General features: G+C 36.6%; 13 protein-coding genes, 1 long non-coding RNA gene and 1 pseudogene across 33 annotated transcripts in view; 9 read left to right on the top strand and 6 right to left on the bottom strand.

Moving 5' to 3' along the window:
- LOC127809767 (dynamin-2A-like) overlaps positions 1–13,995 on the top strand; it is a 15,671-nt gene extending 1,676 nt beyond the window's left edge. Inside the window, exons 2-22 of the mRNA XM_052348825.1 lie at positions 694–744; positions 909–1,029; positions 1,211–1,300; positions 1,878–1,939; positions 2,089–2,203; positions 2,359–2,701; positions 4,278–4,425; positions 5,110–5,211; positions 5,318–5,437; positions 7,169–7,252; positions 7,347–7,474; positions 8,021–8,114; positions 8,299–8,422; positions 9,591–9,667; positions 10,055–10,111; positions 11,183–11,327; positions 11,421–11,563; positions 11,813–11,926; positions 12,009–12,076; positions 12,468–12,643; positions 13,445–13,995. Of these exons, the coding sequence (XP_052204785.1) occupies positions 694–744; positions 909–1,029; positions 1,211–1,300; positions 1,878–1,939; positions 2,089–2,203; positions 2,359–2,701; positions 4,278–4,425; positions 5,110–5,211; positions 5,318–5,437; positions 7,169–7,252; positions 7,347–7,474; positions 8,021–8,114; positions 8,299–8,422; positions 9,591–9,667; positions 10,055–10,111; positions 11,183–11,327; positions 11,421–11,563; positions 11,813–11,926; positions 12,009–12,076; positions 12,468–12,643; positions 13,445–13,677 (2,595 nt within the window). The 3' untranslated portion in view covers positions 13,678–13,995. The remainder of the gene's footprint in view (positions 1–693; positions 745–908; positions 1,030–1,210; positions 1,301–1,877; positions 1,940–2,088; positions 2,204–2,358; positions 2,702–4,277; positions 4,426–5,109; positions 5,212–5,317; positions 5,438–7,168; positions 7,253–7,346; positions 7,475–8,020; positions 8,115–8,298; positions 8,423–9,590; positions 9,668–10,054; positions 10,112–11,182; positions 11,328–11,420; positions 11,564–11,812; positions 11,927–12,008; positions 12,077–12,467; positions 12,644–13,444) is intronic.
- Positions 13,996–16,440: 2,445 nt separating this feature from the next.
- LOC127809725 (cullin-associated NEDD8-dissociated protein 1) lies at positions 16,441–39,228 on the top strand. Its single transcript, XM_052348750.1, has 29 exons — positions 16,441–16,553; positions 18,523–18,620; positions 18,777–18,946; positions 20,227–20,437; positions 21,342–21,507; positions 21,665–21,794; positions 22,745–22,859; positions 22,948–23,105; positions 23,232–23,355; positions 23,648–23,698; positions 23,872–23,954; positions 25,082–25,166; positions 25,242–25,343; positions 25,486–25,584; positions 27,500–27,610; positions 27,688–27,771; positions 27,841–27,981; positions 30,523–30,615; positions 30,716–30,837; positions 31,000–31,162; positions 31,243–31,482; positions 32,438–32,686; positions 32,791–32,967; positions 33,065–33,211; positions 33,406–33,522; positions 34,954–35,122; positions 35,544–35,621; positions 35,696–35,834; positions 38,663–39,228. The coding sequence occupies exons 2-29, from the start codon at positions 18,585–18,587 to the stop codon at positions 38,757–38,759; spliced, it is 3,657 nt and encodes a 1,218-aa protein (XP_052204710.1). The 5' UTR covers positions 16,441–16,553; positions 18,523–18,584; the 3' UTR covers positions 38,760–39,228.
- Positions 39,229–42,040: 2,812 nt separating this feature from the next.
- On the top strand, positions 42,041–90,574 carry LOC127809803 (uncharacterized). 3 transcript variants are annotated; one of them, XM_052348906.1, is made up of 8 exons: positions 42,041–42,246; positions 66,124–66,192; positions 66,850–66,984; positions 67,907–67,989; positions 68,134–68,209; positions 88,960–89,145; positions 89,729–89,857; positions 90,233–90,574. In XM_052348906.1, the coding sequence occupies exons 1-8, from the start codon at positions 42,157–42,159 to the stop codon at positions 90,395–90,397; spliced, it is 933 nt and encodes a 310-aa protein (XP_052204866.1). In that variant the 5' UTR covers positions 42,041–42,156; the 3' UTR covers positions 90,398–90,574. The 3 variants fall into 3 exon arrangements, with proteins under 3 accessions (XP_052204866.1, XP_052204867.1, XP_052204868.1); XM_052348907.1 differs by having other exon boundaries at positions 42,042–42,246; positions 66,850–66,960; XM_052348908.1 differs by lacking the exons at positions 42,041–42,246; positions 66,124–66,192 and having other exon boundaries at positions 66,771–66,960.
- Positions 90,575–92,516: 1,942 nt separating this feature from the next.
- LOC127809492 (protein NRT1/ PTR FAMILY 4.3-like) lies at positions 92,517–96,182 on the bottom strand. The gene is made up of 5 exons (XM_052348325.1): positions 95,808–96,182; positions 95,216–95,433; positions 94,627–95,067; positions 94,096–94,238; positions 92,517–93,941 (listed from the first exon to the last, which is right to left on the bottom strand). The coding sequence occupies exons 1-5, from the start codon at positions 95,905–95,907 to the stop codon at positions 93,050–93,052; spliced, it is 1,794 nt and encodes a 597-aa protein (XP_052204285.1). The 5' UTR covers positions 95,908–96,182; the 3' UTR covers positions 92,517–93,049.
- A 12,112-nt stretch (positions 96,183–108,294) lies between these two features.
- Positions 108,295–127,111, top strand: LOC127810598 (auxin response factor 1-like). 3 transcript variants are annotated; one of them, XM_052350149.1, is made up of 16 exons: positions 108,295–108,602; positions 109,127–109,195; positions 109,425–109,582; positions 110,313–110,428; positions 110,961–111,056; positions 111,141–111,197; positions 111,446–111,598; positions 111,718–111,802; positions 120,941–121,031; positions 121,121–121,285; positions 122,284–122,403; positions 122,485–122,563; positions 124,394–124,556; positions 124,643–125,151; positions 125,288–125,478; positions 126,484–127,111. In XM_052350149.1, the coding sequence occupies exons 3-16, from the start codon at positions 109,540–109,542 to the stop codon at positions 126,650–126,652; spliced, it is 2,037 nt and encodes a 678-aa protein (XP_052206109.1). In that variant the 5' UTR covers positions 108,295–108,602; positions 109,127–109,195; positions 109,425–109,539; the 3' UTR covers positions 126,653–127,111. The 3 variants fall into 3 exon arrangements, with proteins under 3 accessions (XP_052206109.1, XP_052206108.1, XP_052206110.1); XM_052350148.1 differs by having other exon boundaries at positions 109,127–109,309; XM_052350150.1 differs by having other exon boundaries at positions 108,299–108,602; positions 109,127–109,309; positions 122,488–122,563.
- A 1,233-nt stretch (positions 127,112–128,344) lies between these two features.
- LOC127810597 (zinc finger CCCH domain-containing protein 5) lies at positions 128,345–135,490 on the top strand. 2 transcript variants are annotated; one of them, XM_052350147.1, is made up of 10 exons: positions 128,353–128,429; positions 128,499–128,866; positions 129,212–129,361; positions 129,470–129,607; positions 129,756–129,914; positions 131,706–131,798; positions 132,029–132,145; positions 132,880–132,954; positions 133,147–133,355; positions 134,219–135,490. In XM_052350147.1, exons 2-10 carry the CDS (start codon positions 128,519–128,521, stop codon positions 135,123–135,125), a joined length of 2,196 nt encoding a protein of 731 aa, XP_052206107.1. In that variant the 5' UTR covers positions 128,353–128,429; positions 128,499–128,518; the 3' UTR covers positions 135,126–135,490. The 2 variants fall into 2 exon arrangements, with proteins under 2 accessions (XP_052206105.1, XP_052206107.1); XM_052350145.1 differs by having other exon boundaries at positions 128,345–128,866.
- A 2,232-nt stretch (positions 135,491–137,722) lies between these two features.
- Positions 137,723–191,888, top strand: LOC127809869 (uncharacterized). 2 transcript variants are annotated; one of them, XM_052349020.1, is made up of 12 exons: positions 137,723–137,980; positions 139,406–139,561; positions 139,650–139,832; positions 186,165–186,268; positions 186,393–186,591; positions 186,692–186,813; positions 188,005–188,071; positions 189,025–189,075; positions 190,030–190,082; positions 190,255–190,465; positions 190,833–191,003; positions 191,496–191,888. In XM_052349020.1, the coding sequence occupies exons 1-12, from the start codon at positions 137,903–137,905 to the stop codon at positions 191,553–191,555; spliced, it is 1,455 nt and encodes a 484-aa protein (XP_052204980.1). In that variant the 5' UTR covers positions 137,723–137,902; the 3' UTR covers positions 191,556–191,888. The 2 variants fall into 2 exon arrangements, with proteins under 2 accessions (XP_052204980.1, XP_052204981.1); XM_052349021.1 differs by having other exon boundaries at positions 137,724–137,980; positions 186,186–186,268.
- LOC127809870 (uncharacterized) lies at positions 154,941–165,579 on the top strand. The gene is made up of 2 exons (XR_008025295.1): positions 154,941–164,898; positions 165,279–165,579. It is a non-coding gene; the product is annotated as an uncharacterized LOC127809870 (long non-coding RNA).
- A 1,196-nt stretch (positions 191,889–193,084) lies between the features above and the next one.
- Positions 193,085–210,926, bottom strand: LOC127809868 (CLP protease regulatory subunit CLPX2, mitochondrial). Of its 2 annotated transcripts, XM_052349019.1 has the most exons (15): positions 210,194–210,925; positions 208,717–208,778; positions 206,983–207,080; positions 206,220–206,303; positions 200,625–200,671; positions 198,779–198,853; positions 198,608–198,685; positions 198,393–198,449; positions 195,421–195,491; positions 195,241–195,340; positions 195,012–195,116; positions 194,724–194,786; positions 194,432–194,554; positions 193,574–193,728; positions 193,085–193,411 (listed from the first exon to the last, which is right to left on the bottom strand). In XM_052349019.1, coding segments are annotated over exons 1-15 (1,764 nt in total). In that variant the 5' UTR covers positions 210,839–210,925; the 3' UTR covers positions 193,085–193,410. The 2 variants fall into 2 exon arrangements, 1 of the variants encoding a protein (XP_052204979.1); XR_008025294.1 differs by lacking the exon at positions 193,085–193,411 and having other exon boundaries at positions 193,588–193,728; positions 194,432–194,535; positions 210,194–210,926.
- Positions 210,927–218,819: 7,893 nt separating this feature from the next.
- LOC127810310 (60S ribosomal protein L6, mitochondrial-like) lies at positions 218,820–226,227 on the top strand. Of its 12 annotated transcripts, none has more exons than XM_052349703.1 (4): positions 218,820–219,014; positions 219,551–219,590; positions 225,088–225,118; positions 225,619–226,227. In XM_052349703.1, the coding sequence occupies exons 2-4, from the start codon at positions 219,558–219,560 to the stop codon at positions 225,933–225,935; spliced, it is 381 nt and encodes a 126-aa protein (XP_052205663.1). In that variant the 5' UTR covers positions 218,820–219,014; positions 219,551–219,557; the 3' UTR covers positions 225,936–226,227. The 12 variants fall into 12 exon arrangements, with proteins under 12 accessions (XP_052205663.1, XP_052205667.1, XP_052205672.1 ...); XM_052349707.1 differs by having other exon boundaries at positions 225,079–225,201; XM_052349712.1 differs by having other exon boundaries at positions 220,188–225,118.
- Positions 226,228–226,499: 272 nt separating this feature from the next.
- Positions 226,500–230,967, bottom strand: LOC127809461 (ADP-ribosylation factor-like protein 2; annotated as a pseudogene).
- A 14,898-nt stretch (positions 230,968–245,865) lies between these two features.
- LOC127810624 (protein root UVB sensitive 6) lies at positions 245,866–252,701 on the top strand. The gene is made up of 13 exons (XM_052350193.1): positions 245,866–246,478; positions 246,986–247,084; positions 247,250–247,363; positions 247,511–247,582; positions 247,683–247,793; positions 247,924–248,043; positions 250,106–250,207; positions 250,307–250,379; positions 250,510–250,593; positions 250,672–250,736; positions 250,898–250,999; positions 251,077–251,259; positions 252,152–252,701. The coding sequence occupies exons 1-13, from the start codon at positions 246,128–246,130 to the stop codon at positions 252,215–252,217; spliced, it is 1,542 nt and encodes a 513-aa protein (XP_052206153.1). The 5' UTR covers positions 245,866–246,127; the 3' UTR covers positions 252,218–252,701.
- A 4,934-nt stretch (positions 252,702–257,635) lies between these two features.
- Positions 257,636–259,910, bottom strand: LOC127809130 (zinc-finger homeodomain protein 4-like). Of its 2 annotated transcripts, XM_052347832.1 has the most exons (2): positions 258,461–259,910; positions 257,636–258,259 (listed from the first exon to the last, which is right to left on the bottom strand). In XM_052347832.1, exons 1-2 carry the CDS (start codon positions 258,789–258,791, stop codon positions 257,958–257,960), a joined length of 633 nt encoding a protein of 210 aa, XP_052203792.1. In that variant the 5' UTR covers positions 258,792–259,910; the 3' UTR covers positions 257,636–257,957. The 2 variants fall into 2 exon arrangements, with proteins under 2 accessions (XP_052203792.1, XP_052203791.1); XM_052347831.1 differs by having other exon boundaries at positions 257,636–259,907.
- A 9,745-nt stretch (positions 259,911–269,655) lies between these two features.
- Positions 269,656–270,758, bottom strand: LOC127810549 (22.0 kDa class IV heat shock protein-like). Its single transcript, XM_052350087.1, has 2 exons — positions 270,259–270,758; positions 269,656–270,168 (listed from the first exon to the last, which is right to left on the bottom strand). The coding sequence occupies exons 1-2, from the start codon at positions 270,547–270,549 to the stop codon at positions 269,881–269,883; spliced, it is 579 nt and encodes a 192-aa protein (XP_052206047.1). The 5' UTR covers positions 270,550–270,758; the 3' UTR covers positions 269,656–269,880.
- An 804-nt stretch (positions 270,759–271,562) lies between these two features.
- Positions 271,563–287,165, bottom strand: LOC127810548 (methionine S-methyltransferase). Its single transcript, XM_052350086.1, is given in 13 exon segments — positions 271,563–272,144; positions 273,599–274,567; positions 276,079–276,258; positions 276,389–276,709; positions 277,150–277,284; positions 281,071–281,307; positions 281,403–281,591; positions 281,662–281,850; positions 282,767–282,862; positions 282,967–283,173; positions 283,303–283,365; positions 283,367–283,497; positions 286,787–287,165. Coding segments are annotated over 13 exon segments (3,255 nt in total). The 5' UTR covers positions 287,025–287,165; the 3' UTR covers positions 271,563–271,844.
- Positions 287,166–288,358: the final 1,193 nt, after the last annotated feature.

Genomic DNA, 288,358 nt, shown 5'->3' with positions numbered 1-288,358 from the left:
AACAACATTTGCTATTCAATATGTTATTTGATCCTGATAGTCATTCAAATTGCCTACTACCTTCCTTCTTTGACCTTCAAGAGCCACCTCCTGTGCGTTGTGCTGTAGTTGCTTCCAGGCTAGTTGTCAACTCTTATTTTCTCCCTTCATTGATCTAGTGGTCCGTCATTTCTTCTGGATATCAATTTCAATCATTTCACCATCTTGGACTGCCTGAGAAGATGGGCTTCTCATATAACTGAGACTTGAAAGTCCCAGGTCTTTATATTCATTGAAGAGAGACCTTGGCCATGAGGACATTTGCACCTGTTGCTCGTATTTCAAAGCAACAATTTTGTTTGGCTAGTGATCTGATATTAAAGTTTTAGATTGAAATTCATCCAAAATGTCACATTTCTTGCATTGGCTGATGACTTGCTGAATCATGTTCCAGTTTCTTGAAAAAATGATGATGCTTGTTTCACATATTTGTTTCATTTTCTGCAATTTTAACTATATGAGGAAGGGAAAATGGTTCTGTAAAATGTTGTGGTGCATAGACATTGGTTGCTACATGATTGGCAGTTCATAATTTCAGCAAACTTGAATAATCGCTTGGCATATTTATTCAGTTTCTTTCTTTTCTTTGAGCATAACTATGATGATTATAGTACTGCTGATGTTAAGTAGTAATTAACTAGACAAATTGGACAGGGGGCGGGTAAATCAGCTGTATTGAACAGTCTAATTGGACATCCTGCTCTGGTGAGTATTTTTCCCTTTTGGTATTTGTTCCCCTGGTGAGGTCTTATTATTTCTCTTTCGTATTTGTGGTTATTATCTTTTTGGGTAAATTGAACAAATCTTTCATTTAAGTTCTAAATAATTGTGTATGGTATTTCGTTTCGTGTTTTTCTGTGATTTGGCAGCCAACGGGTGAAGGTGGCGCTACTCGTGCTCCCATTTGCATTGATTTATCCAGGGATAGTTCTTTAAGCAGCAAATCACTTATTTTGAACATTGACAGTAAGAATCAACAGGTTTCTGCAAGTGAGGCCTCTTGCTAAACTGTTTTCACTCATTTCAATTCGATATGTAGTCAGATTGGAATATGCTTTTGTTGTGTATATGTGCATGCATGTACATATATGTCTTAATTATTGTGGCAAGTCTTTTGAGGTGGCCTTTTTTTTACTCTTCTTTTCCATATGTTCTTTCTGTCCAAACATAGGTGCTCTTCGGCATTCTTTACAAGATAGACTAAGCAAAAGTTCAGGCAAGAGTCGTGATGAAATTTATTTGAAACTCCGTACAAGTTCAGGTTAGTCTTTGTTCTCTGTGTTCTATTTCTTTTCCAAGGAGGATTTTTTTGTAAAGCATTTGTGGACTTCTGTCTATGCTGTCCTCTACCTGTTCTTGCTAGGAATCTGAAATGAGCAAATATCAATTTAGTATTCTTATTCCAGTGCTAGAGAAATGCCATTCATATTAGAGTATGAGTTAGGTTTTTCATCCGGATGTTAGAATCTTGTGCTCTTTTTTGGTCAAAATTGGCAGTACATCAGGGAATCAATTTGACATATAGTTGCAGGTGGGAAATCCTTGTTGTGTGTCAACAACGACAACAACAACAACATATCCAGCCTTTATCCCACTATGTGGGGTCGGCTACATGAATTCTAGACTTCCAAATCCTTGTTGTGTCAAGGAAAAATATTGCAACTGAGATGATTTTAAGAGCAATGATTTGCTACCAAGAAATTGTGCATCAATGACAGGGTACAGAGCCTGAGGTCACTGATGACATGCTTGAAAAATATAATTTGCTAATTTGTTTTGCCATATAGACTTTTCCCAGTTAACTCCTTTGTTTATATATCTATTGTTTTCCCGTGCAGCTCCATCACTGAAATTGATTGATTTGCCTGGAGTGGATAAAGGAGGTTTTGATGACTCATTGGTGAGTGGTGGCTTATTGTCTTGTCTTGAGTTGTCATTGGTTATTTTATGAAAGAGTTATATGCTATTTTTTATTGTCAGATAATTCTTGCAATTGAGTTTCTGATATCTTGCCCTGATGGTGGTTTAATCTCCTTTACTTTCACACAGAGCGTGTATGTAGAGCACAATGATGCAATATTGCTGGTTATAATTCCCGCGTCACTGGTGCCCGAAATTTCCTCATATAAAGCTCTCAGAATTGCAAAGGAATATGATGGAGAAAGTGGGTATTATTGACCTTGCATTTTGTCTTGCGCTTGTAAAAAGAAGTTTAAAGTACTTTTGACCTTTCCTTAAGTTTTATTTTTGGCTTACTTGCTAAGTCTTCTCTATTCACAATTTGTCTTGAGTAAGAAGAATTAAATTACACTGTTGCAGGTACCAGAACTGTTGGCATTATTAGTAAAATAGATCAAGCTGCTACAGAGCCAAAAACCCTTGCTGCTGTACAGGCTGTTCTTCTGGGTCAGGGACCACGAAGTACATCTGATATCCCTTGGGTTGCACTGATTGGTCAGACTGTCTCCATAGCTTCAGCACAGCCTGGAAATGTTGGGCCTGATAGCTCTTTAGAAACAGCTTGGCGAGCTGAGAGTGAAAGCCTGAAATCTATATTAACTGGAGCTCCTCAAACAAAGCTTGGGCGATTAGCTTTGGTGGAGACCCTTGCTCACCAGATTCGTAGTCGCATGAAAATCAGGGTTCCAAATCTACTGTCAGGGTACGTACTCGTTATGGTTTCTGCTTGACCTTAGTTTGAATTCACTACTTCTTAACTTGTATATTTTTCCTGGCCAGTAAATTGGTTTTGCATATTAATTTTGATGACTGCTTCCTTGCCTCCTTCATAATCCGTGTACTTTGTAAAGGAAACCCTAGGGCACAAAGAAATGACAGAAACAAGAACCGGAGAGAAGAAATAATGAGAGAAGTCGTGAATCGAATTGCAGAGAGAAAAATGAATTGTATTGAGAAAGAATATAAGAGCTGCTTAAATAAGCAGCTCATTTACACTTGAATGAGGCACCGCCTCATCACATCAATAACTAATATAACAAACAGCAAATAACAGCAGGAAACATAAGAAATAAAAACAGCAACAGCAAACAATACTATAACAAAACTTTAGATGCTTCCACATACTTGTGCGTTAATACTTTCTTTCATTCTTTCTTCAATGCAAAATTGAGTATGTGAGGAACAGGGAAAGTCCTAATCTCCAACACCCCCCCCCCCCCCCAAAAAAAAAAAAAAAAAAAAAAAAAACACCACACAAAAAAAAAAAGTGTTTCCTTTTTTGTTCTAGGGAGAGAAACCCTTAATCAGAGAACTGCGCCCAAACTAGTTACATAAAATTTGTTGTGTTGCTGCAGGCATGCTCATCATGCATTGTTTGCTAGGTCTATGAACAATGCAATGGTTTCATGCAGAATGTTGTTCATCAATTTCGGCTGTAGAATGCTTCATAAATCTTGCCCACCTCCCCGTTCAACTCCAAAAAGAAGAAAAAACTCAGGATAATTAGTAGAACAAAAACATGAGGGTACATGGATTTTCTTCAAAAGAAAAGAAGTAAAATGCCATCTCGGAAGTTCTGAAATAAGGCTAAACTGAAGTGATCTATTGGCACAGAAAACTAGTCCCTTGAAGTGCTAGATCTTGAAAGAAAGTAGATTTTGGCATTTCTTTTATGAGTAGTTCTCTTTCAGATCTTATTTTCATAACTGAATAATACTCATCTGAAATGGGTCAAAGCTTGGGGATCACCCTGACAGAGCAGTTAGTTGTCTGCCTCATAAAAAGAACTCCTTCTAAGAACAAGGTCCAGTTGCAGGCATAAGTTAGCAGTGATTGGATTTTATGATCTGAATCAAAGCCATATTTCCTTATAGACTATAGGGCTAGGTTTACCTGTGCCCTTCTCATCTATGTCATGGTTCAGTGTTGATTGGGGGAGGGGGGATTGGCTTGTATTAGGCTCTAAAAGAGTTTTCTTCTTATGAGCAATCTAATGCCTGCGTGAAAAAACTTCTATAGAATATTGTGATTAAGAGAAAAATTGATCATAAAGAACTTAAAAAAGTGTTCCATGCCTTTATGGTCTGCTCTCTCTCTCTCTCTCTCTCTCTCTCCATTGCTGTGAAGCATGAAGAGTCTCATTTCCTTATTTTCTTTCACATTATGACTCCAGTTTCTTCAAGAGCTCTGTGCACAAGTGCATGAGGCTGGAAATTATAGTTTATTGTAAATACCTTTTTTAAGCTCCTAATCCCTTTGGATTCTTTTTGCAATTGCAGGCTTCAGGGGAAATCTCAAGTAGTGCAAGATGAGTTAGTAAGGCTTGGTGAACAAATGGTTAACAGCGCTGAAGGTACAAGAGCTTTGGCATTGGAGCTTTGTCGTGAATTCGAGGACAAATTTCTACAACATATTACTACTGGTGAGGTGAGAATTTAGCAAATTTGCTTTAGTGAATAAAAATTCATGCGGCAGAGTCAAAAAATAGACAAATGGAAGAATGAATTTCATCATTATCTTGTGGCGGTGTTTAGGTTTTTGCCACTTATGGGCGAGCACATCTTCTATTCTGATGTTCAAAAACACTGACATTGAAATCCTTTGAACTCTTCTGTTTCTCTGCCTTTTGACTACTATTTCAATGGTAGATGAATTTTTCCGGGGAGTTTGTATCTTTTGGGAACTGGTTTATTTAGCTTGTTCTGATTCTATGTTTCTATGCCAGTTCTTGCATGGCACCATTTTTGATCTGAATCTGTTAACCTGATTTTTACTGTGTTTTGACTGTGTATTCTTGAAAGGTTTCTGTTTGATCTTTGATATAACTTTCTTCTTAGACATATACTATATAATCATGGTATTGTTAGTCAGAGTATGTTATGTGCCAAATTAGACTTCATTCATCTTGGAAGTTTATATTTTGCATAGCCTCAATCATTTGATGAGGTATCTGTTGTGTGTAATTCTGAAGCAAAGAGCAACCTGAAATGTTATAGATTATGGTATCATGTTATGAGGTCTTTGAGTAATATCTACTATTATCTTTATGCAAGATGTAATTTTATTCTCTCTTTTGAGTGTTCTTAGCTGCTGTGACAAATACGATTGCAGGGTAGTGGCTGGAAAGTTGTTGCAAGTTTTGAGGGTAACTTTCCCAACAGGATTAAACAACTCCCCTTAGACAGACATTTTGATCTAAACAATGTCAAGAGGGTGTGTATTCCTGTTTATTTTAACTTGATATCTCACACTTTCTCTTATGATATGTTGTTTTGGTTGTTATCACTTATATGATCACTTTTTACGTTGGTTGTTCCAGATCGTGCTCGAAGCAGATGGCTACCAACCTTATCTTATATCCCCAGAGAAAGGATTGAGGTCTTTAATAAAAGGTGTTTTAGAGCTGGCAAAAGAACCTGCACGTTTATGCGTTGATGAGGTAAGCCTTCCACCAAGCTTATGGTTTCTTCATAGGTTTGTGTGATATTAAGATGCCTTTAAATCTGAGTTAATTCTCCACCCTCCTTAAATCTGCATTTTTCAATTTGTTTCGACTAACACTTGCCTTTTCTCTTGAATTTTGAATTCCCCTTACCTCCTTTCCCATTTGAGAGTGATGATATGCTGGAGAAGTAGTAATTGTGTGGAAGGTTCGGAAAAACTAAGAAGCAGTTGCATCATGAAGAACATACAATTTTACTGCAAGTCTGCCGCCATGTCACTCAGTTTAGAACCCAAGAGAGGAGATGCTGGGATCCCAGAATCCATCGAGGAGGGGAGAGAGCAGGAGAGAAAGAGAGTGGTGGGGGGGGGGGGAGAAGGAGAGAGATAGTAGGAAGATGAGCATATTTTAGTAATTTAAAAAAAAAATAATTGGGTAAGTAATGGCAAGGGGCTTAGTTCAACAAAGTTTGTAAGATTAAGTGAAGTTCTTGCATTTAGGCTAGACCGCAATGCTGCCGAGCATATTTTTCCCAAAAATATATTTGGCCGAAAATAAAATATATATTTGGTGACTTGACATATGTTTAACCACCATAAAAAATAGATTTTTCAATATAAGATATTAACAAACGTATAAAATAATAATTTGTTTTCATTAATTTTTTAACCTCATAAAATAGAAAATCTTTTCAATACAGACAGTCACAAAATGACAATTTCTGGGGTTTCAGAGTGTTTAAATGACAGGTTTAGTTTTCATTTTTCCAATGAATGCAAAAACTAAATACAAAATCTGAAGATGAAAATTGAAATTGAACATATGAAGTCCAATTAGGAAATCAAATGTGTTCTTAATTTTAATCTATGATGAAGAATACGCTAATGTTTGATTTCAAAAAATAAAAAAGGGGAAATTTCTGCCTATTACACGGATAGAAATAGAATTCTTCTTTTCCACTCGCTTTGATTTTATTTCAAGTTCATCTCCTAGATGATAGTGTTTTTTTTTTTTTTTTTGGTCAGGATTTCCAATATCTTATATTGGTAAATGTTTGGGATGTGTCCACATTCCCATACCAATCTTTTGAATATATATTGGGTGAAGGTTGGTACGTGGACACATACCCACACTGAACTAAGTTTTCCACAAATCGCTAAGGGTTTTTGGTATGGACCACCCTTACCATTCAATCAATATATGGAACTTTGTAGGGGATGACTTAGTAAAATGGGTCTTAAGAAATTATAGAGGCACAAACATTATTTTGCCAATCAGGCAGACCTAATGAGCTGTGGAAGATCTGCCTCACTAAGTAGAACCATTTTTTAATTCACTCTGGCAATTTCTCGAGTCATTTTCTACACAAAATTTTTACATTTCCTATACTCATGCAACTTTTTGAACCCACTGAAGAAGCTGCAAGATCTGATAAATGAGCCTCCAGGTATTGAAGACTAATAATATAGATTATTAGCAAATGTAGTTGCAGCACATAGCATTATATTTTTAACTAATATGTTATTGTTCAAGCTTTTATTTCTTAGACATCTGGTGTAGTTGCAGAAAGCTATTTGACCCACTGAGTCTATAGAGACACTGATTGATTCAGGAAACTAGGCCATCAATTTTCCTAAACATTATGCGTATTTTCTTTCAATGGACTCCTTTTTTTCATGACTGTTTTCTCCTTATCTGGATCCAAATCTTGTCTTACTGTAAAATTAGGTGCACCGGATACTTATGGACATAGTTTCAGCTGCTGCAAATGGTACACCTGGTCTTGGAAGATATCCTCCTTTCAAGAGAGAGGTAATTGTGTCTTCTGTTCATTCTAGTGGTTTTGCATGGTTATATATATTGGTGCTTTATCCTAGCAATGACTAATACTTGGTAATTTAAGTAGGTTGTGGCAATTGCAATTTCTGCATTAGAAGGGTTTAAGAATGAGGCAAAGAACATGGTGGTTGCACTGGTTGATATGGAGCGTGCATTTGTTCCTCCACAACATTTTATCCGTTTGGTACAGAGGCGGTATGTTGAATACTTGGTCAATAACCATGTGATGGCTTGGTTACTAAGTTAAATATCTAAAAACCAATCTTGTGAATTAGTTGTATTTAATTAACTGATTAGGACAACATTAATCCATTTAGTTGCAGACATGCAGTTAGTTATTTTGGATTCTCTTTGTTTCATTCCTATTGGATATAATTTTGAACAAATGTCTCGTGAGTACTAGATGATGCATAACTTTTTTAATGTACTAGCTTGTAGTTGTGACATTAAATTTGCTGCTCTATGAACTCATTAAGCCTTGAAGGATTTAAAAGCTGAATTCTCTTTGAAGAATGGATGCACACCTTATCAGTGTAATGCCATCATGTCAAAATGTTACGAGAAGACTATCTTTAGTAAAATGGCCACTAAGATCTTTGTATATGAAGTAGTTTTGTAATAGGTTTTTTAAGGTCACTAACTTTCACAGTGTGGTTTCTTTCTTAGAAGCTTCTGATTTGGGTAGTGTCATTTTGTGCAGCAAATATTGATTGGTAGTTGATCCTTTTGTTTGCTTGACAGGATGGATAGGCAACGGCGAGAGGAAGAACAATTCACACAGAAAAACCGAACTACTAAAAAGTCTCTTGAGGCAGAGCAATCCACATTAAACAGGGTCTGCACTTTTACCTGATGGAGAAATAATTTTATGTTCATGTTCACATATATATATATATATATGTATAGTTATGGTGTTTTTGTATTGGAATCTTCCTATGCTCCCATGTATTCCTCTTTCATTTGAAACAATGCCTTGGATTAATAAAGTTTTCTTAATTGTCTATTTTTTTCCATATCAGGCCACTAGTCCCCAGCAAACTGGGGGGACTTTAAAATCAATGAAAGAGAAATCGGGCCAAGATAAAGATGCACAAGAGGGGTCAAGCTTGAAGACTGCAGGGCCTGATGGGGAAATAACAGCAGGTTCATGAAGTAACACTTGAATGTGCTTTTGTGGGTCTTATTTATGACATTTTTTACCCCTTTGGTTATTAGAGTCATTATGGGGCTGCTTTATTTTCCAGAAAATTACTCCACACAAAATAGAAAACTTGTTCAAGTACAAAAATTTCCCCAATAGAAAATAGAGATTTGGAAAACGGGGTTCTTAAAAATTGAACTGAATTTGGAAAACTCCTAAAATGTGTTTCCCAAATTTTCCTTACTAAGTTAGAGATTTTGGAATGTTACTAAAGATTATATAAGGTATTTTTAGTTTTTTCATTTTTAGATAATAAATTTAATTATTATGCATTTATTTGTTTAATAAAATTTCATCCTGGTTGGACCCCAATTCAACCCCCATCTGACCATTAACCCTTGACTCTTTCTCCTTTCCATTTCAATGCACCAGTCTGGGTTTTAAAACATTGAAAGACACCAATGTAAGAAGAATTCTTCCCTCAAAAGTAGAAGATTTATTTGCATCTACTCTCTAAAATCTGGAAGTTATGTCTGCAACCAAATTTACCATGTCATTGTCAATTCATATAATTGAATGAAGGTTACATATGTAGTGGTAGAAATAGCCTCTTTGCAGAGCAACAGTAAGGCTGCTCATAAAAATGGCCTTCCCCGATCCTCATCAAGTGGTGAGCTATCATGCACATAGTGCACATTACTTGTGGTTGAAGACAAGGGGACAAGGATTTCATCCTGTTGGTATACTACATGTTGAATTGAAATTGCCCCTGCATGGTTCATTATCTTATTTTCTTGTTTTTAACATAATTTTACTTGATGGAGATTTAGAATTTAAATCTGTAGTTTATTGGGTACTTGACTGGCACCCTGTGGTTGTTGGGCATATATCAATTTTAGTTCTGGTGATATTTATCCCTTGACCAGGATAGAAACTGATCCACGCCAAATTTCATGTTTGAATTTGGAATATGATATGGTTTTGTATTCAAGTTTGGCAACTAACTTTTCAGGAAATTTGGGAACGCGGTAACTTTGAAAATTTTGATTCCTAATTGTTCCGTGATTCATTTTCTGGGAAAGACTTAGAGAACATGATAGTATGATAGAGCTCCAATAGTGATTGTCTTTTGTTTTTCTACTTATCCTGGATGTTGGTCTACATTTGCAGGTTTCTTATTGAAGAAAAGTGCGAAAAAGGATACATGGAGTAGAAGATGGTTTGTTTTTAATGAAAAAACTGGAAAGGTTAGTAAGCAAGCGCTCAACACAACCTAAGATAATTGGTTCCTTAACCTTTTCAACATACATGGATTGATTTTGAGGAGCAGAATTCTGGTGCTGCATTATTTTTGTTTTTGCTTTTCAACATTAAGTACTATATTTGAATTTTGAGAATTGTCTATTGACTTTATGATATAATATGTGCAATCAAGGGTATTTGCATGTTTTATGTATGTTGCATGTTTAATGTATATGCTGGGAACTAGAATCAGGGGTATCTACAGAAAAAAGCATTGTTGGACTGTAGTTCTATTTCCTGCTTTGTTACCTCAAACTAAAATTTAAGCCTTGTGTTCTCATTTGTAAGATTTTATTTTTAGCATCTGAGCAAATCTGAACTTCATGTTGCAGCTTGGATACACCAAAAAACAGGAAGAGAGACATTTCCATGGCGTTATCACCTTGGAGGTAAGGAGTGGCTTCAAATGAAAACCAGACTAACATTTAGTTGTAGCTGTAGAACAAATAATTTTGCTCTGTCCTTTTCTGGTGTCATTATTTTTCCCAACTTACATGACGAAGTTGCCATTTGTTAAATTAGTTGAAAGTTCATATGATTTTCCTTTTGTTACCCTAGTTATATGGGTTTTTCAGATACAATATGGCTTCACTCATGTCTTGTTATCTCTATGTCTTGAGATCTAGGTACATCTCCATGCTTATCTATTATGTTACCAGTTATATCCATCGAGGTGACATTGATCACCTTTTTTGTTCTCAATAATGTATGTAAGCTACATAAAGCCTTCTGTAAAAAAAATGGAAGGCACTTGCTATGTTTTTAACTTTGTGATGGCCTTGGTTGATGATAAATATGTAACCAAAAAGTCATCATTAGGGTTGTATGCCCCCTTGGTGTCAGATTATACTGTCCTAGCCTGGAAGGATTTGCTACTATATGTGAACCATTCCTTTTCTTGATTCATCGATGAGGTGAAAAATGTTGCGTTTGCTTAGCCTATTTCAGGCTTTATGGGTGGTGTTTGTGCCGTTTCATTTGTTTTAATGAATTTTTCATTAAAGATTGCAAGTAGAATTAATAATTTATCCATTGTATTATACAGGACTTGCCCATAAACTGAATTTCTTCTAATATTTTACTTATCCAAAAATGAACAATAGAACTGAGTCCAATAAAGCACAGGTTGGTCAGAAAATTTATCAGTCTACTGTATATTCTAATTGGATAGCTGACTGTTAGCTAAAAATAAAATTAAAGAAAATCATCTTTGTGAGACTGAAATGCCACTGCATGCTCTAGAGTGGACATAACGAATCTTATGTGGACTGGAAAGTGAGGTGTTATTCAAGTGCACTATGTGATTGAATTTGATGCAACAACATATCTAACCTTTATCTGACTGTGGGGTTGGTACATGAATTCTAGCTTGCCAGTCATTTATGTGATTGAATTTGATGGTACTAATAAAATAGTATGAAAGTGGCTGCTGGAGTATTTATGTTGGATATGTTGTTCAGGAATGTAATATTGAAGAAGTTTCTGATGAAGAACCTTCTACAAAAAATTCAAAGGACAAAAAGGCAAATGGACCGGATTCTGGGAAAACACCCAGTCTTGTAATCAAGATCACAAGCAAGGTTCCATACAAGACGGTTCTTAAAGGTAGAATATTCATCTTTATGTAAACTACCATTTGTTTCCTTTTCCCCGTCAAAATTCATGCCAATTCACATTAAAATTTCCGTGCTCTTGCAGCTCACAGCGATGTCTTCTTAAAGGCTGAGAGTGTGGCGGACAAGGTTGAATGGTTAAATAAGTTAGGAAATGTAGCCCATGTATCTAAAGGTCCAGGTGGACCTGGTGTCTCGATGCGGCAGAGTCTTTCTGATGGTTCTCTTGTGAGTTACTACTTAATGCTTGGTTCATACATAAATTATGCCCACTCATCTTAGTGATAGACTTTTCCCATCTTATTCCTTTTACCTTTTATGCAAAAGTTTGAATTATCATGAATTAAGAAATGGGATTCTTTTCTTGGTTTGGTTGAAAGATGCCTCTGACATTTTGATTTCAAGTTTTGGGTTCTTTAGGTGCTGTTTAACCTGAATTTTTAACTCACCAAGTCTTCGCGTGGTTATCTAATTCAGGATACAATGACCAGAAGACCTGCTGATCCAGAGGAAGAACTTAGGTGGATGTCCCAGGAAGTTCGTGGATATGTTGAAGCTGTTCTGAACAGCCTTGCTGCAAATGTCCCAAAAGTCAGTTTAATTTTTTCTAAGACACCTTTATTTTACACCTTTTGAGCTTTGTTTAATATTTTATTTTTTGATTTGAGCATAGGCTGTGGTTCTTTGCCAAGTGGAGAAATCCAAGGAAGACATGCTTAATAAATTGTACAGTTCAGTCAGGTAACCTTCTTGTGCTTTCTTTTATTATCTGCAACCATTATACAAGGTCTTGTCCCTGCAAGTTATTTACTTCCTGAAGTTTGTTCTATTAATGGGAATCTGTACTTGAATACTTCTTTTTAATATAAGAAGATAAAAACGGGAAAATTGCATGTTTGGTCTCTTCTTGCATGTTTGTTCTATTCTTGCGTGGATTTCCTCATGTTCTTTCATGTAATCAACATGGGTAAGTTGAAACAGAAAAGAGATAAACTGCAAGACCATGTAAACACATCTCCTGTTTGAAACATGTATATAGAACCAAATAAATTCAGGTCTTTTTCTCTTTTTGGCAACTATACTTATCCCTTTAGAATATAGTGACTAAATTTTTCTCTAATGGAATGAACAGTGCTCAAAGTACGGCAAGGATTGAAGAGTTGCTCCAGGAGGACCAAAATGTTAAACGCAGGAGGGAGCGTTATCAGAAGCAGTCCTCTCTTCTTTCGAAGCTCACTAGACAACTTAGTATTCATGACAATCGGGCAGCTGCAGCCTCCAATGTGTTGGATAGTGCTAATGGATCAGGTAGCAAATCCACATATCAATCTGTCTTTCTCACTCTAGTATCTTAATGTTTGGATATCATGCTACTTCATATTGATACTCTCCTGCTAGAAATTTTATCCGTTCAGGGAGAAAATAATAATGAAAATTGTTCAAATAAGAAGTTGAATGCCAACCCTCTGAACAATGCCTGCAATGAGTTAAATGATGTGTCCGCTAGTAGAAAGCATATTGTTCCTGATATTAGTTGGTTTTTGCAGTTTAGCAGCAGGGATATGGCCATCGAAATTTGAAACATATTTATTTTCAGTTTTGGTCAATCTTGTATTTGATGGGTAATGTATTTTGCAAGAGAAAAAAAGAAAATTGTTGAGCCTTGTGCTGTTAAGAAGCCATTGGCATTGTCATGGGGTAGAGAAGAAAAGTCAGAATGGCTGGAAATCAAAATTTTGCTGCCTGCTTTTTAATTGTATTTGCTTGTGACTTGTGAGATGGTCATAGTTTACAAAGTAAGTTGTGTAGTATGTGTATCATTAGTCTGTCCACACATGGTTTGAGATTTTATTAGGATACAGAGTCTAGACAATAGTTGCCTTGCAACTTGTCTCCATTGTTAAGACAACTTGGGTTGCTCCAACTATGAAAGCGCACATACTAAGACAACGAGGGCATGGGCAACTCATTCGTGGTCAGCTAATCGAATAGATAAGAGCAATCCTTATTCCAAAAGCAAAATGTTGGTTCATTTTTCAGGTCCGCCTTTAGTGTTTGCCTTCAGTTGTTACTTACTACTACCTATTTTCGCCACTTGATAATCTGCAGAAAGCAGCCCAAGAACCAGCAGTCCTGCTGATGACTGGAGATCTGCATTTGATGCTGCTGCAAATGGTCCCTCTGACTCATACAACTCGTCGAGGCATGGATCCAATGGTCACAGTCGCCGGTATGTTGACTCCACCCAAAACGGCGATGCAAGCTTAAGCTCGAAATCTGGCCGCCGCACTCCGAACCGCATGCCACCTGCGCCCCCTGGTTCTTCATACAACAAGTATTAGCCGAGTTTTGGGACATGGATGTTGATTTCACACAATCTCTTCCTGGAAGCCTGCTCCCTGCTGCTGCCCCCATTTTGAGCTCCAGTTATGTTATACTAGTAGTAGTAGTGTGGTAGTAGCTTCCATAGAATGCGGAAACATGCTTATGCAGATAGGATTTGCTGAAAATTCGATTTTTATGTTGTCTCATCGTGTTCCTTCCCTTGCTAAGGGAATTTGAAGTGTTCCTGCTCTGCATTTTTCCTTCTTGTGGTGGGTGCTAAAGATTATGTAATTCTATTTTATACAGCATTAGAAGAAATTATTATTTTTCCCTGACATACTAAATGCTCTCTTTAAAAAAAATAAAAAATTGCTCTCATCGCTCAACAGCCAAGAGCCTGCAGTAGTAACTCTCAGTCTTTGTAATAAACATCGTGGACCGTGCTATCTTGTTCGAGAGATTGATAGAAAGGGTTATTGAATGGGGATAAAAAGATCAAAATGCTCTTACTCATTTTGTAAATTTGCAAAGTTGGCCACTGTCTTACTCTCTCATCTCTTTTCCTATGGCCGCCGATGCAATCGTCGTCTTGCCGTTGCCTTTGCCTCGTCGTCTTCACCTCACCAACTGTCGCTACATTTTCCCTTTATTGAGGATGTAGTGGCGGTCGGTGAGGCGATTAGACAAAGGTGGCGGTTGCATCGGCGAGTAGAAGAAGGGAGATTAGGCCCCTGGTCTATTTTGCAAATTTATAAAGCGGATGAGGGCATTTTGGTCTTTTTGCTCCCATTCGATAATTTTCTTTGTCAATCTCTCGAGAAAAGTAGATTAATTCTAACCATCATTTAAGTTGTATGGAAACAAACATAGGTCTTATATTAGCTTATCACCAAATAGTCTAATAGTAACTCTTTGTCTTTGTAATGATTATTTGCACGAAAACAAACACGGATGTTGTATTGGCCATCATCACTAAACAATTTGCAGTAGTAATTCTCTGTCTTTGTAATGGCCATCATTCAGATTGGACGAAAATAAAAACGGTTGTCATATTGGCCATCATTACTTAATAACTTGTAGCAGTAAGTACTTTTTCACTAACCAATAGATTGTGTTTTGTTAGGATTCTAGGACTATGTGAAGTCTAGGACTAGGAGCATAGTGAGGTTGCTCGGGGCTTGGGCAAGATTTATTTATTTATCCCTTTATTTTGAAATTAATGAATTTTATTTTAAATTTTAACTTTTTATAGTTGGAATGAATTTCATATAATTTAAGTAAACTAAATTAAATTTTACTAAAATAGAATAACATTTATCTATGGACAAAAATACCATTTTGTCTCTTTTTTTTTCATACCATTTAATTTTATTTTTAATGGTTATATCCATAAATGTGTGTGAATAAACAAAAGATAAAAAACCTTGAGATATAAAGAGATTCGTGCACTAGAAAAAGCAATGGAATTTTAAAATATTTATCGTTTCATTTAACTTTGTCAATTACATAATCATAGTCTACTACAACAAATAAAAATACAAGATAATAAAATAAATTAGTAAAATATTTACATCTAATCTATATTCTTACGGGTTTTTCTTGGAAATGACGACGAATAATAGAAGAGTCAGAACTAAAGATTGAGATGAAGTATTTTAGTATTTGAGAACTCGAAAAAAAAAAGTTGAATATATTAGCATCAATTCTCGCTATGTTGATGTCATTACTAGGGTTGTAAGTCAAGTTATTTTAACATAATGTACTTAATTAATTTTTATTTTCAAATTTAATATATATGTATATGTTGTAAAATATAAATATTTGTATATATTTATTATATCTTTTTTATAACAATTTATCTTTTTTTATTTTGATAAGATTATTATATCAAGCTTATTTTAGAAAGTAAGATTAAATGAAACTTTAATTTTGAATTAATTCTAAACATAAAATTGTGACATTTAATTGAATTCCAAATTTGAAGTTATGTTATTCCAAAATAACAATTAATTTCTAAGTAATCCTATGTATAATTTATAGCAAATTAATTTCAAATTGACCAATCTCACCATCAAATACCACTTTTGATTTGAGTAAATTTATTTAACATTTATAATAATTCACAAGTTATTTGTATTAATTAAGTACAATATTATCGTAAATAATATTAATATTAAAACTAAATCACTGTCAAATGTATATAGAATTAAATCAAATGACAAAATGTTTATATGAATTTGACCTTCAATTTGTATGTAAGTGTATAAAAAAATTAATTTATTTAAGATATATTAAATCTTTCGAACCCTGGAGTCTATAATTTTGTTGGGGGCTTGTTAGAAAAATTATTCGCTACCAGAGTTTACAGAAATAAAATTACGTCTCTGCTAATAATTATAACTTTTGATACGAAAGTAAATACTTGATCATGATTTAATTGGTATCAAAACGAGATTACGAATTCGAGCCACCACAAAAACAATTATGGGAGAAAAGATTATTGGATCCGTGAAACCCATAATTCTTTTGGTGTACGAAAATTTGACCAGGAGAGATCAATGAAATATCAAAATGTGGGGTACAGGGTGCAATTTAGAGAAACCTTGGGGTGTTGAGTGTAATTTACTTAAGATTGGATAGTGGTTGGGTTAAATTGTACATTCCTTTAAATAAGAGGGTGGAAGTAGCATAACCCTTTTAATGGAGGGTTGAAATGTAAAAAAGAGCTTCCGTGGAAATTAACCCCATGGCATGCGGGCAGTCGAGAAATATGATGTGTTGTCGTCACTCAGCTAAGATTTTTCACTCTCACCTTTTACACAATCGGGAGAGATATATTCTATACGAAGCTGGAGAGAGAGAGAGAGAGCTCGGCTGCTGCAATCTTCTCAGAGTAAACCCTCACTGCTCCTATTCTCATACCCCCTCCCTTTCTGTATATATCGGATACATGCTTTGTTGTCTTTACTTAATTGTTAATACAATCTGTTGATTGCAATTTGAGATGCACTTTTTGCTCCATTTCGTCCGCAGTTTGTTTTGAATCGGCTAGGGTTTGTTCTTTTACAATCCGTCGGAGCTGCGACGTGTATAGTCTATCTAGGGTTTGTTGTTGATCTGTTTTGTGATTGTCGTGTACAATGTCTTTGGTAGTTGCCCTCTTTTTGTTTATTATACTGATGAATAAAGTCGCTCTGGGTGTGGGCAAATTGTGGTTTCTATTCTTGTTTGTCTACGTGACCTTTTGATCAAACTCAAACTTCAGTGTGTGGAATGTATGTTTACTTTCTATATTTCTTCTCTCATATGTTTGTGCTTTTTATTTTTATGTTCTGGTTGTACGGGAAATTTAGTTTCAGGCTGAATTATCTTTATGGGCTATATCCTACTCGGTTAGTGTCGATCACATGCTAGTTGTGCGGGTATAAGCCCTCAGACTGACGAATTATAAAAAATGAAATGGGGATATAACAGTCCTGAAATGTGGGCTTTATATGATTGAAAGTAGTGACAGAAACTGGTAAATCTTTGGTTATATCATGTTCTTGAGAACTGTATGCCATGTTCACTAATTACCTAGGCCACATATCCCCCTTTAGATCATCGATATTATATTTACTCATGGTTTGTTTAGGCTGGTATTGAGTAGCAACTGCTAATTTTTCCTATTATCCTTCCAACCAACGGCGTATGTGTCATTTTATGCAGCAGTTTCTAGACAGGGTAATTCACCTTTTACCATTTTTGTACTTTGCTCTGTTGGTGAGCCTTGGTAGCAACAGTAAGATTGCTCTTTTGTTATTGGAAGAGGGTTTGAGTTGTGGAAACAACCTATTTGCAAAAGTATAAGGGAAAAGTTGCTTCTACACAAAAGAGGGGCAACTCATTCACTCTCCAAAAGTATATTTTAACATAAAATTAAAGGATCATCTTCCTTTCGGTTCCCCCCCCCCCCCCCAGCATCCTTCTTCCTACCTCTAATATTTTCATTTATTCTCTAGCATAATATTGTCTCTTCTCAGTACGAACTTGTGCATGCCTAGTCACTCACACCATCATCTTCTTTGCTAATTATATTTGCCTTGTTCATCTTGTATTTTCTATTGTCACCAATCATAATGACTTCACTACTCTGAAATTTCTTTCATTTACCTAATCCACTTTCACAGTATATATTCTCTCACTAAATTACGTACACCTGCAAGCCCATTTTTTCTTTATGCATTTCACTATGTTGATTTCTCCCCTGGAAACAAGGCTATGACTCTCTCTCTCTCTCTCCGCTTTTCTATATATGTCCACTTAGAATATCTACTCCCACATTTTACACAATCACTAAACACATAAAAAGCAAGCGCGCGCGCGCACACACACACACACTCTCTCTCTCTCTCTACATATATATATGTATGTGTGTGTATATCTTTATCTTTCTGATGTAGGAGCATATTCTTGATTTAATAATGTTTTTATTTTCTTATTTGTTCAACTTATGGTGATTAATTATGTTTTTACGTTTTAGTTGGTATTTATATTATTTGCTTAATAAGTAGTCATGTGCTTAGCATGTATCTTTTAAGATAAATGGATGGCTAGGAGTAGAAGGATTCATTTAAGTATACATTCAGCAAAGTATAAGGGGTATAAGTAATTTACCTTTTATAAGTGCCCGTCCTGTCTTTCTGGTGATGTCAACTGATCCAATGCCAGGCCTGGTGTTGCTGTTGGGACTTAAATATTCCCCATGGTCTTCATACTGAATTTGTCATAAAGAGGTTATGGCTTTGTTTGGTTTGCAATTTGCTTATGTATTTTCCGTTTCTAATGACTGCTTTTTCTTTTATGGTCTCTTTCCTGTTCAGATATTAATATAAGAAAGCATTGCTAGTCTGTGGGATTGGCACTTTAAAAACAGTTGCCCAAGATGGCAAATTTGGCTTTAACTGGTATACTGGAAAAGGTATTATATCATGCACCTTCTCCACGCATATGCGAATGCATGCATTCACATGCACACTTGAAAAAAAGAAGAAGAAGAAAAAAAACTTTAGTCTTGGTTTTTCAAGAGAAGGGTGCTTGCTATTATGTGTTCACTTGGTTCAATTTTATTGTTCAGATGACTGGCAAAGATAAGGACTACAGATATATGGCAACTTCTGATTTGCTAAATGAGTTAAACAAAGAGGGATTTAAACTTGATTCTGATCTTGAGATGAAGTTGTCAAATATTGTCCTACAGCAACTGGATGATGCAGCTGGTGATGTATCTGGGTTAGCTGTAAAATGGTTTGACCCTTTCCTTTCCTCTGTCTTGGGTTCTTACATGTCTAGCGTGCCTACAAGTTTTTGCCCTTCTAGTTACGAGCCACAATACTTTTACTCTCCTATTTCTGTCTCTCTCGTTTTTGTGTCAACTCACAGCTGTTGCACCCACCATTTTCTGTAGGAATGCTTTAATAGTGTTGTTGAAATATCTTTGATTTTTTATTCAAATAAACTCACGGCTATTGCACCCAATTTTTTATATTCATGTCTATCCCATCCACCATACCCAACTTTGGGATCTAACCGGTCAAGAAAAGAAGAAAAAGTGCAAAAAAGTGTTTTTTTTATACAAGGGATTTTTTGTCAATAATTGCCAATAAAATAAATATTTTTAAATGAGTTCACATGCTGTATTCATTTTTTTTTCCCAAAGTTTGGAAAAAGTGAGTTATTGAATCCGTGTTTAGTTTTTAATTTTTAGCAAAGAATGAAAACTGAACTGAAAAAATGAAAATCATATGTTAACCTTAGGACTCTTGGATTACACCCTTAGGCGAGAAAACCCTCACATAAACCCTCCCAAACACTCTCAGATGCAGAGTAAATGTAAGAACAGAAAACATACACTAACAGAAGAGAAAATAACAGAATTGAAAAGATCAAACCAAACAATAGGCGCAAGATATATCCTGGTTTGGAATGCCTTTGGCAATCCTACATCCAGCAGTCCAAACACCCCTTCAAGCAATCTTTATTACCAGACAGAAGATCAGTACATCACAGCCCTCCTAGCCCACAAAATCCCGAGTACAACACCACACTGTTTCCTCAAGAAGAACCCAAGACTCGCAGACAGTCTTCCTTTCTTGAAGAATGACTTGCACTCATAATACAAAGGACTAGAGCACTCACAGAATGATCCTCTCTCAGCAGGCGCCTTGCCCTCTTATTTATAGAGGCGGTGGACACACTTAGGCAACTAACTTAGGGAAATTACATATTAACCCCAACAAAATGTACTATTTACACTTAACCCCTAGCTGCCTAATTTCTTCAGCCGAGACTACTCCTTCATGCTCCTTCCGGTTCTGCTATCTTCTAGGACAAAACTCGAGGCAAACTTCAACATCATAATTGAAAACAAAAAACGAAAAACTGGAAGCTCTGTATAGCTGGCTCAAAACCTGCTTGTCTAAAACAAATTATTGCACTACTTGCTGGAAATTGCCTGAAATTGTAATTTGATATTGCCTGTGGCTGTTTTCTTGAATTTTAATAGTTTGTTCTGTCATGTCATTTAGTCTTGCTCCGCTGGTGAAGAAAGTCCGTGAGCAACAAGTTGTGGAGATGACCAGTAAGCTATGCAATAAACTACTTAATGGAAAAGATCAGCATCGTGACATTGCAAGTATCGCTTTGAAGACTGTTATCTCTGAAGTGCCTAGCTCATCTGTTGCACAATCTATTCTTGTTTCCATCTCCCCACAACTGATTAAAGGAATAACTGGCTCGGTGAGTTTTTAAAAATCTATATTCATGTTACTTTATGGGAAAGCTTACTGGAATATGGAAAAGAAGTGAGCAAGGTTTTTAGTACACTTACTTTTCCTCTACTTAAATGATAGATACTAGACAGTATTAGTTTCTGAAGAAAATCGTATGCATGATAAGGGACACATTTGATCAGTCAGATACACTTGCTTCGTAATTTACTGGAAGAGTGACTGAATGGATGGCCAATAAACTCACAGGAGGAATGCCTACTGTTATCTATTATTAAAAAGATTGTACTTTTCAATTAGCTGGTTAGTGAATTGCAATCATCAAAATATGCACTAATTATGATGAAGCAAGGCAATTCCTTCTCCTTCTTGCTGGTTAAGGTAATTCCTTCTTAGCAAGTTTGTTTCTGTACCTCACTGGAGTCTTCAAACAGACAATTAAAGTGGCCTTCTCGGCATGAGATATGGTTGATGAAATTATATACTGGGAGGTGAGAGATTTGTTGGTTAAAAAAATTTCCTGAAAAATGTAGTGTGAAATTCTTTGGAAGGGATGTAGCCAAAAGGGAAAAAACTTCCTGTATGTAGTGAAGCTGAAATGTGACTCTCTTTTAATTGGTTTGGGTTCTGTGTAGCGACTGTTGTAGCAGAAATTTCTGTCCTAGGAAGCTATGTATATAGTGTATCAAGAACTTATTTGTGTACATTATGTCTTATTTGCATCCTCCTGATGTTTCGTATGTGGTTTTATGATCCCTTGAACAGTTGACTGTGTGTTACATATTGAAGGCAGAACCCCTTTAAATGGCCTGGTTGAACTTCAATTGCTACCTTTAGTTGTTTGTTTTCTGAGATTAATAATTGTTGCATTTAGGTTGCTAGCAATTCTTATATTACTGATTTTAATTTTACAGGGATTGAGTACAGAGATAAAGTGTGAATGCCTCGATATTTTATGTGACGTTCTTCACAAATATGGGAATCTGATGGTGTCAGACCACGAGCTGCTATTAGGTGCATTATTGCCCCAGTTGAGTTGCAACCAAGCCACCGCTCGCAAGAAGACTGTTTCATGTATTGGTAAGCCTGCATGTTGTGGTAAAGCTAAGAATACAGGGTGAAATCATATCTGAATGTGTTAGATCCTTGGACGGGGAAACTCTGTCTAAACTTTTGGTTTAAAATGGCAATATTAATTAAAACAGTAATTTTACTTTAGCCTTTCTTCTCTCTTTAGCATCTCTGGCTTCAAGCTTGTCAGATGATTTGTTGGCAAAGGCAACAGTAGAAGTTGGCAAGCTTTTGAAAAATAAGGGAACAAAGCCTGAAATGGCCCGCACAAACATTCAGATGATTGGGGCTCTAAGGTAATAGGTTTCTTTCCCTGTGTATTTGATGGTGTAGACACGTGTCTCTCTCTCTCTCAAAATTCCCTTTTGTCTTCCCATGTTATCCTTGTTGACCATTTGCTTTCCCAAATGTAAACCTGTTGTCTGTTCTAATTGGAGTATAACTTGTCATTCAAACATTCTGTTTATGCTATGTCGGCGCCTGCCTGTACTTAAGTTGAACGTTTTGTTTGATAATCAATATTAAGTGTCAGAGCAGTGTTGCTAGTGAATGCCTTGTCATTGTGCCATTAAGCGCTCAATTCTATCTCTCATGTTGCTAACATAGGGTGTCTTGCCAACGAAGTTGTTAACTTTCTTGCTTTTCTTAGTCATTTTTGTTTAGGGTGCTCCAATGTGTTACCATACATTCCAGGTTACCTGATCATGTTGTTCACCAAGAAACATGAAAATCTGTTGAATTTATTTATGAACTATTCTGTCCAAAATGCGAGACTTTAACATTGAGTGGTCAGAACTTTAAGTTGATGCTAAATTGACAATAGGCATTTCTTAACAACTACTTGCTCTATTGTGAAATTGTTCTCATTGCTTTTTTCTTTTTTCTCTCAAAAACTATGTAAGAACCAAGAAACAGTCTCCTTTCATGCATTGTCCTTATCCTACCATTTAAGTCTCCTCCCTCACTCTTTTCCTACCATTTAAGTCTCCTCCGTCACTCTTATTCCCTGATTCTTATGTTTGTTTATTGTTCCTTTCACTTCACCTCAATATCATTCTGCATATATTCTATCATTCCTGGTTTCGCTTGTATTCATGTTGCCTTAGTTTCTTTCTGAGAAGCTGTCCTGAGATCTCTTCGTATGAAACTAAACTGCATTAACTCTCACTCCTAGTCAAAAGTGCATCCTCTTGTTTATTACTTGATGAGAAACATGTTAACAAGCCATGGAACTGTTGTGTCTTAGCCGGGCTGTTGGTTACCGTTTTGGTCCGCATCTTGGAGATTCTGTACCAGTATTGGTTAATTATTGTACAAGTTCATCAGAGAATGACGAGGAGCTTCGTGAGTATAGTTTTCAGGTACTGTATACACGAACTCTTTCTACAGATTTTTCTGACAGGTTCTGTTTACAATCTCCCAGCTGAGACACATTAATTTGGATTGCAGGCTTTAGAGAGCTTTCTGCTCAGGTGCCCCAGGGATATATCTTCCTACTGTGATGAGATTCTTCATCTTACTCTAGAATATCTTAGCTATGATCCTAATTTCACTGATAACATGGAGGAAGATACTGATGATGAGAGTCATGAGGAGGAAGAAGATGAGTAAGTGGTTTTTCCTCCTATTAGCATGCTAAATATGAATTATTTTTGCATAATTATTATTGAATAGTGATGCCCAATTACTTGATATAATTGTCCCTGATATCTACGTGCTTTATGACCTTGTAGAGAGAGTGCAAATGAATATACAGATGATGAAGATATTAGTTGGAAGGTTAGAAGAGCTGCTGCTAAATGCTTAGCTGCTTTGATTGTATCCCGTCCTGAGATGCTCTCAAAGCTTTATGAAGAGGTATGTATTCGCATATGTTTTTGAGTCATAGACTCTTGATGGTCTGATACTTTTTTGTCACTTCTTGTTATGGTATCTGTACAACAGACAGATGCAGCAATCTTGCATTCCCATCAATAATGTCCTAAAAGTTGCTATAAACTTCTGAACTAGGAAGTAAGATCTTGAACATTTCTGTACTGTAAGGACTAAGGAAATTTGCTTCCTTTGTTCTTTTCAGGTTTTTTCATGTATGTACATGACTAAATCTTAATAGGAAATGTGAGTTACTTATCAGACAGATCTTTTGCAGGCCTGTCCGAAGTTAATTGATAGGTTTAAAGAAAGGGAGGAGAATGTTAAGGTAATGCCAAAAGGGTACTTTATGAAAAAATCTTATGTGCTTCTATGGCCTCTTTTTTCCTTTTCCTTCTTTTTAGGTTTGTTTATTCATTGTTTGGGGGTGGGAATCTTGCATGATCATAGCACTAATTTCCGTTCCTTTCCTCTCTTATCCTTTATTTTTTTATGCTGCAGATGGATGTATTCAATACTTTTATTGAATTGCTTCGCCAGACAGGAAATGTCACAAAGGGGCAAATTGATGTAGATGAGACAAGGCAAGATATTACAGTTCATATTTCTTAAATAAACAATATGCTCTTTTCATCAATAAAATCTGAAGAATGATCAATTGAAGTACTCTTTCTACTGGGGGTTTGACACACATGATTTATAAAAAATACGATAAAGAATTTTAATATGAAACAATTTCAAGTTTCTTTGGGGATGCTGCAGCTTTTTGTGCTGCATGGTCCCCGACGATGATTGAAGTCTGAGTTATATTGGATATCAAGAAAGCAAAGTAGAAGAAGTACAAGAAAATTGAGGGAAGTTTAGAGAAAGTAGTGGTGGAGAGCTAATAGGGGAGGAAGAGGATGGGGAACTGAGTGGCAGGATTAAAGAGAGAGAAGGAGAATATCATGGAAAAGAGAGACTGGAAGAACGAAGAAAACAAAAGACAGGAGAGAAACAGATCAATGAGATCAAAGAACATTGTACACTAGCATCTTGCAAGTTGTATACATACAAGAGGGATAGGGACAGACAGTGGAAGTATCTGAAACATCTTACGCCTGCATATTGGGATGGAGAAAGGTCCAACTGGCGTGCACACAAATCTTCATATGCCTTGAGAAAAAGTAGAGTAGTGCTGGTGTTTATAAAAAATTAACAATAATCATTAATTTATTCTTAGTTTTACCAATTTTTAACCAAAATTTTTACGCACTACAGTTTTATTTTAATTTCAAGAATGACCTATTTGTAGAATTGGTAATATATGTCTGATATGTTTGCTATAGTATTTGGAGTGTTTGTGTTGGCGGACTATGTGGTTGATATTTGACATTATGGATTATTATGCTTAATTATTTTGAAAGTTTGTGTGTGGTGTGTAAAGAGCTGCTGTGTCTTTCTTGTTCACATGTGAGTTATAGGGAAACTAGTGTACACATATGTGCATGTGTAGAAATCCTTTAGCAACTTTAGGAATATCAAAAGCATCAGTTTGCTTCATACTGATGTATGGTTCATTGTGTTAAATGGTTGGATTTTAATTAATTGTTTATTGGGCTTTCTTCCATAGATAACATGATTGCTTATTGGCTGAGGAAAATTCTCTTTTGGTTGAATCTTCATCTGTTATGATAATCAGTAAAACTAACACTTGTAGCATCTTCTGCAGTCCAAGATGGTTATTGAAGCAAGAAGTACCCAAGATTGTTAGATCTATCACGAGGCAGTTACGCGAGAAGTCTATTAAGACAAAGGTATACGTTCACTTTAATACTGCAAATATTCTATGTTGTTGTTTCTAAAATTTATGAGGCCTTCATTGCCTGCAGGTTGGTGCGTTTTCAGTTCTGAAAGAACTTGTTATTGTCTTGCCTGATTGCCTTGCAGATCATATTGGGTTGCTTATTCCTGGAATTGAAAAAGCCTTGTGTGTGAGTAAAAATCTTTTATGTTATTAAAAGAATCTTGTGTTATTGGTATTTACTTGTGTGAAATCTGATTTCTATATTTATTATGTATTCTCATATATGGATACCAATGCTACCATCTCAATTTCCTGTTATCCTTAACCAGGACAAATCTGCAACATCAAATTTGAAGATTGAGGCCCTGATATTTACAAAACTAGTATTGGCTTCCCACGTGCCTTCTGTTTTTCACCCTTATATTAAGGTATAAGATCAAATTTGGTTGAGGAATTGAAAATGCCTCATTCAACTCACCTTAGGTTGTATGGTACATTTTTAATGCTTCTGTCTTTCTGTAGTATCCACACAAGCTGCATCTAATGTTTAGCAACTCCCTGACTTGTGTAACTTTTGAATAATGCAGTCACCAGTTATTTTTTGGTAGTTTTATCTTCTGAATTAAGATATTAACTGTGGATATCAATTTTTGTATTTTTGGGCGAAACATAGGTGCTACTGAGCATAACTTGCTGTAATGTAAAAGCACTGCCTCTGAATTTTGGACAGTTTCTGGTCACCCTTACAAGTAGTAACTAGAAATAGGGGAGAATGAGTATTTCTGAATACAGGAAATCTTCAAATATAACTCAGTTACTTACGCAGCCAGAAGTAAAGGTTTCAAGCAAAGACCTTAGGGAAACAAAGAGAACTGGATTCCACCAGCAACTTAGGGTAAACTCATAAGTTTATTGAAAAAAACTCTCTCTCAAACAAGAGAAAAGTGTTTAAATACTACCTAGCAATCAGCAACCCTAAACGCAATTGAAAAAAACCCTAAAACAGAAAAGACTAAAGTAGACATCAGCTGTAATGATAAAATTAAATCAATTAAAACAGAAACTAATGGAAACTAATGATGGTTCTGCCCCTCATGGTTGTGCCTCCCTTTCTCGTCCCTAGGATGTTGCTTCTTTTTGTAAAGATCGAGCTAGGGCAGAGAATAGAACTGTAAAGATCGAGCTAGGGCAGAGAATAGAACGCAAACAAATGAGAAGAAGAACATTCTGAATATTCTGATTTATGAATTGAATGAATACAGAAAATAAGACTAAGCTGATTATATACTCAGCCAAGTCTAGACTACCGACATAATAAAGGAAATAACAAGAAGCGCAAATAGGAAGCACAAGTTTAAAAATAACTGCTGCTACAACAGAAAGCTATATACACAATATAACTGAATAACAGCAAATCTAAAACAGCTTATGTGATATTTCCTTTTAACACTTTTGGTTCAATTCTTCTTCTATTTGTTTCGTTAATCGTCCTACATCAGTTACCTTGTTATTTGTGTAGGTAGAAAACTCCTTGAAAATAGAGTTCCTTAAAAGAACTTGGAAATGGAGTACATTTGGAGTATTAATCCTCTAGTGCTTAGATTTGAAATTTATATAGATGTGATGGCGGTGCTAATTAGAGGAAGCTAATGCATGGTTGAATGCTTTTATATATATATAAATAGGGGATTCATAAATGTTGAGTAAATGTTAGATATACTGAATTGAAGGTAGCCTATAATAACTGAAAATAATCTGACCATAAAAGTTTGGTAGCTGAATTTTTCTTCCCTATTAGGGTAGCACTAGCAACTTCCAGGTTTATGTTTGTCTTGTATACTGATGTGACATGAAGTTCTGGGGGCAGATGATCATAACAAAGCTGATGCTAATTAATGCAATAAAAGCAAACTTCTAAAACTTTTTCGTGGCAGGGATTCACAAAAAAGCACTTTTTAAGGAAATCTCTAAAAGAAAATCTCTCCTGAAGAAACTGAAATTGCTAAAGAAGAAGTGGGATTGAGGCTTGTGATTGTTGTTGAAAAAAGAAAATCCATGAGAAGCTTTTTGTATTAAACGGTCACTATTCATTAAAAAAGAAAGTGATATGTAAGTGTATATAATGCAAACTTCGAATTCTGAATGTTACCATACAATTCCTTGTCTTGATTATCTCTTCATCTAGGTTCAACATCCCATCAGCGTGATTTACGTTCTCATTTTAATATGCCTTTTCATTAATCTAAATGAATAACCTTCACCTTAATATAACCTCACTTTGTAATACCCTATCTACATAGAGTGTTGCTCTATAATGATTGTTTATTACGGATGTTTCTCCAGGCACTTTCTTCTCCTGTTTTATCTGCTGTTGGTGAGCGCTATTACAAAGTTACTGCTGAGGCATTAAGAGTATGTGGGGAACTTGTTCGTGTTGTAAGGCCTAACTTTGAGGTGAGACTACTTTTACCCTTTTATATTTGAGTTATTAACTGACAATTCTCCGAGGCACTAATGGCCATGTTGCTCAGGTCTATGGTTTTGATTTCAAGCCCTATGTTCACCCCATATATAATGCCATCATGTCACGATTAACAAATCAAGATCAAGACCAGGTTAGTGGATTATCTTTACAAACTGATAACATTGTGCATGTTTCCTGCCTTATGATACTTCTTTTACAGGAGGTTAAGGAGTGTGCAATTTCTTGCATGGGACTTGCCATTTCAACATTTGGTGATAACCTCAAAGGCGAACTGCCATCATGCCTTCCAGTTCTGGTTGATCGGATGGGGAACGAGATAACCCGTCTTACTGCTGTGAAGGTTGGGTCTTAATGGTCTTGTTGATGGGAAGCTATTTTTGGCAAAGCAATTTATACTTGAATTTTTTATTTGTCTTATAATCATAATATTATGCATGACATAACAGACATGGTTGCAAGGGGTCTTACTCAAAAGTGAAATGATTTAGTTGACACTAGTGTCAATTTTTAATGTTTGTACATCTCAATCTATTATCCTTGTGTAGTTCTCAAATCTTGCATAGATGTAATAGTCTCTCATGTATTAGAGGCTAGATGTGTGGAATATTATTGTGGATGACTGGAGATGGAAGTTATGGATTCATGAAACCAGAAAATTATTTATCTCATTGATGAACTAATTACTTTTTTAGAAGTCTTGGTGGATGGTATGGAACAAATCTTTAGCAAAAGGGGTAGAGGAAGACCAAGAAAAATTTGGTGGGACACTTAGGTATTATATAAGAGTCTCAGAGAATATATGACCATAGATAATAATGAGTGAGCTAGAATTCATGTAGGCCAGCCCCACCCAGTGGAATTAAGGCTTGATATGTTGTTGATCAGAAGTCTTCATTCGACTAAGTTGGGTTAGTTATATGGTTCTAGCTCTTCAATCATATGTGCCAGTGCTTATTTCTTTTATAAGCTTGTTATAACTTGTGTAATATCTAAGGGTTTCCGTTAAGAGTTTTTTTTTGGGGATGTTACATCTTTTGCTACAAACTTCTTCCATTCTATCCACTCTCATCATATGTGCAAGACATTTTAAATATGTTTCATGCATTTTACATTCTTTAAAAAAAAAAAAAAACTATTTTCATGCATTTTATTTTCATTAGTCACTGCTGCAACCGTATTACAATAATCTTGTTTCTAATTTTGTCTTTTCTTATATGGTCGTACATCCACTGTAACATTCTCATCTCATTCACGCTTTTGCATGTGTTGTTGCTTAACTGCCCAGCATTACTGTCATATGGCAAAGCCAGTCTTATAATTGCTCAATAAAACTTTTCTTTTAGCTTTAAAGAGATTTTACAATTTCATAACATACTGAAAATATTTCTCCATTTTAACTTTCTTGCCTGGATTTTATGGGTAGCATACTCAATAATCTCCCATTCTTGTTATACTATTGATGATTGATAATCTAAATTTCTCTTTTTTAGGAATAATTTGACGGTTAAGTCTCAGAACGATATCATTCAGACTTTATTTTTATCAAATTTATATTCCATATATTCAATTGTCTACCTGTTCAACTTATAGACTTTGTATTCTAAAGTGTGCCTCTACAATTCAAGCTTAATACTCATGTCTTTTTTCCCTTATCCAATAACAATAACAATATTATTTGTGAATAACATACATTAAGGAATGCCTTCTAGCACTAGAGTTAATGATGTACTTTTTGAGTTCATCCATCACTAGAGCAAAGTGTAAGGATTCATTGTGGGTCCTGAATTTCCTTTTTGATTGGAAGAGTCACAATATCTGTTTTATAAAGTCTAGCTCACATTTTCGCTTGAAGCTTGATAATGTCTTTTGTAACCTATATATAAGAAGCCCCGACGCCTTGTTTCTCTAAATATAAAATCATCCACTGACTTCTTTAGGGACTCTGTCATAGGCTCCTTTTTTTTGAGGACTATAAGCATGATATGCAAGTCATGTTTGTTTTTTGACCTTTGCATCATATGTCTGAATAAGTGGGCAGTCTTCATTTTTAACTTACTAGGCATGAAGCCAAATTTTTCAGGGACCTTGGCCTTCAGTTTGATAGTAAACCTGCGAGGTCTGTTTCTTACTTTTCTTAGAAGAAGTTTTGTCCTTTGTTCCCTGCATTTAATACTATTTTGTCTCGATTCTGTTTTTATCTTCATATGGATTTGGTGTGGGAATTTGTGTTTTACTTGTTGAGAAGAACCCAAGTTAATTACCTATCATAATAAATAAAACAGAATGGTAAGAGTTTATAATCAATTAGCATCTTCATTGCTAATGAAATAATAAAGGAAGTAATTTTTGCTTTTATTTTATTATTATTATTATTTTTTTTGGGGGGGGGGGGTGGTTTTTGGGGAGGGGGAGGGGACATATTAGGACATTTCTTTCGGGTTTTCACACTTTATCTCTGAACGTTGTCATACTTCTTGATTGCCTTCTCACAAGCTGGTAGATGATCTAAATACTGCAATTCCATGGTTGATAACAGACTGAATCTTTCTAGTCATACAAGCTGAACCCTATGTTAAAAATGAAATGGGAAATCTAAAATTTCATTTAGGTATTTTGATAATCGTATGCGTATTTCATTACCAAGAAGTTAATGTTATCCCCCATCCTCCTCCACTCCCTTATTTAATACTTTAAGATGGAATGATTTTGGTGGTCATAACACATTGTGCATTTTACTTTGTTAAAGTGTAACGTATGACATGCATCTTTTCAGTGTGATTTAAAGTCCTTATTCAAAGAAGCTGAACACTTTCATTGAATACTTGATGCCCATTGTTGATCTATTGGTTTAAGAATGCTAAACCGTGATGTTTGCTTCCAGGCTTTTTCTGTCATAGCTGCTTCGCCACTGCGGATAGACCTCTCATGTGTTCTAGAGCATATTATTGCAGAGCTAACTGCATTCTTACGGAAGGTAAGTTGTCTACTATTATTCTACAATATTCACTTACTGATATATTTGGGTAATTTTAGATGACTGAATATTTGATTGGCTCGCTTCTTCTTGGGAACAGGCTAACAGGGCACTGAGACAGGCAACACTGGGGACATTGAATTCTCTAATTGTTGCCTATGGTGATAAAATTGGGCCAGCTGCTTATGAAGTCATTATTGCTGAACTTTCAACTTTGATAAGGTTCTAGGCATTTTTCTTCTAAATTTCCTTTTTAGTCATTTCTTCAATAATCTATTTCTGTACAATTTCTTCTCAGTTTCTTCTTGTATTTTTTATTTTCTTTGGTTTTCCAAGTTGTGTTCTGAATGCTAACCCCATTTTAACGCTGAACATGCACATCAGTGACTCAGACTTGCATATGACGGCACTAGCCCTCGAACTCTGCTGCACCTTGATGGCTGACAGAAAGTCAATACCTAATGTTGGTTTGAGTGTTAGAAATAAAGTTCTCCCTCAGGCACTGACATTAATAAGAAGCTCGTTGCTGCAGGGGCAAGCCCTTTTGGTATTACTTTGGCTTTAATTTAGAATCAATGTTTTGTCCATCATGTGCATCATTGGTAAGCTCTCTCTTGGATGCTGCAGGCTTTACAGAACTTCTTTGCTGCCTTGGTTTATTCTGCCAACACAAGTTTTGATGCTTTGCTTGACTCTCTTCTTTCAACTGCTAAACCGTCCCCTCAGTCTGGAGGTGTTGCAAAACAAGCATTGTTTTCGATAGCTCAGTGTGTAGCTGTTCTTTGTCTTACAGCGGATGATCAGAAGTGTTTTTCTACGGTAAAAATGCTTACAGATATCCTAAAAGATGATACCAGTTCCAATTCGGTAAGCATTTTTTGTCTAGATTACTACTTGTTAGTTGTTTGTCATTTGCTTCGATGCCTGCAGAAGATTGCATCATCACCAATTAGATGACATTATCACAGGGTTAATTTGTGCAAACTTATTTCATTGAAGACAAGTAAATAATAATGTTTGTTACCTATTAACTCTATCGTTCCTTGTAATTTGTAGCTTCTGTATTCTTAATAGTTGATATGGATCATGTGCTTCTTTTATCATGAATTTGGAACAAGTCTTATTAGTAGTAATACTTGAACTAAAAGGTTGTGATGCTAGCACATTACTTTATTCCCTTCCATATTCTATATTTTCTATAAGGGGCTTAATCAAGTAAATGAGGGAATTGCTATAATTGGAACTTGTCAAATTTCATGTGTACAATCACCCAGTCTATTATTTAATGAAGATTAAGTTTGAGCCATCCAATTTATATCAGTTGCAGGATGACACTAACTTTGCATCTGCTTGCAAATTATCTGGTCAAAGAATTATGTTGGCTGGGTTGGTTAATAAATGCTGATTCAAAATTAAAAAACTAAAGTAAAGAAGGTAATTATTGTATTGTTCTTGTTTATATCATGTACTTAGCTGACAAATCTGCAGATGATTTAAATATGCAAAGTTTACACTTATGGTGATTGGCAATGTGTCTTTGTTACGCACTTCTTGTGATGTTTCTATTTCTCTGTGGATATTATGTGTTTTCTCCCAATTGGTTAAATGATCGAATTGATTTGTTTGTGTCAAAGCTTGCTTACTTTGTGATTATATCTAGTTAAACATGAACTTGCTTATGCGTCCTTGTTTTGTTTAGACAGGGAATGGTGTACTATTGATTTTTATCTGTTCCAGCCCTAATATATAAAAATTGGCATTTGATTTGGCAAATATGTCTTTGGCATTTGTTTTCTGACACCTTTGATCTTCTGTGTTTTAGACTAAGCAACACCTTGCCTTGCTATGTTTGGGAGAGATCGGGAGAAGAAAAGATCTAAGCTTGCATGCACATATAGAAAATGTTGTTATTGAGTCTTTCCAGTCTCCTTTTGAGGAGATCAAGTCTGCTGCATCTTATGCTCTTGGAAATATTGCTGTTGGTAATCTGTCAAAATATTTGCCCTTTATTTTGGATCAAATTGATAACCAGCAAAAGAAGCAGTATCTTCTGCTTCATTCTTTGAAAGAGGTCTGTTCATTGAACAAAATGATCCTCTCAGCATTCAATTTTATTTTCTGAAGCAGTATCAACTACAACATTCTCTTATATGATGTACATGTGAATCCTTTCAGGTTATAGTGAGGCAATCTGTGGATAAATCTGAGTTTCAGGATTCCAGTGTTGAAAAGATACTTAATTTGCTTTTCAACCACTGTGAAAGTGAGGAAGAGGGTGTTCGCAATGTGGTAGCTGAGTGTCTGGGTAAAATTGCACTTATTGAACCTGGAAAACTCATTCCTGCTCTGAAGGTGAAGTGTGTCAAGGGCTATATTTTTATGTGCACATTTTCTAGGCCATATATTAGCTTTTCTCAGGGCAATGCTGCTTTAATGTGTATTACTGCAGGAACGCACAACCAGTCAGGCTGCATTTACCAGAGCAACTGTTGTCATTGCTGTAAAATATTCGATAGTTGAGCGCCCTGAAAAGATAGATGATATAATATACCCTGAGATATCATCATTTTTTATGCTTATTAGAGATCATGATCGGGTAACTTTTAAATTACTGATAAATATTGTTCTAAATTGTGGATAGCTGTATTTTACTTTTACATTGCATTTAACATGGTGGGTTTGTGGATACCTGTGGGGTGTTTTTCACATTTTGGTTTTGTTGAGTGTCATGGTCTATTACTTGTTTAATTCTCCTTGTTTGTTCTTTCTGTTTCTTTTTTGATTGTGCAGCATGTTCGGCGGGCAGCCGTCATGGCTTTAAGTACAGCAGCTCACAATAAGCCTAACCTCATTAAAGGCCTCCTTCCTGAAATATTGCCACTTCTTTACGATCAAACTATTATCAAGGTAACTTAATGTATAACTGTTAGAGCCATGTTTCCTGAGGCGGTGAATTTGCTTTCATGGAGATCTATTATGTTCTATATATTGAGATTGAATATTTAATGATATAAAAGTTAATTGATCTATTATGTTCTATAAATTGAGATTGAATATTTAATGATATAAAAGTTAGTTGGATAGATTTTTGTAATCTTATATACAATAGATTTTGTTTTGTTTAGCACTAGAGAAAAGAGATAATATGTGTGAGACATGATTAAGATAATTTGAGATGTGAGAAGTAGACTGTTAGAGGCTCTTGTGAGGAGAGTGGATGGAATGGAACAAATGTTTAACAAAAGAGGTAGACCGGCAGAGGAAAACCAAGAAAAATATGGCAAGGGACTCTTTGGAAGACCAAGAAAAGGGACGTCTTACAAAAGATAAACCCACAGGTAGAAATGATTGGCAAGTTAGAATTCATGTAGACGACCCCACATAGTGGCATTAAGGCTTAGTATGTTGTTTTAAGAGAAAAGAGAGTAAGTACAGTCTAGGAAAATATTTTTGAAAGCAGTTTTCTTTAATAATTTTTTTTATTTTTTATGTTTTTGGATTTTGAAGTTATAGAATCTCCACATAAAAATAAATAAATAAATAAGGGAATGAAGAAAGAAAATAATGGACATAAAGTCTTCCCAAGCATCAACAGACAACCAACCTCATTGAATATCAGGACCTCAGTTTAGCTGAAAAGGGCCGTGGATACCTTACTTTCTGAGTGCAATTTGAAAGATGAGATGCATAGCCATTTGCTCAAGAAAGTGGATTTTTTGAACTTCGTATTTCTATTCTCGAAGGGAATATATTTTCATTAGCCCCAAGTGAGACTGAAGCTGGAGAGAAGAAAAAAGATGGCATGACCATTTATTTTTTCAGGTATAGAGGTAAACTATGCCTTTTAGTATAAATGGTGATCTCGTGATGAGAACCGCTGTACTGGTTAAAATACAACTTTCTTGCAGCAATTTTTTGCTTGTGGAAGCAAATCCTCATTTGTAAGTTTTCTGATTGTTTGTCTTTACCTTTTGAATTGTTGACTGGGGGATGAAAATAATGGAAAAGAAAGCAGAACTACATTTTGTAACTCTTTTTAAATTACTATATGGGGATGAAAGGAGAGGAAAATTAATGGTGGACTGGCTGTTACATGGCTTGATCTAAAATCCCTACTCTCTGGGGCCTAAAAAGGGAAGAAGAAAAGAAGATCAAAGGAGGAAAAAAAAAACCCATAGAAGTAGTCGAAAGAATTCTGTGGAAAGGTTTTCTTTCTTTACGTCTTTTGAAATATCATGGAGTTTTTTAAATCTATTATCCTATTGTTAACCATTTTAGTCATTCTCTATTCATTATTTTATTTCAAGGTTACATGTTCCTTGTGCATTCCTGTTGCAGCAAGAATTGATAAGAACAGTTGATCTCGGTCCATTCAAGCATGTAGTCGATGATGGACTTGAGTTGAGGAAAGCGGCATTTGAATGCGTAGACACATTGTTGGACAGTTGCCTTGATCAAGTCAATCCTTCATCTTTCATTGTCCCCTACCTTAAATCTGGTCTAGAAGGTGAGTTCAGAGCACTAATTCATTTCTTATGTTCCCTATCTTAATAACATTATTCTATTTGCTTATTTTTCTTCGTGGAATTTTGAACGGTTGCATTCTTGTTTTTCCCCTGATTCCTAATTAATTATTGTTGATCCACGCCCTGCCCCTCCATTCCCTTCTATGTTGCCTTTAAGATGGTCATGTTTTTCCTAGTCATGGTACTTTTGCCTCTCTCTCTCTCTCTCTCTCTCCTTTTATCCTTTTTGGGGTTGGGCGGGGGCGGGGGCGGGGGCCGGGGCGGGATTCAGGGGATGGGTTCTTAGTCTTCTTATTCGTCATGATGGAATATAGGAATTTGCTTTAGAGTAGGAATTCTTACTTTTCCACGTATATAAGTGAAACAGTGTTTTAGTATAATTTCTAATTTGATTTGTACCAGATCACTATGATGTCAAAATGCCTTGCCATTTGATTCTTTCAAAACTTGCAGACAAGTGCCCCTCTGCTGTATTGGCAGGTTAGTTTATGAATCAGTTTTACATTGTTATGTGAACAAATATTTGTATCTCATACCCAAATATTTCAATTCAGTATTGGACTCGCTGGTTGATCCTCTCCTGAAAACTATAAGCTTTAGGCCAAAGCAAAATGCTGTTAAGCAAGAAGTGGATCGTAATGAAGACATGGTTAGAAGTGCTTTTCGAGCAATTGCTTCCCTGAATCGCATAAGGTGAGGCTTTTAAATGCTATGTAAAATTCAAAAGCAAATTGGATATGTTTCCTCTTCTCCTGGAATTTAAAAACTGGCCTGCTTGAATGGCCTCAAGGTTTTGGGAAGCCCTTTGTACAAAAATGACCCACTAGGTGATAGAAGTGATATATCTTATGCTTGCTTTATCCAATAGGCATGAGGAAGAATTTTGGCTTTGTAGGCCAGTTTGTGACTGGTTGGGTTCTCAACCTTGGTGTCACTGGCTCAAATTTCCTTGTCTTAGGAGGGAAAGCATAAAAAGTAAAAAAGGATGAGATAGGGTCGCAATAAGTTGAAAAATACCATTGTGATTCAAACTGCCATTAGATTTTTTTTTGGGGGGGGGGAAATAATGCAATTTTCTGTGTTTTGTTTTAAAATGATAGTTTTCATGTTTGAGTATGGTTTATGGATGGCCCAGCAATTGGTTGTTGACATCCAAGTTATTAAGGCTCCTAGATGTTAGCTGATTATGGGTGTGCTGGAATGTAAAAACTTTTTAGGGTCAGAGGTTCAGCTGACAACTGAACAGTGAACCAATACTTCAGGTTGTTTTAAGTAGTCTCTCTCTTTCCAGGAACACTTTAGTCTTTGGTTCAGATGAAATTAAAATATTTCTTGCAATTGGAGGTAATGGAAATAGAAACATAATGTTATATGAAAATGGCTTATGTGTATTAAATGGTCAAATAAGTGGCATCAATGATAAATGAAGGAAATGGTTCCCTGTGATTCTCTGCAAAAGTCTATAGTTGCTTCCACACTGCCCCCCTTTTTTGAATTTCTTAGGTCTCTCCTGTGGTCATTTTTAATGATTTATGTTTAAATTTTGTAATGAACAAGAAGCCTGCAGATTCTCTTCAGACTATTAGAACTAGAAGAGGCTTTGGTTTACCAGTAGGAAATTATGTGTAATATGTTGTTGATTTCTGCAATGTTAAATGCCAGCCAAGAAACCTCCGTATTTAATTGGATATGTGCTAGATATGTGCAAACTGAGTTTGTTTTTCTATTTATTACATGGAAATGGATGTGCTTTCTGATCACTGGTAAGCAGATTTTGTCGTGTGATTTTTGTTTATTGTAAATTGCTATATGATAGTTGCTTGAGAAATACTGATGTTTCTTTTCTCCTTCTAACTTAGAAATATTTGTTTTGCTCATTTTTCTGGCCAATAACAATATATTAGGGCCTGTTTGAAAATGTTGCTGTTTTCAGAATTTTCATTCCATTCCTTTCCAAAATTTAGGAATGGAAACAGTGGAACTGATGTTTGTTTTTGCATTCCATTTTCAAAATTTTGTCAATAACTTTTGGAATGGTATGGAATGGAAAAAATGGAATGGGTTAAAAACCCATTCCATTTCCATTCTTGCCCAAAAGTCACCACCATCCTCTCTCTTCCTTCCCACCCAACTGAGAAGGCCTTCCTCCCTGTGACTGCTGGCCGACACAACACTCTGATGTTTTTGGCGACCCTGCATTGGAGCCACACCAGTGACTTGACTCCCATTTCCAGCAACGTTTTCAGCGTGACAAACTCAGCAGCTCCGGCACACTTTTGGTCTTTCCACCAAGTCTGGCGACCCTGCAGGTCTGGCTGATGACCGCACTTAAAGTCACTGGTATTTCCGGTGACAAGCGGCTTCAGTGACCAGTTTACTGGATCTAACCGTCCTCGTGGTGAACTTGAGCCGATTTGGTGAGTTCCAGGCTCCCATGGCAAATCTGGCGACACTGCAGCCATGGCCTACAACCACACATAGCCCTGCAGGTTTTCTGGAGATAAGCAGCCTCAGCAACCAGATTCACATGTTTTCCAGCCGTTTTCAAGGTGACCCACACCAGTCCAAGAAGTTTCATCATCTCCACCCAAGATCCGGCGAGTTGCAGGCGATGGTCGGCTATTTGGCGACCAGATTTTTCGGATTTTCTGATGATCAATAATTTGTTTTACCCATAGCATGAATTTAATCTTGAACACACCTTCAGAAAATCAAACTGTTCACAGTTTTCACTTTCATTTTTTTGACAGCTCACATCGAAATCAAACAACGTTTTGAGTTTTCTTTTTCCTTAGCAGAATGAAAATTAATGGACTGGAATGAAAATGACAGAATGGTAAGGAATGGAAATTTTTTACAGTGTCTTCAAATGGCCCCTTAGCAATTGGTTGGCGATAGCTATGCTGTAGAAAGAGGAAATATCTACTTAGTTGGAAGGAAACTTTTTCTGACCAGATTAAAATAAGCCATGTAGTTATCAAAAATAAATTATTAGCTGCAGATCTTGTTTGATCAATATTTTCATGATTCCATTTTTGACTGTTACAATATGCAACTTCTGTGCAACCATGGGATTTATCATAGCTGTGTCACCTTCTTTCCTGGCAATTCAATCTTGAACTCTTCTGCTCTGTATTTGAGTTGGAGAATATAGGAAACCTGATGCCATAAGTGTGGTTAGTTGATTTTATCGTGTGGTGGAAGTGGCAGTGAAATTCTATATTCAATGAAGTTTGATATACGAATATACAAAGTTGAGTGTTGTATTTTAATTGAAATCTCTTTATTATTATTGTTTCCTTGGTTTCGTTCTCTTTCTCTATCTGGAAATCTATTTTCTTGCTGGGACCTTCTCCTTCTTTGTTGGTTTCCTTCATTTTATATCACAGAGCTTGTTCTCGTTGGTATCTTGAGCCATGACATGATCCAGGTTTCTCATTTCTTCCTGCTAACTACACCCTCACTCTTAAGAAGGGTGCATCCTGTAGTTCTTGACTCATCTATATGTCTGCATTTTGCAGTGGAGGAGACTGCAGTCACAAGTTCAAGAACCTCATGAGCGAAATATCGAAATCTCCAACGTTATGGGAGAAGTATTGTGCTATCCGAAACGAGTGACAGAGATGACGAAGATGATGCTGAATCCTCCCGGCTTGGGTAGACTGACTTCCTCCTGCAAGGAGGAGCCAGATAAAAGAAGCTGTCCTGTTCTTGCTGTCCGCAGGATAAGTAGTACATTAGAGGGAAAGGTTAATCAGTTAAGAGTGGTTATTTGCAACCAAAAATGAAGATAAAATAGAGAACTGATATGGGCATGGAATGTCATGGCACGGCACGGCACTTGGATGGGGTTTATATATAAAGGGAAAAACTTCTACTGTTGTTGTGAAGACTGGTCATTGTCCTTTGTATAGGGTCAGGATATACCCTTAAATTGAGTTTTGTCATCCTCAGCATTCTTCTTACAATGTGGTTTCCCCCCCCCCCCCCCGTATCTTGCAGCTTCTTATAGATTCTCATATATTTTGAGCATGTAACCGCTATTTTTACTCAAAAAGACTAATTTTAATGTATGCACTTTATCAAATTCACTTGCTCCCACACTCAACCCCAGCTTGCCATTGCTTTTGGATTTTCTTTACCCCTCTTGGTTAGACATTGATAATTGTCTTTTCTCTTTGTTACGCTTAAGGTGTGTTTAATTGCATTATCTATAATTTAATTTTAGGTAATATTGCTGAGAAAACAAAAATTACCCTACCCCTTAGAAAATGAATTCCATGGAAATAAGCTTTAAATGTTTGTACCATATATATTTTTTCATAGAAAAATTAATAGTGTTTGATTGTTTTTCATATAAAATGTGTAATAATTACATATTTTTCATAGTAAATGTGTGCAATCAAATACTCTTACGATAAGTGTCTAAACGTTAGAAAATGGTCTCTTGTTTCAAGCTTTTTCTATTTATATATTATTTTAGATCTTTTAGACTTCATAATCTTAATTGTTTTACTTTATTAGCATGTCAAATATGAGGTTTAGCTTTTTTTTTTTTTTTTTTGTTACGCACCATCACAAGCGCCTCTTCTTGTCGGTCCTATGATTCTAGCAAAAAATGTAAATCAAGGTAGCTAACAGCTAGTTTGACTTTTAGCCTTTCTCCACAAACGTGATGGCAATTTGGTAGTTTTTCAAGTTTCAGTATCACCTTAATTGCTAAGTTTTTTCTTCTCGTCAGGACTCAAATACGGAACTTGAGGGCTTAAAAAGTAACATCCCAGCGCATTTTTTCTTTGTCAATTAATTTATGTCCTGGCGTAGGTTTAGATCTTTTTAATCCATAAAAGGTTGGTTTTATTATTCTTTCCTTATATATCTATTTTTTAAATTTTTAAATAAATTAATCATCTCTGTGTTTAGTTTAGAATTGAGAAAAATATAAATAAATATGTTTGGCACTTAAAAAACACTTTCATTAGATTTTTTATATGAAATTTTGTTTCCAAGCTATTTCTTATCGAGTAATGTTAGTTGCGTATTAATATATATGTTACATTCTATTAATCAATTATTAATATATGTTTCACTTGAATGATTTAATGAGGAATGTATTGGTAATTAATAAATAAGTTGTCAAAGTGTTAACTTGGATGTGCAAGTAGCATTATTCATTTTTCATTTAAATTGCACAAAATTGAGAAACAAATACGATACAAACAAAAATAGAAAATTTGTATTTAAAAAAAATAGAAAATGGAAATATTAGGAAAATAAACAACAATCACATATCCAAGCTTTATCCAATAAATGTTAGAAAAATAAGTAAATAAAAAAATATAGAATTTTTAATATTTAAATTATAAAAAAAATTATTCAATTGAAAAATACATATAAATTTTACATTACATTCAAATAAATATAAACACGTGTTTCTATCATTCATGAATCATGATTTATTAATAAAAAATAATAAATTTTAAAAAATAATCAAACGTAATACAAAATAAAAAAGAAATAAGATATTTAGTTTAGTCTTAAAAATTTTGCATTAGAGATAAAAAAAAAAATTGTTTTTAATCTCTTCCAAATGTATTTATAATATTTTTCTAATATTATAAAATTACCCCAAAACGTTTCTCAAAATTGTAAAAATAGCCAAAACACATTTTTTAGGGATAAATTTGGCAGACACTTACTAAATTTTAAAAATGTAATTATTTACTTATTCAACTTTAGATTGTTACTAATTATTCACTGAACTTTATTTAATGTCAACCATTAACCATCAGTTACATATTGCAACACAGAAAATGCCTACGTGACTAACAGAATTCAAAAATATTTAACAAACACTCGCTGAACATTAGATTATTACTATATGTTCATTGAATTTTGCTCAATATCAACCATCCATCACCTATTACATCATCGTCTAATCCTGTAAATATAAAATGTCTACGTGGCTAATAGAATTCAAAGTGTCCAAATCAAATTCTTATTTCTGGCCAACTTAACTCTAGCAATGGTAGTCGTTGCCAGTCTTCTTGCTGTCGCCTAACTTATCTCTACCTCAATTCTCGTGCACCAATCGTGGTTGCTAGAGCAAGAAGAAATGATGGAGATGAAAGAGAAAGATGAATATGAAGATAAAGAAATAAACATGATCTTCTTATCGCCGTTACCTCGCATCTCGTGTGCCAACTACTATTGTTAAAGCAAGGAAATGAGAGATGTATATATAGAGAGAGAGTGAGAGATAAAGAAATATAGTGCTGTTGAATTGGTCGAAAATAAAGATTTGATTGAGCCACTTCAAATTCCGTTACCACATAGACATTTTCCATTTACAAAATTAAACAATGATGTAACGAGTGATTGATGATTGACATTTGAACAAAATTTAGCGAGCAAGTAATAATAATTCAAAATTTAATTAATAAATAGTTACATTTTTAAAGTTTAGTTAAAATCTTTGTTAAATTTTTCTAAATTCCATTAAACCCGTAGGCATTTTTTATTTGCAAGATGTAACATATGATGAATGGTTGACATTGAACAAAATTTAATGAGCAAATAATAACAATAAAAAATTCAATAAATAAGTAGTTATGTTTTTTAAGTTGAATAAATATATCTTAAATTTTCCTATTTTTTAGTGTTCATTGATATTTCATTATAAATTTCTGAAAATGTTATTGTACGCCATTGCTTCTGTAGGGCCACGTATGAGATTGGCACTTTCAGGAGGGTAATTTCGTCAACTAAAAAGTGATCAGTTGGGGATACATGTGAAATACACTAAATGTTTGGGGGAACTCTGTCAAGGAAAAGCAGAACAAGGCTCAAATTGCAATTAACATATAATTCTAAAGAGCACAAAAAATCCCCAGATTCGCCTTTATACGAGGGTTTCTTATTTGCCCGTCCGCTGTCTCCCTAGAGAGTTGTGAACTGAGCAATCGAACGTCTCAGAGATTCGAATTCGCCATAGAACTTCAATCGATCACGAAGCATGGAAGGAGGAGGCGGCGGCGGCAGCGAGGAGCTCAGTATGGAAGAGCTCGCTTCGAATCTCTCAACATACAGAGAACAGCTTCAACAGGTAATTTGCCGCTATTTTTATTTCTTTTACTGATTGTTTAGTTCAGGTCTCGCGAGATTTTGTGGCGTGATGGTTTATGGCTCTGACTATGAAAATTGAGATCGTAATTTCGACCAGGTCATGCTTGTCTAGGGTTTCTCCGTTTCTTTGTTTTTTCGGACAAATTTATCTTTGGTATTCGAAGTTTTGCATTATTTGTCAGAGTTTGGGGTTATTTAGTAACTGAATTGGTGCTTATCAGTTTTTTCTTTTCATTCGCTCGGGCCTTTTTTTCTTTCCTTAAAGGCCAAAATTTTGGGGATAGTTACATGATTATAGTAATTCGAACCAGTGAGAATAGGTCAACATGCACGTTCAAATCGGGGTACTTTTCCTCGGCCTGTGTCTGGTATTTTCGAGGTACTCGTGTGTAGGCTTATTTGTGTCGGCTTATTTGTGTCCCTTCTGTGCCGCCAATCCCTCCCCATGATTAATTGTTCCCTCTCATTCATTAGCCTCTTGGTAGCCACTGGCCTACCCCCACAATGTCTTTCCTTCAGCAGACGTGTAGGATACCATTTTTAGTTCGCAGCGGACACTTCAGTTAACTATCCCTCCATGTTTAAACTTGTTTAGGCTTGGGAAAAGACTGCAAAACATCCTTATTGTGTTTAAAAACTCTGTAAATAGAGAAGATATTGCTTACCTTTCAAGGAGAATCTCATGGATGAGATTCCTTTAGAAGCCATAGTTGGACAGAGTTGGGACTCAGTTCTATTTACCAGTCAAGGGCCAATCTTTATAAAATTTGTCTATTTAAACAACATCAATATATCAAAGCCTTAATCCCACTAGGTGGGCTTGGCATAAAATTTTCCTATTTGACTGAATTTAGTCAAATGAAATTCCTTTGTTTGTTCTCTTATTCCTCTGTTGGAGTTGTTGAATGACAGGAATATAGGTTTGACCTAGGGTTTTTGTGGAATTGGAAGGAATTGAGGGAGAAAGAATAGAAAGGGAGAGAGAATTCAGAAGAACAGAGAGAGTATGATCAGAAGAACAAAGAAAGAGAAAAAGAATAGGGAGAGACCAGAGAGAAATTCGGAAGAGAATTGAAGAGAGAGATGTCTTGAATTCTGTTTATTACTCAACCATGACTCCATCCTCTTAAGATTTATAGGCTTTCCATCTTTCAGTTATAATAACAACTGAAAGGTACAAACAGTTTCAACATCAAAGTACAACCAGAAAGAAATTCATGTATTATATGTCACACTCCTAGGGTTTACTTAGGGTTGAGAATGGAATGTGGGGGGAACAGAAGTGAGAAAATGGAAAGGGAGGGATAAATCAGTAGGAGGGAGGATTTCAGAATAATAGGGAGAATTTAGAAGAAACAAGAGAGAGAAATAGAATTCAAATTACATTCATTAGTTGCACTTCTCTACTTCTATAGCCTATTTATAGGCAGTTACATCCATTCAGTTAGTAACTAACTATAGGTACAACACTATAACAACTTAAGGTACAACAAAGAAAAATACATGCGATAGAAAAATTACTCCTATGCCCTTGAGGTCGTGATATTTCCCCCCTTCTCGAGAGGTTTGTTGTCCCCAAGAAACTTATTATGACTTTGCCTTCTTTGTCACCCAATTCCCGCTGGTGCTTCTTCTTCATTTTCGTCTTCTACTCCTTTGGCATCGGTGGTTGGGACTGAATTTATCTCCACACTTATAACATAATCTTAGCTTCCTTCTCTGCTCCATAGTAGATGATTTAGCTGCATCAGGGTTTGGATAAACCTTAGAATTCACATGTTAAAACCGAGCACTAATATGGCCTAAAAATTACTTAGTATTCTCACTGAAACCAATCACAACACAAGTATAAAACAAAAAGTAAATAATCGACATAATTAAAAGAGAAACAGAAATGCAAACCACATCACAGTGCACGCCGATTTACCCTGGTTCATGCCATAGAAATGGCACTACATCCAGCACTTTGACAAAGAGAACAATCCACTAAGAACTTCCAGAAATCAGTACAAGACTCCCTCACTCTCCTTCTTTCCTCTCGAATACAATACTCACATGAAAAGACTCCAAGAACTATTCTATCATAGCTCTCTCTGTTTTCTCATTGTACTCGAACAAAAGAGAATGGAATGACAATATGATTGATCATCTATTCGGGCCTGCACACCCTTCTATTTATAAATTAGAGAGGCGGATCTTCCTAGGGGAAATAACCGACTATTACATAGTCTAAAATACCCCTACTAATTACAGTTAATTATAAATAAACCCTGCAATCTAACTGCCACCCGATCATCCTTATTCTCTCATCTGATTTCTTCTTGACTTCCAGCACAATAACTCGGGCAAAACATCAACATCACATTTACTTGATTCCCCTCCAGTGGTTGATAGAACGAAGGTTGAATTTCCATTGTGATCGTGTACTTATTGAAAATTGCTTCCAATGTAAGCTCTTGTAGCTTTGCCTTCTTAGCAACCTGTTTCACTGTTGCATGCATCATCATCTTAACCATAGGCCTCAATTCGTCTTTTAAACCGCAAATAAAACTTGATACAAATTATTGTTTCATTAGCCCTGGTTGTGAGGTCCACATTATAGATTAGACCTTAATTTAATTCCTCAAATTTCATTTGATACTCCACCATTGAACCATCTTGTTTTAACTTGTTAAATTCCTCAATCACATCAGTCATGTTTCTCTCACCAAAATGGTCACACAATTCCTTAGCGAACTCTGCCCAATTGGCCTCATTTCCCTTGGCTTGAGTTCACCCTTGGTACCATGAATCAACCATATCATTTAGATAGACTCTTACCAAGTTAATACTCTGCTCTTCGGCCACACGATAAAATTGAAAAAATCTTTCACATCATTGAATCCACCACCTTGGCTTCACTCCCTCAAAACACCAAGATCTCTAGCTTTGGCATTGGTGTGTGAATAGGAGTTTGAGAGGAGGATCCCCTTACCTGAATCTCTAGTTCCAAAGTAGGATGATCCTTTGTTTCTTGCAGTTCGTTGGCCCTAGGAAGGATGCCATTGTGAGGCAAAATCGGATCGGAAATGGTTTGTGATGGGAAGATCGGTGGCAATCGGAATTGAGGCAACGATGCCAGCAAGTTGAACATGTTGTCAATTCTTTGGCCATATAGATCCACTGTCTCCTTGTATTGATCCACTCTCTATCACACATGTACATTGCCCTCTCATAGAGATTACAAAGACTCTCCCACTCTGAAAGCCTTTTCTCTCCTCTTGGCAATTTCACTTGTATACAGAGACAAAAATGAATGAATGTTGTTAAGTTCGATTGCTTGCCAACGCCTTCTATTTATAGATCATACAATAACATATCCAGCCTTTATCCCACTATGTGGGGTTAACTATATGAATTTTAAACTTCCATGTATTTCTGTCTTTTGTCATCTTCTATTTATAGACCATAGGGGTGTTAATTACAAAGTCTAATATTTAGCCTACACAAAGACTAAAATAACCCTCATAATAAAACATCTAAGTTATCTACATTCTAACTTAGAATTCCAGTTGCATTCACTCACCTCAAAACAAAGGGATCTGCTGGTCTCTTATCTTCTAGACATAATCCTCAATGCAAAAACCCAACAAATCTCCACTATTTTTGCAGGAGTATCTTCTAGAATCTGGCTCCACCAATTGCTCTCTTCTTGGACCTGCGAAGCAAACTGTTGGGTTTTTGCAAAACAAACTGTTGGGTTTTTGCATGGAGATTTCTATCTAAAAGATGAAGATAACAGAACCTGTTAGAGGAATGAGTGCGGTTGGTTTTGTCTAAGTTAGATTAGTTAATTTAGATGTTATATTATGAGAGATATTTTAGTCTTTGTATAGGCAAAATAGTTGGTCTTGTAATTACCACCCCTATGGTTTATAAATAGGACGCGAGGGCTGGAAGTCGCATATAACATTTCATTCACTCAATTCTGTCTTTGAATATAAGTGAGACTACCGAGAGGGAGAAAAGGCTTTAAGTGTTGGAGAGTCTTTGTAATCTCTAAAGGAATAGGCGATGAACTTGTGTGATAGAGAGTTGAGGGTTTCTTGTAATCTATTTCAAGGTTTCTAGTGGATTTGCTCTTGAGATTTGCTGCTAGATGTAGGACTGATCTTTGATCACAGTTCGAACCAGGATAACTTCTTGTGCCTGTTGTTTGGTTTGATGTTTCTTACTTAATCTCTTTTATTGTTCTTGCATTTTCCAGTTTTACATTTTCTGTTGTTGTGGTTTTCTCGAGTGAGGGTGTGAGAATTGGCAAGAACGATCCTATTGTGCTCCTAATTTCTAACACAAACTAATCATTCACAAATATAATTGTGTAAGAGGCTCAACAATGATATAGTTTTGACATTGGTACTACTTTAGTAAACATATCTACAACATTTTCTTCTCCTGCTACCTTTATCAAATCTATTTCCTTTCTTTCAAGTACTTCTCTGATAAAGTGATACCTAACATCAATGTGCTTAGTTCTCTCATGATGTGCTTGATTTTTAGCCAAGTGTATAGCACTGTGGATATCACAATTTAAGATTGCCTTAACTGTTATTGTTTTGTCCAAGTTATTGTGTGCTGGAATTTTGGAAGAAATCAGAGAAGGAAATAATGATGATTGATGGCAGTTAGGTTGTAGGTTTTAAATGTAATTAACTGTAATTAATAGGGGTAGTTTAGACTTTATGTAAGTCAATTATTTTCTTAGGAAGTTCCGCCTCTCTAGTTTATAAATAGAAGGGTGCGGAGGCAAGTTTAGATCATCAATCAGTCATATTTTTCATTTCATTCTCTTCTGTGCGAGTGTAGTGAGAAGAGAGAGAGTTGTGATAGAAAAATTCTTGATGTCTTCATTAGAGAATTGTATTCGAGAGATAAGAGGAGGCGAGTGAGGGAATTTTTGTACTGATTTCCTACATTCTTTGTGGATTGTTCGCTTCTTAGATTGCTGGATGTAGTGCCATGTCAATGGCATGAACCAGGGTAAATCTGGTGTACTGCTTTTTGGTTTGCGTTTCTATTCTTTTCCATTCTGTCATTTAATTGTTTTCTAATTTATACTTGTATTGTGATTGGTTTCGGTAAGATCATTGAGTGATTCTTGGGTCATATTAGTACTCGGTTTCAACAAATTGGTATTAGAGCTTTAGGTTACCCAATCAAGAAACTATCAAGAAACCCATAGAATCTTTTGAAACCTATAGAACAATTGTCTATTATGGTTTCCGCGGCCCCTGCTGCACGGTATGACATTGAAAAATTTGATGGCACTAACGACTTTAGACTTTGGAGGATTAAGATGAAAGCCTTCATGGGAAACTTAGGGTTGAAAGAAGCCTTAGAACCCCAAAAACCTTTTCCAGAAACTGCTACTAATGAACAGAGATTAGAAGCAAGTAATAGAAGGCAAGAAATCTGTGAAAAGGCTTTCAATACTCTAATCTTGAGTCTAGGAGACAAAGTTCTAAGAGAAGTGTCTAAAATGCAAACTGCCGAGGCTTTGTGGTCTAAGTTAGAAAGCCTATATATGACTAAATCCCTTTCGAGTATGCTATATTTGAAAGCTAAGTTCTTTACTTTCAAAATGCAAGAAGGGCAAAAGCTTCAAAATCATATTGATAATTTTAACAAATTGTGTCTTGATTTGGAAAACCTAAGTATATCATATGATGAGGAGGATAAAGCCCTAATTCTGTTGCATTCACTACCTAAGTCATATGAGCATTTTGCAGACATTTTAAAGCATGGTAGGGACACCATATCTTTAGAGGATGTTATAAGTGTCCTAAATTCTAAAGATTTACAGCAGAAAGTAGAATTGAAGAAAACAGCTAGGGATGCCCTTACCACTAGATATAGACTTGAAAAGAAAGACTCTAAGGCTAAAGGGAAGTCTCGATCAAAGTTTAGAAATGGCAAAAAAACTTTTAGATGTTTCCGTTGCCATGAAGAAGCGCATATAAAGAGAAATTCCCCCCCAAAAAGGGAAGATTTTTCAAATAAAGGCAAACCAAAATTCACAAATTCAATTTGTGAGTTTGACTATGATAGTTCGGATGCTCTTGTGGTTTCAAGACATTCAGATAAAGAGGTATGAGTTTTAGATTCGGGGTATTCTTTCCATGTCACCCCATATAGAATGGTTCTTGAATTATAAAGACATGAGTGGGGGGAAGGTTTTACTTGGAAATAACTAAGAGTGTGGTATAAAAGGGATTGGGGATATTAAGCTTAAGATGTTTGATGGGTCAGTTAGGACCCTGTCATCTGTAAGGTATGTCCCAGACCTTAAAAGAAATCTAATTTCCCTAGGAGAGTTAGCTAAGAGTGGCTATAGTTATAGTGGCTGTGGGGATATTCTCAAGGTAGCTAGAGAATCTCTTGTATGTATGGAGGCAGTCCTTAAAAATGGATTTTTTGTTAGGGCAAAAATCAAAAACCACCCCCGAGGTTATAAGAAACTGCAAGGACACCCTTGCATTATTGAAAATCTATGTTTTCCACCCTATTGAAAGATTGTTGGTGTTAAATATAATGGAGTGATGGCAAAATTGTCTTTTTGGAAGGAGGAGCAAATGGAGCACATTTTTCTTGTGATTTTGGTGATTTTTTTTAATTTTTTTTTGTATTGAATGATTAATATTGTGTATTTGATTATTAATTTGTGAGTTTAATTATTGCTTTTGTGTATGTGTGTATTTGATTATTATGCGTATTTAATTATTAATTTTGTTTATGCAGATATCTAATTATTTTGTATATTTGATTATTGATTTTGTGTATTAGTAGTGAAAATTATAAATAAGGTAAAATATATAGAATTGAAGTTTATTAATAAATAAATGAAATAGGGAGTGAAATAAAGAAGAGAATATGGAGTGTGGTTAGAGTACGTATAATTTTTGAGGCAAAATAAAAATAAGGAGTGAATTGTTTATAATATAATAAGAATGGAGCTAATCACACTGTGGGTGTATGTATGTTGGTTTCGGTGTTGACATTTTTTAACCATACCAAAGTAGGGTTTTTGTTTTAGGTCTAAATACTTGTATTTTTGTCACAGTTGCGCTGTGACCCAGCCGAACTTCCAACTCGGTGTGAATTGGAAGCAGGCGCTAGAGAATCGTAAGAGAGGAGGGACATTTGGATAGGAAGAAAGAGAGAAAGAGAGAGAGGGAAATGGAGAGAAAGAATACAGAAAATGGGAATCTGAAATTAGTTAATTGATTGATTGATTCTCTTCCAAGAGACTGACATAGTATTTATAGGATCCATAGGTGCTGCCACATCAGATCTTCTCTCTTCTAATAGATTCTTTTGTCCTATTCTAGCCCCCTTACACCTGGCATAACAGCCTAACAAACTACCAGCTGGAAATGGAAAAGTATCTAATTAATAATGGAAAGAAAATAGCTAATCTATACTTAATATCCGCAGCAAAATTTCTCATACTTCCAGCCTTCCTCTTGTTTCGTGACAATACCCCTCCCTTCAGCGATTTCTTATCCTCAAGAAATATTCAAGAGGCTGGCTGCCCTTGGAAACTTTTGTAGTAGTTGAGGGAGATATTCCCAGGTAGCCTTTTCCGAGGACTCTTCTTGTCACCTTACCAACACTTGGATGAGGGGGGCTCCTTGGTGGTAGACCACCCTTCTTTCCAGTATAGAATCGGGCTCCTTCTCTCCTTCCTTCTCCTTCGGTAGTGCGGGTAGCTCGGGGTTAACCCTCTCCTTGCCAGTAGTCCGTTTTAATAAAGACACATGAAAGACTGGATGAATTCTTGATCCTTCTGGCAGTCGCAATTGGTAAGCTACTTTGCCAATCTTAGCGGTTGTGGGAAACGGTCCGAAGTACTTAGGGCTGAGTTTAGAGACTGGCCCTTGGGAGGTGGACTTAAGGTGTGGATAGCTGAGTCTTAGGTAAACACTTTCTCCAACATTGAACTCTCGATCGCTCCTCCGCCTGTCGGCATATTGTTTCATTCGGTTTTGGGCCGATGCCAGCTCCTGTTTGAGTTGCTGCAGCACTTCCCTTTGCTGCTGTAAGTACTCCTCCATAGCTGGGGCAGTGGTGTGCCCTCCAGTAGCCGGTAGGGTCGGTGGGCTATACCCAAACACTGCTTCAAATGGCGTTCTCCTAATAGAAGCATGGTGGTTGGAATTATACCACCACTGTGCCAATGCCAGCCACCTATGCCAACTCTTAGGCTGCAACAAACACATGCACCGAAGATAGGTTTCTAGGCTTTGATTGACCCTTTCTGTTTGCCCATCGGACTGAGGATGGTAGGCGGTTGAAAGGTTGAGTCCTATGCCTAGGTTCTTCATCAATTCCCTCCAAAAATGGCTGGTGAACACCTTGTCTCGGTCAGATATAATGTATTGAGGAATCCCATGCACAACTACCACTCTATCCATGAATGCCCTAGCTACTTCTTGGGTGGTGTAGGAGTGAGCCAACCCTATAAAATGTGCATACTTAGTAAGCCGGTCTACCACCACCATCATATAGTCCTTTCCCTCTGATCTTGGCAAACCTTCGATGAAGTCCATGGACACACTTGTCCATGACTGTGCCGGTACTGGCAGGCGTTGCAGCAGCCCTGGATAGGTCGCATTTTGCTGCTTGCACCTCTTACAAGTATCACACCCCATCACGAATTCCTTTACTATCCTTTGAAGTTGCAGCCAATGGAACTGCCTCACCCTCAAGTAAGTGTTTTGGATACCCGAATGCCCACCTAGGGGAGAGTCATGCAAGGACTGTAGGATTTTTTTCTTGAGTTCCTCATCGTGACCCACTACAATTCTTCCCTTATACCTCAACAGTCCATCAACCATGGTGTAGTCTTCGGTTTCCTTGCTGCCCAGGGCTAATTTCTCCCGCAGGCTCTGGATGTGTTCATCTCCTTCATAGCTATCCACTACCTCCTTGCAGCATTCAGGAATCACCATGGTTATGGGGGCTGCAACACCTTCCTCTTGACACCTTGATAGGGCATCAGCGGCTACGTTTTCCTTGCCCTTCTTATATTGTATGGAATAATCTAGCTCCATTGACTTTGCCATTCCCTTCTTTTGCAACTGGGTTTGAAGCTTTTGTTGTAGCAGAAATTTCAAGAACTCGCGATTAGTTTTGATCACAAACCTCCCGACCTCTAAGTAGTGCCGCCACTTCTCAACAGTCATAGGAACAACCAAAAACTCTTTCTCATATATACTCAAGCCTAAGTGTCTTGGATTGAGGGCCTGACTTAAGAAAGCCAATGGCCTGCCATCCTGCATCAACACAGCTTCAATTCCCACTCCACATGCATCCGTTTCCAGCACAAAAGGCTTGCTGAAATTTGGCAGCCCTAACGTGGGGACCTCGCTCATGGCCACCTTCAATTTTTCGAAGGCATCTTCTGCTTCCTGCCCCCACTGGAAGTTTCCTTTCTTCAACAAGTTGGTGAGGGGTTTGCTAATAACCCTATATCCTTTCACAAATCTTCGATAATACCCGGTGAGCCCAAGGAAACCCCTAAGAGACCTTATGGTTGTGGGTTTCGGCCAATTGAGTATTGCCTCCATCTTCCTTGGGTCAGTGCTAACTCCCTTGCCCAAGCTAGGTGTCCCAAGTATTCCACTTGGTCCTGATTGAATGCACACTTGGACTTTTTGATGAATAGCTGGTCGTTTCTAAGGACCTCAAAAGTGGTTCTTAGGTGGCTAAGGTGTTGGTCCAAGGTTGGGCCGTAAACAAGGATATCATCAAAAAACACAAGTATGAATTTCCTTAGGTAGGGTTCAAAGACCTGGTTCATTAAGGATTGGAAGGTGGCTGGGGCGTTGGTGAGTCAAAAGGGCATCACCAAGAACTCAAAATGGCCATGGTGGGTACGGAAGGCACAAGGCAGTCTTGTGGACGTCCTCGGGCCTCATCCTGATTTGGTGGTAGCCCGAGTGCAAGTCCAGCTTGGAAAAGAATTTGGCCAAGTTAAGTTCATCCATTAGGTCTTCAATAAGGGGTATGAGGAACTTATCCTTGATGGTTAGAGTGTTAAGTTGGCGGTAATCTACACAAAAACACTAGGAACCATCTTTTTTCTTAACTAACAAAACTGGGGAGGCTAAGGGGCTCTGACTCGGTCTAATGAAAGTCTGGCTCATCATTTCTTTCACCATTCTTTCAATCTCGATTTTTTTGGGCAGGGGGGTAGTGGTAGGATCTGATGTTTACAGGCTCAGTATTGGGTTTTAGGTTAATGGCAGGGTCTAAGGCTCGGTTAGGAGGGAGGGTATTTAGCTCCACAAAGAGGTCCTTAAATTCTTCCAACAATTCATCAATAAGTGGTAAGGTGCATACCTGGTCGGTTCTCCCTTGTTGGTGATTGACAGTGAGCTGTAGCTCCCCTGGCTCCTCTTCCTTAATATTTCCTTCCACTTCCACAATGGAGAACAACTGTGTAAGTTGACTCCACTTGCTTCTGAGGACACTTTGCAACCTTCTTCCTATAATCATCTTGCAGGTAGCAACCTTTCTCCCACTAGTGAGTGTCATTCTTCTCCCTTCCTTTTCAAAGGTCACTTCCATGCGGTTGAAATCAAAGCATATGAGACTCACCTTCTTCATCCAGTCTACCCCTAAAACGACATCGCACCCTCCTAATTGCAGTAGCCTGAGATCTGCCTCGAACTTCTCCCCCTGCATTTCCCATATGAATCCCAGGCAGGCCATGTTACTCATTACCCGGTTTCCATTAGCCACCGTGACACTCAGAGGCATTGTATTAGTGAGTTGACACTTCAGTTTCTTGGCAGTGCCATCGTCGAGGAAGCTGTGGGTGCTTCCGCTGTCAATTAGGATTGATAAATTGCCTCCCTTCACCTTGCCTTCCACCTTAATTATCTTGTTATTGGTGATCCCCTTGAATGCATGGAGAGATATCTCTCCATTACTTCTTCTTCGCCTTCTATTTCTTCTTCCCCTCGGCCCTCCAATAACAGCAGCTGCCGTTTGCATTGGTGCCCCAGAAAATATCTGTCCCCACACCTGTAACAGGAATTGGGTTGCCGTCTAGGATCATTAGGCCTCCCTCCAAGGTTGGAATTAGCAAAATTCCTTCCTCCAACATTACTCCTCACCATCTCCTTGTCGACCCCTTTGTTGCTTCCTCCTTGCTGCCAACTTCCCGTGTGTGTAGTTCTTTGTTGCTGCACCTTCTGCTTCTTTAACAGGGCCTCAACTACCATTTCTTGCAACCTGGCACTCTCAACCGCTTGCTCCAAAGTTCGTGGCCTGATCATCTTTACCATAGGACTCAGTTCTTCGCTCAGGCCACTGAGGAAACTAGAGTCATAATATGCCTCCGTTAGGTGAGGATCATGGCTACTCATCAAAGATCTCAGCTCTTCAAATCTCCTTAAGTAGGTTCCAACATCACCCACCTGTCTTAGTTTGTTAAATTCCTCAATAGTGTCTTACATGCTCCTCTCCTCGAACCTCTCACACAACCGTTCAGAGAACTCCCTCCAGGTGTAGTTCTCTCGTTCCCGAGTCCAACCTTGGAACCATGCATCCACCCCGTCATCAAAGTAAGCTGCCGCTAAAGCAACCCTCATTTCTCCTGGTACATTGTACCACTCAAACAACCTTTCACACTTTCTAACCCACCACCTAGGATTGGTCCCCTCAAATACTAGTATCTCCATTTGAGGCATGGTGACGCAGCGTGTAGCACGAGTGTGAAGAAAACACACCAAAATAAACCCTTGAAAGAACAAACTTCAATGGCCGAAGCTTGACTTTCAAGAAGATGTAAAAACAAGACTATTTTGCTAAGAAAACCCAAATAGGTTGCTGAAATTTGATTAAGAAAAACTTGATTACAAACTCTAGATCTTAGGCATATTTATAGTATTTGGCTAATCCAAATCCATCTAATATTTGGAAAACAAAATCCAACTAGAATTCTAATAGAAATAAATCATAAATAAAAGTTAACTGGAATCCTAATAAAAATAAAATCCTAATCAAACATGAAGTAGAATTCTAAATCAAGTAGAAACATGAAGTAGAATCCTAAATCAAGTAGAAATATAAAGTAGAATCCTAAATCAAGTAGAATTCTAAAACTTAAGAAGTATTAAAATAACATTATGGCACTACTATTTTGGTGATACTGTTCCGGTTTGGTTGGGTCGGCTTTGGGCCGAGTCTTGATTGGTGACCGCATCATTCACCTTCACTTGAGAAAAAATTCGACCTCGAATTTTGATCCTGTTTGGACAAATCCACATTCGATAAGTACGAAGAGAGATTAGCCACTTTGAATGTTTAGAAATACCCATATGATTAGGCAAATCCACAACATAAGCATTGTCATTGGTCTTCTTAGGAATCTTGTAAGGACCATACTTTTTTGGCTTGAACTTGTTCTGCTTTCCTGCTGGAATCTGTTCCTTCTTCAAGAATATCATGACTTTATCTCCAACCTCAAATACCTTGTGCTTCCTATGCTTGTTAGCTGTCGCCTTGTACTTCTTATTTGTGCAACTTTTGTTTGACATCTTCTTGAACTGCTTGAACTTTTCTGCTAAGGGAACATAAGCAAAGACATTCTTTCCCCTCTTAGCCCTATCTTCGTTGGCATGGGTCCAACCATCACCATGTTTGTTGCCCTCCGCCTCCATTGTATTATTACTGTTAGATTGAGGACGTTGAACCTTCCATCTTGAGCACTTCTCTAATCTGGTAGATCTTATCATAGGTCCTTCTCCTCTCATCAGCTTTCTTGATTTTGACTCCTCAACAGTTTCTGAATTCATCCATAAATTTTTCTTGCCTGGAGAAGCATTCTGTTAAAACCGAGACTATGATCTCTCAAGAATCACTCAAGAACCTCACCGAATTCAAACTAACATTGAATACTGAAAGTAGAAAATAAAAACAGAATTAAAAGCAGAGAAACCAAACCAGATTGCATCACACAAGATATACCCTGGTTCATGCCATTTACATGGCACTACATCCAGCAATTCAAGAAGCAATCAATCCACTAGAAACAAATCAGAAACCAGTACAAGAATACCCCTCTTTCACTCCACCTTGCCTCTCGAATACAATACTCTAATGAAGACAATAAGAACTAGAATCACACAGCTCTTAATCTCGTCTCTCACTGTATCCGAACCCAAGGAATAAAAGATATGAATGAATGATAATCAAAACTGGCCTCCGCACCCTTCTATTTATAGACTAAGGGAGGCGGAAATATCTAAGGGAAATAACTAATTTTATAAAAGTCAAATCTACCCTTAATAAAACAATTAGTTACATTTATGTCCTATTAACTAACTGTTGCCAAATCATCATTATTTCTTCCTGATTTCTTCAATAAATCCAGCACGTAATTACTTTAGGCAAAAAGTAACACATTCTTTTGCAACTGTTTCAAATAGAGGTTTATTCCATAACTATCAGCAGTCTCTCCATCACTTAAAATAGTGATGCTTGTATCATCCTTTGGTCCAGGCACTTGATCAACTATAGTGGTAGCTGCTACAACATTCTTAGTTTCAGAATCTAATTTCAAATTAATATTAAAGTAGTTGCGCTACCCGAGTTAACTAGCTTGGGGGATCCAACACCCCTATTCACAAAGAGACCCATGTGATCATCTTGCTTTTGTAATCGTGAAGGTGAATATGTTCCTATTGCCTTCGATTCAACCATGCCAGAGCTTGAATAAACTGTAGAAGGATTTGCTATCATGACCTCCATCTCCTTTACAGTCGCAAGTCGATCAGAAGAAACGCCACCATCCTTGGGTTGCGAAGCAATGCTTGAGCCATCGGACTGGAAAATACCCCAGTATGAGTCAATAACCTTGGAGTTTCTGTCATGTTAGCAGCATAAATCAGACCTGAGTTTGCAAACGTTGAGGTTGTTGGGACAACATAATCTTCGAAATCAAGCTCCAAACTCATCGAAAAGCCATTCTTTAGTTTATACTCATTGTTTCCCCAATGGTTGTGTTGCCGCGCATTCCTTCTAACCCTTTTATCACTAGGGTTGGCTATCATACGACCAAGATCGTCCTCATTGTCGCTATCATCCATCATTGGTCTTCTAGGATTAATGAGGACAGGATTAATGGCTGGTCTTCCCGGTTTGACATAGCCGGCTTGAATCACACCATTAGTTCGGTTCCGATTATCCTTAACTCGTTGTAAAATGCCCAATTGGTTGCGGATTCGCTCCAATTGTTGCTCCATTGTACGAGTTATTTCCTATTGTTCTTCAATTGCTCTCTAAACCGCTGGCAGCCCCCGATTACCGTCACGAGGCTGGTTGCTACCGTTACCTTCAAGATTGGCCATCTGATTGGTTGATGAATCGCTCTGATACCACTTGAGGCAGCGTGTAACGCGAGTGTGAATGAAACACACCAAAATAAACCCTTGAAAGAACAAACTTCAATGGCCGAAGCTTGACTTTCAAAAAGAGGCAAAAACAAGACTGTTTTGTTAAGAAAACCCAAATAGGTTGCTGAAATTTGATTAAGAAAAACTTGATTACAAATTCTAGATCCTAGGCATATTTATAGTATTTGGCTAATCCAAATCCATCTAATATTTGGAAAACAAAATCCAACTAGAATCCTAATAGAAATAAATCATAAATAAAAGTTAACTAGAATCCTAATAAAAATAAAACCTTAATCAAACATGAAGTAGAATTCTATATCAAGTAGAAACATGAAGTAGAATCCTAAATCAAGTATCAATATAAAGTAGAATCCGAAATCAAGTAGAATTCTAAAATTTAAGAAGTATTAAAATAACATTATGGCACTACTATTTTGGTGATACTGTTCCGGTTTGGTTGGGTCAGCCTTAGGCCGAGTCTTGATTGGTGACCGCATCACATGGGAAACCCTTGTGGTGGAGGTATAGTTCAGTCTTCCCGTTCCCCACCTAACAACGCCTTAGTATCACCACCTTGCTCGACCACAATCTCATGGGCTTTATTTTCTTGATTCAACCTCTCATTCTGTAAGATAGGGTCCTTTCTATCTCTATGAGGAAAATCGGGAGACAACCTAACCTGATTTTGGCGAGTAAACATCAACATATACTGTTGAAGGCTTGAAGCTGATTGCCCATCTCTTCCCTCATCTGGTTGATATCTTCCTTCGTTTGGTTAAGTCATCCTTCCACCCTGCGATCTACTGTCATGATCGTGTCATGATTTTTTTGGTTGCTGACTTCTAAGCGGTCCACCCGATCCTGAAATTCTCCCACTGTCGAGCTGAGTTGCTGGAGCTGCGACTCCATGTTCTTCATGCGTGTTCCTTCGGCCATCTTTTGCGATCTTAGTATTTCTTGCCAGCACTGAGGCTCTGATACCAAATGTCACAGTTGCGCTGTGACCTAGCCGAACTTCCAACTCGGTGTGAATTGGAAGCAAGCGTTAGAGAATCGTAAGAGAGGAGGGAGATTTGGATAGGAAGAAAGAGAGAATGAGAGAGAGAGAAATGGAGAGAGAGAATACAGAAAGTGGGAATATGAAATTAGTTAATTAATTGATTGATTCTTTTCCAGGAGTCTGACATAGTATTTATAGGACCCATAGGTGCTGCCACAACAGATCTTCTCTCTTCTAACAAATTCTTTTGTCCTATTCTAGCCCCTTTACACCTGACATAACAGCTTAACAAACTACCAGCTGGAAATGGAAAAGTCTCCAATTAATAATTTAAAGAAAATAGCTAATCTATACTTAATATCCGTAGCAAAATTTCTCATACTTCCGGCTTTCTTCTTGTTTCGTGACAATTTTCTTCCCAAAACATTTGCTGTACTACACCTGTTACTAATATATGATTGAATGTAACTCTATTTCTTCGTTACTTGATTTAGTATGTGTTAAAATGTTGTCTAGAGTATAGGTTAAATAAGATCAGTTATAGCAGTGTTTTTTGAGGGCCAACGAGGTATTAAATAGAAGTTGTAACCCAAACTGTAATTAGTGATAAGTTGGGGGTGTAAACTATAAATATTTGAAAGTCTTCATTGGGTTCTGCCTCCTATTATAAATAGAGGGAAAGGGGATAGATTTTACTATTCTATTCTATTATACCGAGTGAACATTCATTTTGAGAGGAAGGCTAGTGTTCAAGACTGCCTTGTAATCTTGGAGAGTGAGTGTTGATTGTACTCAAAGAATAAGAGGTTTTTTCTCAAGCTGTTGTACTGATCATCCTTGGTAATAAGAAGACTGCTCTTGGGGTGTTTGAAGGCTGGATGTAGGGTTGCTTTAAAGCAATCCGAACCAGGATATATCTTGTGCCTATTTTTTGGTTTGTGACTTAATTGTTTCTGCTTTTCTTTCATTTAAATTCTGTTCTTGCTTTCTGTCTTTTATTTTCTGTTGGTTGGATCGATTTTGGGTGAGGAGTTGAGAGAATTGACATTAGGAATCATTGATTGAGTTGTCAAGAGTGCTCCTAAACATAACAGTATGTATACTGAATTTAATTCTTCTTTGTCAAAATATTTTTATATAATTATAAAGTTGTTTACTTGATTTCTTTTTTGTTTCCCATTTTTTTATTCTGAATTTGCATTGATATTTGGATGTTCAGTATATATTATTCTGAAATTTTATTAATTAATTTTCTTTTATTTTTTTATTTCATTCTGCATTTGCATGTGCATTGATATTTGGATGTTAAATATATATTATTCTGAAATTTTATTAATTAATTTTCTTTTATTTCATTGATTTTGTTTGTTCTAACTAATTGTTTTAGTCATTCACGTGAGTTTTATAGGGGCACTTTGGTACATTTTGTAGTCACCAGATTTCAAGACTAACATTTGTTAATTTATAAGGGTCTTTGTACTACATTGGTTAATTGACAAAGGGGAAAATATAGATTTTCAATAGTGCAAGGGTGTTCTTACAGTTTCTTAAAATCTCGAGGGTGGTTTTTGATTTTTGCCCTTTTTTGTTATGATAGCTTCCAAAGTTTGTGGAGAAGTAGCTGTAGGGGATGAAAAGACCTATGAGCACACAAAGCTATGACATTTTAGGATGGTACATATGAGTATCCAAGGTCTTAGAGAGCTAGTTAGCCAAGGGATTTTATGTTCCAGAAAAGTAACACATTTAGATACATGTGAATCATGCATCTATGGAAAATCTGTGAAAGTGAAATTCCCTAAGAAAGCTCTCCATACCTCTAAAGGCCCACTAGAAAATGTCCATTCGGACTTATGGGGCCCTAGTCAAACTCTAACTCATGGTGGAGCTAGGTATTTCTTTTTTTATAATAGATGACTACTCTAGAATGTTGTGGGTCTTTGTCCTAAAATCAAAAGATAATTCCTTTGATGCATTTAAGACCTGGAAAACCTTGATTGAAAATCAAAAGGGTGTTAAATTAAAGGTCATTAGAACTGATAATGGCCTGGAATTTTGCAATAAGGAATTCACCCAATTATGTAATGAGAGTGGCATCCTAAGACACCTTACTGCCCCCGCTAATCTCAAGGAAAATGGCCTAGCCGAGCACATGAATAGGACCCTCCTTGAGAGGGTAAGATGTATGCTATTCCATGTTAGGCTTCCAAAAGCATTTTGGGGAGAGGCTGTTGCAACAACAACCTATTTGATTAACCGATCACCTTCATCAAGCATAGATTTTAAGACACCTTATGAAATGTGGAATAATCATAAGCCAAACCTAGATCATCTTAGGGTGTTCAGGTGTATAGCTTATGCACATGTAAAACAAGGAAAATTAGAACCTAGGGCAAAGAAGTGTGTGTTTATCGGTTATCCATCAGGAGTAAAGGAGTATAAGCTGTGGAATTTAGATGAAGAAATGCCTAGAACCATGATATGTAGAGATGTAACCTTTGATGAAAATTCTTTTATCAATCGAGACAAAGAAACTACGGATAGAAAAGGGAAGGAAAAAGTTGTAAATTTTGAACAACAGCAGTTAGATGATGTTGCTGCATTTGATACTCCCTTAGAACCTATACTAGACCAGCCAAGTGCTGGTGAAGGATCCTCAATCCAAGATAGTCTTGACAGATCTATAAAAATTAAGGATTCATCAAGTTATGATGAAGAACAACACATGGACAGTGCTGGTTCATCAAGCTCAGTAGGAGATTTAATTGAAAATAGGTATAATGTAGGCAGAGATAGACAAAGAAGAATCAGTAGGCCACCAGTGAGATATGGTTTTTCTGATTTGGTAGCATATGCATTGTTAAGTGCAGAGGAGATAGTTGGAGAAGAACCTCAATCCTATGAAGAGGTTGTAAGTTCTAAGGATCTCAGAAATGGCAGGCCGCCATAGAGGTTGAGATGGAATCCTTAAGAAAGAATGAAACATGGATGTTAGTGGATAGACCCTTGGGAAAAAGAATAGTAGGCTGTAGGTGGTTATTTAAGGTAAAAGGAGGAGTTGGAGATAGCCTTAAACCTAGGTATAAAGCTAGGCTGGTAGTTAGGGGTTTTACCCAAGTAGCAAGGATAGGTTTTAATGAAGTGTTTTCACCAGTTGTGAGGCACACTTCCATAAGAATTCTGCTAGCTATGACAGCCCATCTAGATCTTTACCTATAGTAAATGGATGTTACCACTGCATTTCTCCATGGCGAGTTAGAGGAAGAAATTCTAATGGATCAGCCTAGAGGGTTTGAAAGTAGGGGCAAAGAGGACAAGGTTTGCTTGTTGAAGAAGTCCTTATATGGACTAAAATAGTCCCCTAGGCAATGGTACAAGAAATTCGATTCTTTTATGATAAGTCAAGGATTTATAAGAAGCTCATTTGATTGTTGTGTCTATCTTAGGCATGTTTCCACTAAAATAACAATTTACCTCTTGTTATATGTAGATGACATGCTTATAGCAAGTCATTCATCAACTGAAATTCAAAGTTTAAAGCTGAAACTTAGGTCAACCTTTGAGATGAAAGAGCTTGGTGAGGCTAAGAAAATTTTAGGAATGGAAATTACTAGGGATAAACATAGTAGAATCCTTCAGTTATCCCAAAAAGCCTATCTAGGGAAAATCATGAGAAAATTTCATATGTTAGATGCAAAGGTAGTAAATATACCTTTTGCACAACCCTCGTCAATATGATCTTGCAATTTCTGACCATCTTGCATTTTAAATGTAAAGAACCTGACCTTGAGATAGAGACGGCTGGACAAGGATTTCGTCATGTATAGGCTCTCCAACTTGAGCCATATCTCCACAGCCGTCTTCATCTTGGACACCTTCCTTAGTACCTTGTCACTAAGGCTTAGTGTAACGCCCCGCTCACACTTACGGGTGTTACTCGTGAACAATCACCCGAATTGTCCACCTGCTCGGCCTTTGGTGAAGGGTGGACCATGTTTCAAGACGAAACGCCCTAGGTGGGAACTAGGCTCGTCCTTCCCTTCCTTGAACCCCAGAATTTACTAGCAGAATTGGGCTTTAGCCACACCGCATTGGCTATAAAGAAAATCTCATTCAGACGCCCAATCGCCATTTTCTCAATTGTTTTTAATTCTTTTCCCATTCAAGAATTTTTACCGGGCTCCATAAAATCACCATTTAAATCAATCCATTGATTGATTACCAAATTTGGAGGAAAAACTCAAATTTTTAATTTTCCAAAATTTCTCCAAAAATGTCCGAAAAAATCCCTTTATTTTGAAAATTCTTCCGGGGCCCAAAATCAATTTAGAAATGCCCCTTAATTCCCCAAAAAACCAAATTTAAAAAAAAAAATGGCCGGCAGGGCCCGCTGGCACGCCCGGGGCCCCGCTGGGCGCTGGTTGCGCCTGCCCGTGCGTGCCCGCACGCGGGCGGGCGTGCGGCCAGTGCCCAGCGGGGCCTCGGGCGTGCCAGCGGGCCCTGCCGGCCAATTTTTTTTTTAAAATATGGTTTTAAGGGGCATTTCTAAATTGATTTTGGGCTCCGGAGGAATTTTCAAAATAAAGGGATTTTTTCGGGCATTTTTGGAGAAATTTTGGAAAATTAAAAATTTGAATTTTTCCTCCAAATTTGGTAATCAATCAATGGATTGATTTAAATGGTGATTTTATGGAGCCCGGTAAAAATTCTTGAATAGGAAAAGAATTAAAAACAATTGAGAAAATGGCGATTGGGCGTTTGAATGAGATTTTCTTTATAGCCAATGCGGTGTGGCTAAAGCCCAATTCTGCTAGTGAATCCTGGGGTTCAGGGAAGGGAAGGACGAGTCTAGTTCCCACCTAGGACGTTTCGTCTTGAAACATGGTCCACCCTTTACCAAAGGCCGGGCAGGTGGACAATTCGGGTGATTGTTCACGAGTAACACCCGTAAGTGGGAGCGGGGCGTTACAGTTTGGTATCAGAGCCGACCCTCGAGCCTCTGAGCGCGATGGTGGGGCAAACCTCAGCAAGGAGGCTGAGTCTCGATGGGGGTGTGTGTAGGCCCCTATGGGGGGTGCGTGTAGGCACCTTAGGCGAATCTCACATCGGCCATGCAAGGGGGGAGATCTGGGACCGGTTGTAAGGTCGCATGACGAGGACGTCATGTGCTTAAGGGGGGGAGAATGTAATACCCCGAGAGCCCAGAGAAGTTAGTATATATTGAGCATAGTGTAAGAAAGGAAACAACACCAGCTGTATACTTTTTGGGCTGAATGTTGGCAAAGAACTCCCAAGTTAAGCGTGCTTAACCTGGGATAATCCAGGGATGGGTGACCCCCCTGGGAAGTTCGCGTAGGCCCATCAGGGTAAATTATTCCGGTCCTTCCTATCGCTCGATCGGGTTGTTACACTTAGGATCAACGTGTTGTATCCTTCTTGACGATCTCTTTCTTTTGTTCTGCCGTGTAGGTCTCGGGCATTTTTGCTTCTCCCTCCAATGCCTCCTCAAGGCCAAGATTGCCAAGGAGTGCACTCATCTTCATCTTCCAAAGGGCAAAATCATTTTGCTCGTCGAATTTCTCTATATCGTGTCTGGAAGAGGATGAAATGGAAGCCACGATTGCCTACTGGATTGCGTCTCCTTTCTTGAGTCTTTCTTGAAATCTTGGATGTGGGATGAATGGTTGCTTTGATACCAGATTGTTGTAACAATTCCCGTCGACACACACTCAAATCTCCCTTAAGACAAATACAATCACTCACACACGGATAGGACAGAAAAAAAATACAAGTAAACAACACAAAATCAAAGCACTCACACACAAGACAAGAGATTTATCCTAGTTCGAAACTTCTAGTTGGAGAACCTACATCCACATTGAGATGATCTCATTCTTCACTATCTTGAAATTGGAAAACAAAGATTACATGGACTGATTTCTCTCATAGCTCTATTACCAAGCTGTCGTATTCGGAGATTACAAAGCAATACCACTTTTCTCTCACGCACATACACAACACATACTCTTTCACAAGACAGAACGAAAACTGATTTGAAGGAAGGAATAAGACTCCCGAACCCTCTATTTATAAACCATAAAGGGTGGGATTTACAAAGACTTCAGTAACCACATGGTAGTTATAGTTATAATCCCTAATTATCAGATTTCTAAAAGCTTTAATCTAATACCTTCTCTTCGACCTTCCTCTCCCGTGACCATATGTCTAATCATTAGGCAAATATTTCGACGCTTTTCTTTTTTCTCTCTTTCTTTCTCCTTCTTGGCCTTTTCTTCTTCTCTCTTACGTTCCTTTTCTTTTGCTTTACCTGCAATTGTAAGATGTGATTGTCAAAGATCTCCTTGTCCAATATCTCTTCTCTAATTGATTTGTATTTTGAAACAAAAGTTCCAATGATTTCCTTGACCTTCATGCAGTAATCACGCCAGCGAATTTTAGAAGTAATTATTGTCGGTCACATGCTCTTCCGTCATCTCCCTAAATGAATCACGATTCTTCTGTTTAGTCCGCTTCAATTGTTCCATCTGCATCCTCATCTACTCCTCCTAAGCTGTTACTCTAAATGCATCTTTTGATTCCAGCTTGCTAGCGTACAACAAATGTTCATCTTTAACAAATTTCTCCTCCAATGGTGTCATATTAACTTTTCCAGCAATTGTCATTCCTTTCTTGGCATCTAGCTTGCATAGGAAGAGATGAGAATCTTTCGCAAGTTCCATAGTGGCTGAAACTGATAGGAATGCTATGGCACACACCCGCCCGGGGGGGGTGAATTGGGTAAATAAAAAAAAAAATATTTTTTCTTAAAAATTCTTTTGATAAAAAAGAGACGTCGTCTATGAAAACTACAGCTTCATTAAACCTCAAGATCTTGAAATAGCACGATAAGATATCAACCGTATAAAGACAATCTCGTCTTGACAATGGAGAACACAAGATTGAAAAATATGAATTTTTTTTCAATAAAAGGTTAAATATATGAATCAAGTGAGGAATATAGAGATGCTTGAAAAGATAAATAAACAAAGAATACAAGTACAAGAGAAGAACACAAAGGATTTATAGTGGTTCGGTTTAACAAAGCACTTGAAATTGATTTTTGTTTCCAGATCATATACTTTGATTTGGAGTATAAAATCATTTGATATTTTTCATCATCAAAACTAAGCACAAGAACATGTCCTTCATATCTAGATTTAGACCACCTGTATTGATTTTCTGGAGTCCAAAGGTCTAAAATTCCCAATCATAGGACATCTTCAGCCTTACGATCAGTTTCCTTGGAACCACTATAAGATTTCCAAATTGCCCAATTAGAACTTCTTTGACTGCATGTGGAGCATCAAAAACTTGATCCAACCTAGAATAGATGCCAAAGGCATACATCTCATCATATGCATGAAAGATCTCTTCATCACAACTTTCATCTCCAACATGATTTATAGCCCGAATATCTAATGAGTAAATGTTTTTTACCAGTTCAGATTGTTCCTCAGTTTCTTGTAAGTCAGAAACTTGAGGAAGGACTCTAGCACCAGTTTTTGCACAGATGAATGATTTTTCAGTCAAAATTGTCTAATCCAATGCAGGTAATTCATCAGCTTCTTGCAGGCCAGAGGTATTAGGTAGGATTCTAGCTTCTGCTAGAATCGATTCTGTAGTGGATCTTGGAGGAAAATCTACTAGTAGACTGACATGAAGTATCTTTGAAACCTTATTCATTAAGTCGTCCACCTTTTAGCGAATTTTAGTGCATTCTTCCTTGATTCCCTTCTCCAGTGCCTACATTCTCTCACGAGGCCTTTCGGCCATCTCCATAGATCAAATTCTTTGAAATTCACTTTGGTTGCCTTCAATATGATATGCCTGAATCAACCGCTGAGAATCGTTGGCTCTGGTACCAAATGACAGGAATCTAGGTTTGACCTAGGGTTTTTAGTGAAATTGGAAGGAATCGAGGGAGAGAGAATTCAGAAGAACAGAGAGAGTAAGATTGGAAGAACTGAGAAAGAATAGGGACAAATCATAGATAAATTCAGGAGGGAAGTCTAGGTCTACCATGACTCCATCCTCTAAGATTTAGCCTATTTATAGGCTTTCTATCTTTCAGTTACAATAACAACTGAAAGGTACAAACAGTTTCAACAGCAAAGTACAACCCGAAAGAAATTCATGTATTATACAATTACTATTATATCCCTGGGGTCGTGACATTGAATTTGTCTTCAAGTTGGTTCTGTTTTACCCCCATGCCTTCAGCTCGCCACACTTAGTACTTGATATGTTTCATGGTCTATTATGAGTTCTGCTTTGTATTTGGAATTGGGTGATGGATAGTCACCTTTCTTCTTCTTGCTCTCTTAGAAGATTTTTTTATCTTTACACTCAGGTCAGGAAGCTTTTGGATGATGACCCTGGAAATGTTGAATATGCAGACATGGAAAAGGAGCTTGTGGAGGTGATCTTCTTCAATTTATTCTCATTTTAGCACTGCCCTCCCCGGCAATAGGTTTTCCCGCTTTGCTTTTTTTTTTTTTCTTGTTTCCTACCTGCTTCTTCTTTAAAGATATATAAACTTCTTGTTTTTTTTTTTGGTTTGGTCCCTTTCATCTGAAATGCCTACGATGGAGATCTTATGGATTCTGTCATACTTAGTTTCTGAACTTTTTATTTCTTTGAAGAAATATGGTTCATTTGGTTCAGGCATAAAGGAGCATCAAATTATTTGAACTTTAAGCAAACCATTGGGTTATCTGTGTAATTTTTTCTTCTTTTCCTTTCTTCCATTTACTATCTCACTTTTAAGTTTACCAATTACTTGAGAGAATTGCTTGCACTCTATTCATGTTACAATAAAATCTGTAAAACCCAGAAATGGGAAATCTGTGGAAAATTTATAAAATTATTTTAACTGGATACTTTATCTAGATGTCCATCACTTCTGTCTTCATTCTTGTGCAGGTGTCTTATATGCCGTGATGGCCAGCCAGTCCCATGTCCTGATTTTGATGTTGACTCTGAGCTTCTAAGTTATAGATTTAACTATAATTTTATTTTTGTGATATAAATATATGTTGCTATGTGTATGGACTTGGCTAAAGTCTTAGGCATGCAGGTGATTGCTTTGACAGAAGAACTCTTGGCCACTGCAAAGAAAAATGAGAGTTCTGCAATGGATTTGGGAACCACAGTTGATGGCTATGAATCTCCTAGTCTGCACCATGTGGTGGGTACCTCTCCGCATGATATGGTAAATTTCTTGAAATGTATTTGTATATTGTGTTCAACTTTGTTGGTCAACTTTTTAAGCATGGCTTTGGTGAAATTTGCACATGCCAATCTCGTTCAGGACTGGAAGTACCGAAATAACATAATTGGTGGAAAGCAGCATCCTTCATGCTGTATGTATTTAAAAAGTTAGGAGCTTTAGTAGATTGTCTTAGGCAATTCCTGCAGAAATTCCTGCTAATATAAATGACTTAAATTGTTTTCCCAACCTAAAGCTGCCCATACCCTTTCTAATTTCTTCTTCAAAGTTTCTAATCAGCTATAGGCACAAAAAGCCATAGGAAATCTTTTAAGATAGTTTCAAATGCTGAAAAATACCAATAAAATAAGTCCCCCTTTTCAGGAAATAATGTAGTTTCCGATGATATTCTTCTATTTTTGCTTGATGTGACATGGCACCTTGAATGGTATGCAGAGGATTAACTTCGAATTTTCTGATTGCTCATTGCTTCTTCAGTTGTGGACGTGCAGAGTGCTAAAATTTGTGCAGGTTGTATTTTGTAATATTGCAGTTGGATCATGTAGTACAATGGTTGTTCCATGATACATGTGCATAAAATATAATGCTATAACTGCTCTTCATCCAATGTTATTGCGTAACTGTTCTTGGTATTTGCCTCAAATGTACATGGTACTCGAAATTTGAAGTTTTTGGATAGTTTTTTTTTGTAGTCACACCTTTTGATACCCGTCTATGTCAAGATCTTGAAGTTGTTTTTCTAGTGTGTACTGTGTAATATTGTTGCTTTCTTCCTGTGGTTCTTGGTGTTATTCATTCCCCCCCCCCCCCCGCGGTGGCTCCTTTTATGCCTCACTCTCTCACTTGGGTGTGCGCTATATCAAGCTCATATTACGTTTGTTTTGCTCCCTCTATTTCCAATCAGGGACCGAGCAACATGGCTGACCTTTCTGACAAATTTCCTGTTGGCACCAAAGTTCAGTCTGTTTGGAGTGAAGATGGGGAGTGGTATGTAACCCTCTTTTTATTTTCTTTCTCAAAATTAAATGAGGGATAGATCCCCTACTTTTCACTCAAGTTCTGTTTATATTTTCATTTCATATACTTTACCTTTATCTTTTCTCTGTGATGTTTGATTAGTTAAATGTTCAGGTACAATGCGACAGTTGAGGCACTTACACCAAATGGTTATTTTGTTTCCTATGATGGGTGGGGTAATGGGGAAGAGGTAGGGTTTCTCACACCTTTTACTCTTCAAGTGCATCCAGTTCCAGATTTCAGTTATTAATTCATACATTTTGACAAGGTGCTATTTATTAGATGATGGATTTCATAAACCTCATCTGTGAATGTTTTTTTTTTACCATCATTGCTTTGAACAACCAGGTCTGGTTGAATGTTATATCTTTCCTGTTCTATCGTTTGATCAAATCCAGTTCTAAATTTGATATGTAGTGAAAGAAGTTATGTACATATATATATAGTGCTAGATGATAATATTGAACGATGTCCCAACCCTCAACAGTCACCTCCCAACACGTCCCCCACCCCCGATAAAGAACATGAAGAAGAAAAAGATATTCAAAAACCTAAATAAATGAAAATAGAAAGCAGAACTTTGTGTTTAGGCTCCAACAACATATGACACATTTGGTAAATAAGGCTGCAAATGTTCTGTTCTTCTTCATTTCCCTGACTACAAATGTTACAACTGCAAATGTTCACCCAACTGCTCGGAAATATTAAATTTTGAAATAAGCTTAATTCTTGAAAGCTTACTTGAAAGTTTATTGAATCAGAAGGAAGCTATTTATACAAGACAAAATGCTACTTGATCTCCTAGAAAATAGGAGCAAATTCAAACTTAAAAAACAGTAACTAATATGTTGTCTGTGATCTTTTGGTTTCAAACTTCAAACTTCAAATTTCTCCCTTGAATCTTGGAGCTTTATTTCATCTACCAAACTTCTTTTTAAATCCTTATCTTATCCAACCAACTTATCTTTTTAAACTTGGATGCCTAATCTCATCCAATATTTCCCCTCAAGTTGGAGAATAGATACTTCTCATTTCCAGCTTGCCAATTAACACTTCGAAATCTAATCTTGCCATGGCTTTTGTAAATACATCAGCCACTTGACTTCTTGTGGGAATATAGGATAGCTTAATTCCTCCTTCCTCAATTTCCCTCTTTATAATACTCCAATCTATTCTCACATGTTTCATGCGATCATTCTAAACTGGATTTTTCACAATGCTGATTGTTGATTTACTATCACTTTAGACCTTTGTTTGTTGTGACAAAGGAATGTATAAGTCTTTCATCAGCCTTTCTAACCAAATCACTTCGCAAATTTCTTGAGCTATGAGCTCGAAATTCTACCTTAGCACTGCTGCGAGCAACCACTGATTGCTTCTTAGTACTCCATGTAACCACATTTCCCCATAATTTGGTACAATAACCTGAAATTGACTAGCCATCCTCAATAGATCATGCCCAATCTACATCAACAAAGCCTTCAATTCCCCTCTCCTCGGTTTTTTGAAATAATAATCATTTTCCAGGTGTCCCTTTTAGATACATTAGGACATGAAACATAGCATTCATATGTCTAGTGGGAGAATGCATGTATGGACTGATCACACTTATTGCATATGTTATGTCCGGCCTTGTAAGTGATAAGTAGATTAACCTTCCAACCAATTGTTGGTATTTTCCTTTTTCAATTGGGGTATCATCATTGATTTCTCTAGACTTCCAGCCTTTTTCTAGGGGTGTTCCAGTAGGTCTGCGCCCTAGCATTCCTGTTCATTCAATAGATCCATTGTATATTCTTTGTGAGATGGACATACCTTCTTTGCTCTGAGCCACCTCTATTCTTAGGACATACCTCATCGTTCCTAGGTCTTTGACTTCAAATTCAGCTCTCAATTGCTTCTTCAAGCTTTCTATTTCTTGCATATCATCTCCTGTCACTATAATATCATACACATAGACAATTAATATGGCTTTCCTTCCATTTGTTGTGTGTTTTATAAACAAGGTATTTTCTACCTGCCCTTGTTTATACCCTAATTGATTTAGGGTCATGTTGAACTTCTTGAACAAGGCCCTTAATGATTGCTTTAACCCATATAGAGACCTCTTAAGTTTGTAGACTTTTCCACTATCAACTTCATGTTTAAGACCCTGGGGGAACCCTCATATATATCTCCTCATCCAAATCACAATTAAGGCAGACATTTTTAATATCAAATTGAAATAAAGGCCACTCTAGATTAACAACAATAGAGAGTAATACCTGGATAGAATTAAGCTTAGCCATAGGAGCAAAAGTCTCTTCATAGTCGATTCTATAGTGTTGATTCATTCTCGAAGCTTATGAGGAAATTGGATGATGATCTCTTGGGCTAATCTTCCTAAATTAAGACAAATTCTATCTCCAAAATTTAGAAAGAAGTTTTGATTTCGATATTTCCTATTCTTGTCTTTGTTTCTTTGATTTCTTTGTATAGTGCACAACATATCTTTTCTTTTTTATGTATCTTTACTATATTGTATTCTTCCCTATTAATAAGGAATGCAATTCAGTGTTCATATTCATTGAGAGTAATAATATTCTTCGGCTCTTTCTACATCTTTTTGATCCAACTTCTACATGGTATTAGAGCCTATTCTCTCAAGTCAGTAGTAGTGAGATTTCATTGTCACGATAACTCTTTGTTCTTCCATTCACCACTCTTGTTGTCAGTCTATTTAATGTCTGAAATCTCTGAAATGGCTTCTTTCATCTCACCGAGAGAAGTAATGCCAATTGAGCAATGAACTAGAGGTGCTCCTGCGGATGAGCTGCTAGGAATGCACCATTCATACCGCGTAGATGGTGGTAACTACCTTCAATGGTCTCAGTTGGTGAGAACCTTTTTGATGGGTCGGGGGAAGATTGTTCATCTCATTGGTCCAGAACATAAAGCCTTAAACCCTATGTTTGCTGCTTGGGATGTAGAAGACTCGATGTTAATGTCATGGCTTTGGAGTTTGATGCTACCCGAGATAAGTAAAAACTGTATGTTTTTATCTACGACTGAGGACATTTTCGAGACAATTAAAAAGACTTACTCTAAGGTCCAATATGCATCAGTTGTATATGAAATAAAGACAAAAATCAATAGCACAAAACAAGGGTCCTTGTCTATGACTTATTACTATAATCGAATGAATGGTTTTTTGCTTGAGTTAGACCATTATCAAGACACTAAGATGGTGTGTGTGGTGAAGATGCTATTATTCTGACCTCTATGCAAGAAAGGGATAGAATAGTAGAATTTTTTGCTAGACTTAACCCTGAGTTTGATTAGGAAGAGCATAGGTTCTTAGCTGAGAAAAAATGACATCTTTAAATAAGGTATATTTTATAATATGTAGTGAGGAACAGAGGAGGACAATCGTGTTTAATGATCATCATTTGGAAGGATTTGTTGTGGTGTCTAATAAGGTGCAGGGTTCGTGGATAAAATCACTGCCAGGAAGAGATCAACCTTCCTCTAAGAAAAACAATGAGGGATTATGGTGTTCCTACTGCAAGAAGCCAAGACATACGAGAGAAACATGCTTCAAATTGCATCGTCAAGAGGCTGTGCTAAACAAAATGGGAGGATTTAAGAACTTGGAATCTAAGAATCAAACAAGGGCATATCTCTCAACTAAAGAATCAGAGGAACTTGCTGGAAAGGCCAAGTTTACTGCCACCTCTAATATGGGAGAATTGAATGCAGAGGAAATCAGTAAGTTAAAATCCTTCCTAAAAACTTTTCAAGGGGAATCATGCTCTTTGGTTCAAACACGTGTGTGCTTTAATTCTGAACTCTTTATTGCCTCACAAACTACTAGGAATGAGCTGTAGATATCAGATTCTGGAGCTACTGATCACATGACTCCTAACCTAAGAGCATTTGAGACCTATGAACCAATAAATAACTCCAGAAAAATTACAGTAGCTAATGGTCATACTGTTCCTGTAGTTGGGCAAGGAAATGTGTGTTTGAATCCCTCTTTTCAATTCCAACATGTGCTTTATGTGCCTAGCCTGTCTACCAATCTTCTTTCAATTCATAAACTTACTCAAGATCTTAATTGCCGTGTGATTTTTTATCCTCGTGATTGTGTGTTTCAGGATTTGGCTACAGGGAGGATGATTGGTGTTGCTAAGGCACAAAATGGGCTATACTACTTACAAAGGACCTATGAGTCATTTGTAGGAGATTAGCCCATCCTAGCTTTTTCTTCCCGACCAACCTCTACCAAAACTGATGTATGGCTCTAGCACCTTAGACTGGGACATCCACCTTTTTATTTGTGAAAGACTATGTTTCCCGATATCTTTCAAGGCTTAGATGTTAGTAATTTCCTTTGTGATGTGTATGAATTATCTAATCATCAGGTTCCTTATTGAACATAATCGATTCCTATGGAATGGAACCTAAAACCAACAATTGAGTTTGTGGAAATCAAACTCCTTACTTGAATTTCCTAGAAAGGAATAATATATACAGCATTACTATCTATCTTCTCCTAAATTCTAGCTGATAATGTTATCTCTTCCTATCATCTAGCAGATAGAATACACAATTATTTAAAGTTATTTACAAGATAAAGAGATAATGTACAAAATCCTATTCCTACAATTTCTCCTGATTTTTAGGCAGTTTATCCCTTTTGTTCTTCTTCTCTATCTTGATGCAACAACCCATATCTTCATAACCGAGTCCCATATCTTCATTAGACTCCTCTTTTGTTTCATACTCTTTCTCACAGAAAGACTCCCTAGAGTCTTAGGACTCTCCAACACTTATGCTATCAATAATAAACCGTTTTTGTTTCCTTTCTCCTTGGTGCATTTTGATGTGTTGGGGGGGTGTGCTTCTAAAGTTACCAATTGTTTTGAAGCTAAGTGGTTTGTCTCATTTATAGATGATTGCACTCGAATGACTTGGATATATTTATTGAAAGATAAAACAACCCTTAGTAACATCCTACTTTTATTTCATAGGATGATTCTTACTCAATTTGAAGTGTCAATTAAAAGGTTCAGAACTAATAATGCAAGAGATTACTTTAATCATCACTTAAATTAGTTTGTTTAGCAAAATGGGATTATTCATGGATCCTCTTGTGTTGATACCCCCCCTACCCCCAAGCAAAACGGAGTTGCTAAGAGAAAGATGAGGCATCTCCTAAATGTGACTAGAGCTCTCTTGAATCAACATTCTGTTCGTAAATCCTTAAACAATGTTAACTGCCACATATCTAATCAATTGAGTTCCTTTTAGGGTGCTAAGTCATCTCAGTCCTTTTTCAGTGTCTCTCATCTCACTTTCCAGATCTTAGTCTTCATGCTTCTCTTCCTCTCAAAGTGTTTGGGTGTGTGGCCTTTGTTCAAGTTTCTAAACATCACAGGGATAAATTTGATCCTAGGGCCCTTAGATGTGTCTTTCTTGGCCACTCTTCTACTCAAAAGGGCTATAAATGCTATCATCCTTCCATTCGCAAATTTTTTGTATCCAAGGATGTTACTTCTGTGAAAAATCAATCATTTTTTAAACCTTTTGTTTCTGGTCCCCAGGGGGAGAGTGTAGGTGGTGACTAGGATTTGCGTAAATTGGAGCTTTCATATCTTGAACCTCAACCTCAAACTCCAGTAGATCTTGCTTCTTCTACTCTTACCTATTTCTCTTATACCGGACTCCACAAAATTAACATCCCATGATTCTTATTCTCCTATCTCTGGCTCTCCTACACCAGATCCACCAGTGACATCTCCTACAAGATTCAAAGGGTCACTATCGGCAATTAAGGTTTTTTTGGTGTCGGCAATTAGGTCTTGTTCCCAATCTCGGACAAGACTCAATCAATATTGATTGATTAATTGATTATGATTGTATATATTTCCTAAATTAGGGTTGTATCTTCTAGATCTAGATTATTATATATTTTCTTAATTTGTTGTATCCTAAAAGTTGTATATTTCCTAATCTAGGTTTAGAAACCTTTCCTAAGCTAGTCTTTGACAACTTCCTAATCTTGTAAGGAAGTCTATATAAATCAGAATTCTCCCGTGAGAGATGAAGAAGATTGAAGAGAAGCATTTTTACTATTTTTTTTGACAGGCACCTTTTGTGTACAAGAGGAAGTTTCAGCCTATTTCATGTGCTAAGCAGGGACTAACATCCCTCCCAAGGTCAGGTTTGGGACCATCTCAGCCTCCTGTTTATTCTGATCCTGTGCACAATGATTTAGACTTGTCCGTTGCTATTAAAAAAAGGAGTTAGGAGCTACACATAGTATCCTATAGCCCATTTCATTTCCTATCATCGTTTGTCACCTAAACACAAGAGTTTTATGTTTTCCCTAGATTCCATAGCCATTCCTAAGTTTGTAGAAGAGGTATTACAGAATCAGAATTGGGTACAGGTTATGCAAAAGGAAATGAGAGCTTTGGAGAAAAATCAAGCATGGAAAACGATGCCTAGACCAAAGGGAATTCAACCTGCGGGTTGCAGATTGGTGTTCAATGTAAAGTACAATACAGATGGTACATTAGAGAGGTATAAAGTTCAGTTGGTGGCTAAAGAGTATACACAAACCTATGGCATTGATTATTTGGAAATGTTGAAGAAGAATTCCAAAATTAAAGGGATAAATCTGAAATAAAAGGGATAAGTACTAGGTGTTTGAATAAAAGTTAAAGAAGAAAAAGGATGAGATCAAAAGAATATAAAGCCTACTATTGTTCCTAAAAGTTAGGAGAAGATTTTTTGAGTTTAATTCTATCTATTGTTGTAAATTTAAACTTGCATTTTTAAATTCCTAGATTTTAGAGATAGATGATAGAAATTTGCTATATTTAAAGACATCATGTGATCTAATGAAAGGTGTGAGAGTTATTTCCGTTCACCCCTATTACTTAAGAGTATTTGTTCCCAAATTCTCTAAGTTTGTTCATGGTATCAGAGCCACCAGTTCGGTACCTACATACCTATTTTTCCTCCACACAAACTGCTTCAAGATGGCTAGTTCTTTGCCAACCAATGAAGGCTCAACTATTTGCCCTACGACCTCTCAGTGCTTACTTCCAACTGCTGCCCCTATTTCTCTAGATCATCACACCCTTCAAATCACTCAACACAAGCTCAATGGGACTAACTTTCGGGAGTGGTGCCAATTGCTCTTATTGGTTATGAAAGGCAAAGGAAAAGTGGGGTACCTAACTAGGGGCATTCCAAAACCAGATCTTGAAGTTGCAAACTATGAAGCATAGGATGCTGAAAATTCCATAGTTATGGCTTGGCTCATCAATTCTATGGATCCAAAAATAGGGAGGACCTATTTGTTCTACAAAACAGCCAAAGAAGTATGGGAGGATGTTCAAAACCTTTACTTAGACATGAAAAATACAGCACAATGCTTTGAAGTTCGATCAACCATAAAAACTACTCGCCAAGGTAATCATTCGGTAACTGATTACTATAGCATGTTATCTGAATTATGGCAAGAGATGGATTTGTTTTATGACATCAGTTGGGAGTGTACCAAGGATGGGATAAAGTATTCCAAAATGGTAGAGAAAGAAAGGGTATTTGACTTCTTACATGGCCTTAATTTTGACTTATATGAAGTTAGAGGAAGACTATTAGGAACAAAACTTTTCCCATCTATCAAGGAGGCCTTTGCAGCAGTAAGGAGAGAAGAAAGCTGAAAGAAGGTAATGCTTAGTTCATTACCTGAAGTTAACAACCAGAGTGGTTCAACCCTTGCTGCTTCTAAACAAAGAGTAGCACCAATTTGTGGAGACCCTTAGAAGGACAAACAATGGTGTGATCATTGCCACGAGCCCTACCACACCAGAAACTAGTTGGAAAATTCATGAGAAGCCAGCAAACTGGAAACAAAAAGGTCAGAAGAAGCAACAAACAACCTATGCAGTTGATGCTGAAGAAGGTAACGTTACAAATTTTACCTTAACCTCAGATCAATTGGAAGTGTTGCAACAAGTTTTGAACCAAACTCGGGTTACAAAACAAACAAATTCTATGGAAATTCCTAATCCAACACCTTCCCTTGCTAAACAAGGTAATTTCCATAAATGCTATCTTTCTAAATTGCTGAATATGAATGATTGGATTGTAGATACCGGAGCCTCAAACCATATCACTAGTTCCTTGCATGGTTTGACTGATTACAAATAGTGTGATAGAGCTATAAAGGTAACTATGGCAGATGGTACCATCTCTTATGCCAAGGGAGGAGGCTCGGTATATCTAGCTAATTTGTGTTTGAAATCTGTCCTATATGTCCCTAAATTGAGATGCAATCTATTGTCCATCGACAAAATTTGCTAAAGACATGAATTTTAGAGTAACTTGTTAACCTTAGGACTCTTAGATTATACCCTTAGGCGAGAAAACCCTCTCATAAACTCTCTCCAACACTCTCATATGCAATGAAAATATATAAAATGTGAATAACAGAAACAGAAATAATCAAGACACAAACCAAACAATAGGCGCAAGATATATCCTGTTTTGGAATGGCTTTGGCAAACCTACATCTAGCCTTCAAACACCCACCAAGAGCAGTCTTTATTACCGAGAATCAATCAGTACAGCAGCAAGAAACATCCTCCTATTCTCGAGTACACCCAACGCTCACTCTCTAAGATTTCAAAGCTGTCTTGCACACTAGCTTCTCTCTCTCTCTAAGTGAATGTCCGCTCGGTACAAAAGAAGAATGAGAAAAACTATCCCCTTGCCCTCTATTTATAATAGTGGGCGGATATCCCAATGAAGACTTTAAATATTTACAATTTAACCCCCCAACTATCACTAATTACAGTTTGGGTTACAACTTCTATCTAAAATCTTCAATGACCCTCAAAATATACTATTATAACTGATCTTATTAAGCTATACTCTAGACAACATTTTAACATAACTTTCTCTCCAACTCATTGTGTATTTCAAGACCTAATTTCAGGGAAATGATTGACAATGCTGAGGAGAAAGAGGGCCTATATTATGTGAATGGAGCTACTGGTACTCCTAATTTTTCTAAGTTACATAATTCATTTTTATCTTCAATTGTCTCAGATTTTAGAATTTAGTTATGGCACAAACGATTAAGCCATCCAGGCTTTAGATACTTAAAGATCTTGTATCCTTGTTTGTTTGTCAATAAAATGAGTTGAGTTTTTCAATTGTGAGCAATGCATTCTTGCCAAACAAACAAAAGCTTCACATCCTATTCGTTCTTATCAACCAACCAAACCATTCTATCTAGTACATAGTGATGTATGAGGACCAACAAAAATTCCAAATCTAACACACACTTGTTGGTTTGTTACCTTTATAGATGATCATACCAGGGTGTGTTGGGTATTCTTATTGAAGGAAAAATCTGAAGTATACAAAGTATTCTGAAAATTCCATCAAATGGTTCTTAATGTTTTCCAAACCTCAATCCATATCCTTCTATTAGATAATGGAAGAGAATATTTTTCAACCGAATTTGAGACCTATTTGAGTGAGAATGGAATTATCCATCAGAGTACATGTCCCTATAATCCCCAACAAAATGGTGTGGTTGAGAGGAAGAATAGACATTTGCTTAAAACAGCTAGAACCCTGATGTTTACTACCTCAGTTCCTACTTCCTATTGGGGAGAAGCCATTCTCACTGCCGCCTATCTTATCAATAGACTCCCCACTAGGGTTCTTAAATTCAAAACCCCCTTGAGCACTCTTATTATTGCCTATCTTCTCCTTACTCGAATGCTTAATTATTTATCAACAAAAGTATTTGGATGTACAACTTTTGTTTATCACTATCACTCTAAATTAAACCCCAAATCTTTGAAGTGTGTCTTTGTTGGCTACTCTCCCACACAACAAGGCTACAAGTGTTATTGTCCTAACACCAAGAAATATTTTGTCTTATGATGTCTTCTTTATTGATAATCACTATTACTACTCTACCATACCTCTGCAGGGGAGATTCCTAGTGCAAAACAAAGTAGTTATGGAAAGGATGTTGCGGTTTTTCCTGAGACAGTTACTTCTATTACTCCTATTCCTAATTATGTAACTAATCAAGGGGGAGAACAACAACAAATGTTACTGTTTTGCCTAAAGTAATTGAATGCTGGATTTAAAGTCGAAATCAGGAAGAAATAAAGATGATTTGGCAGCAATTAGTTAATAGGACATAAATGTAACTAATTGTAATTTTTAAGGGTAGATTTGACTTTTATGAGTTAGTTATTCTTCCTTTAGTGGTCCCGCCTTTCTATTTTGTAAATAGAAGTGGGCGGAGGTCAGTCTCATCATCGAAACTGTTATATCTTTCATTCCTTGTGTTCGGATACAGTGAGAGGCGAGAGAAAGAGCTGTGCGATTATAGTTCTTGTTGTCTTCATTAGAGTATTGTATTCGAGAGGCAAGGTGAGGTGAAAGAGGGGTATTCTTGTATTGGTTTCTCATTCGTTTCTAGTGAATTGGTTGCTTCTTGGATTGCTGGATGTAGTGCCATGTAAATGGTATGAACCAGGGTATATCTTGTGTGCTGCAATCTGGTTTGGTTTTCTCTACTTTTAATTCTCTTTTTTATTATCTACTTTCAGTCTTCAATATTGTTTGAATTCGGTAAGGTTCTTGAGTGATTCTTGAGAGATTATAGTCTCGGTTTCAACAACAAAAAATTCTAGAAATCCCCAAGTCACAGCCACCACTTCAGGTGTACTCTCAAAGGACTCTTGAACCAAAACAAAGCCATTCATTAACCCTGGAAGAAGGTTCGGTGCTTGAAGAGGAAGAAAGAGCTGAAGCTAAAACAACAATGCCTGAAGCAATGCCTATTGAGGAGGATAAAAGAACTAAAAATGCAAAGCCAGAACTATATGACTTGGATATTCCAATAGCTTGGAGAAAAGGCGTGAGTTCATGCGCTAAATATCATATTTTTAATCATTTGGTGTATTCTCGGTTGTCTCCAGATTTTAGGGCATTCACTGTCAAGGTTGATGAAGTGAAAATCCCTAGGAATATCAATGAAGTCTTGCAACTACCAGACTGGAAGAGGGCTGTAATGGAGGAAATGGATGCACTGGAAAAGAATGGTTCATGGGAAGTGGTGAATCTACCTCAAAACAAGAAGGTGGTAGGAAGCAAATGGGTGTTTACAGTAAAACATAAATTTGATGGGAGTATTAAGAGGTATAAAGCCAGGTTAGTGGCCTAAGGTTCCCAAACACAATGTATAGATTATGAAGAGACTTTTGCAATAGTTGCAAAGCTCAATTTTATACGTGTGTTTTTATCCATTGCAGCTAATTTAGATTGAGAATTACACCAATTAGACATAAAAAATGCATTTCTCAATGGGGACCTAGAAGAGGAGATATATATGAGAATTCCTCCCGGTTTTGAAGGAAAATGAAAAGTTTGCAGACTAAAGAAGTTTTTGTATGGGCTGAAACAATCCCTTAGGGCTTGGTTTAAAAGGTTTACCACCACCTTACATCAGCTAGAGTATCAACAAGGGCAGTCTAATCACACTTTGTTTACTAAACATGCTTCTAATGGTCTAAAAACTATCTTAATTGTCTATGTGGACGATATTATTATTATAGGTGACAATCAGTAGGAAATAAAGGCACAGGTCAATTGCAGCAGGCATTTGAAGTCAAAGACCTTGGACAACTAAGGTATTTTTTGGGGATGGAAGTAGCAAGGAGTAAGGAGGAAATTTTTATTATTCAAAGAAAGTACACATTGGATCTACTAAAGGAGACAGGTAAGCTTGGCTGTAAGCCAACCAGCACACCCTTGGAACCCAATTGGAAAGCTAAGGATGGGACAAAAATAATAGTTGATAAGGTAGATACCAAAGGTTAGTGGAAAACTTGATTTATTTATCTCTTACACGACCTGATATTACATATACAGTGAGTGTAGTGAGTCAATTTATGCATTCACCCACTAGCGAACATCTTAATGCTACTTACCATATCCTAAGATACCTTTAAGGGACTCTTGGTAAGGGAATTTTATTCAGGAAGAATGAAGATTGAGGAATTCAAGGATTTGTCGATGCTGATTGGACATATTCCTTAGAAGATAGTAAATCCACTTTCAGGCATTGTACTTAAGTATGGGGTAACCTTGTGACATGGAGAAGCAAGAAACAAAGTGCAGTAGCTTGAAGCAATACTAAAGTAGAATACCGAGCTATTGCTCGTGACATTTGTGAGGTAATATGAGTAGGGAAGTTTATGGAAGATTTGAAGGTACCAAATACTACTACTACAAGGCTATATTGTGACAACAAGTCTTCCATCAACATAGTAAACAATTCAGTCCAACATAATCAGATGAAACATGTGAGAATTGATAGACATTTTATCAAGCAGGAGATTGAAGATGGTGGTATCAATCTGGTATATATTCCTACAAATTTGCAAGAAGCTGATATCCTCACTAAAGCAATGAACAAACAAGGGTTTGAGCTAATTAGAGGCAAGTTGGGAATGAAAAACATTTATTCACCAGTTTGAGAGGGGAGTGTTAAAGAAGAATTCCAAAATTAAAGGGATAAATTCGAAATAAAAGGGATAAGTACAAGGTGTTTGAATAAAAGATAAATAAGAAGGATGAGATCAAAAGAAGATAAAGCCTACAGAGAAGATTTTTTGAGTTTAATTCTATCTATTGTTGTAAATTTAAACTTGTATTTTTAATTGTTCCTAAATTCTCCAAGTTTGTTTAGGACACATTTACACCTGTGGCAAAATGACTACAATTAGAATACTTATATCCTTAGCTAGCTATTATGGTTGGAAATTGTTGCAATTGGATGTTAAAAATGTTTTTCTACATCGTGATCTAGAGGAGGAAATCTTTATGGAGCCACCTCCTAGTTTAACTAGTGGTGTATCAAGTAAAATTTGCAGATTGAAAAAGGCCCTTTATGGGTTAAAACAATCTTCAAGGGTTTGGTTTGACAAATCTTCAAAGGCAATAAAGGACATGGGGTATTGGCAAAGGAGGGGAGATCACACATTGTTTATTAAGCATTTAAAGCAAGGTAGTCTAAGAGCATTACTCATGTACGTAGATGACTGATAGGCCACTGGTGTACCGGACCTACCAAAGACCAGCAAGTATGAAGGGGAGAATAGGGAATTAGCACATGCAGGTTGTTACAAATAGCATGTGCGCATGGGGGGTAGTTTTGTAATCCATAGGCTAAGGGAATAATCTGCATGTGTAAGGGAATTCGGTTAGAGAGGGCAGAGGAGTGGTATAAAGAGCTGAGAAGAAGAGGGAGAGGGTAGTTGTTTTTTTTTTTATAGAGAATTGGGAGAGTTAGGGCCTCTCGAATGCCCTGTTATATTCTTGTTTTTCTGCTAAAAGGTATTGGAAACTATTGATATTGGATTGCTATTGGAATTCTATCGGGGTTCCTATCAATGACGTTATTGTCATTGAAAATGATGTTGCTGAGCAACGACGACTAAAGAAGAATTTGGCTTGTGTGTTTGACATCAAGGACCTTGGTAAGCTTAAGTACTTCTTGGGAATAGAAGTTGCCTACTCTTGAGGATAGTATTTTTCTTTTCCAAAGAAAATATACCATGGATTTATTAGAAAAAACATGGTTGCTAGGTGGCAGGACAATAGGCACTCCCTTAGAACCTAATCTTAAGCTAGGAAATTCTCACAGTCCAATGGTAGAAACAGAGAGGTATCAAAGGTTGGTAATGGTGGGCTAGTTAATCTACTTATCTCACACCAAGCCTAACATTGCATTTGCTGTCAACTTGGTGAGTCAATTCATGCATAATCTAACTGAGGAACATATGCATGTAATGAGGAGAATATTGTGTTATCTAAAGGCAACACTAGTGAAAAGGCTTGCTATTCTAATCAAGGAAGGAATTGTAGGTTGCAAGGTACACAAATGCTGACTATGGGGGTTCACTTGTGGATAGGAGATCAACTACAAGCTATTGTGTATTCCTAGGAGGTAACTTGGTATCCTGGAGAAGTAAAAAACAGAATGTAGTGTTTCGGTCTAGTGCAGAAGTTGAGTTTCGAGCAATGACACTTGGTTTATGTGAATTATTGTGGCTGAAAATAGTGCTGGGTGATCTAAAAATTCATAGTCATGGACCAATGAAGTTGTTTTGTGACAATCAATCAGCTATCAGCATTGCACATAATCCAATGCAACACGACCGCACCAAGCATGTTGAGATTGATCGCCATTTCATTAAAGAAAAATTAGAGGCTGGAGAAATTTGTATACCCTTTGTTACTTCAGAAAATTAGCTAGTTGATGTATTAACAAAGGGTCTTCCTATCAAGAGATTTGAGGAGCTTGTAGGCAAGCTGAGAATGATGGATATTCATTCACCAGTTTAAGGGGGAGTGTTGATTGATTCTCAAAGGTTATGAGAAAATTGGATGATGATCTCTTGGCCTAATCTTTCTAAATTAAGACAGATTCTATCTCCAAAATTTAGAAATAAGTTTTGATTTAGATATTTCCTATTCTTATCTTTGTATATTTGATTTCTTTGTATGGTGTATAGCATATCTTCTCTTTTATGTATCTTTCCTATATTTTATTCTTCTTCCATATTAATAGGGAATGTAATTCAGTGTTCATATTCATTGAGAGTGATAATATTCTTCGGTTCTTTCTACATCTTTCTGATCCAACTTCTACACATAGGTTTGTGTAAATCCTTGAGCCACTAAACGAGCCTTGTATCTTTTAACACTCCCATCTTCATGATGTTTAACTGTGGATACCTACTTAGATCTGACTACCTACTTATTTGAGGGCAATTCTACAATATCCCATGTATTATTTCCAACTAGGGCATTTATTTCATCCAGAACAACAACCTTCCACATAGGATCCTTCATAGCACATTGAATATTTTTGAGAATTTCAATGTTGTCAATGATTGCAAGAAACACACTGAGCTAAGGAGACAATTTTGTATAAGTCAAATGATTAGAAATAGGATACTTAACACATGATCTTACCCCTTTTCGTAGTGCTATAATAACAACCCAATCCAAATCATCCATCCTTGTAGTAGTGTTGTCCTCAGATGGACCAGCCTCTAGAAGTGATGGCTGACAGTGTTGAGGTTCCTGATGACCTTTAGGTTGTCTGGAATAAACTAGCAGAGGACTAACGGCTATTGGATTTGGAGGATGAGTGGTAGGGACTAGAATCTCGGGCATAAAGGTAATAGGAGTAGTGTTCAAAAATGCGGCCTAGGCGATCGCCATAATTAAGGCCAACTCGACACCCTTAGGCGCTAGGCCTGATAGATCTATGGCGGCGGCGCCTAGGCAGCCCAGGCGACATCTAGTCGCCTGGGTTGCTCGCAACTGGTTCTCCTTCCCATTTGCCTTTCTGTCTTTGGTTGTTTGTCGCTTGGGTTGTTTCTCCCTCATTGCCACCGTCGATCTCATCTCTTGGTTGTTCTCTCTCGCCACCATCGCCGATCTCGTCTCTTGGCCGTTCTCTCTTGCCGCCAATCTCATCTCTTGGATGTTTTGTTTCGTCGTCGCCGATCTCATCTCTTTGTCGTTCTCTCTTATCGTCGATCTCATCTTCCTCCAGTACGTATGGATTGCTGCAGCAAGCGGCGGCGTAATAGTTTCTTCTTGTTACTGCTACTTGCTACAGCAAGAACATTTTTCCTTGGCGCCCTAGGTGCTAGGCGCCAGCTTGGACCCCAACTAGCGCCTAGGGCGTTTTGCAACTCTAAATAGGAGAAGTATCAGGAGGGTGTGAATCAGGGGAGGTAGGAGTTGGTGCTGATAATGCTCCCCCTTGAGAACATATTGACAACATAGAATGAAGCAGAGGAAGAGAGATGAGAGGATCCCACTTTGGACTGTTAGACTCCTCTAGAGAAGATGGAGGATAGAATGGGTGATCCTCATAAAATGTGACATCAGAGGAGACACAGAATTTTCTAGAGAATGGACAATAGCACTTGTATCCTTTTTGGGAAGGAGAATACCCTACAACGATACACTTAAGTGCCTTTGGTTCTAATTTGGTCCGAGATGGATTAGTGTTGTGGACATAGTTACTTGGTTCGTGGAATGTTCGGTACGCGAAACGCGGTACAGGAATGTGGTACGTCACTTTTCCCGGAACGCGGTACGTGGGGGGTAGGCTTCTTCGGTTTGCCGGTTCGCTACTTAGTTTTTTAAATATATTAATAATAATAAAAATATAAAATAAATAAATATTAATATAATAATTATAAAATCATAAAATTTAAAAAAATAGAATGAGATGTGGAGTCCAATAAAAAGCTTTAGCCAAAAAAATGAAATCACAACTCACGAGAGAGGCTAAGCTTTATTGTCTCCACCAGCTGATGCGACGGAGCGAGAGAGCCAGAGAGGCAGCAAGCGAGAGACCGAGGGGAGAGCTGACAGCTAGCGAGGGTGAGCGACGATCGAGGGCGAGGGGGCCAGGGGGGCGAGGGCGAGGCGGCACAGGCGAGTGACGGAGCTAGAGAGAGGCAGCAAGGAAGAGCGATTGAGCGAGGCGAGCGATTGAGCGAGTCAGCGACGATCTGAGTCGTCCGACGAAGGCACGGAGGTCGGAGCGAATGAGAGCCAGAGACAGCAGCCCGCAGCCAGCAACGAGCAAAGCGAGAGAGGGAGAAGGGCAGAGGGGGTGGGCGGCGGGCGCTTGAGCGAGAGAGGGTCTGAGGAAGGGTTAATGACAGGCCTGAGTGTAAGCCAAAATTAATGGCATTAGAGATCCGGGTCTTCATTACAGGGGAACTGGGACACGTCCCCAAGCGTTCCAAGACGCAAACGCACCACGTTCCAGTGCGCGCGTACTGGAACATGGTTCCCGGGGGGGAGGGGCGTATTAGGTAACTATGGTTGTGGACATCTACAGTACACCCAAACACCTTAGGAGAAATGGAAGAGATGAGATGAGCATTTGGGTATGGATCACAATGGGCATTGAGAGGAGTTCTAAATTGCAGGATTTTAGAGGGAAGTCGATAACTTAGAACTCCTCTAAAACCCTTTGTACTGTATATGAGAGGAGTTCTAAACTTATCGGCTTCCCTCTAAAACCCTGCAATGTAGAACTCCTCTCAATACCCTTTGTGATCCATATCCAAATGCTCATCTCATCTCTTCTATTTCTCCTAAGGTGTTTGGGTGTATTGTGTATATCCACAACACTAATCCATCTTAGACCAAATTAGAACCAAAGGCACTTAAGTGTATCTTTGTTGGGTATTCTCTGTGAGATTTATGAGATTTATTATCTTTCATGTATAAAATGTGTACGTAGTTAATTGATGGTTAGATGATAATTAGGGTAATTAGCTAGGCTATAATTATCCCCATATTTGTAATTATCTCCATGATTGGCTCTATCATTGATTGTAATTATCTTATAAATAATATAATTGAGAGGCTAATCTGTCAAATTTTCTCTCCCAATCACTCTCACATTCTCCATCCCAAAAAGGATACAAGTGCTATTGTCCCTCCTCCGAAAAATTCTTTGTCCTCTGATGTCACATCCTATGAGGATCACCCATTCTATCCTCCAACATTTTCTCTAGAGACTAACAGTCCAAAGTGGGATCCTCTCATCTCTCTTCCTCTGCTTGATTCTACATTGCTAGTATATTTCAAGGGGGAGCATCATTAGCATCAACTCTAGACAACATATTGGCAGTGCCTACCTCTGATTCACACCCTCCCGAAGGTTGCTGCCAGTTGGAAATAATATATGAGATATTGTAGAATTGCCCTCAAATAAAAAGGTAGTCCGATGTGAGTTGGTATTCACAGTGAAACATCATGCAGATGGATGTGTTGAAAGATATAAGGCTCGTTTGGTGGCCCAAGAGTTTACCCAAACCTATGGGATTGATTATGAAGAGACTTTTGCTCATGTGGCTAAGCTAAACTCTATTTGGGTATTACTCTCTATTGCTGTTAATTTAGAATGGCCTTTATTTCAATTTGATATTAAAAATGCCTTCCTTAATGGTGATTTGGATGAGGAAATATATATGAGGGTTCTCTCAGGGTTTGAACATGAAGTTGACAGTGGAAAAGTCTGCAAACTTAAGAGGTCTCTATATGGGTTAAAGCAATCACCAAGGGTCTCGTTCAAGAAGTTCAGCATGACCCTAAATCGGTTAGGGTATAAACAGGGGCAGACAAACCATACATTCTTTATAAAACACACGGTAAACGGAAGAAAAACCATATTAATTGTCTATGTGGATGATATCATAGTGATAGGAGACGATATGCAAGAAATAGAAAGCTTTAAGAAGCAATTGGGAGCAGAATTTGAAGTCAAAGACCTAGGAACAATGAGGTATTTCCTAGGAATGGAGGTGGCTCGAAGCGAAAAAGGTCTGTTCTTCTCACAGAGAAAATATACAATGGATTTATTGAAAAAAACAGGAATGCTAGAGTGCAAACTTGTTGGAACACCATAGAAAAAGGTTGGAAGTCGAGAGAAATCAATGATGATACTCTAGTTGAAAAAGGAAAATACTAACAGTTGGTTGGAAGGTTAACCTACTTATCACTTACAACGCCGAACGTAGCCTATGCAGTAAGTGTGATCAGTCAATACATGCATTCTCCCACTCAAAAGGCATATGAATGCTATGTTTCATGTCCTAACGTATCTAAAAGGGATACTTTAAAAAGGATTATTGTTACGGAAAATTGAGAGGGGAATTGAAGGCTTCGTTGATGCAAGTTGGGCAGGATCTATTGAGGATGGCCAATCAACTTCAGATTATTGTACCAAATTATGGGAAAGGTGGTTAAATGGAGAAGTAAGAAGCAACCAGTGATTACTCGCAACAGTGCTGAGGCAGAATTCCGAGCTATAGCTCAAGGAATTTGTGAAGTGATTTGTTAGAAAGGTTGATGGAAGACTTACAAATTCCTGTCACAACAAACAAAGGTGTATAGTTATAATAAATCAGCAATCAACATTGTGAAAAATTCAGTTTAGCATAATCACATGAAGCACGTGAGAATAGACCGAGATTTTATAAAGAGGGAAATTGAGGAAGGAGGAATTAAATTATACTATATTCCTACAAGTCGTCAAGTGGTTGATGTGTTTACAAAAGCTATGGCAAGACTAGGTTTCAAAGTGCTAATTGGCAAGTTAGAAATGACAAGTATCTATTCTCCGGCTTGAGGGGGGAGTGTTGGACGAGATTAAGTATTCAAGTTTAAAAAGATAAGTTGGTTGGATAAGATAAGGATTTAAAATGAAGTCTGGTAGATTGGATAAAGCTCCAAGATTCAAGGAAGAAATTCAAATTTGAAACCAAAAGATAACGGACATCTATTTTTGAATATTAGTCGACTATTTTTAAGTTTGAATTTGCTCCTGTTTTCTAGGAGATAAAGTAGAATTTTGTCTTGTATAAATAGCTTCCTCCGAATTAAGCTTATTTTAGTATATGTGTGGGAACATTAAACTTCTATTAAACTTACTTTAATTTTGTAATTATCAAATTTAATTATAAATATATATCAAATTTATGGATGAAACAAATATAAATTTCTGAAATTTATTCAATGGAATATGAAGGACATCATTTAAATATAATATACTCAAATGTATAACTTAAATAAAATTTAATATGTGAATACAAAATTTTTTAAAGGGTCAAATCTAGGTTTTCAAATAATTTATTTAAATATTAATATTTTATATGTGTTGATAAAATATAAAAATAAAAATTTTTATATAATGTCTAAACATATATATTAAACATTTTTATGAATTAAACATAAAGCATTGTATTAATTTTTTTTAATAATTATATATAATTTATCAGCATGTAATGGTAAAAATTTTATCAATTGAACATCAATTATAATTTATTTTTATTAAAATTTAATATTTTTATAAATTTTATTTGTGTTATTTAGTAACATATCTATTTTAGTCTTTTTGTTAAGTTTTGATAGCTTATCAGTTTTTTCAAACCAAACACATTATTAGATAAATGACAACTTAAAATATATTTATTCGAATACGTTATCAATTTAAACGCTAGCTAACTTTACATAACTTTTAAGTATAAATGCTTAAAAGCCATCTTAAAAAAGGGTAAGCCAAATAGCCTCTAAAAGTGGTCAAAACTGTAAGCCAAACACCTCTTAGTCGCGTCCATGATGCTATGGTGAAGGGAATCTATGAAAGAAGGTTGTTGAAGAAGATTCCGACTTGCAGAGCCAACGCGTTCTGCTGAACAACCACGGGGATTTCCAGTGACTTCCTTGGATCCTGCTGCCTATGATGTCCTGTCCCTTGAATACCTGAAGGACTTGTTTCTTTCTTTTCCTTTTAGCAAAGATTCTTCAATTAAAACATTAAAGAAGCAGTACGCATGCTTCGAAACTGCTTTCTAATTGCATAACCAGTCACCAGTTTTTTTAGATTTCTACCTCATCCTTCGGTTTGCTTCCTAAATGATATGAACACTAAAATCAATAATATTCTATATAATACAATAATGTGATAGGAATATCTGAGTTGCAATTACAGTATGTTTCCTCTCACGGTATAAAGTGGTGCCATGAATTTTTTTGCCGTTTGTCCTTCAGAATATCTTCATTTATGCATAAAATTATGTATTTCTTACAAATATTTTTCATGTCATTTTCCTGTTACCTCATTTAAATGTTGCCTTCTGTTTTCATTTCTTGGATGATTGGATCTTTCACTAATACAAAATGCTCTCTCTCTCTCTCTCTCTCTCTCGCACTGCACACACACGCATGCACAAACATTCACTGTAAAGTGTAAACTAAATCATGAGGAGCATTGATGACAATGTCTGTGGGTGATTCTAGGTGGATCCTGCCAATGTTAGGCTAATCGAAGAAGCTGAAGTCAATGCTTTGCTGGAGGCTGAGAAGGAAGCAGAGGCTACCAGACAAGCCATCAAGCGGAAGATTGCACAAGCTGCTGCTTCAGATTTCCAGTCACGAAGTTTACCTGCAAAGCTACGAATAGATCCTAATGACCCTGAAGATGTGGTTAGTATCTTGATTTTGAATAAGCAGCTGTGAATCTGCTGTTTCTGTAATATGACCCGATATCTTGACAAAGACTGTTTTCCTTTCATTCTTCACTTGTTCCAAGCATCTTTCTCCTAAAAAGATTTCCATAAACAAGCTTTATCCTACTATGAGGGATCAATTACATCAATCATTTCTATGTGTGGCCACCTTATCATCAGTGAGGGCTTCTTATAATTCATATAATACCTAAGAGTCTCCTACCAAGCTTTCTTGGCCTTCCTTTTCTTGTTTTGCTAAAGGCTTGCTTCATTCTATCCTCTCCTTGCAAGAGCCTCTATTGATATTCTTTCCACACGATGAAACCATCTTAAATCGTGCCTCATGACACTTATCATCAATAGGAGTCACTCCAACATTATTACATATGCCTCATTTTTTATCTTATCTTTTATTGTATGGCTCTCAAATGATTTCCATTTCTTCTCGTTTTCTTTGTTGATAGACATCATGATTTTGGAAGTACAGTTTTCTCATTCTTGTATATTTTTCTACTTAGTTTTTAGTGCTTGTTTTATGCTAACTAACTTACTATTTTCAGAAAGCTACCAAACGCAAGAAGATACATGCTTTTAAGTCAAAGGTGCGACAGGAGCAACTTGAAGTTGCTCAAAATAAAAAACAAAATGCTTGGCAGCAATTTCAGACAACCAAAGGTCGTGCCAAGAAGGTATCTTCCATGAGCTTTTATATCATGCCAATGCACTATTTAAATGTTATCCTGAAACCATAATGTTGTTGTAGGCATAGCAGTCGGGTGCTAGAAAACTACATTTTAATGTACAACTTGTAGAAAAGATGGATGGATGCTTCTAAACCTGTAATGCATATCCCAGAATCCAAATCATTAATTTTGATGATTTGTTGAACAGGACTGAACTTAACAAAATAAATGTTTATTGTCATAGGAGATGGTTATAGCAAAAAATGTCAAAACATTCCATCGGGGGACTTAGTTATTAATTTTTTGTTACTTTGAACTTTGTGACTTTATGGTTCTTTACCTTCAAACTAGGATGAATAATTAAGTTTTCTGCATTACCAGATCGGTTTCTTCTCGGGGCGCAAGCGAGAGAGCATCTTTAAGTCGCCTGATGATCCACATGGGAAGGTTGGTGTGACTGGAAGTGGGAAAGGTTTGACAGAGTTTCAGAAGAGGGAAAAGCATTTGCATCTCAAGGGGGTAAATGCTGAGACTGGCGATGATTAGATAATTAGTTGTTCCAGAGTTTCCTCCTGCACGTGGGTTTTTCTGTATCAGCTTTTTTAGTATCATTGCACCGGCAGGATAGGATGGTAGGGACTACTAAAATTGCATAGTAAACCATGGAATGATTACTCGACTTAGGAAGTAAATTTCTAAAATAACAAATTAATTTTTGGTTTCTTTCTCAAGTCTTTTTTTTTTCTTTTTTAATCTACAATCTGCACTGAAATGACTTCAGGATTAGTTTCTGGTTTTTCCTTTTAGTCAATGATGTAATGTTGAGGAGAAACATATTCCTCAGAATTGCCGTTTATTCAGCTAATTAGGATGCTAGCAGCCATAGGCAAATCTAATCTCAATGCAAACTGAGCTTACCCAGAGCAGCAGTTGAGGAATAATTGCTGTCATGCTGATTCATATTTGTTGGAAATATTTTGAAGACATCTCCTACAATACTACTTCAGCTTTTTAATCAGTTCCTTAATGGGTGGGAAGCTAGCAGCTGATTGTCACCACCCTAGGGTTTAGCTAGGGTCTATTGGAGGGAGAGACAGCAGAAATCAAGAGAAATGAGGGAAAACAAGGGAGAATGAGAGAAAAAGGAGGAAAATATGAATTCATTATATCATTTCAACATATATTTTTTTACATACTAGAGCAAATAGGCTGTTCAACTGGAAGTAGAGTCTAGGAATAGCACTCATGTGCACTATAATAGAACTAAAAGTATTTCTTAACCAACAATGTAATTAATTACTGCTTTTGTCCCTATAATACCCTAAGGGTCGTGACACTGATTCAGGTACCCTGAGCAGCTGGGATTTCATTTTGGGTTGGAAAAGTCCCGAAGAAATTTTCTTTAAAAGCTCTTCAGCTTTTTGTTTAATCAGTTGCTTAATTTGGATTTAATAGGTGAATGCTATCAAAACCCAAACTTTGGTGAAAAAGAATTTGAAGAAATTTTCCTTCCAGCTCCTAGCTTTTGAGTTAATTAGTAACTTTAACAAGTTACCCTTCCTGTCTTTTACTTGGTTTTGAACTTTGGAGACGTTATCAAACCAGGCCAGTTGACTATGCTTGTTATGAATTGTTCTTTCCTTTCTGATTTTCTTTCCCTGCTGTCTGCAAGGAGGTGGTCCTCTAGCACTGTACTCTCCCTGGGTTTTACAAATTACTGGACAAAATATGTTCGTAGCAATGGGATTAGAAAAAAGAAAGAATGATAAAACTCCCAAAATACTCAATCTTAGGTGTATATGGGCTCATGCATGCATGCAACCCTATGGGAATATTACCAAACAGCAGGTAACCCTTTCTTTTGAAATAATATTTGATTTAAATAAAGAACAACCTGATAACACAAATCTTCCATTGCCAATTAAGCGACATCATATGGTGGCAATGAGTGAATGAATTGAGTGTTTTGTGTGTGTTCATCGTTCATCATGATCTGAACTTTTATACATCTTGCAACCTTACTCCAATTACGCCCACAAAATGATACATGTGATGGCAGTAAAAGATGTGGCATGTGATGTATTGGGAAGGATTGCTAAATTTTTTCGATCTCATCTAGTCACTAGTTTTGTTTTTTTTACATTTAAATTCTATGTAGGCCTAATTTTCATTCATCCTCTGTGCGTGTGAATCATCTTAAAATCCATGGATAGAATCAAAGAGCTATTGGTATGATGGGGGCCCTCGCCCTTCCAAATTGGCTCAAAAATGGACCAGTAGTGCTGTAGTAGTAGTAGTAGGAATAGAGGATTAGTTTACGGCTCTTAGAGAAAATGCCAAGCTCCAACAACAAAACATGCTTGAGACATGTTTCCTTTTTGTAAAGTCAAAAGAGAAAAATCAACAACATGAGGATAGAGTTGCTAATGGTCCAATGGATCATCTCTCTCTCTCTCTACATATATATATATATATATAATAACCCTGTAGGTTCACTTTGCTTTTTGACTTGATTGATGGGGTCGGGGGGGATTCATTGTATTCCATGGGCAATCATCCATCAAATCACAGTAGTTAGGTTTCCTATGAGGTTAAGCCACACCCCCCCATCCCCCCTCCCCTCAATTAACCAAAAGCGAAGGCACTTTGCTCCCCACTTACAGTGTCCTTTGTGTCATTCAAAAAGAACGTGATGAGGCCCGTCCTGCCCATTATGAAGAAGTGACACCTGTTTGTTTAGGGAAGGAGTGAAATGAGGAGAAAATATTCTGAATCTTTTGCCAATGGGATTGCACCTAATTCCCCCCACAGAGCCTTGGGGGTTGGGACCAATTGCTCAAAAGGTCACTAGGCTCCCCTTGGAAAAGTGCATCTTCTTTCTAATGAGCATCTTCTACAATTCACTAGAAAAGGGAAATGTTTTTGGTTTCCTCAGCTGCATCCTTAACTAAAATGTTGAAAAGAGTGTCAAGATTGTCAAACAAATCATGCCGAGGAAAAGTAGCAAGTATTTGAAATTCTCAACCTGCAAAGTGCCTTTTGGAATATATACTGAATCCCTTCTTTTACAAATATTAGCTAACCTAGCTAGAAGGGTCCAGGGTCCTCATATACCTCTCTATGTGTGCCTCTTTTTTCAGTGTTACAGACTGTTGGGATTGTCAAAAGAACATTCATTTAGTGAAATTTTGATGTCACTCAAGGAATATAGGCATCTCCAATGTGTTTTGAGGAGTTGAAGCTATGATGATCCTCCCTGTTAAACTCAGGCTGTGGTGTGGATGATACTGATGCAGAAAGATTACGAGAATACCATCTTACCCAGAATAGGTAGTTCAGGAAGTTGAGGAAACTTAGCACTGCCAGCAACCAATAGAACAGATCCAACCTATCCTTGTTGAGATTATTATTACTCAGCCAACCACCATTAGATGAGCTAGATGTGATCTTGTTCACCATAGAAACCAGTACAGAGCTTAGATAGAACCCAAATGAGTATGAGCAGTAGGTCAAGGCTGTTAAAAATGACTGCATCCCCTTCAATGACTGTTTGTAAAAGAACTCAATGAGACCAACTGCTGTGAACATTTCTGATAATCCAAAGATCAAGAACTGTGGGGTGATCCAAATGATGGATATTATCTTGTTCTCATTCAGGGCTAAGTTCCTCCTTTTGTTCTCTGTAACCGCGGCTGAAACCATAGAAAAGGTCACAACAAAGAGCCCGAAACCTATCCGCTGCAAAGGCGTGATCCCAGAATCATGGCCGGTGATTTTTCTAGCGAATGGCACGAAGAATTTTTCATAGAGAGGGATTATCAAGATGAGCATAGAGTAAGGGATGGACTGAAGTGAAGCAGGAGGTATGCTGAAGTTCTTGGTGAGTTGTGTGTTCATTGAACTTCCTTGTTGGACTGAGAATGTCTGGAGTTGTGCCAAAATGGTGTTGAAGACAATGGTGCATGCAAAAATTGGGATAACTGATATCAGTATCTTCACTTGCTCCACTTGAGTCACTGTGCACAGCCTCCATGGGCTCTCCTTTGAGTTTGTCTCATCCTGGGTCCTTATGCAGGCCTTGTCCAGAAACCTGAACATTTTTGTACAAAATGGTTCAGATTTTGGCATAATTGTAAGACTGCCTTGTCCAGCCCCTGGGGCCTAGGCTTAGAAATATTGGAAAGATTCAACCTTTTATCACTATATTTTGAAGGGAAGTATACTCTCAAAATAGTTAATTTTACCTGAACCTTTCAGTATGAAGAAGAGTGCCTGCACTGGAAGAAACAGAGAAGTGGCTGTATGGCACCTTGCTTTGACTTCCATGAAGCACTTGTGGATTAGATGGGCACACTTGCTTCCTCTTTAGAATTGCAGCCACAAACACCTGCAAAATTAAAAAAAGAAAAAGAAAAAGAAAAAGAAAAAAAAAGGAGCAAAAATGTACCCTTAATTATTAGTGAAGAAGCTCCATGACTAATAATGTATACTTGCAAACATAAGCTTTTTTAGGGTCATGAATCATGAGGATGCACTTAAGATCTACAGTAGCCTTATTTAATAATCTATCCACTTAACTTAGGCCATAATTGGTCAACAATGAATCTTATCAGACAATAGAAATATAAAAACACATATGATGTAAAGATGACAATGAATAAAGTTCAAGATGCAAAAACAAACTAGGAGTATTCTGTCATCTATAACACAAAAGACCTCAAATCAAACAGCTATGGATATGCATGGATATAAGGTATAAGAAATATAGATGTTACTTGAGCAATAGGGGTGAAGATGCTTCCTTGAGGAGCCTTGTTCCTGTAAAGCAGAGTCCCACAGACCAAACTAATCAACCCCATTGCCATGGCTGCCGCTGAGACACCGAAGCCGATGTCCATCCCAGAATGAGTTTGGACCCAAACCAGAACAGTTAGGGCAACAAGCTCACCCATGGAGAAGGCAAAGTAGGCAGAGTTGAAGTAGGTGGAGAGCTTCTTGGATTGCTCGGGATCATCCTTGTTAAACTGGTCTGCCCCATGGGAGATCATGTTGGGCTTCACACAGCCACTGCCTATTGCCACCAGGTAAAGTGCCACAAAAAAGATTAGGGCCTTGAAACCTTTTGCTTCCAAACAGTAGTCTCCATTTGTTGCCATGTTGCACTGTGGTGGCTTCAACTGTGGAAGATGGGCTTGGACTGAGAGCAATATGAAACCCTAGAAAGTTGCAACAAAAACCCATAAACCCATATTTGTAAGCACCATATATATATATAGAATGCACATAAGAAGTGCATATATATAGCTTGGGAGGTAGAAGTGAAATAGATAAAAAGAGGGAGAGAATATGAGAGAGAGTAGATACAGAAAGTTCCACAAAACCGAAGATGAGCATGGTCCAGAAGCAGCCAAGATAAGAATCAGAGAGGTAGCCTCCAAGGAGAGCCAGGATGAAGACTGTTCCAATGAAGTTGGTGACTACGTTGGCTGACTGTGACAAGGAGAAGTGCATCTCATTTATCACATATGTTATGAGGTTATTCCCAACTGCAGCTATTGCCATTATCTCAAATGCTTGAAGCCCTAAACAAAGCCACCATATACAATCATCAACTTGAACAAGGCTAGTAGTAAATATTAATATTATTCACACCAAACATAAAAGTTGAATATACAGTGCTGAGAGCAGATTGGTTAAAGAACAATTCTTGGGAGTGACAGTGATAATGTTCCAGAACTTGTCTAAACTTAGAAAGAAAGAACAAGTAGAACTTGTCTAAACTTAGAAAGAAAGAACAAGTAGATATACATAGGCCATAAGAGAAGTACTCAATCACTATGGAATAGCAAGTTTGAAGAAAAAGTTGTGATAAAGCTAGCTAACTGAGCCAACTTCTCCCTAACGTTTGGCCATGCAAAAAAAATGTGCACAGAGAGAGAGAGAGAGAGAGAGATACCAAGAACAAAGGCAGCTGCTTTCATTCCACCATGCTTGTTGGGATTGGAAGGTCTGCTTCTCCAATCAAAAGTGGTCTCTTCCTGCTCTCTACTCTCCATATCAAGTTGAGTCTCTCTTTCTCTCTGTGTCTGTGGCTGAGGAGATGTTGTGGTATTACTAGCTAAGCTAAGCCAAGCTAATGAGTTGGTGGGGATTGGAGTGGGGAAGATGTCCCAAATTTATAAGCTAAGGCCTCTGTTGGATGTTGTCATAAAAAAGGAAGGAGAGAAAAAAAAAAGGAGGGAAAAGGTGGGGCTTGCTCAAAGTCAGAGTGAAGAGGTGAGTTGAATGAGAGATTCAATGGCATTGGCATTTCCAATTCCCCCCTCCCACCACCAAACACCAATCAAATCCATTCACAGACGTGTGGATTGCACTTCCCATACCCAATACAGTAGTCAATGCCTAACACTCCAATCTCATGTCTAATGCCTAAAGCATATAAGAAAAGAAAGAAAGAAATAACAAAGGGCCTTTCTTCTGTACTATGTAAAAGTAGCAGCTGTGGAATGGAATTTGTGGACCACTCTCAGAGTAATTGCCAAAAATACCAATTTTTTTGTTAAAAAAAAAAAAAATCCCAAAATGGTGGTATTTTGGGAATTATTTTTGAAAATATGGTAATTTGAGAATAAATTTTTTTACTTAAAAAAGGTGATATTTTGACAATTATTCTCCCTCACCTCCTCCTCCTCCTACTACCACTCCTCCCTTTGGACAAAATCTATAGTCTTCCCAATTCCAACTCCATTCACCATTCTTCTTTGTCTTGTCTCTGTCTCTCTGTCTATTTCTCTAAATATAATGCCTCAAAACATGTGATTTCATAAATATTACTTTTTATAGAATGAATACAAAATCTAGTTATGTGTGTGTGTGTGTTATATTTATCAAGTTGTCACTATCTTCTTATTCTGATGAATTTTTATGTATAAAAATTTTATATTTTTTTTAACTGTTATCAAGTGGACTTAGATGAAGAGTTACCTAAAATTTTAGATAAAAAATACACAAGTTTATCATGTTTTTCAATATAGACTCACACTTTATGCTAATAGTTGACATCTCTAGTTTAAATTTGATTTCTTTTAATTGTTTCAAATGTCCTCCATTATACGATCTATGAGTTTAACAGTAAGAGACAAATTATGCCACATTAATATTATTGATAACAATAAGTTTTTTTGAATATTCATAGAACTTAATATGTCAGCTCCCTCTCGACAAAAGAAAAATGAAAAAAAAAAATCATCTAATTAATTTAGAGTCTTGAAAACAAAAGGAAAAAGAATGTGGGTTATATATGCAAATGTGTATAGAATATTTGATTTCAATTAAAAAATGTATAATTCAAACTGAAATTTTTCAACAAAAAATGTTCTTCAACAACTATCATGCCTAACTTTTCTTCCTAATTATGAGAACATTAATTGGACACATTTGTTTGTAAAGGTATTCATTTAGTTTGAACTAGTTTTGGATTAGATTGATTAGGGTCGGGACTAGACTAGTTCGATCTAGTTTTTTAAAAAAAAAATTCTTGTTTTTTAATATAATTTTTTAAAAAAACCATATATACATATTTATATGTATACTATTAATAAATAATATTATTTATTCACTTCAACTAGTTCTTAGTCTTGGACCAATCCTACCTAACCAAATCAAATCGAAAATGAGTTGAAGCTAATAAGTGGATCAAGATTCGATCGGTTCTAGAAATGCAAATAAAAATGCATCATGAGATAAGAAAGACAAAAAAAAATTCACTTCCTATTTTTAAGCCCCCCAAAAAAGTGATAAGTCTAAATTACAAAAAATATTGCTAAAACTATAATAGCCATCGCGAAGGTTTGACTTATTTGTAAAAATCATCTTATATTTAAAAATCAATGATAACCTCCCTTCCCTAGTTGTTAAACAAATTAATAAAACAACAATTTTACCCTTTATTCTATCTCTTCTTTCTTCTCTAATTTTAGAAAAGTAATAAAAAAAAAAGTAATCAGTAATCATCATTTAGCAATAGTCGTCGACTGCTAGGTTATTAAAAAATAGAGAGAGACAAAGGCCATTATAGAGATATTAAAAAAAAAAAGAAAAAGAGATAGAGGTGAGCTCAAACTTGGGTTTCATTGTAGAGAACAGAGAAGAAACTAAGAAAAAGAGAAAAAAAAAAAAGAAATGAGAAGAAAATCTTTAAATGTAAGGGTATTTTGGCCATTTTAATATTTAATTAGGATTAAGTAATGACAGAAAAAAAATTACAATACAGTATTAATCTTCTAGGGTACTCATCGTAATTTCTTAAATAATAAAAGATAATTCTTGCAATTATTCTAAATCTTAGAGATACTACATGTAATTTTTTTAAAAAAATTATATGTATAAAATGAGCAAACCGAGCCCCTCGTTTCCCCCATTATATTGACATTATTATTCTTTATTAATCAAACTGTTCGACTTCATTAAAAGTAGCATTAGCTTTCACTCTTAAATTTCAAATGATATTATAAGGACACAACCAACCAATCAAGCTCTTAGATCCACTTGTTTTTTTAAGTGTAGTTGCACTTAAAATGCCCACCTTGGAGAGATCCAAGTGGTAAAATGCATATATAGTGGTAGATATTGCCACATTGGCGAATGTAACTTTGATCCGTCTTTGTAGTTGAAAACATGGACAACAAAAAAAAAGGCAAAGTCAAAAGGCATGTCGGCACCCAAAAACAATGGAGAAAATTAAAAAACAGCCTATATATATATAAATGTCATATCAACACTTTTCAATGTCAGATTTATATTTTTATATATTTTTGGTATGATTGTTTAAATTTTTTTGTTATTTCGATTACACATCTTTAAATTTATATTTTTGAGTCAATTAAAATTCTGTATTATGATAGTTTTTTTCGTATGATATTTTAAACTTTTTATTATTTCGAATACACCTATAGACATGTATTTTTTAATCAATTTAATATCTATATTTTGACGTAAACAATGTATAATATATACTTTATCATCTTACTTTATATTTTTTTTATACATAAAAATACATTGATTAAATTAAATTGAAAAGGTAGGGACAAGGGTATAATCAAAATAACAAAAAGTTCGGCTGGTCACATGAAAAAAAGAATCAAACTATAGGGTTTAAATTGATTTGAAAATTAAGTTTAAGGGTATAATTAAAACAACGAAAAGTTCGAGTGATCACACAAAAAGAAGTGAAAACATAGGGACAAAAATATGGATTTGTTCTACTTGTCACACTTTTAATAACACTCGTGTATTAAAATATTATGTGTCTATATTAATGTGACATAAAATATAAGGAGGTGTTCTTTTTGTATTTTAGTTTTAAATTTATTTTTAGTTTTGTATTTTAAAGATTTATTTTGATATTGTTGAAAACGCGTTCTTTTTATTTGTAATGTTTTCCACGTTTTAAAAATTTTGAGCATATTTATAATGAAAACAGATAAAATGACTTTTTATTATTTTGATTTTTCTTTATAATTTTTTTATTATTTTTAAAAATTTAAAAGTAAACATATTTTCACTATTTTAAAAAATTAAAAATTGTTTGAAAACAGTAAAAAATATATAACCTAAGATATTAATATGAAAATAATATATAATATATTTAATTTAGTGTTACAAATGAATATCTAAATAAAATTTTCCATATATACATATGTGTGTGTGTGTTAGATTTACATCATTAGATTTGGATGAAGGAAATGGACAAACCACCCACCAACAATAAGAGGAAGAAAAAGATGGAGAACTGATTCTAAACCAATCAAAACAGTCAATTCTTATTGAATGAACCACACCTAATATTAATAATAGTTGCATATCTCCTTCTGTCGGGTCGAGTGTGGGGGGCACTCGGGGTAAGCGATTTCACCTTTTTGGACCAATAGTTGCATATCTCTTATCCCAAGGTATAATCCAGCAGTCAAGAACGACTCTAATAGATGTAGTCGGTTGGTGGGGGCCCCGTCCTGTGGGGGCTCTTAACATCGAAATCTGACGTTGAATTTCTAATTTAATCTTCCATCATACTGTGGGGCTGATTGGTGGGGGCACCAGTGATAAGGCATAATCTTAAAAAAAATAATAATAATTGCATACACAATTCACATATATATATATATATATGAATTGTGTATTAAAGCAACAAGGGCAGTGCCTAGGTATGATACACAAAACTTCACAAAGTGTCATTTCGGTATTTTTAAAATATTTTTATTTTTGAAATATTAATAAATATTTATAAATTATTTTTGTAATTTTTTATATTAAAAATTATATTTACATAAAGATCCCTCTATTTTTTTATTTAAGTGTTTATTTTTTTATTTCTTAAAAAATAACGTTTTTCTATTTTTATTTTGTATCGTATTTGTTTTTTATTTTTATTTCTGTATAATCTAGGTGACAAGACAAAATTTGAGAAATTTAGTGGATTTATAAATTTAATTCAGTGTTAGTATTTTATTAATTAAAATTAATATTTAACATTTAATCCAATCACAATTTGACACCTCACATAAATTTATGAATCCGCTAAATTTCTTAATCATTATCCCAAATAAAGGTATTCAAATTCTAGTTTCGACCTAAATTCGATTTAGTCAAGACTGAAAATTGTTTGAAGATAAAAAAAAAATATTTATTAATAATAAATAATCATAATCAATTATGATTATAATCAAATGTGACTGAATTTTAGATTAAAATTTTAAATAATTTTTTTTAAATTATAATTTTTATGATTATGATTATGATTAAGATCAAACCATCTAATCATGACTATTATAATTATGATCGTTCGATCTTAATTATAACTAATCTAATCTTTAATCTAAAATTTTTAAGAATTTTAATCCCCCAACTTAAAAACCAAATTATGGCTGCCGCCAAACCGCCTCGCAGGCCAACTTTGTTTTTCCTTTCTCAAAGTGTCTGCTATTTCCAATATTGAACTTGCTGCCGCCACTCAACAATACATATAAGAAAAATACTTGATTAAATCAGATTATAATGGTGACTTGTAAATATTATTTTAACACTTTTCAATGATATTTATACATTAATATATTATATATTTATATTAATGATGATGGTGTTTGAGACCAATCACCACGTGTCGTCTCGACAATTAGACTTTGAGAGTGGCAACTTCGCACTTGACGATGTCTGATCTCAGGAATGTAGCCTGCAAAACAATGGAGCACTGAGGCTAGGATCCCCCGAGATAAAATCTGACGCTCAAGTCAATAGAGTAAATGCAAGTAGTAGAAAATGTAAGAATTTGAGACTTGTAATATTTGGTGAAGACCCATATTTTTTATAAGTAGGTTCGTTATGAGGTACCAGAGATAAAACTCGAGATGAGCGGGTATGGCTCCCAAGGACCTCAATCAAGTTGGAACGAATTTCAAGATTCGATCCAAATTTTTTGAACTCTACTCCAGATTGCTTTGCAAGCATTGTCACATGTACTTCCGTATAAGATTATTCCCAACTCTACCTCATAGACTTGCCACGTGTCAAATCCTTGGACGATCCATGTGGCAAGCAATTATTCACGCGCAGAGAGTATTTTGGTAATTTAGGTAATGTTACAACATTAATATAAAATAAAATATTACAAATAAGTGTGGAGATAGCACTCCATTAATTCCCAGATTCAGCATGTTCTTTATAAACAGGAGGGTGCACGACACTTGGCATTAACCCATTGGTTTGTCGGCAAGAGGATGGTCATGCTATGGTGCATGCCAGCCAAACTAGCCATGGTAGTATATATGTCTGTGTTTTGCTTGAAATTCTCAAGTATTATATATTATACAGTCTTCCTTGAGGCAACGTGGAAGACAAGGTGGAGACATGGCTTTTGAATCCTTGGGTGGATCCCATTCACTTATATATATATAAAAAGTAGGTAGACCATTTTTATATTTTATATTTTTATTTGATTAATTAAATAGTTTGAACTTCAAATCAAACCCTATTGAATATTTAACATTTATAATTTATACCTATTGATTACTTAATTATCTAGTCAGCATTGAGTGTATAACAGACATGCTATTAATTAAGTCAAAACATAGTTGCAAAACATCATACTCAGTGGCAATTGGATTACGAACTTACTAATAAGTAGGTTGTGGGTCGTCGATAAAAGAAAAGAGAACATGAAAAAGTGAGTTAGTCATGGATCGTTAGTTAGAGCAAAAATAAAAGGAATAGTGAGTTGGCTGTAAATCACTGGTCAGAGAAAGGAAATGATAGGTCGGTCACAACTTGCGGGTTACCAATTTGAGCAAAAATGAAGGATCAGGATATGTCGAGACGATGACGATCGATGGGAGACTCGATTCTTCCGTTCGAGTCGACAAGATACAAGAAATAGGGTAAAAACAATGGTTGCATGTAAAGGGGAAGGTGGAATGAATGATCTATTCGATCGATTATTATTATTATTTTTTGTTTTTCTTCTTTTCAACTCACCTCGCTTGTAACTATTGGGATCGGTCAAAACAACAACAGTCGACGGGAGACTCGGTTCCTTTGTTCGGGTCAACAGGAGACGTCAGACAAGAGTAAAGACAACGGCTGAAGGCGAAATGAAATATCGGTTCAATCAGTTCTTCTTATGTTTTTCATTTCTTTTGTTTTTTTTCTTTCTAACTCACTTCACGTGTAATTCATGCATTATTTTAAATCAGATTCAAGTAGTCAAAAAGTGTAAATTATAAATATTAAGTATTCAATACGTTAGATTTGAAGTTTAAGGGGCGATAAGTTTTTGATATAAAATTCAAGAGAAAAAATATGAGTTTACCCAAAATTTAATAATGTAACTTATATGAAAACAACGTGCATTTATTGTCGTTTAATCTTTACTCTTATGATACATTTATTATTAACATTTATATGTATAATTAATTAATATTATTCATGACATTTTTAATGATACTCATATATTAATATGTTTTATATTTATATTAATATAATATAAAATATAATACATCAATACATGATCATCGTAGATAAATACATACTTGAATGATATTTTAATAAGTCAAAGTTGAAAATATTTGACATTTGCATATTAACAACCATAAAAAAACAATTATAGAGTCAAGCCATTATACTTGTAGTCGATTAAAAAAAAAGTTAAATTAATGTCAACTCCCACCTATGAATTAAAATAATATTTAAAAATTTTATTGATCAGTGATAAGTATATATTGTTTTGAATCATTTAATTAAATAATAAAATTGTTTAATGTTAAAAATAAAATATAATAAATGCATCTTATTTGAAAATAAGATGTATTTATTATATATATATATGGATATATCATATATGTGTGTTGTTATTATTCTTCTATTAAATTTATATTAGAAGTGTGTACATGTAGAATATTTAAGTGATCGGATTGTATGAATTAATAGAACGAAAAATTCTAAAAAGCCCGACGGATTTACTGATCGGGTTACTGAAAATGGGCAAAAAGATGATTTCGTCCCCACGCTCTGCTTTCTCCTTTCCCCTCCCATGGATTGCCCCGCCCCTGCTCTCTCGTCTCCCCTGTCATGGCTGTCGCCTTGCCGTTGCCCTTGCCTCGTCGTCACGTCTTGCTGCCATCGCCTTTCTGCCATTGCCGTCTCGCCTCACTAACAGTCGCTGCGTCAACTGTCAGCAAGACAAGGCGAGGCGGCGATGTCAGAGAGGCGACGAAGACGAGGCGAGGGTAGCGAGGCGACAATCATTACAGGGGAGACGAGAGAGTAGGGACGGGGGCAGTGGGCCACTTTGCAAAGTGGCGGGGCAAAATTATCTTTTTGCCCCTTTTCTGTGAGGGACTCGGTAGGCTCGTCGACCCCTGTAAAACGACTATAATAGAACATCACATATAGACAAAAGAAGATGTATTTGTACTTGTCATTAAATAGGATTTTGTATAATTTGATGGGTCACAAACATGAATTTTAGATCAAAATTGATCTTAGATGATAAGATTTTTCTCCAACTACTTTTTAGACAAGCAAACGTTCAATAAAATAAGCGTACAATACGTAAGGTGACAAATTCTATTTCAAAATTATTATTTAAAATAGTAGAGAGGAGACTTAGTCGTAAATAAAATATTTATCTAATATCTCTCCCGTTATGAGTTAATTAAATAATAGCCTACACCTTACCTTAAAAGGTCACACCTAAGTCAAAAAAAGAAAAAATGCACATCCCACTAACTATTAGTTAGACCACTATCAATAACGGAAATGTCATGTACATCTCTTAGAAAATAATTGACTATATTATCAGTTCGTTTTTAGCAAAATAAAATCATTAGCAATTAATGTAGCCCAAGCAAAATATCTCCAATAGTGTGACTCGTGAAATGCAAGAAATAAAAAATAATTTAAAAAATTATTAGTTGATAATTAAGAATGTGCAAACGGTCGATTTGGCTACTAAATCGATTGAAATCTAGTAACCGATTAAACTGAATTGAAGAGCAAAATCGAACTAAACTAACCGATTAACTAGAAAAATTAAACTAACCGATAACTGAAAAAACTCAATCCAAATCGTATAAATCGAATTGAACTGATTAAACCAAATAAATACAAAAAATTTAAAGAAAATGACGTCGTTTTATAAGCATCAAAATAGTATCGTTTTGAGTTTCCATCAGTTTGGTTAGTTCGATTCTTCCAACCAAATTTTTGAACTGAAAATCTCAAATCAAACTTTTACGAAAAATTAATCAAATCAAATTGATGCAAGAAAAAAAACTAAACCGAACCTACAAGTTATGTCGGTTTGATTCGATTAGTTTGGGATAAACTAAAATTTTGCTCTCCCCTAGTGATAGTTCTGGTATAGTTTTTATTTATTTTTTAAGACAAAATTTAAATATATATATATATTAAAGCTAGTAATGTGATAAAATTAAATACTTTATACTGTTGAGGTCACAAGATCGGATCTTGGCAATGAAGTTTTATTTTATTTTTTAAATAAAAAATATTCTGAAAATTCACTCACGAACATCATGGATTCATAACACCCAAATATATATATCTTCTTTAGTTATATAATAATAATAATCCCAAGAATTAACTAAAGTATGCTATGATTAGTTCATATAAATCGTGCCACGACACCTAAAAAAGCATTATAAAAATGGCTTTAGTCTCCCCTCTAATCATCATTTATATCCACAAATCTTGTGGTTTAGGCAACACACATTATGTTCTCCTGCCTTGCTAATATTTAAAATTTTGCTTTTGAGTCTAGTATACATGTGACAAGCTTGAGCCATGCCATATATGGCATGACTCGGATACCACAAAACAACCAAATCAACCCAGTCATCTAATTGTTTGAGTTCTTTGACCATTACGAAATATAGTCTGTTTGGTGAGATTTATAGTTTTAGTTGTGGTAGCTGGTGACGATAGTTACAGATAATTGATATTGATAAAGAGTTCGTGGAGGCAAACAAGGCAAAATCTAGTGACAGATCTGGAAAGGTGGTAGTAGCAGGTGAAAAAAGCAATGGTTGGTGGGTAGGCTCACGGGGATGAGAATTTACGTTTTATTTTTTCAATTTTTAATTTGCATCGCCTAAAATTTGCTTACGTGTCATCCGTCCCTCTCACTTGCTCGTAGTGTAGATGTAATTCACACTTTAACAAAGACTAATGCTAATAACTTATGGTTATAAAAAAAAAAAATTAAACAAAAAAATATGTCAAAATTTTAATTAAAAAGCTAAAGACGACATTTTTTTGACTATTTAGAGACCCCCTTATGTATTAAGCCAATTATTTTTTGAATTAAGATTGGCATTGGATTAGTTTAGTATGGTTTGATCTTAATCAGTTTAAATTTATTTATTTTATTTCTAATAAAAAAATTGAAGAGACATGTATATATATTTATATAATCCAAACAATTATAAATACACATATATATTGTATTTTTGTTTTTATTTTAATTATTATTGATATCTAATAACCCTTAACAACTTTTCGATTTTGGACCAGTACCAAACTAGACCAAATCAAAAATTAGTCCTCCCAAATACCAAGATCGATGACTAGGTCGTGATCGAATTGGATCTTATATTGGACCAGTCAATTTGAATCAAAATTTGAACACTCTTAGTCATTTTCCACTTTGAAAAATTAATGATAGATTTTCATTTAAGTATCATCTATATGACCAATTATACTATTCCTTAAATTTTATAGTATATTAACCCTTAAAGATAAAATAGACAATTCGCGGTACATGTTCAGAAGTTTGGAATATTATAAAATCGTGGGTTCGATTCAAGTTCCGTATAAGATTGTGCAATCGCTTGTATCTATCTTAGAGGACAAATCCTGAGTTTTGGTTTGCAGTGAACCTGTTCATATACTTAAATTGTGGTTGAGGATGGAACGATCCAGACTAAAAATTATCTGTGATTAAAGACCCCTCAAAATTTTTTTGTTAAAAAAATAATATAATATATTAATGGTCAATACAGTATTAAACTTTAGATAACCTTATATGTTAAATTTGAGTGCATGAATTGTGAAAAAAAAAAAAAAAAAGTTCCAATTAAGTTGGTGGTTTGAGCACTCCCAAGGCAAGCCACATGCAATGCCATTCCAACCCAGTTCCCGTGCATCCTTTTCATACACCCTTTTTTCATGCACCCTCTCTAGTCCAAAACACACTCCTTAGCAGCCACTCCCATCACATACTCTTCATAATTACTTACATTTGAAGAATAGCCAAGAAAGGGTGGGATTGGACGGCTCACAATAATTTTTTATGTTAATAAAATAAAAAAATAATAAATGCATAATGTATATTACGAGTGTGTTGGTTTATTTGTGATAGTTTCGTTGCCATCATACACTATCCCTTTCGTTCTGATAATTATTTGAGTCATAATTATTTCGAAGACTTTTAGTGACAGTCATCTCGTGTTAGTGATGAATTCATTGAGACAAACTTATTTCCAAAGTTTTTTAGTCCAATTATCTTGAGTCGGTAACGAATTCATATATCTCGAACTGTGTAGATAGAGGTTGAATTCTTCAAAGCAAGACTTTGAGAGTTAGATTTTATGATTCTTCAAGACAATGACCCTCTTTAAAATATAACTATACAACCACACTTATGTGCCTTTAAATTAAAAGACACAATACTTTATTTAACATGTTAACAAAATTATCTTCTTTTCATGGAGCAATTAAGGACAAAGAGAACCTCCTCTGGTTTAATTACTAGTGGTGATGAACGACGGTAGTAGTGGCTGACGAATGCTACTAAAAGTGAAATTATCTTGGGACGGCATTGGAAAGAAATTTTCTTCATTATGTCTTATGGGTAATTCTAACTATTATTTGCAATGGTTAACATTACTCTTACTTAAAACATTAATATTAAGTTTGAAAATAAGAGTACTTTTTCACCCATTTGACTCATTATTTCAGACAAAATATCATTATTAATTTACTTATATATAAGTGAGACATCTTACAAATATAATTCATAGTGTAAATTGCAAAAACTAACCATGCCTTAAAAAAAAAAAAAAAATCATTTTTAGCCACTTTTATGAAAAAATAATTTTCAGTCACTCAAAACAAATTAATTACACTCTATAACCACTTTACTAGTTTTGATCCTATCAACTAATTTTGCAACTCTGTCATTTTTTTTAAAGTTTTAACCTAATCAATTTTGACTCTGTCACATTTATAATTAAATATAGTTCTTGAAAAAGAATAAAAAAAAAGTGAAAAGTGGTTATAAAGTGTAATTAGTTTATTTGAGTGGCTGAAAACGTTTTTTTTTTTTTTTTTTTTTCAAAAAAAGTGGTTAAAAATGATTGTGTGCATATTTATAAAACATTATTGATATTTAGCAAATAAATTTTTGCTTCTTTCAAAATCACTACTATTAAGCTACCGAATTAGAGGGTTAATCAAATATCGGAAATGTTATTTGGACTCTCAATTAATTCACGTTTGAAATTCGAGGAAAATAATAAAATTTTGGAGGCTTTGCTAAAAGCCCGGCCCAAATGGGCGGCATGGATCAGCCCAAGCCCATGGGCCTGATGGCGGAGTGTGTGAAGTAAAAGTCACCGCAAACCCCAATGATTGGACGGACGGACGGGAAGACAACGACGGAGGCCCGGAAACAACAATGAAAATGGGCTGGGACATGGGCGTAATTTGAAGCAAGGGGGAGGGGCGAAAACGTAAATCCAAGGGCAAGGTGCTTGCTTCTGTTGTGTACGCGTGGAAAGGTACTGCAGGAAGAACAGGGCACGCCTTGGATGGCTGTTGCTTGCGACTCGTACACAATTATACTCGGGATACTCGCGCAATTATTAATCAATTAAGAAGCGATTGTTTCCATTTGATCCTGCGATTTGGATTTTTGAATAATAAATATATATAATTAAAATGCTTTTGGATTGGTTCTTGTCGGCTTGAACCGGGCAAAGACCGTCATCGATCGCGTTTACTCTCTCTCTCTCTCTCTCTGTGGTTCGCTTGCCTTTTACCCTTTCTCCAAACCCTAATCATTTCTGCGCTCGATCTGCCTCCGTCTCCACAAGCAATCACCGAAGGTATTGATTGTCGGGGGAGCGGTGGTCAATCAATGGCGGATTCGTCTTCGTTTTCCTGTTGATCCTATCTCTCTCTGGTTAGTGTTGTTTCTTTGCCGATTCGTACATCTTCGCGCACACACGCACGGACATGCGTTTGTACATCATTCATGTGTATGTGTAGATGTTTGTGGAGGAAAGTTTGTTCATAGTTTTGGTGATCTCAAACTGGAGTTAGTTCGTTTCTATATATGGCGCCGGCTAATTCCTTATTCGATCTTATGGTCTTGTAGTTTTATAGGGAGACTGTTTGATCTGAAATAATTTCAGCTGGTTTTCCATCTATATTTTCTGTTGCGCGTCTCTCTGATTCTGTCTAAATCTGAGTTTATGTTGATTGTTTACAAGACGTGTTTTAGCTGTATGTTCGTCGACGTTTCTGTATAGAGATGTGGGGGATGGATGATGTGTTTGTATGGAATGAGGATAACAAAATTGGCGGTTTTGTCCTACCAGATTAATAAAAAAGGCTGCTGTTTTATGTCAGCTTTCTGGAAAGCTTGATAGTTTTATCTTTTTCTTTGTTGAAGTCTTAACAAGCTTTTGATTGAACTTTGTGCAGGGAATTTTGTTTTTCTTTTCCGAATTTTGAGTTTAAAGTTGGGTTCAGGGCATTTCCATCGCTTGGAAGGTTCGTACTTTGTGTGATTGGTGATCTCGGATTTGAGCGTTAAAGTCATCCCAGAACAGGCCATTTTGTGCTGTATTTAAGACCTGCAAATATAGCTTAATTATCCCTTTCCAAGTAAGGAAGGGTTTTCTTTGGCAGTCTAAAAGCCAATCTACTTCATGAATAATATGCTTGGTTATATATCTGGAGAGTACTTTGACCAAATATTCATCCATCTTAATTTTGGTAGGTGGCTAAACTCTGCTCCTTCAGCACAGCGACAGCCTTTAACATAGAAGCTGGTTTTGGCTTTCAATTTGGGGTGGTAAAATCTTGTGAACTTGAGGGATTTCTGGTCTCATCTGATGGCAAATATTACTGGGAATCTGTCTGCGGGGATGCATTCAGGTTAGAGTTGTTATTTAAACACTTCCAGTTTTAACAATCAGTCTCTTGAGTGATATCCTTGATGGCAGTTCGTACTCTGGAAATCTCTGGAATGTGGATTATTAGTGTCTCTGCTAGTGTAATTCATTACCTACCTCTTCTATTAAATTTCACATTTTGACAATTAAAGGTTCTTGGTCCTTGAAATTATGTTGTAGCTTCTAGTATCTAGAATTATTTTTCTAGTTATCCACTGTTCCACTGGTCTATCAAACTGAATTTGGTGTTTTAGTTCAGAAAGTAATTAAAAGTTTTAATTATGATTTTGGAATTCCTGCCTTCCTTTGATAGAATCTAGTTCTAAAAAATTCAAGAGTTCTATAACTAACATTTGTTTTTTCCCTTAAGTTTTCAAGATGATACTATAAGATCTATGTTCCCTTGTCTTGCATTTGCATAATTCTTGGTAGCTTACCAATATATTTATGCTACTTCATGCTAAGAGTCTGTCCCTTTTGCATAGATATAGTTTCTATCTTTCTAGCATGTGGATTACTACTAAATTTAAAACTTAGTGGCTCCTGATTGTAATTTTCAATGATTCACAGACCAAGTAATAGTTTCACAAAAAACAATATTCTTCTCCTTTTACAACGAATTATCCAATTCCCTTGAGTCTTTATTTTGATTGTTCTCTACTATCTCATGCGCTCTTTTCTTTAAGTTTTATTCTCCAAATGTGATATTGTAGGGTCCAGAAGTGGCGATTTGTACAGTGAACTGTGGCACGCTTGTGCTGGGCCTCTTGTTAATCTTCCTCGTAAAGGAGAACGGGTCTATTATTTCCCTCAAGGTCACATGGAACAGGTGAGATGAATTCTATCAATTCTTAAAATGAGAGAACAGAGGCAGGGTTTTTTTTTTTCCAATTTCAAATAAATGAGTTCAATGATTCCTTTATGTAAGGTACCGACTCAGAGGAAATGCTCTTTCCAATTAGCTCCACTCCCTTGTTTGATTTATTTTTCTTGTATTATTACTTTGCAGTTCATATATAATTTGTGTGTAAGTGGAAAGTGGTAACTTGGACAGAGCTTGGCAATTAATAAGATCCTTTGCTATGCTGTTAGAGACTACAGTTGGCTTTTACGTTGTCCATTGTGTTTTTCTTTATTTTTAATTTTTGTCTTCGTTTGCTGGTTTGTGAAATAATACTGTGCTTTCTACATCAAGTTTTTATTATTCTGAATAAGAATGGATGAGGGCTGTCCTTTGTATGTGTGCTTAACAGTTAGTAGCAGCCAAAATCCATCCAGATGCACACTATTCTCATCTCAATTGTTTTTGGTCTAGTTTTGAGTTCATTTTACTTTGTTGAGGAAATTACTTCTTATTTCAGCTTGAGGCATCGATCGATCAAGGAGGGGATCAACAACTGCCTTCATTTGATGTACCAGCAAAAATACTTTGCAAAGTAATGAATGTTCATCTGCGGGTATGTTTTATGTTGATGATTCATAATTTATAGATGGATGTGTTTTCTTTTTCTTTACTCTGTAGTTAACGACTTCGGTTGTAGGCTGAACAAGAAACAGATGAAGTATACGCACAGATAACTCTTCTACCTGAAGCAGATGTGAGTTTTCATTCCCTTTACTACTCTTTGAAACAAGAAATTATTCAATGCTTTATTGACTTGTAGCTTGCGTAATGTATTCCCCCCCCCCCCCCCCCCCCACACACACACACACGCGCGCTTGCTTGCTTGCTTTTTATTTGGCTTGTAGGGTGCCATATTCACTTAAAAGGGCTGAGATGCCCCTCCTCCCCTTTCTTTCTATTAGGTCTTTTTAGGTGACTTCTTTCATTTGTTTTATTTATCAGCAAAGTGAGGTAACCAGCCCAGATCCACCTCTTCCTGAACCTCAAAGGTGCAATATCCGTTCATTTTGCAAGACACTTACTGCTTCAGACACAAGTACACACGGTGGATTTTCTGTTCTTCGGAGGCATGCAGATGATTGCTTGCCTCCACTGGTAAGTCAAGAACAACTGTACCGTTCTGTATAATGTTCTCATTGACTGCACTAAGAATTACTATCTTGTTTTCTGGGAGATCTTCTTTTTCATGTTTTTGACTCTAATTTCCTCTTCAGGATATGTCCCAACAGCCACCTTGGCAGGAATTGGTTGCTACTGATCTCCATGGCACTGAATGGCATTTCCGTCACATTTTTCGAGGTTAGTGTTAAAACCGAACACTGATATTGCCCAATATACTCACTTAATCCTCACCGAAATCAATCACAACACAAATATAAAACAGAAAGTAAATAATTGACAGAATTGAAAGAGAACAGAAATTCAAACCACAAGATGATGCACGCCGATTTACCCTGGTTCATGCCATAGAAATGGCACTACATCCAGCACTCCAACGAAGAGAACAATCCACTAAGAACTTCAGAAATCAATACAAGAATCACTCACTCGCCTTCTCTTATCTCTCGAGTGCAATACTCTCAAAAAGACTCCAAGAACTATTCTATATCACAACTCTCTCTCTTTTCTCACTGCACTCGAACAAGAGAATGGAATGACAAAAATGATTGATGATCATAACAGGTCCCCTTGCCCTCCTATTTATAAACTAAAAGGGCGGACCTTCCTAAGGGAAATAACCGACTACTACAAAGTCTAAATTACCCCTGCTAATTACAGTTAAATACAGATAAGTCCTGCACTCTTAACTGCCATCCGATCATCCTCATAATCTCTCCTGATTTCCTCTAAACTTCCAGCACATTAACTCGGGCAAAACATCAACAGTTAGGATTCCATCAGGACTTCTTGTTGGTGGAAGTACACTTTCATAGATATATCCTGAAAGTGGATGTATAACTAGATAAAGTTGGAGATCTGTTATGGTTGCTATATTATGAATGTTGACTGTAGGATCGATTGTACACACAATAAACTCCCACTTCTCACAGCCAATTCACAACCAATAGAGCAGAAATAGAATAACAGATACCAGAGGAGATAAAAACAACAACAGATTCGTAAATGAGGCAAGAAGACTTATCCTGGTTTAGGCACTCCCTTAGGATAATATGCCCTACATCCAGACTGCCGAAGACCTGGAAGAATTCACTAGAAAGTGATGGATTTTCAGCACTCCCTCTTGCACACACTTGGCTATTAACAGTAGCCTTCCCTCCCAAGAATACAAGGCTTGAGCGCTTTGCTCTCTCTCAATTCTCTCTAGAGCTCGTGCAAGATTAATCAGAACGAATGAATGAATGCCTCTCGATCGAGAACCTATCCACCTCTATTTATAAGGGATAGAGGCGGTTACAACAGGGAGTAAAAATGCAATTACTAGAAATAAATGAGATTGCCGGTACTAACTTATAAGAGTTAGTTTCCATTACAGTTTAAACTCAAAAAATATAAACATACAAAATTATTCCTAACTACATTCTAAGACCCTCTCCCGAAAATTGAATGCTAACTAATGCAAATCATAACAATGAAGTTGGAGTCTCGGGGATCTGATTACGGTTGCTATGTTTTTGTGGCTACATGAACTGTGTCTCTAATGTTTTTTTCAAAGCTCTAGAGGTTTATCATGGGACCCATTATCTTCCTCTCTTTTCATTCTTGTTACTGAAGCTTTAAGTTTGATGGTAGGCAGGGCCAATAGAGCTGAGTGGTTTTTTTGTCTTTCACAATTTTTATTAAATTCTCCATTGTGACGGGTGTCCTGATTTGTTTTGGTTGGCCAATGATCATGAGGTAATATTTTGCGAGTATTTCTATCTTGGTTATAAGGGTTGTGCTTGGCCCCCTATCCTCAGGAGGAACCTCTAAGATTGGGCATCTTTCTTCGGTTGCCTTGGGAAAATTCTGTGAATGGGCAAATTGAAGACAACTTGGGATTGGAGGCCTTCCTTGAATGGTTTTTTGTGAAATCGACCAATCAATTTTTATTTCCCTTGAAAAGTTATTTGGAGGTTTGATGGTCCTCCAAAGCTTTCCTTATTTGTTTGGATGGCTTTTCACTGTTGGTTTCTCATGATTAGCACTCAAGGAGGAGGGGGCAGTTGTTGGCTGATTGGTGCTTCATATGTAAGGGCAATACCAAATCAACTATCATCTTCTGCTCTGTTTTCCTATTGTGTGAAAATTTTGAGATTCTTCTTTCACATTTTTGGTGTCAACTGGGTACTGCCTACCTTGGAGCTATTGTTTGCATGGGGTAGGGGAACACATTCTTTGGCTCAGAAATATGTGTGGTGGTTGGCTCCTTTTTTTGTGATGTGGCATTTTTGGTGAGAGTGAAATAGGAGGGTCTTCAAGGACTTGGACTACTTGAATCTTTCTCTAAAGGGCTTTATTCTAGTCTCTTAATGTTTGTGGTGTAGTATTTCCATTTCCTGTCCTCCTCTTGCTTAATTTTTTATGAGCTGTTTTCATTTTTGTTTGGTCTATGCTCATGCTTTTCATGTAAATGTTCACCACCTTGTGGTAATTCTTTTTCTATCTATTAAAAAAATTATCTGCATTTTCATTTCTAATAATCTTTTAGGATTTTTTGAAAGCTAAGGATTCACTTGTTGTTGCTTCTAAAAATTATGTCTTTTTTCTTTATCTGGCTTCAAGATCTGATAAACTGGGGAGAAAATGTTTGCTTGTTCTAGAAATAAATTTTCTTATAAAAATAAAAATTATATAAGAATATGATTTTTAGTTTTCATTTATTTCTGGGACCAAAAACAATAAAAAAAAAAACCATGATAGTGGAAGGTTAATTCCAACAAGCATTACCTTGGAGCTTTTATGTCAGCATACAATCATGGTTGGTCTACCCTTGTCTCCTTTGTTAGACTGCAAAGGATGGGAATCTCATTGATAATGAAAAAGGCATTTTCCACATTCTCTGTCTTATTGGAACAGGTGTTAGATAACCTGTTTTTATTTTCTTGGGAGGTTGCCTGGATATTTTACTCACTAGGTTACATCTATAGTTAATTATGCTTCTACTTTCTTGTTCTATTTTTATTTGAGTTAGATTTAGCCCTCCTTTCCTCACTTCTCTTGTTTAAAAAAATAGAGGTTGTGTGGGATAAATTGGTAATTTGAGACTTCATGTATCATGATAGCTTTGAGTCATGGCTCAGGATGCTTGTTGCATGTTGTTTTTGTCATTCAGAAACTTGATTTTTTTTTACTTTCATTATTCACTTTTTTATGTTGTCATGTATATAGGTTGAAGCTATTGTAATAGGGGTAGTTATGGCTATAATAAGTTGTACGTAAGGTGTGCAGGTGAATTGTACACGGGAGTGGTAATTGTTTTTTGGCGCCAACTCCTCGCGGTGGACCAGTTTAAAAGCACAATCCCACCTCATTTGGAAGGCATTGAATACAATTTGAATCGCCTTATTCTCTCCCAAATTTCCCTCTACTTTCTCTCCTTCTCTTTCTCTTCTCGATCCTTCTCCCTCAATTCTCAAATTCCCCTCCCTCCTACTATTCCCGCCTAATTCTCCTCTAAATAGATGAGAATTCTACCAGTCAGATCATGGATCTGACAAATTGTTATTAGAGCACGCTCCTGGTTGAAGGTTTCTGGCTATCCAATTAGCAACGGTAGACGGTACTTTCATGAAATAGATGGAAATGCAGCTGCAACAAGTGACAATCACGATGATGGAAATGAGTGGGATCCTAAGCGGTTGGAGTGGTGGTTGATAAGAAGTTGGAGGATGTCTTAGATCGATTGCGCAGAGACATGTGCAATTAGATTCGTCAAGAGATTAGGAAATTGAGCAACATGCTGCCTGATCAGATGCAACAATTCATGTTGATGTTCTCTAGTTAGGCACAGGTAAGACTATCCCCTGATTTTCCCCCTCATGAGAGATTGGAACCAATACTTCCGGGCATTGGCACTAGTCATAGAGTGGCCAGATCTTCGGAGTTGGAGGCTGATCCGGTGAAAGTAGGTGACAATGTAGTGGACAGGAGATCGAAAGTCTAGGTGACTTCGAACCATTCCAATTTTCCAGCTCCAAAATTGGAATTACCTATGTTTGATGAGTTGCAATCACGTTGGTGGATTCAGAGATGCGAGAAGCTATTTAGCATACATCAGGTGGCTGATAACCAAAGGGTTACTTTGGTAGCATCCTATTTGAATGATGTAGGGGATGTGTGGTTCCAAGGGTGGTCAAGGGTGAGAGATGATTTGCAATTGGGAAGAATTCATTAGGGGATTCTGCGAGAGGTTTGGGGAACGAAGGACCATGGATATAGTAGAAGAATTCAATAAGTTGAAACAAAGTGTGATTGTGCAGGAGTACCACTCAAGTTTGAGGAGTTGAAGTCGCTTATGCTCAATTGGAATCCCTACATGACCGAAGAGTACTTTGTGTCAAGTTTTATTAGTGGGCTAAGTGATGATCTCAGGCCCATGGTAAAGATGATGAAGCCTAGAACAGTGCAAGAAACGACTGAGAATGCCTTGTTGCAGGAATTGACAATAAAAGCCTTGATGAGAAAGCAAAGGATCCAAGGTAAGGGAGGAAACTATGGCCTAACACAGCAAGGGGGAAAACTCCTGGAGCAAAGAAGGCAAGTGAGTTTGTGCTATAGGAGTGGGGATAAATACTTCCCTGGACACCAATGCAAGAGACAATTGCTCTTGCTGGAAGGGGGTGAGATAGAAGAGGATGCAAGGGAGGAAATAGTAGTCGTGGTGAATGAATTAGAGGAAGAGGACAATGGAGCTATTTCACTACATGCTATAAAAGGAATGGCTAGCAGGAAGATCATCAAGATGGAGGGGAAAGTACAAGAAAGTACCCTCATGGTGTTGATTGACAGTGGGAGCACCCACAATTTCATCGACGAAGGGACAACTAAGAAGATGAAGTGTGAGTTATCAAGTACACAACCCCTATTAGTGACAATTGCTAATGGGAGCAAGTTGCTGAGTAAGTTAGCTTGTTTGGGATTCTGTTAGATGATGCTGGGGGAGACCTTTTGGGCTGACCTAAGGCTATTAAAGTTTGGGGGATGCTGCATAGTTTTGGGGGTTGATTGGATGAAGGGGGTAAGCCCAATCAGCTTCGACTTCAACAAAATGGAGGTGACATTGGAGAAGGAAGGGCGGAGGGTAACTCTCCAAGGGAATGTGGAATCGGGAACTTGCAAAATGATTAAGGGGAAACGGCTGCAGAAGTTGCTCAAGTACAAACTCTCTCAAGTGGCTCAAGGGGAACAAAAGGGATAGTGTATGATGGCAACCAACAACCAGACATCTTCCCTATGGCAAGTACATGAATTGGCTTTATGAGATACACTACTGATTGAATTCTAGGACTTATTTGTAGATACTAAGGACTTGCCACCCAAAAGACCCTTTGACCATTTCACACCCCTCCAACCTAATGCAGAACTAGTAAACATCCGGTCTTATAGATACCCTCCTAAACTCAAAGTAGAGATTGAAAAGTTAGTTAAAGAAATGCTAAACCATTCTATAATTCGTCCCAGTCAAAGCTCATTTGTCTCACTTGTTCTATTAGTGAAAAAGGATAGAACCTGGCACTTTTGTATTGACTACCACCAGCTAAACACCATCATTATCAAGGATAAATTCCCTGTTAACCTAGATCTCACCATTTATATGATCACTCAATCACTCAAACTTACCTAACGAAATCTCTCTAATTCGCAAATGAATAGCAAACAGAATACAATCAAGAACTGCACAACACACAAGAATTTACTTTGGTTCGGTCTCAATGAAAGACTTACATCCAGCTTGGCTTTCGCCCCTGCTTTCTCCACTATCTTGAATATCAATACAAGATTACAAGTGCACTCAAACTCAATTCTCACCTAGCCCATAAACCTAAAAGCTATATAGAGTTGTTACAAGAAAGATATTCACTCTTCCTCACTGCACAATCTCGCCCTAAGACAGCTTGCTAAACTCACAAAAGAAAGCATACCCAAAGCCTTCCTCTCGGCCTCTATTAATAAGCAATAGAGGCGGGAGAACCTACCTGATTGACTGCCCAAAAAGCAGTTACAACAAACTCGGTCAACCCTAGAAAATAATAAAATCCTTTCTAGAAACATAACAACATAATATTTCCCTAGAACAAATGTACTTTAACATTCCCTATCGCAATTGTTGAAGACCTATTAGATGAACTCAAACATGCCTCAGTATTTTCTAAACTAGACCTGAGATCTAGATACCACCAAATTCGGATGAACCTAGTTGACATACCCAAAACAGCCTTTAAAACCCACCATAGACATTACGAATTTACAGTAATACCATTTGGATTGACTGATGCACCAACCACATTTCGGGCCCCAATGAATCATATTTTTGAACCTTACCTTAGAAAATTTGTGCTGGTATTCTTTGATGACATTAATTTATAGTCTTACCTTCTCCAAACACATAGAACACCTTAGGATTGCATTTTAAGTCCTTAGATTCAATCAGTTGTATATCAGAAAGTCCAAATGTGCCTTTGCTTAGAAGCATGTGGAATATTTGGGGCACGTTATCTCTAGTGTTGGAGTTAGCACAAACCATAAGAAGATAGCTGCCATGATTGTTTGGCCTAGACCCACTAATGTCAGGGCTTTGAGAGGGTTTTTGGGGTTGGCTGGCTACTATAGGTAGTTTGTGAAAAATTATGGGGTGATTAGCAAACCCCTGACTGAATTGTCGAAGAAGGATGGCTTTAGGTGGGATGAAAGAGTCGAGGCTGCATTTGATCAGTTGAAGTAGGTCATGAGTGAGGTTCTAGTGTTGGGGTTGCCTGATTTTAACAAGCCATTTACATTAGAGATAGATGCTAGTAGCACTGGAGTAGGAGTTGTTTTGGCACAAGATGGTCGGCCCTTGGCTTTCCTTAGTCAAGCCTTAGCCCCAAGGCACCAAAGACTCAGCATATATGACAAAGAGTCGTTGGCATTTATGGCAGTAGATAAATGGAGACACTATTGGGAAATGGGATAGTTTATAATCAAAACTGATCATGAGAGCTTTAAGTTTCTCCTATAGCAAAGGCTACACACTCGCTTACAAAGGAAGGGTAGGGCCAAGCTAATGGGGTTGAATTATGTGATTCAATTTAGGAAAGGATGGGAGAACGTGGCTACATATGCTTTGTCAAGATGCCATGAGGAGGGTGCTAGCATAGCAATCACTGCATTGGTACCAAGAGGTGGCAACCAGCTATGAAAGGAGGGAATGGACGAGAGAGTTATTGGAACAATTGAGTATTGATAACAACGACAGGCTGGGATATACTATACTAATGGATTGATCAGATACCATGGGTGGTTAATGATTAGGGATTGTGGAGCTCTGAGGAGAAAAATCCTTCAAACCATGCATGGATCACCCCTAGGAGGACACTTAGGGATTCAAAATACCTACAAGAAGGTGAAACATGTATTCTGTTGGCCTAATTTAAAAAAATTAGTGATGGAGTTTGTTCTCAGTTGTGACACATGCAAGAGATGCAAGCATGAGTCAATGGCACGACTAGGCCTCCTACGACCCCTTGGCATCCCAGATCAGGCATGGGTCAATATTATTATGGATTTTATAGAGGGTTTACCCAGGTTAGAGGGGAAAGATTGTATCTTAGTGGTGGTGGATCGTCTTACTAAATTCAGCCATTTCTTGAGCTTAACCCACCCTTTACCACTCTAGAAATAGCCAATCTTTTTCTGGATAACGTGGTTAAGATGCATGGAGTACCCCAAATAGTTGTCTTGGATAGGGATGAGGTGTTCACTAGTTTATTCTGGCAAGAGCTACTGAGGTCCTTAGGCTCTAAGCTCCATATGTCAACAGCATATCTCTCGGAGACTGATGGACAATTTGAATGGGTGAATCAATGTCTTGAAACTTATTTGAGATGTTTCTATTTCTTCCAGCTTAAAGGATGGCACAAATGGTTGTCCTTGTCCCAATGGTGGTATAACTTCAGCCACCACAACTCTATTAACATGACGCCATTTGAGGCCCTATATGGTTACAAACCTATCCTACTACCAGCTATTGGGGAGCCTACTACAATAGCAATCATGGATGCCTACTTACAGCATAGGCAGCACACCCTGTAGACCTTGAAAATAGAATTAGCCAAGGCCCAAAATCGGATGAAGCAACTAGCAGACAAGAGAAGGAGTGAAAGGGTGTTTGAAGAAGGAGATGAAGTGTATCTCAAGCTCAGCCATCCCCACGTAAAATCCCTCTCTAAGTAGTCGATCTCTAAGCCGAGTCCCAGATTTTATGGCCTATATCCAATCATTGCAAAGAGTGGGCAAGTAGCCTACATGTTGCAGTTGCCTGAGGGAACACACATTCACTCCGTATTCCACGTCTCCCTCCTTAAGAAGTTGGTCGGAAACAATGTATTCAGTAGAGCCTCAGTGGAGAAGAGTCAGCAATCACTGCTACCGGCAAGGGGCTCCCCTAACTCAAGTACTAGTTCAGTGGTCTTCCCTACGTGCTGACAATAATACCTAGGAGTACCTACCCGAACTCCTCAAACAGTTCCCTAGCTCGGTCAATCTGCTCCACATTTCTTGAGGACAAGAAATAGTTTAAGAGGGGGGAAATTGTCATGTACCTAAGCCAAAGCTATTGTAATAAGGGTAGTTATGGCTGTAATAAGTTGTACTTAAGGTGTGCATTGTACATGAGAGTGGTAACTATTTTTTGGCGCCAACTCCCCGCAGTGGACCAGTTTAAAAGCACGGTCTCGGCTCATTTGGAAGGCATCAAATACAATTTGAATTGCCTTATTCTCTCTCAAATTTCCTTATACTTTCTCTCCCACTCTTTCTCTTCTTGATCCTTCTCCCTCAATTCTCAAATTCCCCTCCCTCCTACTATTCCTGTTTAATTTTCCTCTAAATAGACGAGAATTTCGCTAGTCAGATCACGGATCTGACATATGTTTAATTTTTACACGTATTAGAAAGACATAATTAGGTACAAGATAATACATAATAAGTTCTGCGTGGCATGTATTGAAGATAAAAGATGCCTGAAACATGATTAAGGTGATTTAGACGTGGTTGGAATGGGTGAAGTTTGTAATGAAAGCAAAGAAAGATTGAGGAAAATTTATTGAGAAACCCTTAGACATGACATAAGATATAATGTATTACAGAAGATATGACTGTTTAGGTAGAGATGGTTAGAGGGTTAAAAATTCCTGACTCAATCCCACATAGTGGGATTAGTGCTTGTGATCATTAATGCTGTTACAGTTATTGGGTTATTTCATATTTGTGGATGCTTAACAAAAGTATCTTTTGCAGGGCAACCCAAGCGCCACTTGCTCACAACCGGATGGAGTGTCTTTGTTAGTGCCAAGAAACTAGTTGCTGGTGATGCTTTTATTTTTTTGAGGCAAGTTTTGAATGTATGGAGTTAATATGTTCTGGTTTTTTATGTCCCTTGTCAATTTGCAATACTTTTTCTACTTTGTCGTTTTCCAGAGGCGAAAATGGTGAACTCCGGGTCGGAGTGAAGAGGCTCATGAGACAACAAAGCAACATGCCGTCTTCTGTAATATCCAGTCACAGTATGCATCTTGGTGTTCTTGCCACTGCATCTCATGCTATATCAACTGGGACCCTATTTTCAGTCTACTATAAGCCAAGGTCCTCTTTTGCCTTATTTTGCCACGACAAATCAATTATGTACTTTGTTTTATCTTGTTGTTATTCATCTTTCCATTTGGGATTTATTTCGTCAGTTCTAATGACTAAATCATATGTCAATCTTTGAATATGAAGCCATGCTGCATGTACTTGGGTATGGGTGTTATGCGGTGTTTGTATCCAAATGTTGAATTTTTTAATTCCTATTTCTAAGGGCATCTCTGTGAGGCTTGGTAGCATTGTTAAGGTTGTTCCTTTGTGACTAGAAGGATATAGGTTCAAGACATGGAAAAGTAAGGCTGTGTACAAAGATGACCTTACCCCACACTCAGAAAGTGGGGAGCCTGTGCATTGGGGGCGCCCTTCTAAGACATCTTCGATTTCTTTTTTTCTATTTTTAGGTTAACAGTGTCCTTTTTGGAGTATTTTATATATGCCTTTTCTTGCAATATGCTTACTGACGTGCATGGTCATCTAGATGTTGATATGTGTCCCATATCCTCATACAAGAATTTGAGTCTCTGAGGTGGGAATTTCACACCATTTAGAAGAGTTCCTGTGACATTAATGTTAAATAAGTAGGATGGTTGTTCTAAAGAGACCTATCTCATGTTAGCGCTGCTTATTAATTCAGAATATAGTTTTGGGGTACCAATACTGGGTTGAGTCATCTACATACTTATTTCTTTCTCCTGGAAATTTTATATTAATTTTTCATGCAAGAACTTTGAAGTTTGAATGTAGAAGTGGATTTGTTGAGTTCTGATGCACAGATAATTTTTTTCATTTATTTAGTTTTGCATATTGTTATCTTCATAGTTCCTCATCAAAGGCTTAGTATTGTTATCTTTGAAGTTCTTCCCCTTGCATCTGCATATATGGCCTGTTAAATAGGGCTCCATATACATCCCAAAGTGAACTCCTTTACTGAAATTTTCTTTTACAATATAGTAGGTTGCGAAAATTTGATTTTACTGAACTTCGGTACTAATTGGCAGAACAAGTCGATCTGAGTTCATTGTAAGTGTCAACAAATATCTTGAAGCCCACAGCTGTAAGCTATCTGTTGGGATGAGGTTTAAGATGAGATTTGAGGGAGAGGAAGTTCCTGAAAGAAGGTAAATTGTGTAACAGCACTAATATTTGTTGGTATTAGGGACTTGGAAATCTTTATCATTTTGGTGTATTTCATATTTAAGCAGGTTCAGTGGAACAATTGTTGGTTTTAGAGAAAGTAGTTCCTCTGGATGGCCTAATTCTGAGTGGAGATCTTTGAAGGTAATTGTATTTCTTTCTTTACGCTCATATTGGTTTTCAGTTTTGTTAGAGGGTATGTTTAGGGTAACACAGCACCCTTACATTTATGGATTTAATAAGAGATGCTGGCTATGTAGTAAAAGCTGGTGTAACTTGACATGCAATGTTCTATGTTTGTCTGGTATAATTTTGACCCTTTCAAGGCCAAGAGAGCTAAGCTAATCTCTCATGCAAAATCTTCTTTTCTCTTAATCTTGTTTTGTCTAAACTTGAGTCTTGACCGTAAAGATTTTGTATGGCATGCTGCTGCTGAACTACTTAAGCAAGGCTCTGTGTTGTTACTGTTGTATTTAACTGCTTGCTTCTGTTTAAAAATTGGCTGGAATGATGATGAGCATCTGCATACTGGACTTTGAGAGCCCTGCTCACTGTGGCAAAACCTTGCAGCTGATATTGGTCGTAGAAATTGAGGACTTGAGTAGGTATAAAGAATCCTGAAATGTATAGGTCTCAAGGTTAGAATTACCTACTTATATTATCTGACATTTAAGCCTTATAGAATGAAAGAATATCTTGACTTTGTTGGCCAATGTCACTTATTGCAGACTAGTCCATTGGTCTAGCTAATTTATGGTCATTTCATGTACCATTTTTTGATTTATGTCACTTAGAATAATACTTTATGTAGTTTGAGATGCAAAACATGATATTATGTTTTATATTTGCAGTGAAACATCTCAAAGCTTCACTTATTATTAGAACGAAGGCTTTCAAATAGAGGATATAATAAAATCTGCTAGAGTGGGGGTGAACCCTATACAAAAGAACAACCCCACAGGCTAAATAAAACAACTGAAAAACAGTGGAAGCCCAAACCAGCTGCAAAAGCTCATACAGGAAATGGGCAAGGAAAGAAAAGGCAAAAGGATTAGAAATTAGATAGCGATTGAAAAACAGAAAGAAGAATAAAAACTTTCAGAAAGTGGATAGAGTGCTCCACTCCATCAAAGGCACAACTATTTCTCTCTTTCCAAAGATGCCACACCACTGCAAAGGGAAAAAATTTCCACAACTGCTTCTCCAAAAAAGAAAACTTTGCTCCCCTGGCAAACCAGAAATCCAAACCGAAACTGGCTTAACCTATTGATGAAATGTGTTATTTTCTCATAATTTTTAGAATTCTCAGGAGGGGTGCTTTTTTTCCTTTGCTTTTAGATTGGTCACTTGAAAAAAGGGTAAATTACCCCCCCCCCCCAAAAAAAAAATGCTGAACTCTTGTCTTTGTTTCAATTTTTTAACAAACTGCCAATTTTGTCAATAGTATACCAAACTTTGTGTTTAGTTTCAATTTTATAATTAATTCAATTTTTTTCTATTATATATCAAACTTTTTATTTAATTTCAATTTTATAATTCCATAACTATATTTTATGTATGCATATGCATACATACATGCATATATATATACACACCAAAAGTATATATTGATCCTGTCCGTGTTAGGCAGTAGCCTCATTCATGTCATCATCCACCTCAATGTTTAATGGCACAACTTAATGGAGGTTACGGTATTATAAAATTAAAACAAAACACAAAGTTCAGTATATTATTAAAAAAATTAAAAGTTCATTACGAAATTGAAACTAAACACAAAGTTTGGTATACCATTTAAAAATTGAAAGTAAGTTATAAAATTGAAACAGAGCTAAAAGTTCAGCATTTTTTCAGTAATTTATGCCCTGCATAAACCCTGTTGATTTTTGTTGATATTATCTGAATGTCTTTGCTGTGATTTACCCCTTGCATATTAGTTATTGAGGTTTAACATGTTAATCTTTTGTCCATCTTCAGGTTCAATGGGATGAACCTTCATCAATTTTGCGCCCTGAAAGTGTTTCACCATGGGACTTGGAGCCACTCGTGGCAGCAAGCCCTCGGGACTCCCAACCTCTGCAGGGTAACAAGAGAGCACGGCCATTAGTGGCCTCAGCAACGCCAGATCTTTCTGCTCTTGGTACAACATCTAATATCCATTACCTAGTTACTGCAGCTCCATGTTGTATTTCAGTTCTTAATACAATATGTTGCCATTGCCATTAGGTGTGTGGAAAACACCAGTCAACTCTCCATCAGCTTTCTCGTGTTCTGAATTACAACGTGGTCAGGATCAGTATCCATCTCCCAGATTCTCCTCTGGTACTAATGCCGGCTCTCTTGGCTACAGTGAGAGTAGTTCCCTGACCCCTTCTTCTGAGAACTCTGTATATTGGTCTAACCGCATGGAAACCATGACAGAGTCCTTCATTCCTACTGTTAACAAGGGATTCATTGGAAAGAGACAGTATACCAACAGCCGATGCAGGCTATTTGGTATTGAACTACCTAACAATTCTACTATGGGAGATACTTTACCAGTGACTACAGATGTGAAATCAGGGGGAGTGGATGACCCAGACCCAGTTCCATCATTCGATGTTCAATATGACAGGCATTCAGAACCTTCAAACATTAATCAATCAGATATTCCTTCAATAAGCTGTGAGCCTGAGAAACCATGTCTTAGATCTCCCCATGATCCACAGAGCAGACAAACACGGAGCTGTACAAAGGTTCTTGGCTGATTATTTAGAACTAAAAAAAAAACATTGATGGCTGTATCTTTGTTAGACATGCACATATTTGAACTTCTCTGTGAAGAATGGCTTGGTTACAGATTTTTTATGGAATATTTATATTTTTATCCAGGTACACATGCAGGGAATTGCTGTTGGAAGGGCAGTCGATCTGACACATTTGGATAGTTATCGGGATCTTCTCAACAAATTAGAGAAGATGTTTGAGATTGACGGTGAACTCTGTGGACTATCAAAGAAATGGCAGGTTGTCTATACAGATGATGAGGGTGATATGATGATGGTTGGAGATGATCCATGGCAGTTAAGTAATAGAGCATCTTCTTTCTTTCTTTCTTTCTTTTTTTTGCTTGGTAATAATTGATCATTTTTTTTTCTTTTTCTTTTTTTATAAGTTTTCTTCTAATCCTTCTTTCTTTTCTAATCCTTCCAACTGGATGTGGATCTCATGCATGTTTATATGAATGTCTAAAAATATGGTGGTCTTAAACATAAAAAGTCAGTTGTTCATAGCTAATGCTTTTTTAAATTTGTAATAAAGTTGTAGCATGTAATTGTTTGCCCTGTAACATTGGATGCTTATATAGCTGCTCGCTTGTACATTTAACAACTATTGAGTTGCATGCCAAATATACTCTGTGGGCGGTCTATTCATCTTTTTTGATCCACATGCCATTCACTTATTTTGCTAATAATTCTATGTTTGTCTGCCTCGGTTGTTGTGATTAGAGATTTCGTCAGGTTTACTTTCTACCCAGCTTTAATTAATTTATTTATTACTCTCAGGGTACAATAAATAAAAAGGAAAATTAGGATGGATTTGTGTTTCTGCTCTGCTGCTTTTTTGGATGTTCATTTGCATCAAACTTCAAGACTTGGAAATGGGCTTGTATGTGGAATATAAACAATATTGGTTGTGCATAATTATTATTACTTCACTACTTGTGTTGACCTCAAACTGTATTTTTCTCCCGAATGAGTCTTTGAGTTTTGTGCTTAAGATCAAGGTTTGCCCAGAGCTGAGTTACGGGAAATAACCATTGATATCATTTTCTTTAAGAGGGTTCCAATTAGTAGGATTTTGTTTTGAGTAACTTTCATAACATATTAACATCAATAAGTTTGCTTTTTTATTGAATGACACTCATAAACGGCCTTGCAGGTTTGGGTTTGACTTATTTGTACTTTAGAGATGACAAAATGTTTGCCCGTGTTTAAACTTGTTTATTTTGTAATAATAGTATAAGGGTCGCCGTCCCGTAGGACTTGGAACCGGTTTGATCTTTCCATTCCTGGTTATATTTGCAGTGAGTTCTGTAGCATGGTGAGGAAGATATTTATCTACACGATCGATGAAATAAAGAAGCTTTCACCCAAGATTAAACTCCCAGTCAATCAGGTCAAACACAGCAAATTGGCTATGGATGCTTCAGAAGGAGCTGAAGACCAGCTAGCGGATGTGAGGCCCGGTCACTAATGTCCATCCCCATGCCCGTTACCCTACTATTATCTGGAAAGTGGAAATGCAATAGGTAAAGGTAAATGATAATACCGAAAAGGATGGGGAGAATGACCTCAGGGATCACTCGAGATCTTGTTTCTTCTTGTTTTGATGCTATCGACAACATGTGGTTGCTGCTGCTATGGCTGGTTCAGTTGAGTTACTCTTACATGCAGCAACAAACAAGGATGCTACGCTGAAGATGCAAAGACGGTTTTGCAGCCAGCCATATGAGGTATTGGGGGGAGTTGATTTAATTCAGACGTTAAGGGTTTGTTTGCATTTTAATGTGTTATTGTGGAGGGGATCAATCTCATAGTTTGTAGCTCAGTTGGGTTAACACTTTTAACAGAGGAGATGGGAGAACTTCCCACTTGGTATTGTCTCCTGTACCCTGTCTTTTGTACATAAATATAGAATGCTGCCTTCTCCTTTTGTTGCTTTTCCGTGTCATGTGGATGTATGATCTTATTATCTTATCATGAGCCAGCCAGCCAGCAATGTTTCTTTGTGCTTCTTTTATGCTCTTCTTTTCTGGTTCCGAGCTTTTAAGGGTTGGAGACTGCAAGAAGGAGAAGCACAAGTCTTGAATAAAAATATTGTCTTCTTGGATGGCTTTGTATGTCATTGCTCAAGAAGGTTACACACTTCAAAAGCTTGGATTATCAATTGTTGCCTCTATATGTCAATGCCTTTAAATCTCCACAACCATCAAGAAGACTTAGTGGTTGTAGGGGGTTTCTTTTTTTTTTTTTTTTAAGGTTTAATTAAAGGGTAAGGATAGTCAATTTTATATACTGATTTACTAAATTATGAACTTGAAATTGGTCGCCATAGTGGATTTTTTAGCAGACCAAACTGCCAGTAATCACCCAAATCAAAAACCCGTGATTTAATAATTTAAATTAATTTAATTTAAACAATATGAGAGATTTAATTTTTCTTTTTTCACATAGCCTGTGTAATAGAGGACTTTGTCTAACATATAAAAACAATAATCATAAGGTTCACATTTTATCTATTTTCTTAATATTTTATTTTAATTATTTAAAAAGAAATTTAAAAATTTAAAATTAAAATTAAAAAGTATCATGCTATTTATACATAAACTCATTTACATGTGAGTTTACAGGTAAGGTGAAAAGATTATTTTGTTCCCCTCTCTTATCTTAATAACCATTTTACCTCTTTTTATTCTCTTTCTCCCTTCTTTTCTCCTATCTCTCTCTTCTCCTCCCCTTTCAGCACCGTTCGTTGATGCCCACTACTATCTCACCTGGTCGACAGTCATCATCACCTCTCGCCGCCTTACCTCTTGGCCAGGCAAGAGGCGAGGTGACGGTCGGCCAAGCGAGAGGCGACGATGACCATTGACTAAACGAGACAACGATAGACGTGAGGTAGCGACGGGCAACGAGGGCGAGGCAACGACTAAAGGGGAAAGGGGAAAAGAGAGAGAGAGGGGAGAAAAGAGAAGTCACGAATTTCTAACAATAAATCCTCAATTTATCACGAGAATTACATTATGTAAAACTCACCTATAAAATTATTTCTGCACAAATAGTATTAACAAATTAAAAATAACTCAATATTTATTTGGTTTCGAACCCGAGATTTTTCGGTACCCGATCCAGTTGGACCTATATATATCAGAAAACGTAGCCCAAACATGTGATGTGCTCGAACGCCTCCTCGTCGAACATCTGATGATTTTGATCGTCCAAATCCAATTCAGCGACTCTAAACCCTAACTGTAATCTCTCTCTCTCTCTCAGTCTGCATCGCAATGAACGCATCGGCTAACAGAGACGGTCTTTCGTAGGTATAGGCTTTGATGTTATCATGGCCCAGGAGGTAGGCGGAGGAGCAGATGTGGCGTCAGGGGCGGGAAATGATCCCGCCAGTCGGAACGAGCGGAGGAAGGCGGCGAAGAAGGAGAAGAGGAAGCAGAAGAGGAAGGAGTTGGCGGCAAAGGAGCGGGAAGAGGAGGAGGCTCGGCTGAATGATCCGGAGGAGTGGCTGCGGATTCAACTGGAGGAGGAGAGAGACAGGGAGAGGATGGAGAGAGATAGGAAGGAGTTTGAGGAGCATGAGAAAGCGTTTCTCGAGGCCTTGGAGGCCAATAAGAAGGCCGAAGAGGAGGAGGAAGAGCGCCGGAAGGCTCTAGAAGAAGAATACCAAAGAAATCAGGTTCGTTTTGTTTGTAAATTGAGCGGAAACTCTGAATTGTTCTTACTAAATGTTAAAAAAAAGCTTAAATCGATTTATTCATATATAATTCACCATTTTTAATTTATTCAGTGCAGTATACGCTGCTAAGCTTGGTTTGTTCGATGTGGTCAAATACTTGAAAGGCTCTTACATTTATTTATTGTATACAGATTTTATGGTTGAGCTTCAATTAGATATTTGGTTGACTATTACCTGAAATATCTTAGGATTTTGTTAGCAGTTGTGGACCCTTAAGGGGACATGCATATAGGTAGAGAGGTACTCCCAAAGGTTCTCAATATGTAATTGTGAAACATGTAACAGGTTGGACATGAGGATGCAAATGGTGATGATGATTGGGAATATGTAGAAGAGGGGCCTCCTGAGATTATTTGGCAAGGAAATGAGATAATTGTCAAGAAGAAAAAGGTCAAGGTCAAACGTAAAGATGCAGACCTACTGATCAAAATTGAGGTATTTCTACAGAATTTGGCACATGAATTTAGCTACTATATACTACTCTATGATGTTCTGTTGGTTGTCGCAAGGAACTAAAAGGTGAAATAATTGTGTAATTTGCAGGACCCTAATAGACCAACCTCAAATCCACTTCCTCCACAATCTGAAGCTTTTACTGATTACAAGAATGGTTTTGTAACTTCTGCAGAGCAGCTGTTGGAGAATGTTGCTCAACAAGTTCCAAACTTTGGAACAGAACAGGCATGCGTGTTGCGTCTTCTCAAACATTTTCCATCTAAGCAATCATCTTACAATGACTTCATACATATTGGCTGCGCTTTTCATCTTGAATGAGTACTTCACATTTTCTCCAGGAAAGCATTTGTAACTTCTAATGTAAACATGACAGGACAAAGCTCATTGCCCTTTCCACCTTAAGACTGGGGCTTGTCGATTTGGAATGCGTTGCAGCAGAGTTCATTTTTACCCTCATAACTCTTGCACGTTGCTTATGAAAAACATGTATAATGGTCCTGGCCTTGCTTGTGAGCAGGATGAAGGACTTGAGGTCTGTAAATCAAGTCTTCCCGTGATTCAAGTATCCTAATGACTTTGGGAAATTCCCACATTTCCTTACCGATTTATTGAAATTTATTGCTATGTTTATTGTTGTTACTGTTTTTATTATCTTTTTAATGGATCAAAGAAATTAATTCATGGGTATCTCTTTTGGGTATTTTTACCAATGTGATTCTTTTCGTCGGTACCTTATACATTATGTAGTTTATGTGTATATATCCTGCAGCTTCAAGTTCCTCCCCCCCTCCATTCATGTGCTTATCTCCAATTTTTTCTTTTTTTGGGGGGGTCATTTTTCAGTAGCTTTTGTCTGCAGGAATATTTTGACCATAGAAGCCAGGGTTGTGGTGCCATCCTGGTACCATGAATTGGGTTTAACATCCCAATTCGTGGGTCAAAAGCAACCCAACTCGCTCTGGATCATGAGCACCAGATTGCCAAAAATGGTGAACCACATTTTCAGTTTGGTTTTCGAAAGGATTGGGGTTGTAGCATGATCTGTCATCGAAGTCTTTTTTCACGGAGAAGTGTTTGTTTTGCTTCTTTGCCTTTTCATGGAGTAATTTCTAGTTGTCTGGGACTCTGGTGGTTTCCTAGTCACTGAAGGAAGAGTTGCAATCTGTTTTTCTTCAAAAATCCTTAGCACATTTATGATCCAAAGAAGAAGTCTTCACATTGCATACAAGTTGTTGATCCTTTCTTTTCTTGCTTAGTTGATTTCATATGATATATGTGCGTTTGTGAAGGCTAAAAATCTGATTTAACAAACTTATAAGAAATTTTTTATTGCTTCTCTTGACTTAATTCAAATCAGACATTCATCTTGAGATTCACATTGGTGAAGATTCATGGTTTTGGCCTTGGTTGGATTGAAGCTAAGAGGTGTTAGCAATTCTGTATCCTACATCCTGAAGCTTTGAGAGTGTTTGTTCTAGACTTTTTCTAGTAGTTGTTTATTTAGAGTCATAGTTCATTTTCTTAAGTTCTTACCCGTATCTGTTTCTTATGTAGATGATGCATCTCTAACAAAATATTACAACCATATTTAAAATTACTGCATTCTTTGGAATGAATGAAAGATGTGAACACTCGCTATTGTAATATATTAGTTTAAGTATGCACTGTATACTTTATTTGCAAATGAATTTTGGTTCCTTAACCTTCTGTAGTTCATTTAAAAATATCTTATCTTATGAGTTGGACATCTTCTGCTGATAACCTTGTTGTTTCACAAGGTTTAGTTGGAGGTTTACTGCTGATTACCATTGTTACTACACAAGGTTTGGGTTTGAAATCAACAGTGCATACGTATACATGGTTGTAGTTGCCTGACTATTCACTAATGTGCACATTGCATTACAGTTGGAAAAAGGAGTGAGGTTAATATGCTGTGCATGTGCCAAACAGCTATAACGTAACAGAGTTCTGGGGTCAGTTACTACTTGGTGGGAATTTTCCCTTTGATTAAATGGGATTTAGGTTCAATAAATTTTCACTGTAGATTTATCTGAGGAAGTCTAAATAGCAAAACGTGTCAGTTTCAGATTAACTATTACATTAAGAAGATAAGTTGCTGATTTTGGAGTTTGGGCTGCAACTAAGTCAAAACATTGGGAGTTATAAATTGATATCTGTTTGTTAGCTTTTAGCCTTATAAAGCTGGTGGTCTTATTTAATCTCTTGTAGCATAGTGCACTAATTTATTCTATACTCTCTGAGTTTGGTTATGACTTGTGCATGTTTAGTTTTATAATTCAAAATGGTATTTGCATTTTTTCAGTATACAGATGAAGAGGTTGAACGCTCTTATGAAGAGTTTTATGAGGATGTGCATACAGAGTTCTTGAAATATGGGGAAATTGTAAATTTTAAGGTGGTTGACTGCTTCCTTTGCTTTAATAATATGTATTTCTGCTTGTAACATGTTTATTTGTCCACCTCAATGGGGATATTAGTTTGATTCATTGTTCCAGGTTTTGTACAAGTACAACAACAAATATTAAATTTGAAATTGAGTTTTTCCGGAGAGATTATATTGGATTCTTTGGCAATGGCATAGCATAGCTGTCTTTGAAGCATCACAAATGTTATGTTCATGTGTAGGTATGCAAAAATAGCTCTGTTCATTTGCGGGGAAATGTATATGTACATTACAAGTCAATGGATTCAGCTTTGCTTGCTTATCAATCTATAAATGGTCGCTATTTTGCAGGCAAACAGGTAATGGATTTTCTTTTCATTCAAGTTAGTGTTTTTGTTCTGATGTAGTTAATGAATTTCTTCAGTCTAATGATTTTTGGGATTACTGTGAAATTTGGGTAGATCATCCAACAAACACTTTTGGTGATGTCGTGTATGTTTTCTCAGGGAGAAAGGACATTAACATAAGTGTTCTTGTAGTTGATACTGTTTAGAGAAGCGGGTCCAGCATTTTATGCAATCGTAAAATTTCTTTAAAGCTAAAAGGGAGGTTTTGTCGAATGCTATAAAACCATCTTTGTTGTATGATTCAAAATATTGGGTACTTAAGCGCCAACATGTGCAAAATATGTGCCTAGATGAGAATGTTGTGGTGGATGAATTGGAGAAATTTGTAGCAAAAGATGAAGAGAAAGACCAAAGAGAACATGGTGGGAAATACTTAGACATGACATAAGATATGCCTTACAGAGGATGTGGAGATGGTAGGAGATCAAGAATTCATGTAGTTCGCCTAGCATGATTAAGGCTTGTGGTTGTTGCATTATGGTATGTCCAATTACCTTGATATATGTGGTTTCTGAATATGCTTGCAGTGTTTGCATGCATTTGATTCTTATACATACCAATATGCACAGTGTATTTTAGATTCAAAATATGCTGTTCAAGTGGTGATATTCCAAGTTTATGTGCCTATGCTCTTGGTTTTGCAACTGCTATTTCTGGATGGTGATGTCTTATTTGGTTCTTGATAGGTGAATTGTGAGTTTGTTAGTGTGACAAAATGGAAAGTTGCAATATGCGGTGAGTATATGAAGTCAAGGCTTAAGGTACAGTACATTAACCACGTACATATAAAAACCAATGGGCTTCTGTAGAATTCAGTTCTACCCTCCTTCTATAGACTTGAGACATCATGAAATATTTGTGGTAATAGAGCAAGTGGTCTTTATTTTTCTTGGTTTTAAACTTGAGATTTTATCCTCTTGCTGTTGACAATGATACATATTTTTTCTTGTCAGACTTGTTCTCGTGGGACAGCTTGCAACTTTATCCACTGTTTCCGGAACCCTGGTGGAGACTACGAATGGGCTGACTGGGATAAACCACCTCCAAAGTACTGGGCAAAGAAGATGGCTGTTTTATTTGGTTATCGTGAGGAACTTGATTATGATGACCAGAAAGAACAAGGAAGGAACTTTGGCAAAATGATAGCAACAGATCCAGATAGGTGAGCTCATACTTTTGAAGTAAACAGCAAATACATTCTGGTTCATTTCAAATCTGGACTTCCAATCTGTATAGATAGATACTCATTTTTTTTTGGTATAAATCTGATCATCTGCCTTGAACAGACATAATATGCAACAGCAATTTACCCAATTTAAGAAAATTCCCAGTCCCTCCCATGATATTGGGTTTAAGAAAATGTCAACTCCCTCCTGCCACTGAGCATGTGTTTATCTGTTGTGGAACAGTATGGAATCTAGAAATAATGCAACTCTAGAATTGACCTGGTTTGCAGGAAAATTTTGAACTAAGCTACTACTATCTTGATTTGGTTTCCGTTTGGTAGCCAAATTGCAATTCACATTCTAGTGGTGTTATACAATTTATGATACTGTTAAAGGGAAGAAAATTCTTCCTTTAGTGGCCAAAATTTCTGTTATTTAGGAAAAGTATAAATCAATATTCTAGAATGTTTAGTGTCAGGACTTGAATGAGATATTTTCCATTCTTAGTTTGCCCTCTGTTTGTACTTCGTCCTGCAATGATTGCTACGTTTGGTGAGTTGTTTTCTAATGAACACTTGAGCTTAGTGGTCATTCCTGGGGTACCCTTCTTCCCTTCTTTGCTTAGTTTGTTGTGTTAGCTTGAGTTGATCTAGCTTGAGTTATTTGGAGTTCTGTTATATTTTTGGAAAAATTCTCCGTTCTAGTGGTCTTGCTTATGTTGCTGCAATCTATTTTAGCCTCTTTTTATTGGGGGAATAATGTTTCTGCTGATTTGATGTTATTTATGTCCTCTGCATAGTATTTTTCTTGAGTTAGAAGTATTACTAACTAGTCATAGTCTCTATTCATTTTTGTGTAGATACGACTCTAGAAGATCTCAATCTAGGGAGTGGGATTCTTCTAGAAGCCACTATGAGGAGTATGGTGCTCGAAGGAGCAGGCACCGTGCCAGTGTCAGTAGAAGGTCAATGGACGTTCTTGATGAAAACTACTTTGGAGAAGGAATGAATTCCAGACACAAATGTAAAAAGAAACATAGGTGGAATGATTTTGATTCTGATGGAGTCCCAGATGATTATGACAAGGACCGAACACATAGCACTGATTACGGGTGTGATAACAACCGAGATAGAGACAGAGACAGAGACAAAGACAGCTACCACAAACGCAGGAAAAATAATGCACAAGATCAGAATGAAGTGCCCTCATCTCCTGATAATGTTAGGGATAAAGGGAACACGGCACAAGATAGTGATTCCAGGGAAAAGAACCGAGATAGAGGCCACAAGCATAGGAGGAAAGGTTCAAGCCATTCAAATGAAAGATTAGGACCCATTGATGGCCATGGAAAATCAGTGAAGTCGTCAAAAAATGAGCAATACCCTAGGAAATCTGATTCCAACAGAGTTGAACCACAAAAAGTGAAAAAACTGCGACGGTCGAATAGAGGGGATCTTACAGACCTTGAGCCAAGTGAAGCTACTTTTTCAGCCAATGATCTAAGATCAGATAGGAGCCATCATGAAACCAGCAGTTCCAGTCCACATTATGAGAGGATTGAATCATGTGATATTGATCCAACATGCGAATCTGATGAAAGCACTGATGGGTACAGATCTTCCACAAAGCACCACAAGTCTTGGAGAGAAACCTGTAGCGATGAAATTGATGAATCGGATAGAGCCCGTCGGAGAAGTGAATCGCATGATTCTGATGAAAATGTAGACAAACGTGGTCGGTGGGAATCTGATAAGAGTTTATCCTGAAAAGCATGGCTCATCTAGACGAAAATTCAGCAGTGGCGAACTGGATCGGTATAGTGGGAAGTCAACCTTGTGCCGAAGAGCACCAGCCGTATCTGAAGATGACCAGAAGAGAGATTGAACTCCTCTTCAAACTTTGGTTGCATGGCAGGCAGATCAGGTATTCACATTCCACTTTTACAGGCGATTTGATCGTTTACTTGCTACAATGCCATCCATGTTGAGCATCAAGTTTAACTAAATTTGTTGCGTTGGTATGCTGGCTTTGTTGTTCAAAGCAAGTTAATTTCAATGAATCAGAATGTAGATATCCCTGTGTTATTCCTTTACTCTTAGTTTTCTTTCTTATGTTATGCTGGCTTCTAGTAGGTGATAAGTTTTCTTTAATCTTTGGTGTATGTTAGTTTTAATTACCATATTATTAGTTTTCCATTTTTTAAATATATACAAATTATTAGGTTTCAAAGTGTTAACTAATTAGTTATCATCTTTTACTTCTTTAGGATCCACCCCATTCTATCAATTTTGGAAATGATACTTGGACGTTTTCACACTTGGAGTGATATTCCCCCCCCCCCCCCCCCCCCCCTCCCTCTCTTCCTAATTTCCTTGAGCCTTTATTTTACAAAATAAAAGTCAATAATTTTGTCGGACAGTTTCAACTCCAATAACCCTGATTTTTTACCAAAACATCAAGAACTCACTAAAAATTTCACCAAATCACTCCCTGAAGCACCCAATTGAACCCTCGTGATCCTAGAAGCAAAAGCCTTTTATCAAATTCTCACACAAAAAAAGTCTCAAATTTACTGAATTTTTGCAATGCGCCCGTGTTCGAATCTTGGCAGCTGCGGTTCCTGATTTAAATTCTCCCACCGTATTAAGGGGCCGATTGGTGAGGGCGTCTGTGACGGAGCGTCATGCAAAAAAAAGAATGTCTATATATATAGTTGATTCCTACCTCTCAAAACTATTTAAATACTTAGATGTCTTCCATTATTTTTTGTATTTCTTTCTTCATGCCTAACCCACATCTTCCTAAAGATTTGACACCGATGATATGGCAATGCAATAGAGCAAATTGTACAAGTTGTAGGATTTTCATCTCGAACCTTGCTTTGACTTTGTTTTCGATTTTGTATCGCTCACACCCATATCGTTTTAGGGATTTCATTAAGACCTCTCACTACCCCAAAATCTTACTTATACCTCAATTTTTTAGAAGAAATTTCATTATCACTCAAAACATTGAAATAATTTCTCTTAGGCCTCAACTTTTGATATATTTTTCACCCAATATCACCCTTCTTCTAAAGTGTTACCAAATCAATCTTGATAGATTTTGGACCCTCACAAAATCCCAAAATAGCCATTGGCTTTATATTGTTTACTTTTACTACTACTATGAAAATTTTCTAAAAATTTCCAGTAATTACAAGAGAGACAGAAAGAGGAGATAGAACAAAACTAAAGTGGAACGACAATATTTCGCGCAAATTCAACACTCAGCAAAGAGAACAGCCCGACTCGTAGGTGAGCGGGTCAGATTTTAATATCTTATTATTTAGTTTGTATGACATTACACTCATATGTATTGTAATTCATATATAATATAATCTTATTATTGGCTGAGAAGATAATCGCCCGACCCGTAGGTGAGCGGTCAGCTTTTTGTGTTTAATTTTATTTTTTAGCTAAAAAATAAAAACTAAACCCATATTGCTTTTTATTATCTATTTTCAAAATCTAAAAACATAAATAAAACTTTCATTCAATAACTATATTCACAAATTTAACATTTCACGAGACACTTTGAGTTGTTTTCTCGCAAGATACTCTATAAAAATAAATGAATAAAATGATGTTTTATCGATTAAAAATTTTAGGGTCAATCATCTTGTCTTCTATTTAGATTTTTTTGATTCGGAGATAGTATTAGTAATTTTTGAATCTGAGTTTGTCTAAAATGTTTCTTTCAACAAAAGAAGAGTGAAACTTATCTTAATGAATTTTTTAACTTGCAATGAATCATTATTTTCGAGAAAAACGTAACAATAATATAATAAATATCATATAAGACTCTTAAGAGATCACATTTTTATATAAATAAGTTAAAATATCAGTATAGATTAAAAATGATGTCACGATAATTAAATTTAATTTTTTAAATAGGCTAAGTGAGCCCACCATGGGGCATGGGCTTCGACCCGAGCCCTATAAAGCTTTGGACCATATTTTCAAATACACCTAATCTTTCAAATCTCATTTTGTTACAACTTCAATTAAAATTATGCAGTTTGAATTTAGATTTTTTCCTTTAAAAATTGTAGAACCCATCATTACATGTGAAGTGTAATTTTTTTATTTTTAAATATAAAAATATTATTTAAATATTTAAATTTAATACTTGTAATAATATTTTATATTATATTAATATAAATATATAAAATATTAATTCAAAACGATCCATCAATATATCAAGTCTAAATGTTTAAATAGCATTTCTATTTCAAATAACATTTATATTTTATTTTTTAAAGTAATGGCCAGATTTTTCATCGGCAGAGCTGAACAAGTGGGAATGAGATTGCCACGTCAGCAGCTCTCTCCAGACGCGCATTGTTGCGCGCACTGCCAACAGATTATTCCTTCTTGGTTATGGGCGAGCGCTGTTGCAGAACCTCTCTCTAGTCTTGTGCGGTCGCATCGTCACTCTCGCTGTCTTCGACGGAGGCGGAGAGAGTCGGTGACCTAATAACGAACGAGCCGCGAGCGCCGCAATGGCCATAGTATCAGTGGCTTCGGTCGCTGGTAATCCTATTTCGTCTCCGTTTCTCGGACGAATTCCGTCTAGTCTCGTAAGGGTCTCTTATCTGGACCTCCCTATGATTCGTCGCGCGACCGCATTTTTTGCGTTGATCTAGGGTTAATATGCGGTTTTGAATTGATAATAACAATTTTGGTCGCTTTTGAAAATCCTTAGGATAAAACCTTAATTTAGGGTTATTGGAAGGAAAGAAATCAAGATATTGCTGCTGAATTTCATTTATTTTTTTTTTTTGATAGGTCGGAAAATCTGAATAAAATGAATAGATTAATAGATACTTGCTGAACAAAATGTTTGTCTGCATGTAGATGAGTTCATTTTCGTTTCATTACCTTGACGAACCCTAGTTCCAAAGCATGAATGGCTTTCTGGATTTGATGCGATTTATTAGTTGACATTTTTTTATTAGTAAAATTTGAATCAAGAACATTTATTAGTTGAAACTTCAACATTAGTTAGTTACATTTTTTTTTTTTTTTTACTTCACAGTCATCGTAGAATTGGTTTGCCGACGTCTAATAATTGAACAACTCAACTACCACTGTGGACTTGCAAATAATGGTAGTACATGTAGAAGTATAACCATGTTTTGTACTTATCTTATTCTTGTCGCATCACAGAGAGCCATCGAATGCCTGACTTGTGTTTTGCAGAAGTATACAGATTAACTTGAGCTGTATGTTTACATATTTGAGAAATAAATAAAAAGGAATGCACTCTTTGAAAAGAATATCCTGAAGAACTGGAAAGACATGTAAAGTTAATTGTAAGTAAATCCCATCCAACAAGGGGGAAAAAAAAAAGAAAGTTCAGGGAGAAGGAAGAGTCATCCCCCAGCCACAAGAAAGGGAAACAAGAATGGCTTCCTTTCACACTTAGATCCACCTTTCCATGCCCTCTGAAGCCTTTTTGCTTCTTTGCATGACCAGAAGATATAGAAAGAAATGGTCCTCCAGGTGGACCTCAAACTCCTACATTGGGAAAGCTGACCCAGGTCACAAAACTACCAAAATTGGAATGGGCACATTCACTGAACTCCAAAAGAATAGAAAAAAAATAAAGGCGTAAAATATCTTGGGATGCTATACAATACAGAAAATGATGGTCAATAGACTTCCCATCTATTTGCACAAATAATACCAAATTTTGCATTAGTTTGACGTAAGTATGAGCCCAAGAGTGATTGTACATACAAAAAGGTCACCTTGAGAGGCGCATGTGGTCGAGGGAAGAAAAAAAAAGTGACAAAACAAGAGAAGTTGCCTCCTTTGGATGGATGCCAAACCAAAGATTGCTTCCTTCTCACAAAGACCAAAGTGGTAATATAACCAGCCAAAAAGTATTGTTACCAATTACATATGATGCCCTATTGGGACTGACTGGCAATATTAGGCAATCAGATAGAAAAATGTTTTGTTCTTAGTTGTGGTAGTTACTTTTTAATTTTTTACTACAGGGGCAATCACAATTTGGACAGAGCTTACAGAGTTGTGTTCACACATGCAAAAGGACTGCAATTCATGCACTATTTTGGGGACCTAGGAAAGCAGCAGAGCCATCTGAAACAGATATTTCACTTGGAGATTTCACTTTGACAGGGTCAGGCTTGGAGGTGTTTTCTTCTGTTGGTACTTCAGATGTGGTACTTATTTTGATGCTCCCACTAGTACTTAAATGGTTTTATATTCCTTTTATTTCAGGGGGTTTCTGCAAGCTCAGCCAAGCCTAAAAAAGTATCAGTTTCAGTGGTGTCTTCAATCGCAGAGGTTCCATCAGATGACTGGGATGCATGCAACCTAGATTCCACGGGTCCTGAAAAATTCAATCCGTTTCTCACCCATGGTTTCCTTTCAAGCTTGGAGGAGTCAGGCTGTGCGGTGAAGGTTAGCTGTTTCCTTTTAGCATTGCGATAATGGAGTTCTCACTCTGAATCTGTTTTGCAAAGTTTTCATGATTGTTATTGAAAGTTGACATGGAAAAGAATCTTTTCAGTTTGTTCTCACTGTATTCTGTGTCTTTATGTTTCTTTAGTACATTGCATTTCTTGCATGTTATGCCCATTTCAGAATGAAGTTTCTTGTAATTTGTTCCTTATTTTTGGGGGGGTTTGGTTTTTGTTTGAGAAAATATATCTTATATTATATGAAATAAGCTGAATTCTTGAAAGCTTACTTGAATATTATTGAATCTAAGTAGAGGTATTTATACAAGTACAAAATATCTATTCTATCTCCTAGAAAACAAGAATAAATTCAAATTTAGATAACAGTAACTAACATTCAAAATGCTGGAATTTATCTTCTGATTTCAAGCTGTATCTTTCCCTTGAATCTTGAAGCTTTATCTTATCTTCTAGGCTTCCTTATCTTTTAAACCTTCAAGGCTTATCTTATCCAACCACCTTATCTTTCCTTTTTAAACTTGAACACCCAATCTTGTTGTCCAACGCTCCCCCTCAAGCTGGAGAATAAATATTTGTCATTCCCAGCTTGCCAATTAGAGATTCAAAGCCTGGTCTTGCCATGGCTTTTGTAAACACATCAGCCACTTGACTTGTTGTAAGACTATAGGATAGATTAATTCCTCCTTTCTCAATTTCTCTCTTTATAAAGCTTTGGTCTATTCTCACATGCTTCATTCAATCATGTTGAACTGGATTTTTAACAATTCTAATTGTTGATTTACTATCACTATACACCTTTGTTAGCTGTGACAAAAGAATATGTAAATCTTCCATCAACCTTTATAATCAAATCACTTCACAAATTCTTTGAGCTATAGCTCGGAATTTTGCCTCAGTACTATTGCGGGCAACAACCGATTGCTGTTTACTTTTCCATGTAACCACATTTCCCCTTACTTTAGTACAATAACTTGAAGTTGATCGGCCATCTTCAATAGACCGTACCCAATCCACATCAATAAACCCCTCAATTTCTCTTTTCGTTGTTTTCTAAAATAGCAATACCTTTCCAAGTGTCCCTTTTAGATACCTTAGGACATGAAAAACAACATTCATGTGTCTTTAGTTAGGAGAATGCATAGATTGGCTTATTACACTCACTGCATAGGCTATATCCGGCCTTGTAAGGAACAAGTAGATTAAACCAATTGTTGGTATCTGTCCTTTTCTATCGAGGCATCATCATTGATTTCTCTAGATTTCATGTTCTTTTCTAGAGGTGTTCCAATAGATCTACACCTTAGCATATTTGTTTCTTTCAACAAATAGCATCCTGCATCGAGCGATAGGAAGGAGCGGAACAACTTACCTTGTTGGGCCTATGCAAACTTTCAGGGGATCACCCATCATTGAGCTTCCCCAGCTCAAACACGCATAACCCAAGAGTTCTTTGCCTACATTCAGCCAAAAAGGTATCCAGTTAGTGTTGTTTCCTTACGTACTTATCCTCGATATATACTACCATTCTTTGGACTCTTGAGGTATTACATTCTCCCTCCCTTGAGCACATGACGTTTTCGTCATGCGACCTTACAACTGGTCTCAGATCTTCTCCCTTTTTGGAGGCTGTTATCCTAGAAGACTGCCAGAAGCTGCTCCTTGTACAAGCCCTCGAGCCTCGGTGCCACTCCTCGCCCTCATTGGACTGCCTTTTACCACCTGTAACATCTCGTATAGCGATAGGAAGGACCGAAACAACTTACCCTGATGTGCCTACGCGAACTTCCCAAGGGGTCACCCATCCTTGAGCTTCCTCAGCTTAAGCACGCTTAACCCAGGAGTTCCTTGCCTACATTCAGCCCAAAAGGTATCTAGCTGGTGTTGTTTCCTTTCTTACTGATTCTCGATATATGGTACAAAACGATTATAATATTTATACGGGCGTTAAGGAAATCCCATGTAATACAGTAAGGATCGTAACCTGAAATGTGTTGGGACTTCCGCCAAATAGTCATTCGCACAAACAATTTATTAAGGCAGCAAAGAAAATAAAATTCATTCCTCACGCAACAGGATAATGTTAAAGTTATAGTACAACTCTTGCAACGTCACTACAACATCATGAGGAAACAGTAAAATAAGGCAACTACACTTACACAACCTCTTGGCCTTTTCCTTTCAAGCTCGAGCCTGATAAATCTGGAACATTTGATTATTCTAGGGGTATGAACACCCAGGTTAGATCGTTAAATGTAAGTGAGGGTAAAAAACTAACTTTATGCATGCAAATGCAAAATGCAGAGATGCATGCTCCAGGTGGATGCGATGCCAGGGTGTTGCAATCATCCCTGCCCAATCTTATCATGTAACAAGGCCTAACAACGTGGCCAAGTGAAGACTCCCTTCACCCATGATAATCTAAACCAGTCACAAGCCATACGTGATGCGTGAACAAACGGAAAGAAACATTCGTACCAAACGAAATAAACATGATATGCATATGCAATCACCTTTAATCATGCTCAAAGATATGCTTAACATGTAGGAAATACATTTTAAGAAACCACTCACTTTCGGGTTCATTGAAATCACTAATTTCACGCAAACCGAGGTTGTTTGCTGCCAAAACATGATCTTTCGTAAGTCAAATTCCAAATATTGTTATATGAAATGGTGGGGATTGAATATAGGGTAACTAGTACAAAATTTTAAGGAAAAAGGAGGCCAGGCGCTCCTTCACGCGCCCCAGGAAGGGGCCTCACGCGCTGCCCCTTCTGGCGCGTGAAGCTCGTGCGCCGCCCCCTTGCCTCGGCCAGATTCTAATTCTCCCACTGTTTCGGCCATAATTCGGCCTTTTTAACTCCGATTCAACCCTTGTTTTTTTCCTATACCTTCATTTTTCAGTGCTCTACAAGATTATAAAAAAAATAGAACTTACCTCAAGGTTTCGGAGGCCGTTTGCATGCTTTACGAAGCTCGCTCGAAAAACCGTTAAGGCTCTTCCTCTCTTGATTTCCGGCAGCACTTCGACCCTTTACTCCAGAATTTTTCTCTCAAAATACCCCTCTTCCTCACCCTTTTAGAATGGCCAAATCCTTCCCCCAATAGTCTATTTATAAAAGTGCCCGGCCAACCCCGCTTCGCCATGTGTCGCTTCAATCATTACTCATTGTTACTCTTTTATCATTTGCCATGAGATTTGTCCAAGTGTCACCTTTAAGGCTAGGCTAGATTAGGCTTCATCATGTTATGCTACTTGTCACTCCAAGATTAGGTTATTTAGATTGAGATTTGAGCCTCATGATGATTATTCTATGTGTTCCAATCCTATGGTGCCAAGCGTCACTTAAATCATTACTTAGATTTGGAGATTATACTTACGTCACTTGTCATCACCTAATAAGCCTTCTTTGATCTTGAAATTTGCACCCTAATAATTACTTTTTCCCCCTTGCGACACGCGGCCTTAGAGATTTGGGTCACCATCATTAGTTTTCTCTAATTTCTTTTATAGGAATTATATATGCATCCCGAGACCCTTAAATTTTCGAAAGACATTTCATTTATTTAACGGCAATAACTTACAAAATTTTCGGGTATTACATTCACGTCTCCTTAAAAGAAAATTTCGTCCTCGAAATTTATTCCATATTCTCTATTACATCAAATAGATAAGGGTATTTCTCACGCATCTCTTGTTCTCTTTCCCATGTAACATCTTCAAAGTCATGATGTCTTCATAACACTTTTACTAGCGGTATTTCTTTATTCCTCAGCACTTGCTCATTTTGATCAAGAATTTCCACAAGTTCCTCGATATATGACAAATTGTCTTGGAGTTCGACCACTTCTGTGAATGTCCGTTGAGATAGATCTGGCTCGAATTTCCTCAATTGGAATACATGAAAAACATTGTGAATGTTGGATAGTGCTGGGGGTAAGGCCAACTTATATGCGACCAGTCCGACCCGATCTAGATCCGTATGTTATCACTTTCCCATATTGCATAAGAACACACCCCAATCCATTTTTCGAAGCATCAATATAGATCGCGAATCCCCCTAACCCATTGGGCATTATCAAGATGGGTGCAGAAATCAATCTCCTTTTCAACTCATTGAAACTTTGCTCACAAGATTCACTCCAATCGAATTTGACGCCCTTTTGGGTGAGTCGTGTAAGAGGCATGGCTATACAAGAAAATCCTTCCACAAATTTCCTATAATAACCTGCCAGCCCCAAAAAGCTTTTTATTTTGGTTACTGTCTTGGGCGACTTCCAACTCTTTATTGCCTCAACTTTGACAGGGTCCACTGCTATTCCATCCTTTGATACGACATGACCCAAGAAAGCCACTTTCCTTATCCAAAATTCACATTTCGAAAATTTAGCATAAAGCTTATGTTTCTAAATTCTATTTTATTTGCTACCTTAATAAATTGTGTGCGCAAATGACTATTTGGCGGAAGTCCCAACACATTTCAGGTTCTGATCCTTACTATATTACATGGGATTTCCTTAACGCCCGTATAAATATTATAATCATTTTGTACCAAATGTCCTATTTTGGGGTTGGGGCGTTACAGTTGGTATCAGAGCTAATAATTTTGATTTGCATGTAATTAGATTAACCTTGAAGATGTTGGTCTATATTAGGGATGGAGCAGCCTATGCAAGATATTGCCAATCAAAGGGCTATTTATGGTTGGTGGACCGCTTTGCTAGGAGGGCAGTTCATGTTGCCATGGGATCCCCTATAAGACTTTTTAGACATAGTGTTGCCTATTTTACAAGAGCTTCCCCCCGATTTTGCAAATGTCTCCTATCGGATACCCTTACAGGTAACATATATGATCTCTATTTTGAGGCCTGAATGGGAGGAGATTGCAGGTCAACTCTATGCTGAGTGGCAGTTTGGAGATCTTTAGGGCTTTGCAAATCAGTTGCGTGAAGTGCAAGCCAACATGGGTATAGGAGAAATGCCCATGAACGTAGATGACCTAATAGTCGAACTCGAGCAAGCACTTGAGGAAGGTGAGCTGGCACCAGAAAACGGACTAGAGGAACGAGCCCTAACTCCTCCCTTGATGTCAGACTTCGAGGGTGAGTAGTTTTACTTTAGGGCCTAGAAGAAAACAATTTTGATATTGTAGATATGTACAAAGAAAATGGAGTGAAAGGCTTATGCGGATAGTATATTAGATCTGCAGTCTTAGGAAATTTTGCTTTGTACAAAGGAAACAAAATAGTAAATTGGAGCAGCTAGTGTAAAATGTAGTAAACTAGGGTGGAATGAAGGAATGAGGGTTGTATAAATGAATGGAACTTGGTGGGAAATCTAATCATGAAATATGTTTGATATTATGATGATGTGTCTAACCATGAAGCCTTCTTGGTGACAGGAATGGATCCAAATATAAGTTAATGTCAGCGTAATATCATAGGCTGGTGGATGGTTCAGTTAGAAGGGCGATACATGCATCTGTGGGATGCATTATGAGACTTTTTGGACGTAGTTACCCCTATTCTATAGTAGTTTCCACCTCGTATGATGGGTCCTCATATGGTGGATCTTCAAATTTTATACTTGATCTTTCTACTAACCCCAGAATGGTAGAACGTTAGAAACGATCTTCGTATTACAGGGCCCTATGACGATTTGGTGGCTTTTGTTGCCCACCTACGTGAGGCTGAAGCATACCTAAACTCTGGGAATGAAGTAGCAAACCAAAGTCCCGAAGAAGAACTCGAGCAAGAGCTGGAGGAGTGTGCTCTAACAACTTCTTCTTGATCTGAAACGGAGGGGTAACATGGGTCTAGGAAGTAGGAAGGGCAATTTGCTTATGTGTATGAACGAAAAGTAAAATAGTAGTAAGGAATAGGGATAAGTAAGTGCACTTGTTGTTAGATGAAATTTTTTGTGGCCTACCAATGAGCATGTCGGAGAAGTTTAAGTGATTATTGAGGATCTAGATTTTGAAATATTTTGGGGATGATAAATGTATGCAGGTACATATCTGAGATTATAAGGATTAGGAGCAAATGGCCCTTAGAAGTTAGGTGGCCATCTTTCAGGAATTTTTGGGGGATCATAGGATCTAATTAAGGATGAGGGTATTGTTAGATGCAAGAATTCCCTTTAGGTATGGCTCATGAAATCTTAAGATTAGTGGGGTTGGAAAACACTAGAATCACTGGAATGGTTAATGCCTAGGGAAATTTCAGGGATTGGAGACATCTATACTGACAATGCCCAATGGCTCAGGGGGATTCGCGATCTATACTGATGCTTCGAAAAATGGATTGGGGTGTGTTCTTATGCAATATGGGAAAGTGATAGCATACAGATCTAGACAATTAAAGCCACATGAACGAAATTATCTGACGCATGATTTGGAGTTGGTAGCAGTGGTGCTCACCTTGAAACTCTGGCGAGACTATTTGTATGGTGAGAAATTTGAGGTCTTCACGGACCATAAAAACTTGAAGTATTTGTTCTCTCAGAAAGACTTGAATATGAGGCAGCGGCGGTGGATGGAATTTTTGAAGGATTACGACTGTATGATCCAGTACCATCTTGGGAAGGCAAACTTAGTGGCTGATGCACTAAGTAGAAAAGGGCCTGTGTTGATGGCCAGTTTGATGTCTTGGGAATGGGAACTGGCGGAGGCTTTTAGCCAGTTGACAGTGGATGTGATGCCTAAAGAAATGTCTATTTACGTCACTAGCTTGACAATTCACTCTCATCTTCTAGAACAGATTCGACAAGCTACTTTAGAGGATTCGAGGATAAAGTCCTGGGTGAATGACCAAGGGCAAGTTAAGAATCTTGACTTTGATTTCTCAGATGGAGTACTTCGATTCCAAAATCGAGTTTATGTGCCCAGAGATCCATTTAAGGCGAACAATTCTAGAAGAAACACATCGGGCTAAATACACTATTCATCCCGGAGCTACCAAGATGTATGGAGACTTGAGGGATTTGTACTGGTGGCCAGGAATGAAGAAAAGTGTTGCTCGATACGTAGCCTAATGTGATACCTCTCAACGAATAAAAGCTGAGCATCAGAAACCTGCTGGGAAATTTCAACCGCTAGAAATCCCCGAATGGAAATGGGAGCATGTGACTATGGATTTCGTAACAGGATTACCGAAAACACCCACTAGAAATGATGCATGGGACGCCGGTCAGCATAGTCTCCGACAAAGACCCAAGATTTACTTCTCAATTTTGGGAAAGTTTGCAGCGAAATTTGGGAACATAGTTGCGTTTGGGCATTGCTTATCATCCCCAAATAGACGGGTAGTCGGAGAGGACAATTCAAAGGTTAGAAGACATGCTACGGGCTTGTGCAATTGACTTTTCGAGGAGTTGGGAAGAGCACTTATCATTGGTTGAGTTTGCATATAACAATAGCTATCATAGTAGTATCGGGATGGCGCCTTATGAAGCCTTCTATGAGAGGAAGTGCAGGACACCACTTTGCTCGATGGAAGTAGGTGAAAGACAACTTGGGTCCCGAAATGGTACAAAGGACTAGTGAAAAGATCAAAATGATCCAAGAACGAATGAAGATTGCTCAAAGCAGACAAAAATCCTATGCAGATAATTGGATGAGAGATTTGGAGTTCAGGACAGGGGATAATGTATACTTCAAGGTTTTGTCTTTCCGTATGACCTCCAGAGGAAAGAAGCAGGGAAAATTGAGCTTGCGATACATCGAGCCATATGAAGTTCTAGATCGGGTCGGACTGGTCGCATATAGGTTGGCCTTACCCCCAGCACTATCTAACATTTACAATATTTTTCATGTATCCCAATTGAAGAATTTGAGCCAGATCCATCTCAACGGACATCTGCAGAAGTGGTCGAACTCTAAGATAATTTATCATATATTGAGGAACCTTGTGGAAATTCTTGATCGAATGGAGTAAGTGTTGAGGAATAAAGCAATACCGCTAGTAAAAGTGTTATGGAAACATCACAACCTTGAAAACATTACATGGGAAAGAGAACAAGAGATGTGCGAGAAATACCCTTATCTTTTTGATGTAATAGAGAATATGGAATAAATTTCGGGGGCGAAATTTTCTTTTAAGGAGGGGTGAATGTAATACCCGAAAAATTTGTAAGCTATTGCCGTTAAATAAATGAAATGTCTTTCGAAAATTTAAGGATCTCGGGATGCATATATAATTCCTAGAAATTTTTTTTGAGAAAACTAATGATGGCGGCCCAAATCTCTAAGGCCACGTGTCGTAAGAGGGAAAAAGTAATTATTAGGGTGCAAATCTCAATATCAAAGAAGGCTTATTAGGTGATGACAAGTGGCGTAAGTATAATCTCCAAATCTAAATAATGATTTAGGTGACACTTGACACCCTAGGATTGGAATACATGGAAGGACCATCATGAGGCTCAAATCTCAATCTAAATAGCCTAATCTTGGAGTGACAAGTGGCATAACATGATGAAGCTTAATCTAGCCTAGCCCTAAAGATGACACTTGGACAAATCTCATGGCAAATGACAAAAGAGTAATAATGAGTAATGATTAAAGCGACACATGACGAAATGGGGTTGGCCGGGCACTTCTATAAATAGGCTATTGGGGGAGGGATTTGGCCATTTCGAAAGGTTGAGGAAGAGGGATATTTTGAGAGGAAATTTTGGAGAAGAAGGGGTGAAGTGCTGCCAGAAATCAAGGAAGGAAAACGCCTTGTCGGGTTTTCGAGCCAGCTTTGTAAAACGTGAAAAAGGCCATCAAAATCTTGAGGTAAGTTCCATTTTTTTTATAATTTTGTAGAGCACTGAAAAAGGAAGATATAGGAAAAGACGGGGGTAGAATCGGAGTTAAAATGGTCGAGTTATGGCCGAAACAGTGAGAGAATCAGAATCTGACCAAGGTAAGGGGGCGGCGCATGAGCTTCACGCGTCGGAAGGGGCAGCGCGTGAGGCCCCTTCCTAGGGCACATGAGGGCGCGTTCGACCTCCTTTTTTCCTTGAAATTTTCTACTAGTTACCCCTATATTCAATCCCCCACCCTTTCATGTAACAATATTTGACATTTGACTTGTAAAAGATCATGTTTTGACAGTAAACAGTCTCGATTTGCGTGAAATTAGTGCTTTTCGTTGAAGCCGAAGGTGAGTGATTTTCTAAAATATATTTCCTACATGTTGAGCATACCTTTGAGCATGTTAGAGGTGATTACATGTACATATCATGTTTATTTCGTTTGGTATGCATGTTTGTTTCCGTTTGTTCATGCATCACTACGTGTGGCTTGTGACTGGTTGGGATTATCATGGGTGAAGGAAGTCTTCACTTGGCCGTGTTACATGATAAGGTTGGGCAGGAGTAATTGCAACACCCTGGTGTCACATCCACCTGGAGCATACATCTCTACATTTTGCATTTGCACGCATGAAGTTAGTTTTTTACCCTCACTTAGATTTAACGATCTAACCCTGGTGTTCATACCCCTAGAATAATCAAATGTTCCAAATTTATCAGGCTCGGGCTCAAAAGGAAAAAGCTAGGAGGTTGTGCAAGTGTAGTTGTCTTATTTTACTTTTTCCTCATGATGTAGTGATGTTGCAAGGGTTGTACTATAACTTTAACATTATCCTGTTATGTGAGGAATGAATTTTATTTTCTTTGCTGCCTTAATAAATTGTGTGTGAATGACTATTTGGCGGAAGTCCCAACACATTTCAAGTTACGATCCTTACTGTATTACATGGGATTTTCTTAACGTCCATATAAATATTATAATCATTTTGTACCATATGTCCTATCTTGGGGTTATACCAACTATAACGCCCCACTTTTCCCGAGCATTAAATAATTTAGGAATTTCGGGAATAATTTTTTTTTTTTTTAATATAAACCATTTCCCGACAATCCCGTTTTACCTTCTCAACACACTAAATAAAAATCAATAAGTTAAGACAGGTAAACATCATAATTGCAGAAGCTTAAAATCAAAACCTGATATGGTACATACCTGAATTCGCCTTATATTATATCATAAAGAATCCGTACCACATATTACATCATATTATAAAATACATGGAGATTCCATAAATATTCTAACAAGACTAATCATCAATAAAGCATAAGCTAAAACATATCTGAATCAGCTCGCTGAATCCATCGGCCACACCATTACGTGCCTGTCTCATCTCAACCTGCTCCTTGTCTAAGCTGCAAGTCTAAACTGGAATGTCGAATATTCAGAGGCATAATCCATTAGAAGATGAAACTTCTAGTGAGAGTCTAAAACATATATATGGATGCATGATGCAATAACATGAACAACACTTGTCTTTAATGTAACTTCCCAGGCCCATCAGCTCGACACAGAATCCTAGGCAAATCCCGATATGCATGCCCGACCTCGATTTTCGTGCCAACTCTCGAAAGTCGCACCAATCACATCATCTCGATCACCTCAACCATAAAAATGATATTTAATCACTAAATATCTCAATATTCCAATTTCTACCTATTTTCCTTCATTTTCTTTCTAAAAATCCCAATAAATACCATCAAGACTATTTTCTCAAATCTAATTCCACAACAATTCATGATAGACTATGAACTTCAAGGAAAAAATACTGAACTTACCCGGATATTGCGTTTTCGTGCAAAACGAGGCTCTTTAATGCTAAAACCGAGACATCGGGAAGTCCAAATCCAAATATTTTTGCATAGGCCTCTAGAGTTTGATTTTAGAGGAATTTATCAATTTTTTTCATAATTTTTGGAATTCGGACCCGCCCGCACTCACCCAAACAAAATTCTCCACACGCGGCCCACTCGTGTGGCCTAGCTGGCGCGTGTGCCCCACGCACCGATCGTCTTCTTCCTCCAGCTCACCGGACAGCACGCGATACCTCTGGTTTAATGGCCATAACTTCTTCATCCGACCTCCGATTGACCCCCCGTTTGAACCTATGACTTCATCTTTTCGCCCTCTACAAGATAATACCATTAAATCCCTCAAACCGAGCCATTTTCAGACTGCTCAAGCTTGTTTTCCGGCGAAACTTGTTTTTCCGACGAGGCTTCAGATCTAACTCATCTCTCAACCAAAATGGCTCAAATTGCACAGAAATGAAGCTTAGGATATGGGCAACAAAAGCCCCTTATTCGATTCTCTCAATTTATTTACAAACTCTCGGATCTAAGAGTTTAAATTTCTTCTATATTTCGGCATCTCTAAATACCTCTATTTATAGGCGATTTCGGGCCCCTAAACGACAGATCTCGCTTCATTCAAGGCCTCTAATGTCCCCTCTTGCCCTTAACAAGTCCAAAATCCACTGAAAGAGCTCCAATCTTGCCATTTCAGTGGCCAAACTTTCGGCCGAAAGTTGGCTCGATTTTGACGCTATTTTGTCCATTTGTTGGCCATGAAGGTTGTCTTGGCTTTACCCAGAGGCCCCCCCGCCACTGCCTTGGGTCTCCCATGGCTGATTTCGGCGATTGGAAGATTGGTCGACCATGGATGCTTTGGAGGTTTTCTTGAAATTGCACTTTGGCCCCTCAATTTTGGTTTTCCCATTTTGACCCATTTTCACATAACCCATCAACTTTGCACAATTGCATTTAAGTTCTCAAGTCTTAAAATTTTCATTTGACCCTCGAGTATTACATTCACCTTTGAGTCCTTTAGAATTTTTCGAGTATTACATTCACCCCTCCTTAAAGAAATTTCGGCCTCGAAATTTTCATCTAACCGTTAAGGTAACTAAGACAATAAATGGCTCATTACCTGAATACTTCAAATCAAATGTACATTTGGTCCTTGACAAATAGTTTCGTTTGCATTCTTTACACGTCTGATGCCTACAAGCTCTCACTGCATCTGGCAGATCATTCTCATTAGACTCTTCTCACAAGTCCTATTATGGGCACAACTATTCCGAAGTGTCTCATCACGACCTTCTGACAACAGCTTGCCAAAACATCTTATTTCGAAACATCTTAGCATTCTATTTCGAAATTTAATTCCCAAAAAATTTATTTCGAACCCTACGTTGTTCCATGTTTCGAAATATAGGGTCGAGACTATAAATATCTAAAAAGCCTAGAACTCAACTTTCGCGTGTCCAGATAATTTTTTTCTTCTCTCCGAAATAATAAAATATCTTTTTTCCCATAAAGAAAAATTTATTTTTCTTCCTTTTTTTTTTCCCTTTTCATTTCCTTTCTTTTTCCTTTTCCCCCCCCCCCCCTTATTTCTTCTTCCATTTTCTTCTTTCTTCTCCTTCTTCTTCCTTCCTTCCTCTGCCGACCCTGCGCGCGAACATCCACCGGCCGCCGCTGCCTTCCAGCGTCGCCGCCACCTCCGACGGCTGCCGCTGCCCCCTCTGCAACCGCCTCCAGCGCTTGCTTCGCCATCGGCCGCGAGCCACCGTGCGGCTTCTTCGCGCCCTCAGTCGCCGATTGCCATCTTCGACCGACCAAATGGCCCTCTGTCGGCCAGATCCGACTGCTGCTAGCTACCTCGCATAGCCATCGGCCACCGCCCAGCTTCCCTCGGCCGCCACCGCGACCGTCGCCGTCCCTGCCGCTACTGCCAGATTTGGGTCGACCCAACCGGTCTCGATCTGCTTTAGGTTTGACCCATACCTGATTCGACCCATTAGATCTGACCCATGTCTGATTAGATCTGACTTATATCTGATTTGACCTATCTAATTAGATCTGATCCATATCTAATTTGTTTAGATTTAGCCAGATCCAGATCTATCATGCGAGGCTGGTCTCGATGTGGGGCTTGCCTAGTCTTAAATAGAGGATGCACTCCACAGTACATCTTTGTCCCTTACTTCCGTCGTGAGGATAGTACTACTCGCTTTGCTGCCATCCATGATGTTTTTACTATCAGAAATGCTGTCAACATCCTAGCTCCGCTTCCGGTCAGTGACCGATTTTGGGCTGCTGATACACTCTTCTTTGAAGTTCAAGCCCGGCTTCAGGACCCGTCTATGGTTGTGTATCCCACATTCTTACCCTTCAGTAGCAGGTTAGTGATTTGCAAGCTTATCGAGATTATTTGCAAGATTTACTTTTTGCTACCTATCCTGCATATTCCCAACTTGTCCCAGATTGGTCTCTCCTACAACCCGATCAAAATCCAAACTGGAGCTCCGATCTTCCCACTATCCCAAAGGATGTCTCACTCCCAAGTTTCCCAGATGCTACGAACCTTGATGTAATCCTTTAAATAGGACACTCGGTCCATCTTCAACTCATCTTACCTTAGGTTAATTCCTTAGGCTTCCGGCCTTAATCAACAATAACTAGCGGCACACCTCGCATCCTAGACCATTGGAACTTGGACTTCTCCACAAGGTACAGACTCTACTGTTTTGCCCCAGATTTTCAGCATCTGATAATCAATCAAGTAATGGCAGATGTGCCAGGATGATAGGGTCACAGTAGGGGAAGCTGCAGACCTAAATCGATTAAGCGATCCGAGATTTTCAAATTTTAGAGAATGGAACTCTCATATGGCTAAGACGGTTAGTCTAGCCTTGGTAGGTAAATTCAGAGATGTATAGCTAGACAACCATTAAAATGATGTCAGCAAGTTATGAAAATGATGAGCCTATTGTTATGAGGTATAGGCACCTGCGGTCAGTGAAAAGCCGTAAGAAAAATGGAAAATAGCTAGGATATATTCTCAGAAGATTTAACGAGATTATTTCTTAATGATGAAATTGCCAATGATAGGTTGAGGTTATTGGATGCTTAGCTATGTGTGACTTGATTAAGGATGTGAATTATCAGGTGATAATTAAGAGCCGATGTTTTTATCTCGATTTGATGAATTATTAAAACAGCTACAAGAGGCTGAGGTAATTGATGATCAATATACAATCGAGGGTAAGACAAGGGAATGAAACATTAAAGTATTCAAAAGCATAATATTCATTCCATAAGTTCAAAAATAGTTACAAGGATCAAGCCATACAATTATTCAAAAGAAAAAAGCAAACCATAAAACTGATAACGTTGTCAATGCTCAATGACGACAATGGTGTTACCAAATACAACAGGTCCCAGCTCATCGATGTCATCTGGGGGTGGCATCTGGGTACTGCTGGCTTCGCCAGGGTAAGGCGGAAGAGTAGCATCTGGGAAACTTTGGAGTAAGACGTCCTCTAGGATAGTGGGAAGATTGGAGCTCCAGTTTGGATTTTGATCGGGTTGTAGGAGAGATCAATCTGAGACAGGTTGGGAATATGCAGGATAAGTAGCAAAGAGTAAATCTTGCAAATAAGCTCGATAAGCTTGCAAATCACTAACCTGCTGCTGAAGGGTAAGAATGTGGAATACACAGCCATAGACGGGGTCCTAAAGCCGGGCCTTGAGCTTCAAAGAAAAGTGTATCAGTAGTCCAAAATCGGTCACGGATCGGAAGCGCAGGTAGGATGTTGACAGCATTTCTGATAGTAAAAACATCACGGATGGCAGCAAAGCGAGTAGTACTATCCTCACGACAGAAGTAAGGGGCAAAGATGCACTGTGGAGTGCATCCTCTATTTAAGACTAGGCAAGCTCCACATCGAGACCGGCCTCGCATGATAGATCTGGATCTAGCTAAATTTAAACAAATTAGATATGGGTCAGATCTAATTAGATGGGTCAAATAAGATATAAGTTAGATCTAATCAGACGGGTCAGATCTAATGGGTCGAATAAGGTATGGGTCAAACCTTGAAGCGGATCGAGTCGGGTCGGATCGACCTAGATCTGGCAGCAGCGGCAGGGACTGCGACGGTCGCTGTGGCGGCTGAGGGAAGCTGGGCGGTGGCCGGTGGCTGCGCGAGGTAGCTGGCAGCGACTAGATTTGGCCGACAGAGGGCCGTTGGAGATGGCGATCGGCGACTGAGGGCGCGAAGAAGCCGCACGATGGCTCGCGACTAATGGCGGAACAGGCGTTGGAGACGGTTGTAGAGGGGGAAGCGGCGACCGTCGGAGGTGGCGGTGACGCTGGAAGGCAGCGACAACTGGTGGGTGTTCGCGCGCAGGGTCGGCAAAGGAAGGAAGGAAGAAGAAAATGGAAGAAGAAATAAGGAAAAAAAAAAAGAGGAAAAGAAAAATAAATTTTTCTTTATGGGAAAAAAATGTGTTTTATTATTTTGGAGATTTTGGAAAGAAGAAAAAAATTATCTAGACACGTGAAAGTTGAGTTCTGGGCTTTTTAGGTATTTATAGTCCCGACCCTATATTTCGAAACATGGAGCAACGTGGGGTTCGAAATAAATTTTTTAGGAATTAGATTTCGAAATAGAATGCTAAGATGTTTCGAAATAAGATATTTTGGAAAGCTGTTGTCAGGTCGTGATGGGACACTTCGGAATAGTTGTGCCCATAATAGGACTTGTGGGAGTAGTCTAATGAGAATAATCTGCCAGATGCAGTGAGAGTTTGTGATAACTTAAAGGATCGGGTTGCGTGTTTCTGCAACATAAACAAAAGATACGTGTGGATTACACCAAGACACAAAGAGAACTAACCGATGTATGATTTGGAGCTGGCAACTGGGGTATGTGCTCTCGAGGTTATGGAGACACTACCGGAATGGTGGGGCATTTTGATGTGCTCACGAATCACGAGGAGCCTGAGGTACAGGTTCTCGCAGAAAGAGCTAAACGAGTGGTAGTGATGGTGGATAGAGTTCATTGAGGACTACGACTGCACTATTTCGTATCACTCGGGGCGTGGCCGTGAGGTGCCGACGCATGACCTGGGTGGATAGCTATGAGTGTCAGATGTTAGAGGCTTGCTGACTATGAGTGTAGTGCCAAATGGATCGTTTGTCTTTATCGCTGGCCTAACAGTTTAGTTGGATCTAGTGATCGAGATACAAAAAGCATGTGTGATTGGTGGGTGTTATTGTCTATAATTGATGATTGTGGTCAGCCCAAGGGTTATGATTTTTGAGATGCAATATGGCATTCTTAAAAGTTTCAGAGTAGGATGTGCGTGCCTAGGATGTTGGAAGATGTGTGGTCGTCTGTAAAGAGACACAACAAGAAATTATGTAAATGACACGGCATGCTTGTAGGCATCAGACGTGTAAGAAATGCAAACGGAAGTATTTGTCAAGGACCAAATAGACATTTGATTTGAAGTATTCAGGTAATGAGCTATGTATTGTCTTAGTTACCTTAACGGTCAGATGAAAATTTAGAGGTCGAAATTTCTTTAAGGAAGGGTGAATGTAATACCCGAGAAATTCTAAAGGACTCAAAGGTAAATTATCTTGGGGGCAAAAAATGGAATTTAAGGATAAATGAAGGGTATAACGAAAATTTATTACCATATAGATGACCGAATCAACTGCTGGGAGTGTCTTGGAGCTGAGATGCCAAAGGAAAATGATGTGGCATTAACAAGTACCCCGAGATAGGATTTATGGTACCGAAAGAAATTGGATCAGGAACGACTTTCTGTACAGCTAAAATGCAGCTGCCAATTAGGTTGCAATACTGAATTGTTATAGACGATTTCCGGGAAGTCAACGGAGGCTTGAGGGGGCTTCGGTTTTTCATAAGGAACAACCCTTCAGTGGTTTCAGGAAAAAACAAAAGGGTTTAAGGCCAAAATGGAGATTCGGGCCTAAGTGCAATTTTTCAAAATTGCCTGAGGGAGGTCGAAACGATAATTTCTTGGAATCTTTGAGGGTCAAATGAAAGTTTTAGGACTTGAGGAACTTAAATGCAATTGTGCAAAGTTGCTGGGTTATGTGAAAATGGGTCAAAATGGGAAAACCAAAGTTAAGGGGCCAAAGTGCAATTTCAAGAAAACCTCCAAAGCATCCATGGCCGACCAACCTTCCAATCGCCGAAATCAGCCATGGGAGACCCAAGGCAGTGGCTGGGGGGCCTCTGGGCAAGGCCAAGACAAGCTTCATGGCCAACAAATGGACAAAATGGCGTCAAAATCGGTCCAACTTTCGGCCGAAAGTTTGGCCACTGAAATGGCAAGATTGGAGCTTTTTCAGTGGATTTTGGACTTGTTAAGGGCAAGAGGGGACATTAGAGGCCTTGAATGAAGCGAGATCCATCGTTTAGGGGTTTGAAATCGCCTATAAATAGAGGTATTTAGAGATGCCGAAATATAGAAAAAATTTAAACTCTTAGATCCGAGAGTTTGTGAATAAATTGAGAGAATCGGATAAGGGGCTTTCGTTGCCCATATCCTAAGCTTCATTTCTATGCAATTTGAGCCATTTTGGTTGAGAGATGAGTGAGATTCGAAGCCTTGTCAGAAAAACGAGTTTCGTCGAAAAATGAGCTTGAGCAGTCTGAAAATGGCTCGGTTTGAGGGATTTTATGGTATTATCTTATAGAGGGCGAAAAGACGAAGCCATAGGTTCAAACGGGGGGTCAATTGGAGGTCGGATGAAGAAGTTATGGCCTATTAAACCAGAGGTATCGCGTGCTGTCCGGCGAGCTGGAGGAATAAGACAACCAGCGCTTAGGGGCACATGCGCTAGCTGGGCCCTGCGAGTCGGCGCGCGTGGAGAATTTTGTATGGGCCAGTGCGGGCGTGTCTGGATTCCAAAAATTATGAAAAAAAAGATAAATTCCTCTAAAATCAAGCTCTAGAGGCCAATGCAAAAATATTTGGATTTGGACTTCTCGATGTCTCGGTTTTAGCATCAAAGAGTCTCGTTTTGCACGAAAACGCAATATCCGGGTAAGTTCAGTATTTTTTCCTTGAAGTTCATAGTCTATCATGAATTGTTGTGGAATTAGATTTGAGAAAATAGTCTTGATGGTATTTATTGGGATTTTTAGAAGGAAAAATGGAAAAAAATGAAGTAAAATAGGTAGAAATTGGAATATCGAGATATTTAGTGATTAAATATCATTTTTATGGTTGAGGTGATCGAGATGATGTGATTGCTGCGACTTTCGAGAGTTGGCACGGAAATCGAGGTCGGACATGCATATCAAGGCAATGCGCGCTCTTCGAGTTGTTTTGATCTCTGGGCAAATGTGAGTTTTCCTATCCGAACTATGGTATTGTGAGTGATTTTCTCACAAAAACTTATATTCATGATATGTTTGTTATATATGCATGTTGTTATGAATGTAATATTCATTTTGACATATTGCATGGAAAGTCGTGAAAATTGCATGACACGATATTATTGTTACATTGATATTTTTGCATGGGAATTGGATGTCGCCCCAGAGTGTAGCCGTAATTCCCCTAGGGCAATGATGGAATAACGTTAGGCTTATCTTGCAGAAGTTCGGGATTTGCCTAAGATTCCGTGCCGGGCTCGTGAGCCTGAGAGGTTATATTAAGGGCAAATGTTGTTTATGTTATTGTATCATGCATCCATATATATGTTTTAGACCCTCACTAGAAGTTTCATCTTTTAATGGGTTATGCCCTTGGAATATTCGACATTCCAGTTTAGACTTGCAACTTAGGCAAGGAGCAGGTTGAGATGAGACGGCACGTGATTGTGTGGCCGATGGATTCAGCGAGCTGATTTGGATATGTTTTAGCTTATGCTTTATTGATGATTAGTCTTGTTAGAATGTTTATGGAATCTCCATGTATTTTATAATATGATGTAATATGTGGTACGGATTCTTTATGATATAATATAAGGCGAATTCATGTGTACCATATCAGGTTTTGATTTTAAGCTTCTGCAATTATGATGTTTACCTGTCTTAACTTATTGATTTTTATTTAGTGTGTTGAGAAGGTAAAACGAGATTATCGGGAAATGGTTTATATTAAAAAAAAAAAAATTATTCCTGAAATTCCTAAGTTATTTAATGCTCGGGAAAAGTGGACATTTCCTATGTATTCAACAAATTCATTCTGATACCGACTGTAGTACAGTCGATATTAGGGTGAACCTATGGAAAAGGTCACGTGTGGCTAGATAAGCAAAGCCATCGTAAGATTTGGGTATTGATAGTTACTGGATAAGTGTGGTGTAGTGGAAGTGCATGTTTAGGAAAATTCTGGCTAAGGAAAGACTTGGTACTTAAGTGTGTTCGTTTGTGACTCACCTCTCTTTCCTGGGAACTTACCTGGTGTACTATTCACAAGTATACACTATTGCAGTAGAGGACTACTATTCCCGATGAATAGTAGAATGCCTGATAGAAGCTAGCGCAAGATTAGTCTGATAGCCTAGCTGTCAAGTTAAGGATCGAAGGATAAGGATTTTCGAGGATCAGTTAGTATCTCGGAAATATGATGTAAAGATAAGGGATCCATTGGATTGGATCGAACAAGAGGCTAAAAATAGCCAAATGATGGCGTGTGAGTGCGTCGATTAATGAGCTGAAAGTAGTGCAACTGATGTGACTCGCAAAGACGGGATAAAGAAACCCTAGCAGCACGAGGACACAGCTGGTTGGGTGTTCACAGTGACAGATCTGGATCGAGGGACCAAGGCAGAAGACTTGTAATGAGCTTGTGGCTAACGTGCCAGAGAAGCTTATAGGTTGTCTCGCGGTGTGGGTCTGGGACCCAGGGTCTGAGTTGCTTAGTGAACTGCCAAAGAGACGATCAGATGCTGAAGATTTGAGTAAGGTCTGTACCTTGTAGAGAATTCCAAGTTCCAATGGTCTAGGAGGCAAGGTGTGCTGCTAGTTATTGTTGATCGAGGCCGAAAGCCTAGGAATCAACCTAAAGTAAGATGAATTAAATGTGGACCGTGTGTCTTATTGAAAGAATTGCATAGAGATTCGTGGTCATCTTTGGGATTGGTGACATGACGAGCAGCGAGAGGCTCGAGGGCCTAGAATGAATGTTCTTGCAGAAGGAGTTGAACTCATGGCAATGACAAGGAATGATAGCTCTGGGAAGGCTATAACGAGACTGTGCAGTTTCCACCCGGAACGTACCCGTGTGAGGGTCAACGTATGATGTAGGGGTAAGCCTACTATGTGATCAGGGTGATGATGACAGCTTGTGTGCTGGCTGGCGATAAATGTAGTGCATAGGAAGAACTAATTTAATGGTCGTGTGCCGATAGTCAACTGGATCTAAAGAACGAAATGCGAGAGTTAGTGGATTCTCAGTAAATAAGATTTCAGGTAGTGGAGCATGACTAGTCTAAAACCTTAATGATGAGTTGTGAGATGGCAACCTCAATTCAAGGTAGAGATCGGGTACCAAAAAGGAAAGAATTAATTGATAGGTCGTATTGACCGAAAAAGAAATGACGAGGAGTCCTAGTCAACAGAGGTTGTGACTATAGTTCAATGTGCCTAGGGAATCAGGTAGAGTTGTCGGTAGTCAACCCGACAAGGCGAGAGCACCATGATGAATGGTAGATTGAGAGCCATGATTACAAAGAGATGGAATCCATGGGAGATAATTGGAACTAGATATCGTGATCTGATTCGGATCTTTGGAGATAAATCGGTTTGGGATTTTTAAGAAATCTTCCTTGAAAGAATTGATTGAGGATCTAGGGATTCGTGATGGAACTTTGGAGTTTCATGAGGAAATCTAGTAAAGGTTGGATGATTGGATCGAGAGGATCAAGTGATGGCAGGTGTGCCAAGATGACGAGTCGCAGTAAGGGAAGCTGCAGACCCAAATCGATTAAAGATTCGAGATTTTTAGAATGAAACTCTCGTATGATTAGACGACTGGTTTAGGTAGCCAAGTAGGCAAATTGAGAGATATATAGCTGGACGACCATTAAAATGATGTCAGCAAGTTATGAAAATGATGAGCCTATTGTTATGAGGTATAGGCACTTGCGGTAAGTGAAAAGCCATAAGAGAAATGGAAAATAACCAGGATATATTCTCAGAAGATTTAACGGGATTATTTTTTTTATGATGAAATTGCCAATGATAGCTTGAGGTTATTGGATGCTTAGCTATGTGTGATTTGATTTAGGACGTGAATTATGGATGATAATTAAAAGCTGATATTTTACCTCGATTTGATGAATTATTAAAACAGTTGCAAGAGGCTGAGATATCTTATGATCAATATACAATTGAGGGTGAGACAAGGGAATGAAATGTTAAAAATACCAAAGCATAATATTCATTCTATATATTCAAACAGTTACAGGAAATCAAGCCGTACAATTACTCCAAGGGAAAAAAAAAAAAAGGAAACCATAAAACTGATAACGTGGTCGATGCTCAATGACGACGAGGGTTGCCAAACACGACAGCTCCTAGCTCATCGATGTCATCTAGGGGTGGCATCTGGCTAGTGCTGGTTTCGCCAGGGTAAGGTGGAAGAGTAGCCTCTGAGAAACTAGGATGAGGGACATCCTCTGGGATGATAGGAAGATCGAAATTCCAGCTTGGGTTTTGAACAGGTTGGGGATGTGAAAAATAATATGCGAATAATGAATCTTGCAAATAAGCTCGGTAAGCTTGCAACTCACTAACTTGCTGCTAAAGGGCAAGAATGTGAGATACACAGCCATAGACGGGATCTTGAAGCCGGGCTTGAGCTTCAAAGATGGGTGTATTGGAAGCTCAAAATCGGTCGCTAACCGGAAGCGGCGCTAGGAAGTTGACAACATTCTTGACAGTAAAAACATCACGGATGGCGACAAAACGAGCAATACTATCCTCACAACGGAAGTAAGGAGCAAAGATGCACTGTGAATTGCATCCTCTATTTAAGACTACGCAAGCACCACATCGAGACTGGGGCCTTGGTATGTTGCCCCATGGCATGTTACGCCTCAACATGATAGATCTAGGTCTGGCTAAATCTAAACAAATCAGATATAGGTTAGATCTAAAGGGTCAAACCTGAATCGAGTTGAGTCGGTTTAGGTCGGACCTGGTCGGGTTGAATCGACCCAGATCTGGCAGCAGTGGCAAGGACAACGATGGTGCGGTGGCGGCCGAGGGAAGGCGGGCGATGGCCAGTGGTTGCGCAAGAGAGCTAGCAGCGGCGGCGACGCACAGAATTTGGCCGACGCGAGGGCCGATTGGGCCGGCGATGATGGATGGGAGGAGCTGCGATCGGCGACTGGGGCGCGGAGAAGCCGCACGGTGGCTCGCTGCCGATGGCGAAGCAGGCGCTAGAGGCGGTTGCGGAGGGGGCAACGGCGGCTGTCGGAGGTGGTGGTGACGCTGTAGGCGACGGCGGCAGGTGGCTGTTCGTGCGTAAGGTCGGCAGAGGGAAGAAGAAGAAGAAGGAAGAGGAGAAGAAAGAAGAAGAAGAAAAGAAAAGAAAAAGGAAAAAAAAAGGGAGAAGAAAAATATCTCTATGGGAAAAAAATGTGTTTTATTATTCCGGAGATTTTAGCAAGAAGGAAAAAATTATCCAGACACTCGAAAGTTGAGTTCGGGGCTCTTCGGGTATTTATAGTCCCGACCCTATGTTTCGAAACATGAAACAACGTAGAGTTCGAAATGAAATTTTTGCAAACCAGATTTCAAAATAAAATGCTAAGATGTTTCAAAATAGATGTTTTGAAAAAGCTATTGTCAGAAGGCAGTGATGGAACACTCCGGAATAATTATGTCCACAATAGAACTCGTTGGAAGAGTCTAATAAGAATAACTTGCTGGGTGCAGTAAGAGTTTATGATAGCTCAAGGGATCGGATTGCGTGAACATGACCAAATGATTACGTATGGATGATACCAAGGCACAAAGAAAACTACCCGATATGTGACTTGGAACTAACAGCTAGGGTATATGCTCTTAAGGTTATGGAGCCTGAGTACGGGTTCTCGCAGAAAGAGCTAAACGAGTGGTAGCGATGGTGGAGAAAGTTCCTTCAGGACTACGACTGCACTACTTCGTATCACTCGGGGCGTGGCCGTGAGGTGCCGACGCATGAGCTGGGTGGATAGTTTTGATTGTCAGATGCCAGAGGCTTGTTGGCCTGCTGCCTATGAGTGTAGTGCCAAATGGATCGTTTGTCTTTATCGCTGACCTAACGGTTTAATTGGATTTGGTGAACAAGATACGAAAAGCATATGTGATTGATGGGTGTTATTTTCTATAATTGATGATTGTAGCCAGCCCAAGGGTTTTGATTTTTGAGATATAAGATGGCATTCTTAAAAGTTTCGGGGTAGGATGTGCGTACCTAGGATGTTGGAAGATGTGTGGTCGTCTGTAAAGAGACACAACAAGAAATTATGTAAATGACACGGCATGCTTGTAAGCATCGGACGTGTAAGGAATGCAAACTGAAGTGTTTGTCAAGGACCAAATGGATATTTGATCTAAAGTGTTTAGGTAATAAGCTATGTATTGTCTTAGTTACCTTAATGGTCAGATGAAAATTTCGAGGCCGAAATTTCTTTAAGGAGGGGTGAATGTTATACCTAAGAAATTCTAAAGGACTCAAGGGTAAATTATCTTAGGGGTAAAAATGGAATTTAAGGATAAACGAAGGGTATAATGGTAATTTATTACTGTATAGATGATTGAATCGACTACCGGGGATGCCTTGGAGCCGAGATGCCAATGAAAAATGATGTGGCATTAACACGCACCCCGAGATAGGATTTATGGTGCCGAAAGAAATCGAATCGGGAACAATTTTTTGTACAGCTAAAATGTAGCTGTCAATTAGGCTGCAATACCGAATTGTTATAGACGATTTTCGGGAAGTCAACAGAAGCTTGAGGGGGTTTCGATTTTTCATAAGAACAACCCTTCAGTGGTTTCAGTAAGAAACGAAAGGAGTTTACGGCCAAAATAAATATTCGGGCCAAAGTGCAGTTTTTCAAAATTGCCAAAGGGAGGCTGAAACAGTGTTTTTCCGAAATCTTCAGGGGCTCAAATAGATGTTTTAGGGCTTGAGGGTCGTAAACACAATTATGCAAAGTTGAGGGGCTTTGTAAAAATGGGTTAAAGTGAGAAAGCCAAAATGTAAGGGGCTAAAATGCAATTTCAAGAAAACCCCAAGCAACCATGGCCGACCAGCCATCTTGTCGCTGAATTCGGCCATGGGAGACACGAGGAAATGGTTGGGGGGTCCTCGGGGGCAAGGCCAAGACGAGATTCTTGGCCAACAAGTGGCCAAAATCGCATTGAAATCGAGCCAAATTTCGGCCGAAAGTGGCCAAAAGTTTGGCCACTTTGATCACGAAAAATGGAGCATTTCGGTGGGTTTTTGGACCGACTTGGGGGAGGTAGAGGCTCTAGGAGACTTGGGTTGGTCGAAATCGAGCGTTTTAAGGATCGAAAATGCCTATAAATAGGCATTCGAAGTGGCCGAAAGTTGGGAAGATTAAGGCTTCAAATCGGCCACAAAATCGAACGAATTGGCCGTCCAAAATAAGGGGCTTTTGAAGCCCATGAGGTGTAGAAGCCATCTGGAGAATTTGGGGCATTTTCATATAGGTTTGAGGGGTTTTCGAGGCTTCATCGAAAAAACTAGGTGGGCGACAAAGCCGAGCCTGTAAACGGTCGATCTGAGCATCTCCAGGTCTCCTTTCAAGCCCCAAAGCATGCCATTGTGATCGATTCAAAGAGGGCTTTCGAGGGGTATCGAAATCCAGCATCGCCGACATGGCCAGCGCTGGAGAAAATGATCAGCACGTGGGCCACACGCGTTGGTCAGCACGCGCAACCCACGCGCCAGCGCGTGAGGGTGCGTGGGGGCCTAGAAAAATGTGAAAAAAATTCCTAAATTTCTAAAAAAATGTTTTATCAAGGTCTGTGTAAAAAGATTTCCCGATGTCTCGGTTTTAGCACCAAAGAACCTTGTTTTACGTGAAAACGTAACATCCGGGTAAGTCTAGTATTTTTTCCTTGAAATTCATAGCCTATAATGAATTTTTGTGAAATTAGATTTGAGAAAATAGTTCCGATGTATTTATTAGAATTTTTGGAAAGGAAAAATGAAAGAAAAATGAAATAAATAGAATATTGAGGATATTTAGTAATTAAATATCATTTTGATGATTGAGGTGATCGAGATGATGTGATTGGTGCAATTTTTGAGAGTTGACACGAGAATTGAGGTCAGGCACGCATATCGAGGCGATGCGCACTTTTCGATGTGATTTGATCTTTGGGCAAATGTGAGTTGTCCTATCCCATATGGTATGATTGTTTATTATGCATGATATTTATGAAATATATGATTCATTTTGTCATATTGCATGAAAAGTCGTAATAATTGCATGACACAATATTATTGTCATTTGTGCATGGGAATGGGATGTCGCCTTGAGAGTGTAACTGTAATTCCCCAAGAGCAATTGATGGAACAACGTTAGGCTTATCCTACAGAGGTTCGGGATTCTGCCTAGCGTTCCGTGCCAGGTTGGGCTTGGGAAGTTACACTAGGGCAAATGTTGTTTATGTATTTGCATCCTGCATTCACGTATCATGTTTTTAAACCCTCACTAGAAGTTTCATCTTCTAATGGATTATGCCCCTGGAACATTCCACGTTCCAGTTAGAACTTGCAGATATGGCAAGGAGATGATTGAGACGTAACGGCACGTGATGACGTGGCCGATGAGTTTGGCGAGTTGTCCTTGTAATTACTTCCTCATGAAGAGTCAAGATATATTATTGTATTGATGATCATGTATAATTGTTATGGTTTAATGTATTTTTGAGATATCTTTAGATTGTATCAATTGAGGTACTTAGTTGTTATCTATTGATAATGAGTCTCCATGTAATTAAGTATTTAAAGATGTAATAGTACGAATTCTTATTTTATGTTTAAAGTGGATTTCGATTCTGTACCATATCAGGTTTTAATTTTAGCTTCTGCATTTATGATGATTACGTGTCTTGGCTTAATGATTCCTGTTTAGTATGCTGGGAAGGTAAAACAGGATTGTCGAGAAATGGTTTATATTGAAAAAAATATATATATATTCTTGAAATTCTTAAGTTGTTTAACGCTCGAGAAAAGTGGGGCATTACAGTTACAGTTGGTATCAGAGATTTCCTGTTCTTTTTTAGAGGTATTCCAACAGATCTACACCCTAGCATACTTGTTTCTTTCAACAAATCAAGTGTGTATTTTCTCTCACCTTCTTTACTCTAAGCCACCTCCATTCCTAGGAAATACCTCATTGTTCCTATGTCTTTGACTTCAAATTCAGCTCTCAATTGCTTCTTCAAGCGCTCTATTTCTTACATGTCATCTACTGTCACTATATCATCCACACAAGCGATTAATATAGCCTTCCTTCCATTTGTTGTGTGTTTTATGAACAAAGTATGTGATGGAGAATAATGATTAGTATTTTCTTTTTAATTAAGGAGTCTAGATGTTTGTGGCAAGTTAATCTTCCAGCCTAGCCTTTAATTGAGTCCATGGAGGGTTTTGGGGAAAATAAATCAGTTAAGGAGTCTTGGAAAATTGATTTTTGTAATTACGGGTTTAAATAATTAAGAGTAGTCCAAAAGTCAGTCAAATATTATTTATTTAATCTATTAAGAGTCCAATATGTCTTAGAACATAGAGGGGTCTATAAATAGGGGTTTTCCTTTGTATTTTGGAGCAACCTTGAAGAATATTTCAGTCTAATATCTTTTGATATTAACTTCTATTATCTTGGATCAGTTATCTGAATTCTTTAGGTTTCTGTCCAAGGAGGCAGACTCCTCCCACACATCCAAACTTTTACTAATTTTCCTCTGGCTGCATTAGTATGGTCTGCGTGTCCCTGTTTATACCCTAATCGATTTAGAGTCATGTTGAACTTCTTGAACCAAGCTCTTGGTGATTGGTTTAACTCGTATAGAGACCTCTTAAGCTTACAAACCTTTCCACTGTCCACTTCTTGCTCAAAATCAGGAGGAACCCTCATATATATTTCCTCATTTAAATCTCCATAAAGGAAAGCATTTTTAATATCGAATTGATATAAAGGCCATTCTAAATTGTCAACAATAGAGAGTAATATCCTGATAGAATTCAGTTTAGCCACAGGAGCACGTCTCTTCATAGTCACTCCTATAGGTTTGGGTGAACTCTTGGGCCACTAATCGAGTCTTATATCTTTCAATACTTCCATCTGTATGATGTTTTACTTTGAATACCCATTTGCTGCCTTCTTATTTGAGGACAATTCTACTATATCCTAGGTATTATTACTAGCCAGGGCTTTCATTTCTTCCAGAACAACATGCTTCCACTTACGATCCTTCATAGCACATTGGATGGTCTTGGGGATTTCAATATTGTCTATACTTGCAACAAAAACCCTAAACTGTGGAGATAACTTTGTATAAGTCAAATGATTAGAAATAGGGTTCTTAACACATGACCTTACGGTCCTTACCCCTTTTCGCAATGCTATAAGAATAGCCCAATCCAAGTCATCCATCCTTGTAATAGTGTTGTCTTTAAATGGACTAGGTTCCGTAGATGGACCAGCCTTCGGATTCAATGGCTGACTATGTGGAGGTTGTTGTTGCCCTTTAGGCCATCTGGAATAAACTAGCAGAGGATTGCCAAGAGTTGGAGCTGGAAGGTGAGTATCAAGAGTTGTTTTAGGAGTAGGAGTATTGGGCATAGAGGTATCAGTAGGGTCAAGAGTTAGGTTGTTTGGATTAGGCATAGAGGTATTAGGAGTGTCAGGAGCTACTACTAGTATGTTGTCAAGAGTTGATGCTGATGCTCCCCCTTGAGAACATACTGGCAGCATAGATGGAATAGAATCAGGTAAAGGAAGAGAGATGAGGAGATCCCGAGGCCATTTTGCATTGGCAGACTCCTCTAGAGAAGATGTAGGAGGATGTCACAACCCCGCTGGACGGTAGTTGTGTTTACCACAATTCCGAGAGAATTGCGAAGGAGATAGCAAGGAATTAGATAGAGAGATAGACGAGAGAGAGAGACAGAGGAAGAAGGAGAGAGAGAGAGGGTAGTTGGAAGAGAATATTCTTGATTGTTTTTGCATGCCTTTACACTGCACGGAAGGGTCCTAGTCCTATATAAGGATGTTTGGGGAATTATTCTCTGACAGATGGGCCCTCTTCCTTAACTGTGTAACAGCTTGATTCTAACCAACCTATTGCTCCCACTAGCGCCTAAAGCTACAGTTGGAAGGAACTTACAATTAGAAGCAAAATTTAAAAATTACTCTTGGTAAACTGCCTGCGTGACACTGCTCCCCTCTTGAATGCTTCCTTGTCCTCAAAGAAGATTGATTAGGCTCACCGCACGAGAAATTTCTGAAGCAGTTCAGGGAGATATTCCCATGTGTTTCCTTTCTTAGTATTCCCACGCCATTTGACCAAGACTTGGATTAAGGGCACCCCACCTTACTGGATCACTCGTCTCCCGAGTATAACCTCTGGCTCTACAATTTGTTCACTTTCCTTAGGCAAAGGTGGCAGCGTGGCACTTGCTGGTTGCCCCCCAATTGACTTCTTTAGTAGCGAAACATGAAATACAGGGTGGATGTGGGTGTTAGACGGTAATTGCAATCGATACGCTACCTTTCCCATCTTGTTAGTTATAGAAAAAGGCTCGAAGTACCTGGGGTTGAGCTTAGTAGCCTTCCCTTGTGTCAGTGATCTCAGGTGTGGTTGTTTCAATCTTAGATACACTCCCTCCCCGACCTCAAACTCCCTTTTCGTCCTCTTCTTGTCCACGTACTGCTTCATGCAGTGCTGGGCAGAGGCCAACTCTTGTTTCATTTTCCGAGTCACTTCTCTCTTTTTCTGTAAGTACTCTTCTATTGTGGTTGCGTCTGATCCTCCTCCTATTGCTGGTAGCACGGGTGGTTTGTATCCGAACAGAGCTTCGAAGGGGGTTACTCTAATAGCTGAATGTCGGGTGGTGTTATACCACCACTGTGCCAAGGACAACCACCTATGCCATTCCTTGGGTCATAATAGGCATATGCACCTTAGATAGGTCTCGAGGCATTGATTCACCCTCTCGGTTTGGCCGTCTGTTTGGGGGTGGTATGCCGTGGACAACCTTAGGTTCGTTCCCAGAGATTTCATCAACTCCTGCCAAAATAGGCTGGTGAAAATGCTATCCCTATCGGAAACTATATTCTGAGGAACACCATGCAGCTAGATCACACGATCCAGGAAAACTCTCGCCACCTCCTGAGCCGTATAAGGATGGGATAACCCGATGAAGTGGGCGAATTTAGTGAACCTATCCACCACCACCAGAACATTGTCCTTCCCCTCTGATCTGGGTAAGCCATCCACAAAATCCATTGACACACTTAACCAGGCTTGCTCCGGAATGGGGAGTGGTTGCAGCAGTCCGGGGTAGGGTACCCGCTCTATTTTGCACCTTTTGCAAACATCACAACCCTTCACAAATTCCTTTACCTCCGCCTTCATTCTTGGCCAGTAGAATATCCCCTTAACCCTTACATATGTATTCTGTTCGCCGGAATGGCCTCCTAAAGGTGACTCATGCAAGGCTTGCATGATCTTTCTTTTTAGCTCAGCCCTGTCTCCGATCACTATTCTTCCCTAATACCTCAGCATTCCTTCGTTCAGAGTATACCCTTCCACCTCTTCTTGCCTCACAGTCAGTTTTTCCAGCAAGGCCGTGATTCTTTGATCGTTCCCATAGCTGTTGATCACTTCCTCGTACCACTGTTGAGTCACTACTGTGATTGCTGCAATGCTTCTTCATGGCACTGGGAGAGGGCATCCGCAGCTATGTTTTCTTTACCTTTTCTATATTGTATCGTGTAATCTAATCCCATGAGCTTAGCCATTCCCTTGCGCTGCAACTGCGTTTGAAGTCTTTGCTGCAAAAGGTATTTTAGGCTTTTGTGATCTGTTTTGATGATGAATCGCCACTTCTCATAGATGCTTAACCCAGAATGTCTAGGTCCTAGCACTTGGCTTAGGAAGGCAATTAGCCTTCCTTCCTGTGCCAGCACTGCCCCAATGCCAGTGCCACATGCATCGGTTTCCAAGGTAAAAGGCTTCTCAAAATTTAGCAGCTTCAACTCAGGCACCCTGCTCATGGCCTCCTTCACCTCGTTGAATGCCTTTTCTGCCTTGGGACCCCAATGAAACTCTCCCTTTTTCAGCAACTCAGTCAGTGGTCGGCTGATGACTCCATAGTTCTTAACAAACCGCTGATAATAACCTGTTAACCCAAGAAATCCCCTTAGGGCCCTCATAGTCGTGGGCCTTGGACAGGACACCATAACTTCGATATTCCTAGGATCAGTGCTCACCTTTTCCTTAGAGATTATGTGCCCAAAATAGTCCACCTGCCCTTGACCAAACTCACATTTGGATTTCTTGATGAATAATTGGTGGGACTAGAGGATGTCTAGGGTGGTTTGCAAGTGCAATAAGTGTTGTTCGAAGATGGAGCTATAGATAAAGATGTCATCAAAGAAAACTAAGATGAATTTCCACAAGTGGGGCTTAAAGATGCGGTTCATGAGTGATTGAAAGGTGGCTGGGGTGTTGGTAAGCCCAAATGGCATTACCAGAAATTCAAAGTGGCCATGGTGGGTCTTGAATGCAGTTTTAGGAGTATCCTCGGGTTTTATCCTAATTTGATGATAACCCGAGTGTAAATCAAGTTTGGAAAAGAACTTGGCATTGTAGAGTTCGTCTAAAAGATCTTCCACCAAGGGTATGGGAAATTTATCCTTGATTGTGATGGAATTCAAGTGGCGGTAGTCTACACAAAACCGCCATGTTCCATCCTCCTTTTTCACTAACAAAACAAGTGAAGCAAAGGGGCTTTGGCTTGGTTTGATAATGGATTGTTGGAACATATCCCTAACCATCCTCTCAATCTCATTCTTTTGGATAGGTGGGTATCGGTAGCCCCTAATATTAACTGGTTATGTATTTGGCTTGAGGTTAATAGAATGGTTAAACAGTCGGTTAGGAGGTAGGGATCTTGGTGTTGGGTTTTTTGGATCCAAACGCAGCGAAATTTAAAATTATTTGGATCAACCAAACTCTTTGGCTAATATTGAAACCCGAAATGAACGGATCTAGTTTGCAAATATATAATCTCTCAAAAATAAAGAACATATAACGAAAAATCAAACATTTTGATTGTCCGATGAAGAATGGATGAATTTTTGTGCCACGAGGCGTTACCCACCCTCTATAAGTGATTCACACCAAAGAGATGCTTCAATCGATGTCTATGAGCATGCCCTTTTGATCTCCTTGCATCAACCATGCAAGATCTAATCCAACACTTAGAGATATGGTTGGTTTTTCTCAAAAACCAACTTTCTCTCTCTAGAAAGCCAAAGGGGTTATGAGGCAAAATGGAGAGCCATCCTTCAAACCCTAGTCAAACTAGGTATTTATAGAAAGACCAAGCATGTTATTAGACATGATGGGCCAAGGCCCAACCCAAAACCTAGTCAAACTAGGGATTTAAAGAAAACCCAAACATGTTGGACCAAGGCCCAAACCTAATTGTGGGTTTTTACCTTGTTTTACTTTTTGCTCATTTTGTTGACATCTCATGGACTTTTCCGCGAGTGCTAACTCGCCCCAAAAATCCACGAATTCTTATAGGCCCCAAAACATTTTTCGATCCCACTAAAAATTCCATGAAACTTCTTCTTTGTTTGTGTGTGACCTTATCGGTTCACTATGAAGATGGCAAAGGGCAATTTATAGAATCCTACTCCTAATAAAACTCTTTGATTATAATCCTTAATTTATTTCATCTCATGACAAAAATTATTATCTTGCCTTAGATTAAGATTGACGTCTAGCAATGTATCATAGCCCCCATATCATAATGAAATGCAAATGACACTTCTAATGAACCTTTCCCTGACAAGTTTTAGTACTATTCGATCCCTCTATCATAATGCCTCGGTATAATCTAGAAGTATGGTAAAATGTCAAACTTCTAATAACCAACACTATGTGTATGAATATTAAATCCACAACTCATATAGTCGAATTAATAACTCTTATTAATTCTCAACTATCTGCGTTAACCAACGACTCTTCAAGTTGTGATTTCTTCATTCACATAGGGCATATACCTTTTAAATCTTATTATGGTTGATAGATTTCATCTTGCATATTCACCTACCTTCGTATGATTCGGATCATACTCAATAACCACCCTATTAGGGACCCATCTTACTGGATCCCGTACAGTGGCATCAAAACGTGTCACTCCTCATACAAGATATTTGTGGTACCTTAGGAAAAGAGATTACTAGCACCTATTGCCACATAGAACTCCCAATTGACATTTAGTAAGAATTACCATTTGGGTGTTCTCAAGTTAGGTCATTCAGTGAACTCATTCATTAATAAGCACCTACACACTTGCATTAGTGTCACCACAAGTAGTCAATGAGATCAACTACCCTCCTTACGAGCATGCATAGTGTGTACTGGTCTTGACAGTACTATAGAGGCTCCACTCTATAGTCCTATGACCAGGAATAGTTAAAGAATGAAACATCAGTCATTCGATTTCATTAGTATGATCTCATCATAACTCAATTGACATTGCTACATTCTTGGGACTCATCTAAATAGTAAAATATAAAGATGAACGTATTGCCACGTATTATAAGAGAAATACTGATATTAATCAAAATATGTCCAAGATTAATTAGAAATGCAGCCAACTCACAACTTTTATGATTAGCTCCCAGGTTACAACTCTATCAATCTCCACTTAACCTAAAGCCAATCACCCTTATACAAGATACCCATCTTCTCAAGATGTCTCTCGAAAGGTTTCTATGAAAGAGCTTTGGTAAATGGATCTGCTATGTTATCCTTGCTGGAAACCCTGTCAATTCTTACATCTCCTCTTTTTATAATCTCTCTAATGATGTGGAAGCGCCTTAGAATGTGTTTGGTTTGCTGATGAGACCTTGGCTCCTTGGCTTGAGCTATTGCCCCATTGTTGTCACAATACACAAGGACTGGATCAACAATGGATGGAACCACTTCTAGTTTCATGAGGAACTTTTTCATCCAAACTGCTTCTTTGGCCGCTTCCAATGCTGCAATGTACTCTACCTCACAAGTAGAGTCTGCAGTGATTTCCTCTTTGGAACTCTTCCAACTCACTGCACCACCATTCAGCAAAAACACAAATTCAGAATTGGATTTGCTATCATCTACATCAGATTGAAAACTAGAGTCTGTAAAGCCTTCAAGTTTCAATTCACCTCCTCTATAGACAAGGAACATATCCTTAGTTCTTCTTAAGTACTTAAGGATATTTTTAACTGCTTTCCAGTGTTCCTCACCTTGGGTCCACCTGATATCGGCTCATGACACTCAGAGCATGTGCTACATCAGGCCTTGTACATAGCATAGCGTACATGATAGATCCTATAGCTGATGCATAAGAAATCCTACTCATATGCTCTCTTTCTTCAGAAGTATTTGGGGAATGCTTCTTAAAAAGATGAATTCCTTGGCTCATCGGTATGGATCATCTCTTGGAATTCTTCATGCTAAACCTCTTTAGCACATTTTCTATGTACATTGATTGGGTTAGACCTAGCATCCTATTAGATCTATCTCTATAGATCTTTATCCCCAATGTGTAGGATCCCTCACCCAAATCTTTCATGGAGAAGTTTTTAGACAACCATACCTTGATTGATTGTAACATCCCTATGTCATTACCAATCAAAAGTATGTCATCGACATATAAAACCAAAAAGACAATCTTGCTCCCACTAACCTTCTTGTATACACAAGACTCGTCCGGATTCTTGATGAAGTCAAACGTTTTTACCGCCTCATCAAACCGAATGTTCCAACTACGAGAGGCTTGTTTTAATCCATCAATGGATCTATTAAGCTTGCACACCTGATTTGGAAAATTCTTGGATATGAAACCCTTAGTTTGTGTCATGTACAGATCCTCATTCAGATTTCCATAAAGGAAAGTTATTTTCACATCCATTTGCCAAATTTCATAATCATAGTGTGCAGCTGTAGCCAATAAGATCCTAATGGACTTAAGCATAGCAACTAGAGAAAATGTTTCGTCATAATCAACACCTTGTTTCTGACGATATCCTTTTGCTACCAATCTAGCTTTATAAGTCTCAACTTTTCCATCAACTCCAGTCTTTCTCTTAAAGACCCATTTGCTTCCAATAGGCTTTATGCCTTCTGGTGGATGGACCAAGTTCCAAACTTGGTTGGAGTACATGGATTCCATTTTAGATCTCATTGCTTCAAGCCATTCTTTAGAGTCGATACCAGTTATCGCCTCTTCGTAAGTCTGAGGATCCTCATCCTCTATAACCAGAATATCTTGACCATTTTGATCGATATATCTCATATACTTTTCAGGTGGTCTCGAAGTTCTTATAGACTTACGTAGTGGAACCGTTTCAAAAGGTTCTTGAATAGGTTCATTAGTATCCATTTGTGGTTCTTGAATTTCTTCAAGATCTATTCTACTATCCAAAATTTTTCCTTCAAGTAACTCGTACTCAAGAAAAATAGCATTCTTGGAGACAAACACTTTTTGTTCCTCAGGATTGTAGAAATAATATCCTCGAGTTGCTCTTGGATATCCCACAAAATAGCACTTGGAGCTCCTAGCTTCAAGTTTATCAGGATTCAGTCTCTTAACATATGCAGGACATCCCCATGCCTTTATATGATTTAGAACCACTTTATTTCCAGTCCAAATCTCATGTGGAGTAGTAGAAACTGATTTACTTGGAACCTTATTCAGTAAATAAGCTGTTGTTTCTAGGGCATATCCCCAAAATGATAAAAGGAAGGTTTGCAAGTTCCATCATGGACCGCACCATGTCTAACAAAGTACGATTTCTCCTTTCAGCTACTCCATTTAATTGTGGGGTAGCAGGAGGTGTCCATTGAGATCTAATCCCATGTTCTTTGAGATATTCAAGAAACTCATGGTTTAAGTATTCATCTTCTCGATCTGATCGAAGGACTTTAATACTCTTACCAGTTTGTTTCTCTATCTCTACCTTATACTCCTTGAAAAACTCGTAAGCTTCAGATTTGTATTTCATTAAATACACATATCCAAATCTAGAGTAATCATCAATAAAGGTGATAAAATGCGAATATCCTCCTTTAGCATGTATGGACATTGGTCCACATACATCAGTATGTATTAGGTCCAACAAGTTCAATGCCTTTTCCCCTTGTCCTACAAGTGGAATCTTAGTCATCTTACCTTTGATACAAGACTCACAAGTACTATAAGATTCATAATCAAATTGTCCTAAGTAGCCTCCAACGACTAACTTGTTAAGTCTCTTCTCACTTATGTGACTGAGACGGCAATGCCAAAGATATTCCATATTTGATTCATCCATTTTCCTTTTGGTAGGTTCTATGTGATATACATCATCATGCATATCAAGAACGTAAAGACCATTTTCTAATGTGCCATGCCCAAATAACTCTTTATTTAGGAAAATAGAACAACCATTGTCCTCAAATGATAGTTTAAAACCATCATTAGTCCATCTAGAAATTGAAATGATGTTTTTGACTATTTCAGGCACATAATAGCAATTGGTCAAAACTAAAGTCTTATTGTTCGCTAAAGAGAGTGTGGCATCACCTACTTGCAATACAGCAACTCTTGCTCCATTTCCAACAAGCGAGTCCACCTATCCATGCAACAATGAACGTCTATTTGTCACCATCCGCAAATCATTACAAATATGAGCTGGATCTTAGTTCAAACATAAAGAACTATTCTTAGCTCATTACAAATATGAGCTGGATCATTACAACTCTTGCTCCACCTCTCCATCCATAAAGAACTATTCTTTTGCGACAAATTTAGTTCAAACATTAACACACCTTTAGAAACATTGACACGTTTCTTCTTCTAGATCTTATCCAGATAAAGCTTGCAATTCCTCTTTCAATGCCCAACTTTATTACAATAGAAGCAAAATCCTTTTAGTTTATTATTGTCATATGATGTAGACATGATTATAGAATTAATCTGGAGAAATAAAATTGATTGAAGATAATTAGCAAAAGGACTTTGATTAATTAATACAATAAGAAACGGACTTTATTCTTAAGGTCTCCCACTATTGTTTTAGAAGTCTAGCCCACACGTGGACATCTAAGGAAATCCAACTATTTGGCTTCCTAGTGAGTATTACAATCCATACTAACATGTATGACATAATCTCGGGTGTGCCCTATGACCATGCATTCTTTAGTAGGTAGGTAACTCTTACCAATTGCATCTCATGCAACTTGTAATTTTATTTAGCCTTCATGCAATACATGGCCTCAAGTATGCCTTGCGGATATGTATCCATGATTAAGGGATCCTACAATTTCGTGACATGTATGGGTTCATCATACAGACCTCTGGTGTGCCTTGCAGCCACATGACTCTCCCATCATATCTCATTTCATGTTATAATGGGTTTCACTGGTTTTCCTTTCTAAGCAAGCCTCAGGTGTGCCCTATAACTTGCAAAGTTAGAATCACCAATCCACCCATAAATTAGTAGGAAGGCTATGTGAATCATTCTTAATGTTTCACACTTACACCTTAATTTTATGTATAGGTCTTTTGTTAGCTCAATTTTATTTTAGGTCTCACTTTTCACATGCAACGTTTTAACATACATCAACTATATGAATAAACATTGCATCAAATAATCGATATGGTCATGGACTCAATCATGCATTCTATGCGCAATTCTAACCATTGGAATTGTGCAGTGCATTTGTGGGTGCAATAAAAGGAAACGCTATAACTATTACAAGCATAACCCTTTGACATAGGGTCTTCGTTTCCTTGATTATTTTTCCATTGACGACTTCTCTCCAAATCATGTCTCGCTTGGTATGAATCCATTGCTTTTACAATTCACTATAAACTCATTTACAATGAAAATAAAAGCAATTATTATTTTACAACCGTCACATAAAGACGGCGTTCCTCAGCACGCAGGCCGTCAAATAAAATATTTATATGATTATAGTGTCAAATAAAATATTTATACATCCACATCACACATATATCATCCATGTAGTGTCCTAAGTCCATGACCAAATCAAAAGACATTCATCCATAACATGCTAATAACAATTAAAAGCATATTTTTAAATATTTATATGATTGTTGGACTTGGTATAACAATTTATACCTAAATGTTTTTGAAAAGAATTTTTTTTATTTTTTTATTTAAATAAAATTAAAAAAAAAATTTTGCTGGGTGGGCTGGGAAACAGTGCGCAGGCCCAGCCCGCGCACTGAGCTGCACGCGGCCGCACAAAGCGGCAAGCGCGGGCCCTGCCTGCGACCGCGCTCGTGTGCGCCCTTGGGTGCCTATGCGCGCGCACGCAGCGCCCAGCGCTCGTGCACGTGCGCGCCCAATTTTTTGCCCAGCCACCCATTTGCCATTTTGGAACACTTCCTTGGCATTTCTAGCAAGTTCAACAGCTTCAAATTTGATTTCTAACACTGCCCAGCAATGCTAAATCAAATCTACAACACTGCTAGTATGCTTCTGGTTTGGATCTTATCCAACAAATCATTTTGATTTTCAAAAACATAAATATATGTCCAACAATCACATAAATAAACCATAAATCTTTGAAAAATTATATAGATGCAAACCAAGGCTCTGATACCACTGGTGGGTTTCTTGGATCCAAACGCAGCAGAAATTTAAAATTATTTGGATCAACCAAACTCTTTGGCTAATATTGAAACCCGAAATGAACAGATCTAGTTTGCAAATATATAATCTCTCAAAAATAAAGAACATATAACGAAAAATCAAACATTTTGATTGTCCAATGAAGAATGGATGAATTTTTGTGCCACGAGGCATTACCCACCCTCTATAAGTGATTCACACCAAAGAGATGCTTCAATCGATGTCTATGAGCACGCCTCTTTGATCTCCTTGCATCAACCATGCAAGATCTAATCCAACACTTAGAGATATGGTTGGTTTTTCTCAAAAACCAACTTTCTCTCTCTAGAAAGCCAAAGGGGTTATGAGGCAAAATGGAGAGCCATCCTTCAAACCCTAGTCAAACTAGGTATTTATAGAAAGGCCAAGCATGTTATTAGATATGATGGGCCAAGGCCCAACCCAAAACCTAGTCAAACTAGGGATTTAAAGAAAACCCAAACATGTTGGACCAAGACTCAAACCCAATTGTGGGTTTTTACCTTGTTTTACTTTTTGCTCATTTTGTCGACATCTCATGGACTTTTCCGCGAGTGCTAGCTCGTCCCAAAAGTCCATGAATTCTTATGGGCCCCAAAAACATTTTTCGGTCCCACTAAAAATTCCATGAAACTTCTTCTTTATTTGTGTGTGACCTTGTAGGTTCACTATGAAGATTGAAAAGGGCAATTTATAGAATCCTACCCCTAATAAAACTCTTTGATTATGATCCTTAATTTATTTCATCTCATGACAAAAATTATTATCTTGCCTTTAGACTAAGATTGACGTCTAACAACGTATCATAGCCCCCATATCATAATGAAATGCAAATGGCACTTCTAATGAACCTTTCCCTGACAAGTTTCAGTGCTATTCGATCCCTCTATCATAATGCCCTGGTATAGTCTAGAAGTATGGTAAAATATCAAATTTCTAATAACCAACACTATATGTACGAATGTTAAATCCACAACTCATATAGTTGAATTAATAACTCTTATTAATTCTCAACTATCTGCATTGGCCAACGACTCCTCAAGTTGTGACTTTTTCGTTCACATAGGGCATATACCTTTTAAATCTTACTAAGGTCGATAGATTCCATTTTGCATACTCACCTACCTTCGTATAATTCAGATCATACTCAATAACCATCCTATTAGGGACCCATCTTACTAGACCCCGTACAGTGGCATCAAAACATGACACTTCTCATACAAGGTAACTGTGGTACCTCAGGAAAAGAGATTACTAGCACCTGTCGCCACATAGAACTCCCAATTGACATTTAGTAAGAATTACCATTTGGGTGTTCTCAAGTTAGGTCATTCAGTGAAATCATTCACTAATGAGCACCTACACACTTGTATTAGTGTCACTGAGATCAACTACCCTCCTTACGAGCATGCATAGTGTGTACTAGTCTTGACGGTACTATAGAGGCCCCACTCTATAGTCCTATGACCAAGAATAGTTAAAGAAAGAAACATCAGTCATTCGATCTCATTAGTATGATCTCATCATAACTCGATTGACATTGCTACACTCTTGGGACTCATCTAAATAGTAAAATATAAAGATGAACGTATTGCCACGTATTATAAGAGAAATACTGATATTAATCAAAATATGTCCAAGATTAATTAGAAATGCAGCCAACTCACAACTCTTATGATTAGCTCCCAGGTTACAACTCTATCACTTGGTTCTACGAAGAGGTCCTCATATTTCACCAATAATTCATCAAGTAAATCCAAATGTGTTACCAAATCAGGAGGCTCCTTTCGGTTGTTGACTGTTAGGTAATACTGCCCCAGCTCTCCTTGTTCCTCGGGTGTGTCTTCTGTGGTCACTATTGAAAAGAGTTGTACTCATTAAACCCACTTCCCCTTCATGACTCTCCTCAGAACTTTCCCAGACATCAGCTTGCACACCCCAGCTTCTTTTCCGCTCGTGATGGTCATTCTTTTGCCCTCCTTCTCGAAGGATACTTCCATGCGGTTAAAATCAAAACTAATAGGGCTTACTCCTTTCATCCAATCCACCCCCAAGACCATATCGCAGCAGCCTTAAATCGGTTACAAATTTCTCCCCTTGCATTTTCCACGAAAACCCATTGTAGGCCGAAGTACTCAACACCTTCTGGCCATTGGCCATTGTCACGCTTAAGGGTGGCGTCCCTGTCAACTAACAATTTAGCCTCCTTACTGTGTGCTCGTCAATAAAACTGTGGGTACTCCCACTATCGATCAAAATCATCAGGGTACTCCCCTTGGCCTGTCCTCCTACCTTAATAATTTTGTTATTGGCCACCCCCTTCAGGGCATGAATAGATATTTCTCCATTGTCTTCCATGCCCCCGTCATCCTCCTCTATCTCTTCCTCCACCTCCTAGTCACTTCCTTTATTCCCTTCTAACAGCAGAATCTACCTCTGCAAAGCTGCCCCGGGTGGTACTTGTCTCCACACCAGAAGCATAGTCCTGCTAATCTTCTTTGCTCCCTCAATGGATCTCCTGGGGGTGCTGTGCTTTGACCCACAACTCCTCTTACCCCGCTAGTACCCTTGCTTGCTTCCCGATTAGAATACCTCCCTACTCCATTTTGGGTCCCTGCCATCATTCCCCTTGTCTGCCAGCCTTTGCCTCTTTAACAAGGCTTCTACTGCTAGCTCCTGTAACCGAGCATCTTCCGATGCTTGAGCTACAGTTTGGGGTCTAAGCACCTTAACCATCGGCCTTAATTCGTCATTGAGGCCACTCAAGTAACTTGATGCAAAATAGGCTTCGGTGAGATAGGGGTTGTATTGGATCATGTAAGACCTCAGCTCCTCAAAGCGTTTTTGGTACATCTCTACACTTCCCGACTGTTTAAGCTTGTTGAACTCTTCCACAATGTCGGCCATACTTTTTTCTCCAAACCTTCCACATAAAGCCTCTATGAACTCCCCCCTTGTCAGGTTTCTCCTTGGTCGTATGACTCCTTGATACCAAACATCAACCTCCTCATTGAAGTAGGTTGCTGCCAGCGGCACCTTCTGCGGCTCTAGAATGTTATGCCATTCGAACAGCCTTTCCTTATCCACCATCGTGGGTTAATCCCTTCGAACACTGGAATGTCCATCTTAGGGAGAGGGAACCCTTTTGGTTGATGGTTCATCAGACCTGCTGGCCCTCTTCCTAGTATTCCTTCTTCTCTGCCACCCTAGTTGGTTAAGCTCCTCCTCATGTATTTCCAACTCCCGACCAGCTCTATCCCTTTGAAGGATAGGGTCTATCCCTTCTCTCGGAGGGAAGTCAGGTGCTAGCCTTATCAGTTGTTGTCGGCCTAGCATGGCCATGTACTGCTGCATTTGTGCAGCTAGTTCCTCCCGTACCCGTCTAATGGACTCGTCCAACCTCCTTTCCATTCCGGCGCTCTCCACCCGGCGGTCCAGTGCAAGGATCGCCTCCTAATTTCGAGTCGTACCCAGCCCCAATTGCTCCATCTTACTTTGACATTTCGCCACGACCACCCCAGTTTGCTACAACTGTGTTTCAAAGTTCTTCATACGCATCCCCTCAGCCAGCGAAAATCCTTCTCACCCACTGACCAGAACAGTGCTCTGATACGAATGTGTCACAACCCCGTTGGACGATAGTTGTGTTTACCACAATTCCGAGAGAATTGCGAAGGAGATAGCAAGGAATTAGAGAGAGAGATAGACGAGAGAGAGACAGAGGAAGAAGGAGAGAGAGAGAGAGAGAGTAGCTAGAAGAGAATATTCTTGATTGTTTTTGCATGCCTTTATACTGCACAAAAGGGTCCTATATAAGGACGTTTGGGGAATTATTCCCTGACAGATGGGCCCTCTTCCTTAATCGTGTAACAGCTAGATTCTAACCAACCTACTGCTCCCACTAGCGCCTAAGGCTACAGTTGGAAGGAACTTACAATTAGAAGCAAAATTTAAAAATTACTCTTGGTAAACTGCCTGTGTGACAGAGGATAAAAAGGGCAGTCCTCATAGAATGTGACATTGGAGGACAAAAAAAAATTGCGAGAGGGGCAATAGCAATTGTATCCTTTTTGGGAGGGAGAATACGCAACAAAGATACACTTAAGTGCTTTTGGTTCAAATTTGGTTCGAGAGGGATTAGTGTTGTGAACATATATAGTGCAACCAAAGACCTTGGGAGAAAGAGAAGTAAGGAGATGGAATGGGGAAACATATCACGAAGAGTGTTAAGAGGAGTACTCAATTGCAGGGCTTTAGATGGAAGACGATTGATGAGGTAAGAGGAGGAAAGAATATCCTCTCCCCAATAGGAATGAGGAACATAGGTAGTGAACATCATGGCTTGGGCTATCTCAAGTAGGTGTTTGTTTTTTTTCTCTCAACCACCCCATTTTGTTGAGGGGTGTATGGACATGAACTTTGATGGAATATGCCATGTTCAGAGAGATAGTCAATGAAATCATAGGAAAAATATTCTTGACCATTATAAGTTCTAAGAACATGAATAGTTGTTATGTCATTTGTACTAGATTAGGACTTCATTTGTAGACGATTATTTTGTACTACTGCATTTGTATGTTTTTTTTTTCCTGCTTTAGGGTTAGAATGAGTATTCTTCCAGAAAGCATGTTTCTAGAAGGACAACCGACCGAGTTTGTTATTTCCGATCATGCAGTTAGGCAGTTGTAACTCATGTCCCTATGGCCTATAAATAGGGATCGTGGGGTAGGCAGGATGCGAGCTTCATTCTTAGAAGTTTTCTGTTTCTATCTTGTGGATTGGGATTGATTGAGTGACTGAGAGTAAGGCTGGGGATAAGCTTTTGTAATCTCAGGGAATCCAGTTAGCTTTCAGGGTATATGAGCTGAGTGAGGATTCGGGTTTATCTCTGTAATCATCCTAAAGATTGTTTCAAGATAGTAGATTGAGAGAGGTTGCATCAGTCTGGATGTAGGTCCCATAATTTGGGACTGAACCAGGATAAATCACTTGTGTTCTTTACTGTTTTCTTATTCTTGTTCGTTCTCTTTTATCGTTTGTGTTCTGGGAGGTTTTGAGTGATTTCTGTGAGTTATTGGGTTGAGAAAGTCTCGAGGAAACGCTGTGATTTTACTCTAACAATAGGAGTTTGAAACACATTCAAAATGAGTTTGTGAAACCTTTTGAAAGTGTTACTGGCATCTAATTTTTCTCTCATAAGATAGACCTAACAAACTCTAGTATAATCATCAGTAAAGGTTATAAAGCAACGAGAACTCGAGATATTGGGATGTTTAGCAGGATCCCAAATATCACTATGAATTAAGTGAAAAGTTTTAGATGGTTTATGGGGTTGTATAGGATAATGAGAATGAGGTTGTTTAGCTAGGGTACATTGCTCATAGCCTCACACTGAAAAGATTGTTTTTTATTAATGAAAATGTGAGGATACAAGGATTTTAGATATGGGAAACTAGGGTGTCGTAGGCGTTTATGCCACAATAGAACATTGATGTTAGCTGTTACAGAAAGGACAAACTTTATTGGTTGGAGAACTTGGAACATCTTATGTCATATAGTAAAGGCCATCTCTTGCCTTAGCAGTGCCAATCATCGTCCCCAAAGACTGGTTTTGAAACATACAGTGGGATGGGAAAAAAATTACCCTACAATTCATATCTCTGGTAAGTTTACTAACTGATAGTAAATTACACTATAATCTAGGTACATGTAGAACATGTTTCAACTTTAGTTTTGATAAACACACTGTTCCAAACCCCAAGACAAGAGAGGTTGTGCCATCAACCATAGAAATATCAATAGTTGTGCTACAAGGTGTATAATCCATCATAGAGTTAGCCAAACTTGACATATGATTTGATGCACCAATATCCACTATCCGAACATGTTTAGGGAGCTTTCATGAGATTAATGAGTACTGAGGAATGCCTTGTAGGGCTATTAAAGTTGTTGGCTTAGGAGTAGGACAACCTGAGGAGTTTGTACGTGCAGTTTGATTTAGTAGCCTATATAAGGCTTGAACCTGCTCTGTTGATGAGTTTAGATTTGTGTTGTTCCTAGGTTCAGTGGAGACTTCAGTAGCATGGGCTGATTTGGTAGTTTCTCTCTTATTTCATGGCTTTCAATTCGCTGGTTTGCCATGAATCTTCCAGCATGTTTCTCGTGTGGTATGGTTTCTTACAGTGGTCACACCACTGTTTGTCCTTCACTTGATTTTTTGACAAAGTATTCTCCTTTTTTACAGTTGCAAGAGCAGAGTGTTGATGGCCTAAGATTGAGTCTGTCTGTTGGGTGAGCATCACCTTACTTCTGCTTTCCTCTCTTCTTACCTCAACAAACACCTCTCTCAATGTAGGTAAGGGTTTAGTACCTAATAATCTTCACGAACTTCATCAAAATCCGAGTTAAGACCATGTAGAAAATCAAAAACACAATCCTTTTCTAACATTTTAATGTATTTTGTGCTTTCAGTTGGACGCTCCCAATTAATAGTATAGAATAAATCCATCTCATGCCATAACTCAGTCAAAACATTTATTTTGTAACATTATGGTTAACTTGTCTGGTTGTACAAATAGCTGGCCTGATTTCAAAACATTGAGAGGTATTCTCCAAATCGAAATACATTTCTTGGGTTGCATCCCAAATCTCTTCTGCAGTCTTGTGGAAGAGATAGGTTCTACCAATCCTTGGTTTCATTGAGTTGATAAGCCATGCCATAATAGTTGAATTTTCTGCTTCCCATATGCCATAATTTGTTGTTATGCTTGGTGGAGTAGGAATTACACCTGTCAAGTATCCAGCTTTTCCCTTCCCCTTGATTACGAGCAACACAGATTGAAACCATTATCTGAAATTACTCCCATTCAATTTATGTTGAGTAATCTGTAGAGGATGGTTATCAATAGGGTTTGTAGAAAAATTGGACTGAGAATGAGGAATTATGAGAACTCGTGGCTGAGGCTTTGATTATGGTTGGGTTTGGTAGAGTTTCGGCCATGATTTTCAAACAGCGTAGACCTCAAGATCTAGGTGACTAGGACTTTAGCTCTGATATCATGAAATAAGCTGAATTCTTGAAAGCTTGCTTGAATATTATTAAATCCGAGTAGAGGTATTTATATAAGTACAAAATATCTATCCTATCTCCTAGAAAACAAGAATAAATTCAAATTTAGATAACAGTAACTAACATTCAAAATGCTAGAATTTATCTGAAACTGTATCTTTCCCTTGAATCTTGGAGCTTTATCTTATCTTCTAGGCTTCCTTATCTTTTAAACCTTCAAGGCTTATCTTATCCAACCACTTTATCTTTCCTTTTTAAACTTGAACTCCCAATCTCGTCATCCAACATTATATATAAGATGTTTGCAACTAAAATGTGAGTAAATTAATTTGAGTATTATGTGTGTTACTGAACATGATGCCATCTTAAATAACCAATTTTAGAGGTATCTTTCCTTTTTAAACTTGAACTCCCAATCTCGTCGTCCAACATTATATATAAGATGTTTGCAACTAAAATGCGAGTAAATTAATTTGAGTATTATGTGTGTTACTGAACATGATGCCATCTTAAATAACCAATTTTAGAGGCCTTTTTAGTTGAACGGTGTCCGTTTCCCCTGATAGTAAATTTCCATGTATTTTTCTTTAAGTTACTAGGTGATCAGATGTGGACAATGCTAAAGGTAGCAATTGTAGACATTGTACAGTCAGATTCTGCACAACTATATTTGACACTTGAGTTCTGATAAGAGAAAACTTTTTTGTAAATGACAAGAAAGATTTATTCTGGGGGCTGGTTATGCTCATATTCAAAGGTGTAATGCATAGAATAATTTTCCTATGAAAACTGTTATAAATGGAAATTTACATATAAAAAAAGGGTAAATTCATAGTCAGACCTGAGATTGCAACTGACATGTAAAGTCTGAGTTTCACAAAAATGTGTAGTTTGTCTTTTGTTTTATCAAGTCATGGTATAAATAAATAAATTTAATTTAACAATGGACATACTTTTTAATCAAGTTACCAGAAGGAGATGGATGTAGCCAGCTGAATCCCTGTAACTTGGACAGTGGCTTTCAAGTTGAGTTTCATTTTGTATTAAAATTTATGAGAAACGTGATTGAAACTCAGAACTTGAAAATAGAATAAGTCACGGATACATAACAAGTGAACAGAGCCATCCTCTTTGGTAGGGATTTAGCACTCCTGCTACCTAATCTTGGATTATATACTACATTTCTATTCAAAATTGTGCCTATCTGGGCTGAACAGAATTAGGGAATTATTGACTGGAAATTAAACAACTAGTTGGCCATTCCTTATCTGTAGCCTTGTAAGTCTGCTTAACTTCTAATATGTAGTAGTAGACAACATAACTAAATTTATATGGTCCTACTTGTTTTAAATTATTAGATTGATGTAGTCATTGTTTAGCCTGTTTTTTATTGCAAGTGCGATAGGTTTTTATTGCCCTTGCAGTATGGTTTTTTGTCACTTTCTTCTTAATACTTCATTGTCTACCATTTGAAGTAAAATCACAGTTTAAGTGACCGTCTTGATTTATTTTTTTGAAATCATTATACATTCTACGACAGGAAATATTATCTTTCAGGTTTTCATATACTATAACCATATCAAATATCCATTTAATTTAATCAAGCCTGAAAATCCTGTCCATTTTTTAGCCTTCTTTTGTACTAATTCAGGAAACAGGATGGATGCCAAGGCACATTGTAGCTCGGGATGAACACATGAACGTAGTGGGCGTTTGCCCACTTTATCTTAAAAGGTGTAGAATTTTTTTCTGGATAGAATCTTCTGAATTAGTTTTCCTGTTAGGTTTTTCTTATTCTTATCCCTCAGCTTTATTTGGTTTCCTGTTGGCTTATTTATTTTTTGATTCAACTGTGCAGCCATTCTTATGGTGAATACGTTTTTGATCATTCTTGGGCAGATGCCTACTATGGTTATGGATTAAGATATTATCCAAAATTACAATCTTGTGTACCCTTCACTCCAGTAACTGGTCAAAGGATCTTACTACGGGATACCCCATTCAAGGATCAGGTGTTTGACATTGTAGTCTCTGCAATGAAGAATCTGACTGCCAAGGTTTGGGATGAACCACACCATCATTTCACTATGTGCTGGTAGAATTTAACAAACTAGGTTAAATTGTTGTGACCTGACCTATACTTCTGGATGTTTACAGCTTCAGGTTTCATCATTGCATGTCACTTTTCCATCTGAAAGTGAATGGCACAAAATGAAGGAAAAGGGGTTCCTGCAGAGGATTGGCATGCAGTACCACTGGAAAAATCGCAATTATAAAAAGTGAGTGATATTTAAGATTGCATGACACGCATGATTAGGAACACGGACTAAGGTGCTACCTAATGACTTAATTTCATGCCATCCTGCTCTGAAGTAGATGCTTCTTGTGTTTCTCACTAGCAAGGATGACAACTGGGCTGGTGGGTTTGGTATGACAAGAATCCCTGTTTAAGGGGAGAAGCCCCAGTTGGCACCTGCCATTATGCCATAGACAGGTGGGGTGGCCCAAGATTTTACTGGTTTAAGGAGTTAACGTGTTTGTTAGAATTAAAATTTTTCGAACTGGTCACATATGATTTTACTAATGTGGCAATGGGGGCAGTTTAGCCTTACAATATGAATTGTAGACTCCATTAAGTTCCATGTGGGCTGGAACAAAGTTTTGCAGGGGCAGATAACTACACAGGTTGCCTCTTAAATGATATATTGTTATAGGATTCAGAACTGCTCCTTGATAAGCACTAAAAATGAACATTATGTTATTCTAATGTACCTCAATATAAAATGTAAATTGTAAGTTAATTTCTGGTAGAATCCCATGTGACTGGGCTGCAATGAAGTTTTGCAAGGACGGATGACCTCACAGGTTACCTCTTAAATAATGTATTGTTATAGGACTCAGACATGCTCCTTGACAAGCACAAGAAAGAGCATTATGTTGCACCCCACCTCTTCCTTGAGGAGTACAACTGGCATGAACCCCAACCCTATTGTTTCCCCACATTTCCTCCATGCTCAATTATTTGGATGTTACACGTGTTGTTCTAATATACCTAACTATAAAATCTAATTGCACATCAAGAGATGCATTCTTTATTTCATGTCCATATAGATGCCTCTATCTTGTTGATATTGTGAGCATGAATGCCCCGTGACAGCAATGATATCAATTCCTGTTGGAGACACCTAAGAGGCCGGGTTGTCTAGTTTGGTTATCACCCAGAATTTTACCTATTTATATGAACCATAATCCCATCCCTCCTCCCTGGGTTGTGGGCATGGTATCCCCATTCCAGTAGGGGCAGATCCAGGCAGGTTATTAGATATACAGGGAAACTATAGTTGTCAGTTGATAACTTGTGGATCCATGTAGTACACTACTAAATCTTATGCTGCATTCTTGCTTGTCCGCATTTAGATGTGCATTTAAATTGTTTGTATCCATTTACTTGTATCCTTTCCATGCCTCAGTTTTGATGAGTTCTTGATGGACATGAAGCAAAATAAAAGGAAAAATATTCGCCAGGAGCGCAAGAAGGTTAGTCCTTTGCTATCTTGTTTCGTTTGGTAAGTTTCTTGATAGGAAATGCATTGCATGAATTCTTCTGAAAGCAACCGATGATGGTAGTGTTCCTCTGAGAATTATTTGGAATGTTGTATTCTTATTTCTATAATTATATGAAAAAATTATCTACAAGGTCTAATTGGTGGTAACTTGATGCATCTTTTACAAGTCATAAGGAGGCCACATTTAAGAAAAATATGCGCATATGCTACCAGAGCTTCCTGTGTTATATTGTTGGAAAAGACATTTGAAAAGAGGGGCCACGGGGATGGGGGGCAGGCAAGGAATAAGAAGGGATAGCCATTGGTAAAATGTCTCTCGGATTTATGCAATCCAATAGCAGATGTACACTTTTCTGGATTTTGTCTTTTTAATTTATAATATGGAACAGTACTTCTAAACTAGACTAAAACCTGATATTTTGACAAGGTGAAATACCCAGGAAGGTGGGTTGAGAATTGTTTAACTTTAGATTGGTCATTCCATATGCTAAGATTTGAAGAAATGCACTACTGTACGCCAATGCAAGAGAAGTTAATAGTTGTTGCTCTCATACTGTCTTTGAGGATTAGACCAAAAGTTGAAAAATGGTAATTGGAAAAAACTTTAAAATTTATGTGTCCCCAAATTTTAATGACTTTTGTAGTCTAAACTATGAACTTTAGAATAATTTCTTCTAGCGTATGAAATGTATGTGTTCACTATCACTCACTTTCCCTCTTAATGTTAATATAACTGATCTCATTGAAATCTATTCTTGATTAGTTGGCCATCTATGGTAGTGAAATAATGTTAATTTTTTTATGATGGAAGCAGTTGGTCCATTACATTTAGAACATTCCTTCTCTGTTTATATGTGAAGAGGTTAAAAAATTTGTTCTTTGGGCCATAACTTACTAATTACCTGGATGGACTACCTGATGCAGATTCCTGCTCAAAATTTGACCATGAAACGCTTGCGAGGGCATGAGATAAAGGTACTTAGCTTTATTACTGTTTCTGAAGTCTGAGTCAATTTTAGGTTAATAATGGGGTGACTAAAAATTTTCAGAGATTCTTTTTTACAATTTGCTTCTTCCATGTGTTTCAGTTCAGTAGTTGTTATTTGTGGTGGGTCTTATATGGATGGAAAACAATCTCTGTGAAAATTTTTAGCATCATAACTGAATGCCTTAGCATTTATGCGGTCCAACCATTTTTAGTATTTATGGTGTGAATAAAATAATGCATTGCAAGAACTTAACGAAAATAGTCCTGGCAGGAAGAAAATAGATCCGGTCAATTGGATTAAGATTAATTAGCAGAACCCTAAATTTAGAAGTGCAAGAAATTCGTGTACTCATCATATTCAAAGTTGACACATGAATGTCATATTATTTAAAATTTTGTGCAAGAATCTAATTAAATGTATTTTTCAAATTGAAGAAAACACAGTACAAAGATCAGGTTCAGTAGGATAAACCCTCGTCATATTGGCGGCCATACACAAGGGAACCATTAGAACTCTGATTTCAAGTATCCAAAAAATGTAATTTAGGTGCCTTCTGCATAATAATAATTTCCCCCAAACTGTTGCCATAGAGATTCTGGTTCAGATTTCAGTTTCTGTGCTATGTGTAATTGGTTCTTTTTTATAACATGATGCAAATGGATAAAAAGAATCTGCTGGTTTAATTCACACTTCCCACCAAATCCTAGTCTTTTCACTTCTATAACTATCCTAATAGTTCCTTGACATTTAAGATGCATCGTCTTATTATGAACTCTTTGTCAATATATTAATAGTTCCTTGACATTTAAGATGCATCGTCTTATTGTTGATTGATTAATAATACCGGCAATATGACCTTTTGAATTCTTTATTGTCTGTACTTTTATGCTAAATCAGTTTATTTTGTTACTTAATTCTTTCTGTGGTTATGTGTTGGCAGGCTAGCCACTGGGATACCTTCTATAAGTTCTACAGGAACACAACTGATAACAAGTTCGTTCTTTTTTCTCTTTTTTTCTTTTTTTTTCCTTCTCCTTAGTGATAGAAGGAAGTAGAAAGAATAACTGATCACCTTCCTGTTGCTTATAGTGTTTCCTGGAAATATGCTTAATCGTCTGGATATGTTAGAATTCTCTGGTCCAAGTCTTTTGCTGATTACTTGCAGGTGGGGTAGTCCTTATCTAACAAGGGATTTCTTTCACAATATGGGTGCAAAATTGAGAGATAATGTACTACTTGTTGTCGCTGAAGAAGGCAGTGAACTTGTTGCGGGAGCTCTCAATCTTATTGGAGGAGATACATTGTATGGGCGCTTGTGGGGGTGTCTTCCTCGTGCTTATTATCCAAGTTTGCATTTTGAAGCATGTTATTATCAGGTTTGGATTTTGACTATTTTGAGTTAATTCCCAGTGTATCGATGAAGCAGACCTCAAAAATACGACTATGAACAATTATTTTTGGCTTTGAGGATTAAACAAGAGGATGAAATTCTTAAAAGTAGCATTTGCAGTAATAATGATAATAACAATAAATTTAAAAAAGAAAAAATGAGGAAATAATAAATAGATAAATAGCAAATATTGTTGTTTAGAGAAACATAACTTTTAAGTAATTTTGGCCGGACAGAGTTTTGTAATTGTTATGCAACTAAAACGTTTTCATGGTTATTTTCTCTGCCTTATGCTTAGTCTTGTCGTTTTAGCTTGTTTCATCTATTGATTTATTTATTTGTTTTGTATTTAGGCTATTGAAGCAGCTATAGAACTTAATCTGGACAAGGTAGAGGCTGGAGCCCAAGGCGAGCACAAAATCCAGCGTGGTTATATGCCAGTGACAACTTATAGTTCTCATTATATTGTGGAGGAAGAGTTTAGGAATGTGATAGATGATTTCTTGGTGCGAGAAGCTGCACAGGTAAATGTCTATTTCTCTTGTAGAGGAGCGTACGTAGAACTCCTCCTTCCTATAGAATTGATACTTTATGCATCATCATAAGAACCGAGCATATATCAAGGCAGTGTACCTCACTGCATCATCTGTCTCATGTCACCAAGTTTGATCAAATATTTTACTTGGGAAGAGTTTAGGATTTTGCTTGAAACAAGTTCCAGTCTTCAGAAGAGTGACTTGTGCTATAAACTAAGAACTGAACCAACACATACTTTTCATCAGTTCATAACAAAGTTTATGGCCTTATTCTTTCCCCTCATTAACGCAAGCCATTCCCAAATTCATGACGTTCGAAGTCTTTAAATGTTGCATGAACTTGCAAACATTATCAGTTGCAGAAGTCTACCCGTCTAAGCAAGCCATTACATCAATCTCCAACTAGTAGTCCATGTACATTTTTTTTCTTTTTTGCCCCGCTATGTTTTTTTGCTCTTTTGAAGTGCTTTTCGTTTACAGGTGAAACTTGTTACGAAGCTTATGCATGATTCTGGCCCCTTCAAAGATGGTCTGCAGTAGGCGCCCAACTTTACCGGCCATCCAAAACTAACACGAAAACATGGCGATGCCAACTAGGCCTGATAATGTGTAGCTTGTGGAGACTTGTAAATTTGTTCCTAATTTTGAGGCTCCGAGGAGGGAGTAATGCATGCTGGGGTCTGATTCTGTGCGGAAACAGGAGAAGTCTCTTCCTACTGATTAATTGAAGGGAAGACATTGCAGTGCACAAGGAAGGAAAATTCAGCGAAAAGGAGACATATAGGTGAAAATATAGATGTACATATTGCCCAACTCTATCCAAAGCTCCTTTTTATGGTAATTATGCCGTGTCAAATAGCAATTTAGTTTTCACTATTGGCCAAAATCATTTAGGTCTTAAAAAGATTTGCTTTTCGTGAAAATAAGCAGTTGGCAAAAGTCTAATCTTTGAAAACAAAATTTCCTGATGACTGGGAAATTATTGTGGAAATGATATTTGGGTTCTGTTTGGGCTTAAAGTAGACATGGCCCATTTAACTGGGAACATAATCTCAAGTCTGCATTATGTATCAGTCAGTGCCTTATTAACAAGCCCAGGAAATGAAACATCATTCAGGCCCATACAGCAAGCAGATTAGGGCTTTGAACTGGACAGTTTTTTGTGGGCCCAAAACCCAATTGTATGGATTCTATTAGTCGGAAGCCCACTAATTTCACTCGGCCCACTAGCCATTCAAAATGGGTCTTGTTGGGCTAACGAGGCCGAAAGTTGGCCCATAAACCAAACTTTACTCGGTACCCCCAAGAATTGGCCAGGCTGGGCCCATTAAATTGATTTATTAGGCCCATAACCAACCAAACTGAGCCTACTAGCCCAATATATTAGGCCCACAGCCTGGAATTGGAGACGAATTTTAATAGGCCTACAAGCCCAATTAAATAGGCACCAAATGGCCCACGAGCCCGTACAAGCTTTTCTCCGACCACCCTAACCCAATCAAGCTGGGCTCATTCTTGTTTAATCAAAATATATTTCATTGGCACTGAGATTCAAAATGAGATTTTTCCAAGCGCACTACTGGTTATGTAATGGTAGCCCAATTAATTTTGCATTTAGGCCCAACCAACATTAACCCTTCCAACAAAAACATTCTTTCTTTTTTTTTTTACCGTTAGTAAAAATTTTTGGGGTTGATTTAATTTTGACAAAGGTTACCCTATGAAGGCTTTTAGGGTATAGGGATTTAATTTAAAGGTCCACATTCCTTCTCTCCTTATATCCAAACCCGCCACATAAGGAGCTTCCTCAGTATCCATTGAGGTGGTTCCCATCGCGATCGCTACCTGAAAGTAGATCAGGCAGCCCAACGTAGCAATCTCTAATGCCACCTGGTCGCCATTCTTTTACCAGGTTCCTCCAACCCTCACTACACAAAGCAACCTCCGCCGCTGTAAAGCCTGTAATGGTCGTTCTTCACCACACATCAGCCTCCGGTGTTTGGCTGCATGCCGCTTGTGCCTCCCCAGCAGTATACACAAACATATGATAGATTTTATACCAAGAAAGATTAAAAAACCATCCTATCCTTCTCTTTTCAGCAAGGGCTGCAAATATCCCCGGAAACTGCGATATATGTATGCATATATCGATAACCAAAATCTATAATAATATACAGAGGACATTTTATAAAAGGAGAGAGAGAGAGAGAGAGAGAGAGAGAGAGAGATACTCCACCCGGCTGGCCATACCCAACCCTGAAGCATGGCTGCCTGGTCGGTCACCTGTAGAGTGCTTGGTGATATAAATGGTCAAATGCACATGCTGGAAAAAGGCATTACAAGCTAATGGCTTCTGATGAGACCTCAACTTCTGTTGCCTGTCCAGCTTCCTTGCTCTTATCATCATGAAAAGGACAACAAAAATAAAATAAAAAAATCTATATTAGTATTACTGCCAGGGAACAATGGAAAGTAGTAAATAACATACCAAATTAAAATATATAGCTCAGCAGGCATGTGTTAAGAAACCCAAGCTATTTCAGAAATGATAAGCATACCACACTCGTTGATCTTTTTGGTGAACAAACGGCTCCAATGTACCATCTCTCCGAAGAACTTTTGCTCCACATCCTGAAGTGTCTACTGATCCCACAGCCTCTTCATCCACCACAACTGCATCTATACTCTCATTTTCTGATTTAACGTCTGGAATCTGTGGATGAAGTCCAGATAAGTGCTGCCATCAAAGATTGATAGGTAGCAAAAATATAGCTGCTTGCACTAAGAAGTTATGTTGCACAACGGTGAGGATCTACAATCAAAGTATTAAGGAATCAAAAATGATATGGGAATAGTTCCTGCATATCACCTGCTGCCAGCTCATCATAGTTCTTAGTTTGTCATCGAAGTGATGAGAAAACACAATCATTCTGCCAGACATAAAAAGGAAACATGAAGTGCTCAAGCTCCTTTGGAGGGCTATAAGACAAATCCCCGGACAGCCACCAACATTGTTGAGATACCATGTTGGGTGAAGCATCTAATTCTCATGTTCAAGGACACAATGAGGCCAGCCCAATTTACTACATCTCAAATACTATAAAACATAATACCAGAGTTTTATGTATAGCTTCATAGAGAACTCTTCATACCGTGGAAGTACATGTCCAACTAGATATGCCATACATAAATCTCATATATCTCATATGAGTACTTCACAATTCTGGTAACTTCTTGCTTACCAGGGATTAGGTGGTATTCATAAGATTCAAGGGGTCTACGTAGATAAATTGTCTGTCAATTTGGCTACATTGAGGGTAATCACGTGTTAAGGAGCTGAATCTGGAAAAACGAGGCAACTACATCTGCATCCATATCATAAAGGTTCAAGTCAAATGTTGGACCCCAGATCATACCTCATACATGGCATCTACAAGAATGCTTTCCAGTATGGTTCTTAAGCCACGGGCACCAGTATTCTTTGCAATTGCTTTCTTTGCAATCAATCTAAGTGCTTTCTCTGTAAAATGTAATTTGACCTGCAACGTCAGTAATTATTAGGACAGTTCCATCATCTGAAATGAATACTATGTTAAAACAGTGAATCAAGAGTAATTTTATCTGGTCAGTTTTATTCTACAAAGGATGCTAGATCAAACTGGATAAAAAAAAAAGTAAATTCTGAATAGAGAAGGATCAAAAGCTTACATTGTTCATTCCAAACATTTTCTTGTACTGTTTTCCAATAGCATTCTTAGGTTCCGTGAGGACCTACATAAATGCAATGCCACAAGTGTATCACAAATCTTTTTTGATTGATAAAAGTGCAAACTCAAGAATAGTAAAAAATTTCCCCTTTTTCCAAATAAAATTTCTCCTACAGTTGTCCATGGACTATGTGCAACTCAGAAGAAGAATCCATCATTCAGCAGATAATAAGAATTCTATCAAAAGATCAAAAACAAAGCAAGCACAATCAAGTTGGAAACAACAAACCTGGACCAGTTGGCCTTCATTTAGAGCAGATAAACTCACTAAAATAGGAAAACGCCCAACAAATTCAGGTATCAGTCCATATGCGACGAGATCGCCACTTTCTACCTAGAATTTAATAGTCAACATTTCAGTTAAAGAATTAACAGTTCATAGTGGACTGGAATTGAAGCGAATATAAACTTGAAATCAAACAAGTAATGTATTAAGCATGACAGGTTTTTGTTTTTACAGATTCTAATAATGATGATGTCACCACAGCATTAGTTAGACCAGTGAGTCTCATGTTTGCACGAACTGGTGCCCCAAAACCAATTGAAGCATCTTCTCGTCTGACTCAAAAAGATAATAATGAGTTTAATAGAAGAGCTCATCAAAATTCACAAAAATCAGTGAGGATAAAAGAAATTACCTCTCCGAGATGGTCTTTTCCAAATCAACAAAAGCTCCACCACATATAAAAAGTATGTCTTTGGTATTTATCTGGCAATTACAATTAAAAATAAGAAGCTGAACAAGAAAAGAAACAATTGGTCCACTAACTTGAATGCATTTGCATTGCATGGTCAAACCACAAATATTTCTGTCTTAGGAAAACTGAAAAACTGGATAACAAAATTGCAAGTTGTGCAATAAAAGATAAGCAAAAAACAAATCCAGAAGTCAAGACATCAGAACTCTTGCACTGCATGGTTTCTTTGTGCCATAATAGGGTAAACCTCACAGGTTCAGTCCCATCTGGTGACTGTCAAATCTCCAAAGCATCTATCTCAACAGTTGACAAGCTTATAAAATGGACAAGGAAAATGGTCTTCAAATATTCTACAGTTACATGTCAAATGAAAGCAAAAGAAGAGAAGAAACAGAAAAGGCAATAGGGATTTGAAACAGTCAGCTGATTCTCATAAGCAATGCAGATTCTCTATCCCATTTCAGCAGTACTGCTAGTGGAACTGTCATACTTTGAGCCTTTCACAAGTATCAGCCTGCTAGTTGTCAGCAAGAATATATCCTTCATGCTCATTTTCTTATTTTTAATTTTTAAATGGATTATCCCCATAAACTTTTAATTACATCAACAAGCAGGTGGAAAGGGTTGGATACAAACATGCAATAAATGACAGCAAGAAAAAAATTTAGCTATTAAAAGAGCTGAAACAAAAGAAACAACTCATTAGCAAGAAAAACTAAGCATAATATTGAGTAATGATTAAGGATTTCATAATAGAGGCCTGGGTTGCATGAAAACGGTAAATGTTTCCGATGTGAAATGGAAATAGGAAAATGGCATTTTTTCAAAAAAGTAGGAAACGGAAATGCGGGGTAAAGTGTAAATTTAAAAATATAGGGGTTTTTTTGTAAATATAATTTTTAATATAGAAAATTATAAAAAATAGTTCAAACATAATACAAACAAACATAAACAATAAATGGGGATATAGAGTGGCGAAGTATATTTCTTCTGTTGACTAAGATATGGGTTCGAATAATATTGTCAAAGTTTTAAGTAATATTTTTTTTCTAGGCTTTGGAAAATTTAGAATATATATCCCAATAAATTTGGATGGTGAAATTAACCTGGAATGGGGAATGGCAAGCAAGGAGATTGATTAATTGTTTTTTTAACCTATGGAGACTACCAGAAACGTAAATGGAAGCAATGAATTTTGCATTGCAAAAGCCCACTATCCCATTCACATGCGGCATGCCCATCTATTCCCATTCATATAAAATCCATTGCTGTTCATTTCTGGATTTGGGATTCATTCAGATGTGAACTATAGCTCACATCTGTTCATTTGTGTGTGTGTGTGTGTGTGTCGCCGTTCATTTCTGAGAAAACCATAGCTCACATCTCATACATATATACATACATACAGTCAGATGAACAGAGAGAGGGGACTTGGGATTCGGAAACAAAGTGAAAGAAGAAGAAGAAGAAAGAAGACTGAAAAGAGAGGGGAAAGGGGGGCTTTGGCCTTCGGGATGTGTTCGTGAGTGAGCAGCCCTAAGTGGCTGTCGCCAGAAATGCATTTCTGGCCAATTTATGTAAATTGTGAAACGGCCCCAAAAACACGTTTTGTGCTTCAATGATAAGAGGCAACAACATATGATAAATGCCCAATAATGAGCCCAAGTATGATAAAATGGGCCCAAAGTACATTGGATAGGCCCACCGCGAGACTAAGTGAAATGGGCCGATTGGCTAAGGCAAGAAGCTAGCCGAGTGAGGGTCTCTTGGTAGTCGAGTGGCCGAGAGACCACGCTGGGCCATGCAAGGGACATTGCTGAGTGAGGCTATGTGGGTCGAGTGAGGCCAAGGGCCGTGCAGGCCAAGTGAGGCCTAGGGTCGTGTGGACAATTGAGGCCAAGAGACATGGCCATGAGGCCAGGACACACAGCCGTAAGGCTGAGACACATGACCGCAAGGCCAAGGAACATGGCTACGAGGCCAAGATGGATGACCGCAAGGCCGAGGGACATGACCATGAGGCCAAGACACATGGCCAGGTGAGGCATGGCAGTGAGGTGGGGATACATGCGGCAAGTGGCCTGAGAGCCATGCGGGAAACTATGATCGAGTAAGGTTATTCACACTAAGAAATAAGTCCACTAATCAAGCAAAAATGGCTGAGTGACCCTTTGAAAGCTTCTCTCAAGACGTCACTGAGAGACCCTTCCAAAATACCCCATAGGTCACTCAACCACAAGAAGACACACAAGAGACTCTCACGGGCCATCTAAACCTGGAAGCCTCTCTCCAAGCCAGCAAGAGACCCTCCTGGGTGACTACAAACCCCGAGAGACTTGATCTTTAGGCATGAGACCACGACGAACTGGTCAAATTTACCTTTGAGATGCCTGCCGATAAATCCAGTTGAGTGCCCAAGATGTTTGCTGAAAGATGTGGTCCTTCAGTTACTCTCCTCTCTATAAATAGGAGAGTCACTCTCCTTGTTCAAGTATGCTCAAAACTCTAATACTACTGCAACTCTACTTGCTTCAACATTCTAGACTCATCCGGAGACTGACTTAAGCATCAATGGGTTCAAGCGAGACACTCACCCACGGCCCTAACCAATTTCTTTCTTCGTAGGTCACTTGACAGAGGGTCAATCATCATCAAGTCATTTGCCAGAGGGTCACTTGCTATCTCTCTCGAGATGCTCTCCCTCACTAAAAATATATTATTGTATTTAGGCAACAACAAATAGATTATCAATGAGGATAAATGAAAGCCAAAGAGAGACATCCAGAATGAGAGGACATGATAAAAAGGGTTCAAATCAGTTATTTGTTGTCTCAAGATAAACAGACCTGCAAATTAAAATTTAAAAAGGAACAAAAAAAGTAAAGGAGAAACATCTTCTACGGTCAGTATACCTGAATGTTATCACCACGAGGATGTTTTCGAGCTCTGTTATCAGGAACATTCACAATCTGAACAAGAAGCAACTTTAGTTTACTAAAGCTTCAAATCAACAAATTGATTATGAACAAATAAGTCGCAAATATATGAACTTGGAGGAAATCTGACAGCATAACACTTCAAAATTTTGATTAGACGATTACAGATACATTGGCATTGAGGCACTCACAGTTCCTTCCAGCATTTTCAACAAAGCCTGCTGAACACCCTCTCCAGATACATCTCTCCCTATGTTCAAGCTCTCAGCCTACACAGAATTTTGAACTAGCATCTCAGTAAATATGATCTAACAAGTCATGCTCAGTCCATAAATTGAAAATTTGCAATTGTGTTGCAGAACCTTCTTAGTTATCTTATCAACTTCATCAATGTACACAATCCCTTGCTGAGCTGCTTCCACATTGAACTCGGCAACCTAGAAAAATAAGATGAATGGCCATAGAGATTTTCCAAATGCCAGGAATACAAAAAATTGACAAAAGGAGAACCAGAACAAGAGAAAGAAACCAGCAAAAAATTATACACAAATGAATATACGATCAAATTACATTTCTAAGAAGACAAATAATTCTAGTTGACATACATCTGCCTACAAAAATGTCAGATAACATTTGCACAGAAAACAAGCTATTAGTTGTACGTCTGGATATTAACTAGCCATTCATGACCTGGAAGTGTTGGCAAGCAATCAAGTTCCTAAATGACATTACATGTGTACTGTTGCAAAGTTAACAGACTACATCCTAACAGTCAGTTCAGAACCCATTTCACAAACCTACAAGTCTAGAAAAGAAGATTTTTAGTCCCCCTCTTTTGCATTGTTGTTGGGAAAAAGCTCATATATATGTGCTAATTGGAAGTCTTAGAAAGCAAAGAAAGTGTGCATATTGGACTGAAGTTACGTGTATGGCGCTAGTCATTAGATAGCAGGTTATCTCATTCATACTGTGCTACAGCTAGAGAAGTCCCCAGCTTCTTAATTACTGTCTATGGTATGAAGTGGACCAATCTTATTCTACAAAGTATCTTTAGGTTAACTGGGTTCAGAATGTCTCAGGTGTAAAGAAAGGCATGTTCAAATAGTTGTTGCTGCCTTCTTGTTGATGAACAAGAACATGGTCATAGTGCAACCAAACCACTTGCAGGTATAGAGTTTCTTGTCACATCCCATATCAATTGGAGTAGTACCACTTGAATGTATAAAGTTTTAGGTCAACAACACCTAATATCATTGCTTTCAAGACACCAAAATTGAGATAGGCTCAATCTAGAGAATGCCCTCAGACAGGGAGAGCTCTCTACTCCTTGGGGGACAGGAAGAGTGCCTCCCTCCCTAAGAAAGTGAGCAAACATAATGAAGGCATCACATGATTGGGTTGAGAGGAATGCCACATTCTACACTGACTGGATTACCACATCAATATATAAGGTATTGGGTCTACCAAATTAATTTTAAGATGTGAGCTTGTGACATTCTGCTCTATTTTTTTTTTACAGGGTTCATTCTTGTTCTCTTTATTAGTTTTGGCTTTAGCAGGAAGTCAAAGATTAGTTTTCTTCTCTTGTCATTCTCTTCGACAAAAGTTATGCACCAGAAGATATCTAAGCTCATATTTTTGGACAAAGTTGTGCTTCCTTTTATACTCTTTTCTCTTAATACAATAAATATTCAAATTCAAGTAAATAATTTCCCAAAAGAAAATTATGAACGGCTACACAAGTAGAGAAAAATCATAAGAAGAGAATAAAACATAAAATTCCAATATATCCTCAAAAGTAACAAATGAGAATGCCTTCTCAAAAGAAGTCTACACTTGTGTAGTTCGGTGATGTCAACTTTGATTTAGGGTGCTCTGAGCTTTTTCAAGCAAAACTCAACATAATTCTCAATCTATCAAGCCTATCAAAATGTGTGTGAGAAGGTTCTGTAATACTAAGGTAGTCAGCATTTTTTTTTCTCCTCCATTGACTAACCCTAAAAGAGACCTACATTTGATTAAAATGCAATTCTGCAGCCAAATGCTACTTTTTCTCTTTAGGTCAGCAAAATGCATATCTTCTTCACATGAAATACTCAAAGAACCGCATTCAATAAGATTCGAACAATTTGAAGACCTGGAAGCTTAATTTTATAAAGGCTCATTGTCCACAATAAAATACAAGGTTATGAAAAGAAATGACCATACCACAAGTAGTTTGTACAATATTGATTCTACATCTTCTCCAACATAACCTGCCTAGAGATAGAAATAGAGATAATTTGAAGTGTCAGTTCCATTCAATTAAGCAATAAAAAGGTTAATACTGGTTTACTTGACAGACATTTAGGACAGCTACAACCAAGGTAGATGAATGCTCCAATGTCCAAAGCAGAATAAAAAAAAAAATGGAATAACAGTGCCATAAATAAGAAACATTTGCTTGCATAAACATCAGAAGACATAGGCTCCATTTCGTATTACTGTGAAATTTATGCTGTTGTGAGAATCACTTTAGTGAGAAGTGTTTTTATATAATCACTTTTTATAAAAATTAGTTTAGCATTTGACCAGATGAAAACACTTTTTAACATTTGTTAATGTGTTTGGCTAGCTAATGAAAAGTACTTATTAACAACGAAATTACCAAAAGGAATTTTGACACAAAGGCTTTTATAATATATAGTGTTTTGAAATAACAATGCTCTCAATATTTTTTTTAAATTTTATGATTAAACATTATTATAAATTATAAAAAAAAATTACATTTTTTGCACTAAAAAATATATTTTATGTTTTACACATATATATGTTTATATATTCGCATATATATTTAAAAAAATTTAAGAACAAAGCAGCAGCAGCGTCCACTGCAGAACCCCCAGTGATGGGGATCTTTTGACCCCATGGCTGGGGGTTAAGAAACCTCCAGCAAAGGGGTTTCTTCCCCCATCTGGGGTTTCGCTGGAGTGATGACAGCCGCCGCCACTCCAATAGTTTTTTTTTTAATTTAAATATTTAAATAAATATATACACACAAAATATTTTTTGGAACATATATTGCCTATATATATTCAATATACATAGGAAGGACAATAGTTGTAAATTTAAATGTTTATGAAGGTTAATTTTGTCCATCAATGATTTAATTTCCTGCTTCTGCTGCACAGCAGAAGCTCCAAATTCCAACTTCTTTTGTCCAGGAAAAAAACTGTTTTTGTTGTTAAAAACAATTAAATTTTGCCCAAACTGTACAAAAAATAGGCAAAAGCACTTTTATTATTTAAAAAAACAATACCGCATGGCCAAACAGGCACATTGTAGGGGCCCACTCGTCGAATTTGAATGAAATGAAAATAAAATTGTGAGTTCAGATACATGGAAATAAATATCTCCTACTGAAGTGATAGGGCTATTGGTAGGGATATGCTTCCTATTTTCATTTAAAAGAAAATATTAAGATAGGATTTATTTTGTTATCTTGGATTTGATTTGTTTCCATTAGATGGTCATAAATATTATAGGATTTAGGATTTGGATTGGAATCATATTGATTACATGATTTGTTTCCATTTTGATTTAGTTTTTTGGCCTATAAATAAGGCTCCCAATGTACCTTTTTGTGAAGCTTTTGATTATTGAATGCATTGGTGTTGATTTCCTTTCTTGGCCATTCTTTCTCTTCTCTTCTTCTTCCCTCTTGGCTTTAATTCTTCTCAAGCTTCTTCTTCTTAATCTTTTCTCTTTCTTTTCTACTTTCTGCAATTCTTCATTGCTGTCCCACATCATGATGTTCCTGAATGGCCTTCCAAAAAAGATATTGCTTTTGCACTTATCCAAAAAAGCATTTTTTACTTTCTAACAAGTGCAATAGCTTTCTTATTGTATTTCTAATTTGTCTTTCTTGATTTCCTGAATTTTAGGCTTATCCCCTTTCTTCCATAAAATAAATTTTATTTTTTTCCATTATAATAACTCAATACAACAAGTTGTATATTTGATGTTATTCTGCTAAATAATTTGTCTTTTTCATTATAACTAAGTGCAAAGCAAACCAAGTTTTTGAGCCTTGGAAAAGAAAAGGCCAGCCAAAAAGGTTGGCCTATAGTGACTGAAGCCCTGATAGGGAGGGTAAAAACCCTTCCTCTTACAATCACGGCCTTCCCCCCCCCCCCCCCCTTTTTTCCTCCCAACCCCCCTGCCCCGCATTCCTTTCTCTTTTGGGCCATTATTCTCCCTTCCCCACTTCCTTGTTCTTCTCTTTTCCTCACACCCTTTCCTCTAGTCCCCTACTCACATTTCTCTCTCTACCTATTTCGAAATATATTGTCCAATTGGGATGACACCACAACTTAAAGAAGTAAAACCTATCACTACGAAAATCACAGCTCAAAGACGATAAAACGAGACCCCTCAATGCGACATCTCTTTCATTCTTTTTAATTCGGATTTCTAGTCTAAGAAAACTGAAATACATATGGTGTTCCAAAATGCCAAAGCACTGTGTTTCAATGCATGTGAACTAGAACAAGGTTCCAAGTGGTGAACCTAGTTAATACAGTTTCAAGTCATACCAAATGTATTGGACTAGCATCTCCTACTTGATGTCACCAATTATTAGCAAGTCATAATTGTTCTTTTAGGGTATCTTAAGTTCTTGAGGTTGTCTAGAGCATAGTTACCACATTACCCTTACCCCCACCCCCAGGACCACATTCCAGCTTGCATGCATTGAGACCTAGTGCTTTGGCATCTTGGGATACCATTGAATGTTTTCCATTCACCTAGATTGGAGACCTAAATTAAAGGGAATGGAAGAGAAACATGTCAGAATGATGGTGCTATGTCATCTTCAAGTTGTGATTTTCTCAGTGACGAGTCTTACTTTTTTAAGTTGTGGTGTCATTAGAATTAGAACTAAACAATAAATATTGAAAGAAAGAGAGATGTCGATAGAAGAAGGCAAAAGAGGGTGTAACAAAAAAGAGGAAAGGGAAGTGGGGGAGTAGAAAAAAGAAGAAGGAAGTGGGGAAGCAAGAATAATTGCTTGATAGATAAAAGGAACATCAGGAGGGGGGAAAGAAAAATGGAAGAGGGAAAATGGGAAGGTGACATCTACAAGAGATAGGATTTTTACCCTCCCCATTAGGGTCTCAGAAATTATGGGCCAACCTCTCTAATTGGCCTTCTTTTTAAGGCCCAAAAACTTGGAGGACTTTACATTTAGTTATAATGGAAAAAACATAAATATCGTTCAATGGAACAACATCAAATATGTAACTTATTATGTTAAGGTATTAAAATGGAAAATAAAATAAGATTTACTTTATAGAAGAAAGGGGATAAGTCTAAAATTAAGGAGAAAATAAAGACGAATTAAAAACAAAATAAGAAATATATCTCAACCCCCCCCCCCCCCCAAAAAAAAAAAAAAGAAGAAGAAGAAGAAGAAAAGGAAGACTGAAAAAAATTTCAAAAAAAAATTTCTAATACATATAGGGCATATTTCCCTATGTGTGGTTTGGGCCTTTTGCCTAGATACCCCTCATGGTTTGTTTTTTGCCAAACTAGTCAATGTACTTCCCTTAAATCACTAGAACGCCCCATCAGTCACTAATGACGTTAACTGACCTAAAATTATGATAAAATTAGCCTAATAAATGTCTAACTAAAAAACAAACAAAAAAAAAAATACCATGTTTGTTGGAACCCAAACTTCTTACAACTATTGGGTTCCAATAATGGTTGGAACCTGACCAATGGAGAGGGGGGTTTGTTCACAATGGAGTGATCGGTGACGAAGAGAGGTGTGTTTGCTCATATCACTACTAATTGTCTCCACTGTTTCCTTACTACAACATTGTTCACTGCCATCACTTGCCTCTTCTGTCCCATGTTATTGTTTATTACCAATATTGGATGAGGAGTCTCCTCCACCTGCCATCACCGTTAAAGCCAGCCTGCCATAACTCTCACCAACACACCAACACAATGAGAAGGCTCACCAGAGAACATATCTCCCTTTATGGGTCTTCATGACACCACATATTATCATCATCCTCGCCTACATCATCACCTTCTTTCACAAAGGTTGCCACCGCCTTGCCACTACTACTACTCCTCTATTAGTAATAGTTCCACCACAAACAAGCCCCTCTCCATCAAACTACCACCAGTGAAAGTTGTGTCGGTCTCGCCATCGCCAGATCTGGAATCTTCTCTCTCTCTCTCTCTCTCTCGGTTCAAGCCATCACTCAAACATAGCGATCAGAACCATCTAAGTTCCAACAAATGAGGTTTTCTTTATTTTTTTTATTTTGGTATTCTTTTTTAATTAGAAAGAGATTAGGTTAATTTTATCATATTTTTAATTTAATTAACGTCGTTAGTGACAAATAGTGTATCCTAGTGATTACAGGGAAGTACAAAGACTAGTTTAGCCAGAGACAAACCATATGGGGAGGATGGGCAGTTCACCCTATATGCATTATAATTTTTGAAGGTGTGTCACTTTGGCAAACAAAAGAAGCCTACCCCCCCCCCCCCCCCCCCACCAAGCAACTATGGTCTATAAAGTCAACGTAAAAGTCGATTGTATTAGGACAACTATCAGTGTTCAATCTCCCCATGCCACACTGCTAGTAACCAAAACAAAAATCCACTAGAGCATTGGCAAGATGCATTTCAAAGTAATCTACTAAAAAACCCAAACAAAACAACTCTCATAACTAAAACCAAAGCCATCCAACACTTGGGTTGGCGGTCCAATACAATATCTAAGAGATTGCCTCCAAAGACTTCACCGTAGCTTGATTGCTCAAAATTTTGGGGATCAAGTGGATCATTACACCCATATATAACACATCATATCTTCCAATTGGGTAGTCTAGAAACACTAGTAGTGGAGTTGTGTGTTCATCATGAATTTAACAAGAACATGTAGGGACTAGGGTTCATTAATATGTGCAAGAAGAAAACATGTGAACCTATAGTGACCACCCGACTAGTTTAGTTTCAATTCATTATTTTCTTTTGACTTGCAACAATATGGGCATGTAGATTTCCTTCGGCAGGCCCCAAGAAGGGGAGGGTAAGAAAATGTTTTCAACACCGAATAAAACAAAATAAAACAGAAAACTAACTCTTGATCAAGAGTCAAACATTACTGAATTGGTATGCCCTGCAAATTGTTGTATTTTGTAGTTCTTAATAGCAAAATTCTAGAAACTTGAATTCCCTTGACTGTGGCAAAATGAGGATTTTGAGATTAAGTTTATGTGTACAAACTATTCAACGGTACTCTTGTCATATTCAGCGCCTGAATAGAAGCTAGTTTACTGCCATCTGCACGATGTTGACAGCGGTCATATTAACAAAAGTCAAAAGTCACCAACAGTTTTCTTACACTAACGGTACATCAGTGGCCGACAGTTCATTTTACAAAATTAGAAATTATTAGTCAAACAACTCATATCACCAACCATAACTGAATTGCTTGATAGAGTTGTTATGTTATCAGATGTATCAAGCACCGTCTTCATCTTTCAGAATTATATATATTTATGTAAACATTCTTGGTCCAGCCTGAACCATTTTCACTGTTTCTGCACAAGTTTTTCTCATTATACAGACCAAAATTATGTATTTGTACTATTTAAATAACTGAATACTACATACAAAAGGAATCTAAATATAAACATATGACCACTTGAGTAAACTATTCAAAGAAAATGTTTTTATTAATTAATTTTCCTTTTTTGGTAAGTCTCATAAACAATATCTAAGTAGTGAACTATTTCAAACCTGCCTGCGTTAGTGTTGTGGCATCTGCAATGACGAAAGGCACATTCACAACACGAGCTAACGTTTTTGCTAGTAATGTCTTCCCTGTCCTCACCATCAAGGTTAAACTATATGAGTCAACAGTCTTCCTAAATACAAAAATAAGACTTATTATAATAAATAATGCAAAAACTATAAGAGTCAACAGTCTTCCTAAATACAAAAATAGGGTTAATTACAGCAATAATCACTCAACTTTGCATTATGTTACTATTTAGTCACTGAACTTTAAAATGTTATCCATTAGTCACTGATATTTCAAATTTATTACTATTTAGTCACTAAACTTTAAAATGTTATCCATTAGTCACTAATATTTCAAATCTATTACTATTTAGTCACTGAACTTTAAAATATTACCTGTTAATCACTAATATTTCAAAATTATTTCTCATCCGTCACTCGTAAACTTAAAATTCAGTAACTAATGAGTGACAGGTGAGAAACGATTTTGAAATATTAGTGATTAGCAAGTAACATTTTAAAGTTCAGTGATTAAGAAGTAACAATTTTGAAATATTAGTGATTGACATGTAACATTTCAAAGTTTAGTGACCAAACAGTAACAGAATGCAAAGTTAAGTGATTAATGGTGTAATTAACCCTACAAAAATAAGACTTATTATAATAAATAATGCAACTTTCGATGCTCTATTTTTAAATATATTTATTCTGCAATATAAACAAAAATATTAGTATAAAAACTAAAACTAAATGGTTATACCAGAGCCGGTTGGACCCATCAGTAACACATTGCTCTTATCTAGTTCAACAGAATCACTATCATCTTCAACTTGACACTCATCCGACGCAATGCCTGGCCTGACATTAAAGAACATATCAATTCATTGAGAATGCCTTAACATTAGGTAGGTCATAAGAATGAACTCCATTAGCGTGAATCACAGCACAAACATGCAGGACCATGAATATCAGACTGCTCATTCCTTTTTCTAATAAGCATTAATTGTCCGGAAAAGTCATTCAGTAACCATTCATTCTTTATGCTAATTGTTGTTACTTGCTTCTGTACTATTATGATCTGTATCATTTAAATATCAGAGTCGTCTTGCCCAATGTTATAAAATCCATTCAGTACCATCTGATATGTACCTGATGTCTCATTGGTACCCAAAACAGTTTACATTTAATTGTTTTGTATTGGATTATATTTGCTTCTATTGTTTTGTTTACATTATCTTGTAATATATATTATTAATAATTTATCATAGAAATATATCTGAAATCATATAATAGTGTCACTGATACCAAAACTATACCATGCCAATAACAAAACCTATACCTTCTCTAGTACGATATTAATAGCACTGGTCAGCCCTATCATACAATCACAGGAAATAGTTGACTAAGTTATAATCAATAAAAATGCTTAAAATTCTAAAAATTTTGTAGGGAAGATTAAGCCCCCAAAAAAAAACATTTATTACTTTATAACTAACATTAAAGTAGAAGTTTTAGCTCTGCTGTATACAGAGAAGAATAAATTACGCTCAAGTTCTTCATAAATCATATTTCTAAATTCATATATTTTTTTTATTATGAATGGAAAAAGCAGTTGGGTGTAAAGCTGCATGCTTATTTTGTTGGGCTACAGATATATATCTTTAGGTACAAATTCAGCCTAAAATGCCAAGTTCACAAGACACAAACTGAGGGTTGGATTTTTAAGTTGAAATTAGATACCAAATATGTTTTAATAGCCTATAGATGGTAGCAGGCAGAAAATACAGTTAGTTAAAATTGTCATTAAGATTACTGCTTACCCTTAGTTCTTTCATTTACTTGGAACTTCATTTGAGAAGAAAGAATTGGCTGTAAATCAGAGACATTGTAACATGGACAATATATATTAACTAGCTAATACTACTATCTATTATTCAGTTCAATTACCACAAAAACCAAAAAAAAAAAATCCCTTTAAATTGTTTTATTTTGCAGGAGCAAATGCTAGTTACATTCTGGATTCTGAAAAACCCAGTTTACTAATTAGTAAAGCCCAAGTTCACGAGGGTACTACCAAGAAGAAATTTAAAGCTCGAGCTCGAGGACGCAGTTATCCAATAAAAAGATCTACTTGTCATATAAGTATTCTGGTGAAAGATATATCCTTAGAGGAATATATAGAGGTAGACTTTCTCCCATGGTCAAAAAAACCTGGACGGAAAAATAAGTATATCAATATAATAGATCATAATATGTATAGTGGTGGTATTTTGGAAGCACCTTTAAGAAAATTATCTGTTGATTCCTAAAGCAAACAGGTTGCATATTTGCTTCTCACTCAAAATGCACATGATGATTTGAAACAATACATGACAACAACAAATATTAAGCCTTAATCCCACTAAGTGTGGTTGGCTAGTTTATACTACATGGAAAGAGCAATAGTCCATGCAAAATATATATACACAGACCAAGTAAGTCACCAAGAACTCACTCTTTACATAAGGAAGAATGAAATATCCTTTTGTAGTGATTGTAGACTGCCACAGAGAGCACCTGTCAAATAGAGCAAAACTTTTCAATTGCAAGCACAGCACCTTGCAACTCCAACTAAATCACCTTGAACAATATGCATTAAGAACTCCAAACTTTTCACCTGGAACTGCCATTTCCAATCTCAACAAAAAATACAACCAGGAGATCAAAATTGAAGAATCAAATGTTCAAGGTTCACTATGAAATTAATTGTTCATAATAGAACCAAAGCGCTAAATTTGCTTCATTCAGCATGACAATCTCAGCTAATAATATCATGAGTTTTATGAACTTTTTTTTTCTTTCTTGCCAAATAACAAACTTAATTGTTTACAAAATGAACCTCCTTGTTTTGCTTCTCAAAATGCAAGCACAACTTCACAGCTCTCGCAATACTTCTTTCCTTTCAACTACCTCCTTTTCTACAGGGTCATGGAGAGGAGATATTAGCGGTGTATTCTTTTCTTTTCTTTTTTTCTCAAAGCAGCATTTTTCTTTCAAACTAACTTAGGCAGGAGGGAGTTTTGCCCTTTGGGGTTTGTGTTTGATGTTAAGATCTTTGCCTCTAGATATCTAGTGAAGGCCACAGAAGCATTTGTGGCATTGGCTAAAGTGAATTATATTAAACGACAAGATTTCAAACCTTAATCCCACTAGGGAGGATCAGCAATATGAATTGTAGCTTGCCATTCATTTCTATCCATGGCTTAATCTTTTGTAAAGCCCTTGCAACTTATATCGTACATAAGACCCTCCCATCAAGTTTCTCTTGGTTTTCCTCTACTTTTTTTGTTAAATATAATCTCTATTGGTCTTCTTCTCACAAGACCAAACTATCTTCTTTCCTTTTTTTTATTTTTCACTGGAAAAAGAAATTTGTTTTACCTTTTTTAAATTTTCAAATACTTACAAAATTTCTTCTGTTATTATTGAGGTCCTTGTATGCAGTGGTTCTCACTAGGTTCTCCAGACTCCAATATTTGTTAAAACAGTGATATCCCTAGCGCACGAAGCTCCTTGCTTTACCAAGGACACGAGTCCTTTTGTATACGGCCTTTCCTGTTTTTTGTAAACTCCTCCAATTCATGACCTTCCAGTCACATATGAGCAACTTTATCATAGCTAAGGTTTCCCCTCCACTCAAATATTTGTTAATTAAGGGGGCCGGGGGGATTGTTTAGCTTAAAGTAAAATTTGTCAAACTTCTTTTACATTCTTCCCTTATAACAAATTCACCAAGACACCCATGAAATCCATGCACTATCCGGTTGATTCTAAAGCAACAACCCAAATGAGAAGTTTTCCCAACCTTTTCCTCTCTTTCCCGCCCAATAACACACTTGTCAAGCCTTCTACATTCATAATTCCTAAGTACTGAAATTGCACGAGTTCATAAACTCAAGCTCAGCAAATAAGCACAAGGAAGTTAACCGAACCTTTTTTGCTCTTTCTTGCCCGATAACAAACTCATCGAGGCGCTTACAGATCTCCTTCGGCGTCGGCAACTCCTTCCCCAAATTCGCCCCGCCCCACCCATTCCCCTCTCCTGTTTTCACCTCAACCGCCTGCCCCACGGGCGCCTGCACTTCCGCCCCTTCCCCGCCGTACGACCGCAACTTCTCCCAAATCCTTCCCCCACTCCTTCCACTGTCATCCCCTTCACTCCTATCCCTAATTCTCCCAATCTCAATAAAACTCCCTTGCAAGGGAACTAGCTTGAACGGCCTGAAATAGAACGCGGTCCTGCAGTTAGGGCACAGATTTAGGGCCTGGTAGACGCCGGTCTCGCTGCCGGTGATGGACAACGGGCGGGTGGAGAACAAAACGTGCATGAGCTTGGAGCAGCGCGGGCAGTTCACTTGGGCGCGGATATTGTCGAATTCGTCGGAGCCTCCGTCCCATTTGTGCCGCTCCTGGAACCCTAGCCGTAGAACCAGAGGTTGGCGGTGGCTGTGGGAGTGGCGGAGAGGCGGCGAGTGGTAGTGAGACGATGATGAGGTCGGTGAAAGGGACAGAGCAACACTGATTCTAGGCTTTATTACGTGCCCTAGCTTCGTTCTCCATCGAAGAATTGCCGACATGATATTGATATATATTCTCAGAGATTCTGAGCGAGAAAGTGAACGGAGGAGCGAGAGCTGCTCAGAACCGAAATAAAGAGGAGCTTTGACTTTGAGTTAGGGGAAATTTGCAAAAATAGGACTTTCGGTACTAAACTTTTGAAAAATATGACACTTTGGCTTAGTTTAGTTAGGGTTTTTTTTTTTAATAGTGTTTAAGTTGGGTAGTATTTAAGTTGTGTAATAGCGTTTAAGCTAATAATGTGTTTGGTAAAATATACTTTTAAGTTATTAGTTAATAGTCATGTGTTTGGTTTGAAATAGTTGATAAGCTATCAGAATATAATAAAAAAATAAAAATAGACATATTGTTAAATGATATAAAATTTTGTTCTTAAATATTAATAAATTATACACAATGATTAAAAATATATTAATATAATATATATTTTTATTTTTTTCTTTCAATATATTATCATTAAATTAATATATATACAATATATATATATATACACACACATAACGATTGGGGCAGGCAGCGATCGGGCAGCCGCCAAGGATAAAGCCGATGATGGAAGTGCGAGCAGCGATTGAGGCTGCTACCTATGGCGATTTAGGCCAGAAACGACAACTAATAGGGACGGGGATGGGTTTGAGGTCATGACTACCAAAAACGGTGGAGTTGGAGACGGCAGCCGACGGCAAAACTGGAAGATATGGTGATGGCTGGGGCAAGTCGAGGCGGATGGCGACGGATAATAGGCGACAGTGGTGGCAAGAAATTGGTTGCAGAGGGTTGAAGAATAAGGATATGAATTGAAAATTAATATTTTAGTTGAGAATAAACAGGTAACTTCGTTGATCAACAGAGCTTTTTCACTGGGAGCGGTTTGCAAAAGCTGAGGGAAATAAGCTTCTCAAAACGCTGTTAAAATAGCTTTTAAGCTATTTGAGTTTGTCAAACAGTTAACTGGAAAAGCTTTATAACTTTTAAGCTACACCAATAACTTATAAGTGGTCAAACCGCTTAGCCAAACACGAACCCGTTGAAAACTTGTTCAAAATTAAGACTTCTAAATTTTTACTAGACAAAAATGTCCCTTTTTTTTGTTTTCTTATTGGGATTCACCCTACTCATTCCCTATACATTCACACTCGCCATCAATCTCTCTCGCAAGTCTTTTTTTTTGCTCTATCCAAAAATTTTGGGTGTTTGTATTATGATGAGACTGTTTATCAAAGGAAAAAAAAAAACTAGACCAAAATTTCCTAAATTATAACATACTCGAGAAAGCGGGGTGTTACAAGAAGATAAAGTGCAAGGGGGATGGAAAAAATAAGGGGAATAAGATGGAGGAGGAGAAGATGGAGAAGGACAAAATAGAGCCAACAGACTCAAAAAACGAGTCATTACAAGAAATAAAAACAGCACTAACTCATGTTAAGGAGAAAGCCGGAGGAGTTCTAACATTCACATCCACTATTCTAAGACTGAATCTCCTATCTACAAGGCCTCCCAGTGGTAAAAGGTTGTGGGAGTTCCAAAATTTTCTAAAAAAAACAAATATGACAACAGTGATTAAAGCTACTTTATGTACGATGAACAAGGAGTTTTTCCATACCATCTATACACCAGATGCATTGCTCGAATCTCAAGTAAGTAATTATGTACAAACCATCAATTTTCCAAACTCATTACTTTTTTGTTCAAAACATCACAAAAAAGATGTTATATTGCTCTGAAATCAGTCAAGCTTCTAATATATATTGACCATCAGTTTTCCAAAGATAAGAAAATCGATAAATACCTGGTATTGATAAAAGCTATAGGATCTGCAGAGTAAATAACAGTAATGGCTTTAACGAAGAAGATTGATGTTGAAGTGGAGACAATGGAGAGAAAGAAAGACATACGAGCCAGAGAGATTGACGGCAAGTGAGTATGCAGGAAAGAATAAGACAAAATCCTATACCTATTTTCAAGCGGGACATTTTTGTCCAGTAAAAGTTCAAAAGTTTTAGTTTTACACAAGTTTTCAAAGTGTCATATTTTTCAAAAGTTTAGTACCGAAAGTCCTATTTTTGCAAATTTCCCTAGTGACTATGATTTCTGGTGAGGGTCGGCTCAAGGGGCCAATAATTAGTTTAGTGGCATTCTAAAAAATAATAAAAATTATTAAAAATTTATTTTTCTTATTTTTTGAGATTTAAAATTACTAATTAAATTTTTGTATTCTAGTTTAGAAAGTAAATCTTTTTTAATTGACAATATAGACAAAAGAAAAAAAATATAAAAACGTAAAAATTGAATAAGTAAAAAATGTTAAGATTTACAGCCAAGTCTGTAAATTAAAAATTCACTTATTTACTTTTGTTGTTTTCTTCTTTAACGTGCAGATTTCCCGGATGAAATTTTTGATATCCAAAGAAACATTTTATAAAATTATCTAATACCATTTCTTGTCTCTCATTTTTTTTTTTTTTACATTTTATTAAATCATAATTTAGATAGGTAATACAAGAGAAAAGAAGACAGATGCATCACATGAGAAACTGCCAAAGAGAAGTTCCAACCATCAATTCGTGCATTCACTCACTCACATGGGAAGCAAAATCAGAGCATGTTGAATAGAAACATGTAAGACTTGCAAGTTTGTGCTTTACCAAAGAAAGAACTCAGACAACACAACCAGAAGGACTGCTTCAACAGTTGTCACTTCTCATATTGATGTATCACCATGTTCATGCCAGAAGAACTCCCAGAAATGCAGGGCGACCACCTCAAGGATTTACATGCAGAAATACAAAGTGGCAATGTGCACAAACCTACAACACTTGAAACCATTACATCAGCCAAAGTATCAATAAGCATCTTACCATAGTTCCGATCACTTCATCAGTTCCAAGGGTTGCCTTCAGAACATCACTCTGTATATATCCAAGTTAGTGACATAAAATCAGAGAGAGGACAAGGCCAAAAGTCTATAACTCAAGCCCACAAGTAATCAGGAAATAGTAGGCAGCAACCAGGGCCGGCCCAAGGCCTAGTGGAGCCCTATGCGATAATAAATTTTTTGGGGGGAGAGTAGGGTGCTGTATTTTTTGGAGGCCCCCAATTTTTTATTTTTGGGGGAGGCTCAATTTTTTTTTTTTTTTGAGAGATGTGGTTTGTTCTCTCAAGTGGTTACTGTATTTTTCTTTCTTTATGGGGGGCTATATTTTTTTAGGGCCCCAAATTTTTAGGGGCCCTAGGCATAGGTCTTAGTGGCCTATGCCTTGGGCCGACCCTTACAGCAACACAGAAAATATGAGATGATCTTAATTCTTTTAAGCAGCTAAAATTAACTCAGTCAAAATATTCAAACTATTTTGAAGGAATAGGTTTCAAATAACTTGGTTTTCAGTGAAATTAGTGACGGAAAGTAAGACATCACCCTTTTGGAAGTTTTGAGTGCTTAGATATGTAAGATGATTTTTCACGATCCTTGACACCATGCTAAACAATTTCAGCAAAAGTAGGCACCAGCAAATGTTTAGACACTAGCTTGGACACTTATAACAGATTGAAATTTATTTTGATAATAATTCTATCATACAAGCCTACATATATTTTCTTTTTTGAGTTTGTTGTATTAGTTTTCAAGTTCTTTGATAATGTCGGTGTTGATTTATAACCCAACTTATTTCTCGACCAAACACCATATCAAGCGTAAAAACGAAACAAAAATCGAAAGATTACAACCACAAGTCACACACATAGAATATCAACACAGCGAGTTACGGATCAAAATAGATCTTACTCACGGCAGAGTCTTCGCATCTAGTCAATCCACTAAAATCTCAAGATTATAATCGATTACAAGATCTCAACTGAAGTAAAACAGTATTGCAAAACAAATATTTGAAAACAAAATACAAAACAAGAACAAGTGCTAGTTCTGTTCGGACCGATCTCGCGATTAAGTCAAGAATCTGTTCTATCAGTTTCTGCCAATCTCTCATGCCTCAGGCAATTAAAACACAATAGAGATTACACAATACCTTTGTTTATCGGATGATCTTACCATAAAAACAAACAATCGATTGATCGAGAAAATGATTCACGAGAAAAATGTCTCGTTCAAGTGTCGATTAGGGTTTAAGAAATGAGAGAGAGTGCAATCTGAAGATTATGGCATCATTAGAGCCCTTTTATAGCAACGTCATCGGGACTGGAAATAGGCTAGGCCAACAAGCGCAACACGAATGGAACACATGATTATGGTCTTAGCCCATAACATATCTCAATCCAAATAAAACTTTGACCCACATGATAATCAATAGAATATATACAACAGTTAAAATTCAATTTAAATGAAAGATAAATGTAACTCAATTTCATATAAATGCAATCAGATTGTATATCAAAAAAAATATAAATGATAAAACATTTAATGTAATTTTGAATCACATTAATTCACAATCGGTTTATGCTGAACCTACACCAGGAAACGAAGAGCACTGATCTAGGATTATAGAAATTGAATGAAGGCGCGAACTATAAAGATAAAAAATAGAAAAAGCAAACCATTAGGTCAAATTGACCCCTTAAGGAGTGGAAAGAGATCAACCTAATTCCAAATCCAAAATTTAACAACTTTCAAATAAGTTTTGATAGAAATGGGAGAAGACTTTGTGGAAAAAGACAACTTCACTAATGGATAATAACAATTATCACAACTCAATCCCACATTGATAGTCTACTAGGAATGTTTTGGGTATATTATTTCATCTCATAAGCCCAAAGTTCCTCTTTAGCTAACACTTTGTGATGTTACAATGATTTCAAAGCCAACCTAAGACCACTACCAAGTGTTGTTGGCCAAGAAAGTGTTTTGAGACTGAAAATTGTGATTTAAAAACGAATAGAGGTCAATGTGTTTTCCTTTTAATTAATGCTTGAGCATCTCCTTCGTGCTTAAAAAGAAAATTACGTTTATCTTAATTACTAACTAAATTTAAATTATAGAATATATAAATAGAAAATAAAATAAACACATTTTGCTAAAATGACATGAGCAAAATAATTATTATTTAAAAAAAAAAACTAATTTAAGAAAGTATTAAACATTTTGCAGAATGTAACCAAGTGAACTAAATTATTATATACCTTTTATTTATCAAAAATACTATTTAGATATAGAATTTTTTAATATTTTGTATAACACTCAATCTTATTAATTTTAAAAATATTATAATTATTTACTATTATTAACCCAACAATTATTTATTATACCTTAAATAATCATCCATAATTTTTTAACTATTAAAGTTGTCTTCAATGCAACCAATTTCCTCTTGCTAAGTCAAAATTTTAGCGAGGGGGACGACTTCAATTGCTCTATCGCAACTTTTTATCCTCAATTTCACTCCCCAAGTGAAGACCAAATCCCTCTCATCTTTTAACTATCTTATTGTCCACCGCATCTCTCATCATTTAAAATAATATTATTTATCTAGATTGAAGATTATTCCTCTCATCTTTTAACTATCTTATTGTCTACCGCAACTCTCATCATTTAGAATAATGTTATTTCTCTTGATTGAAGATCATCTCTCTCATCTTTTAACTATCTTATTGTCTACCGCAGCTCTCGTCATTTAAAATAATACTATTTATCTAGACTGAAGATTATCCATCTCATATTTTAACTATCTTATTGTCTACCGCAACTCTTGTCATTTAAAATAATGCTATTTATCTATATTGGAGATCATCATTCTTATCTTTTAACTATCTTATTATCCATCGCAGCTCTCGTCATTTAGAATAATGCTATTTATCTAGACTGTAGATCATCCATCTCAGTTTTTAACTATCTTATTGTCCACCACAACTCTCGTCATTTAGAATAATGCTATTTATCTAGATTGGAGATCATCCATCTCATTTTTTAACTATCTTATTGTCCACCGCAACTATCGTCATTTAGAATAATACTATTTATCTATTTAGGTGGTACATTTTTATTGGGCAATGAAAATGTGCAAGTGTCCATATTTATTGTGCACATTTTCATTACCCAATAAAAATATGTCATCTAAACTGAATAACATTTCTCCGTCATTTATTACCATTACAATCACCGTCGGAGGCATCGCTATTGCTATCGTTACTACAGTTGCAATCGACACTATCAAAGCATGAAGTCCATCGAAAAAGATGAAGAGGACAAAACACATTTTAACCAATTTGTCGTTAGCTTCAAATACGACTATTGAATGAGGTTAGAGATGATGAAATAGAGAAGGTCCACGCTTGAAGAAGATGATGAGTTGTAGCAAATAAGGAGACGGTCGGTGTGAAAACGGTTGATCATAGCGAATACAATAATATTAAAAATTTATAATTGTGAAAATTATAAGGTAAACAAAATAAAAATAAAAATAAAAATAAAAATTTATTATAAATAAATGAAATTGGGAATCGAATGGATAGTAGGATATGAGTGTGGTTTGAGTAAGCATAAATTTAAAGGTAAACAAATAAAAAATAAATTATTTATAATATAATAGAGACTAAAATAAAATAAAAATGTGATTGAAAATAGTCTAATAGACATTTAGTAGTCAACTGGCATTTCGGTTTCTTTATTCCCCACTCTTTCCTTACATCTGCTTTTTATCTCCATCGCCATTGAACCGGAGCCGACGGTTTGCAGCGGATATGGTAGCGTAAATGTTCCTTCTCATTGCGGCCTTTTCCAAATATCTTTTCTCTCTGGACACACTCCGGTCTGTTCCCAGCCTCTTCGCCAGGTGCTCAGATATGGCTACTGCTTGCTACAAATCCATTATTTAAGGTCCGATCAAACTCTGGTTAATGCATAGCCTAACATGTTTCCTGTTCTATTATATGTACATTCTAACACCCCTGAATGTTCCAATTGACTATGCGGTGCCTTGTGGAAGATAATATTGGGCTCTTCATCAATGGCACGTCGACAAATATTGGCCGAAATAGGTTACAAGTTCCGCAATCATGGTTACTTCTTCTGACTCGGATACCGAAATTGTTGCCATTCTTAGCGTCATTGTTCTCGGTGGAGATCAGAAGGTTAAATGTCGTAAGTTTGGACTGCAGATATGGATGAGAAAAGTATCAGGAAGGACAAGCCGGAGGAATTGGTGATGGCTTTGGGTGAGACGAAGGTATGAAATCGGGCATTTATCATTTTTCCAATGAGAATGACTCTGTTCTCTTATTAGTCTTAAATGCACGAGTTTTCATTTTCTTGCTTTTGTCAATAATCAGTCGTGGCTGAGATTTGATGCCTTTGAATGTTCATGTGAAGGGTGGAATTTCAACTTCTCAGTCAGCTTGTTCTGCTTGCTATTTTTTCATTTCTAGTCACGACGTGGCTTATTTGCAATTCAAAGTAAAGATTGTAGATTTTGAAGCCATCAATTCAGAAATATTGTTTTGTATTTAAAGTAGCAATTATTATTATAAAATAAGTGATATATATATAGCAAATATATATTGTGTTTGTGTAACTTCAACAGAACAACACTCGTGTAGCCTCAGTCCATGACCTTTATAACCCAGAAGAGATTATACTCCCAGATTTATCTCCTAAGGCTAAGAGACATTGTTTGAAGCCTTTGAAACTCGTAGAATTACACCTACTAGTTTAAATTGCTTCTGCAAAAATCTTAAGCTTAGGCATTTAAGATTCAACTTTTTCTGGAATTATCAGCGGACAGGAATAGGATTATTATCCATGATGTTATCTTTGATTACTTTCCCTGAATTTGGAGTCCATTTGCCACACGCCAATATGTGGGTTGTGTGCTGGGTATGCAATTCCCAGCAACTCAAATATATATATAATGAAGTATATTTGCTAAGTAGATGAAACTTGCACTTTGTCTGTTGTTTAACAATGACGTTTTGATACTTAGCCAGGGTGAAATATGTCTATGATGTAAGGCCCAACATTTGGGCCTTATTTTGAGAAGGCCCAAGGGGGGGAGCTAGGCCCAAGTGACTCTCACTCTCCCCCTTCTTCTCAGTCTGCCGTTACGCTCTCACTCTCCCTCTCTCTCATTCTCTTCTAAGAACGCTCTGTAAATCATCGATTTTTGCGAAATACAACCGTTGGATCTTAGATCCGACCACATTTTCACCGTGAAAGCAACCCCGATCTACGGGAAGGTAAGTCTTTTAGTTTTATTAGCTTTGTTTTTAGCATAGATTCGTGATATGTGTATGTATATACGCTTGGTTGGTTTGGCCGAAAGTTTGAGCTTAGATCTACGAAGATCCGGCCGTCGGATCTGGCTAATTTTTTGGGTATGTTGGTCTATGGGGGTAAGGGAGTCGAGTGGTGGTCTCCGATCACCGGAAAACGTCGGCCGCGGTGGCCGGCGGCGACTGGCAGTATGCTTTTAAAATCTGGCCGAAAATTAAAAACCAGATCTACGGAAATCCAACCGTTAGATCTGGCCCATTTTTGGATATGTTGACCTCCTTGGGTTTGGCGGTTCTGATTGTAAAAATATTTGGCCGGCGGCGGACGCCGGCAGCGGCGGCGGTTGTGGCTGGTTTAGGCTTTTTTTTTTTTGGGGGGGGGGGGGGTTGGCCAGTTGTGGCAGCCTTGGGTCGGTTAAATTTTTAGGGGACTTAATTTCGTATTTATTTAATTCTCATGTAATTTGATAATTTTGTTATGTGACCTTGATGCGCCCCAGCCGGGAGATGTTTGAGGGAATTCCAAATCTTCATAACACTGTGAGTGAGTAAATTATATTATGGTGGTAATTTTTGTATTCATATTTCTTGTCATTCTGGTATTCTATATATATATATATATTATTCACAATTTCATTCTTTAATTGCATATGGGAAATTGGAATCCATATTGTCTTATCTGCGCATATTGACACTTGTGGTTGATTGCATTTCTGTTCATGTGCACCGTATACTTTTGGGCGTGCGATTGGTTGCCAAGATGGAAATGATTCATGTTTGGGCGTGTGACTGGCCGCTAACATGTTCATGATCGGGCGTGCAATTGGCCACTAACATGCTCATGATCGAGCGTGCGATTGGCCGCTATCATGTGTTCATGTTCGGGCATGTGATTGGCTGCCATCATGTTCGTGTTCGGGCGTGCGATTGGCCACCAACATGGAAATGAGAATTATGGTTCTAACTTGATGCCCTAAATGTGCATATTTATTTGTCATCTTATATATTGTTATGATTACTATTGGTCACGACATGATATGATGATTATTTGTTGATGCATTGATTCTAAATTTCCCCCATTATAATGTTTGTTACCTCTCACTAAGTCAATGGTAGGCTTACCCTTCAATATTTTAGATTTTGTAGGTTGGCGTCAACTTTGACGGTAAGAGTCATGGTAAACGATTCTACTACGTGTACCTTAGGCACGCTCCGGTTATGGCATGTACACCTCATCTCATGGGAATTGGGCATGGGGAAGTTTGAGTTTCTTTCTTATGTAAATTAGAAAATTCTGAATATTGTAAGCATATGATGAATGTTGGCCCAATGGGTGCTTCTATTTCGATATAAATATGATGGTAATATTTTTGTTATGTAATTGAAATGTTCAGATGTCAAAGGATTATATGTATTGCAGGTTTGCTATCCCCTATTGGAGTCTTCGGCTTCTTAGGGGATAGTGCTGGTCACAGTCCCAGATTTTGGGTCGTGACAAAGGTGGTATAAGAGCTTAGGCTTTAGAACTTTGGGAAATAAAATGGAAATGATGTGACACGTGGGTATATGAATAAGGGGTTAAACACTTTTACATGCATTGTATTGCATACACTGTAAACTGGAGCAAGTTTTTGGCAAGATAGGTATGAATATGAGTCGCAACATATTCACAACCTTGCTCTGCCAAGGACTCTAGGTCCCTTACGCATATCATGATTTTGTGTATGTGAAGTTCTATTTTATTTGGCATATTATTTTGTTCTATATGGTAAGACAGTCTGAATGTTGTATATAGGAGAATCATGCCTCCTAGGACACGAAGTTATATGTGAGTTAGTGATTAGAAATTGAGGTTTTATAGTAGAGCTTGAAGCCATATTTTTAGCCATAAATGTTGGCATTAAGTGATGAGCAATTAGTCACAGAAATTGAGGTTGCAGAGCTGTGCCTGAGCATAGATTTGGGGCCGAGAGAAATTTGTTTTGGCTTTGAGGCATTGCGTTAGTTAGAAGTGTTCAAATTTTGGTCCGAATTAGGGCCGGTCACTAAGTGGTCTGGTCCTCTGTCTGTCTAAAGGCCCCAATCGGTTTTCGATTTGATCCAAGATAAAAAAATGTTAAAAATAGTGATGTATATATAAAAAAAATATTAAATATTATTGTTCTGCTGTGAACACTACTCCTAATGGTTAGTATAATTTTCTTTAGTGTCTCAAACCAATTGATTGATGTCTAGTGTTACTGATGAAGGCCATTGTTTTTTTTGGTCCTACAAATATCAAATATGATTACAGTTGGTTGGTGTCGTAATTGATCAATTGCTGCCATATGTTAGTTTATATGTTAATGATAAAAAAAAGGTAGAGTAAAATTTATAAATATATGTTGGTCTTACAAATATGATTATGTTTCTGTAGCAGCAGATTAAATTGAGGAAAAAAAAAAAGGGGATAACATGTGGTAGGCAGAAGTTCCTGAGTCATGAGCTGCAAGATAGGCCTAATAATTTATTCATAATTAGGGTAAGGTAAATTGCACCTAAATTTTGTGTTATTTGTAAGAAGGTTTTATGTTATTTTAAAATGTCTTTGGAGGTTTTTGAAGCTTGTATTTTTAAAATTTTAAGAAATTTCCATGTAAATAAATAATTCAAATTCAAGGGGTTTAAGTGAAATTTACCCTAACTATAAATGCAAATATAAGTATAAATATAAGAGTGGTGAGATGGCATGTGGAAGTAGTGTTGCAATATTGACAAGTGAAGGGGAAGCAGTGGATGCTGGTTTCAAAACCATGAGTCAAGTGAAGGAGATGTGTTGGGTCCAAAACCACAAGTATTGGTGTGGCTATGACGATTGCCAAATATAAGCATAAGGAAAGAAAAAAAAGATTAAATTAGTTATGTATGTAACTTTATTTTAATTTTTTTTTATCATCGTAGAAATCTTGATAGAAATCATTTAAAATTTATAATATAATAATAATAAAATAAGTTAATAACAATAAATATTATAATTTTCAAAGTAATCAACAAATTATTATGTTTCACAGTCCACATTAGATATAGGGTTGGTATTAAAAGTTGAAGAAATGTACCACTCAAGGAAACGACAAAACAAAGACCAAGTTAAATTGAGAACATTATATCTAATTTAGTGATGAAACAAATGATGAATTAGGGGTGTTAGGCATTCCTAGCTGTGGTACGAGAGACCCACGATGCAAAGGGTGAGTCAGGGTAGGTATCTGTAGTGAGTGAGTATCTGGATGTTTACCCGAAGATTTGCCGGGACTACCTCCGGAACATGATATAGAGTTCTATATAGATTTGGCTCACGAGACTCGATTAATTTCGATACCTCCGTACCATATGTCTCCAGCCGAGTTAAAGGAACTTAAGGTACAAATTCAAGACCTTTTAGACAAGGGCTTCATACGCCCAAGTACCTCACCATAGGGAGCACTTGTGCTCTTTGTGAAGAAGAAGGATGGATCCATGAGGCTTTGTATCGACTACAGACAATTAAACAAGGCCACTATTCGAAACAAATACCCATTACCTCGCATAGATGATTTGTTTGATTAGTTGCAAGGGGCTCAATGTTTTTTAAAGATTAACCTTAGATCGGGTTATCACCAACTTCGTATTAGGGGAGATGACATCCCTAAGATTGTCTTAAGGACTCGTTACGGCCATTATGAGTTTTTAGTGCTGTCCTTTGGCCTTACGAATGCTTCAGCGACATTTATGGACCTCATGAACAAAGTGTTTAAATCATACCTTGATCGCTTAGTCATTGTGGTTATCGATGACATATTAATTTACTTGAGGAGCCAAGAGGAGCACGAGCAACACCTCTGGGTAGTGCTTTAGACTTTACGAGAACATAAGCTATATGCTAAGTTCTCGAAGTGTGAGTTCTGGTTGGATAGCATGGTGTTTTTGGGCCATGTGGTGTCCAAGGAAAGCATCATGGTAGACCCTAAGAAGATTGAAGCCGTGGAGAAGTGGTCTGGGCCTACCTTAGCTAGCGAGATATGTAGCTTCCTAGGTCTAGCAAGTTATTTCTCAAAGATAGCAGGTTATCACTCGTGCACCAATCATATGGTAGTCAGACCAACTACTTCAAGCAAGCATAGATGTAGGCACTCAAGTACTCTCGTCCCACACCCCATGGGTAGCTCCAATGGCAAGGGCAGGAAGTGAACATGTTTGAGATCTCAAGTTCGAAATCTCTAGAAGGCGTTATATGGAGATTAAACTATGATTTACCTAGGAGTGGGTTGGGGTGAGGCCCAACTCCCCCAAGAATAGTGGGCTGCAAGTTCTGACACTTGGGTTATTAAAAAAAAAAAATACTCTCATCCCAAAGAGACCGAAAAAGTGAACTAACCACTGTGTCAACAAAAGGCAACGTCAATGGATGCTCAAGCATCAATCCTCCAGTAACGTTGTGGACAGGCCTAAAAGGAATAAATGTCAGTATGTAGGAGTAAATTTTACACATTACCAGGCTGTCAATGACATCTTCTGGTATGTCATGAAAATAAACCTGTACCATATGATAGCAAATGCTCAATCGTCCAAAAGTCAAAATCATAATTGAAGTCATAATTCACAGTGGTTAGTTCACTTTTTCTACTATTAATTTTTTTGTTTTAAATTTCTACTTTTAAGTGTGTCCAATAATCACTCAGATCTTATGTAACCCACAACACTCAAATTTAAGACACTTTTGTCTTAATATAATTTATAATTAAAAATTAATACAAACATGGCCTTCACAAGCTACTTAGTTTTAAAGTGTAATCTTTCTCATTTGACAAAAAAATTAAACAGTATAACGATTATAAGATGAATTGTGAAGATGAGATTGTAGATTGTAAAAGGGTGTTTGGTTAAAATTAAAAATTACTTTAAAATGAAGATAAAATCAGAAATTTGAATTTTATGCTGAAATGCAGTGTAGAAGAAAGATAAAATTACTATCGACAAAATTAACCTCAATGGACTTTCAAAATTAGAACCATTGCTTTATTTTGTGTTGATAACATTAACCTTAATAATTTTTTAAAAGTCCAAATTTTCCCTTGCATCAATTATACTCGTCTTTTCCTTAAAAAGGTATAAATGGCATTTTTTAATATCTTTTCATTCCATTCATTTTCATTCTTTTATAGAATAAAACAGATTTCATTACTTTCCACCCACTACTCTCCCAGACAAGAAGAAAATATTTTGCTCTCCATATCACTCATTTCTATTCCATTCCATTACTAAATATTTACACGATCTGAACCTACTAAGAAAATTCCATAACACAGTGTGTGGGTGAATTATATTATGGTGGTAATTGTTGCATTCATATCTCCGAGCATCCAATATTCTATATATTCTATTCACAGTTTCATTTCTCAATTGCATCCAAGAAAGTATAATTCATTTTGTCTGATCTACGCATATTAACACTTATCGTTGATTGCATTTCTTCTAAGTTGCATTTGGGAAGAATATGATTCATGTTATCGTGAACTGTGAAAGTTGATACTTATATGTGAGATGTTGCATGTGGCACTTGTTAAAGCTAAATGATAGCATAAGATGTGTATTTAAATGGAACAACTGTTAGAACCTTGTGTAGCTAATCACAGTAAATGTTAGTCGTCGGTGCACCACGTATACTTTAGGGTGTGAGAGGTTCCACCCTTGTTGGCATGAGAGGTTCTGCCATCCATGTTCAGTTCAGTTTGTTGGTGTGGGAGGTTTCGCCATCCATGTTCAGATTAGGGTGTGAGGTTCCACCCTTGTTAGCGTGAAATGTTCCGTTGTTATAAATATGTGAACTATGGTTCTAACTTCTTGCCCTAAATGTGCATGTTTATTCATCATCTCTTATATTGTTATGATTACTATTGGGCATGACATGGCATGATGATTACTCTTTGATGCATTGATTCTAAATTCCCCCCATTATGATGCTCTTTACCTCTCACTAAGCCAGTGGTAAGTTTATCTCTTAATATTTCAGATTTTGTAGGTTGGCATCAATTTTGATGATAAGAGTTGTGGTAAGCGATTCTACTACATATACCTTAGTCATGTTCCGGTTACAACATGTACACCTCACTTCACGGGATTCGTGCATGGGAAGGTTTAAGTTTCTTTCTTATGTGAATTGGTAAATTATGAATATTGTAAGTAAATGATAAATTTTGGGCCAATGGGCACTTCAATTTCTGTATAAAGATGATGGCAATATTTCTATAATGTATTTGAAATGTTTAAATGTCAAAAGAATGTGTATTGCAAGCTTGGTCTTCGGCTTCTTAGGGGGTAGTGTTGGTCACGGCCTTCGGATTTTGGGTCATGGCAAAATCGTTTCTGAACAGAGGGAATGCCATCTTGAACTTCATCCCAAAATGCAATTAAGAAATGCAATACTGATCGGATCTTTTGTAGGAGTTTACATGTTAACCTTCTTTATTTCTTAAACATGTCCATGTTATTTGTTTGTCCCTGTTTTTCTGGCTATGGTTGCTTCCTCTGACCAACATTTTATGAGATGTAGGTATTGTAATGGAAGCCAAGTTCTTTCGATTCCTGAAAATTGTGGGTGTTGGTTTCAAGGCTAGAGCTGAATCAGAAGGCCGTCTATTGTATCTCAAACTTGGTTACAGCCATGATGTTGAACTGACTGTACCCCCAGCTGTGCGAGTGTTCTGCTTCAAACCCAACATAGTTTGTTGCACTGGGATAGACAAGCACAGAGTGCACCAGTTTGCTGCTGCTGTACGTAGCTGTAAACCTCCAGAAGTTTACAAAGGGAAAGGCATAATGTATATTGATGAAGTTATCAAGAAAAAACAGGGAAAGAAGTCAAAGTGATCATCATCTTTTCTTTGGACTCAAAATAATGCCTTTTTGTACTATTATCAATTTTACTTTTACTTCGAATTCTGAATTGGTACTTTTAAGATTCAGCCTGGGTGTTTTTGGGCTCATTCTTCATACTTGTACATCACATTATCACTTAGGGTTTTAAGGGCAGGCTTTAGTAAAATCTTGATTGATAGCGATGATAATGTTGTCTCCTTGTGACTGGAAGGGTCACAGTTCAAATTGTGAATATAATAATTTTTGCAAAACAAGGATAAGCTTGTATATGGTATAAAATTTATCTTTTAGGCTTGATAAATAAGTATTTTTATTCCTTGGACTGGTTTTAGGTAATAATATGCTCCATCTTTACTCTTGGCTTTATTGCCCTTCATCAAATTCGAACTCTAAAATACCTAACCGACGATGCCTTAAAAAAAATTTCCAACTAACCTTGCCATACTGGCTTCAGTTTTTCCACTTTTTGGCTAGACTAAGGCCAATTCCCAAGCCGTTTGTGTCATAATGTTGGCCCAAATATGGGGGGAGAAAAAAAAGGATCAAATCCCACAGCAATCAAAATTATTCTACATTCAAGGCTCAGGCACCAGGAGAGGTCCTTCAAGTGATGATGTTCACATATAAGGAGCCTGCAAAAGGGTGAATTACAAGTGAACTGAGTTCTGCTTCTACCAAACAGGAAAACTCCTTGCCATTCAAAGCTAGCTTCACATTGGCCATACTTAAACCATATTGCCAATAACATTTTTGAGAACAATACAAGCTCAAGCGTATGCTATTAAACAAAGCTCAATCTAATTTCAAAGAGGATGCCTCCACTTGGTTATACAAGCTAAAAGATGTTTCAGCCATGGACATCACTTAATCGAGCATGTAGATTCGAGAGTCAATGTCCCGAACCAACCAATCAAATCCCTCAAGCAGGCCCTCGCCAGTGTATGCACTGCATCCGAAAATCTTCCAGCGCCAGCTTTTATCCATGGCTTCGAGGTTGAGCACCTGCATGCATAAGATGAAGATATCAATTTACTTAATGAGTAAATAAAAACGTAACATGTATTTTATCACAGATAAAGAAAATGCAATGTACTTAAAGACACTGGCTTAAATTAGCTAGTTCCTTGTATAACATGTTTCATTACTAGCTTGTTAAATTAGAATAAAACTTACGGACTGTTTCAAATATAGAAGGCAGTTCTATGTATTTTACCATCAAATGACTTAAATTACTGATATCATGCGAGCTTATGTAATATCAATCCTTTAAACCCAGATTGCTTAAAAAGAATTGAAAAGAATTCAGAGAGGATAGATTTTTAACACAGGTGACCATCTAGAGAAGAGTTTCACCAACAAGCATTCATGGGATTAATATGAACAAAGTTTGGGATTGAACATAATGATGAGGAAAGGCCATCTCTTACTCAAGAACAAATTCACCAACAAAATGATTTTTTTGGGTAAGCAACATGAACAAAACCCTTCCCTCGCAGGGATCCCGTCAGTTGCTTTAGAACAACATGGATAAGCTTTTCAAGTCTGATGGCATCCTTAAATCATTGAAGAAATGAATCTAGAAAATTTACATCCATACTAAACAATGACAGTAAGGTACCTTAGCTATCTCATCTGGTGAAAGAGCACATTGTATGTCCTGTTTATTTGCTAGAATCAGTAATGATGCCCCTGCTAGCCTCTGCCATAGGAATAAAAGAGTCAACTTTTATGTGAATTATTGCTCCTGAAAGAGGCAATACTGACACGTTGGAAAACCTTTCACCCCATAGCCTTGAATGCAAAGGAAAAAAAAAAAGAACAAAAAATAGAAAACATCCCAGACTGTACTAATTGGTGCAATTGATCATAATTCATAAATGTGTAGTTGCAGATGTTTAGAACATGCTATGAAGGTCAGATTAAACAAATCAAAGAGCAAGCACAAATAGAAGATGTGCTTATAGTGGCCTCCCCTACCACCAGGGCTCAAACCTCTTTCGAGGCAAGCCTGCATGCAAATTTTTGTGTGCTTACCTGGAGTGTGTGATTTATGGGCTTAGCGCATGGTAAGTTTACTCAATGCACATTTGAAATATAGTGGCTATGGGTTCTCATCCACCCAAAAAAAAAAAAAAAAAAATCTCTAGATAAATAGTTGGATCATGTTCAATAAACACATCAATTAGGGCATACTTTCAGCACCATAAGATAAATTTTGTGAACAAAGAATGGTGAATAGGTCAAAAGCTTACATGGGCAAACAAATAATTACCACAAGTCCTGCAAGATGCCAACAACTGGTATCCTGATGGAATCAGGTTTCACAGGTTATTTGAGGGAGAAAACCAGGAAAGGGGGATAAAGTTTCATTGCCTATGCATCACCAATACTTGTTTCCACGTCAATTTGGTTAATGCATGGCTTAGAAAGCAACAAAACTAGGAGTTTTGACATGTATCAAGATTAATTGTTGCACTATTCTATTTCAAGCCATATTGGCTTGATTAATTATTGCATCAACCCATTTCAAGCCAAACTGACAAAACTGTAATGGATTGATTAAATCTGTAGTCAAACAATCTCCAAGAAATTGGCAGACAAAAAGATTGGCGACTAGAATTTGGGCGTGGTTAGAACATATGAAAAGCCATATTGGCTATACAACCAGACTCCAAGGACTCTACATAATCCAAAATTTGATTCAACAACAGATCAACTTAAGCCAAAATCCAACTATGCAAAATAGACAAAAACTAATCCTTCACTTTATAAATAGTACAACCACCTCCCCAAATCAACCACATGAAGGCAAAGGTAATAAGTCTCATGCTTTCCTCCTCCTTCCAGCTGTGCAACTATCCAACCTTGTAAAGAACCAATCAACTTAAATAACCCAAGAGACAAGGAACATAGTTCTATAGCCATTCCTCAGTATATCGGATTTTAGATAAGGATTGTGATGCTTGGTCCGTGTGGGAGTGAATTGTTCCAAGCCTCTTGGGCCAAATGGGTGGTGAATTCCCCATTCAGCCTGGGCTTTTTCACTCACAGTCTGTTAAAAAGCAAGGACTGAGTGGGGAATTCACCCCCATTCGGCCCAGAATTCCTGGTCTGATTTGGACCAGGAATCATTATCCTTTAATGAATGTAACAGGAAGAACAACTTTTGGTTTTGAAACAATTGCAAAACATACATTCCTGCAGGACCAGGTAATAGAATACTGAAATAATATTGCACATGTACTGCTACTATAAGAACCTTAAAAACACAGTATCTCACAATAAGTTTGTCACTGAAAAGAATGATGTACTATCATCTTGGACAGAAGGTGATAACACTTGTAGGGGTTTGTGGGAACACAAAGAAACCCAAACCTGTGTTACGCGGAATGAAAAATATTCTATTTGTATAAGGGGAAGGGTATCACATGCCAAACTGGTATAAATTACTATTAAAAGTTCAGGTATTTGTACAACAAATTCTTTTAATAAGTAGACATTCCAAAAATAATTGAAAATAGTTTATTTTCATAAAATCAATCATGTAAAAACATAGTTCTCTAAACATAACAACAAATCTTTTCTATTTTGTTCTCCCCAAAACTACATTTTCCCTAAATTTTATTTATTATAGTGAGTGATTTTTCTCTTGCTAAGAGAACCTTTATGGAAATCATTCAGGTTATTGAAGTTCACTATTTTGCAAGAAACAGTGCACTGTATTCTGGAGTGAATATGCCAATTTGCAAAATGCCAGGGTACTGATGAGCATACCAATTTGTAAATTTGTATTTTGGTAGAGTATTAGCACTTTCTAGTGCAAGGACTTGGACGTCATTAGAATAACCACTCCAACCAAAACCTGCTAACATACTATAAGTACTCACATTGTTGTTCAACAAATAGATGCATGGGACATAGAGAGGGGCACCTCTTCCTTCAAAAGATTATGCAATTCAAGCTTGCAATCATCTAGCCTTCTAAGATCAGAATTGTCAACAACCCATACCAAACCATCAGTTTCCTCAAAGTAGTTCCTCCAATAGGACCTTATCGTCTTTTGGCCCCCCAACATCCCATATATTAAGTGTATACCTGCACATAGCACCAATTTAAATTCCAAAGGCCTATTAGAAAATATGTAGCTTAGGAAATTCAAGTTATTAATAACACAGTACAATCAAGGAAAAGGAACCAAAAAAGGGAAAAAAATTATAAGGATTGATATTAATGCTGCATATGGAAGCGTGGCATCTGTGGTACGATTTCAAGATTTTGAACCAAGGCAGTTCCCTGTTACAACAAACAAGAAGTAATCCCAAAGCCACTGTAACACGATCCCCTTTTCATCTCATGTAGTAGATCCCGTCCCACTGGCACTAAATAGCCAAATAGAATAACTGTCCTAATTTCCCCCTATTCGTCATTGTAGATTCTGCTCCGACAAAAATCACATTTAGCGAACTAGAAAAATAACAGATAATCTGGACTTCAACTATCAAGATCATATTAGAACACACATACGACGCTTGACCAATTGCTTTTGCAACAAGCAATTTTGTAAACAGCAACTAAATGGACAAAAACTTCGCAAAAACATAGAAATGTGCTACAAAAGGGAGAAAAAGAAGTAGTAGGAAGCTGACTTGTTGTATGTGATGGTCCTGATGTTGAAACCAAGCGTAGGACTAATAATGCTTGTGTCCTCTCCGTTAATTTTCAACACAATCGTCGTCTTCCCGGAGTTATCAAGTCCCCTACACCAGCAACCATTTCAGGCATCTGTGTGTAGATGTAAGTACACACAGATAAGATATCTAACGCAGAAAATTTGATTTCTGAGCATACACCATGAGTATTCGCATATCTTTCTCTTTGCGCTTGATCTTTCGAATGATGCTCAGAAGCCCCATCTCTCAATGGCCTACAGTTCCCCAACCGAAACGGAAGAGAAAATATGGTATTGGATGCCAATGACTCCAACAAGAATACAGCTTTGGGTTCAGTACATATATTTAAGGCAAATTTTACAGATTTGGGGAAGTTCAAATTACACGCACCGGCCACCATTTAAGGGAAATTTGGAAAAATAGGACTTTCGGTACTAAACTTTGGAAAAATGACACTTTGAAAATCTTTGCAAAATTAGAATTTTTAAATTTTGATTGCGCAAAAATACCTCCGCTTTAAATTAGCTATAAGATTTTGTCTTCTTCTTTCACGCACATTCTCACTCTCATGCTGTTAATCTCTTTCTCGCTCGTCTTTTTTTTTCTTCATCTAAGTGTTACTACTTCTTCATCAATTGTCTTCTTCAAATCTATTTCTTTCTTTTGTAGATTCGGCGCTTGAAAGTCTCCATGCGAGGCATATATCCATTTTTTTTATCTTTGAAAAACTTTGGCCAATAAATCTTAGTAGTTTAAGTGATTTTAGATTATTTTATCTTATTCTCTGTTATTTTTTGAATGAAAACGTAATGAGTTTGTAAACGAACTTGGCGCTGATTCTTCATTCAAAATTCGATTGAGTGAATAGTATGCATTTCGCTAGTTTGAACATATATCTATTGATATATCAGTTAAGTCATAATATATTTCAACTGATATAGGTTAAAACATAATAGTATCATGAAAAATATTTTATATCGGTTGATATATCGATCATGAAAATATATATATCGATCATGAAAATATATATATCATCGATATATTAGTTTGGAAAGGATATATATGTACCGACATTTTTTCTCAACTAATATATATGTAGAATGTTATCAGTTGATATCTTATGTAAATCGATATCTATTAACCGATATATCCTTACACGACTGATATTAAGAAATCGATATAACTTTAAACAACCGATATATTTTTATACTTACAGAACCGATATGTTTTAATTTATATTTTAAGAATAACAGTTTCTAGACCTATTTTTATACCTGTGATGTATGAAGGTCAGTGGGAGTATGATGTTGACGCGAAATAATATAAATATGTGATCGATAAATGTGATTGGGTAAAGCGTGTAGAGGCAGATTGCACATTCGACCAATTGGTAAGTTCCCTATACAGAAGGTTCAATCTTTATCCAGTTGAGAAGTCGGTTGTGCTGAAGTACAAATTTAAGAAGTTAGATCTATCTGTACTTCCAACGGAGATTCATGATGATATAGATATTGAGTGTTTTCTGGTCCACTGCTCTTGGATAGTGTTGAGCCAACTTGCTCATACTAATTAAGTTTTGATTATTAACAAAAATATTTTTATAATATAAATATATTTATTTCTTATATAAAAAATAAATTTATTTTGAATTAAAAATAGGTATAAAGAATAAATTTATTTTGAATTAAAGGTGGATTGTCTTTAGACATATTTCATTCTTTTAATCATTTATGTTTCAAAAGTTTATATTTGAATTTTTATTTATTAATAAATATTTTTATTACTTATGCAAAAAGTATATTTATTTTGAATTAAAGGAGAATTACTTTTAGACATGCTTTCTCTTTCTCATACAAAAAGTAAATTTATTTTGAATTAAAGAGAATTGGTTTTAGACATATTTTCTCTTATTCATGTAAAAAGTAAATTTATTTTGAATTAAAGGAGATTGCTTTTAGACATGTTTTATTATTTTAATCATTTATGTCTCAAAAGCTTATATTTGAATTTTTAAATCTTGATTTCTTATGCAAAAAGTAAATTTATTTTGAATTAAATGTGAGACATGTTTTCTTATTGTTTAAGAAAGCCTAAACATTTTTTGAATTTCAAACTTCATATTAATTATTTCTTTAGTGGTTAAAATGCTTATAAATACCCCCAAACTCATTTTTTGAGATTCAAGTACTTCCATTGCATATCCAAAGCACATTAAAGCTTTCAAATGCTCTCAAGCAAAGCATCCATCAAAGAGTCACAAGGCAAGAGAAGAAAAGTTCTTCAAGTATTCTACGACAAATCCGAACTTCTTTATTTGAGGTTACAAATTTATTTATTTATTTAACTATTATTGCATTGTATAATTTGTTCTTAATTATTTATTTATGTCTATGGACAAATTATTTGTAATATTTAAATTATTATTGAGAATTGTATAGGTTTCCTAGATCCATTAAAATCTAGGTGAATCTAGTTTTCAATGTAAGTTAGGGAGAAAATTTTGGTGTAGTGGTTGCCTAGAACCCATTGTAATCTAAAGGTATGTTTGATTGCATTACCTATAATTTAATTTTAGGTAATATTGACTAGAAAACAAAAACCACCCCACCCCCTTGGAAAATGAATTCCATGGAAAGAAACTTTAAATGCTTGTACCATACATATTTTTCCATAGAAAAGTTAAGAGTGTTTGATTGTTTTTCATAGAAAATGTGTAATAATTACATATTTTTCATGATAAATGTGTGCAATCAAACACACTCTAAATGTGTATCTAGTTTCCAATGTGAGATAGTGTGAAAACTTTAGTGATTTTAATTTAATGGAACCCCAAAGGTGGTTAGACATTGGGAGAGTGGATTAGGTGTGTGTGGAAACACCGAACAACTATAAATTGTGTTGTGCCTCATTGTATTTATTTTTATTATATCTTATGGCTTACATTTATTATTAATCTCAAATATAATTTATTATATTTATCAAATATATATTTTTCCATAAAATCATTAATCAAAAATATTTATTAAAATTGAAAAAAAAATTAATCACTCAATTCACCCCTCTCTTGAGTGGCCATATCCTAAGGGACTAACAGATAGTTTCTAGAAGCTCATTATGTGTTGATTTTGTGGACAAATTAGACCCGAAAACACAACCTAATTTTGGTATTAGAAATAATGAAAAGGTTGCAGAGAATAAAGTATGCAGTAATTCTCCGGTGATACGCTTGGACAGCGATAATCCAATATGGTCGAAAGACGAGATTAGAAGGAACATGACTATGACTGGTTTGCACGACGATATTAATTGTGATGATGTTGTGGATGTAAATGGACTTGAAGTCTTTAATTGTGATGATGCTGGACATGGTGTTGAATATGTTAATTGAGATGATGATAGACATAGGGTTGAAGATGTTTTTAAGTGTGATGATACAAAACATGAGTTTGAAGAAGTTTTCAATGGTGATGATGCTAAAAATTTGGTCTATATCAATGTAGAAGTTGGTAATAGTGTTGAACAACCTAGTTTGCTCTCATTTTCAAAATTATCAAGGGTTAATTTGGGAACATCGTTGAAGGTGTTAGAAGTTGAGTTGAACCAAATTTTCAACTCAAAATCTAAATTACATCAAATGATGAGTTTGTTGGCTTTGAAGAAGAATTATTATGAATATAAAGTGGTCAAGTCAACTAAGAAGATAGTGTACATGAAATGTAAGCATGATCAGTGTCAATGACGGTTGAGGGTAACAACGCTTGGTACTTTTTTTGATTGGACAATCAGAAAATTGTTAGAACGGGAAGTGCTATGGCACACACCAAGAAGGGGGTGAATTGGATATTTTAAAACTCTTGATAGAACTTGAAAACTTTTTGACCCAATTGAGGTTTTAGTAATTTAAAACATAGAACATATGAAATGACAAATGTAAAGCAACAAGAATAAATGACACAAAGGATTTATAGTGGTTCGGCTTAAACTAAGCCTAATCCACTACCTTAGCTCCCACTAAGGATTTTGAACCAATTCACTAAAACCTCCTACTTACACAAGTAGGCCCTCTAGCTACACAAGCTAGGAAATACAACATCTTACTTAAACCAAGTAGGCCCTCTAGCTACACAAGCTAGGAAATACAAGAAGTGTACAATTGGAGAAGATCTAAGAGATGAATCTCTTAGTTACAATGTCTCTCAAAAATGATACAAGGCTTGAATGAAATAATACAAGTTAAAATCAAAACCTTGAAGAGAGAAAATTAAAGCACAGACAATATAAATACAAATGTGTATACAATGTAAGCTCAACTCATTTCATTTTCATCCATTAGTCTTCTCTTGATCATCCATGACTTGTATTTATAAGCTTCCTAAGAGATTGAAGAGAAATGTAGCCGTTTGTGACCGTTAGAGTTTGAAAAACTAGCCGTTGGAAACTTTCTGCAAAAGATATAGTCGACAGAAGAAAATGCATAGTCGACTATTTCATCAAATAAAGCTGAGCATAGTCGACAGATAGAAAATGATAGTCGACTATTTCTAACACAAAAATCCCATAGTCGACAGATACATAAACATAGTCGATAGATGTAAAAATATGAAGAGGATTTTAAATTCTAAGAACAAAAATAGTCGACAAATGAAAAGCCATAGTCGATTATCCTTACTTGATAGTCGACAGAATCCTTAAATAGTCTACAGATCAAACCATCATAGTCGACTATTTTCAGACATAGTCGACAGCACTAAATCACATAGTCGACTATCCACAAACATAGTCAACAGAACATAAACACATAGTCGACTATTCTTTTTATAAAAACTGAAACGATAAATGATAACATGAAAAAGAATATTTTGAATCATAAAATTCTTTAACATTAAAATCTCATAACTTTATTTCATCATCAAAATACAATTGTTTTTCATCATCAAAATTATATCAAATGCAAAACATCAAAAATATGTAAATATTCATTTATGTTCGTCTTCAATGATGCACCGTGATCATTGTCAGGCGAAGATAAGAGTAATTGGTTCTTATGTAAAACCTAAATTCGAGGATTTCACATCCTAAGCCTAAAAACATTGTCGATGATTTTCATAAGGTTTTTGGGGTTAACATAAGTTATGATAAGGCATGGTGATCGCGGGAAAAAGGCTTTGGATATGATCTGGGAGGGGGGGTGTGGAGGAATCATTCAAGTTGCTTCCATTTTATCTGTACACGTTGAAGTTGAAAAATTCTGGGACGATTGCGAAATTCGAGATTAACAGTAATAACATATTCAAATACCTTTTTATAGCCATTGGTGTATGCCTTATCGGATTTCATAGCCAAATGCAGCCCATTATTATAGTCGACACTTGCTTTCTTAAGGGTAAATATCATGGTAATTTGTTTGTTGTCACTTGTAAAGACGGTAACAATAATGTATATCTCATAGCATGGGGAGTTGGAGATTTCGAGAATGATGCCTCATGGGAATTGTTCTTCACTAAATTGCAATATGCCATATTGGTGATGAGATACTTGATTTGGTATTTGTGTCTGATAGGCATAAGAGCATACATAAGGCGATAATGACATGTTCCCTAATGCATTGCACGTTGCATGTATATATCATATTGGCCAGAACGTTAAGGCTAAATTCAAGCATGAAAATGTGTATGCTCTTTTCTACAAGGCAGCGAAGGCTTATCAAGAATCAAAATTTTATGAATACTTTAATGAGCTTGAGCGATATGCTCCATCTATCGGTGTCTATCTTAGAGAGGCTAGCTTTAGTCGTTGGGCAAATGCATATTCGGATGACAAACGGTTTGATAAAATGACAACAAACATTGTAGAATGCCTCAATATAAACGAATATCGGTTATATAAACAAATTTTGTACACCGATGATAGCAGATGCGAATTACGTCAGTCAAACATACCTGTTATAAATTGATAGAGCATAGCCTATATTATTATGGAAATATTAAGTATATATGTTTAAATTTTACTTTGCAATTTGAACACAAATATATCAGTTAAGCCCATTGGTTGGTAATTGATGCATCAGAACATATATTATTCCAACTATATATCGATATATAGTTCATAACAGATATCAATCAAAACCGATAATATTTTCGTGATTTGTAATCGTCTGTTTGGTTGCCCAACTTTTGGTATGCTTTCTTGGAAAGCTACTAGCTCATTTATACTATATTGATTATTGGGAAGCCACTACTCAAATTATATATAGATGGTCACTCACTCTCCTTATTTGTTTAAAACTTTCTTTCTTTCGCTTGGCAATTCTTCCCCTCTACCCAAAGATACCTCAATTCAATGTTGACCGCTACCCAAAACTTTCTCTCACTTGGCCACTGCACAGATATCAGTTATATAAACAAGGTATGATTTGCATTCACAATGTTCATAACAATCCTAATCCAAGACCAGCAATATAGATCACTTTTCTCGGACTTCTCAGATAATGGGGCAGGTTCCAATGTTCACTGTTACCCAAATCTTTTTCCATGGTTTACATTCACAATGTTCGTAATAATCACAGTCCAGGGCCAGCAATATAGATCACTTTCCTCAGGCTTCTCAAATACTGGAGTATGTTCATTCACAGACTCTGATTGCTCTATGTAATACCCTGGAATGATTTGAGGATATAAACGGTATTTAGTGAAGGGCATAAATGGACTTTGTGGAAAAATAAGACTATAGGGTACACTAACGCAACTTTGGATGATCGAATTAGTCAGAGGGAGTACCCTGGACCCTAGATAGCCAAGGAAAATGGTATAGTATCGACAAGTAATATGAGTTATGATTTTAGGCATCAAAAGAAGTTGGATCGGGAACGGCTCCCGGTACAGCTAAAAAGGCAATTGTGACTTAGGCTGAAATACCGAATTATCGTATGGGGCATCCGGGAAGTCAATGGAACCCCGAGGAAGTTCATATTTGGCATATAGAGTAACCCTTCAGTAGTTTTTGGAAGAAACAAAAGGGTTTGTAGCCAAAACGAAGATTTGGGCCTAAGTGCAGTTTTTTGAAATTGATAGAGGGAAATCGAAACGATATTTTTTCAGAATTTTAAAGAGAATGTTTTAGGATATTTCAAAGGGTTATAAAGGTCTTTAAAGAGAAGTCAGTTTTTGAGCCAGGGGCAAAATCGTAATTTTTGAGGTTGGGGTAAAAGTGTAATTTACCTAAAAATTAGGGGCATTAGCGTAATTAGTCCATTTTTTTGGGACTAAAATACAATTAAAAATTAGTCCGGGGACCATGTTGAATAAAGTGCAATTACCCAAAAGTTCGGATCAAAGTGTAATTATTGAAACTTTTTTACTATAGGCATTTGAAAAATTCAAGAAAAAGCCTCATAAATGACTTTAGTGATAAAGATGAAGTTTCATGATGATATTAGAGATAAGATGAAGCCTTATGATGACGTTAGAGATAAGATGAAGACTCATGATGACTTTAAGGATAAGATTTGATTGGATAAGATAAGATTTGGATAAGATTTAATTGGATAAGATTTTGTTGGATATGATTTGAATAAGATTTGGATAACAATGATTATATAAAATTCTAGAAGATTTAGAATGATTGCAGAATCTCTTAGAAGATTTGGTAATGATTATATAATATCTTTAAAGATTTACAATGATTGCAAAAGATATTAGAAGATTTTGAAATGATTGTAAAAGATATTAGAAGATTTGAAATGATTATAGAAAATCTTAGAAGATTTACAATGATTGCAGAAGATCTTTAGAAGATTTGAAATGATTGTAAAAGATTTTGGAAGATTTAAAATGATTGCAGAATATATGTTTCTTGGTGGCTAAGTTTCCAAAAACTATAAATAGGGGTTCATGGCTAAGGATTCTCTCATTCATTATGAGAAGTTCGTGTTAAACAAGAATGCTTTGGGTTTGGTGGATAGAGGGATTTTTAAGCATACACGAAGTATCACACGCGCAAAGCACCTGGGCAGTGCGTGAGGACGTGTAAGGAGGTGGTTTGGTTAAAAGACTTGAGGAGTTGCACGAAAATTGAGGTTAGGCACAAGATTCGAGGTGTTCTGAATACGTTCGAGGTGAGTGGTTTGATTCTAGCTTTACCTTGTCTTGGAAGTGTTTTTAAATGCTTGTAGTGAGTTCTAGCGAGCGGTTTCGCCCTCCTAGACTTAGGTTGTTTTACCAGGCTTTTACTTATGAACACTGTGTCGACATTCACTGCATTGCATTAACTGATTTACTTTAAAATGTTGGTGCATGGCGTGTGAATTTTCATATCGTTTGGGGTCAAGTTTCATTGCATTGTTTGGTTCATACGGGGAGGGATGGGGTCTTCTTGGGAATGGGACACGGTTAGTCCTGGTGATCGGGTGACACGGTAGGGCATCTAGGACTGGTAACCGAGTGACACGGTAGGGCACCCGGGGATTAAGTATGTCAGGGAAATTTCTCAAGTTTGACGTGTCATGCATGTTATCATTTAGTATGCCATGCTCATGTGTCTTTCATGCATTATATAAACTGTTTCATGCCTTCACTTAGATGTTTTATCATCTAACCTGGGCTATGCCCCTAGAACGTTTAATGTTCCAGCCAGGGACTGCTATGAGGGCTAGGATGTGGCCGGTTGGGGGCCAATGGTGCTTAGTTTAATAGTCGTTGTAACATTTGGAGGCTTCAGAATGTATTTCAGGTTGTAAATGAACAGTTGTATAGTAGCAAAGTTGTCATCTGATCTGTATTACGTATATTGTTAAGGGAATACCATGTAAGAACTACGATATTTGATGTTAATATATCCGCTGCATTGTATTATGTCTCGTTTAGTTTAAGATTATTGATCTTGATAGTTAAACGGGCAAGGCTGGGGTTCTCGGGATTTGTATCTACATTTGAAGATAGTTCTTGATACACTGCACGTGTTGAACTAAAAAAAAAAAGAATTCTCGGGAATACCCTTATAGTGACACGCCTGGCGAGACGGGGTGTTACACTCTACCTCCCATTGCTAGTTCAAATTCTAAGTACATTGCCAATGCACTATTACCAAACGCTGCAATAGGCATACTTCAATGTTGTGGCCAGACCCGTTTTGCCAGCACGACCTGTAAATCTTGGAAGTGGTTTGATAAAGAATATTTAGAACTAATATGCTCATTTTGTATTAATTTCATGTCCCATTGCATTTGTTGCATGTTAAGTATATGTATAAATTGCAATGTAAATAGAAATTTAATATTTCCATAACAATATTGGTTATGTTGTATCGATTATCAACCGATATGTTTTCACTAATGTCCTTTGTATCTGTTATCATCGATTTACATACATCGTTTATATAATCGATATGTCTGCACCGATATTGATTCCCAAAAAAATTCTATTAATACTGCATTGATACCTGTTGAATTGTTGTTACAAGAATCTAAATGCTTATTAAAAGATTATAAATTTAAATGTTTATTACAACTATGTAAATATATAAAAAAAAGGTTCAATAAAAGGGTTCAATATTAATCTGGCAGCAATTGCCAATCAAATCAACAGTCACCGGGGAGAAGGAAGAGAGAAACGAAGGTGAGGTTGCTCCACATATATTACCCAATCACATTTATTGGTCATGTACTTATATTCTTTCGTATCAACATCATATTCCCATTGACATCCATACATCGTAGGTACAAAGAAAAGTCTAGAAGCTGTCATTCCTATAATATAAATTAAAACATATAGACTCTATAAGTATAAAAATATATCGGTTGTTTAAGGTTATATTAGTTTCTTAATATCGGTCGTATAAGGATATGTCGGTTAATAGATATCAGTTTACATAAGATCTCAACCGATAACATTCTACTAATATATCAGTTGAGAAAAAATGTCGGTACATACATATCCTTTCCAAACTGATATATCGGTTAATATATATCTTTTCATGATCAATATAAAACATTTTTCATGATGCTGCTATGTTTTAATCTATATCGATTGAAATATATCATGACTTAACTGATATATCAACAAATATATGTTCAAACCAGCGAAATGCATACTATTCACTCAATCGAGCTTTTCAATGAAAAACTAGGGTCAAGTTCATTTACAAACCCATTATGTTTTCATTAAAAAAAATATTAGAGAAGAGGATAAAATACTCTGGAATCACTCAAGCTACTAAGATTCATTGGCCAAAGTTTTTCAAATATAAGAAAATGGATACATGCCTGGCATGGAGACTTTCGAGGGCCAGATTTGTAAAAGAAAAAACAACAATGGCTTTGAAGAAGACTATTGATAAAGAAGCAACAACACTCAGATGGAGAGAAAGAAAGACGAGCGAGAGAGAGATTGACGGCAAGTGAGTGAGAATGTGCATGAAAAAAGAAGATAGGATCCTATAGCTAATTTAAAGGGGGGCATTTTTGTCCAATCAAATTTCAAAAGTCCTAGTTTTGCAAAGATTTTCAAAGTTTCATATTTTTCCAAATTTCGCTTGAGTTAGTAACTCGAAACGGTCGAAACGGATCTGGGTCAGCCTTAGCCCAAATTTAAGAATAAAAACGATTTTTTCATCATAATGACCAGGGAGCGACTCATTATGTTCTCAAACGGTGAGTCATGTAGGATCAACTTAAGCCATAGGTTGTTACTTAGGCCTCAAAAAAATTAGGGCAACTGTGGACCACCCAGAAGCTTCCCATAATCTCACACGATACTGAAAATGAATAATGATTTACATTAAAGTAAGGCATTGGCTTCTCCCCATAAATTGACAACACCATCCAGTCTTGAGAGTTTTTTGAAGTATAGTGATTAAGCTTAGGCACAACATATGGACATTGACTATTGAGTTTATAAAATTACTAATTGAAGGAACGGTATTACCCTGTAATATATGAGGTATTTAACATGCATAGTTAAAGATATAGTAATGCAAGTAGATTTGGAAGCTTCCTTACTTTAGAAGGTCGCTAACCACCCAAGACCAAGAGAGGAAACATCGATTGGCTGACGGAGACAAGAGGAGATTACAGACGTCAATGGGATGCAATCGCTAGCCGGAGGAAGGAGACAACAGTCAAGGTTCACGCAAACCCAAGACAACGGCTGGTGAGATAGGAAGAGTAAGGGTCGCTTCCACCAACCCTTGAGTCGATCCTGACCATATGTTATTAGTGTTTTCGAAGTTTTAGAATGAGGCATCGCATGGGGACATTTGCTATCCCTTCATAAATATTGTATGTAGAGTTGAGTAATATTTTGGTTAAATTGAAATAACTGAACTAAATTAATTGAAATTGTCGATTTGGTTCAATTCAAACTGTATGTCGATTGGATTCAATTTGAATTGTATATCAAAATTGGTGACTTTTGAAAAAAAAAAAAAAAGTCGCGTAACTTCTTATACGAATTTTTCTAGATAAGTTTATCTCTTATCATTCCAAATAAATTTATCTTTGTTCTTATAGATAAAAAAAAATTGACGCATCTATCATCCAGTACATTTCAAAAAATTTAACAAATAATTTGGTAAAAATATTAAAATGCTTCACAATCTTATTTTAACCATTTTATATCTTGATCCAAAAAATATTCTAACATTATCTTGATATAACCTTATTTTATTTATTTTAACAAACATTACCTAAACAAACAGCTCCTCCAAAGCGATGCTTCTCTAAGCCTCAAACTACAGCCTTTTCCATCGAATCTAGTGCCTTGGAACCCATTCCATCGACATCTTTCATGATAATGGGTAGGAACGCACCTGTTTCCGTGAGTGACACGCCATATGAATGATCGGTTAATAGTATTTTGATAAATTGACTAGTTTGTTTTACATATTAAGAATCAAACATTATATTTTTTTAATTATTGATAGGACGTCATATATATTAAGCCTAGTTCTATCTAGATTCGTAATACTCTTACCTGAAATTAATAATAAATCTACTCACTATTATAAATTATTATTAATTTTAAATATAATTATTATAAATTTATATATATCAGGTCAATTTGCTATGATTATTTATCAAACTTGCTTGGGTATAACACTTTTCAATACAAAAATGTGTTCTCATCAGTCATTAAGGTGTACTTAATGTACTTATTTTTAGTATCTAAGCATTTATATAATAATAAATGTATCATATTTTAATATAGTTTATTAACTAATAAAAATATACTATATAATTACATAAATATTATAAAAAATCACAAATGAATATGAAAATAACATTTCCATGATTACATGTTGGTGGAATTAGGGGAGAACAAAAGTTCAGATTATCAAAACTAATCGAATTGAACCTCAATTTTTTTCTTCTATCGATTCAATTTAGTTAATTTTTTTTCAAAAATTTTAGCTTTTTGATTTTCGGTTCATTTTTTTATTAGAAGAATTGAACTAACCAAAGCAACTCAACTTTAAAACAATATTGTTTTAATGTTTATAAAATAATGTGATTTTTTTTATTTTATGTGTTTTTTTATTATTTTTTTAGTTTTTTATACTTATTTGATTTAATTAATTTGATTCGATTTATATGATTTGTGTTAAATTTTTTAAATTAATTAATCGATTTGATTTAATTTTATTCGATATCTATAAAACGTTTCTGATTTTCATGCGAAAATAAATATTTGTTTAAAAAAATAAACATAAATAAAATTTAAAACAGAAACCGAAAACGTGCTCTCCGACGTTGTGGCAGGCAGCAACATAGCTTGGTATCAAGTCGACCGTCCAAATGTAGTGTGAAAGTGCTCTCCAACGTTGTGGCAGCTGCCAGTCGCCACGCATCTTATAATTTTAAGCACATTTTGCGTGACTGTGTGGTCTTCTGTTTGCGCCACGTCTCATCACGCACTACTCCATTAGCACGTGGCATAATTTTAATTTTATTTTTTGAGCTCTTTGAATTACCCCTCACAATTTATATTTGATTTGATTGAGGTAATTATGAAATTTATCAAATTAATCTCAAACTAACAGCTGAACTAATTCAAAAATGACACGTGGATCAATAAAAATTTGACATGTGACAAAACTCTGAATAATTTGATATCAAAATTATTTAAAAAATATTTAAATTTATCACCTAATAGAATCTTATATCTTGATCTAACTCCACCAATACAACTCAACATCTTGATATCATGTGTAACATAAGTATTTTTTCTGTGGCCCGATTAAGCGGGATAAGAGGATATTGGATGGCGATGGTTACTATGTCTATAATCGTTATATTAAACAGTTATTAGTCATTTTTCTCTTATAAATTAATAAAAAATTTTACAAGAAAAACCATTCGAACAATTTATGCAACCAATGTCATGAGAAAAAAATTGATTGAACAGAGATTAAGTGTTTTTCAATCTTAAGATGGCATCTTTATCATCAATCAATTCATGTACGTAATTATATTTTTTACGGTGAATAATCTAGCATAAAATAATGTCAATTTTACGATCTTAATTATGCGTTTAAATGTTTAGAATATATAAAATTGTGATTGCATCATGCCCTAGTAGTATCATGGGAGCATGCTCTATATAAGGTTCTAAGTAAAAATCACGCTTAGACCATTATTGTGCAGATTATGAAAACTTTTAATTTTTCGACAGCAGATAATCATTTACTACTCTCCAACTCATTATTCTGTTCATTCTCCAAATACCAAATACTAATTTGGCAGTCAAAGTCTATCGCCAAATCAATAAGCCCTAAACTTGTAAGGAGTTTACAAGTGTTGTGCCAAGTTTTTCGAGCAACATGTAGAGGTGTCAAAAGGGTCGGGTGGCCCGCGGGCCGCCCGACCCAGCCCGAGACGGGCCGGGCTTTGGCTCGACCCATTACTGTTCAAACAAGCCGGGCCAAAGAAATTGGGCCCACGGCTCGGCCCAGCCCGGCCCGTGGCCCGTTGGGCCCTTATAGGCCAGTCAAGCCCTTACTCTTTTTTTTTTTTTTTTTTTAATTTTGTTATTCTTTAGTAATTATTGATATTGGATACTACAAAATTTAATTTCGCAATATATATAAATAATAACCATCAATTTATTTAAATTTTTAAGTTAAATTTTTATATATTTAAATTATAAATAAACATTCTCCTTTTTATATATATATTATTTTTTATATCAATTCACAAGAAAATTTATAAAGCATATAGAATTTTGAAATATAAAATGATGAAATAATATTTAAAACTTAAGAATTAAGATAGAAAATATTTTAAAAAGAAAGAAATTGATTTTTATATATGTATTATTTTGATATTTATATATGTATATATTATATGTATTATTTAAAAAAAGAAAACAAGGGCCAGACTGAACCCTATCAATGGCAAAAGGACTCGGGCCAGGGCCAGCCCTTTTAAAAAGCCCGTGGGCCGACTCGGGCCGGCCCGACCCTTTGACATCTCTAGCAACATGGCTATGACAACCTTAAAATGTGATTTTTGTTTCGAGATGCTATTTGATCATTTAGAAATGATATTTGATGTGACACTTTTATATTACTATATTATATACTTATATTAATTAGACATACAATATAATAAACTATTGCAAAAGCATTACATCGAGTATTATTTTTAAGTGTCTAATTGACATTATTTTTCTTCCCTTAATTATAAGTTTAGTATTTTTATTTTGACTAAATCCATATTTTTATTCTTATACTTTTTTTTTTCACATAGCCATTTAAACTTTCATTATTTTAAATATAGATATAGACTTGTATTTTCAACTCAATTTAAGTCATGTACTTTGATAATTTTTTCGTGTGTCAATCAGAACTTTTTATTGTTTCAATTATATATATGTATCTGTATTTTCAAATCAATTTAATCTATGTATTTTGACGTGAATAGATTATATTCTTAAACTTGTATTTTTAAATAAATTAAGATAATAAAATACACGTCACACTTAAAATATATAGATTTAAGTGACTAGAACATATAGATCCAGTGGTATAATCGAAATAACGAAAAATTTAAATTTTTATATAAAAAAAGTTTAAATATATAAGTTAAATTAATTTAAAAATTAAGTTTAAAGATATAATTGAAATAATTAAAAATTTAAATATCACAAAAAAAACTAAAATTATAAGATTAAAAATATAAAATTAAGCCTTTTATTTTTAATATTATTTTTTGTTCATTTATATAATCCAACGCCCTAACGTGACTCATCCATCTTCACAGCTATGCGATGTGGTGGCTCTCTCTCTCTCTCTCTCTCTCTGCCTCTTAAGCTCCGTTAGGCCAACAGCTTTTTGTTCCTTTTTACACCCATGAAGAAGAAGATGCCCATGTCGTCAATCCCAAAGCCTCCTCTCTCTCCATAAATTCCAAAACCACCACCACCGCCACCGCCACCGCCACCGCATTCCACAATCGTCGCCGATTCCAGCTCACACTTATCTTTCTCTCCAATTCTAGAACCGTCAATTCCTGCAATCAGAATGCCGCCAATGAAGCTCAACCAGCCCCCGAATACTACGCCCCAAACCCTCACTGCCACGGCCTCCCACGACGCCCGCCTTCTCGTCCGCGAGACGCTCCGGATCAGCGCCAACCTAGCCTCTTCCTCTTCCCCTCCGCCGCAGGAGACCGCAGGGCTCCGCCCCGAGGCCGCGAACTTGGGCCTCGTCGAGGAGCAATTTGTTGGTTCGAGCTTGAGATTGATTTGCTGCGAGGAGATCGATGGCCGTCGATGGAACTACTTCGCCGAAAAGAACAATGGAAAGTACAATCAATTGAACAAGGGCTCGATCCGTGCCGTTAGCTTGCATTCCCCTCAGGCCCCTGCCGAGGTCGGCCTTTTTTCCTTTTATTTGTTATTTATGTATTGTTTTGTATCTGTGTTGATATGGTTCGGAGTCATCTTCTTTCGCTAATTTTAACTTTTCCCCCTGTGATATTTCAGTCATTCTTTTCTTGGGTTGACTGTGTAAATTAGTTGGGTAGTGGATTTTCTTCTTTCTTTGTTGTTTGGGTGACTCTGGTTTAGATTTTGGTTCTGTTACAGGTACGGAAACTATAATAGCTAAGTAAAAGCTGCAATGCTTATATGGTATTCTGATTGGCTATATATTAATATGTGCTCATAATGGTGTTTCCTGCTGATCAAGCATGATATTATGCTTTCCAGCTGCCTGTATGTTTCTTTTAAAAAAAAAAATGTCTTCCATCGGTTCTGATTGTATATGAGACAAGGGGTTATTGTTATGTCCTTATTGGAGTGAAGGATTTTGATTACCTCACCTTCTGAATTATTTGTTTTTTTTTTTTTTTTGTTTTAATTTGATTCTGTGGTACAGGAATTGATGTCATTCATAAGATCTTATGTTGTTCCAGAAGGTTTCCCGGATAGTGTTTCCCCATCATATGTGCCATATATGACATGGAGGGCTTTGAAGGTATTCTATTCGACTTTAAACCCAGGTTGTTGTTCACAAAGGAACAAACAGATATTAATTGAGAATTTTAGTGTGGCTCAGCATGATAGTTTGACTTGTATTGGCGGACTTTGTTGCCTTGCTGCTGCTAATGGCTGGGAATAATGATTATTGTGTTCATTGTAGCACTTCTTTGGTGGAGCCATGGGCGTTTTCACCACACAAACGCTTTTGAGTTCAGTTGGAGTCTCCAAAAGCAGGTCTACTCCTGGTGCAGTGGCCATCAATTGGATTCTTAAGGTATGGTGCTGTTTATATCTGTAACATAATCTACTTCCCTATTTGGGTGACTGATTTGTGTCTGGAAGCAGTAGTTTTTACCTCACATCTCAGCTTGGGGCATTCTATTCATCTGGATTTATTAAATAATCATTTTTTTTTGTGTAGGATGGTGCTGGTCGGGTTGGAAAAATGCTTTTTGCTCGGCAAGGGAAAAAGTTTGATTATGATTTGAAACAGGTGAAACAGTTTACATGTCAAGTTACTTTTGTGGGTTATTTTGGTGGGCGTAATTCTTAGTTCCAACAAGACTCATGGGGAAAATTATGATGATTTTCAGCTCCGTATCACTGGTGATTTTCTCATGGAATTGGGTGCTGGGGTGGAACTTGCAACTGCAGCTGTGCCACATCTTTTTCTGCCTTTAGCTTGTGCTGCCAATGTAGCAAAGGTTACTAACAGCCCCCCCCCCCAAAAAAAAAAAAAAAAAAAAAAAACTCATAATGTTTTTCCAATTTGTAATTTTCATCTTTGTACTGAACCAGCAATTTGGCTTTATAATTATATTCTCTTATTTGCAGAATGTTGGTGCTGTCACATCAACATCTACTCGTACACCGATCTACAAAGCCTTTGCTAAAGGAGAAAACATTGGAGATGTTACTGCAAAGGGAGAATGTGTTGGCAATATTGCTGATCTGGTAATAATTCTCCAGCTCCTTCTGAAATTTCCAATAGTTTGCATTGTTTGTAGAGACATTGTTAGAGTGCTTGATATACATTATTCGGCCATTTCATACCAATCTAAGTTGTGACAAATGGCTGTCTAACATGGCATTACCCATTGTCTTTCAAGTCTTTCTATCTGTTTTTATTCTCCATGATTCATGTTGATTGTGCACTGTTCTTCTAATTGTGTTGATGTACTCTGATTTAGTTAGCTTGCCTCCCTAAACCATGTTTTTGCTGTTTAATATCCAATAAACATGATCAGTTCTAATTAGGATGTTGAGATTTTCCAGTGGAATCTGTTTATTTTGCTTGACTAACCCTGATATTTCTGCCGACACAGATGTGTTGACAAGGGATGCCTCAGGTTGCTTTTTTACATCTGTGTTGGCAGAAATTGCATTTCCGTTTATTTGACATGGGGAAACCTGGTAAAATAGGGAAGTCCAAGTTGCTTAAGTAGATATATCATATATGTGTTATACTGCTGTTCTTTTTTAATTTCTTATTGTATAGCATTGTACACGGGTGGCTTTGATCTACTTATCCCTTCTTCCAGATTGAACTAATAGCACACTGTACAGGAAAACTTTTGGCTGGTTTATATGATGGTTTTCAATCTGGACAATTTACCTCGTGATGCTCATAATGGGTGGAGATACTATGAGCTTCCTTTTCTAATTGAATCCATTGATTTATCCATCTAATTTATTTTGTTGATCGTATTGTAACATGACATGTTATCACCAGAATTGTTAGCACAGTATAAATTGTAAAATGTGCGGACTTGATATCCAAATGGTAGGCCATGACTAGGGGTTTAAATTTTTTCCCATTTTGGAAATATTTTTCTAAGTTATTTTTATTCCCATGGCTAGTTTTAGAAAGACAAAACTATGACAGAGAACCCTTGCCCTTTATGTTTGAAAACATGTGGCTCAAGGAGGTGGTTTTTTATGTTTTCTCTGGTAATGGTGGTCTAGCCATGAGGGGATAGGGTCTTTGAGTTACTATTTGGCTAAGAAACTAAAAATTGTGAAGTAGGACATCAAAAAGTGGAACAAAGAAGTAGTGTGTAATGAAAGGTTTAAAATTGTAGTCTTCTAGAGGATATCAAGGTTTTAGATGAAAAAGACAGAAGAAATAACTCTCGAATGAAGAGGCTTATAGTTTCTTATTAGCTGAGGAGATGGATAGGAACAGAAGTCCAGGTTGATTTTCTTTAAGAAAGGGGACAAAAAACTTTGCTCGTTTTGTTCCTTTCTTTTGGGCACAACATAGCTAATGCCAACATAAGAAGGAATTTCATTAACAGAAGTTTTGTGGATGGTGAGAAATTTGTTGAACAAGAGAATGAATTTTGTAAGTGAGTTTAGGTATTTTCAACAAAGCGCTTTTGGGTAAATGGCTTTGAATGCTTTATTGTCTTAGATTCTGAGGGGAGTCTCAGTGCATATGGTTGCAAGGCTGGGAGATTGGTCCATTGATAGGGGGGTCACCAATCCTTACGGTAGTAGTCTTTGGAGAGCTATCTTAACCAAGTTAACTTTAAGGCGAGGATTGGGCTGAGAGTCGAGTTCTAGTTAAATTTGTTTGGGTAGTTTTCTAACCCCTTGCTAGAATCTAATAGAGTAACTTATTTCCTTTCCAAAATATACTGTTTTTACCTATCAAAAATTGTCAAAAAGGCAAAAGTTACATTATAATTTTTTTAATGGAATTATATCATGAGTCCTGCCAATGAATTTCTAATTTTTGGTTGCATATTGTTATGAGATAAAGATACATTGAAAGGTTTCTCACTGTTTCATGGCAATAGGTTACTTCATGTAAGGGCATGGTGATACCATGTAGTATCATGTTGTAACATTTCTACTTTGGCAGTTGGTACTGGATTGTCCTTGGATGAATGAGCTGAAAATTACATATAAATAATGTCTTCATACTTTATTCTCGAGTTATTTTGTGGGCTATGCATTCACATCTTCACATCTAGGTCAATTCTAATTTTGTTGATTGCTCTTTGTTTCAAAGCTTGGAACTGGTTTGGGCATCATGATTGCAAAAAGAAATCCCTGCCTCGTTGCGACGTTTGCCTTCCTTTCATGTGGATATGTTCTTAGCTCTTATCAGGAGGTTGGATACTGTAGATTGATTAAAATTTGAATGTCTATCTTTTTCCTCATGTTTCCCCCTTCCTGCACCATCATTATTACTGATATTATTCTTTTCCAGGTAAAATCTGTCGTATTGCGTACGCTGAATCGAGCAAGGTTAACTGTGGCTGTAGAGTCCTTCCTTAAGACAGGTTAGGAAAATTGCTATGCTCTCCTGTGCTAATAGTTCTGTTGTGTGATCATTGAATCACACATGCACACAAAACCAAGGTCTGTCTCTAGCATCCTGTGGCTTAATTGTGTTGCAAATTTGTTTTACAGGGAGAGTTCCAACCCTGCAAGAGGGAAATATGATGGAAAAAATACTCAGTTTTCCTTGGTCAAAAGAGAAGCCTGTTGTTCTTGGTATGTATCATATTGATAACACCTGCATTTCTACATTCACTGATTCCAGTTTAAAACTGAAATATCATCATTTGGCAGGGCCAAGATTTAAGGAGGCATTCCAAGACCCAAATTCATTTCTTGCCATACAGCATATCTTTGAGGTACATGCCTTTTTAACAGATGGTTCTGAAGCAGAAACTCTCTCTCTCTCTCACACACACGCACGCACGCACGCACAATCAGTAATCATGCACAGATGTGATCTTCTCTATATCTGCCCTCTTCTCACATATAATTGGAGTTATCTTATGTTGTTTTACAGAAGGAGAGATATATAGTAACATATAATCCTTCGAAGGGAAACATATATGCACTGCTCAAGGATCGAGCAAAATCTGATGACATTTTGAAAGCAACTTTCCATGTGAGAGTCAGATTTCTTTGTGTATTACTGGGATTTTGCTGGGGTTGTGCTTAAGATGAATTTTCCCTGTATTGCAGGCTCATGTTCTCCTGCATATCATTCGCTCATCTAACCAGAGCCAGTCTTTTCCTAGAAGACATAAAGAAAATGACGATTCGGTGTCTATGCCTTCTATTACTGATCTTGAAGCTGATATTTTGGAATCTTATAAGTTGGTCTCAACTTTATATGGGCCTTTTATGAGCAAAGCTACAGAACAGGTTGGAGAACATGGTTTTCTTTCATATTTTAAAACAACTCTTTCGTATTACTAAGGGTGAAAATATTTTTTGTTAACATATAATGATGTGAATGACATAATTCATGCCAACTAATGGAAAGATATACAATCAAGTAAAGCATATTAGATAGAAATTGAAAAGTAATAGAATTAGCATATTAAGATAAAAAAGAAATATAACGGGTGGAGGCATAAAAGTAATTATTATTTATTATCTAATAGAAAGTTCAAAATCATAAAAACAGCAATTTGCTATACACACACACACACACGAGTAATGAGTGGGGGTGTAAAGGCAATTATGTTATAGTGGGAGGGTCCATCAACAAGAGGATGAGTTGTTGCACTTGCTCCCATCGACCAGTCGAAGGTCTGCTATTTTCTCTATCTTTTGGTCCATTTAATTAAGATCCCCCCAATGTTCCTTTTGGGGTTACTTTATAAGAATGACAATAACATTCATCTTTTTTAGCCGTATATTAAAAAATTGTCCTATTTTGTCTTTTCCCACAATAATGGACTTAAAAAAAAAACAATTTATGTGCTGTAAATGAATATTTAGACTTTAATTATTAATTTCTTTTGATTATGAATTAAGGAAAAAAACTTGTGCATGATTCTATGTAATTTTTGCCACCCAGTGAAAAATCTAACTGGATATGTTACCATTATAGCATTTTTATTATATGCTTTGTCTGCATATTTGTTATATGGTAAATTCATGTCCAATAAATCTGCTAGTGAAAGTTGCAATAACCATGGCATATCATTTGTGTTTAAATATTTGAATCATTACTTGATTCATCGGAAATAAATGCATTTTCAAGATATTTATAATTCTATGTTGAATGTAATTTTTACTTTTTTCTCAGGGGTGGGTGATGTCAGAGTCGCTTCTTAATCCTGGGAAAGCTCGGCTCTTTGAAGTAGTTCATTGAGGCAACAGGTTCATTCTTTAAATATGTACAACTCTGAAGGGTTTGGGTTGCCAAGTACTGAGATTGCTTCTGATGCTCTCGACAATTCTGTGGAGACTGAAAGCATGATCTAAGCGAAACCCCCTGGCCTTCCTCCCAGGAGGGTTGCTGCATTGTCGAATCATGGGAACCACTTGATCTGAAGTAGCAGACATTTATCCCTTACTAAAGATGACAGCATATGCATTCGGCAAATCAGCTTAATAAGTGAAAGCACAATCTGAGAGGTTAGATTGTGATACGTGAACAAACAAGGGTTACAGTATGTTTCTTGTACATGGGTTTTCTTTGCAGGCTCTTTTGTTTTGTTCTGTATTTCTTTCCCTTTCTTTTTTTGTATCCCCGCCCCCCACTCTTTAGAAGGCCCTCTGGTGGCTTGCACATATGGTATATGTTAGGAACAGTAAAATCATTTTTGATAGTAAGTATTTACATCTCCTGTCTACCATCTACTGTGTAAAGGTTATTCATATGCCTTTGGTTAGAGTTGGGAGCTTTTCAATCATCAGCATAAAACGCGTCGGATCAAACCTCATACGCATCATGGATTCGAAACACATGGTTGTATTTGTGCAAATTAGGGTTTCTAGACGAAACTATAAAGTGTTATGTCATGTCAAGGGCTGCCTAGGCATACTTCTGATCTTTATTTTCTACTCTTTTGTTCTTTCACTATTTGTCATGCACTTCAATTGTCATGTGATTTCGGTGCATATTTTACTTCTTTTGATGTATTGTGACTCTTGTTGCAAAGGGTGCAAGGCTCTGGTGATAGCTGCTTTGGCCTTGGCAACAGCATCTGCCAAAAGCTATTCATACTGAAAGTAAGCACATGGATCAGTGTCTAGCAGTGTCACAAACACCTGGTGCTCAATTTCAATGCATTTTGTGCTTCAGTTTCTGCCATATATTGTGTAATTGGTTGTGTGTGCTACTGAAAGATAACTGAATATTCAAGGAACAGATGCAGTTGGATTTATGATTTGTCCACTCATTGGTTAAGAGTTGAGCTTGGGGATAAAGCTTTGTCAGTTTCAAGACTAAATCCAACCAATGATTGTGTTAAGAGAAGTAGGTCCAGTTAGAACTAGAATAGAATTTGATGATGTTAGATGACAGAGGCATTGGTGACACCTAGAGGTGAATGATTTGGGAGACAAGCTTAATCTATTGGAACATAATTTTAACGAAAATATTATCTAGACATAATGCATAAATAATTTTTTCGTAATTTTAGGTAAATCAAAATTTAAAGTATGTATAATTCTAGCTGAATTTAGTTCACAATCAGTCCCCTATAAATAACATCCTTTGTTAGAGTCTTTAGTCATGATTATTCAATTAGATATTCCAAGACCCATAACTTATCTTGAGCTATAGCAACCATCTTTTGATCACTTGTCTCCTCCTCCTTTCCAATGCTCTTGTGTTGTGCATCTCTTCTTTCTTAATTAGTCCATGCTAAGTCACTATCAAGGTGTCGCTTTAATCAAATATACCAATTGAGAGATTGGATATAGGATATGATATGACTACTTTAATAGAAAGTGTGATTGGCGTTGTCACATCGTTTGCTAAACTTTCTTATATTGAGACTTATTTAAAGAACCTAATTGTTCGTTATTTGAATTGATTATTGATGATTGACTATTTATGTATCTAATTTGTTTATTCTTTACCCTATTTAGTAATTAATATATATATTGAAAATTATTGAAAATGTTATTTGGATATTCAATTATGATATTTTTAATAAGACTAATGTATTGATGTATTGTATATTAATATATCGGTATACAAATATCATCAAAAGTGTTATAATTGAGTGTTCGAATAGCATTTTCATAAAATTGTTTATGCTTTTAGCTTATATCTTTGCTTAATTCACAGCTTGAATTATATGTTTCGAAATACATGGATACAAGTGGAGACTTTAGACATAGAGCAACATTTCAATTGTTGGCTCTAATGCATTATCGATGGAATTTCTAGTCAAGAAAAAGATTTTAATTATATTTACCCACAATTCACTCGATATACAACTTAATTAGATATCTGCATGTTTCAATTCTACTTGTTATAATAGAGGTTGGTGACTTTATTGAAATAGATTTTATTATTGTGATAAAATTGATCATTGAAAGGTTATGATGAGAGGTTTTCTATTAATGCCTTCGTGTTAATTGTTGATTGTTGATTAACATATTTGTATGGAGATGTTTGAGGATTCTCTTTTTGTGATTATAATTATACTTTATTGAGAGGTAAAACTTGTGAAAAAGATAAAAAAATATTATATTTAACATCTTCTGAATTATTACGGATATCATTAGAGTAAAAAGTTTCTTTAAAATAATAAAATTAATACGGGCTTGTTTTAAGATTAATCTGTTTACTATTCTAGATAATATTTTTCATTGTTTACTAATAAATCAACTAATTAAATTTATGTTTTTATAATCACGATTCGATCAAGGATAAACGTATGTGAAAAGACCAATTTGATTTAAGAAAAAGTTCACTTCGATTTATCTATGATTTGTTTAGTTTACAAGAATGAATTCAAAGTAATACAAACGATTTTTTTTTATTAAATTTATTTATTATCATTACTATTCTTTTCAAATGATTTTTTCTTTTATTTCTTATATAAATTATCATTCAATATGGATTTGTTAAAGAGGGGCGATTCTTCTCTATTTTTCAATAAATTATTTCTCATTTTATCTTATTATATTCAGAACTAATGACATACTACCTACGATGAATATAACTATTTAAAACAACTAGATGACTTTTCGATCTGCCATAATGATCACTTAAAAGAAAGCCATTAAAGAGTTGAAATAAAAATTTCCTAATGTTGTCATCGTATACAAAGATTATTACAATGCTGTTAAATGGCTTTTCAAAAAAGATTTATATTTGAACAAGTATGTTATGTTTTTATAATCTAATATAACTCGAAGATTACTTATATAATGACTAACTAATGATATTTATTTCATTCTAACAATAGAATTTGATGATCCCTTTAGAAAGCATGTTGTGGCATTCGTAGACTCGGGACATCCACTTAGTTGTCCCAGACAACAAATCGAGTCTACCCTTAAGAATTTTGCTTTCTCGAACAACGGATCGAACCATCTTCCAGCCAAATGCCTGCTAGCACTTCTTGTTGGCATGGAGCTTACTCCTGACTTTCTCGCCAGTTTCTACTAAGTCGTATCTTAAGGCATACAAATTTTAATTATTATATTCTAGCAATAATAATATTATAATACGTGAATAAAAATAATTAAAAGATAATAAAAAATATTTTTAAAATAACAATTCCTTAAACTTTAAATTTTAAAATTATATAAATTTAATAAAGGAACGTTAAGTACCAATAATTTAATACGGTAACGCTAAATATCAATAAATATATCTTATCTTTTATATCATATTTTTAACATTTAAATAATTTTATTAATTAGTTAAATAATTCAAAATATGATTTATTTATTATTAATTAATAAAATTATTTAAATATAAAAAATAAAATATAATAAATATGACAATATATATTTATTTATTTATTAATATTACCTAATTTAATAGAACTAATTAGTCTTATTTCTATATATATATACATACAATACAAAAGAAGAGATAGATATGTATAGCTGTACATGCATTCCACAAAGACCATGATGATGTCTCTCTTCATTCATTACCCCCTCTTCAATAAGCCTTCCAACATTCTATTCCACCATGCAACTGGACCCTTATATTTTTTGTGATATTTATTAGTGGTTAGTATGTTTTGATTAAATTGAAATAATTAATTTGAATCTATTAAAATTATTGGCTTAGCTTGATTTAGTTCGAATTTTAAGTTTGATAATTTCACTTATTTTGGTTTGATTCTATTTCCGTATTAAAAAAAATCAAAATAACCGAATTGATCAAAATGTCATTTTTGCACTTTATTATTTTGATTTTTCAATTCTTCTGATTTTTTTATTTTTTTAATTTATTCAATTTGATAATCTATTTGCTGTTCAATTAAATTTTTGACACAGATTCGATCTATTCAATTTAAATAATTTAGTTGGTTATCGAACTGACGAAATGCTCACTCATAATATTTATGTATTAATATATTGTTTAAATATAAATATATATTATATTAATATTAATATGTCATTAAAATTATTAAATTTAAGTGTTTAAATAGTATTTTTATTTTTAATTTTTTAAATAGGCTTTTATTATTGGGTAATAGTTTATAATATCTTATTTTTAATATTTAAATATTTTTATTAGTTAGTTATAAATATATTGAGTTTTAAATTATTTAATTGAATAATAAAATTATTTATTTATTAAAAATAAGATACAATAAATATACTTTATCTAACAATAAAGAACACTATTGCTCTTAACATTGTTCTTTGTTAATGAATGTCTTTAGAGTAATTATGTGTATTTAAAATATTTTATTTTCTGTATTAAACCATTTATAGTAGTTGATAAAATATTTTAAAGAGTTTTATTAATGAATGCACTATTAAGGAGCATTTAACTAAATAATTTTATTATTTAATAATAAATTCATCGTATTTTAAAATATTTTATCAATTAATAAGAGTATCCGAATAATGAAAACAAAGTGTATTAAATGCACCTTAACAAACATTCGTTGGCAAAATTTTATTTTAAAATATAATGTATTTATTATTAGATATTAAAAATATTTAAATACTAAAAACAAAATTCTTTAAATACATTTTAAAGAAAATGCCCTTAATGGATTAACCCTTAATATATTTCATTTTTAATAATTAAATAATGATAAATATATTGTATTTTAAATTATTTAATAACTAATAAAATTAATTAATTAATTATTAAAAATAAGATGTAATAAATACATCTTATTTGAAGATAAAGTGCATTTATTTTTGTTTGGATATCGTTAAAATTTACAAATAATATTAAAAATGTACTAAAACTCAATACAATAATACAGCACTAGTATTCGTTAGGCATTAAAGTCATCCAAACATAATTAATTGATGAGAAAATATCAAACTCCCTGCTTTCTTCTGTTATGTTCCCACATAAGTCTTTGTGTCCAGACTGGTGTTTGGCTGCCTGGAAAGTTATTTTCCTACTTTATTTTGCTGGAAAGCACTATTACAAGTTGCAGATATGGGATTGCTTTCCATCATTTCACTTGTTATTTTATACCTAATAATAAAATTTAGATTTCAGAACAATAACAGACTTGAATAGAAACCATCCCAATTAAGACAATAGGATCAAAGAGCCTTAGTTATGATATTATGCAAGCTAGAGCAGGTAAAGTTGGAAGGAAAATACAGGAAAATATCTGAGAAAATTCTTGTAGCTGCTCATTGGGGCAGTAGAAACAAATAAAGTATGTATATATATATATATATATTACATGTCACCCACAACTGAAATTATATTAATTACCAAACCCAATTTCTCTAGACTAAATTACATAACCAATATGAGTTCAAAATTGAAACATATCTGCAAGATAGACACAAAGCAAGGAAACAGTAAAAGAGAAGATGAAAGAAAACATAAAGACGACAATGAGTAGTGATCTCAGCTAAAAGCAAGCAGCAGTAGTGGAATGGAAGAAATGAAAGCCTTTCCATGTGTTTTTAGTAGTTGTAATGATCTAGATAGGATTTGGGGCAATGGAGAGGTTTTTCTTGGCTAGATTGTGCTTGTTATTGTGCATCCAAACCTTGAGGACTCTTCTCTTGACTCCAATCTCTTGGCAGAACTGTTGCACCACAGCTTCCTCTTGCTTCTGGATTCTCCACCCAACTTTCTCAGCAAAGCTCAGCATTTTCTCTTTCTGTTCCTGGGTGAACTTTGTCCTGAACCTCTTCTTGACCAGCTGAGGGGGCCTGGCTACAAACCCACCACCACCACCACCACCACCACCACCACCACCATCTTCCTGCTCATCAGATTCTGAAGGTACTAAGCCCAAATTATTATAGGACAATATCAGCTGGTGGTGCCCTCTTGAGGGGATAAGGCCAGCCCCAGGTGTGGGGTACCCCAGAGCTTCTGGGGCTAAAATACTTTTGTGGGTATGCCCCAAAATCATTTTTCTGCTGACCCTGTTGAGATATGGGGATGGGAAACAGTCGAAGGAATTAGAGGGCTCACCTTCTACTTCTTTTCTGTGGAAGTTTCTGTGGCAGCTGCAGGCAGAGCAGGTGAGGGCTTCGATGGTGCCTTCTTCTCCACTGGGCATGAACTCTCCACACCCGTCTGTGGCATTTCCACCCATGGCTGCTGCATGGTTTTTCAGGCACTCTCTGTACCTCACCATTTTCTTGTAGGGCACATGCTCCTGGCTGTCACCTAGGGCTGTGGCCATGGGGCCATTTGAAGGAATATGGGTGTGGGGTGCAGGATCGTGATGGATCATGTGGCCACCATACGAGCTGTTGATTGGAATTGGGATCTCTCCCTGTTGATGATCTGGGAGTTCCATTCCTTTTCTTTTTTTTTTCTTTTTTTTTTTAAATTTGGGTGTTGTTGGTTTGGAGACCAAAAAGATGGATGTAACAAGACAAGAGAAAAATATTATAAATTAGAGCAGTTAGAGCTAGAGGCTAGAGCTAGGCCTTAATGATTAAATTTAGAAGTGTTTGACTGTTTACTCTTTTGGAAGCAACAGATTACTAAACTAGGGCTCTAGCTTCTTGTCACCACATCTTCAACATAAAAGAAAGAGCACAAGAAAGCAAGAAAAATTAGAGTCCAGTAGCACCCAGTGCATGCGAAACTACTGGACCAAATTCTCTTTGATTTGCTCTACAGATTTCTCTCTCCCTCTGTGTCTTGATAATGGAGGAGAGAGAGAGAGAGAGAGAGAGAGAGAGAGAGAGAGAGAGAATAGCTGGGCAAGGTAGCAGTCAACACTGAGAACAGTACTTGTCCCTGAGAATAAATTGATGGGTGAAGATGGACATGGGCACTAGACGCCGAAAGGAGATGAAGATGGGAAGACAGAAAGGAAGAAAGAAACACCAAGACCAATATGGGGGAAATGTTAAAATATTATCTTCTTCATCAGTATAGATGAGTAGAGGCATAAGAGAGATCACTCACACAAATCTTCTGTGTCTGAAGATCTTGGGATTAATCAGCTCCAATGGGCAAGAGAGAGGCAAAACTGTGGGAGAAGACACCATTAATGAAAATGAGGAGCAAGTGGTGAATGAAGAGGGAAGAAGAGAAGAGCAGGATGCCAAGTGAAGATTGCAGGTGGGTTTTGCTAGTGAAAGCTCCCTAAACCATGAGCTTATAGCAGTAGTGAGGGGCCAAAAAAGGAGAGAGAGAGAGAGGCAGATTTTTTACGGACAAAGAGAGGAATACAGTGAGTTTTGGAAGGAAGAGAAGAAAAAAAAAAGTGGGGTGCTTGCTTTGCTTGCACTATCAGGAATCAGGTTTACGCCATATGGAGAGCAGTGTGTCAGACAGTGGAGAGGACAAAGCAGAGAGAGAGAGAGAGAGAGAGAGAGAGAGAAAGCTTTGGATTATGAATCTCTCTCCCTCCTCTTATTAAACTCATCTCTCTTAGAAGTTAGAACCCTTAAAACATCTGTGATTCTGTGCTTTTCTTATAGTACCCATCAGGAGTGTTGAATGTTGATGATGGAAACTGGAAAGAAGTGGCCTTCAACTTAACTCTGTTAATGGAGAGTTTTAATGCCAGAATTGGTCACAATTTCCAGGACTCCCTTGCCTTGCCCATAGAAATATTGCTACAAAATATAATAAGTTAGCATATATATATGAAATATCATTAAAACTGTTAATTATAATTAATTGTTTAAATAATATTTTTAATTATTATATAAAATACTATTAACATTGACAAAGCTAAAAATTTTGTACACCCAAATTTTGTAAGACTCCTAGTGGCTTTGATTGTGGTGTAGAATTATGAATTCAGGAAAAATACCAAATTTGAATACTGAATTGCTCAAATTCTATTCGATTTTAGTATTTAAAATTTAACATTTTATATATTATTATTCTCATCCCAAAAGAATAATAAGATTAGAGAGTCAAAGCGGAAAAGGGATTAAATAAAGAGAAAAGATGATTGAAAATTATGGGTGCACTTTATAGAGAGGTAAGGCATGCAATTTAGAAAATTTTGTGGCTTCCCAACCAACACCCATATGGACACTTTATGAAAATGTTATTTAAATACTTTATTTTAGTGATAATTATATATTAATATATTATATTATGTATTTTATTAATATAATATTAATTTAAATATAAAATAAAATAATATTCAAATACTTTACATGATTCAAATTTTTAATTAATGGTCTTATATTACTGAATGTGATTTTGTTCATTTTAGGAATAAAAATGTCATTTTAATCTCCTTTCCTATCTATTATCCTATTTCTCTCTTCTCTCGCTACCGTCACCTCACTGACTCGTCTCGTCACTACATAGCAGTGAGATAGCAAATCAATGGTGACAGGAAAAAAGATAGAGAGGAGAGAGAAACAGGGTAGTGGAAAAAGAAGGTAAGATAACGACGAGGTGATGCGATGGGTAGATGAGACGCGGTGAGTAGATGAGACAGTAGTGGCGGCAAGTCAACAATAAGAGGAAACAGAGAGAAAGGGGGGGTGAGGCGATGACGATGAGGCAACGATCGGCGTGTTAATACCAGGAGAATGGAAAGAGAGGAAAGAGAAACATGATGATAAATAGAAAATGAGACCAAAATGATATTTTTAGCTCAAAGTAATGTTACCTTAGTGTGAACAAAATCGCACTCTATATTCTTTATCAGTTCTAATAATCCCAGACAACCTTTTAGCAATCCCATGTTATATATATATATATATGTATATATTTGTAGCTTGGGATAAACAAAGCCTCTTTTTAAGAAGCCAACATTTCCATTTTACTGAAGCCTCTCTCTCTCTCTCTCTGTCTAAGCATGCTCCTTAAAAGGCCATCTTTGCCTTCAATCATTTAGGCAAATCCTGCAGCCTTATTAGGGGGGAAAATTGTCTTTGTTTTGGCCCAAAAATGCCCTGCCATGATCACCCTTTAAACCACGTTAATAGTTGAGCTGATCATACATACCTAGCAGAATATCTAACAGCCAGCCATTACTCTGAAGACCTCTTTAAATCTTGCATTTTATCCATTAACATTTTCAGAAGCCAAGGTAAGTTCTTTTAAGAGAGAGAGAGGGAGAGAGAGAGAGAGAGAGAGATGAATGAAAGATCAAAACGAACAATTGTAAGAAACTCTTAAGAGCACATAAAGTCCCATCCTATATATTTCAAAAAACGATGAAGTTGCTAAGCCAAGAAAACTTCAAATGATAATGGCAGTGAAGCCAAGGTTCTTAATGTAATGAAAGCATGCTAGCTTCTGCCAGAATGAGCAAGTAGATTTTCTTTTGAGAGAGAGAGAGAAGAGACTGTTCAGATAGGATGACAAAAAGCTGCTCTGTGGGCTTTGTTTGGCAAATACTCAAACAGGTTATCTGCAATAGGCATGAAGTGAAATCTTTGCATCACTTGCAAAACTGTGACCACCAATACCAACACCCATATGGGCACTTATCATGATTGCTAACTTCATACTCATATGTCTACTTTGCCCATCTCTCTCTCTCTGAAATCATGTGCATAAGAAATTAAGAAGTGGGCATTGCACAAAGATATATAGCAGCCCTGCTTATTAGTTCACTTCCTTGGTTGTAAAATTTTCCTGTCTGGGCATTGAGGGTTTGGCAGATTAGATCAATTTAGCTCACCTTACACTCATGAGTAATGTCCTTTTCCACATATATATATATATATATATATTCTTCTTTATGCATTCACTTGATCACTTCTCCCACATGAAATGCAACTGCTGGTTGCTTAGAAGCCAGGGAATACATACTTCATGGGCCACCAAGAGGTATTGCAGCCATCCATTGCATGTTTATCTTAGATTTACTGTGCTCACACTTACCACAAACATACATGTTCAAACTCAAAAGAGATAGTCCAAATGACGCGAGATTAGATTTAAAAGAGATTATCCCTTCTTTAATGAGACCTCTTTGCCCTTAGGGGCTTACAGATAACTAGGTTGCTCTTTATAACATTATTATTATTCAAATTTAAGATAAAAGGAGATTAATGATATTATGGCTAAAATCTAGCAGGGATACCTAACAAAAGAAAGCTAAACGTGGGACTAGTTCTGCCAAATCTAACCTAATTAAACTCATCGCTCCCTCCTCTTATTAAACTCATCTCTCTTAGAAGTTAGAACCTTAAAACATATTCTATGATTCTGTGCTTTTCTTATAGTACCCATCATCAGGAGTGTTGAATGTTGATGATGGAAAGAAGTGGCCTTTAAGTTCAACTTAACTCTGCTAAAACCCCTCTTTATCTTAGAACTTCAAAGTCCACCTTTCATTCTGTGCTTTCTGTGAACTTAATTACTTGTGTTAATAATCACTCACTCACTCACTCACTCAACACCCCCCCAACAAATGCAAAAGGGGAAGAAATCAGATATCGGACTAACTGCTTCATGTCATCAACTCCTTCGTTTAATCACTTCACCTCTTCTTCATGTTTGATATATATATGTCTTCTTCCTTACCCTGGTTTTAGTTGCCACTAATATCCTTCCATGGAAGAATAATAAGGATTTCTTTTATAAAAATAATACTTAATTTAACAAATTCAACAACTAAGTGTCAGTACTATCATTAATAAAGTCCCCCCCCCCCCCAAAAAAAAAAAAAAAAAAAAAATTGAAATTTAAAGTACCCTTTGGTTGGGGGGGCATTTAATAAGCCATACGTCCGCGTTTAATGCCATTGCAAATAGGGCATCTTTATTACTCTTCCCCTCGTGCTTCTGTTCTGTCAACTTTAAAAATATCACCAAAATGACCATCATAAATACACAAATGTGATTTTAATATTAACATTATTTCTATAATTTATTATAATACATCTTTTATTTTTAATCAAATTAATACGAAAAAACCCACTACTTAAAACCCATTTATTTTTCACCATATTTTCCTTTCCTAATGATCGAAGAAATTATTATAATCTTTTATTATTAGATCGACTTTTATTATACAAATTTGTATATTTTAACTTTTTAAGCCACAATTTGATCATATTATATGACAAAAATACTTAATATGTTTGATATTCAAATATATATATATATATATAAATTCTAGCTCTCAATCATTTTAAAAAATAACACATTTATTCAAAAGGGAAGATAAATGGCAACACTTAGTAACAAAAAAAAGGACTGTTTTTAGCTGAAAATAGGAGATCTGGGCAGTGGGCAGTGGGCAGTGGCTTGTTCCTTCACGCTATAGACTTCCCATTGTGGGAAAAAAAACCCATCAATTTACCATACATACTATTATTCACCACATTATTTATTCATGTATCCATATTAGGGCCAGAGTGATAACAATGATAAAATTATCAATTTAAAATCACTTCTATATTTGATGTGACACATCTTTACATTAATATATTTATTATATTATATCAAATATCAGTCATAAATATTCAATAAACATTTCCTATACCATATGTAGGAGCTTGGCATAGCATTGTGTTGTAGTGTCAAGAGTACTCAGAATGACAATGATGTCCTCTTTGAGTACTTGGGACTGTGGCATTGCTGTAATCACTGTCTCACATGACAGATAGATTGGTGAAATTGTTTAAACAATACTAATAATAATTTTACAAAAAAAAAAAAAAGGGTAATTGTTGAAAGCAATAATAATATTGGATTTTGTAACAATAAATCAATGGATTTGGTTTGAGTTGTTCCTTCCTTTTGGGTTATGCAATTCATCACTTTATTCTTCACTATCCATCCCTTTATTCCATCCCACATTCAGTTTCAAACACTTCTCCTTATCCCCCACCCCCTCTTTAATTCTTTGTCTTCATCTCCTTTGTCAATTCCACTGCTATTTCCAATTGCCAGTAACCCTTTTTGTAACATTTATTATATATTTTGGGATCAATTGAGAGAGGGTTGGGTTGGGGATTTATGGTTGTGTCTGAGCTAAGAGGGAGCCCACAGGAATAAATGGAGAGTTTAATGCCAGAATTGGTCACAATTTCCAAGACTCCCTTGCCTTGCCCATAGAAATATATATATATATATATATATTGCTACAAAATATAATAAGTTAGCATATATATGAAATATCATTAAAACTGTTAATTATAATTAAGTGTTGATCACTCAAATTCTATTCGATTTTAGTACATTTTAATATTTAAAATTTAACATTTTATATATTATTATTCTCATCCCAAAAGAATAGTAAGATTAAAGAGTCAAAGGGAAAAGGGATTAAATAAAGAGAAAAGATGATTGAAAATAATGGGTGCACTTTATAGAGAGGTAAAGCATGCAATTTAGTAAATTTTGTGGCTTCCCAACCCAACCAACACCCATATGGACACTTTATGAAAATGTTATTTAAATACTTTATTTTAGTAATAATCATATATTAATATATTTTATTCATATAATATTACTTTTAAATATAAATTAAAATAATATTCAAATACTTGACATGATTCAAACTTTTGATTAATGGTCTCCCCAGTTCTAATAATCCCAGACAACCTTTTACTGAAGCCTCTCTGTCTCTCTCTCTGTGTGTGTGTGTGTGTGTCTAAGCATGCTCCTTAAAAGGCCATCTTTGCCTTCAATCATTTAGGCAAATCCTGCAGCCTTATTAGGGGGGAAAACTGTCTTTGTTTTGGCCCAAAAATGCCCTGCCATGATCACCCTTTAAACCACACTAATAGTTGGGCTGATCATACATATATACCTAGCAGAGTATCTAACACCCAGCCATTACTGAAGAACTCTTTAAACCTTGTACTTAACTTATCCATTTAACATTTTCAGAAGCAAAGTTTGAGATACAGCAGCTCTTGATTTCTCCACTCTTTAACTCTCCTGAATTCTGGATTGTCATCTACCAAGCGATCTGCGATCATAAAGCAAAATAAACTGCCCACGACACCTTTAAATTAGTCTTTCGATGCTTAAGTTAGTTAGGATATTGATCAAATTGTGTATATATAAGAGCTCAAGAAGGAGAAATATTTGTTGAAGCGTAAAAATACGAAGTGCTGGATTCACCTAACAATTCTCAAATTTTTTTATATGCTTGCTTCTTACATAAACGGTACTGTTGTCTTAACTATTTTTTCTTAATTTATAAAAATATCCTTTCATTTTAGCATAAGTCGTGTTTTAATCGATTACGTGATAGGCCCACTAAACCTCCCTCATTATTGAACGATCAAATATAATTTTCGAAACATTCTTTTATATAAAATTATGTAAGAATATTATTTTCGTGATGCCTTTTCCCTTTCCTTTTTCTTCACTAAATTTTAATTTGAAGGAAGAAAAAGCAAAAACTTAGGCCTTGCCACCTTGAGAACATTGCCAACACTTTATGGGTTTTGTCTGGACCATCAGATAAAGCCCTAAAAAGAAGAAGAAGAAGAAGAAGGAGAAGGAGAAGGAGAAGACCCAAGAAGATAGCTAGGCATGAGATTCAAAAGCCTATTCTTTCCTTTTCCACAATCCATTAGATCCTCTCCTCACCTCTCACTTCTCTTTGCCTTCTCTTTCTCAACCCCACCACCTTCCATTGTGAATCATTCACTATGTCACATTCAAGAATAAATTATAAAGCACCCAAAAGTGATCTCCTTTGAATTGCTTTCACCAACAACCCAACTTATTATTTCTTCTTGTTTTCTTCCTTAAAAATGTAAGAGAAGTACAATTAAAATAATTCTTTATTCAACATAACTTGAGATTGCTTTTGTTCTTACTATATTTAAAGAGATCCATATGATCGGTATATATGTGTGTGATTAGATTCACTCTAATCAAGAAGTAAAGTAAATCAAAGACTTTTATATACTGTGTTCGGACAAAAAACTATTATTATAAAGTAGTGTTCGTTAAAATAAGGAAGATAAGATTGTATTAAGATAAGATTGAAATATTTTCCAAATCAAGATATAAAATAATTAAGATAAAAATAAGAAACATTTCAAAAATTTTATCATAATATTTGTTAAAGTTTTTGGAATGCATTTGGGGGCATATGAGTAATTTTTTTTTTATTTGTAATGTCCAAGATAAGAAGTCATATAACTTCTTTTTTAAAGGGATGCCAGATAAATTTAATAAACATAATAAAAAATACTTTTGTTTTAAATATTTTTCATATCCCATTTTTCCCTGGCTCATATCTTAGTTAAGAAACACTACCTAACTTGAATTTATCACAAACACTATCAACAATAGTGTTAAAGTAGTTACTAACGTAACCTATTTTTTAAATTTCACTATAACAAATTTTGAGTTAAGAGTCATTTAAAAATACCTTAATAGATAGTTTATTGAAGCATTTTAACTATTTAGCTCACTAATAATAATGTCGCGTGTAATTGTGCCCCAAAATGTATTGAATCACTTACAAATGCCTCAAAAACAACTATAAATTTAAGTTTGTTACGACATTTAAAAATGTTTCAAAAAATTATTATAAATTTATTCTTCACATCCCTCGCAAGGCCTTTTTTTAACTCCAACTTACCTCTCCTCAGCTCGAATCCTAAACCTTTACTTTTTCTTGTATTTGCGTGACCACCTAATTTACACATCTTCTTATTAATATATGTATTTATATTAATTTTATAGTATATATAAGTTTAATTAGAATTATTCTATTGGGGCACTTAAAATTTGTCTATTAGGGCACTTCATCAAAGTGTCTCGTTAGAATTATTTTAATGGGCATTTCAAAAATTTTGTCCTATTAGATTTGTCTATTAGGACACTTTATCATCGTACCTCATTAGAATTATTTTATTAGAGTATTTCTTTAAATTATGCCTTAAAATGATATTTTATAGAACACTTATATTTATCTATTAAAGCACTTAATTGTTATCTCATTAGAATTATTGTATTGGAACACTTTTTTAAATTGTGTCTTAAAATGATATTTTTTAAAAATTACCCTAAAAAAGATATCTTAACAAATTATTTTTATTGTAGTGTTCCTAAAATAAAAAATAAACAAGTTATTATTTTAAATCGCTCTCCTTTTCCCCTTTATTTTGATGCTCATCCTACAAAATTTTATGCCAAATAGTTGACACTTTGAGTAGGGCACCCTCTCAAAATCCATTAACTTGTATAGAACAAAATCATAAAGAAAGAAAAAGGTGAATATCCATTAAAAATAAGAGATATAAAGGGCATGAACTCACAAATCTTAGATCCTCGGAGGATCGATAGCAATTAATAGGGATGACAATAAGTCGATAAGTAAATCTTATTTAGAAAGACTCATATTTTGAATAATAAATTAAAATAAATTCATAAAATTTATATTTAAAAGATATAGACGTAAGATATATTTTGAATATTTACTAAATAAGTCTTGTAAATAGCTAGATGAGATCATCGCTAACCATAGGAAGAAAGAGCAGAAGATTAACTTATTTTTTTTTTTTAATTTTTTCTTAATTATACTTTCTATTAAAAGATTTTGCATCTTTTTCATATTTCTACTTTGTTTTTTTTGTCTTATGTGAGATCTTTGTCTGACATTGTCTTTATTCTTTATTCTGTCACAGCTGGGTGAAAGGGAAAGGTTTTTGAATTTCATATCAGCTATTAATTTAGTTAATTAATTAATTGATAATTTTAGAAAAAAACAAAAATTTAATTTATCCGAATTAATTAAATTGATCGAACGTATTGATTTGGTTTAATTTTTTTAACATCTGTTCGGTACAGTTAATTTTTTTTTTAAAAGTTTAATTTTAAATTTTTAATTAAAAGAATCAAACTAACTGAATTTATTAAACTTTAAAACGATATTATTTTGATATTTATAAAACGATATTATTTTCTTTAATTTTGTATGTTTTTTATCGATGACTTTAATTTTTTTATATTTTTTTAATTTAATCAGTTCGATTCGATTTATACAATTTAGATTCAATTTTTTCAGTTACTAATTAGCTCAATTTTTTAGATTAATTAGTTTATTTTGCTCAATTTTATTTCTTAATTTGATTTAATCAGTTAATGAATTTCACTAACTAATATAATTTAATCTCATTTAATTAATTGTAATTTTCTGTTTTTGTTTTACTTTTTAAAACAAAATTAAAGTACTGAAATTATGTTTTTAAAGGTAATATTAATTATTGTTTTTAATGTAATGATTAAATAATAATAAATACATCTTATTTTTTTAATAAAATATATTAATTATATCTTATTTTTAATCTCCAAATAATTTTATTAATTAATGGAATAGTTCAAAACATGAAATATTTAATATCAATCAATAAATTACTTAATTATTAAAAATAAAATATATTTATTGCTACTTAACCTATTTTTACATTTATTTTTCATTTCCATTGAATCAATTAATTACATTTATTATAAATAAAATATCCCATTTTATCCTGAAATAAAGAAAAATGAGGCCAAATTGATTTTCCTGAGAAAAAAAATATATACACCCAAAAAGAAAACAAACAAATTTAATTTTAAAATTAAACACACTTTTTAAAATTTCAAAATAAAAAATTCAAAAAATTAATCAAGAAAAATATTTAAAAATTTAATTTTTCAAGATTATCTTACTTTTTAATTCAAAATAAAGTAAAAATTAGCTTATTTTTATAACTTAAAAGATGAGTTGAATTTTTCTTAAATTACAGATTGCTTGGATTCTGCATTTTTGTAAAAATTAGTTAATTTAAAGTTTACGTGAATTTACAAACTAATTAGAATTAATCATTATAATTTTCTCCTTTTCTTATTTTAAAAATTCAACAAATAATAAGTAAAGTTTAAATTGCCCGCAAAAAAAAAGAAAAGAAAACGAATAACAGGAAAATGATATTTACAAAAATTAAAATTAAAATTAAAATATAAAAAAATTCATAATTTCTCATAAGACATAATATTAAGATTATTTATTAAAATTTCTCAAAATATGAGTGATCGAGTTACGAAAAATTAAGATTCGTAACAATAAATCATAAAGTCGATTTTTTATTTTACATAATAAAATAAAATCTCATCTTATAATTTATTTTATTAAAATAAAAAATACGAGCAACAAACAATTACACAACAACTATAATTCTAAAAATATTCATTAAAATAAGTAATTTAATAAAAAAACTTGGATCGAATCCATATATTTAGTGATATATTTAGTGATAATTAAGGTAATCACAAATGTTTAATTTTTATTTTTATTTTTATTTTTGTAATAAAGACTAAAAAACATTAGAGACAGACAGACCAAAGCTACTACCCAAAATACATTCGAACTTCCAACTTAAAGCCCACAAACAAACACCGAATGAACCACTCATCACCATCTGTATACGTACGGATCGAGAGATCGATCTCTTTTCACACAAAACCCAAATCCAAGAAGCCGATTTGAACTCACATCTCAGCCTTGGTGGCCTTGATGTCCCCGCCGGCGCCGTCCTCCGCCGCAATGTTGATCACCTTGGGCTGCCTCTTCTTCTCCTCCGCCAGCTTCGGCACCACGATCCTCAACACCCCATTCTCCAGATGGGCCTTCACCCTGTCCAAGTCCGCGTTTCCCGGCATCCTGAACTGCCGCCAGAACTTCCCCGCGGCGCGCTCCGCCCGGTGCCACTTCTCGCCCTCCACCTCCGCCTCCGCCTTCCGCTCACCGCTGATTCTCAGCACCCGGTTCTCTTCAACCTTACGTGATTCAAAGCAGTATTTAAATAAATATTGCTCTAATTTGAGTGAATCGAACTCAAATTGAGTCTGATTCTACTCTTAACATACCTCAATCTTGACGTCGTCTTTGGCGATGCCGGGGACGTCGAGCGCGATGAGGTGCTCCGACGCCGTTTCCTTCCAGTCGCAGCGGGCCAAGGCCAAGGACTCGAGGTTCTTGGGGACGGTTAATGGAGCCTGCTCCAGAATTCGAAATGGGTCTTCGGCCGGGACCATTAGATCCCACAGAGAAGGGCGAGTGAAAGGCATCAGAGCTTCGGTTTGGGTTGGCATCATCAGCTGAATAAGCACCATTGCCGCCATTACAAGCGACATTGCCGGCATCTTTGAGCTACCCATTAGGGCTCGCACTGGATATGATTCAGAGAAGAGAATGATTTGATGATCTGGGTCGATGAAAGGTGACTTTGAAGCTTGATTTGGATGGCTGATCTTAGCTGTTTGATCTCTCTGCTGAGGGATGAAACTGATCGAGTGGGATGATACATAAAGGGGAGAGAGAGAGAGAGATGTTTATGGTTGTTTCTGGATATCGGTGGAGAAGGGATCTACACACTTCTAGAGAGCAGAAGAGTTCTCCAACCGTTTCATTTCAAGCGCCTTCGTATGATGACGTGGCTTGTGGTCACCCCACCAATAAGATCATGCCATGTCATCGTTACCCCCCCTATTCTTCAGCTTATTTAAGCTAATAAAACAAGCAATGTGTTAATTATTAAATATTAATTATTTAAATGTTGAAATTAATTAAATTACATAGTGAATTTGGAAATCTATTAAGTTTTTCAAACTTTGTCTCCTTATATCTTACATCATGTTAATGTAAATATATAATTTATTAATATATATTTCATAAAATATCGATAAATTTTGATAAACTTAATGAATTTTTAAAGTTCAGTAATTTTTTTTTTTTTATAACATGGAGTACTCGAGAGAATCTCTAATCACAAATAGTCTTTGCCTTGGTCCCACCTCTTTAAAATTCATGATTTGTCTTCGGTATATGGACAAGTTCGTTATAAAGTCGAAACATAGGACTTGACTCTTAAAATAGACATAAGCAATTGCATAATTTTGTATGGAGATAGAATTAAACCCACAATCTCATTATATACCAAACTCTCGAATGCATGACGAAAGACAACGTCAAGACTTGAGAGGACAACTAACTAACCACCATGAGTTTGACCAAAAAAAAAAAAAAAGTTTAAACACAACTAAATCAAGCATTGAAGCTGCATTAGGTGAACTTTGCTTGGCTGAGAACACAAGAGATGGGTATGTATAAGAGCAACACCATCAGATCAGAATTCAATTGCCACGCATCAGTTCTTTCAGACCGACAACCATGGGCCTCAAAAGATATTAATAGTATTGATAATAAATATGAAAACCAAATTTCTTCTTATGAAGCAGCAATTCAACAGGTGTAGTTTGTCAGAAATGGATCCTAAACCAGGAACCAAGAGATGAAGACTGCATTTTGATTTTGTATAGACTCCCCACATAAGTGGAAGTCTCAACAAGGGGGTCAGTTTATATCGGGACACCCAAGTTGTCAAAACAAGAATTCAGATTGGAGTTCTTAGCCCCAAAAAAAATGTGATTGGAGCTGACAATGGTAGACAATTTTAGGTCTTAACGACATTTTTAAACCTGACAATGCAATCCAAGGCGCACTCGAATTCGCTGTCTTCCAAGGCGATTGTGAACCGGCAGTAGCCAGGAATTCCAGTCCATGAAGCGCTGTTGATGCATAGCCCAGTGGCCTTGAGCATGGCTTCCCTGATATTTGAGTCATCGAGTGTGGCTTTGAAAGTGGTGCCGTCTTTTTCTAGTGTGACATTCTTGCCAAGGTAGGCAGATGGCTTTGCCACCATGGAAACGCCAGCATGGGCTTCAAGCACCTCCCATCCACAGTTCTCAAGAACCTATTGCACATGCATTACAAGGAAATTGCACAAGAATGAGCTTACTGAAAAGAGAACAAGTGTCTAGAATCTACCCAAAAAATTATAGCAGCTCATTGAATTAAGATAATTTAATTTGGCAGACTTCGTATGTTATTCGTTGTACAACCTGAGACATGGGAACTACAAGAACAATTGGTGTGTCCCAACAAAATCAATACCAAAAAATTGAAGCAGGGTATTAGATCTTGACTTGGCCTGTTAACATTGGAACTCCAAAACTATGCTATCCTTGATCCAACAAAAGTAATTGCCTAAACTGCCACAACACTAAAGCTGTTTCAGTCAGTCACCTCAACAAAGAGGGCTCGCCCTTATACTTCACTAACCACCCTGCCACCGCATTACCGGGCGTTCAAGTCAAATTCATTTTTATTTGATTACTATTAAAAAAAAACATGTATAAACAATATCATTTTCCTTTCCTGTGAAAAATCGTAGTTCCATACAGAGCATAAAGGAATATAGTTCTGAAGACTTGGAAAGCATGACAGCTCATGCACCAATGTTTCTCCAAGGGTGAACCTGAACCAAATTGCAATGACTTATCTTCACCAAATTGTAATGCCTAATCCTAGGCAATCCAGGTCAAACATGCATGGAAGGAAATATATTATGCACCAATGTATCATAAATTCCTATTCTACGCCCCAACAGTTTGAATGGGTTTGCTATTAAAATGGAGTGCCTGCCTTAGTAGAAGAGTAATCAGAAAATATTTCTATGTAGCTAGTGGTCTAACCACGGTATCCAAGATTATGCCTTGTTATGCAAAGATTGGTTGTGAATTAAAGGATCTGCCTCTTGGAATAAGATCTCCAATCTAACAATGGTTATCCAGGTAGAGTGCACTTGAGGTGAGCTAATTAGAAGGAAAATTTAATGGGGAAAGCAAGGATGCGTTTTCAAGTATCTTTTGATATATTTTTAAAAAGGAAGTAGGGGTGTCACTTTCTGTCCCTAAGAGTGCATTGCTACCCTTTAGTGTCTCTTACAAATAGATCAAATGATATTTTTTTATAACCAGGAATTCTCTTTCTACATGCACACTTCTAGCTATAGAAATAAAATTCCTTTTTTCCTAAAAAATTAACAGGATTCCTAACTGTTAAATCAAGGAAAACCTGTGGGTCTTCACATTAATGCAGTAGTATTTAAACCCTAAACTCTATAATACGTGAAACAGCCACAACAAGAAGCACCATGAAACCATTTCTTGAATTGAGATCCTACTCAAAGAGAAAAAGTATAAAATATTTAGAGTTTGTTTTGTATGTTATATGGATGGTGCAACATTCTTTACATGTCTAATGATGATGTAGTTTAAAACCTAACCATAATAAGGAACTTAAAAATAGAAAGAAGAACAAGGCTACCAATAATGAATGAAAAGCCTTTCATGACTTCATGCTTACCTCTTTCAAGCGCTTAGATCTACTTTCCAGAAGTTTCCCTTGTTCTGAAATGGCATACAATAGGCCTCCTGCATTCTGCTCTCTAAGATCCAGCAACTTCTTCACAGTGTATTTGAGAGTGCCGTGAGGTTTGCTTAGTCCTGAAAAGCTATGTAATGTTTCAACTAAGGAAGGCTGGTTCAGAACTAAAAACCCAAATGTGAGGCCTCCAGTAAGAATCTTAAAATCCACTCGTCCAAGCAGAGATACACAGAAAGATGGTTCAGCCGAAGAGTTTAGTTTTGCTAAACTCTGCTCCAAGTGCCAATCATCCTGGCCCCTTGGGTCATATTCAAATCCTGAGAATGAAGTATCAAGTATGACTCTTGCCCCAAATTTAGCACATATATTCAATATATTTTCCATCTCTTTGTTGCTGTAAATCAGGCCAGTTGGGTTGATTGTCGGACCAGATATGTAGAGCCACGGCTTATTTACAGTCTCAAATGTCTTGGTAAGTACTTTCTCTGTCAATTTAAACCCTACATCAGATTCAGTAGGGATGATCACACTATTTGCTTTCAGAAATCTGGCAGCAGAGACATAATTCCCATTAGAGCCAGCAGGAAAGCACAAAGTTCCACCTTCTTGGATGCAGCAGAGGACAAGCTTATTGAAAAGAGGCAATGGGCAGTCAGCATATATGAATTCTGTCTCACTAACAGTTGGGAAGCCATAGTTTCTCTTAATACATTGTCTGATGCTGGTTGTCACATCAATTTCTGCTTCAGCAATGTTCTGCCTTGCAAAACTTTCGAAAATAGCAGCCTTGACAGCAGATGGTATAGGCAAAAAGCTTTGATCCACATCCATATGGACAAGGGAAGAATTATCTGTCTCAGTTATTGACAACTCAGCATGATCAAGAACAGAGATGGCAGAACTAGCAAATCCGATCATCTCACCGCTTTTCATCTTCACACCTTCTCTCTGACAGATAAAGATAAAGAGTCAATTTTGAATACACTTCTCCATAAATTAACCAGCAGAACTTACCAAGATTTTCGTGGAGCTACTCAACGAAGTTAAAGACGTAACAAGCTGCATATCTAATTTTTAGACTTGCTAGGGTAAATCACAATGACCAACCTTAAGCCACTCTTGAAATATAGATATCACCCCATTTGTTTTGAAAATTACAGTGAGCAATCTTTCTACAACTTCTAACAGACTTTCACTTCCATCAAAAACAATGGTAGTCAACAAACTGACCTCATTAAAGCCGAACAATAAATGCATCTAACATCCAGATGAACCTATAATGCAGTCTGAGTTTTCAAACCCAGATCAATTCTGGGTTTGTTGCAAACCCAAATGCCAATCTGAATTTGCTGGCAAAGGACCTTCATTGGACAAGGCGGCCAGCCCAAAACAGGGTAAGCACAAAGAATTTTACAGACTTTCCATTTTTTTTTTTCAGTTATATTTTCATATTGTTGTATTCAGTTTTCATTTTCAATTAAACAAAATGCCAAGTTAATATGTTGTATGATAACTTTGGTTTGATTTTGATTTTTTCTTCCTTTCTTCTTCCTCCTCCTTTCCACTGCAGATAGGAGGCCCAGGTGTCTAGTAACTCTCTGTAGAGGTGAAGGTCACCAATCAGTGGAGAGGAGAGAGGAATTAGATAGAAATTGTGGAAACACCTTTTTCATGTTTTTGCCTTCTCCAAAAATTTTAAAGAACCAAAAGCATACGATCAAACACCAGTTCCTATTTTTGTTTCTGAAGTAATGAAAACAAAACAAAAAACTAAAGCTGTCCTATTAAATGAGGCCTAAACGTTTTCAAAACCTTTTACTCTGTTTGGATAAGAAAGTGGGTAAACAAGCACTACTTTTTGTAATCAATTTCAAAACATGAAGACCAAAAACTGAAAATGGAAGTTCAACCAAATGGGGAAATCTGTAACAAATTAAGATTTCAGGAAAATTTGTAGAACATTAGGGCAGTTGAATTCCAACAAATCGTGTAGTAGTACTAGTAAGAGCAACTTAAAATTTTCTTGTCACATTAACAAGGTTCACATCGCACAAGGCATGACAAGAGGTTTTGTAATTCAAAAATCCTGAGGGCATGTGCAAAAAATCATATAATCTATGTTGCTCAAAATATGGTGCAAAGAATGTACACTTTCTCCATATATCCTGAATGCACACTTCACCATATAAATAAAGTATCACCAAAACATAGGGACTATTATTTTTTGATGGGGTCAGGGCGTTGGAAAATAGCAGAGATGGATCAGGGACATGGAAAAAGTATGGCCTTGGTGGCCAATGAACTTGTCAGCTTTCCATGAACCCCCGGTGCTCCAACAGGAAGAGTTAAAATGTCGGAGTAGAATATTTGCACAACTTGGTGACATTAAAGAGTATACTGGTATTTAATATGTTCTAGTATTTATCATTTATGAATAAGTGACTGTATAATTAAGGTACCTCTGAGGGTAGATGTCGACCAGCAAGCTGAAAGGCTAGAAGGTCATGGAAGATACAGCCATAATAGTATTGGCTTATTGGTGCAGTATTCCCTTCTAATAGTTCCACCGTCTTGGATAATGCTTTAAAGATGGTCTCCTCTTCTGATATCACAAAAGCTACTTCCAAATCTGAATAAACCTGGAAACAGAATTTGGTTACCAAATTCTAAGTTATTCAGCCTTTAAACATGTAAAAATTAATTTGAAATCGTATGACTTGACTAGTCACATACAAATTCTTGGTTGATCAAAATTAAGAGAAAAGATACCTGATTTTTTAATAGACCACAAACAATTGAGGCATGAGGAGGAAGAGGGGTTCCTGCAAGATATTTCAGGACCCCATTTGAGCTGGGTAGGCTGGATAGCTCAAAGTGATCAGATATATCTAAGAAAATACGAGACCCAATTTCTCTTGTAGTATCTAAAAGGTGCTCAAAGGCAGAACTAGTAATTGCCTCAAATTGAGCCATTCCAGTAACTACCACTTGTGGTTTCAACTTTTTAATCAACTCTATCATCAAATCTGACTGACGTGGGGCTTCAATTACAGTGAGCACATCCTCTGAGAGTTTATCAGTCTCTGTATTCTGGAAGAAATAAATATTTGTTAGCCAATTGTTGTGACAGTCAAAATAAACAAACTTACAGAGATAAAGGACCACTACAGAGCATTTCCACAATGCAAAGAACTGATCTTGGAGCACAGTGTTCTAATAGGAAACCAAAAAAAAAAGAATCCCTTAATGAATGTATAATGATATTTTGAACTGAACAATGACTCTAACCTCCTCATTGGTTATGATATAAGCAAAAAATAATTCAACAAAATACATTGTAAGGATATTCACAACTTCAAGATCCTTTGTGAAATTTATGAGAAAGTCAAACTGGTAAGAAAATTATAATGGAAAGAGATATAAACGAATAACCAAGAAAAGAAAGAGAACAATTAAGCATTGATGAAGTACACAACAAAGAACAAAAATATAAAAGGGCACATCTATGGAACTGTAGCAGATAAAACTACCTCAATTGCCAATGAAGTTAACCAATGCCTTGGCAGGTGTTGGGTCAGATGTTCATCAACAATGGCAAGTTTGGGTGAAAATAATCGTAGAGCATTCTCTATCGCCACAGCCCTTGAAGGAAATGTGATGACATTCTTGCACAAGAATTGATAACAAAAAAGTCAAGAAAGCAGGCTAGTTTAACAATTGAAGGCATACTATTATAAATCCCCAAAAGTATAAAATTTCATTAATGCAGAAACAATAAAAGAAAAAAGAAAGATGTTTTGCTGGTTTTAGATTTCAAGTATATTCTTCCAAATGTATTACAACATCACATGGTGCCTGCCAATACGTCTCTCAATTCAACTAAATATGAAGCCAAAATTCTGCAAGCAATGAATCAAATAGTTTTTATTCATGAATGTTCTCATAAGTTCATAACCAGTGTTTTCAAAAGCACTAAGCACACTTAAGTGCAGAAGACCTATGGAGCTCAAGCACAAAGCGAAGTACACGCTCAAGAGAAGTGAAGCGTACATAAATGAAATAAAAAGTATAAACTTCTATAAGCATAAAAAATATAAACTATTAAAAAAGCAATCACTAAAAAATTCTGATAAGAATGAGTGCTGCAAATTTAACAAAAGTTGAGATACCATTTTTCATTTATATTTTATACCCATTTAAAAGTTCATACAATCATAGAAAAAAAGCATAAGGAAAAAAATTATCTCTAATTTACAACAATTCCCAATCAATCAACCCTTAATTTACAGTAATCTCCAATTAATCAATCCTTAATTTACAATCAATCAACAATTCGTAGTTTACAACAGTCATGAATCAATCAACAATCCCTAATTCACAGCAATCAAGAATAAATTAACAATCTCTAATTTACACCTAATACAGGTTTCCTTAATATTTTTTGCTCGAAAAAATACAATTGAGTCTTTTTTTTTCTTAAATGTAAATCTGATTTTATTCAGATTAAGACCTGATAATGCCTTTTTTGGGCAAGGATTCTATAAAAGAAGCCACACCATTGCAAAAATTTTAACAAATCCAACCGTTCATATTATTTGATAAAAAAAACAAGTGTATTTCTGAAGGGCACTTTATTATGCTTCGAAGCTCAAGTAAAAGTGCAACATAAGCATGCTTTAATCTTGCTCAACTAAGGTCGCTTCGCTTCACACACAAAAAGACCTAAGCATGATTCACTTTGCACTTGAACTCTCTTTTTTCAAACATTGCTTGTAACTAAAGGATAGCTTAGTAGGCTTGTTAAGTGCTGACACAATGTTTATCAAATGAAGCAACCTCTCTAAATTTAAGAGAAAGCTATTGATCATCTATTCAAAAGCTTCATCACAGTATTCAGAACTCAAAGGCAATGGAGACATTAAGTGCATTCCATAGCACCAAATCATGCAAAAAGCAAGCTCCAAATTTTATTTCCATGAAGGGTATTAATGGTAGATCATAGTTACTAGGTCCCCTCCTACCCCCTGGACCGCAAGGTGTGGATCACACATTCGGATTGTGGTTCTTTTATGTCCTAGGATAGCAAGGAACACTATCTAGAACTCCATTCGAAGCAGTGCATGAGTTTAGTTAAAACAATTAAAAACTAAAAAGAAACTTAAAGATAGAATTTTTTTCAAAGAGAATTAGAAAAAGAAAGCTTGCCTACCTCACTTTCTTGTATATTCTATTGCATTTGAATTATATTCAAACCTAGCTTTGTTTGCATAGGATTCTTCACTTGATAAGTTGTACAAAAACATTGAAAAAAATTCAAAACCGGACAAAACAAACCAACTTCTATAAGAGCAAAGTATCAATCCAACTAATTTGGACTAGAGTACAACTATAAAATGTACCACAACCCAAAATAGCAAATCAATTAAGCCTACCCACTCCATACAACAAAATTAGCATGCTAATGTACCCCACACCTGTTCACATACCACAACCCAGAATGTACCACACTCCTAGTAACCATAACCATGTGGTAGATACTATGAAACCAAGTTATCATGCTAAGAGTTTCTACTGTCTTTTTTTTTTTTTTTTTTCGGATGGCAGGTGGGTTGGTTCAAGTGTTGACACAATTTTGTCAAATGGTACAACTTTTCTAAGTTGAAGAGAAGCTATTGATAGTCTGTTCAATAGGTTTATCACAGCATTTGGAACTCGGAAGGCAATGGAGGCATTATGTGCATTGTATAGCACTACATCACACAGACGAGCAAGCCCCAACTTGCATTAGGGATACTCAGGATGGATATTTTGATTCAAGTCCACAGAAGATATAAATGTAAAAACATGCAGGGAATATGCAAATAGATATAATTACAACTGATGCTGGCAAAATTGTTTCAAAAGTAGCCCGATCCATAGATGAGAAAACATGTCAGTTTAAGTAAACGCTAACTAAATTTGCAGTATTGCCAAAAATGGTAAAAGTACATCATTCTCCATGACTAGTTATTGTTGTGCGGAGATCTACTTTTGTCAAACACAAATGATTAAGTTATTTATCTTCATTGAATAGTTGAAAAAAGAGAATCAATCAAGAAGAGTTGGATAAAATGGATCAATCACTGTCAAGTCATTCTATTAATTCATTATATTTTTTATGTGTTTGCAAGTATATTATCATTACTTCAAACTATCAAGAATGTCTTACTCGTTGCAAGTATGTTATCAATACTTCAAACTGTCAAAGAACGTCTTACTCACCATATGTTTGATCTCTGTTCTGGAAGGCCAATAGAAACCACTGACCGTTCTTCCAAGAACTTAAAAAAAAAAAAAAAAACTGAATATTAAAGGGAATTGTTAGTTGGGTTTAGATTTAGCTGTCCTGAACTTGAAACGTTTATTCTCTTAGATGGAGGTTTACTTATGAGTTCACAAACAAACTGATATAAATTTTCTCGCATAATAAGTTGTATAGCATAGGCTAACCATTTCTTTTTGCAGTTCTAGTAGTCAACTGTAGCAGCTTTGTCATCTTCTTTTTTTTTTCCATGGAGTTTGCCACTTCAAAGGTGACTTCCTTTTGTTAGGGGTGAGAAAACCCATGGCATTCGGTGCCATTTTAGCTAATATACATGTAGTCATGTCATTAATTAGTGAAGGTAAATTCACTCAAACTAAATGGATATTTTGGTCAGTTGAAAGATCTTCAATTAGAATTTCAGATAATCTTTAGTAGAATGCCTAGGCAGCAGGAAGAAGTAGAGGAGGGAAGGAAAGGACAAAGTGAGAGACAATTTAGGGTTTGGGATTATGGAAAAGGACAATTTGCTGATAGTTTATACTGTGTATAGACATGGTTTTCTTCCAAAAATACATCTGTGATACTTCAAATGTTTTTGAGTCATCCCTTCCAGACATCCATCCATGATACTTGGTGTTTTGGATAATAATGCTACAAAGAAGTGTCAGCTCATGCTTTTATAAATATCAGATGTGTAGCACTGCCTGTGCGCCTTTCATTTCAACATGAAAAGTGGGCATCCAGCAACGAAATTCTACAGCAGCCTTAAATTGCTGCTCTAATAAAAACTCAAGTAGCAATCCCTTTTCTCCAAGTTTGTCTTCAGATCCTCAAGAGATTATCTTTGCTCTTCTAACACACATCCACTAAGAAGAGTTCAATTTTTTACTTACTGTTTTGAGCTTAAACATGTTTGCAGTGAGTGTATATACAACATCCCACATAACATCCCAAGCCTTAATCCCACTAGGTGGGACTATCTTCAATTATGTAACCATTAAAGAGCTGCAGATAGGGACCCCAAAACTGGTACTGACCTATCTTTCACTCTCGAAGACAGCTTATAAAAATAAATGTGACCATCGCAAGCTTACAAGCATCCACCAGACAAAAGAAGTAGATCATTCAACAGTGAAAGTTCTCTTACATTGACATTAAGCGGAATATGGTGGTAAGTTTTCATGAACCCTGCAATGAGATTGCGAAATCTTTTGCTTCCAGCAGCCGGCTCATATGGAAAAAATGAGCTCTTTTTCATAACACTGGCAAGATAAGCCAGGAATGAAATCTTCTCATCCGCAACAGACTCATCCTCGAATGATAAATCTAAAGAATTGCTGATATCATGGAACCCATTTTTGAGAAAATCAAAAATAACCTTAACCTGTTACAGCAGCACAATCAGTATTCTTTGAACTTCCTGTCATCAAATGTCTGAAAATGCACAACTTTGAAAGGGGACCTATTTAATGTGCCAACCTGATTTGGTTGACGGAGTTGACAACTGTAAACTGATAAAGCATGAGATATACGACCACCAGCCTTTCCGTAGGCCCATGCTGTCCGAGCACAAATTGGCTGATCTCCTGCCAGCCCCATGAAGAACTCAAAACGGTGTGGACTATTCTTCTCGATTTCAACTAAGGCTGAAATATCTGTATCAGATGCCTGCAACAAAAATTTCAAGAAGTTCGTGATCTGGTTATTTAATTTTCATTTATTTATGGGGGTTGCCAACCTGAAGAATTTTAGTCTGCCAAAGCTTGTTAACACAAAGACCACGTCGTTCAAACAAGCGCTTACAAACACCTTGTCCTGGGCGGCCTCCCATATTAAAGATCATAATCCCCAAGGGTTTAATGACTGCAATACCTTCTTCAACAGCTCTGGCAATTAAACCTAGGCCAAACTGATCCTCAACAAAGCCCTGAATATAGAAGAAATACCATGTTAAACCAATAAAATTCCTAACTGAACTGCTTTGTCTAACAAATAGTTAGACAGTAGAATATAAGCCACGTCGTTTATTAATAATATGCATGGGAATGCTCGAACTAGTACAGGCAAGGATGGTGCACACGGGTTTTGATTTGACTCATCCAAGACTAAGTGCATGAAAATGGAACCCAGAAGAAATATTGGCATTATGGCCTCAATATTAACTAGAAAAGTTGATACATGGATATGCCCCTAAATCTGCCTTAGACATGTTCAAATCCATAAGCACAAAAGATGCACCACCAAATCCGGCATCACATAGTCAACAGCAAAAATGAAAAGAGAAAACTGCAAATATGAGAGGCCATTGCACAATGAAGCAACAAACAAGCAACTGACTCCCATGCCCCTTGCACAAAAAGCACTGACTGACTACCACATGAACCTGTGTCCCTCTAAAGTGAGAATTGATACAAGTGAAGCAATCCAAATAAAAAAGCAAGGATGGTCACTCAACCTCCACTTTACGTTCGAGGGCAAGTTCTTCCTACCTTTGTCACAAAGGATATCATAAGGCAATCATCACCGTGTGGCACAGCATTCACAAAGCAACCCCACCCCCCACCACCACCACCACCAAGAAAATAAAAAAAAAAAAAACTTCCTTTTCTTGAGCATAGTTCAACTGTTTCCTTTGCTACCATGATTCCAAATAAAGAACCTAAAATATCTTATCTATAATTAAGGAGAACTTAAAATTGTATGAGAATCAGAATGCCTGGTGATACATCCTAGGCTTTTAAAGTGAAGCAGAATATCTTAACCTGGAAGGTTCATCAACTACAAAAAGGAAACCAATTTCATTATTTAGGATTTTAGAAACTAATCATAATAAACTATCAAACCTGAAGTGCACAATAGTTACTCAGTGAGTATAGAAATTCCTCGCTTGCATTTTCTGTAATCATCTTGGACATTGCATCTGGGTTAGGGTTAAGTATCTGGAAAAAGAAAGTGAAGCAGAGTACATAAGAAAAATGATCACACAAAAAGGAGCTTCCAGCCAGCCAATATCTGAAAATATTATAGAAGTGCGAAGAAAAACCTGAGGTATGCATCCCACAATTCGTTCGAGTTCTATGTGATGATCTCTACAGTAAGATAGCAGGTCAGACTCATGGAACTCCACTCTATCCAATAAAGTTTTCCCCTCTTCATCATAGACAGGTTGACCATTCTCATCTAGAGCATTTAGATATAAGTTTATCCAGGAAATCTTTACAGCTCTTGGATTGATATCAAGTCCATAAACCTGTAAAGTTAGATATCAACAGTTAGGCTGAACAGTTAGAATATATTGGTGTCATCAGCGAGTACTGGTAATTTCATAGACAAAGAAAAACATCATGAACTTTTATATCAATTAAATAAGAAGAATTACCTTCAAAGGTGACCATTTCTCAGCAATGGCAATGGATATCCATCCATTTCCACAACCAAGTTCAGGCCACTGTCTTGTCCTTGAAGATAGAATCAGGATGCCTATTCAGTCCCTCATAAAAAGTGAAAGACCAATCTTCTGGGATAAAGATGCTGGGGATCACCATCATTGTCAACTTTTTCCTTCTTTGATAACCTGAATGAGCAGAAAAAGTCATCTAAGCTGTTGCTGATGCAACAAGCAGAGGGGCGAACATTTAAAAACTAGATCCATAACCCCATCATAAAGCATAAATAGAAAATTTTTTGGAAACAAAACAAAAAGGCATGTTCTAATTTTCTTTGAATTAGTGAATGCAACGTCAAGATTATGATATAAATCTAGAATAATGGATCTTGATGTCATTACCCAAGGATATAACAGTAATTGTATATTACATGTATTTTTTTTTTTTTTTTTGGTTGTACTCTAGTGCTGCTGTTCATATTGTATCTTTCAGTTTACAGCTAACTGAAAGTTAGAAAGCCTATAAATAGGCTAAATCTTAGAGGATGGGGCATTGTGGAGTAATAAACAGAATTCAAGACTTCTCTCTCTTCAATTTTCTCACGAGTTTCTCTCTGATTGCTCCATATTCTTTCTCTCTTTCTCTGTTCTTCCGATCTTACTCTCTTTGTTCTTCTGAATTCTCTCTCCCTTTCTATTCTTTCTCCCTCGATTTTGATAGAATCCTTACACTTCTGATTGAATTCAGTAATAGAACAGTAGGAAATTCTTTGATTACAAGGTTTACGTCAGTAGCTAAGAACGTATACAAGCAAAGGAAAAACAAAATCGACCTATTCAAGAGGGCCTTATCTCTCCCACGACTTCTTCCAAAAATTTCCTGATGCTTTCTCTCTCCTTTCCCCTCCCCTTTTGTACGTAATCCGCATTCCGTTGCAGTCACGTGAGTGGATATTCCCTCCCTAACTGAATTGGACTCTTTTGCCCTTGAGTCATTTTTCCTGGCTACCCCTGTTGCCCCCTCCTTTTACGCCTCTGATAAGTATGACTAATGGGGGTCCTAACAAATTTCTTACAATTCCTAGGTCAAACCTAGATCCCTGACACTTGAAGATATTCTGTCATCTGAAAGAAACATAAGAGCTTCCAATGGGAATTAGGGCATCTTTGATTTGAGGGTTTTTCATACAAGCCAAATAATAAATTATATATGTTACATGCATGCATAAAAATCACCCACATTTTACATATTAGGTGATAAGTATGATAAGAAAGTAATATCTCCAGAATTCTTACCATAAACATCAATTTATATATTTTTTATTTTATAAATGATCTGACTTAATGTTAACTTATAACATGGTTCTGACTTTCTTGATCAATGAACATGTAAAACATTTTTGGAAATGAAGAATTGGTTCTAAGGAAGCATGCTTTAGTCTGAGTGCAATTTATAGAAAGATGGGAAGGCTTGGGGAGGCAAAAGTGCAAAGGGTACCAAGAGGTGTGATGGTTCCAATTGTAGTTGCCCCATACAAATACTCAAAAGAGCCTGGTAATGACAGGATACATGATGCAAAAATATGCATATTGACGCAGTGTGTAGCGCGTGTGTGAAAAAAACACACCAAAATAAACGCTTGAAAGAACAAACTTCAATGGCCGAAGCTTGGCTTTCAAGAAGACGCAAAAACAAGACTGTTTTACTAAGAAAACCCAAATAGGTTGCTGAAATTTGATTAAGAAAAACTTGATTACAAACTCTAGATTCTAGGCATATTTATAGTATTTGGTTAATCCAAATCCATCTAATATTTGGAAAACAAAATCCAACTAAAATCCTAATAGAAATAAATCCTAATCCAACATGAAGTAGAATCCTAAATCAAGTAGAAACATGAAATTGAATCCTAAATCAAGTAGAATTCTAAAAACTTAAGAAGTATTAAAATAACATAAAGTAGAATTCTAAACCAAGTAGAATTCTAAAACTTAAGAAGTATTAAAAAATTATTCCGGCGTGGTCGGGTCGGCTTTGGGCCGGGTCTTGATTGGTAACCACATCACATATATTTTAGTTGCCCCATACAAATACTCAAAGAGCCTGGCAATGATGCAAAAGAATGCATATATTTTAAGAAAGTATGAAACAAAAAAAAAACAAAAAAACTGAATCTAGTTCAAAAACAATTCAGCATCTCATCAACAAGTAAAAATACCACAGTTCAAACCTCCTGGCATAATTGAGTACCGACCAATTAAGAATATAATCTCTGCTTAGGAAAAATTCATACTGATAGCCATATAGAGAGGAAAAAGATGCAGGGTAACACTTCATAGAAAGGAGTTCCAACTCCAATGTTGACATACCAATAGATAACCTGGCCAGTGCAGTGTTTTCAAAAGCACTAAGCACGGTTAAGCACAGAAGGCCTACAGAACTTAAGCACAAAACGAAGTGCATGCTAGAGTGAAGTGAAGGGTACATAAATGAAATAAGGAGTACAAACTTTTATGAACATAAAAAATATATACTAAAAAAGCACTCATTAAAAAAATTAAATAAGAATGAGGACAGCAAATTTAATACATGGAAGTCTAGAATTCATGTAACCGACTCCACATAGTGGGATAAAGGCTGGATATATTGTTGTTGTTGTTGAGGACAGCAAATTTAATAGAAGATGAGACACCATTTTTTCATTTATAATTCATACCCGTTTACAAGTTCATAAGGTGCTGAAAGCGACTCTTCTTTAACTATTAGACCTTTTTGGGGAAAATCCTAATAGCTGCATGCTTAGAGGCATAGGGGATTAGAAGGCAAAACAACAGATGTAGTGTGGATAACTTGATTCATGTATGATAGCTTGAACAATGCCTTTTTTTAAGATGATTTGCCTTGATGCGGAGGCATTCTTCTTATTGCTGCTGTCATTCTTTTCAGAAGATCGGTGGCTCTTCTTGTATATATCAATCCCAGAAAAGTGGGAAGGGAAAGAGGAAGAAATAGAGAGAAAATAAAAGAAAATTAAGTGCAATCAAGTTTCCTTTACTTTATTCAGTAAGAATCACGCTTAATATTGCAAGCCGAACACTCGCAAAACCAAAAGGTATCCAAACGGATAGTAAGACACATCACGCGAGAGCCCAATTTCTAGAATAAGATACAGGAAATCTCTGTTATTTGTCAAAACCACAAAACAAGGACAACCAACACTAACGAAGAGCTCCAGTAAGTCCGTCCCTCAGAGGAGAAAGCGATCCCAATTTCCTTGCATCAAAAGCCAGCATAACTTCCACTAAAAGTTTTCCCTAAACTTGGAAACATTTGACCATTCCTAAAGCGAAAACGAGAAAGGACAAAATCGAACGGAAGACAAAAACAATACAAAACAAAACAGAAACTAAGCATGTGCGCATGTGAAAGCGCATGATGAATGGTCCAAAGGAATTGAAAATCGGATCGGAAGGGAACCTTCGTAGTGCTCGAGGTGGATGTCTTGGATGTGGAAATGGAAGGTCTGGAGGCATTGGTCGGAATCCTCCTTGCTGTCGAACCGCTTCTGTAGGTCCGACAGAAAGATCCGAGCCTCCGTTCGGGTCTTCGGATCCTCGAGCCTCTGGAGCAGTGATCGGAGAGCTCCGTACGCCGAGTCGCCGGACTGCTTGCACTGGCTCAAGAACTCCTCCATCGATCCCCAATTCACCGCCATTGCAATTCCTCTTTCAACTCGATTCCCTGTACTGTATATATATATATATATATGCACACACAGAGTTGCAGTTTGTGAGAGAGAGGTTAGAGAGAGAGAGAGAGAGAGAGAGAGGTTCGTTAGATTGTCTACAGAAAACTGAGAACGTTCCCTGGGCCTGCCTTGTGTAAAATATGAAAAAAAAGTAACACGGGAGCTGTTTTAATATGCGGTCGGTGTCACGGCTCCTTCCGTGAGATCGATCTTCTATTTGTTGAGAATAGTAGTATCATAATCCAACGTTTAAGATCACAAAAATAGCTTTTTTATAAAAGCAAAATACCTACCACAATATATTTGTTCGGAAGTGATGGGTTAATTATACAAATAATCACTCAACTTTACATTTTATCACTATTTAATTACTGAATTTTGAAATATTACCTATTAGTCACTAATATTTCAAAACTATTACCGGTCAGTCACTAAATTTTAAAATGTTATCTATTAATCATTAATATTTTAAAATTATTTTTCATCCATCACTCATGAACTTAAAATTTAGTAACTAATGAATGAAAGGATGACACTTGTCTTGGATCACAAACTAATTTATCTTCGAGACTTTTTCGGGAAAATAGTCATGATTGAAGATATTATCATCCTTTTTTACGATATTTTTTTAGAAAAATAGTCATGATCGAAGATATTATCATTCTTTTTTTTACACGAACACTTTAAGATTAGATTTTTGTGATTAATATTAATTAAGAATAGTAATTTAAAGTAAATTTGAGATTAACTTTATCTTATACTACTTCGTGGTCGTCTTCCTAAATTTTAAGAGATGGAGATAATTTCGAGATTTGATTTAATGTTTATAAAACGATGTTTTTTTCAGTTTTGTATATTGATATCGTTTGTATATTGATATCGGTTACTTTAGTTTTCTTTTATTTTTTTACGTTTCTTCAATTTAATGAATTTGGTTCGATTTATACAATTTAAGTCTAACTTTTTTGGTTATCGATTAATTCAATTTTTTGAGTTAATCGATCAGTAGAGTTCGATTTTAACCCTTAGTTCAATTTAATCGATTAGTGAATTTCGATCAATTTAATAACTAAACCAACTATTTGTACATCCTTTCGTAAAAATAAGAAAGAGCTATGTTTTGAGAATAAATTGGCATTAATTTTATATAAATTAAATTTTATTATACTTTATTTTGAGTCTTCAAATATCATATTAGTTATGGTAAATACATCATATTATAAAATATTTTAAATTAATAAAATTATTTTAATCCAAAATATAAAATATAGTTGACATATCTTAATCAAATATTTTTTTTA

This window comes from Diospyros lotus, chromosome 9 (assembly GCF_014633365.1).
Source record: "Diospyros lotus cultivar Yz01 chromosome 9, ASM1463336v1, whole genome shotgun sequence".
Taxonomy (NCBI): domain Eukaryota; kingdom Viridiplantae; phylum Streptophyta; class Magnoliopsida; order Ericales; family Ebenaceae; genus Diospyros; species Diospyros lotus.
The sequence above is the reverse complement of the archived record's forward strand: the minus strand, read 5'-3'. Positions and strand labels throughout refer to the sequence as shown.

Bases quoted from the DNA above. Each gene is read 5' to 3' on its own strand.
- LOC127809725 (XM_052348750.1), top strand. From the start codon at position 18,585: ATGGCAAATTTGGCTTTAACTGGTATACTGGAAAAG. The intron at 23,699-23,871 runs GTAATGCCAAAA...TTTATGCTGCAG, and splicing joins AAAGGGAGGAGAATGTTAAG to ATGGATGTATTCAATACTTT. The intron at 30,616-30,715 runs GTAAGTTGTCTA...TCTTGGGAACAG, and splicing joins TAACTGCATTCTTACGGAAG to GCTAACAGGGCACTGAGACA.
- LOC127810597 (XM_052350145.1), top strand. From the start codon at position 128,519: ATGGCCCAGGAGGTAGGCGGAGGAGCAGATGTGGCGTCAGGGGCGGGA. The intron at 128,867-129,211 runs GTTCGTTTTGTT...AACATGTAACAG, and splicing joins AAGAATACCAAAGAAATCAG to GTTGGACATGAGGATGCAAA. The intron at 132,955-133,146 runs GTACAGTACATT...TTTTCTTGTCAG, and splicing joins ATATGAAGTCAAGGCTTAAG to ACTTGTTCTCGTGGGACAGC.
- LOC127810310 (XM_052349703.1), top strand. From the start codon at position 219,558: ATGTTTGAGGGAATTCCAAATCTTCATAACACT. The intron at 219,591-225,087 runs GTGAGTGAGTAA...CAGATTTTGTAG, and splicing joins TTCCAAATCTTCATAACACT to GTTGGCATCAATTTTGATGA. The intron at 225,119-225,618 runs GTAAGCGATTCT...TATGAGATGTAG, and splicing joins TTTTGATGATAAGAGTTGTG to GTATTGTAATGGAAGCCAAG.
- LOC127809869 (XM_052349020.1), top strand. From the start codon at position 137,903: ATGGCCATAGTATCAGTGGCTTCGGTCGCTGGTAATCCTATTTCGTCT. The intron at 137,981-139,405 runs GTAAGGGTCTCT...TTTTTACTACAG, and splicing joins GACGAATTCCGTCTAGTCTC to GGGCAATCACAATTTGGACA. The intron at 139,562-139,649 runs GTGTTTTCTTCT...CTTTTATTTCAG, and splicing joins TGACAGGGTCAGGCTTGGAG to GGGGTTTCTGCAAGCTCAGC.
- LOC127809492 (XM_052348325.1), bottom strand. From the start codon at position 95,907: ATGGAGAGTAGAGAGCAGGAAGAGACCACTTTTGATTGGAGAAGCAGA. The intron at 95,068-95,215 runs GTATCTACTCTC...GCAACTTTCTAG, and splicing joins TCGGTTTTGTGGAACTTTCT to GGTTTCATATTGCTCTCAGT. The intron at 93,942-94,095 runs GTAAAATTAACT...AAAAATGTTCAG, and splicing joins CTTCATACTGAAAGGTTCAG to GTTTCTGGACAAGGCCTGCA.
- LOC127809803 (XM_052348906.1), top strand. From the start codon at position 42,157: ATGGAAGGAGGAGGCGGCGGCGGCAGCGAGGAGCTCAGTATGGAAGAG. The intron at 66,985-67,906 runs GTAAATTTCTTG...ATTTCCAATCAG, and splicing joins GTACCTCTCCGCATGATATG to GGACCGAGCAACATGGCTGA. The intron at 67,990-68,133 runs GTATGTAACCCT...TTAAATGTTCAG, and splicing joins TGGAGTGAAGATGGGGAGTG to GTACAATGCGACAGTTGAGG.
- LOC127810549 (XM_052350087.1), bottom strand. From the start codon at position 270,549: ATGGGTAGCTCAAAGATGCCGGCAATGTCGCTTGTAATGGCGGCAATG. The intron at 270,169-270,258 runs GTATGTTAAGAG...GAATCACGTAAG, and splicing joins AAGACGACGTCAAGATTGAG to GTTGAAGAGAACCGGGTGCT.
- LOC127810624 (XM_052350193.1), top strand. From the start codon at position 246,128: ATGCCGCCAATGAAGCTCAACCAGCCCCCGAATACTACGCCCCAAACC. The intron at 246,479-246,985 runs GTCGGCCTTTTT...TCTGTGGTACAG, and splicing joins CCCCTCAGGCCCCTGCCGAG to GAATTGATGTCATTCATAAG. The intron at 247,583-247,682 runs GTGAAACAGTTT...GATGATTTTCAG, and splicing joins TTGATTATGATTTGAAACAG to CTCCGTATCACTGGTGATTT.
- LOC127809130 (XM_052347831.1), bottom strand. From the start codon at position 258,791: ATGGAACTCCCAGATCATCAACAGGGAGAGATCCCAATTCCAATCAAC.
- LOC127810598 (XM_052350149.1), top strand. From the start codon at position 109,540: ATGGCAAATATTACTGGGAATCTGTCTGCGGGGATGCATTCAG. The intron at 122,564-124,393 runs GTAATTGTATTT...GTCCATCTTCAG, and splicing joins CTGAGTGGAGATCTTTGAAG to GTTCAATGGGATGAACCTTC. The intron at 125,152-125,287 runs GTTCTTGGCTGA...ATTTTTATCCAG, and splicing joins AAACACGGAGCTGTACAAAG to GTACACATGCAGGGAATTGC.
- LOC127809868 (XM_052349019.1), bottom strand. From the start codon at position 210,838: ATGTCGGCAATTCTTCGATGGAGAACGAAGCTAGGGCACGTAATAAAG. The intron at 208,779-210,193 runs GTTCGGTTAACT...TCTATTTGACAG, and splicing joins GGCAAGAAAGAGCAAAAAAG to GTGCTCTCTGTGGCAGTCTA. The intron at 194,787-195,011 runs GTTTGTTGTTTC...GCATTTATGTAG, and splicing joins ATGAAGGCCAACTGGTCCAG to GTCCTCACGGAACCTAAGAA.